A 282,079-nucleotide genomic window follows, 5' to 3' on the forward strand; every position below is an offset into this window, starting at 1 on the left:
AATTAGAAATGAACATATAATAGAAAAGTTAATTATATATTTCAAAGAATAACTTTAGTTGAACTTTTGTTAAATCAAATGATTCAGAAATATTTCACAAATATCACAATTACAATAAGAAAGAATGATTAAATTATATCCTAGAGATTAAATCTTGCAAGAGAGCAAAAATGGTTTACATAAGTTAACAATTGGGAATTGAATATCGTACCCACATATATTAATACAATTTATACAACATCCTCCTAATATTTATTTCTATAAATTCACAATAGTTCTTCATTTAATACCTTTGTAATGTTTTGCTTTATTCTAACACTGAACCACAATAAATAAAATTTCCACGCACGAGCAGCAAAAACACTAAATATCTACTCACTGATTCTATATGCGGACTAATTACACTTCTTATCATTAAATGTTTGTCTATATTTGTCAGTTTTATTTAAATTTAACATTCCTTGTCGTCATAAAATGTTGATGAAAGTTAATCATGAGAAGGTGAAATAACAAAATCTCTCCGAGTGTCAAGTCAACAAATGAAAATGAATCTCGTCTTACTTTCCGTGGATATCAATATAAACATTTATATACTATAATGTCTCTATATTTTGTTCTAATCATCAGATATTCTAAGCTTGTCGAGAGATGTCAAACGATATAATATTTCAAATTTATCAGTTTCGCAAATTTACTGTAGTTAATTTGGAAGCTGTAAAAACCAGTCAAAACGCGTATAATTAATTGAATAACAAAAAAGAGTGAAAAAAATTATGAAGGCAAATATTGAGTACAACGCACCACACCGTAATGCTAGAGTACTTCCACTCCCACCATTCTTAAATACTAAAACATGAGAAAATCCATTAAATATTTTTATTGATTAATAAATAAATATTTATTCTATCGTTTATATATATATATAAATATATATAGAGACACTGCACTTAATTTTCCTTCAGCCATACTTCAACATTTCATCACTCATCAGTCTTCGATTTCTTGAACTTACACACTCGCTGTGTGTGTATTTATATGTATTGTGGAAGAAATACTCATTAGTGATTCTTACGCCATTAAAGTTCTTCAGTAGTAAAGCGTGATCTTTCGCTTTTTCACGGATTTGTTCCCCAGAGATCCTCAGTAGCTTTAGCTGTACCTATAGTTCGCTCTGTAATCTACTGATCTTTATCGTGCTAATCTTCGAAAGTTCATCACGTACTTACCCACATTATCGTTGATAAATTCTATACTGCTTCGATTTGCTTTTTAGCTGTGATTTTGTTGGGTTTCTGTGGATTTGTCGGTGTAGCTGTGTATTGATCGTATGGAGTTGAGCAAGGTGACGTTGGAGATTTTTTCTAAGCTTGAGCAGAAGTGGTTGTACCACTGTGAAGGGAAGAAGACGAGGATTTTGAGCATTGACGGCGGCGGAACCACCGCCATCGTTTGCTGTGCTGCGTTGGTCCATCTGGAGGACCAGATCCGAGCGAGAACCGGAGATTGTACTGCCGCAATCGCTGATTTTTTCGATATGGTGGCTGGCACTGGGATCGGTGCTCTCGTTGCCGCAATGCTGGTCGCCAACGATGGCGCTGGCCGTCCTCTTTTCTCTGCCAGAGGCGCCGCTAAGTTTGTTGAGGAGAATGAGGCGGAGCTGTTCAGAGCCGCTGGCGGTGGCATTTTCCGCCGTCGAACGAGGTTTTCTGGGAAGAGCATGGACAAGGTATTGAAAGAGGCATTCAGAAGAGATGATGGCAAGATTGTGACTTTGAAAGACACATGCAAGCCGCTGATTGTTCCATGTTTCGACCTCAACAGCGCGGCGCCGTTCGTTTTCTCTCGAGCAGACGCCACGGAGTCGGCGAGTTTTGACTTCGAGCTGTGGAAAGTCATTCGCGCCACCTCCGCCACTCCCTCGTTTTTCAAGCCGTTCAAGCTCTACTCCGTCGACGGAAAAACCTCCTGCCTCGCCGTGGATGGCGGGCTCGTGATGAACAACCCCACCGCCGCCGCGGTGACTCACGTTTTACACAACAAGAGAGACTTCCCATCAGTGACAGGCGTCGACGATCTCTTGGTCCTCTCCATCGGCAACGGACCATTGACCAGCCCCGCCAAAATGAAGCTCACCCGCGGTGGAGATTGCTCCACCGGCGCAGTCATCGGCATTGCCCTCGACGGCGTCTCCGAAACCATCGATCAAATCCTCGGCCACGCCTTTTGCTGGAATCCCAATGATTACGTCAGAATCCAGGTACGTACTTCAATCGTTACTAAACATACACTCCCTCGACTACCCAACAACATAGTCGAAAAGTACTATTTAAAACGAGAAACGGGTTCTCTTATGACAGGCCAACGGCGTCGGGGAGGCGGTTCTGGCGGAGAGAGGGGTGGAGGCGCTCCCTTTCGGCGGAAAACGGCTGCTGCCGGAGACAAACGGTCAGAGAATCGGCGGGTTGGTGCAGCGGCTAGTGGTGTCAGGAAAGAGTAGCCTGCCGCCGAGCCCGTGCAAGGAGACGGCCGTTAGTCCACTGGTCAATGGCCGTTAGCGCCGTGATTTGCTGATTTGTCTTTGTTGTGTTGTTTTTGTTATCAGGTAAAATGTGAGTTAGAGGTTCTACTGTAGTTAACTATGTCCTTACCGTCCGTAGTTGACTATGTTATATATTTGTATTATTCGTACCTCTCATTAATTTATTTATCGACTTTTCTATATTTGCATTATTGTCCCAATTACCTATACGAGATACGCTTCAAAATCATCACATTCTATACATTGTCTACTCGCTAGATTGTACATTCGGACAACAAATAAATATATAATATCTATAGAAATTGTATCAATAATTAAACTTTGTGCTGAAATTACAAAAATGAAAAGATCTATCAGTTTGCCAACAAGTTTTTCAAAGAGCTCTAAAAACTCTAAATAGTTTTGTATCACTATAGTCAATATTGACATGTTGGGAGCCGTGAAATGTTGTTATGAGTGTGTATATATATATATATTCATGAAATCGAAGTAAAGTTGTTAATAAAGATATGACAAAAATTTATGTAAGACGATCTTACGGATCATATTTTTTTAGACGGATCTCTTATTTGACTTATCAATAAAAAAATATGTTAAGATTATTACTTTTTATTGTGAATATCGATAGAGTTGACACGTCTCACAGATAGAGATTCGTAAGACCGTCTCATTAGATATCTAAGTCATATTTTATTATTTTATATATAGATCTAAAAGATATTTTTGCTCAAACAAAATAAATGCACTGGACCAAAAATAAATGTGATAAATTAATGCCCAACGGAACAGTCCCAAAAAAAAGTGTATTTATTTGCATGAACTAAGAAATGGAATTATATCTAAAAATAAAAAATTCATGTACGTACCCACAACTCTCTTTAACAAAATTTGCTAGGAAACACCTTATAATAAAATTTTCTTATTTTTTTACTTCCCTTCTAAGCAAAATTTCACACAACTATGCTCTTGCTTTGGAAGACACATTTAATAACTTCTCTTAATACATATAAATATGATTTTTATATACAGAGAGAATATAATATACAATATTTAAGATCGACCAGATAAGCGTTCATATCACGTACAATTGATTAATCTTCGAATTTCATATAACATCTAGTTCAGATATCACTGACTTGATCTTATACTACATATGCATCTCGCAAAGAATCATAGCAGCGTCATGATATTGGACGCGTCATGCATTACTAGTCGATAACGTCTTTGTAAAAACGATCCAAATGTATGAAACATATATTAATTTTCAACCGATGACTTTTTTTTCTTATATATCTAAAATACTTTTTAATCCTTCCCTTCTAAATTTGTAGATCCTTGCTCTATCGATGAAATTTATTTTACTCTATTTGGTAAGTTGTTTTTAATCACGATGTAGATAGTGTAGGGGTAAGTACAGATTGTTGCATTATGTGTTGTACCTTTTTTAAAAAAAAATTGACAGGACCACTGATTGTTCCTAGTATTAAATATAGAGACCCATATAGGTTGTTAATTGGTAGTGTCCTTACAATACAATATTTTTAGGACATTGATTAACAAATAATTAGGTAGGATATTCAATTTAATTTAATTTACTATACGCTAATGTTACAAAAACAATTTATCTCACAGCTAAATTTACTTGTTATTCCCTTGATTGATTGACAAAATGGGCATATTGTGCATGCTGGATTTAGGGAAGGACTATGAGGATTAATGATTTCATCTATGAGTAGATTTTTTGTGAGACGGTCTCACGAATTTTTATCTGTTAGACGGATCAACTCTACTGATATTCACAATAAAATGTATTACTCTTAGCATAAAAAGTAATATTTTTCATGAATGACCCAAATAAGAGATCCGTCTCACAAAATACGATCCGTGAGACCGTCTCACACAAGTTTTTGTTTTCATCTACATAACAAATGCGCTATCGGTCGTTGTATATGGGTATTGAATCGACATGGTCTACTGCTTTAACATTAATTTTAAAAAATGACAAAGTACATAATATCGTATGTAGAAATCATGACCGTTTTAACAAATGAATGTTATTGTAAATAAACGTGGAAGAAATGTCATAAATATATCTAAATCTTTTCTGGATCTACGTTCAATTAGCAATGTTAACCAAAATACTCAAACTTGATCGATGTCTCAGATGAACTTTATGTAAAACTGATATTTTATTTGAGAACTTTTAATTTAAGGTTTGATGTATATGAATAGATATCGTCGAATTGTTTGATCAATCAATTTAGATAAATGTCATTTTGATCAACATAAATTTAAAATGAAAAAATCATTTTCGACAATAGATATTGTTTACCAACAGTAAAGTGTGTAGTTTTAATTTTATCGTTATGAGGTCAAATCAGTTGACATATAATTAAAAAAAAAAACAAAAAACCTTCTGCTCTCTGAATTTTAAAACTCGCCTGAACCCGACAAGATTGTGACTTCCCCTAATCCATCAATCCCTCACTGTGCCTTGGGGGCCATTCGAAATTAAATTAAATTAACAAATCATAATAATTAGAGCATGTGTCTTATAAAATGATCTCACGAATATTAATATGTGAGACGGATTAATCCTATCGATATTCACAATAAAAAGTAATATTCTTAACATAAAAAGTAATATTTTTTTATGAATGACCCAAATAAAATATTCATCTAACAAAAACTATCCGTGAGACGACCGTCTCACACAAATTTTTGCCTAATAATTATATTCATGTATCATGTTCGCTTGTACTTCTCTTATAACTATATTTGTTGCGCAAAAATGTTTATTACGTTCATTTCTATATCTAGCCTTGTTATTTTGAATTAAGTCTCGATATTATTATTTACATATAAGTTTTTATATTATATTAAATCGCACATTAAACAAGAATAAAATGAGAATTTTATGTGTAAAACTTGCTTTTTCACTATTTTTTTTTAATATATATACATATACAAACAAGTGTGAATGTATGAGACATGTGAAGTATGAAAAAAATTCATTCAATCCCACAATAATTAGTTATCATCAACATACAAGTTTTAATTACAAAATGTTAATAAATATGGTTCTTTGTCCTTTCTTTTTGTAGCATTTTGGATGTCTCTTACCGAAAGGCGAAAACCAATTTTCTCTAATCACTTATGAATCATCATTACTTAAGCCTTGTTAAAAGTGAAAGCTAAAAGTGCTTACAGTGATCATGTCAAAGTAAATTTTAAATAAAGCAAAGATTCAATCATAGCAAAACTTCAATTGCTTCCAAGTAAACCATTTCATTTCTCAATGTGCGAGCCGTACAGGTCTCTGAGACGGTCTCACGAATCTTTATCTGTGATACGGGTCAACCCTACCGATATTCACAATAAAAAATAATACTTTTAGTATAAAAAGTAATACTTTTTCATTGATGACCCAAATAAGAGACATGTCTCAAAAATACGACATGTGAGACCGTATGACACAAGTTTTTGTCATATTTAAAATATTTAAGTTATATCATTATTATTAACTATAATTTTGTTTGATCTTGTGAATTATATTAGAGTTTGATTCTCATTAATTATAAATTGGTAAAATTATTGGGAAGAGTTTTCGTGGAGCTAACAATTGATGCTGCTACTAGACCGACGAAAAATGGGGTTTGGACTATTTTAAATTTTTTATTTGTTCCATTATATTAAATTATAATTTTTGGTTAGCCACAAACCCTCTATCCTAATTATAATATTATTTTTTGTTTTTAAAAAATAATATAGGTAGAAGCCTTTTCTTTTGGTGGGTTTCTTCTGCTACAAAAAGCTTTCTTTGTTTATTCCTACGATAGAAAAATTGAATCGATCAAAATTGACACTCGGAATATTTCAAAATTTTGGTTAAATTGTCTAGAGATTTACTCATAATCTTTTGTAATCTTGACTAGCAAACCCACAGACGAGTAAAAAGACATCTTGAGATCACCACCAATTTTGCTTTATATATATATATATATATATATATATATATATATATATATATATATATATATATTACGCCATAACTTAAAATATCACGTGGATTATAGTGTAAGACAAAAATTTGTGTGAAACGATCTCACAGGTCGTATTTTGTGAGACGGATTTCTTATTTGGGTCATCCATAAAACGTATTACTTTTTATGCTAAGAGTATTACTTTTTATTATGAATATCGGTAGGGTTGACTCATCTCACGTATAAAGATTCGTGAGATCGTCTCACAAGAGACCTATTCATAATTTAATAATATGGAAATAAAAAGGTGTTAGCTTGATTAAGACCCAAGTTTTTTTTTCAATAATATGTTCCATTCCTACCATAAAAAACACTAAATTGAGATGCCTTTTCTACATTGATAATTTTGATTATGATAATTAATTACTTTGCGTAAACCTTTTGCCATTGCTATAATAATAAACAATTTAGGAATCTTGAATGTACTAATATAAATTGCCCTAACCACTAACATATGATTTTAAAAAGAAAACATTTAAAGTAGCTTAATAAATGCGTGTGTACGTAACATGTAAGCATAAAATTTTTTGTATTCTTGTTTGTTTTTAGTGAACTTAAATATTAATTAAAAAAATTAATACAAAGTATGTAATTACTCATTAATAACTCAAAATCATAGAAATTAAGTTATATATACATTTTTATGTTTGATCTATTGGAAAAAAATCGTGTTGAAATACAATTAATAAAGCTAATTTAAACTAAGAGTAAGCTTTGTAAGACATATATCTTATTTAGGTCATTCATGAAAAAGTATTAATTTTTATGCTAAGAGTAATACTTTTTATTGTGAATATCGGTAGGATTGATCTATCTCACAAATAAAGATTCATTGAGACCATCTCAAAAGAAATCTACTCTATTTCACAGGATCAAATTAACCCTGCCTATGCTCATTTTGAGGCGAAATATCGCCAGGCGTAAGGCTCGCATCACAAGTAGAAATAAATCATATAATTTTTTGTGGAAAAATATTTTATTGAAACGATAAATTATTTTAATTTAGAAAGATAAATTTCTTATTTTTCTTATCAAAATTGCATGCGATTTTTTTTATATATATAAACGAAATATAGTAATATAAAAAGTAACGTGCAGGTTTCAATTTAGTAACGAGATGCAATGCACGCGGTGGAGTGCATAACGTGCGTGGCTTGAAACATTTGTGTCCCCTACCACTTTTTGTATGTATATAAAAAAAATTAGAAAAATATTTTTAAAAATAAATAAATTTTAATCCTCCAATAATGTGACGAGACAAACATTTTGTGGATTTTTTTAATGATTTCCAGACTTTTGTGTATGCGCTTTTTAATCTATTTAAGATGAACAAAGATTTATGCGGCGACATTTGGTTATATCGAATAATTAATTTAGAGTATGTCTCTCGTGATACGGTCTCACGAATCTTTATCTGTGAGACGGGTCTACCCTACAGATATTCACAATAAAAAATAATACTCTTAGCATAAAAAAGTAATATTTTTCACGGAGTGACCCAAATAAGAGATCTGTCTCACAAAATACGACATGTGAGACCGTCTCACACAAATTTTTGCTGTTAATTTAACAGAAGACGTTATCCTGACGCATACTAAAAGCTTAAATAAATAATCGACACATTTTTGTCGTCGAACCATAAATTCGTGAACAACCGACCCAGTATGGTGATATTTTCCGTTTTTTATTTGGATCGAATTCATTACGAAACCATGCTATATTTATTTACCCTAAGAAAAGTAAACAAAATCACTTATATTGGACAGAGAATACATTAATATAACGACCAATCGATGCACAAGCATTTAATACGAAGGAGAGAGGGATAAAATAACTATAAGGAATCTGGATTTAATTAAATTACACCATAAATTAGCTAATTACAAATTCTATTAATCTATTTTTTTTAATTTAAATTTTAAAAAAAAGTAAATGAACGGCTACGTCTGGCAGTAGATGTCCAACAAGATGGACTTTTGCGTATGATACTCCAATAAGTGAATGGTCAGCGTCTCGGACATTGGGGATTCAGACCATTGAAATGTCGCCGACTGTCTTCCACAACTGAGACTCAAATTCTCGAGGAAATACGAAGCTCTGGTAAATTTCTAGAGACTATTGTATCTACTAAACATTTATTGTGAGTTCCATAAATAAGACATCTCAAAACTAGATCTAAAATGGAACAAACGTGAGTGTGAGGGATGGCCAATTGTTCTTTTGTTGCTCAAGAAATAAAGAGTTGACCAACCCCATCCAGGTACAAAACTGAGCCAGATTCACACTTTCTGGACTATTATTGGATGTTATATGGATACTAATTTTCTAAATTAAACTATTTTTTCACATGTAATATTTTAAATAAGATATCATTTTTAATCACTTTTATCCAAAATTTTAATGACTTATCCATCGTTCTACTTCTTCTATTAACCTATCCATCTAAGATTTGTCTGATTTGGGATCATGTTTGGTCTCCTTTTAATTTTATCAAATCATGTTAGAAATCTCTCCTGAATCTTATTCTCTGTACTTGGCTACATCTAAATAGCTTATAATTATTCATTCATAATTATGGCAATGCGAATTTTGCCACACATCCATCTTAATAAACGCATCTCTACGGTCATCTCATGCATATGTAGTCCTGTAGTTGTCCAGTACTTCGAGTCATAAATCATAGCTGGTCGAACATTAGTCATGTAACATTTTCTTTTCGATCTCACACGCATCTTCTATCACATAAGTCTCTCAATATCATTCACCATTTCATCAACTCCGTTATAATCATATGGTTTATATCATATATAATGTCATCAATATTTTATAAAATAGATCTTAAATAACGAAAAACTTCACACTATGAGACTTCTCATCCATAATCTCCAGCTTCTTATAGAAAGTGTTTATTATCCCAGTATCACTAGCTAAGGCAAGATCTAGAATAGAAACTCATGTGTTATTTTGAACCATAAAGCCTTGACCTCTATAGACCATCTCATACCCAACTATATCCTTATCTACATTGCCATTTAAATATTTGCCTAAGAATATCTTTTCTTCACGGGGATTCTGCTAACTATATCTCTTAGAGAGTCCCAAAAATCTTTCTTAGTCTCATAATTTAATCCCACTTGTGGTACATACGCACTAATGATATGAACGATATTCAGTTCTAAGGCTAAAATTATACTCTCAATCCTATCTCCAAATCTCATAACCGCAACTACATTCCTAAAAGCTCTATCCAGCACTATCCCCCCTCAATTTTTAGTTTTATCTGTTCTTGAATAGAAAAGTCTGAAACATTCTCCTAATTCTTTAGCCTTGTTTTCCTCCCAATTTGTCTCTTGAAAACAAGTTATGTTTATTTGTCTGTTAATGTTCATACATTCCAAGAGGACAATCTAATCTTCCTAATCCTGGTCTAAATTAGCTTCTTTGCTCGTACGTCTTCGTTCAGTAATGTGCGAGAACTCTTGTCTATTTACCATCGCAACCGAGCGACACTGCAACGCGCGAAGCTCATTTGACACTACACTTGAGCATAGGTGAAACTCATCCCTTAAAGCGGGGGACTACCTAATGTTCCACATTAATATGTTTGAAATCCATGTGAAGAGGTGTAACATAATAGTTGGTAAGCTGTCACAGACCTGACACTAACAAAGATAATTTTTTTTTACGGTGCTATGCTATCACCAACTTAACACCAAACACTCCTCTTTTATTCGGGCTTGTGAGGGCCTTCTCAACATGTTCTTGGATACGTATATAAATAAATCATAGTGGGAAAATAGAGTTAAAAAAAATACTAAACTATGTGTTAATTGGTCACACGCCGCAAACCAATGCCAAAGAAGATATTAAATTTTGTGGCATCAGACAACATATTTATGCACCCTTTCTCACCCGTTTCGCCTTGTTTCCAGATCGTGCACACGTGCAACTCTCTCCCACTAATCAACTGCCAAATAGTAATTAATTAAATAAACTTCAATTACATACTTATTTTAGAGGCAAGTACTGTGGTTGATGTTTTTAAGTGACTTCACATGTTTACATTTAGTTCTCCACATCTTTTTTCTTTTAAAAATGTTTTCATAATCATATATGACTCTAGTCTTCTTTTAAAAATGTTTTCATAATCATATATGACTCTAGTCGTGTATATACAGTGACGGAGCCACGTTATATGACAAAGTCCGGATGACTCAATTTTTTTAAAAAAAATTATATGTAAAATTTGGATTAATTTGATATTAACCCGGGTAGATCGATTTTAAATTATTAAAATATTATAGAATTAAAAATTTTAGTTCAAGTAGAGTCATATTCCTGGCTCCGCCACTGTGTATATATAATATTAAACTTTCTCCAATGGAATTAAGTTTTTTCTTACAACGTGTCACATTACACGGTACAAAAGAGAAAAGAGACGGACAAGAATAAACTAACTAGAATTTTGATATTCATGACTTCGTAAAATAATATACAATGAAAACTAAGTTTTAAATATCAAGGGTTATAAGTTATTTATAAAAAAAACTATTTTATTCTTATTAAATAACGTGAAAAAAACAATTAAATTACTCTCATATATAAAATTAATTTTCCAATAAAATGCAATATCTCTAAAAAATTTCAATGATATTGATCGTGTCATATCATTTACTACTCATTTAAATAATTTTGTGCTTTCGTGTTGTCGACTAGATGATATAGTACTTGTTTAGGACAATATATTATGATAAGATCCTGTCCCCCATGGACTACATGCCGCACCGTATCTGAATTTTCAAAAATACCTGCGAGTTCCCATGCGTCTTGTATACATATATATGTGATATTTTGTGTTAAATTTTTTATTTTTAGTTTAATGTTTTTTTAAAATAAATTTTTATATTAGGAATGATATAATTATTTTAAACAGAAAAAATTGGATAACAATTAAAGAAATATTTTATTAAAAGTGAATATGATAGTGATAATTATATTCAAATTTATTTTTTATTAATAATTTTTATTAAATAAAAATAGAATACTTTTATAAATTTAAATGAAATTAATCACTCTAAATATCTTAAATTCAAATATATTGCATTAATCAAATAGAAACAGTAATATACATTATTACATTTACTTAATGACCACTTATTTTCAAAGAATATTTCTTATTTTTAGAATATATATAATTATTTCACGAATAAACAAATCATGCACGACATCCCACGTCATATCAATATATTTATTTGTACGTATACATAGCTGTGATCTTGATATTGCCAGCTTTTTGGATACCAAATATCTCTATACTAAATCCCGTGTGCCCATGAAATAAATGAATCTAGACAACACGCATAGAGGTACATACATACACACACACATATATATATAAGTAAGAATTTTGTAAAACGATTTCATTGATATTTATTAATGAGATAGTCAATTTTGTTCATATTTATAATAAAAATAATATTTGTGATATAAAAGTAATAAAATTTTATGGGTGACCCAAATAGAATATCGTTTCACAATATTGAAAGAATGATACACGAAAGTTTTGTGTGTGTGTGTATATAGTAGGTTTCTTGTGAGACGGTCTCACGAATCTTTATCTGTGAGACGGATAAAGCTTACCGATATTCGCAATAAAAAGTAATACTCTTAACATAAAAAGACGGATCACTTATTAGGTCATACATGAAAAAAGTATTAGTTTTTATGTTAAGAATATTACTTTTTATTGTGAATATCGGTATCGTTGACCCGTCTCACAGATAAAATTCGTGAGACTGTTTCACAAGAGACCTACTATATATATATATATATATATATATATTCACATAACGAAAATAAAAAAGTATCATAAAATTAAATCAAGAGGGAATAAAATGAAAATCGCATGAATGAAGTAATCTTTTAACTAATATTTTTTTTATACAATTCGATTTTTTTTTTTAAAAAAAATGTTAGAATTGGAAGACGGTGATGGACACAATTAATAAATTTTGAAAAAAGGCTTCCAATAATTTTTTCAATTTTTTTTAATTCTAGAGAAATTTCCTTGTTTTTTGATTTGATGTATCATACAGACAAAACACAAACTCTTTTAGGGATATTTTGGAATCTAATCTCCAAATAATAATTTCCAAACTTTACGAACATTGTCGAGATAAAAAGGTAAAAATTGTTTTCGCCAATATATTTTGAACGGAAATAATTAATTTTAAGTCCCAATTAATTAGATTGATTACTACGTTGATTTTTATTTCTTCATTGTACGGATAAAATTTATTTCTTGTGCTCGATTCATTAAAATTTTGCGTCTCACATACGTACGTGTGGAATCTCTGTCAACGTGACCTACCATGCCCAATCTATCGTATCGTACCAGCATGGAAAGTATTAAATTGAAAAATAAAAACAAAAATACGGATTAATTAATTCGTTCATTTTTTTTAGAGCACAAATATCATAATATTTCATACTACAAAGATATAATGTAATTGTTCATATTGCTGACGAGACTTGAGTGTGGATTTGAAACTTGCTTATCTCGAACAAAAAAATACAAAAAAACAACTAAATCTACCTAAATTAATTAAGAAAACTACCCGCCATCAACGAGATTCAAACCTGAAACCAACAAGTCTCAGAACATCAACCTTAACAACCATAGGGCCAAGGTAGATAACTCATATATTAGTAAAAAATATATAATTCTTAAAAAAAAATATTAAATTTGATTAATAAGAATAAAGGTGATATCTGGTTGATGAGATTATACAAGGTACATTTCTCTAATTGCTGTGAATGCACATAGCACGGAATTGCCCAGCTATGTATAAAGTCCCACTCTTAATGGCCATTTAATAATTTATCTCAATGATTGCGAGTGCTCACTCTTATTAATGGCGGATGGTTTCCCAATTTTATTACAATTAGTTTACAAATTATAATTTTACCATAATAAATCTATATTGTTATGTTAAGTATGAAGGTTTTAGAATAACTATTTTTGAGGACACCAAAATACTTAATTTCATAATTACCTTTCTTATTTTACTAAAAACCTTTTCAAGTCACTCCATATTTTAAATATAAAAAAATCAAAACAAAACTTACCTTTTAAATCGAAAAACTTTTCTAAATCGAAAATAACTTCGTGTTAATTATTTAGTATGATTTAATCAAATTAAAAATAATAATAGCACATGTTGCATGTGCATCTTTTACTAGTATTTATTATAATTCTTGTATTCATATCAAATATGTGAAAGTCCCGTCCATCCATGTTAGCTGGAAAATTTAAACCAAAAAAGGGGAGAAGATATAAACCGTCAAGCTTCAATCGGGAGTGGTTGCAAGGATAGTACTAGTTTAGCAGGCTGTTGTAAACTCGTCACGGTTTAAAAACATTTAAAACTTAGAATTGGATTTCAATGCACATTTATAAAAAAATCAAGACTTGATTGTTTGATCAATTTTATTTATATGAGTTTATATGTGAATAATTATGCGTTGTGTGTTGTCTCTTAAGTTAAACACAAAATAAAATGATCAATTAAGGTTTTTGGTTGTTAAGCTTTAACCTAACTAATAGGTTGTGGGTCTTAATGTGCAGAAGCATAAGTGTAATTTCTATTTTTATGATAGGTTAAAACATAAATATCAAAATATATTGATAAACATTATCTATCTATATGGTTCATGGTTCCCAGATCACGTTCTATCACGTTCCCTATTTTCTTCTCATTAAGAAAATAGTTTAGAAGAAAAAATTAATGGATTCACTCAAGAAAAGAGCGTATAGATCTGAAAATCAAGACACGTTATAAAGAAGTCAGAATTAAAACTTCAGGTACATTTCTGCTTAAATTTTTTCAGTCGAATTCTTAATAATTTAGTATGTTGAATTCTATGATTTATGAGTTTTCTCCAATATCGATATTATTCCCTTTCGTATAAATGGTAGAGAATGTTGTTCTTGTGAAGGAGTGAGTTTGTAAGTTTAAAGTGCACATGAATTATGCTATGGAATTCCCTTCTTGCTTAAATCGCTGCTTTTCCCAATAGTTTTTCGAAGACAATAGCATGATTAAAAAAACAACCAAAAAAAAAAAAAACCAACTATTTTAGCGCTCGTACCTTAAAAATTCCTTCGATACCTAGGTAAAAAATCGAGAACAACAGATAATATAATATATGCTAAATATACCATGATTTATTTCAATAAATAAATTAGTGTACGTATAGGATGGATCGCATAAAATTCAATACATACATACATATAAATATATTTAATACAATATTGATTAATGTATTATATCAAGGGTGAAATGAGGGGGTTGGAAATTAATATTACACATTTGTGGTGACTCTTGACCCCCCGACAACTCTACGTTTGTGTAAAGGATCTCTTTTTTAAAAATCGCTGCGATATATTGATTGCATGTATCGATGTTAGAAACGTACACGGACTGTTTGTTACTATATATTTAGTACCTACCTTTAAGATAATTAATATATATATATATATATATATATACATACATTAACAAACGACGCACATATGATGTATTTGAAAAATAACGACTATTATGCATGTGAATCATGATCATCTTATCCAATAAATTCGATAACATGATTCAATGTAGAAAATAAATAAATATTTAATTTTTTGTTATTTGATTCTGCCCATATAATTGCAAATCCGAAAAAGGAAATGTAAAGGGTTGTAATTAATTAACACGAGTCAATTTTGTAACACGATCTTATTAGTCAATTTTGTTATACATATATCTTATTTGGGTCGTCCATGAAAAAATATTATTTTTATGTCAAAATTATCACTTATTATTATAAATATGGACATGATTAACACGTATCATAGATAAAGATCAGTGAGACTATCTCACAAGATACTTATTTTATATATATATATATATATATATATATAAAGATATAAAGTGAAGCATGATTAACAAAACTATAATTTTATTACGAGAAATATTACTTACACTTAAAAATGGCAAAAACTTGTGTGAGAGTGTCACATGTTTTATTTTCCGAGACAGATATCTTATTTAGATCATTTACGAAAAATTATTACTTTTTATGCTAAAAATATTACTTTTTACTGTGAATATCGATTGGGTTAACTCGTCTCACAGATAAAGATTCGTGAGACCGTCTCACAAGAGACCTACTCCTTGAAATTTTGTTAAACAAAATATAAAGTGAATTATGGTTAACAAAAACTGAAATATAGATTATGTTAGTCTTTTATATCTAAAAATTTATAGTTTTTAAATTATATTTAAGCTTCTTCTTTATGGGAAAATCTTGCTTCCCCCGCTGTATCCAAAGAGGGGCCCCTACCAAGGTTTGATCGACTAAACATAAAAAAAAAATTAAAGGGTAATTTAAAAATAATAATTTTCATCGTGATTGGATTTTTAATAATTTAAATAGTTAAATTAGTTTTTTAAATATTGATTTGGCTTCTCTTTTCATTTTTAATTAATTTCACTAAAATGTTAATATGAATAAAATATATCAGTAATATCCGATATCTACATTACAATGATAAAAAAAACTAAAAATAAAATCTGATTTTGACCAATGATTATCAAAATTCAATCTAGACCAATTTACCAAACCAATTTCCCATTCTTTTTTTCTGAAGCAATTTTCTAATTGGAAAAAAATATATTCTTCTGTCTATAATATTTTGTTACTATTTTAAAATTACACGATGCATGAAAAGAAATATTTGATTTATTCAGTGTTGTTTACCGACACCCGAGGGAGCCCCCATCATATATTATTGTACTTGCACCAATTGAAAAATGTGGTTGCTCCACCGTGCGAGGGGCGGTGGTAGGGGCTACAAATAATGCAGATAAACCGGTTGCTGACTCCAAAGGCCGTATTAGGGAATTATATTACAACGAAACTTCGTGCTTCACCGACACTTCTTTTGGCCCTAGAATTATATATAATACGTAGTACCGAACGTTTTCTTGTTTAATAAAAGTTATTGTTGGGTATAATAATCTATATGCTGGAAGAACGATTGAACCGTATTGTTTGAGTTGCTGTGCTGTTTAAAATATTTCAGTTGCATCGTTACCACCGACTATAGTTTTTGATAAAATGACAAACATTCAATCTTAAAATTGTATATGAGACAAAATCACAAGTTTGATTTTCATTGACTGCAAGGAGTGCGATTATTGATAGTGAGAATGTTGAGTGCAATAAAATCGATCGAACCGGGGTGCTTGAGCTGCTGTGCACTTTAAAAAATTTGAGTTGCACCGTTACCATCAGATATAGTTTTTAGTAAAGTTGCAAATCTTTTAAGCCGTATAACAGTTCAAACACCACGTTTCGATTGTATAACTCAACAGACGCAATTATTGCACTCAACATAATATATTGCATACATTGTATTTTTGTTTTGTTTTTTAAAATTCCAAATTTCAATTGTGGATACATTTTTTATAAAGTATTTTCTGATCGTAGTTTTCTGTCTTTTATTCCTAAAATTAATTTCTAGTGTATTCGTTTAGTAATTATATGTCTATGTAATATTATTTTTCTTTTTCATTTTTTTTTGGTGGGGGTGGGGGATTATTTTATGTATTACATTGATGAAATATATTCTATGAATCACTAGTCAAATCTAGGTAATAGTTAGAAGGTAAAAACTTGTGTATGATGGTCTCATGAGTCGTATTTTGTTATACATATATCTTATTAGGGTCATCTATTAAAAAAATTACTTTTTATACTAAGAGTATTACTTTTTATCGTGAATATTGGTAAAGTTGACCCATCTCACAGATAAAGATTCGTGAGACCATCTCAAAAAACCTGCGCCGGTCAGAATTCGACAATTTTGGAAAACTTTTTGATTAAAATATGATCATATCTTTTCTTTCGTTTTATAAACATATATTTAAAATTACCTTCGGGTGACGATTAAATAATCTGTATTCAGCCCATTGAGAGCCCACTACATACAACCTTTGTACGCTAAGCCCGTTAAATAGATTGGGCCTACAGTGGTGAAAAAAGAAGAAGCAATAATGTCTCTGTAGGCTTTTGAACTTATATGATACCTGTAGGGTTATCAGTCATCCCATTTTATTTCAAATTTGGTTTATCATGTTTGGGCAGTCATAAATCAGTCAGTCAAATAATATAGGCACCTTTTATCAGCATGATGGCCTATAAATATAATGAACACAATAGCAAACATATTTCAACCTATGGTATATCGAAACTTCACTTACGGATATATTACACAGTACGACGGGAACACCCGACGCCCGAGACGCTCCTCTTAATGCCCAGGGTGTTGCCAGGCATAGTAAGAACCAAGTCGAAAATAGTGCAATGTCCGGTACCTAACAAGTCGCCGGGCATATCAAGAATCGATCGAGTCAAAAATAATGTTTGGTTGGCAGTGATGAGGGTTGATGTATTTTAAACAAATAAATGCATATCAAGACTTTTGAGGGGTCTATAATGTTTGGATCATAAGATATATATGGAGTTCAGATTTTTGGAAGAACTTTACCCAAATTGTAACACCTCATCTAAAACAAAATAACATGACAGAACCTATCAAACAATCTATTACCCATACAACAACAAAGAATGGACACCGGACACCATACAGAAACTTACATATATGATCACAACACTTGACCTCTTAGGATATAAGAAGTAGTAGTTTCGCATTTGATTTGCTTTCTTGATATCATCAATTGTATAGAGATAATCCAACCTCGGGCAAATCTTCATCTAGCAATCGATCGAGAATGAGAGGAGTCGTCTTTATTTCCCCAGCTATCTTTCACCCCACATGCTTGGATCGGGCGTTCAATGACTCCCACTCCCCCCACTTCTATTTTCAAAACCGAACAGTACTTCCCGAACGTTTGTACGCTAACATATAGTCGGAAGTCCACAGCAAATAAGAACCTTCTTTCTAACTTGTTCATTTCAGTCGTGCTCACGCCTCCCACACGAGCATAGTATGCATTATTGAAGAATCTGAAAGTTGATTAGAATATGTCATGTTACAAATTTAAACAAGTGCTTACATAGTTTTAGTGCACCCCTCCAGTGCACTTGATCCAAACACAAACTCGTAGATTCAATCATGAATGCATAAAATAATAACTCATAACATAAAATCATAGGAACGACTGTTTGCCGATATCAATAATTGGCAGTGATGATGCATACAAATAGATTTTTTAACATGAAAAAACGAAGCCGCATGAAAATATTTGCTTTTTAATAACTTACGCGTCATCCATAAATTTTGCCGCCACCATTACACTGGTTATTAAAAGTCGGTGGATATTGAGGGAAGTTATGCGTGAATTCGTCCGTTGAATAAATCTATCCACATATATATGAGCAATAACAAAGCAGGAAGGACTGCAGCACGAGTACTTAAAAATCCGATCGATATATTGTTGAATGCTTAGAGAAGGGGCTCTTAGACCGTGAAAGATGGTTATAGCATCTTTAACCTGTGTGGTTTCAAGTATTCTTTCATTTTTCTGGATGGATCTCTCCAAGAACATTGAAAGAAGTGATAAAACTCGGGGATTTCCTCTATTATCCTTGTTCGAAGTCCTTAAGCCCTAATATTGCATCATCATTTGAGAAAACAGGCTCTGTTTCAAAAGCCAAAGTTCCCATCATTTCCTGGAACTAGTTCGTGTACGTGCTGAAGAAAAGAGAAACCAATCAGCGTATGACAGCATCAGATTTGCAAAATTAATGAACAGTCTCACAGATAGATTAGATAACCAAATCGAATCAAAAAATTAATAAGGGACATGGGTTGAATACAATTTTAGATCTGCAGGGAAATAACTTAAGTGGAAAGAATAGAATGGTTATTCGGCTCAGTGAATGACCATATTGAATAAATTCTTATTTAATAATTACGAAACAAGTCAAACTCCAGAAGATAGGAAGTGATTAAAAGATGAAAAATTTTAATTACGCCCTGCATCGACACTGCTATAGCCTATATGATGTAGTAATTCATGAACGAAGTTAAAAATCTAATTCCTGGGTCAAGAATGATTTGTGCCATATGCATATCATGAACAAAATCGAGATTTGATAACAGCCCTATGCAATAATTTTGAGGTTACTAAGCTCCAGAAATTGAATAATTGTAGACACGGTTTGGGCCAAACCACGAGTGGTAACACAATCAACACCGCATTTGAGGGATAAAAGCTCTGCCCGAAAGATATCAGCTGCTGCTAATTGTTCCATCAATAGCTTAGCTTACATTGGCCAGAGTTAATTCAGATAGAGGAACGACCATGGCCCTTGCCTGACTTGTACTTTTTCATGAAAATGTAAGTTATGTGTCACGAAACACACCAAGTCGCTTTCTACTCCTAAAAGTTCATAGGTCCGACATTATGTTACTCCTTAAATCAACTGATAGCCATAGGCGTAATCGAGCTCTAAATCTCACAGATTTTCACATTGAAAAGAAAAATTTGCATGAACAAGAAACTAACATAAGTACGAAAAGATGCATATTAGTAGATCCAACACACACTAAGAAGCTTTTCCCGTACAACTAACTTACAAGGCCACAAATAATCATTTCACATAAAATTAGTGAAAGAAACAATGAAGCACAAATAAAAGCACAATCTTTTCTCATCTCAATCCTCTTTACCAAACAAGAAAGGGCCTCCAAGAAAACAGAAGTCTATTAAAAGCTTCAGGCAAAATCGCCCATTTCTCTAGACCTACAAAGAGGCCTAGAGAATCAGTAAACACAAAACTAAAGGGAAAAGAAAACAGTAAAGAACAAACAAAAGAACAATCTTTTCTCATCTCCTTCCTCTTTTACACGACAAGAAAATGCCTCCGAAAAACCAGAAATTTAATTAAAAACTTTAGACAAAATTTCCCAATTCAAGTAGACCTACAAAAATCAGCAAAATCCACTTTTCCTCCATGAAAATAAGAAACCCAACTCAACCAAATAACCCAGTAAGAGAAAAAAACAAAATGATTTCCAAAAAGATTGAAGAAAATGCAGGACAGCTCACACGAACCTCTTACAAGATCTACAACTTCAATCTTCGATTTCGGTATTCAACATCAGAAAATTTTCCTGACGCAGATTCTCAATGTTCATGAATGATTTACACCTTAAAGCATCCACCTTTGTACCACTTTATCCACTGGTCTGGAAGGTAGATTCGTTCAATGAACAAGTAATAAATTGCGTCTAGCTGTGTGTATACATTTTTGTGGAAGAGATCCAGCTTTATTTAAGTATAAAACACTTCACATGGAAGCTCTAAGACACAGAATAATAAAAAAAAATATATAAAGAATAAACTACATGAGAGGAAAAGAATTATGGGTGATTTTGTCGGCGGTCTAATTAGTTCAATTGCGGTGCGGCGTGGCCGTGGGTCCCGGATGTATTTTCTTCACGTTAAAAAATATAGTTTTTCTCTTTTGTTTTCTTTTGTTTGTGACATAGAATTAAAAAAAAATGAGATTATCTATATTCGAGTTATTACTTGTCGATATATCTAATGAATTGATTAGATAATAAAGACATCGACTAAACTTTAATTTTGCTATGTTCATCACAATATTTATCATTATTATTACTGGTAACTAACTACTACACGTGATGTCTGTGTAGTATAATACATGAATATTGTTGTTTTTAGAAAATAAACGAATGAATAAGATTAAAGTTTTTAGTGTTAGCATATAAAAAAAATGAGAATTAAAGAAATAAAGATTATATAGAATGGAAGTCGAGAAATTTTGATATTAGTGGGAAGTTACAATCATTAGTGGAGTAAAATTTGAAAGAAGTTATTTTTTTGACATTTTTGTCCATGAATTGTTACTTAGCAATAAATATTTTCAAAATTCTATAAAGAATTCGATATTGGTGTAACAAAGTCAGACCAAAACAGTTTCTATAAAATACTAAAACATTGTAATATAATATAATAAAGATATAAAAATAGGCTGGTTTGTTAAAACTAGCAACTCAACTTTCTTCTAGGTTTTTGACATCAAACCGAAGACTATAGCTGGTCTGTCAATCAATATTGTCAAATTTATATATCTAATGCTTTCAAGAGGAAAAAAGGAATTTCTTGCATGCTAAAAGGCTCCTTCCAGGGATCGCATGTGGACCATACGGAATACACAATTTTTTAATGCTAATATAAGTGTAATTAATATTAGCATTTAATCAAGTGGGTATTGATTAGATCCCCATTAGTTGAGGTTTGCATATTCGGACAACCATTGAAGGTGTAATACGCGTGCACCAAACAAAGGAATAGGGTTCGGTCGACCCTACCCCTGCGGGCACTGCCTGCAGGGGTCGATCCAACGACTCGAATTTTTTCGAGCCAATTTTTTTTTTTTTTTACAGGGAAGTGGGCCCGGATCACTCATGTGGAGTGATCCGGGCCGTTCATTGTCCGTGCAGACGGTAGGTTGAAACAAACCAAGGAATGGATTGAAATTTAAGAACATAATTCACATTTTACATTTTAATGGAAATAAAATTTTGATCACTTGTTGAATATAAATCGCCACACCAATTGGATGTCTCGTCGGTGACATATATCTCATATACATCAAGGTTTTGACTTTTGAGTCAACGACATATTTTGAGTTCAAAACTTAATTATTACAAACATATCTCTCAACTTCAAAAAATTATCAATTTTATCGTTTATATCATAAAATATAAAAAAATTGAAAAAAAAGGGTTTATTATCTTTCAAAACTCAAAAGGGTTAAAAAAATACATATTTTATTATTTAGAGATCGGTTGTCCCACTCCGTAAATATAATAATTAAAATTTCATGTAAATTATATGGCGGGATCTTTCTTTATTTCGATAAACCTATAAATAAATTAAGAAAAATACATAAACTTCGTATTTGGTTAAAGGTCAACTTCTATGCATGCATGAATCTGAATTTTCAACCATTGCTTCCCACGAAGGGGTTAAATCTTCTTCGTCGTAATGTTCCTATGGAAGGGGGTCGTGCGTTATGTGGATCGTCTTTTGCTTCGATAACTTATTGTCTGTTATGTTGTTCACAAATCTCTAAACTTTGGAAGGAGACAATATTTTGGACCCATTTGGAAAAAAAGTGGCATGAATAATTTTTTGGGGTGTGGTTTTCAGTTGAGGGCTGTTCTATCGACCATTGATTTTGAATTATTTGCTATGTTGGTTTGGGGAATTTTGAAATAGAATTGTCGTTGGAAACATGATCAATCTAAAGATCAAATCCTATTAAAGTTGATTGAGTTATTCCTTTCTTTTCTTTTCTTTTTTTTTTGATACAACACATTTTTTTCTGAGTTTTCATATCCTATTTCGGAATCGCACTGGAATAGGATTTCGTCCGGTGCGATTCCAGAGTAGACGTTGATGTGGGATTTAATGAGTTGAAGAGTCGTTTTAGTATGGACGTAATGATTCGAGATCATTTTGGGTATCTGTCAGCTGCGTCATGTCAGGATATTAGGCATCCAAATTTTGTATTTGCTTCCGAGATCATTGCTTTATTCTATGGACTTCTTCTAACGATTCAATCAGGTTTTGAAAATACATTGGTTTTCTCACATTCCTTCCTTGTCAAAGCAGTGACATCTGCATTCTTGGATTGAAGGTGTTTTTCCTTCATGGATTATAGATGTATTTTGGATGTTATTCAAATCTAATGATTTATTGCGATTCAAAAAAATAAATAAACAAAAAGATATACGATGAATTATTTTAATCTGGAATTTATATAGCTTAAAAATAGGTCATCTTTGAACTAAAATTGTCACATGACAACTCAATTTTATTGGGTTTAAAATAAGACCTTTTGATTAATGATTAGGGAACTACTTATATTATTTACCTATTAGCGTTTTTGGCTTATATTTTAACATTTTAGTTATTTTTTTATTTATTATAATTTTAGTTTTTTTTTGACATAACAGCGATGTGGCGTTGATATGACACTGAAATGATACTATAACATGTATTTTGATGAAAAATAATTAAAATTATAAAAATTAAAATTGATATGATTACAACTGAAATCTAAAAAGATGAAATTGTAAATATATATATATATATATATATGACAAAAAATCAATTTCCACTAATTATTATTCACGTATAATTTTCTTATTGTAGTGAGTTAAAGCCCAGTTATATGGGCCCAAAACATCAATATGGGCTTTCTGAAGTCCACAACGCTTTATCCAAACAGCGGGAATTGCAGTGCCCACTTCTCCACCTCTATCCAATTCAAAATTACAGTTTCTCTTCCGATTCTTCGAAGGTCTCTCTGGATTGCTTGAGAAAGAAGCACCATTTGAGGAAATATCTCCCTTTCGCTATCTTTTTTCTGCGCGCAAAATTCCAGGTTTGCTTTCTCGCTTCTCTCAGGTTTGCTTCCGATCTCTGCTTCACGTTTGCCGCGTTTTCCCTTTACGGTTGACCTGAAGTTTCCATCATTTCTTTAGTTTTTTTCGGGGATTTCAATGATGTGAATGTGACTGGTACTTATGGATCTCTTGTTAAGTCACATTTAGGAGTGTCAAGTTTGCTGTTGTACAACTGGCTTATCGTGTTTATTCAATTGTTAAAAATGGGTCAGCTCTGACTTTGTAACTGCTATTTTGTAATGGGAATTGCATTTATTGTTCGATGAACCTTTGGGATTATACGTATGTTTGTTATATTTTTCATATGGGAATTATGCCTATGATCAGTTCTACGTGATGATCGTGGTTTTAATGTTAAGATGTTTAGTTTCAGGTTCTTTTAAGATGGAATTTGGGGTTCCGTCGGTCAAGTTATGGCCCCCGAGCGAAAATACTCGACTGATGCTCGTTGAGAGGATGACTAAGAACCTCGTGACTCCCTCCATCTGGTCTAGAAAATATGGTCTCTTGAGTCACAAAGAAGCGGAGGAGGATGCGAAGAAAATAGAGGCCAAGGCTTTTGCTGCAGCAAACCAACATTTTGAGAAGGAAACCGATGGAGATGGAAGTTCTGCAGTACAATTGTATGTCAAGGAATCTAGTAGACTCATGATTGAGGTTAACAAACGAGGCCCTACTATGAAACGTGATGGAGAACTTGATATATTGGATAAAGTAAAAGAATCTGATGGAACTGTGTTTGATATATCCAATGACCCACGAAAAGTTATTGATTCAATTGATGCCGATAGACTGTTAAAAGCGTTAACCGAGCCTGGAAATAGGTATAGGAAGATATGTTTCAGTAACACAAGTTTTGGTCGGGATGCAGCGCATATTGCTGAATCTACATTGTTATCCCTCAAGGATAAATTAACTGAGGTAGACCTATCAGATTTCATTGCTGGAAGAGACGAAGAGGAAGCCCTAGAAGTGATGAATACATTTTCTTTGGCTCTGAAAGGAGCTAAGCTGCGGTATCTTAACTTGTCGAACAATGCTTTGGGTGAGAAGGGTATCAGAGCATTTGAGGCACTTTTAAGGTCTCAGCATGATTTGGAGGAGCTGTATCTGATGAATGATGGCATCTCAGCGGAGGCTGCAGTAGCTGTCCACGAGTTCATTCCATCGACCGAGAAACTCAGGGTTCTTCACTTTTATAATAACATGACAGGAGATGAAGGTGCGATTGCTATATCTAGAATGGTGAAATGTTCTCCACTTTTAGAGGATTTTCGTTGTTCCTCTACAAGGGTAGGATCTGAAGGAGGAGTTGCGCTAGCCGAAGCACTCGGAACATGTACCCATTTAAAGAAGCTTGATTTGGTGGATAATATGTTTGGTGTTGAATCTGGATTGGCTCTGAGCAAGGTGTTATCCGCATTTTCTAATCTATCTGAAATCTACCTCAGCTACTTGAATTTTGAGGATGAGGGGTCTACTGCCGTTGCGAATGCCCTAAAGGAGTCTGCTCCATTGCTGGAAGTTCTTGAGATGGCTGGAAATGAAATCACTGCAAAAGCTGCCCCTGCTCTGGCTGCCTGTATAGCTTCGAAACAGCTTCTTGTCAAATTAAACTTGGCTGATAATGAACTAAAGGACGAGGGTGCTATCTTGATTTCCAAGGCACTGGAAGTCGGTCATGCTCGATTGCATGAAATAGACATGAGCACCAACTTGATAAGAAGGGCTGGTGCCAGGTGCTTAGCCCAAGCTGTTGTAAGTAAACCCAGACTTAAATTGCTAAACATCAACGGCAACTACATTTCTGATGAAGGGATTGATGAGGTAAAAGATTTATTCAAAAATTTTCCCATTGTTCTTGGTCCATTGGATGACAATGATCCCGAAGGAGAAGATTACAATGACGAGGATGACGAACAAGGTGGTGACAACGATGAACTGGAGTTCAAGCTCAAGGGTCTTGAAATCAAACAGGAGGAATAAGAATTGTTCAATACTTGTCGCTTGGTTTCGCTAATTCCACGGCCTTCTACACTTTCAGTTCTTTGTCTGAGTAGGGTTTAATCGAACCATTTTGAACAAATTTCACATTGAGGAAAAGTAGTTACAAGATCTTGTGCTTGGGTCTAATTGTAGTCATGTATGTTTCTAATTTCTTTTGGATCTTGGAAGTTGAGTGATTTAGAAATTGTTTTTAATTCATAGTTTTCAATGTTAAAACTGCAATTTATGCTGTCCTTGTATGTATGGATAATTCTCAATCTGATATGCTGCTCTTGAATCGTGAAAGAATTTCTGGAGACATCCATTCGAACCAGAATTTAGTGTCATAAGCAATGTTGTATGCACTGTTAGTCACGGATGCACCTCGGATATATATGAATATATTTCAGATCTTTCTATTTCACGTATTTCCATTTGTTTTTAGTCTGCATCTACACAATAAATTATGAAATCGTGAAATATGATTTCAATTGTTAGAAATAAAGCTGATAAGCCAGCATCCAATTCGATTTTTTCCTGTTCAATCGCATAGTGATGATTTTGTTATGATTTCTTACCAAAGGGATGTGGTTATATTAGAAGATCAGGTTTAGCCCTTCGGACGTTTGTTTGTGTAGGCTTTGCGGTTCATGTATGATTCACTATCAAAATTTGATAATAAGAAAGTATTGTAAACTGTTTTAAATTGTAGTAACGTGGTTGATGGGACAAAATTCTGGTTTTCAGCTGAGAAATTTTACAGGAAAAAAATATGAAGAAAATGAGACAAACAGATAGTGAAAAACAGCAAGACTTATCAACTGGAGATGTTTTAAAGAAAAAAGATTCGAGAAAATGAGATGTAAACAGTTGGCTATCCTACTTTTTTTTGTTTATGGCTTTACTTCCAAATGTAGCTGCTTCAAAATCAGGCATTAGGAACGTAGCTCAACTTTATTCTGAATATTCGACTTTTTTGCACCCTTAACATGATCATCAACAAAATTGCCACTTTTCTTAATCGAATTCTTTACTTGTTGGGCTGCGAACACTAATCATGCAGCCACAGGTACTTTTAATGCTGCTAGAATCTTGTCATCTGTCTCAAATTGAATTTGTTTCTTGTCTCTACCAATCTTTATATATTCATCGAACCGCTCCTTCAAGTCCACTATAAGGTTTGTTGTTCCGCTCCATCCAAGAATCTCCTTTGCAGCTCGTGGCTCGGAATAAAAATGCTGCAGAGGTATGTAATAATCAATAATAGTAGCTGGATTTGTCATATTGGTCGGAAGGATATTCTATATTATTTTCTGCAAGTCGCACATTCTGCAGCAACTTAAGCTATTTAAAAACGGATCTAGACATACCATGTTACGGAAAGGAAATGCCTTCTTTGCATCAATTCCCACTGCTTCTGGATCATAATGGATAATCTCAACAGGAAGTCCGGCGGCTTTAGCACATAGTTTAGCCATTCCATCAAGTGTCACAGCACGGTCACTAACACAATTGAAGATGTTACCACTTGCGGCATCTGGATTTTCGACAGCCAAAGTAAGCACTGAGGACAAGTCCCTGACATGGGCAATGTTGGTCAATTGCATCCCAGATCCAGGAATCAGGACTGGCCTTCCTCTAACTATACCTGTACAAAGATTGATAACCGCGCCTTATCAGTTTCTTTCTTTCTTTTTCTTGAATAAAACATCCTACATCAGCAACCTTATTCATCGAAGCCTCTGTGATGATGCAAACATTTGATATTGAAATGTTTTAGTATACTTTCAAGATTTTGCACTTACGGTCAAAGAACCATTCCTCACAGTCCTTGTTGTTACCAGATCCAATCATATACTGTGGGCGGAACGATGCCCATTTACCAAAGGTCTCTGAGATGTATTGCTCAACCCTAACATGACCAGCATCGGCTCTGACAGCATCCTGTAGTAGCTCATGATCAGTTTTTGGTTGAATCCCAGGGGTATATCTGGTTTTGTTTTCTGATGATATTTATTTTCAGAAAATGAGTTTTTCAAAAAAGCATTGGGAAATCAAGTATATGTTCGGTCAACTTTTTAGGAAAACACAAAGTTCATTGTAGCATTTGCATTTTCGAATTTTTTTTTTTTGACAATATACCAGTATTTGAAAATTTGAACTGTACTCTTGGTGAAATTTATACCTTAGGTAAAGATATTGTTGAGAGGTTAAAACGAGTTTTTAGTAAAAAGGTTTAAATGAGATATTAATGGCGCTTTTGTTTTTAAAAATGAGATTGTTTTTAAAAACTAAACGAAACATACCCCAATAATTTGTGTCCTAGTGCGAGTATGTACTCAAAAATTATACCCCTTCAACATGAGGAGGTTCATCCGTTGTCTTGTAAATCCCAGCACTGCTGATAAATAAAAATTGCTGTACGCCACAACTCTTTGCCCAATCTGCTACTGGCCTATGAACACATAATGATATTAGAAGGTAAGTGTACTTTGCATGGACTAATATTTTGCTCTATAGTTTGTTTAATTGCTTGGTATCCCAATTAGAATACCATTGCCGTTTTTCTTTAGAATGATTTTTTGCTTGAATGAAATTATAATCATTAGACACGAACCTCACTGATTCCAAATCCTTGCCATTGTTATCCAACACCACATCAAATGCAGCATCTTCCAATACCTTGCCAATATCTGCGGGCTCACCCCACACTGTTTTGCCACCAGCACTCGCAATTTCCTGCAAAATCAGGAGCCAAACACGAAAATGCCATCACAAAAATCATCCAAGATCAAATGTTTTATGTTTCAATTCATAACACATCATTCTGCTTATGTGCAGGACAACTCGATCTCAACTGAAAATCTGTTGAAAGGAGGCTTCTTCATCTTGTCCGACCCCTCGTCACCGACGGTGAAGATCGTAACATCGTGGCCAGAGCCCAGAAGTTCCTTTGCGAAGTAGAAGCCAATGACTGCATGGCCACCACTGTTTGTGTTCACAACGAGCACCTTTTTCTTCTCTGCCTTGACCGTAAATGACTGGGAAATTGTTGAAGAAGAAGCCCTTTTAGAGCTTTTTGCAGAGAGAGCTAGAAAAGATGGAGAAATGGAGATGCAAGAGGAAAGAGTGTAAAATGAAGGAACAGAGAGAGACAAGTGTGAGAAATGGCAAATAGAGGAAGTAGGAGATGAAGAAGGGGAGATGGAACTTGAGAATATAGAAGAAGCAGCAGCAGGAGCAGCAGTGGCCATTTATTCTCACACCTTTCTACTTGGTTTTTTGATACACGATTGATCTTGTTAGAATAAGCTTTTTGTTGGTTGGATTGGAGATATAGGATTGCCTTTTTTGCTTCAGTTTACAAATACGTAGTTACTGTGTGACGTTCTTGTCGGATGGAAAATATGTGGTCATTAATTGGAGTGGATATGTTCTCTGATTTTCTAATGAAAATAACAAGCAATATTTGGTTTTAAATTTTTATAAGTAATTTTAGTTATATATATATATGTAAAGCAAAAGTGCAAACGAAACAGTGTACAATTAGACATAGTTTGGTACACATGATAGGATAAACATGTGATATATAATATAAGGATAAGTTAATGATAAATAAGATGTAGGATAATATTATATTTAATGTTTGGTATGATTTAATAAGAGTGATTAAATTTATATATTAGATTGTAATTACAAAATTAACATTATCATAATAAATTTTATAATTTCAAAGTTGTTGCTTGAGTTTATATTTTTTGCTTACATGATTTATTTTTACCTAATTTTATATATTATATAATATGATAATTGAGCTCTTGATTTTGTGAAGTCAAATATCAATTTTTAAGGTTAATCGATTGATACTAATAATTTTAATGATATTTATAAAAAAAAAGTATTTATATAATTATATCGAATTCATTTATATAATTATCATATTATATAATATATAAAAATAAATAAAAATATTTATTTGATTTTAATTTCTACATATTAGCATAGATTTATAAAAATCATTTATAAATTGAGGACAATTAAGTTATTATCACGGGCTTTTTAAAAAAGTACCAAACATGGGATAATGAGGATTATTTATCAATTCCTCTTTTATATTATGTACTAAACTATGCTTTAACGTTTTTGTATTACAATATAATATACTAGAAGCCCAAAAAGTGGCTGTAGTTTAGTGGTGAGAATTCCATGTTGTGGCCGTGGAGACCTGGGCTCGAATTCCAGCAGCAGCCACATTGAAAAGTCTTAAAATTTTATTTTTACTTACTAGTCAAATGGAGGGAGCCCACCATTTATCGTTTTAGACGCAATTCGATTTGGATAAAACGGATAGCACAGCAACCTCCTCCATCACACACCACCCAGCTGACAGGCAGCCCCTCCTCCACCTTTCGTCGCCGCCTCAACCTATGGTAATTTCCTCAGTTTCCCCGTTTGTATTTCCCATGCACCTCGCACCGCACCTTTTCTTTCCCCATCCTAAGCTACTAATCTGCCACCGTCCAACTGTTGCGAGTACCTCTGCGTACTTCTACGCGCATTGCGTCGTTTCATGTGGCAGGAGGCCTGCCATTTCAAACTCCGCGGAGCAGAATCCTCCCAGAACACTTTTCCCTGGCGGCTACAAGCGTCCGGAGATCAAAGTGCCGAATCTCGTACTCCGGTTGAGTTCTGATGAGGTGTTTCGGGACAATAAGCTGGTGCTTGATGTTATCGACGATGCTGTTGCGGATAGAGTGGGTATTGTGGTGCTTACTGGTGGCAGAGGGAGTGGGAAGATGCTGTATGAAGCTGCGTGCTTGTTGAAATCGGTTATTAGGGAGCGCGCCTATCTGTTGATTGATGAGCGCGTGGATATTGCTGCTGCTGTGAATGCTAGTGGCGTTTTACTTTCTGATCAAGGTTAATGTTATTCTTCTTAATCCTTGGTATAACTATCCTTCTTATTTTTATCACTGCGAGTTCACCATCTTGTAATTGTCATATGTTTTTTTCATCTGATAGGTCTTCCTACGATAGTGGCAAGGAATACAATGATGGATGCAAAAAATGAGTCAGTAGTAATGCCTTTGGTTGGGAGAAACGTCCAGACGCATGATGCTGCATCGGATGCTTCTAATTTCGAGGGTGCTGACTTTCTGATCTTAACTGTTGATTCTGGCCGAAGTCCAGAGCAGCTAGTGAGCTCTGTGTATGGGCGCGTGAAAATTCCAATCTTTGTCACGGTTGATTCCTTTGGATATGGAACATCGTTTACGAAAGCCTCAGATTTACTAAGATCAGGAGCTAGTGGTGTAGTTGTTTCGGTGGATGAGTTGAGCTTGTTCAAAGTAGATGACCTGAACAAACACTTTTTCCGTGAATATGCATCAAGAAAGAATGTCAAGTTGGAGACTAGCAGTCAAAGCTTGGATGAGCTCAAAACTTTGGATGTGGAGAATGGCTTGCCTGGGAGGAAGACGGTTACTGGCTTTAAAGTATCGGAAGAGAGAGAGCAACAGTTAATAGAGAAGGAGAGATCATTTTTGCTTGAAGCTATAGATGCCATCCAAAGAGCCGCACCGCTGGTGATCATCTAATGCTAAGTAATTTGATGCTGAAGTTGGTCTTCAGATAAAGTTCTTTTCACTAATTATGTCATTGCGTGTATGTAACTTCTTGCATTGACTTTGAATGACAGATGGGGGAAATCTCACTTCTCAGGGATGCTGTTTCTCAACTAGATGAGCCATTTTTACTGGTTATAGTGGTAATTGTGTGCTGAATTTCAACCAATTCTGGTTCAGCGGATATGCATGGGTATTAGCTCTTGATTTCAAATAATATTTTGTTTTCCTGCTGATAGGATCTAAGTTTGAATTGACTATTTTATTTTTTAGAAAGAAATTATATTTTTTTTTATGTTTATAAAATTTCAATCTCTCTTAACTCGACTTCAAATCTTTAAGGACCAGTAGCATGAGCCTAACATTAAGATAAGTGAACTTAGTTTCATGTTTTACCCATTTTTTTTGGTGTCTCTTCGATGATTTTTTGTTCTATGCGTGGTTTACACTTTTAACCTTGGGGGAATGAATTATAGCTTGATAAGCAGAATATATGACCAATCTTTAAATCTGAGTGGAAATCCATATTTTTTGGCGAACTTGAACTTAGATATACCATTCATACAATCTATTGGCTACCAGTGGGCAGGAACATAGTTATGGAGCCCTTTATGATGGATATTCTAGACCCTATGTTTGTACACTCCATGATGGTTTTTTTTACCCTATTTGAACTTGTATTTACTTTTTGTTTCTTTCCTATCTTCTCCTGTATGTTGGTTATTCTGCACCCTATGTTTTGAACGCCCCAGGAACATATGAGGCTTCAACAGTCATTCTCCTTTCTTGTTCATTGGAGGGTGGTATTTTCTCTGATGTGATAATCGACGTGACATGGGAAAGAACTTGAGAGTATAAAATATAATTCCCTACTGGTGGAGAGGCTATCTAACTTCTGTGATGGTTTGGGAAATATGCTAATCAGTTTGAAATGTATCAAAATACACCCCGCCAAAACCCCCCAAAACCCTCGAAGTTTGTCTATCTCCCCCGTTACAAGGGGCTTAATGTGATATCTCTTGTCTCATGTTTTAAAAATAAAATAGGTTTATTATGGACTTCTATAGCAATTTGAGTTAATCATTTTCATAAAGTAAGGACGAATACGAAGTAGTTGTTATATGGGCCCGTTGTTCAGTCATGCAGCGCGGACCTGGGCTCGGGGCGTGAAAGAATACTATCAGAGCCGGTCACCGGCAAGGAACACCGGGAAATAAGTGTTATGCGGAACAAAGTGCTACGTGCATGAGAGCCACCTCGTGAACCTGCGGGACAAAGTGCTACATGACATGATCCACCTCTTGAACTTGCAGGAGCCACTTCTAGATTCTTGGCACTGGTGGATCGAGGGGTTAGGCCGCGACGAGGGCGTCGTGTTCTAAATGAGGGCGTCGTGTTCTAAATGAGGGGTGATTGTGATACCACTTGTCTCACATTTTTAGGACTTCTATAGCAACTTGAGTTAATCATTTTCGTAAAACGATGACGAATACGAAGTAGTTGCTATAGGGGGCCCATTGTGCAGTCACGGTCGCCGCATTTTCTTTACCTGATAACATTTGTTCTTTATTATTTATTAGTTTTGATATCTAACCATTAATCCGTTTATTCTGATTTGCATTCAAGAGAAGTTTAAATGATAATCTTTTTTTCCTAACATTCACAGGGTGAGTTCAACTCTGGAAAGTCGAGTGTCATAAATGCTTTTCTTGGGCAACGGTACTTAAAGGATGGGGTTGTTCCTACAACTAATGAACTCACCTTTCTTCGTTATTCTGAGTCGGATTCCGGAGAGGAACGTTGTGAAAGGCATCCCGACGGTCAATTATTGTGTTATTTACCGGCTCCAATTCTTAAAGACGTGAGTTCCGTGTCCTTTTCCTTCTTTATATTCCATCATCTTATCTTATATGTGTATTTTCTGTTGTAAAGAGGATATTTGTGCTTTTTGTTGGAGGATTTGTTGTCCTGTTTCCTTGTTCAATTCTTACTTTTCCAGTGCTGAATTAGTATTTTGTTTCTTTTAATCTTGTATTCTAATTTCTATGAACCATTTCCATTAAATTCTTTCAATGGGTAAAATAATAATTAACCTATGTATTAATGAGTGATTCATGCTGGATGGTTTCTCTTCATTTGAATTTAATTTCAAACATCTTTCTCAGAAATTGTTCGATCGTCTAGGTTTGACACTCACTTCTTCTTAAGGTTATATGGGTGCTGCCTATCATGCTTGTCTACCATTATCCAAATGTGCTTAAAAACTGATACAATTTTGCAAGGAGACCCTAGTTTGAAGCCGGTGCATATGAGTTTTCACTTTAAACGTTTCTGTATGGCTGTTGTCGTGATTTGACCTGGTGTTGTGACTTATTCTTGTATCACAGAGATAATCATCAGGATTTCCTAATACTTACTCTTTGTGTTCTTCCTTTTCCCTCCCCGCCCATTCAGATGATAATTGTTGACACTCCTGGAACTAATGTGATTTTGCAAAGACAACAACGGCTCACAGAAGAATTTGTGCCACGTTCAGATTTGATTCTATTTGTTATGTCTTCTGATCGCCCGCTGACTGAAAGTGAGGTATTATCGCTGCCACTATCACTTCAATAGCCCATTTTGTTTAATTCCACTTTTATCCTTTTGGAAAATTCAGTTCTCTGGACGATAATGAATCTTTCTGCTTGAGATGATGCATTTTCTTGAGAATTCTTCATAGCTAACTATTCTTGTTCTTCCAATTGCTTAACTTGAAGAAATCATGATTTTGAATAGCAGTATGTTTTCATAAAAATTTCAAGTGATTCTAACGAATTAATGGTTGGTCGGTTCCGTCTGGTTGCCACTTGCTTTTGCTTTGTTAAGTTACTTGTTTTGTTTTGATGAAGTATGCCCTTATTGGATTTATCTGAACATTATTTCACATTTTTTATTTTTGAAAAATTATTAATATTATTATTTATTTTGGGATTGCTATGTGTCATTTGACCAATTTGGTGATTTCTTTCATGTACTTGAGTTGTTTCGCATGTTTCTGAGAATGACTTCATGTCTGCACCATTCCGTTCCTTCATCCTTATAGTTTATTCGTTTTTCTCTGTGGAACTAATCCGTCATCCTCTTATGTTGTCTCAGGTTACATTTCTTCGTTACATTCAACAGTGGAAGAAAAAAGTTGTTTTCGTGCTGAATAAATCTGACTTGTATCAAAATGCGGATGAGGTTCGAAGTTCAAACTATTATCTTGAATCCAGTTATTTGTGTCCAGTCACAAGATTGTTTTTCTTGTAGTTGGAGAAACTAGAAGTCACTGTTGAACTTAATGCAGCAGCTTCCACTTATTAAAGTTTTGAACATTTGATGCAGCTTGAAGAAGCTGTTGCATTCATCAAGGAAAATACTAAAAAGATGTTGAATTCTGAACACATATCCTTATTCCCTGTATCTGCACGGAGCGCGCTTGAAGCAAAACTTGCTGTTTCTTCTGGTGGTCTAGATCAGCAAGAAAAATCTGTGATGACTACATTTCAGGGAGCCTGTAATTTCTCTGAACTTGAAAAGTACTTGAATCAACTTTTGGATTCCTCAACGGGGGCAGGAATTGAAAGGATGAAACTTAAGCTAGAAACCCCCGTTCAGATTGCTGAACAGTTGCTCACTGCTTGTCAGAAGCTGGTCAGGGAGGAGTGCCAGCAAGCTAAACTGGACTTGGTGTCAGTGAATGATCTTCTAAAAAGTGTAAAAGAGCATGCATCAAAATTGGAAAGCGAGAGCTTAACTTGGAAGAGACAAATTTTGTCTATGGTATGATATAGTGGTGCTGCTGTTTATATTTTTCCTTTTTATAAGAGAAAATTAATTATGACATTCTTGGGTGCACAAACAAATGCAGATTGATACAACACAGGCACGTGCCATTAAACTTGCAGAATCAACTTTGCGATTATCAAATCTCGATGTTGCCATTTCATATGTTTTCAAAGGAGATAAATCTTCTCAGATGCCGGCTACCTCAAGGCTTATAAATGACATAATTGACCCGGCTGTTTCAGAAGTGCAAGTAAGTGCATCAATTTGTTTTGGCGATTGAAGTTGTGGATTCTCTTCTATTGGTAGATAAGTTAATATAGTTCTGATGCTAAGATACCAATTCACGTCTTATACCACTGGCACATCCAGACTAGGTTTTGTAAATTTTAGTTTTTCATTGAGCTTTTGTAATATTCATGTGCCCCAACTAGTTTAAAGATATAGTTCAGCTCGCCTCTGGTGAGACTTTGTTTAAATTGGTGTTTATTCTGTTTGGTCCTGATTTAATGACCAGAATGAGACAAGCTTGTCCCTAAACAAATCTTTACTAATCCCATACTTTTTTTTTTTTTTTTTTTTGTGACTAGTTTTATCTCTCATGCACCATGCAATTTCATACTTTCCTCTTTTTTTTTGCTTCGCAGCATGTGGAAGATTGTACTTCGTCCAAACTATGTTGGCATTATTTTGTGTTACATAAGTACAAGTTTCTTAAACATTCAAGTTAGATTGATGAACTATGTTTTGCTTTTAGGCTGTGTACAAATCATTTTAATACATCTAACATACTAATTCTTCATCTCTATTTGTGAAAAAAAAAATGGGTGGCATCTAGAAATTACTCGAGGAGTATGTGACATGGTTGCAATCTAGCAAAGCTGGTAAAGGAAAATTGTATAAAGAATCTTTTGAGAAAAGATGGCCTTCGCTTAATGTTCCATCAATCCAGTCCCAACTCGAGGCCAGTGAATTGCTAAGCACAAAGCATGAATTGGGCAGGCGTGTGATGGAGGATTTTAGTGGTGCTGCTGCTTCTAAACTGTTGGAGCAAGAAATGCGTGAAGTGGTAAATTCTGGAATGTTGTTTAAAAAGTAATTTTTTACTGCATTTCACATTTAATGGAATCGTTGTTGTGTATTAAATTCATCAAGTTGATTGCCGTTGATGTCCAAGAGACTCACATGTTAATATATTTATTCTTTGCATATAACCTGTACACATGGATGTTGGTCTTCTTCCATATTTCATCGAGTCTCATCTCTAGAAGTAGATTAAAGCAGCATCTGATTTCTGACTAGATATGTACAGAATTGAGCAGTATATATCGCTCTAGCTTTTAGTGGTCATGATAATGTAATTACTCTAATTTGATAATCCACCCTGATTAAACTTTTAAAGATTTCTAGTTTTAAAATATATCAGGGCTTGACCTAACTACCAGTTTTGTTGTCTGTTTCTTTTCAGTTTGTGGGTACTGTTGGTGGTCTTGGGGTAGCTGGTCTATCCGCATCACTTCTGACATCTGTCTTGAGTACCACTTTGGAAGATCTCCTTGCTTTGGGCCTGTGCTCTGCGGGAGGGTATGTAATCCATCTCCTTGTTTAAGTTTCTCTTTGTCAATGCTTTATGTGCCTTTATATCTTAAGTTGGTTATTTTTGTCTTTCACGTTATTTTAAATACATGATATCTTACCCTGCTTGAGCATGACGTTTGTGTATAATAGGATTGATATTCCTGCTAGAGCTGTAGGATTTCTTAAAGCCAGACGTCTTGGAAAAATTAACCTAGGGTCATTAGAACCTCAAACATGACATTACATAATATATGGATTATAGCAAGTACATCAATCATGTTCGGACTCACTGACTTTGGGATCGGTCAAGATTTTAGCTTATATTAAAATGTTCGGTTTCTTAGACAACTTTTGCTTCCTTGCACATCCTTCTAGATAACTATTACTGTAATGTACTGGCATGTGAACGACTCACTAAATCCATGTTTTTGTTGTTTCTGTTCAAAAATTTATTGAATTTGTCGTAATGGGTTGCGGTATCAATGTCATGTATTGAATTTGTCATAATGGGTTGCGGTATCAATGTCTGCTCTTTTTTGAGGTTACTCCTTTGACATTTTTAGCATATTATAAACCTAGGTGAATTTTGTGTTCATGGGGAATATATGATTCACGTTGCATCTCCGTCTGTCTGGTCTTGTCCTGCCTTGTCAGTAATATGTTCAAATTTTGTAGACTTGTTTTCTTCTCCAGTATTCTATATCAATACTGACCTATTGTCTTTGCGATGTAGTCTGTTAGCGATTTCAAATTTTCCAGCCAGTAGGCAACGGGTTATAGACAAGGTGAAAAGAACTGCGAATGCCTTGGCACGTCAAATTGACGAAGCAATGCAAAATGATCTCTTAGAGACTACAAACAGTTTAAACAACTTTGTCACACTTATTGGAAAACCATATCAAGAGGTGGCTGAAGATCGAGTAAGCAAGCTTTCGGACACTCTAGATGAGCTAACGGCTATTGAGGAAAAACTCAAAACACTACAAATCGAAATCCAAAACCTTCACATATCTAGGTAGGCAGCTATAAAACCGTTCATTATGGATCCAGTGTCATCATTTCTCTCAGCAACTTCAGGAGACTGTCAAATGTTGTAGGCTGTTGTATTTTTTACATCCAATGAGGTAGTCTCTTTAGGATTCGATTATTCCAGGTGGAAGAGAGTTTTTGTGATTGTCGTAGAAGAACATTTTTAGTATCAGCAAAATTTTATGTTATGGGTGTAACTCATTGTCATGTATGATTTGTGTATTATCCAGGTACAGACATAAAGTTGTCAAGTCTCAAATCTCTTTTAACGATTGAATACACATTGAAAAAGCTGTGGTGTCACCGCTTTTATGCTCCAATTTTTCAAACAAAAATTATATTGAGTGAAGACAATTGTTGCTAATTGTTTGGTAACTTAATTTAAAACCGTCCATTTTGTCATAAAAAGTTGCCACTAATTTGGTCCAAAGGATTATCTTTCTATTTCAGGTGTTTAAAGTTGCAGATAAGATTGTATACAAAAAATTTGTTTAACACAAAAACACCAAGCTGAGTTATAATGGGGCATGGCTTGTCAAGTTTTTGTTAATGTTGATAGAGCAGATTCAGTGTTTTTTGTGAGACTTACGATTCAATGTACGAAGAAAGGAAGCGATTATTCTTTGCTACAAACATTTTTCATATAATTTGGATATCTATTTAATTGGATGACCAATTGATGTGACGTTGGTATTGCTCACTCTGTGAATGCTAACGAGGCTTTTGATTGGTAAAACAATTATAGAATAAAGAAACAAGTGCAATAATGGCTAGAGTGGGTAAAGATTAGGAGGTAGAAGGAACATGTTCTTGTAAGCATGTAGGAAGCTCACACTTGCTGAATTTGCTTAAGCGACCAATTATGCCGTAAATATAGAACATACGCCTTTCTGTCATTCATATAGTGGCTTTGCTTTGTTCGAATTAGAGTAAAAAAAAAAATTATAACAAAAATCAGTGTTTTAAAAGTTAATTAACAATTCTTTTGAAATATGTTTTTCAATTTATTTAACATAAATTAAAGGAAGGTTGAGATTTTTCATATATTCCTTCTTGCCTCCTTTTCTTTTTTTGAGTGCCCTTTTAATGATAGTCCACAAATCATTTATCTAGCTAGAGACACGCTTTTAGGATAAATCTCTACATAGGATGTGGTTGGTATTGCATTCATGAAGAATGGTGATTTTCAATCATGTCCGTTGTTTAGCTAATTAAGATTTGCTACTAATAGGCCTACCAAAAAATAGAGTTAAACATCATGCGACAACGTTTTTAGAAATTAGTCCCTATACAGATCATGTATTTTTATTTCTCAACTCGAGACATTAGGAGGAAAATATTCAAAAACTATTTTCCATGAAAAATCATATACGTCTCTGCTTAACTCAAAAATTTAAATTATAGATGCTGTCTCAAAATCTAATGAGACTGTAAGAAACTATGTTCCATGTGTTGGAACACTAATCTGTTCAATCCACAAACCAAAAGGTCTACCTTCAAGTGACTGATCTATGCAGAAATTTATACGAATGTGATATTTGAATCGTCTTGATAACATGGAATATAAATATCTCAAATGTGGTATGCTAAAATAAATCTTTGATAAGTAGAGTTGTGGGACATAAATTAACTATAATAATCTAGAAAAAATCAATGGTATTGGTTTTTAAGACGAGTGAAACGAGCCCGTTATTATGAAACTCGCGTTACAATTTTTCCATGCGTCGGTCGAGTGAAATTTTCATTCCAATCCATTCATGTTTGTGTTTGTTTATACATGTTCTTGTGTTTTCATATAAAAATTTAAAGGGAACAGCAAGGTTCATTCATGTGAGTTCACTCATACCGGTGGAAATTATGCCATTTGCAGTTATACAAATGCAACACATGGAGAACATTTTAAAGGAGAGAAACACACATTAAAATTCCCCTAGTTTTTGAGGTATTAATTCTGAGAAATTAGCTTCAGAACATTAGAGAGATTTTGTGAAATGCACTAACGTGAAATGGACCATTTTTTTTTCCTTTTCAGAAATAGGAATCGAACCATTTTTGCAAATTTCGATCCTTGAACAGGCGTTGGATATATTATAACACAATACAGTGTTGCTAAAGTTAATCACATTCGAAACTTTTGAGGCGAGTACTTGTTCTCTCTTAAAAAAATATAATATTTTGGTATAAAAAAATAATCGTAAAATAAGTTTTTATATTTAATTTTAAAGAGTAAATGTTTTCCCTTTTCAAAATTTAGCAGTATCAGTCAATTGTAGTGTCTGTATGCTAACCTTGATTAAATTGGCCTTATGTTTAATGTTTATTGACGTACATGCATGCAAGATTTCATTGAAGGGACCACATCTGTCTTTCCTGTAGACAATTGAAAAACATTGTGAGAAGTAACTTCCAAGTTTTCAAACAATTATTCATCAAATATTGTCCGATAATTCACTCACTTTTGCTCCATCGGATATCGATCTCTAATTTAATGGAGAAAAGACCCTTCTAAAAGGCCAATGGTTATTATTAGAATTTGTTTAGATGCTAAGCTAAGTAAAGGGGGTATGAATTAGTACAGCAGGGCTATTTTTTTTTCCTAAAACAAAAAAAACATTGTATATGATATGATTTGGAATGTCATGTTTGTGGAAAAAGGATAATGGGGGAGAATATAATTTAAAAGGCCACAATATAAAAATTTGAACTTTGTTACATGCTTTGGTTTCTTAGGCAAAAACATTGACCAACAAATAGATGCTAGAATCATTTAAAGATTGACCAATACTTTGTCTACCCTTTTCTATAATAACTGTTTACTATATAGTTTAAGAAAAGATAGAATCCAATCAATATCACCAAAATAAATGCCTATAGATTTCAAGCCAATGTGTTGATATTATTTGAGTAAAAATTGGAACGAAATATTTAGAATTCATTTAGATTGAAATATTTGAAACATGAAAAATTTAAAGTCGTTATTTAACTCTATCATATTTGTTTGAATGCGTACTTTGAAGTTTATTTCTCCCCCTTATCATCTTATCCCTACAAATATAAGTTTTTTGAATTGTGTATGTCAGATTCATTCATCAAATAAATTCATACATTCTAGCAAAAGTAGTAGTAGATCCAAAATTGTCTATTGTATATATATGTGTGATTTAAATAATTTTTACACAATATATCTATTGGTTGAAACTAAATTTCCTTCACAATTTTCTATTACATTTGGGCCCAATATTTGCATGTGTTGTCCTAATTTTAAAGGATTCTTCTCTCTCCACAGAACACTTACTGCCATCCTATAAATTGAGCTCCACCTCTCACTACCCTTTCACGTTCAACTCCCCCTTTCATTTTCTTGACTCAATTCCCAGACTTTATCCCCATTTACACAACCTTAAACATGGTTTAATCCATCACCCTTCTCTCAAATTCTCATTTCAGCCAAATAATCCTCCTAAATCCCAAGATTATATGCATCGGTTCAGGCAAAAACAAGCCTAAAAACAACAAAAGCCACTCTCCGCTGTTTTGCTCTGTTTTCTTGAATTTGAATTGAACAATGTCATCCACTTCAAGTGTGTTAGTTCAAAAATTGACTCCACCAAAACCAGAGTTTTCTTCTCCATGTCACAGTGAGAAAAGTGGACAAAACTCCTCAACTGTATGGGATTTCATAGAATCCCTCACAAAAGATTCATGCAATTTCACACAAATGACAGATAATTCAGAACAAGTTTATGTTCAACCTCTAGTTAAGAACTCGGCTTCTTCTCTGAGCTTGAAAAGCCTGGAAATGTGCACTGAGAGTTTAGGGAGTGAAACAGGAAGCAACATTGATTCAGATATAGATGATTTTTCAAGTGTTTCGTTTGAGAAACGAAATTATGATGACAAAAGTCCCCCGAGAACCGAAGAATCTTCCGAGAAAGTCAAGCACAGCACCAACTTTCCGCCTCCGCTGACTTCAATGAGTAGGAGTGATTTTGTTCAAGTGAAGACTCGTCGCGAAGAGGGACGACTTGTGATTAAGGCCCTTTGTGTTTCTTCTTGGTCCCCCTATTTTCGAGCTGAACGGTTAAACGGGAGGCTCAGGCTCTCTTTGTTACACAATGGAAGCTGGGAAAATGAAGATGAGAGGGATGAGAACGAAGAAGAAGTGGACGAAGAAGATGCGGATGAGCCGGAGAAAGATTTGGAAAAGAATGAGGATGAAAATGGATATAAAGGGTGCTTTAGAGGTGAAAATCTTGAAGAAAATGGTGGGAAAATTGAGTGTGGAATGGGGGGTGGTGAGTGGTCTTGCTGCAGATGCCATGGAGATGGGAATGGTAGCAAGAGGCTTCGGAGTTTGCCACTTTCTATGGCTATTTCTTGAAATTAAGATGTGCTTCTTTGGGGAGATTTAGAGCTCATCCCTAAATAATTTTAGGAAAAATTTCAAAAAATGATTGTTGGTGAGGACCATAATATTGAACTTCCTGATTTAATTTTGGATCTTGATTTTTTTTTTTTTTATAAATGTTGGGAGGGTTTTCAAGTTCTTGAAGTTTGTGGTAGTTATTATGGTTATTTGATTTGAGAGGAAGGATTAAAAAAAATGAAAGACTTGTTTCAAATTTGAATAGGTAAAATTTCAAATATTACCAATCACAAGTCCTATTCTACTCTATTTCTATAATAAAAAAATAATAATTTAATAATTAATTTAAATATTTTATTATATTCAAGTAGATATAATATTCATAAAAAAAATATACAATGCATATATTTCCTACATAATTTATTTTAGCTTTCATAGTTTGGTCCGCATTAGATGTTAGTATATGTAATAACAATGATAACAATAATGTTACAAATAAAAATTTATATGATAAAAAAATATTGAAGAATTAAAAATTAATAATATAATTATTTCATAAAATTTTATTTTAATTCGGACTATATTTTCTATTTGAAGTACTTTCTAAGTTTATTTACTATTTTTGTATCAATTTAATAGTTTGGTTATATTGTAATAATAACTTATTTCGTGTTTTACTTATTAGTCATTATATCTTTATTGAAAAATTCGTCTAACGCCTGAAACCGAAAATCTAATTTTACATTTTAAAATTATATCTTATATCTTTATTGTGTATGCTACTAATTGAAATCCTTTTCTATTGAGAATTGAAAAAACTGAAAATCTTTTTCGCTAAAAAAAATGAAAACTCTTTTAATTCGGATCTAATGATTTATGTCATTAAAATTAATCTATATCTATATAAATATAGGAATTGAATTGCGAATTTCCTCTATTCTCCTCGTTAAAATTGTACTCTAATGACACTTTGTCTTCCTTTTATTTAATTAGTTAATTATTATTAATCCATTGACTAATTATTATTTATTACTCTTTCACTCACTTTCATGGCATGCTTACAAATAATATCAAAGTATTTGTATTTATTACTCTTTCACTCACTTTCATGGCATGACTACAAATAATATCAAAGTATTTGTTCAACAACTAATGATTCGAATCAATATGTAATAATATTATTTATAAAATTAATTGGTTTTGTGAAAATACCTTACAAATAATAGTAATAGTGTTATACATTCTTTTATTAAAATAAATAATACAAAAAATTATGCTAACAGAGGTTTCGAACTTATTTTTACAATTTATGTATTAATTATATTTTTCATAATTTTAGTTTTTTACAAATAATACAAAAAAAATTTATATTTAAGAAAACAGAAAATAAGAAATTATAAATTTATATGTCGAGGTTTAATATATATCTATATATATACTAATCTATATACATGAATGTGAATTGTGAATTTACATAAATATCCTTACCTTTATTTAATAATAATAATTTACATAATTAATTGGTTTTGTAAAAATACCTTACAAATAATAGTAATAGTGTAGTAATAGTGTTATACATTTTTTTATTAAAATATATAATACAAAAAATTATGCTAACAAAGGTTTCGAACTTATTTTTACAATTTATGTATTAATTATATTTTTCATAATCTTAGTTTTTTACAAATAATACAAAAAAAATTTATATTTAACAAAACAGAAAATAAGAAATTATAAATTTATATGTCAAGGTTTAATCTATATCTATATCTATATATATACTAATCTATATATATGAATGTGAATTGTGAATTTACATAAATATCCTTACCTTTATTTAATAATAATAATTTACATAATTAATTGGTTTTGTGAAAATACCTTGCAAGTAATAGTAATAGTGTTATACATTCTTTTATTAAAATAAATAATACAAAAAATTATGCTAACAGAGGTTTCGAACTTATTTTTACAATTTATGTATTAATTATATTTTTCATAATCTTAGTTTTTTACAAATAATACAAAAAAAATTTATATTTAACAAAACAGAAAATAAAAAATTATAAACTTATATGTCGATGTTTAATCTATATATATATATATCTATATATATACTAATCTATATATATGAATGTGAATTGTGAATTTACATAAATATCCTTACTTTTATTTAATAATAATAATTTACATAAATTTCCTTACCTTCATTTAATAATAATCATTAATACATGTTTTCTTTTTCATATATTCTTTTAATAATAATCATTTCATTAATACATTTTTATTTTTAAATTTAAAATTAATTACTTTAATATTTACATTGACATCAAATTCACAGAAAATCACTATCATAAATACATGTTTATTTTTTTATTTGTTTTTCATCTATTCATTTAATAATAATCATTAATATATTTTTATTTTTCCTCATTTTATATTATATGTTTATATGTAATTTTTTTAACATAGGGATAGGGTTGAGTAATATTTCAATAATAAAATATTATTTTAATAAATAAAGTGAATAAAAAGAATAGGATAAACCATCCATGTCCTCAATCGTTCCATAGATTTTCAATTTTTCATTAGAGTCAACCACGAAAAGTCGGTTTTTTTATAAATGCTGCTAAATAAATATTACTAAATAATATGCTCCATTTGATCATTTTGTGTTCTTGCAATGAGAGGAGTTTGTTTACCATAGCGTTAACATGTTTGATTGTTATATGTCATTTGTATTGATCATGTAATTATGTTTGGATTGTTTATGTGATTTGTTTGTTTGCACAAAGAAAAGAGAAACAAAATCAAATATCCAACAAAAATGGTTATTTTTCAATTTTTTATTGTTGAGATATTTTGTTAATTTTTAAACACATAATGCATGTTCTATGTTTGCTTAGATTACTTAGTTTGAAGTGACTTACAAAATATTAAAAAATTGAAATGTTTCTTCGTTTTTACCTTATGTCTCAGAATATCAAGAGATAATATTTTTTATTTATTGAGGTAAATGTATTTCCAAACTTCTGTCTATAAATCAATATTTAATTTTTTACGACATTATTATATTCTCTAATCAATTTTTTTTTACTTAGATTGATAGAAGGCATTTTAATTTGAATTTTTATGTTCTTGCTTATATTATTTTTGTAATATTATTTATTATAAAAATAATAGGTGAACTACAAAATTTGGTAGGTCTAAGAATCCTCTGATGAACGACAAATATGGATAAATTATTAAAATATATAATATCAAGTAGATTTTTGGCATGCGATTTTGTTTTAATTCAATGATTATGCGTGATTCTAAATTTTAATTATATCACAAGTTAACGCGTGCTTTATTGTTGCTAGATATATTTTGTCAATAGTATAATATTTTTCTATGGTTTAAGAAAAATCGTGTGACTTTGTATTATATTTTTACGACTGCTTTTCTAAATGGTTTTATTATGATTTCAAGGCACCATTTTTCATTTGTGTTTTTTTAAAGAATTGGAATGAATATATATAAAATGATGACATTAATAAGGCGTCTTCTCTTTATTTGAAAAAAATATTGGAAAATTTATACAAATTGTGAATAATATGAGTTAATATTTAATTTGAGAGTGATTTATGTTTTTTATTGCTCGTATATACTTCAATTTCTTTGTTATTGTACTAAATAAATTATTTTTAAACTTTGAGTTATCATTTTTTTCTGATCGAGGTTCTTTGTGTTATGATTTTTTTTATTTGTTTTGTTTAATATTTTTGGCGGCAATTGATTTTTCTGATATTATATGATGTGCCTTGTTGTTTATATAAAAATAAATATGAGAGTACACCAATCAAAGCCACGTTTTTTGGGCCTTCTGTTCTACGAAGAGAATAATAAATGATTTCTGTGAATTATATAATTTCTTGGTTTTTCATACATATAGTCTACAAAATGCGTCGAATTTCGAACAAAAAAGTTAAGAAAAACATAGTGGATGAAAAAAAAAGAGACATGTTAAATAATAATGTTGTGTATTACTATGTTGGGTGCAATAATTGTAATTGCTTGGTAGAGCGGTCGAATCGTGGTGCTTGAGCTACTGTGCGGTTTAAAAGATTTGAGTTGCACCATTACTACTAGCTATAGCTTTTGGTAAAGAGGCAAGCGCTCGGTCCTACAATTGGTATCAGAGCCAAGGTCACGGGTTCGATTCCCATTGATTGCAAGGAGTTCAATTATTGGGAGGGAGATTGTTGGGTGCAATAATCGTCCCTGCTTGGTAGAGCGGACGAACCGTGGTGCTTGAGCAGATGTGCGATTTAAAAGATTTGATTTGCATCATTATCACTAGCTATAGCTTTTGGTAAAGCGGCAAGCGTTCGGTCCTACATACTATGTCCTAATTTCTATATGATATAATTCAAGCACATTTTTTATAGATATTTGAAATTAGGTCCAACTAAGTAATATGAAACATATACATATATATTAAATCATATTTAAAGCAAAATGTTAAGATCAAGAATGATTCAGATTTAAATTTCAACGAAGCACAATGAAGAAGAAATTGAAGAATTGTATGTGTACGTTAATTGTTATATAATGATTATGTTGCTACTTCATGGTTGTGCGACATATCGATGTCATATAAAATGTTAATATTTCTCAATAAAATAGTTTTTCAAAAAGAAAAAAATTCTTCATTCAGAAAAAGAAATACATGAAAAACAAATTGTGCATAATTCTCATTCTATTTATAATGGTATGAGAATAATTCTAAAACTTTGTTGACACAATATACTAGATCAATTATGTGCATTTTATTGAGACATTAAGCCAGTTTCACTTTATTTCCTCCAATATTATCTCGATATATTTCGATGTGACTACGAGATTGTTTTTGTCTCTTTTTTTAGTCAAAGTGTCTAACCAGCTAATTCATAACATATATGGTGGTAGCATAGAAAACTCCTCGTCAAATAAATTCATTTAGCCAAATATTGAAATTCAAATAAAATTCTACAATATTTCATCAAATTAATTTTGACTATCATAAAATGCTCATGAAATCTAAATTGTTATATTATTAGATGAGATATTGAATAAGACAAATATTTTGACATATATTTGAATGATATCTCATATGCATATCTTAATTACATTATTCGTATCTCTTCTCAAGATTTTTAAAATACAATAATTAATTTTGTATGTCGTTCCACAATATATAAAATATTATAAAACAAAATATAAACTCGATAGAAGAAAATTTGTTTTGTTTCAATGAATAATATAATATTATGTTCTAAACGCAACAAATGAGATTGAAACTATATCATCATCATGACATGATGCACACAATCATTATTTCAAAGCTTTCAAAAAATGACGATCAAGATGACTTTCTTGAATTGCGTCAAATTAAATGAGGACACAATTCTAAGATATAACCATTTGAAGAGATTTCAAGTATTTTTCTCACAGTGATTGAGAAATAATTGTTAAAAATTTATTAACCTTATAACTATATGTTGATAATATCGATACTAAATATATAAAATGATATCACAAATATCACAATATTTGAAGAAGGTACAACACCATTCATTGGTTATGTTGTTGAAGAATATATATGTAATACATACTTTTAGTCATAAGTGAAAATTTATCACGAGTAAAAGCATTTTTCTTAAGAGTTATAGTTGATGATTGTCAAAAGCTGAAAAATCATTTAACAACAAAAAAATATTCGGAAAAATAAGATTATCAGATAAAAACAATGTAGAAAACCGAAAAAATATCGTGATAAAGAAGCAAACTACGAGTATGTCAGATCCCGGATAAATATTATAAATAACATAATAGATGTTAAAGACGATCAGATACTTGCTGAGCATACCAAAATAGTTATATGCATATTATAACAAACTACGACAAAGAGTTGTTGAGTTGTCAAAATCAACTAAGAAGCATATTGGAAAGTGTGTCAAGTGGATAAGATAATTTCACTGATTCATATACCGTCTATGATCATGATTTTTTATTTTTTATGGCTTAGTTTGTTTCAGTTGATAAATGTTATTAGCCATGTTTTAATTCATTTAAATATTATCAAAATTTCGTACACATATTTTCAGCAGTTTAGGTTTTTACGTGCAACGCACGTGCATTTTTCTAGTTAAGTTAAATTTGTACATGTATGCATTAAAAGAATAATTGTATTTCTTATGGCTAATATATATTAACACATTAAATATAAAAAAAAATTTGTTCCAAAAACTGCTCGATATAACCGTCTACTCAATCTTTAATCGGTGGACAAAATATTTTTATTGAATAATTTTAACAGACGATATATATATATATATATATATATATATATATATATGGAGTATATATATATATGGAGTTATAATTCAAACCGAACACATGTCCATAGTGATAGAGGGGGAACACATACAGGTTGTTTATGACTGAAGTGATCAGAACAACATGTTGTGGAAGGGGTGTGAGTGAGTGTCAAATTCAATACAGCGATATATTTGCTCAAAATAACTTTTATGTTCTGATTCTTTCACTAACATGTTGAAAAGAGCACATTGTTTTTGGTCATTTTAATCATTTAAGATTCTGCTCCAACCTAACCTTTTAAACTCTTTAATATAATTGGTTTTAAGTACAAAATTTACTGCCCAAAAGCCGACCCTGTACTTAGATAAACGACACTGGCATTTTCTCAAATTTTCAGACACAGCACCAAATGTTATGTATTTTTTACACGAGATGATCACATTATCATCTCGTTTAATCTGACAACTTTTTAAAGTTATCTCATACAGTGTGATATCCACAAAATGATCACGTGATCATTTCGTGTAAAAAATACACAATACCAAATGCTGTGTTTTCAACACAGTAAAAGATCCAAATTCTAATTGACATATCACTCCTCGAATCCTCAAGATCAACCGAATGGGAAACGGGCTCTTAGTTTTTCACATTGATTGAAGAGAAATTCTCCAGCAGATATCATACTTTTAAAATCTCTGGATTTAATAATTAGTCCGTTGATTGGATACATCCATTCAATCTCGATAAAGTATCAAAATTTATGGACTCAATCAAGACATTATTTTTGGCGTTGAATGTGAATTTAAGATTAAATTGTGACAAAATTTTGAACGGTTTTATTTATTAATCACTACTTTATTTCCACTTAGATTTAGGCATTTCATGTGCATCAGCATAAAGGCATGGTTCATTTTACTGTACCTTTATCTGAAATTGCCAACCCAATTCAACATGTCTGCCCATTTCTATATTTCTAAATGCATTGGTGGTATAAGATATTTATGTATGTATACAATCAGAACATATATGGACCAAAAGTTAGCACCTAGAAATCGGGATGGAGAGAAATAACTTTTCTTCCAGCGGGATCATGCTAATTTCATCGTGTTTGAAATTATACTGATATAAATCGGATATTTTTTTAAAAAAAATTAATAGACTTTTATATATTTTATTTCCAAAAATTATTTTATATGCATGCATAATTCATGTTTTTATTGAAAGACATGATAATTTACATTTCTCAATTGAGGGTAAACGTGATATGATTTTAAAGTTGAAGGGGGTGGTGAATCGACTTTACATGGCAACAGCCATGTGGACCGTCACCCAAATATTTTAAAAAGTGCCAAGATTTATTCTGTCTCCTCTGGAATTATTTTGAATTTTTTTTTTGTCGATTAACGTTTCCATGCTTAATTCGTACAATAACATTTCAAGAATAGATTTGTTACAGTTCTACAGTGTTCCCCGGAACAGACAAAGAAATCTTTTTTTTTTCTTTCTAAAATTAATATTCGAGTTTTGACACGGTCAAACTAGTTCTTTAAAAGGTCTAACTAATTCTTTAAAAGAATATACAGGTATAACATTAATTTATTGAGTAGATCTCTTGTGAGACGAGTTAACCATACTCATATTCACAATAAAAATTAATATTCTTTAACATAAAAAATAATACTTTTTTCATGGATGACCACTCTCACTCGATCTCTCTCTAGCATTTTTAAGTATAAAAATATTTAGTGGCTATTTTATCCGTAAAGATGAAATAATATGTTGTTGAGCCCTTCGGGTATCCAATTCCACTACATTCCTAAAAGAAACCATTTAGCTCCAATGTAAATCCAGCCCAATCCTTCATATTTTCATCCGATATGCTGTTACCGTCCAGATCAAACAGATCGCTCCTATTTCAGCCTTTAAATAATTGATTGTGATTCTCAGTTTAGAGATGCAAATGCAATAGAGAAAAGTTCTCAAATCCATCTATACATTTCAATTTTGATTAATTTTTCAGAGATATGTCTGTCGGAAGAACGTAACTTTGGAAAATAAATGAAAATGGAAACAAAAAATTGAAAATCGAAGAAGAATGATTTCAAAAGTTGACGCACTTACTAGTCAATTGGAAAAATAAAATAAAAATTTCCAGTAGTTTAAAATAAGTAAGAAAGAAAGCTCCACTGGAAGGGAAAATGTAATTTATCACACATTGAAACACAAGCTTTCGTGTAAAGTCTTGATAACAGCTACATTATCTGGCAGCAACATAATTTTTTTTAACACTGGCCTTGTAAATAAACAGCGAAGGCTATCAAATGTGAGCATTACCAAGTGGCAAACCAAAATTTAGCCAACAGTCTCCTTATTTACCGAAGAAACCATACTTAAATGAAACATAAATAACCAAAATATAAGTATATAAAATCCATAAAGAAGAGAAGACACATTATTACCAGGAAACTGCTACATCTAACTAGATGCATTCTTTCTAGCAGCATAGACCCGGTATGCCGCCAAACCAATGAAAGTGACAGCAGCTCCAACTGTAAATATTACAAAGTCAAGTTAAAATTATAGAATTCATGTTGAAAAACATCGATGCATATAGTATCGGAGTTTGTAGATGATGAAATTCTCATAATTACCGGAAAGGCACACGAGAGATCTATTAACAAGCTTCCGGCATCGCTTCCGACTGCGGCCAATATCAGTTTCAGGAACACTCAGATGAGGGTGCTCGGCTGCATTTACAATTCTAGAGAACACATTGTTCAAATCTCTTTCTTTCACGCTTATTGGAATCGGCGCATCAATCCCCAAATCAAGGCAAACCTACAGAATTTTTTTTTAAAAAAAATGAATAACCTTGAAACAGTTCTCTCATCTCTTCGCAATTCTGTTCTACATTGTTCAAGCGAACCATCCAGGAAGTTGAGGCCAAAGCAAGTTACTGAGTACCTTAGCTGAATCTTTCATCACCAGGGAACTCGAGTCAAGATCATTCTTTGCTGCAATGAGGAGACACGGCATACAGAAGCCACTTTCTTCCCCTTCCCTAGCTACATTCAGTAGCAGTTCAGATGCTCTTTTAAAAGAATCTTCACTCGAGCTGAAAAAGAAAAATCAACAGCCAGGTGTCATATGAGGTTGATATCCTCGAGACTAATAAGATGCATTTAACTTGGATTGGAAGAAATAGAGGAGGGACTAAAGGAGAGGGGAATGCAACGTAGGTTCCAATTGGAAAAAATTGCATAATTACACTACTAATTGACGGACTCACTAATATAATTAGAAGAAAAGCGGGGTAGTATGCACACCTATCATAAACAAAAACTGCTACATCACAAGCAGCCAAAGATTCCTTGTTTGACAAAAGTTTTTGAACACCATCTTCAGGAATCTCCCTAAGTACTAGAGTTTTCTTACCCTGCAATTAAAACAAAAATCTCATGTAATTAAATGCAAAGTAAAAAAGAAAAGCAAATTCCACATATGCAACAATTGCTATGACAGACCATACTCCAAACAGTGATGTGACAAGATGACTTGTACTCACCGTATGTTGGTCAACCACATTCACAACATACTGCTCGCTTGTAGAGATGTGATTTTCAGAAAAGGGCCTGTTACAGGAAAAACCATCATTCTCGCTGAATATTCTCATCAGAGAAGTAGACAAAATGTGCTCATATATTTACACAAAGCATGCATGAAATAATAGAGTCCAAATACTTGTATTAAAAGAAGCAATTATTCTGGTACAAACTGATTAACTCATCCTCATGCATGTATAGATTTAGAGCCACACCTTCCCAACAACGACGCCAACAATGAAGATTTTCCAGCATTTTTAGGCCCAAATACAAAGCACTGAAAAACATTTCGTTCTGTTTGTTGCAGCTTTCTGTCAACTGCTCTTCTCTTAGTTATGTGGAGAGATGATGCAGCATTGCAGTTGAAGCCAATGTAAATTAAGTTGGCAACACTTCGTGCAGGATCCAGTAATGTCATAAGTGCCCACTACAACACATGTTCCACATAAGTCATAAGCAACAAACAAACAATATCACAAATATTACATCTTCATAAAAATAAATACAGAGAAGTAGGAGTTGATCTACAGTCTTCAACTTTTAGGACAAGTAGAACAATAATGAGAGTAAGATCTAGCAATGAAAACGAAATTTGGGATTTTACATTGTTTAACAAGTGATATTACCAATGAAATTCAGCTAAAAATTTGCACCATCTCGTATCCTAGCGCTTACATACAGGAAAAAGATACAGAGTTACACTTTATCAATGTCCAGAAGCTAACAATCTAAGCGAAGCCTTTGATCAGTCTACAAAACAAAGATTTGTCACATGTTATAATTGTTCAAGCAGCACACAGCTTTAAAAGCCATTTGATAAAAATAAATTTGTAGTTGTTTACAAAAAAATTTCAATAAAAATGCTGTGAATCTTTAGTTTTTTGCAAATAAACCAAATTAAACATAGAAATAAATTTCTAAAAAGCGCAAGTATAATTTTTCCAAACAAGTAACAAAATCCACCTCCGATAGAAATCCAGAAAGGGATAATCCGCGCAACGGTGTTCTTTCAACAGCATCCTTATAAGGAGTTTCATCCCAGGGGCTGAGTTTACACCATGAAACCAAGCAGATAATAAAAATATAAGTGAGAAAGAATAGCTAGCTTATTTATTAGAACACAAGCAGAAGACCATGTGACATATCAAAGAGAAGAAAAAATAGCAAATGACACCTTTCTGATAGATAGACTTGCAAAAATTATAGAGTAAATAAAACCAGCTACCTCTAGATACTTATATTTGTCTCATATGAGACAGAGTTATTCCACAATCAGATTTGTCCAAAACTAGTGTCCCAAGCCAGTTGAATAAATTATGGAATGGAGGAAAATGGTCATCTAGATACATAATTTACCAACCAATCATGCTCGGAATATAATTCAACATAAGTAACACAAAGATGAAAGCATTCTGAAGAATCAAATTCACCTTTCTGGTGCAGTAGAAAATAAATCTTCAAGCTCACTATTCCGAAGAACTCCATCCTAAACATCATGAAGGTTGAGTTTATTCAGAAGTGGATTGAAAATGTTGAAGCAATGCAAATAAAATGAGGGAAAAGTATATTTAAAGACAACAAGTACACAATGAACTGTTTGTTGGTCTAGTTTGAAAACAATATAACCCTTGTGTCACATTCGAAAGAAAGAGCGGAATGATGCACAAAACACCATAAAATTATTCACTTGCCACACTGAATGGCAATTTTCGACCTTTCAACGTGACAGAATCAGATCAAAGGCTAAACATGGTTAGATCAACGCTAAATCAGTAAAAAAAGGTAAAGGAAGTGACAACAGAATCTAATTACATTATGGAGATTATACTGACCTGATTACTACAGATCAAATTATCTAGTGTGCTGTATTTCCACCAACAAAATGTTTTCACTTGGTTCTTCCACCAAAAATATATTTTTTGTATTGTATCCAGCATACACGAGCTGAACATTATATGAAAATCAATTGAGTGTCAACATAAATGGCTCTGGATATATGCAATTGAAAGTCTCTAATTTGCAGCAACAAATTTCATAAAACGGAATCACTTCCTCTTCGTCTACAGCCAAACCAAATACAAATATTTCCCAAGATTTCATTTACATATAAGATGTTAATAATTTCGAGCTTTGTGGCATGAAAAAGCATTAACTATGCAACAGTTAAAAACAACAGTAACTAAATATAGCATACTTTATCATCATCAAATGTGCTGAAAAGGCCCTTCAAAAACTCTATGGCTTCACTTGTTAGTTCAACACTCTGCAAGGACCAAGAAACGCATGAAAAGTAGCACTATCTTTTGACATCCTAGATGATACACTAACACATGAAGACGAGGAATCATAAATCATGAAATTAAGAATATAAAGGCAAATGGTAACAGATTATTAGTCATAATAGTTAATCAACCAATTAATAACGTAAAATTCAAAAATTTAGTTGGAGATTTCCAAATTTAAACCCATTATTTTTCTAATATAAAACGATCTAGTCCGGTTTACATGTAATGCCAAGGGAATTACCTGATCTGGAGCCTTTTTGTTAGGAATTGACAAATAAGAGTCCCTGAGTTTTAATTCATCATCATAACCAAATTGTCTCAGTACGCTCCACGTGGTCTCAATTCGACCTTTCTCAATAAAAAGGGCATGAAGAAACAAAAATCCAGTTAGGGTAAGACCAAGGCCATTGACTCCTTGAGGCAATTTCTCTTGTACAACCCGCTTGACACCCACTATTTCAGCAGGTTGCAATGGAGCATTGAAACATCTAACCTGCTCACCAGCACTACGTGTGAGTCTTTTGAAAAAATATAGATCAGAAGCATTGCTTAAATAACATGAGTAACAAAAGAAAATGCAGTTGAAAACAACCTGAAATTCATTCAATTCGTCATCACTGAGAGCACCATCCATATCATGATCACAAAGGATAAATATCCTCTTCAATGCTCTCATGCATTGAGGTCTCAAAGTCTGAGTTTCCTGATCAAATAGAGGGGCCGTTGGATGGAGGACTGCCTTTTGAGCAAAGTAGAATACTTCTTGAATCTACAACAACTTAAAACCATTGCAATCATCTGAAGATCCTTGTTCTCATAAAAAAATTCTGAAGAACATAAATACAACACAGATTATAATTTATTTCAAACCTGAAGCATGTTAGCCGCAGAACATTCCATGCAAGTTTCGATCTCCCGAAACTGCTGCATGAGGGGAGACATCTCAACACTCAAATTGTACTCCTCATCCCGACGATCTAGTTTGCAACCAACCACGATTACTGGTGCCCTGATCTAGAATAATCATAATTAAAGCACATGAATCAAGTTTTTAACCAGACTAATACTGTCATCAACTATTAAACTTTTGCAAGATTTAAAGGCTATCAGTAGCATTGCTAGCAACAATAATAATATCGGTTTGTTCCAATGATACGCACGTTATTAGAACATGAATATGCTTGATGTTTTAACAAGATGTCAGTACTCAGTATCGCTTGTTTTATCAAGATGCGTGAATATGCTTTATGTTTTAACAATGTGCGTATCATTGGAATAAGCAAATACACATGTACATGTAATACTAAGCAAAAAATAATAATTTTGTTTAACAGATAATTAACTGAACAGGAGATCATCATCATAATATTACCAATACATACACATGGAGAAGTCAAATAATACACTATCGGGATTCAGAGTAAACCTCTAAGCGGCGAAGCTCGTGAAGCCAGAATGAACTGAGGCGATTAAGCGTAGATGGCTGATCGCACGCATAGGTCAGCACTACCGAATCCGCTCGCTTCAGCTCCTCAGCGAGCCTGCCTCTACTCTCCAAACTACATCCATCCAAGAATCAATCCTTAAAAAACTTAAACCGGGATAATTAAACAAGAGAAACTCGGGCACGCGCCAAGGGTGGAAATCGATTAACCTGGATGAGGTGTCGATGATTATGATTGGAACATTATCGGGATAATAATCGGCCGGGAGGCGCGTGGGAGGGAGAACCGGAGGAACATCCTTCCGAAAGGTCTCGGCAGCGACCGCCGCGATGAGGCTCGATTTTCCGGTGCCACGGTCGCCGACGACGACGATCCGGACGCTGCTACGATCCCCGGTTGGACTGACACCTGGCATTGAGTTGTAGATTTTTATTCTGTGTGAAGTATATTGCTGCTACTTAATTGGTCAGATTTGCAAGGAAGGTTTTAATCGAACATTTAATTTTTTTAAAAAATTATTTATTTAAAGCTAATTGAGCAAGCCGAAAAACTATTTTGACGATTTTATAGGTCGTATTTATAAGACGATTATCATATTTAGGTCATTCATGAAAATATATTACTTTTTATGTTAAGAGTATTACTTTTTATTGTGAATATCGGTAGGGTTGACCTGTCTTATCGAAAAAGATCCGTGAGACTATCTCACAAGAGACCTACTCTTTAAATATTTTCGAGAATTCACAAATTTCACTAGATTTTGTTTCTCACAACATCCTCTTATATCTCATACAATTGAGGTGCCTGTGAAGCTATTTTGTAAGTGAAATTCTCAAGTTTTGTCGGAATTTTTTGGGTTGAAATATACATTTTCCAAAATTGATACAATAGAACATCTTTAATGTGGATATATTCATATTATATATGAAATTGATATGTCTGGGCTGCTATTGGACGCCGTCAAGGTTTTTGTCAGAGGCCCAATTAGAAGCTTGCTGGCTCATATTGATCCTGGGCTGGGTTTGTTCCGCCGCCTCAAGCCTTCAATGGGTCTTCAAGCTGTTACTTTCTGACTGACCGCACCGGAAGAAATGCTGCGCCGTTTGGTTCGGAATGCAGTCGCCGCAGCGCGCCAGTTCTCGTCAAAGGCGGTTGACACAGCAGCTCCGGAGGCGGAGCCGCGATCATCGGTAACCAGCTCCACCAAATCCAGCGCTGGCGGAGGCAGGGACACGCTAGGACGGCGACTTTTCGCTCTTGTGTTCGCTAAGCGCAGTGCAGTTATAGCTATTCGGAAATGGAAGGAGGAGGGCCACGTAGTACGCAAGTACGAGCTGAATCGCATTGTTCGGGAGCTTAGAAGGCTTAAGCGCTACAAACACGCTCTCGAGGTTATACAATTGCTAATCGTGTGATACGTATTTTTTGCCTTACAACTTCGTGGTTTAGTGTTCTGAGTAGTTTTCATGCTCTGTTTTCAGTTTAATTTTATTTGTCGCTCCGGAGAGTCCACTTAATTCTGGATTAAATGGTGCCGTTGTTACTTTCTTGAAAAATCATACTTTGAAGTTGGGAAAAAAAATATTTGGGGGTGGCGTTTTCTTCTTTGGCCGTGTACGCTGGACTTTGATTGATTGAGAAATTTTCAGTGAAGATAAACACGAAGTATTAATTGAAATCAATGTCTGCGCAGTACTCCAATCACCGTGGATGACTTCATAGTATATTTATGCGACTTGTTTATGTGTTTTTCTTATTCATACATTTTCTTGATCTATTCATGGAACGGATTATGCATCCAAACGCCACTTCTTTTAAAAAATGTGTTGTTGGTAAGATAAATTTTCTCTATCGAGAGACACTCCAAGTATGACAAAAAATACATGTGCTTTACTGAATAAAATATGCATTTACAGTAAGGTATCAAAAATCCCCTAGCCCAATTGGTTTGTAGGGTACATACCTAATACCAAATGGGGTATTGCGCACTAGGGGTTTTGAACAGGTGATCTCTATCTCCAATAACTTGTTGAAATCTATTTTCCAATGTTTCAAGCTCATGATGATCACGATCATATTTTTTATGCTTAAACACTACCAAACTCCTTTTGTCGCAACATTTATTATATTCAAAAGGTGGGAGGGACTTTCAACAAATTCTCCAATGTCAGATTTGTGTGTGTTTGCATGTTTGTTTTTCTTTCCCGATGCTTCAGTTTCTTATGTTGTGAAATATTGTTATTAAAGTGTTCCATGTCGATTTTTTTGTTTTTTCTAAAGTTGAACAGGTCTAATTTCCCAAATGCGACGGTAATGTTTCCCTAAAGTTTGGTACAACATATTTTCTTATGTCGATTACTTTTTCAGTTATGATGCAATGAGAGATTGCACCTCCACTAAAAAATTCCAAGTCATTATGCTCAACTGTTGAGTTGTCCAGGTTTGTGAATGGATGAGGATGCAGGAAGATATGAAGCTGGTGCCTGGAGACTATGCTGTCCACTTGGATTTGATTACAAAAATTCGGGGTATTAACAGTGCAGAAAAGTTTTTTGAAGATCTCCCTGACAAAATGAGAGACCACACGACTTGTAGTGCCCTTCTCCACAGCTACGTTCAGCACAAGGAGTCTGATAAAGCCGAGGCTCTGATGAAAAAGATGTCGGAACGTGGTTTCTTAAAATACCCTCTTCCGTATAATCACATGATGTCTCTATATATCTCCTCGGGGAAGTTTGAAAAGGTTCAAGGATTGATTCAGGAGCTGAAAAAAACAACTACTCCTGATGTTGTTACGTATAATCTGTTGTTAACTGCTTGCGCATCGCAAGATTTATTGGAAGCCGCCGAAAAGGTTTTTATTGAACTGAACAAATCCAAAATTGAACCAGATTGGTTAACATATAGCACATTGTCCAGCATCTACATCAAGAATTCACTGCAAGAAAAGGCCGAGTCATCATTGAAGGAAATGGAGAAAAGGATCTCTAGAAAAGTTAGAGTTGCTTATGCGTCACTCATTAGTTTACATACCTGTCTGAAAAATAAAAAAGATGTTCTCCGAATATGGAAAATGCTGAAGTCGACCTACTGCAAGCTGAATGATGTAGAGTACACTTGCATTATTTCTTCCTTATTGAAGCTTGAAGAATTCAAAGAGGCTGAGAAGCTTTTCAATGAATGGGAGTCTGTTTCTCCAACCAAAGATTCAAGGGTTCCCAATTTACTTCTTGCTGCTTATGTCAATAACGATCTGATGGAAAAGGCAGAGGCTTTTCATAACCTAATGGTTCAAAAAGACTTTGTACCAGGATATACCACTTGGGAGCTTCTCACTTGGGGTTACTTGAAACAAAGGGAGGTAAAAAAGGTTCTTGATTGTTTCAAAAAAGCAGTTAGTAGTGTTAAAAAATGGGATCCGGATGAAAAACTAGTGCTAGAAGTTTGTAAAATTATTGAAGAATTCGGCAATGTTGAAGATGCAGAAAACTTGATGGATACCCTTAGGATTGTTGGCTATATAAATACTGAGATATACAAGTCTCTTCTTCGAACTTATAAAAGAGTTGGTAAAATGCCACTTATTGTGGCAGAAAGGATGAAGAAAGACAATGCAAGGATGGACGAGGAAACTAGGAGACTTGTACATGAAACAAACAAATTGTGTGTTGGTGAAATTGGGAGTGGTCTTTAAGAATGAAATCGAGGATCAATTTCCTGTCCCTTTCCAGGCCAAAGGCTGAATCGAGATTACGAGTTTGGTGTCAGCTGTTTCTATATCCAGGTATGGGTACATCTGGAGACGATTTTCAAAATATCTTTTTTTAAAGTTATATACCATGTTATTATTCTGAAAGTGCGAGTTTTGATCTAGCAACAAGGAACGAAGGCCGCGTGTGGAGGAGTATGGTTGGAATTATTTCACTTTTTTTTGTGAAATGGTGAACGGAACTGGGGTCTGGGAGTTAAGGAGGCTAAGGAGCAGAGAATGAAATATATTTGCGAGAAGGCTGAAACTTACCACAGATTGGAGGCATCTTTCTAAGTTACTGGGATCACATAGGCAACATTTTGTTTCAACTTTAATGGATAAAATCGTTTTGTATACCTCTAATTGAATTTGGCATGTTTTCTTTTAGTGGTAGTTGTGATCCATGCATGGATACTATCAAATGATCATTTATCAGTGTCATTCGTAATGGCTGAATATCAAATTGATACAACCGGGGATATATTCGAAAAAATATCGAATTTTCGGTATGCTAAAGATTTTGGCATGATACATTAACATATCGAATTTTTCGGTACGATAACGTTATAAAATTTCAAAATTTCGGAATATACTGAATATTGAAATAATATATAAAAATATAAAATATTGTAAACACTTAATTTATAAAATTTTAAAATATAGTTTTTTGGATATAAAATGATATATATTGATATCACATCGAAATCACAGTATGTCATATAATTTCGGTATAATCGATATGTTAGTTATGTGTATCGAAATTTTCAGTACTACGATATGATACAATACGGTATATCATCCTCGATCGGAGAAGTGTGAAAAATAATATTTTGATCAACAAATTAAAACTTTTATTTGTTACTTTAGCTAGCAATCATAAATACATTTAAAGATCATAATCATTAATAATTATTATTGTTTAATATGACGTGTATGTGTTGTGTGTGTAACGTATTATTTGTGTAATATGAACTTTAATAATAATAATTGTCGTCGTTCATCTTAATTTCGAAAAAATAATTCAGGAAGTCAATATAAATTCTAAGTTTGATAAACAATCTTTTGTAAATAAAAAAAGTCACCAAATTGATACAATTTATAGATACGATCAAATCTCTCCAAAAGAGAGAGTAATACCTGAATCGTGTGTAACTAAAAATGCTGCTTTGATCGTAATGTAGTCAAAAGGTAAACTCTTGTCATCAAAAGTTACATTAATGAACGTTGACTAAATATCAGGTAACTTACGTAATTTAGGCAATCTTTTGAGGACAACACGGACATTTCATAAATGGAAAATCGAGATTTCTTTTACCTATTTAATACCGGACGTGGACAATTCTCAGAGCCGAAGCTGTGAATCGATCGATAAGGAATTATTAGGGTGCTTTATGGAGCAGAATAACTATGGTGGGCCCGAGCATGGAGTCCTTCAATGGCTTCCTCCGAAGCATGCGGGAACTAGCTATGGCGCCTTTAACCATAAGGTTACATTCTTTTGTATTCTGCATGCATTATGAGGTTCGGTGATCATGTGTGTGGAAATGTACAGGTTTTTAATGCGCATTTCTTTGTGTTGAAACAGCAGTTGGGATCGGGAGTGGAGGAGGCACCTCCGCGTGGGATGAAACCACCGCCGGTTATTGAATCGGATCTGGTACTTATTCATAGTGTTTTTTAAAATAAATTATCTATAATTTTTACGACATAATTAGCAAAATAACATTCAAATACATTTATAACAATTTTTTTTTTTTTTTTGAAATTTTCCCAACTCCTAACTAGATATATATCAATGCACGAAGTAGAAGAATTGATCGAGTCTTTGACAAAAATGATTTACTATGATATAAATGGTTTGGAAGCTTTACAACGCAACGTTCTATTGATTTTGGCGATCGAAGTTGGTTTTCGACGATTTTTGTTATATGATATCCGATTATTTTGTTTTTGTACATTCGAAAACTATATAAGATTACTTGGCCTTTCGTCGTGCATTTGCACTCTTAAGTTGGAACTGATTGATGTTTGTGGCCTTGATGCATAGTTTACAGACAACTCAAAATCAAGGAGACGCGAAAAAAGAAGAAAAGGGCGAAAATGGGCCCTTGGCGGGCCTGGAATGCAAGCCATCTTCTTATGTTCAGGCCCAATAAGTAGCGGTACCGGGGTTTTCCTTCCCCGAGGTGATGGCCCATATCATAAATCCACCAAAAATAATCCCGGTATTATCTCAGGTCAACTCATTATAAATTTTATGAATTTAAGGGGAAAAGCCACCCCAGCTTTGGGGTGGGCTCCGGCCCGAATTGTTTTTTTGGAACATATATGTATTTTATATATTTAATTTATTTATATATACAATAAAAATTATTTAACTAAGCACATGCTAAAAAATATTATTAAATATAAGTTTTTGATTTTTTTAAGTTTATTCTGTAAATAAAATTATTAGACTAAATTTAACTCAATTTGACTTAACAAATCGACAAAAAAATCAAACATGATATCTGATAAGAAAAAATTATTAGGACATAATTAAATTTTATAAAAAAAAGTTTAATATACTTAAATTACACTCAACATTAACATTAAATATATATACATGCACACGATTAGACGCGGTTGAATAAATAAATGATGTTAATGAGTGAGTGGCAGAGAAATGGAAACGATGAAATACAATAATTCTTCAGGGGGACAAATTTAAAAAAAAACTGTATTCTTATTTTATTAAATCACCTCCCACCCAATTTTTTTGAATAAATTATCGCGAAGTAATAAACACTTTTTTTTCCATATTCAAATACGTCTAAAACATTCTCTCTTATAATATGGTGAAGTTCAAGTTTTTAGATCATTAAAACATGATGTCAACTTTTATTAAAATGCAATAGATTCGAATAATTTAAAGGTGTTGAGATACGAGAACAATTACACCCGATGAAATATAAACCAACTCTATATTTTGTATCTATATTTCAGCTGTGTCTCCTGTTTTGCTTCCTTCTCACATTGTTAAAGCTCTAAATCTTAATGTTCAAGAACTTGGCCAACAAATCATCAATCCTCGATTACCAGGTCATTTATTTTTCCAATAAAAGTATGGGTTTGATTTTATTTTGTGTGATAAAAAGCATTATATTGACAACGACAAAATTTTCATTTATGCAGATGAAACCGAAAATTGCATGAATAAAACTGAAGAAAAATTGGAGAAAACCCCAAACTCGGATAACGTGTGTTTGTCCCCAGAGATCAATCTCCCCGAAGAATGGACGTATTAGCGCTAGCGCACTGGCACTGCCGAGGACAATAATCGAACACGACATATCCCACCTTGATTCAACTTCGGTGTTCATATATGGCTCGTGTGAATTTGAAAATAATTAAATATAATATTTTATATATTATTCATAATAATATAATGGTGAAATATAGTATTTGACCTATGTAATACTGATAAGTTACTCCATATCAATAAATAAAAACAAAATGAATAACTAATTAATCATTTTCTAATTTTATGCTATACTCATATAAGTTTGATGAGGTTCACCTCAATGCAATGACTTTCCTACGCTCGGATATCTAAGTTAGCATGTATAATTTTAATTATTGTCACGCGCAAACATACTTCATTGAGTATTCGTCTAAAATATTGTAAATTTTATTGAAGTATATATAAAAAAAACAAAGCCTTAAAATTAAGATCCTTAAAGATTTTATAGATACATATTTATTATTTAAGATAATATTGTAATAAATAATTGAGACCTTTAATTTATTAAAATATATTTTTCCAAAATATAACTCTCTACCACTTTTATTTTCTTAAAGTATAATAAAATGAAAACTTAAATATAATATTAGATAGAAAAATATTAATTCCAGGTAATTTTATTCTTTATAAGCTTTTACTATATATAAAATTAAGTTTATATTAAGATTTAATTACAAATAATTTATGATTTTCTGAAAATGACTTTTTTCTATATGGGCCAGGAGTTTGGAGGGGTGGTTACCTTGTTGATGGGCCAAATTACAGATAAAAAGGAGAATGGCTGCCCGCCAATACAGATTTTGAAGAGAGCGATTTCCCAATTCGTTTAGCGGAAAAATTCACCATAAGATCGAATCTCCGAAGACGAGGTACGGCGGCTGAGGAATGGAAGAAGGAGTAGGAAGCTCGGAGATGAAGTTCACGAATGTTGGCAGGGAAATTCACCACCAGTTCAAGTTACCGAAGGAGAGAATCGGCGGCACAGCTGTGGACCGAGGAGGAAGCTCGGAGATGCAGTTCATTGATTTCGAGACCGCCGCCGACCTACTGGATGGCTCCGCCATTTTCCACATCGTCTACGACATCCTCGGTTTCATTCTCTTCATGCACCAGCAAATCCCCTCGTAAGTTTCTCACTTATATTGTTAAATGCTAGAATTAGCTAAGTTTTGTGCGTTAATCAACTTCGTTTGCGCTCTGGAAGAGTAATTCAGGATATCACCCGTGAATTTGATGAGTTGCGCGATGAGTATAAAGAATTGGTGAGTGAAATGAATTTATGTTTTTCTTTCTTTTTGCCTATTTTGCTCTTTTTAGACCTTCATTATCGACGTGAGAGAAGTGCAAACTGAAATCAACACTAAAATCAATTGAAGGTTGATTACCTCATATTTTGCTTTGTGGTAGAACAAGTATCAAGTTTAGAGCTTTTGAAATGTCATTTAACGTATTGAGAATTTTTTTAGCTTTTGTAGGTAATTAAAAAATATTTCTTTGGTTATTTTTGAATAAGGAACTTAGTCCAAAAAGAGCCTTTAACTTTCATATCAAGTGTTGAATTCTGGAAGCATGATTAAATAGGAGGCTGAGCTTTTGAAAGATGAGGGGAAACCGATCTCAACAAGGAGAAAGCAAGCAGCAAGAAAGAGGGAGGTGAAAATGGAAATTAAAAGGTTGGAAAAAATGGTGAATTGCATATCTAATCTCAAGACTGCTGTTAAGTCAATGTTTGCCGAAGTTCCAAATGTCGAAAAAATCTCCCTGGTTCTTGGACCTAGTCCTTTAAGGCCTTTACATGTTTATGAATTGTGTTTCGTGAACATAAAGGTTGATGCTGGTGATTTTACTCGAAGTAAAGTTGCTGAATTGCTCTCCAGAAAGGTTTGGATCGATCCATATAGTGGCACTTCAATTATTTTTTTATTGTGAACTTTATGATGGTTTTTTGTTTTTATTTTTTTATGTTTTTATTTTTTGGGGAAGGCAATACGAACTTTGATATCAAGAGGAGCTGGATCGGATTCATATAATGGTAAAGAATAGTAGCCTCCTTTGTTTCTTGAAGTTGTTGAATAAATTAGGTTTGTTGTTGTTCCATGAATGGATTTTTTGTTTGTGTTGTGCTTTAGGTCCCACGAAATTGTTTCTCTTAGTGAAAGCTCCCTCGACCCTGATTTTGCCCCTGCATTTTCTTCCCAAGCGGGAGTTTAAACTAAATAGGAAGGTAAGGGATTCCAATCATTCTTTGCTGTTTCCAGGGCTTTTATGTAATTTACTTTGCTGAGATTTCCGTTGTCATTGACATTCAGTTATCATTATGAAAGAGTCTGCTGATAAGTTTTTGTTCAGGATGACATTTTCCATCACTGACTATCCTGTTAACAATTGGCATGAATAAGATAACATTTTTACATTTGAGGAATGCTTAAACTATAGTTTGTGTAGTTTTCTCGATATGTAAGTGGCTACCTTTTTTCCTTCATCAATACAGGTAATTCCATTTCGTTTAAGATTCAGGGGAAGAGCTTTAGATTTGGACAGGGATGCTCAACCTGATGGCTGTGCTGATTCTGGTGGATTATTGAAGTCTGCTGCAAATGATTTGATCTGGTAATGAATGATTCAAACATTGTAGATTAAACTCCTGACATTTTGTTTTCTTTGATCATCATAAGCTTTTGTGAACTGTTAAGTGGTGCTATGTCACCATATACCGTATCTTTTCTGGTTTCCCTTCCTCATAATCCAAGTAAAGCAAAAAAAGATCTTCAGAAAACTTGAGAGTTCTTAGTTGAAAATAACATTAAGGTGTGGCCCGTCATGAGGCCATCCATCTTCAATAATTTTGAACGAAACGGTGATTAAACTTGAATTATCCACGTCTAAATTCGGACTTTCATCTGAACCGTCACCATTTATAGTTTCTATATGAGATTCATGGATTGTAAACAAACTTGTTTCAGATAACTAATTTCCACGTGTTTGGTGCGGAGCACACATAGTAGAAAACTGTCCAAACTATTGATAGCAGACCTCTCTAAATAAGAGAAGTTCATCAATGGCTTTAAGCTTCAATGAAGGATTTTTACGAGCAAAATTTAACTTTATTGCAGGTTTCAATGTAGACACACAATAAAGGGCTTGGCTTGCGGAGTGTTGTCTCCGGAAGAATGATTACATAAGGACGGCTAAGTACCTCTGCTTCCATTGGAAAGGTGAGTTTCGCGACGATTCAAATTCGGGAAAGAGTTGAGTGCAGTTGATTTTCTTATTGCTTCTGTAAATTTCATCATCGATTTATTTGGTGTAGCTTATTTCGGGTAATGTTTTATGCCGTGATCATACATTCAAAGCTAAACTTCTGCAGAAGTTGAACCAGCATGGCATGTATTTGACAATAAGTTTGTTGTTGACTTTTGGAATCAAATTTGAAATTTCAATAGACTTCATATTTTAACCAACACTCCCTTCAAGTTCACTTTATGGCATTAGAGAGAATAACAGATTGAATTGAATTATATTACTGTTCTTCTGCCACGCTTTTTAATGGTAAATTTACATCACCGAAATTTCCCCGCATTCAATTTCGAAATGCAAGTTCTATATGATATTTGCGATTATGTATATAAGGAGGAATATAAGTTTTTAATTTCTAAGTCTGAACTAAATATTGGAACTGTCTTTAAATAAGGAACCGAGACTAAAATTAAAATTATGTGGGAAATTTTTAAGTTGTAAGGTGTTGAAGTATGTATGTACAGATGACTTAATTAATGAATTATATTTTGCCAACTTTATTCTTTTTTAAAAAATTAAATAAATATCCATATTCTTTTTCTAATGTAGATGTAGCTAAATAATGAGAAAATGATTTTTTTGTCCATTAATTTATCAAAACCGAACTGCTTAGACAATATATACACACGATTACATATTACTTTGGTCATGGTTCATATTGTGAAACCGAAACCGAAACCGACATTTCCGAAAGATGGTTCTGATTTCGTTTTTAAGAGAGTTTCGGATTATTTAAGGAACACCATGGCCGGGTCTGGCAATATAGCATGTGTCTTTTTCAGCTTCCACTGTGGATCGTACTATATATTTAATCATTTTTCACCCTCGATCCCCTTCTCTATTTTATTTGTTACACAATAAGTTTGCCAGCACCTCTTAAAGCAATGTTACAAAATTCCATCCGTGGAATTTATTATCAAAACTTTACAGTACTGACAAATTCATTGTGCATTCGAACATTGTCTTCCATTTAACAATCTGAATATATATATATTGAAAGGAATTGTTGCTCATAAACGTACAGGAAATTAATTAAACTATTATAATGTGTGTATCAGAAGTTAGTGTTGTGCTCTGGTGTTGTTAACACGAGTACACAACATGCAGCGAAAATTAAGTATTTAACACACAAATATAACTTTAATAAATTAACACCAGATTTAAATTATGCACAAGTACGAATACTTGTGCGATATCTCATGGCAAAAAATTCACTAGAAAAATTATGTAAATCGTTTACACCAAAACAATACTAGTGCGAAAACAAAACCAAATTCCTTGACACTCCAAGGAATTAAAAATACATCAAAATAAACCACATAAAGACTAGATGCATAAAACAAAAAGCGTGTTACTTAAAACCAAACGAAGACACTCTTCGATCAACACTCTGCGTCAGTGTTGTTCTTGAGTGTTGGCAACACCAATCGGCAACACGGCAAAGTCTGTGACTCAATCACACAAAATCTTCAACATTAAAAATATTCTTCAGTAATCTCTGTAAAAGGACTATGCACTAAGTCCACGAAAAACCACGCAGAGATCACACACGAGAAAGCTCACGAAGACACAAAAGAACACTCTTCCTACAACCCCACGAAAATCTTTTCTCTCTCAAAACTTCTTTTCTCTCGAAAGCATATTCTCTCTCCAAGTCTCTGAAAAGTCTCTGGAATCACACAAATCTTTTCTCTCCCCTCTCCACCCTTGTACGTTTTGTGAAGCTCACTTATTTATATTCCTTGCTTGACCTAGAAAAAAGTCCTAGAAAATATAGAAATAATATTTTCATTAGTCATAAAACACTTTCAAACAAGAATAAAATATCTTGGAGATAAAAATCATATTAAAAACAAATCATATAATATCTATAAATAAATCAATCAGGATCTTATCATCTAGAAATAAATCAAGCAAAAGATTATAATCTAGAAATAAATCAAATAAAATCTTTTAGTCTAGAAAGACAAAATCTTAAATTGATAATATCAATTTAATAAAATAATAAAGGAATAAAATATTCATTTCAATTTCTCCCTTTTTGCCTTTCTGGACAAAACATCCAAAAATGATAATCTTGGTAAGCATCGCAATCAGTTAAGATGTAAAATTCAGGATGTTAGATTTTATCATGATAATATTTTTGTACCAAGATTTGCGAGATTTTCGGAATTTGTGATGTAGCATTTTTTTGGAACTCAAGAATTTAAATAATATCGTGTATATTTTTTCGGAATTTGAGATATGCAGAATTATACCGGATATAGATATAAGATTTGATATACCTGGATAAAGATTTAAGCAAGAAGATAACCCAATCTTGGAACTAAAAATCTTGAGGATTTTATCATGGGATTTTCGAAAATAATATTGAAAGAATATTAGGGAATTTTCGAAAATCATAGATAAAGGGAAAAGTCTATACGATAAATGCAGCTTGAGAAAGATTTAACTACCAGGATTTTAGGAAAATAATCAAAATCTTATTTGTGGAAATATACTACTAAATTTCGGGTTTAAGTCAGCAAATTTTTGGGATTTAAGAAATATAATTTTTATTATTTTAGGAAATAAAAAGTCTACCGAATATTGGGAATTAGACACAAAAGTCGAAATTTTGCAGGCTGGGCAAAGCATAAATTTCGAAATTTATCCTTGGGATACATACATGAATTTCGAAATTTAGGTCTAGGATAAAGAATAAAATTTAGATTTGATCACGATTTTAGATGAAGATTTGATTCAAGTTTAAACGCGCGGAGGACATCTATCGAGATAGCAGTCAACCCCTATAAATAGGAGGGCCTATAACTCGAAAATTCACACCATTTTTACTCCAAATTTTCGAGCTCCTCTCCTAGTTTTCTTAGGATTTTCGAGAGCTTGCTCTCTCAGTGTGCGAAGAAGCGAAGCGCTGCTGCAGTCCAACCCCGAAGCTAGGGTTCGAAATTTTCAGTGCAGGATTCCCCTCTATTCACGTTTTTCTACGATATCTAAGGTAAGTGGGCTTGTTTTAAATGTGTAATTTCGGTGTATGCATCTTCGTATTTTCGAAATTTCGGTCGAGTACAATTCTTCTTCTACCCCTTCTGGCTACGATTTGTGCATGAGTTTTATGTTGACACTGTGAGGATTCAACTTGATATGGGAGGGAATCCCAACTATGATATGACCCTCATACGGTGGGGATATAACCGATCCGGCCTCGCCCCCTTAGAGGAATAAAAATTAGGGACTGACGTCAGTAAACCATTGAAAGTAGAGGAATCTCAGTGTCAGGTCAAGGATACGAATGTGGTATGAGTCAATTTATGCATGGTGTGTGGTGTGTGTACGTATTTCGAATTTTATATGCATGTTGTTGTGTACTCGAACGGCCCCCACTTGGTGAGTGTTTTCCAAAATACTCACCCCTTACAACCTTCCCAGATAAATCCGAAGATAAGTCTGAGGAACAAGTTGAGGAAGAAGAGTCGGATCAATTTTGGGGCTGATGAATTTATTTAAATTTCGAGAATTTTGCTGCAAGGATTTAAGAATTTTAGTAGGTTTATTTTAATTGTAAACGCTTCCGCAATTTATTCAATTTATTCAGTTGTAAAGACAATGGTTGTTTTTGCGAATTTATGAAATAAACTGGTTTCGGTTTATACTGTGCTACGAGGCTGGTTGTTTTTCGATTGTGTGATTGATGAACAACGCCGGTGTCAAATCCCGAGTTTCGAGGCGTGACATTTAAGTGGTATCAGAGCCGCCAGGTTCAAAATCCGAGTGGAAGAATCGAGTTTCAAAAAAAAAAAAAAAATTCGGATTTCGGCCAAACAGCACCTTACGTGCGCCGCCGAGCTTTTCCGCCGATTCCGGCCGCTTCCGGTAACGTGTGTTCGATTAGAGACCAGTTCCGAAATCTTCTCGACGAAACGAACAATAGCCCTCAACCAATTTCAGATTTAGTGTTCGGGTGAAGCCGTAATTTCAGATCTAAGAACTAGGGCGTTTAAACCCTAAACGCCGAATTTTGTTTTATCCAATTACCCTACCAATACTACTCCGATTTTAAATTAATTTTACACAAACGATACACAATCCATGGGTAACGTTTCTCAACAATCAATTTTTGGATTGGATCAACCAATCGTAAACGCCCAAATTCGAGATAGTTAGCGAGTTGCGCGAATTTTTCCGGCCAAATTAGGTAACTTCCGACCAATTCTGGCCGTGACATCGCCGGTTCTGAGACCCTGACCTCTTCTCCAACGCGCGCTTTTACTCCGACCGTACTCCGGCGAGTCAACCCGGCGAGTCCACTCGGCCGAATCATCGAGTCAACCCGCCAGCTTTAACCTCCTATTTTCGGAAATTTTCGAAAAATACATATAAATTTCGATACCTTGCTCTATTAGTTCTTGATATTTATTTTATCCTATTTTTGATATTCTGAGCGTTTCATTTCTTTATTGTTTCAGGAAATGACTCGTTTTCGTGTCACTGCTCGTAAGAAAGTAACCCCGATTACCCATAGGGAGACTATTCAGTTGGATTACCACCAGCATCGCACACGCGCTCAGGCTGCTATACATTTAAAGGAATTGGCTATAGGACACCAGGATAGGACTATCAGGAGACTGAGAGCTAGTAATCTTGAGAGGAGACAACAAGTGGAAAATCTGACTACCAAACTGGAGACAGCAGAGAAAAGAATTGACGAAGTCTTCCAAATGTTCGAGCTCGTTAAAGAACATAACTGCGAACTGCGAGAGTCATTACAAATAACGATGAGTCAAGCCAAGCAAGCTAAGGAGGAAGTGGATAGATGCACCATAGAACTGTCTGAAGCCCGTCAAGCCCGGCTGAGGGATAAGAAAAAAATTGAAGAATCCTGGAATGTGATCATGCAATTATCTGAGAATAACCAAAGGCTATCCAAGGAGGTAGACGAGAGGAAAGCAAAGGAGAAGGAGCTCATCCAGAAGAATGAAACAAACTGCGCACACGCAAGAAATGAATTGAATGACGCGATAGGAAAGATTCTGACCCACAGGGAACATATTGCTGAGTTGGAATCGGAAAATCATAGCCTTCAGATGCAGCTGGCAGATTTCATAGACCCAGAGATGCCTGATGACCCCGAGGAGGAAGAAGCCCCACCTGATGTGGCAGTGGGAAATGGCGAGATAGCAGATTAGAACGTTTAGTGGACCATTTCTTTTTGTAGTATTTCCGTTGTTGCTACATTTTCTTTTCTTCAGTACATTTATTTATTTAGATTGGTCATGTTCATTTATTTTTCTGTTTGAGAAATCAATGAAATATTTTATTTGTTCCATTGATTTCAATTTAGTTCTGCGCAATCTATTGCATGAACCTACTCGTACAAATTTTTAGAACTTGCGAATATAGGAAAATGGCCGGCAGACCCCCAAGGCAAAACCGCAACCCGCGTTACGCTAATGCCGATCGCGAAGAGAGACAGGAGAATCGACAGGAGAATGGACCACCGCCTGCAGTTAATCTAAGCCAAGCTGATCTTATGGCCATAGCCACCATAGTGGCCACGACACTGCAAGGGTTGGGAAACCCAAATGCCAATCAACCACCTCCACCACCACCACCGAACGGAATCAAATTTCATTACGAGTCCCTTCGTAAGAACAGATATCCGATATTCAGAGGGGACGTTGATCCCGAAGTTGGCTAAAGAGTGTCGAAACTCAGTTAAGGCTTTTGGAAGTTCCAGAGGCACTCAAAGTGGAGGTGATTGTGCCTTTCCTGGAAGACAGAGCAGCTAAATGGTGGGAAGAAGTCTCGCCAGCCATGATCGCTGCTGGACCAATCACATGGCGAAACTTCCGAGAAACATTTCTGAAACAGTACTACCCGACAGAAGTCAGATTGCAGAAGTTAAGTGACTTTGAAAATCTCACTCAAGCTCCAGACATGTCAGTAGTGGAGTACACGTCTCAGTTTAATGCCCTTGGATCTTATGCTCCGGCCATCATGGCGGACGAAGTTTTGAAGCTGCACCGATTCAAGAGATGATTAAACAGTAGAATCCAGTCAGCCTTAGCAGTTTATTAGCCCGCCAATTTTGCAGATCTTATGGGCGCAACAATCCGAGCTGAAACTGACATCCGCCGCAGGGAGGGAGAGAATAAGAACAAGCGACCCCATGCCGGTCAGTCTTCTCAGAGCGGTCAGAAGTTCAGAAAGCCAAACCAATCAAGCGGACCTTCCTCAGGGCAAACCTCAGCGGCCAACCATCAAGGACCCAAGCCATGCCCGAAGTGCGGTTTCAGACACCCCGGGGAATGTCGAAGAGCCAGTGGTGCGTGCTTCGGATGTGGAAAAGCAGGGCACGGGATCGCAGATTGTCCTACGGCCGCCAACCAAGTAGCTGGGCCCAACAAGGGAACTGGGCCGAATGTGGGAGCTAACCCCAACAAACCAAAGGAGAATAAGCCTAATGCCAGGGTGTTCGCTATGAACCAAGAAGAGGCGGACGACGCCAATGAAGTCGTATCAGGTACCATCTTACTTCAAAAAGTACCTGCTTATGCATTGTTTGACTGTGGTGCTACACACTCTTTTGTGTCTAAAAGGTTTGCTAAGAAGTTAGGACTTAAGCACGAATCTCTAACTGAACCTTTTCGGATAGCCACACCTACGAGTAAGACCATAGAAACTCATGAAATTCACAAGGATTGTAAGATCGGTATCGCTAATCAGACTTTCAGTGCCGACTTGATACAATTAGTTATGGTCGATTTCGACATCATTCTAGGGATGGATTGGTTAGCCAGTAATAATGCCATAGTGGACTGTAAAGGGAAAAGAGTTAAGCTCCGAACCCCAAATCAGGCAGAGATCGTGTATCATGGTAAATCCAAGGAACGAAAATCACTCCTTTCCACTTCCCAGGCATGGAAGGCCATGAAATCCGGAGAAGACATCTACCTAGCAATGATCAACGAAGTGCAAGGAGAAGTCGAAATGAGGATAGAAGACATCCCAATAGTATGTGAGTTCCCGGATGTTTTCCCAGAAGAACTCCCAGGGACAGTTCTGGACCGCGAAGTTGAGTTCGAAATTAATCTGGTTCCTGGTGCAGCACCAATCTCTAAAGCACCTTACAGGATGGCGCCAGCTGAACTCAAGGAGCTAAAAGAGCAACTCCAAGAATTGCTGGACAAAAAGCAAATTCGACCTAGTGTGTCCCCATGGGGAGCGCCAGTACTCTTTGTGAAGAAGAAAGATGGGAGTATGAGATTGTGCATCGACTATAGGGAACTGAACAAGATCACTATCAAGAACAAGTACCCTCTTCCGAGAATAGACGATCTATTTGACCAGCTCAAGGGAGCCGCAGTCTTTTCTAAATTGGATATGAGGACTGGATACCACCAACTGAAGGTCAGGGCTGAAGATATCTCCAAAACAGCTTTTCGGACAAGATATGGGCATTATGAGTTCACAGTGATGCCTTTTGGGTTGACCAATGCGCCTGCAGCCTTTATGGACCTAATGAACAGAGTGTTCAAACCATTTCTGGACCGGTTCATAGTGGTATTTATTGATGACATCCTCATTTATTCTCCCAACGAGGAAGAACATGAAGAGCACCTCCGCCTTGCACTACAGACACTGAGGGAGAAAGAGCTATATGCTAAGTTTAAGAAATGTGAGTTCTGGCTTAAGAGTGTATCCTTTTTAGGACATGTGATCTCGGAAGCAGGAGTATCAGTGGATCCCAAGAAAGTTGAGGCTATTACAGAGTGGCCAAAACCTAAGAACGCCACAGACATCAGGAGCTTTCTTGGACTGGCAGGTTATTACAGGAAGTTCGTCGAAGGTTTTTCTTCCATAGCTATACCACTGACTAAGCTCACTCAGAAGAATTCCAAGCTCATCTGGGACGAAGGTTGAGAGAAAAGTTTTCAGACATTGAAAGAAAAACTTGCATCCACGCCAGTGCTAATCTTACCTACTGAAGATAAGAAATTCACCATCTACAGTGACGCATCTAAGGAAGGTCTGGGATGCGTACTCATGCAAGAGGGAAGAGTGATCGCCTATGCGTCAAGGTAGTTGAAACCGCACGAAAAGGACTACCCTACGCATGATCTTGAGTTAGCAGCAGTTGTTTTTGCCTTAAAAATTTGGAGGCACTACCTCTATGGCGCCAAGTGTGAAATTTTCACAGATCACCAAAGCCTCAAGTACTTGTTCACCCAAAAAGAACTAAACATGAGGCAAAGGCGGTGGATCGAACTATTGAAGGATTACGACTTGACTATAAGTTATCATCCAGGTAAAGCGAACAAAGTGGCCGATGCTCTGAGTCGGAAAAATGGAGGCAAGACCACTCTAGCTTCACTCTCCGCCCAGCCATGTCTGCAGGAGACCGTCAAGTTAAATCAGGACCGAGACCCCGAGCTAAAGAAACTTAAGGAACAAGTCAAAAATGGTAAGTCTCAAGATCTACAAATTGATGACAAGGGAGTCGTTTGGATGAATGGACGACTGTGCGTACCGAACAACGATAACCTTCGCCAAGAAATACTATCAGAAGCACACAAGTCCAAGTTTTCAGTACATCCAGGCAGTACAAAAATGTACAGAGACCTTAAGAGGAATTTTTGGTGGAACAGAATGAAAAGAGATGTGGCAGTATTCGTCTCTAAGTGTCAGGTTTGTCAACAGGTCAAAGCAGAGCACCAGCGATCCGGAGGATTATTGCAACCGTTGGAGATACCTGAGTGGAAGTGGGACCATATCTCCATGGACTTTGTGGTAGGATTACCAAAGTCAAGGCAAGGTCAGGACGGAATATGGGTAATTGTAGATAGACTTACAAAATCTGCACACTTCCTACCCGTCCGTATGAACTACAATCTGGACAAATTAGCTACACTGTACATGGACAATATTGTAAGACTTCATGGAGTACCAGTGAGCATCCTGTCTGACAGAGACCCAAGGTTCATCTCGCGCTTTTGGAAGAGCTTTCAAGAGGCCATGGGAATGAAAGTAACCCTAAGTACGGCCTATCATCCTCAAACCGATGGACAAACGGAGAGAACCATCCAAACTTTGGAAGATATGCTGCGAGCATGCGCCCTAGAATTCAGTAACAATTGGAGCAATCATCTACCATTGATCGAGTTTGCTTATAACAACAGCTATCACAGCAGTATTGGAATGGCCCCATACGAAGCTCTTTATGGAAGGAAATGTCGATCACCACTTTATTGGGATGAAGTGGGAGAAAAAGCAGTAGTATAACCCGAGCTCGTACAGATAACAGTAGACAAGGTTACAGTCGTCCGAAAAAAACTCAAGGCAGCTCAAGACCGACAAAAGAGTTGGGCAGATCTGAAAAGAAGGCCAGTGGAATTCAACGTGGGCGATAAGGCTTACGTAAAAGTCTCGTCTATGAAAGGAGTTGTTCGATTCAGCAAAGCTGGGAAGCTGAACCCCCGTTATGTAGGACCCTTCGAAATTCTGGAAAAGGTGGGTACACTGGCATACAGATTGGCACTGCCGCCAAACATGTCAAGAATTCATAATGTTTTCCACGTGTCCCAACTACGAAAATACATCTCGGATCCAAGCCACGTGTTGGAAGTAGAACCGCTCATAATCGAAAGTAACTTGGGAGAAGAGCTGAAGTACGAAGAGGTTCCCATTAGAGTCGTGGACACCAAGAACCAAGTACTGAGACGACGAATCATTCCCTACGTCAAGGTGCAATGGTCTAACCACACTGAAAGAGAAGCCACGTGGGAGTTAGAAGAAAGGATGAGGAACCAATACCCGTATCTCTTCATAGACCAAACCAACCCAAGTTTCGAGGACGAAACTTCCCATAAGGAGGGAGGGATGTAAAATCCAGGATGTTAGATTTTATCATGATAATATTTTTGTAACAAGATTTGCGAGATTTTCGGAATTTGTGATGTAGCATTTTTTTGGAACTCAAGAATTTAAATAATATCGTGTATATTTTTTCGGAATTTGAGATATGCAGAATTATACCGGATATAGATCTAAGATTTGATATACCTGGATAAAGATTTAAGCAAGAAGATAACCCAATCTTGGAACTAAAAATCTTGAGGATTTTATCATGAGATTTTCGAAAATAATATTGAAAGAATATTAGGGAATTTTCGAAAATCATAGATAAAGGGAAAAGTCTACACGATAAATGCAGCTTGAGAAAGATTTAACTACCAGGATTTTAGGAAAATAATCAAAATCTTATTTGTGGAAAAATACTACTAAATTTCGTGTTTAAGTCAGCAAATTTTTGGGATTTAAGAAATATAATTTTTATTATTTTAGGAAATAAAAAGTCTACCGAATATTGGGAATTAGACACAAAAGTCAAAATTTTGCAGGCTGGGCAAAGCATAAATTTCGAAATTTATCCTTGGGATACATACATGAATTTCGAAATTTAGGTCTAGGATAAAGAATAAAATTTAGATTTGATCACGATTTTAGATGGAGATTTGATTCAAGTTTAAACGCGCAGATGACATCTATCGAGATAGCAGCCAACCCCTATAAATAGGAGGGCCTATAACTCGAAAATTCACACCATTTCTACTCCAAATTTTCGAGCTCCTCTCCTAGTTTTCTTAGGATTTTCGAGAGCTTGCTCTCTCAGTGTGCGAAGAAGCGAAGCGCTGCTGCAGTCCAACCCCGAAGCTAGGGTTCGAAATTTCTAGTGCAGGATTCCCCTCTATTCACGTTTTTCTACGATATCTAAGGTAAGTGGGCTTGTTTTAAATGTGTAATTTTGGTGTATGCATTTTCGTATTTTCGAAATTTCGGTCGAGTACAATTCTTCTTCTACCCCTTCTGGCTACGATTTGTGCATGAGTTTTATGTTGACACTGTGAGGATTCAACTTGATATGGGAGGGAATCCCAACTATGATACGACCCTCATACGGTGGGGATATAACCGATCCGGCCTCGCCCCCTTAGAGGAATAAAAATTAGGGACTGACGTCAGTAAATCATTGAAAGTAGAGGAATCTCAGTGTCAGGTCAAGGATACGAATGTGATATGAGTCAATTTATGCATGGTGTGTGTGTGTGTACGCATTTCGAATTTTATATGCATGTTGTTGTGTACTCGAACGGCCCCCACTTGCTGAGTATTTTCCAAAATACTCACTCCTTACAACCTTCCCAAATAAATCCGAAGATAAATCATAGGAACAGGTTGAGGAAGAAGAGTCGGATCAATTTTGGGGCTGGTGAATTTATTTAAATTTCGAGAATTTTGCTGCAAGGATTTAAGAATTTTAGTAGGTTTATTTTAATTGTAAACGCTTCCGCAATTTATTCAATTTATTCAGTTGTAAAGACAATGGTTGTTTTTGCGAATTTATGAAATAAACTGGTTTCGATTTATACTGTGCTACGAGGCTGGTTGTTTTTCGATTGTGTGATTGATGAACAACGTCGGTGTCAAATCCCGAGTTTCGGGGCGTGACATAAGCTCCCTCTGCGTTAGAGTGTATCTCCCCCTGAGTTAAAGTTCATCTCCCCTGAATTAAACATGTTAAAGTACTGGTGTTGTTGACAGTGTTGTCAATACCATCATTAGAACACCTGAAAACATAAGAATAATTACGAAGGAGAAATTCATTAATCACGCAAATAGATATAAGAGCAACTCAAAAACAACATTAAAGACAGAGTATAAGTATTCATTCAATCTCAGCAACTCCAGATGCTTCAGCATCATTCTTTTGCATTTTTGGTCCTCCTACTCCCCCTTTTTGGCCAGAATGTAAGCCAATTTCCAAAAGCAGACTATACTTAGTCACGTAGTAAGCAATGAGTTCTTTGGCCTTTTTGAATCTGCTGTAGATCAAAGTCAATTTGGACCCTTGAAATGAGGCGAAGCGATCTTGAGGGTTTTATTCACATAAAAAAGAGTTTCTTCATCTTCTTTGAGAAACCCCTATAGCTCAAGTATCCCAAAGATCAGGGAGGAAAAAAGGAGTACATCATGATAGCATTGATTTCTTCCGTGATTTCATTTTCTTAATCCGCGGGGGTATTGTAGAATTCGTTGATGACAGGTCGGGGTGAACTTGACAAACATAGCAAATAGTCCTTGATCTTTGAAGAACATCATAATAAAAAATAGTCAATGTTTTAAACGGTGTTGACAACATCGGACTCAACATCAGAAGTATCTTCAGTCACCTGTAGAACGTGAGAGAAAGTTATAAAGGTATATCAGGAGTTATACACAAAGACGCACAAGAGAAATCACGAGAGTAAAAAAAAGATTGCAAGGGTAAATGAGAACAAGCAAGAGTAAATACCAAAATCAAACAGTAAAATTGATTCAAACTCGTGTTACGACGATTTCAAAAGAATATCCAGTAAAACCCACATCGATTATAACTCACTGACACAAGTATGCACATAAATTCAAAATCTAGGTAATCAAGGTTTTTATCAACTGTCATAGGTCAACACTGATATGTCACTGCACATGATGAATTCACGAAACAAAAATCAATATGCATGTCCTAAATATGCCTCCAATGTAATGAATTATCAAGATGTCAGGCAGTGTATAAACTGTGATGTGTCAGAACTTGGTGTTGGCAACACCTCCTGGCAACACCACTAAGTTTTATTCAAACCTCCATAAAATTTTATTTTGATTCAGAAATGGTAGCTCCCACACTAGAAGAACGGTCTTCAATGGACTCCCCTATGTAGCTTTTTCCATTACTATTTTTACTTAGAAGTGGTAGATCCCACACTAGAAGAACGGTCTTCAATGGACTCCTCTAGGTAGTTTTTTTCATTTTCTTCTAAACAATTTTTTTTATTAACCTCTTTTCTGTTTTTCTCCTTATACTCACATTTTCCAAGTCACTTTTTCACATTAGGCAAGATCATGATTTCCATGAATATCCTCAACTACTCGATGGCTTGGATTGAGCATAATTTATTCCTCAACATTTGATTGCAAGTATGAACACTCAGAGAGTACCTTTCAGAAATTGTCTTCATTGTTCAGACATTACACAAATAAATAGGATGGTTATGATTATGCAGTATGCCTAACATCCTAAAAATAGACATGCAAAAATGGTGTTGTCACCGGTGTTGGCAACACCAATGACAACATGTGTGTGTGATTATTGTACGCACATGCTGAGAGACTTCCGAAGATTGGAAAATCTCTCAAATTCCAAAGGTTTCATGAATATATCAGCCAGTTGATTCTCAGTCCTAACAAATTCCAGTCGAATTATGCCTTTTTCTTCGAGAGTGTTGAACATGATTCTTCGAAATGTCTATAACACTTAAGTTATCACAATATAACATCATGTAATTGCTTAACTTGCAATCCAAGAAAGAAAGTTAGTTCTCCTACCATGCTCATTTCGAATTGTGATGACATGCAATCCACAGAGTTATTCACAAGCATTTGAGATGAAGCACTGAAAATAATATCATCTACATACACTTGACAGATCAAAATATCATATTTCAGTTTTTGAATGAAAAGTGTTTTGTCAACCTCACCTCGTTTGAAGCCCAAGTTTATCAGATTGTCAGCTAACCTACCGTACCATGCCTGTGGAGCCTGTTTCAGTCCATACAGAGCTTTCTTCAATTTGTAGACATGGTCCACGTAGTGAGGATGTTCAAATCCCTTAGGTTGACTGACATAGACTTCCTCATTCAAAATGCCATTATTATTATTCTTGGGTTCAATTTGAGACACAAAACACGAGTGACTTACCTGGGAAAACGTGGAGCTCATGCAGATTAAGCCAATCATCTTTCGGTAGTCAACCTTCTCTTTTTTCCTAGTTTGCACACATTCATGTAGTTCACCAATGATTTGTGATGATGGGTGATTCTTCTGAATTTTGCTGGGAATTTCTTTTCCACCATTGATTACCACATCATCATCATCATCGTTATCATTATCCACAGTTTCTGTTCGGTTCATAGGCGGTGTTGTGCTGGTGTTGCTTCACTGGTCTCAACACCAGACTCAACACTGTTTCTGGTCAGTGCCTTACTTATATCCAGCAATTCTTCTACATCATCTTCCGGTGTTTTAACTGTCAGATCTGCAAGATCATCAAACACAACGTTAATTGATTCCATTGTAGTCCTAGTTCTCAGATTAAATACACGATAAGCACGACCATTAGTAGAATATCCAAGCAAAAAGACATTTATCACTTTTGGAATCAAATTTAGCTAGATGATCTCTATCATTCAACACATAACCTACACATCCAAAAATATGAAAATATTTAAGGTTTGGTTTTCTTCCCGTGATAATCTCATATGAGGTCATTGTAGAACCACTCCTTAAATAAACACGATTGGAAATGTGACATGCTGTATTTAAAGCTTCGGCCCAAAAACATTTTGACACATTCTTATAACTAAGCATGACCTGAGCCATTTCTAGAAAGGTTCGATTTTTCCTTTCAGCTATGCTGATTTTTTGAGGGGTCTTCGGAGATGAATATTCATGAGTGATACCTTTCTTATGGCACAAATAAATAAAATGAGAATTTTCGAACTCCTCACCATGATCGGTTCTTATTTTAACCATCCTCATATCATACAGATTTGTTACCCTAGCATGCAACTTCTTAAAAGCATCAAATGTATCAGATTTTTCTCTAAGAAAACTTACCCAAGTAAAATGCGAAAAATCATCAACACAAACAAACGAATATTTCTTACCAACCAAGCTTTCAATTTCCATCGGACCCATTAGATCCAAATGCAAGAGTTCAAGGCACCGTGTTGTCCAAAAGTGTTGCAACACCAGGTTCGCAACACGGGTTTGTTTACCTTTCTGACACGGTCCACAGACATATGAGTTACCTGAACTTAAATCTGGCATACCTCTCACAACATCAAACTTACACAGATTCTTCAAGGTCATGAAGCTCACATGTCCCAGTTTTTGATGTCATAGGTCTAAATCACTCACCTTGGCACTTAGGCAACCATCACCTTCTCCCAATTGATAGCGATTGTCAGCTAAACGAGTACCTGACATTACACAAACATTGACATCATTAAAAACTTCACAATTATTTTTATTGAACTTAACATGTAAATCATTGTCACAAAGTTGACTTATGCTTATTAAGTTTGAGTTAAGTCCTTCAACGTGTAGAACATTATGAAGTTCAGGAAGTTCCGTCAACATTCAGGGTTCCTTTGCCTACAATTCTTCCTTTGGCACCACCACCATAGGTTACACGCCCACTTTTTACATCAACATAATCCATGAGGTGTTCTTTAGATCCGGTCATGTGGTGTGAGCACCCACTGTCAAAGTACCATGCACTTGCAATGTTAGTTTTTAAAGAAGTATAAATGACATTGCAATGAATAACAGCTTTTGGTACCCAAACTTTCTTCATAAGAGGTTTCTTGACTGTTGTGTTGCGCCTGGTGTTGGGCTACACAGTGGGAAATACCAGATTTGCATGCCAGTTCATATAGTCATTTCTCAGTCTAAAACAGAAAGGTCTAATGTGACCTGGCTTATGACAGTAGTGGCAAATAAAATGTCGTTTCCTTTGTTTCAGCTTTTGCATCTTGGTTGGGAGAGTTTTCACCACAGGATCAATCTTTGAAGGGATCGGATCGACTTTCCTTTCCCTATTGAAAGCAGTTGATTGTGATCCGAATTTGAAAGTTTCACCATGTTCATATGTGTTTTTCACGTATCCAAGACCAGCTCTACTGTCATTTCCCATCATTAGCATCGAGTCAAGTTTTGTTGAACTGGAGTTCAATTTTCCAAGAGTTTTTGAGGCTTTCTCAAGATCATCCTTGACACTACGAAGCTCAAGATCCTTATTTCTAAGCACAGCTTCAAGTCGAGACACACATTCTTTCAGATCTGTATTTTCCTTAGAGAGCATAGAATTTGTTTCATTTTTTTGATCCAATCTTCGTATAGCTCTTCATACATAGCCTGCACACATTCAAATGTGAGTTCATCAGAATCAGTATCATGTATTTCATGATTACCTGAGTCATTGTGAGATTTAGCATTAAGACACAAGGATTTTGAAGTGGTGTTGCGGCCCGGTGTTGCAACACCAGAGGCAACACCGTGCGGGTTGACTTGCAGCCAGCATTTTTCCTTCAAAACAGCAGTGTTTGTAGACAGTACGTCCATTGGGATTCTGTAAAATTTCCTGCAAACAAAAACAACAATAAAACAGAATCAATCACTTAGTGTATCAAGCGTTGGCTCTGATACCACTTGAAAGGGATATTGTTCATAAACGTACAGGAAATTAATTAAACTATTATAATGTGTGTATCAGAAGTTAGTGTTGTGCTGGTGTTGTTAACACGAGTACACAACATGCAGCGAAAATTAAGTATTTAACACACAAATATAACTTTAATAAATTAACACCAGATTTAAATTATGCACAAGTACGAATACTTGTGCGATATCTCATGACAAAAAATTCACTAGAAAAATTATGTAAATCGTTTACACCAAAACAATACTAGTGAGAAAACAAAATCAAATTCCTTGACACTCCAAGGAATTAAAAATGCATCAAAATAAACCACATAAAGATTAGATGCATAAAACAAAAAGCGTGTTGCTTAAAACCAAACGAAGACACTTTTCGATCAACACTCTAGCGTCAGTGTTGTTCTTGAGTGTTGGCAACACCAATCGGCAACACGACAAAGTCTGTGACTCAATCACACAAAATCTTAAACATTAAAAATATTCTTCAGTAATCTCTGTAAAAAGACTATGCACTAAGTCCACGAAAAACCACGCAGAGATCACACACGAGAAAGCTCACGAAGACACAAAAGAACACTCTTCCTGCAACCCCACTAAAATCTTTTCTCTCTCAAAACTTCTTTTCTCTCAAAAGCACATTCTCTCTCCAACTCTCTGAAAAGTCTCTGGAATCACACAAATCTTCTCTCCCCTCTCCACCCTTGTACGTTTTGTGAAGCTCACTTATTTATATTACTAGGCTTGACCTAGAAAAAAAGTCCTAGAAAATATAGAAATAATATTTTCATTAGTCATAAAACACTTTCAAATAAGGATAAAATATCTTGGAGATAAAAATCATATTAAAAACGAATCATATGATATCTATAGATAAATCAATCAGGATCTTATCATCTAGAAATAAATCAAGCAAAAGATTATAATCTAGAAATAAATCAAATAAAATCTTTTAGTCTAAAAAGACAAAATATTAAATTGATATTATCAATTTAACAAAATAATATAGGAATAAAATATTCCTTTCATATATATATATAAACGAATCTTTTTTATATATCTTGTGTCTCAACAATGAATATGCAACAAGATCGAGTAAGATATATATATTACTGAATAATTTGCACTAGTCCTCATTCATATGTAACTGAATAAATCAGCTGCATATAGCCCTTTTCTATGCACAATATTCAATCAAAAATACTGTCAAGAGTACAACTTTCTTTGTAAATCATATTTACAAGTAAAAAGAAAAAAGGGAAAAACGAGGGGGGAAAAAACAAAAACAGAAGTGTATTCTAGGTATCAAATTCATGTGAATCAGAGTATCCATCCAAATACAAATATTTCAATTCACCTGGCATCAATGATTCACAATAAGAACATGCCTGCAAAATCAATGGCACGCCCTCCCTAGTTCGTATTTGTACATATGCAAGAGTCATTTGCAACCGTAGCATCAGTCAAAACATCCTCGAACACTACTTCATGTACCTAAGTCGAGGTAGAATGATTCTTTTTAGACTATGTTTCTTTACGACTATGTCACGTGTGGTACTACTATGTCACGTGTGGTCTACGAGATATCTCTCGCTTAAGAAAGGTAGCGTAGACGAGCTCGTTCCACGAATCAGGTATGCCAGGCAGGCACCAATGACTACAATCTTGGCGGCGGATAGGAGCCTGCTCAGTGACGAGGCCTAAATAATATACGGAAGAGTGACCGTCTTTCCTCTTGAGAAGTCATACCAGTCACATTTAATAAACTGATATTCCCCCTTTTTTGATGTTCTGATAAAACCTCGACGACATTCCTGAACTCGGTATACGACTCAGATGCCATGGGTGGTATAGTCAAGTCCGGTAACATCTCCAAGTGACACGTACCACCATTATTCCAGTCACCTCCTCTGATCAGCCAAAAGAGGAATTAGAAAGAGATTTTATGATGCTACTGTATCAGGCAGGAAAGGACCCGAGGCCCGAGGGAGAGCGAAAAAGGGTTCAACTTAAAGTATTCTTTAATTATTATGAGCAACTGTTCTCGAAACATAAGTGCTGCTCCATATGAAAAATACATGGTCCACTACAGGATGCATGACTAATGAAAGAAGTGGTCAGTAAAAGAATTTGTGGATGACGTATCGGGGATACCTGAAATGTACGGGAGCATAGGTTCGGAAGATGACTTGAGTCTTTGACAAATTTACATCCCGACTTATCCAGTCCACCACTGTCTTGATTGACCTTCGTAAGGCATTCTCAATGCTCATCTCCATCTTGATCTCAGCCCCTTCTTGAAAGTAACATCCCCTGTCATGCAAGTAAGATTTGGATTCACAAGTAAAACCAAATCCAAGCCAAATAATACACAAATTTAAATCATATCGCAGATGAAACAGCAACCCAAATAATATGTTTTGGTTGCTGTGCCACACAAATCAATGAGCAATGATGAATCCTCGCCTAAATAACAGTCTCAACTGAACAGACACAGCTCTATGAAACATTTCAGATCCAAAATTCTACCCCTATATAGTAGTGATCAAAATTACATCTTTCAAACCTACAGCAGCCAGCCAAATCATTATGCGCCGCTTGTTGTGCGGCTAAAACACATGAAAATTACTACTGAAATAAAACATAAATAACAACAATGTAAGAGTCAAAGGTTACCCTTTAATTGTCTTCTCATAATTCCACCAATGCCCTGTGTTGAAAACAAGTAAATCGGCATCCTTCCACCGCCCAGAGCTCCAATCCATTTGATCCAGCTTCAATGCCATTTTCACCTTTGCAGGAGCTCCAGCAGGCGCACGGCCCTGTACCACTAGAAACGGTGCTCTGTAGTACTCAACCGTGCAGTTAAAATCCTTGAACTTGAAAATTAAAAATCCAGTATGCTTAGTGATCGGGTTCCCATTCACTTCATAGATTGAAGACTTATTCTGAATAGCAGAAGAAAGCATACAAAGAAGGGACTCCCATTGGTTTCTTCCAATAGAATCTCCCACAAAAACAAGGCGTTTGTCTCGCAGTTTTTCCAACATAATTTCCGCATTAAATCTGTGCAACAAAAGAAAATAACATAAGAGAAATGCCATCACATCTTCGCGTATAGGAACTTACTAAAGAACAAACATGATACATCTGTATTGTGCAATAATCTTCGGCTACATAAAGCCATTATATTCATGACCTGGATACATAACACTTTTCCGAGACAACTTTCAAAACAATCTCAACAATTTTAGACAGCCAAAGGCTGAAAGAGTGATAATAATTCCATAAAACATGTAGGTCAGACTCAACAAGATTCAAATTGTTGTTCGCAAATCTTGAAACCAAACCAAATGGATATTCTCTAAGACGGAAAAACCTGATAGGAACTCCAGCTTTCAGCACCTTCATTCTGATGTATTTCTGTCACAATTGCGAACATTTATGGCCAAATCATAAAAAAAAGACCTGTATCTATCCACTACCAATATGGAAACCTCCACCATTGAAAATTCATGAAATTTCTCTTTCATTACCACAGTTTCATTGTTCGACTACGCATCAAAAAACAGTTATTAGCAAGAAAATCAACTTTGAGTGATATATGCTAATCATTTATCCCAATAGAAAGAAAATCATTTTGCAGGGGATAATTTCTAGATAAATACTATTGTTCCACGAGTAAATATAAACCAGATATCAAATACACATTCCGAAGTCGTATCAATCTTGAAATAGTAACACATGACCATTCAAGTGCTAAATTTACTCGCAACATAAAAAGGCTTCTAATTTCAACTTATCTAGTAAGTAATGAACCATGACATATACAAGGAAAAATACTTACAACCTACTCAAACAGTTTAATTTAACCTGGGTAAATTGCAATTCTTTGGCTGCCACCGCCACTTTGTATAGAAATCATCACGCCTACCATTCTCAGAACACCTAAAACCAGGATCCAAAAACATGCAATCTTGAGATTTATAAAGCGGATAGCTCTCATCCCACACCCAATTCCCTTCAAATAAATCACACTCTCCATCAGCAACTTCAAGAAACCCAACTTTTGCTGAAAAATCACCGGGCTTAAACCAAGACCCAAACAATCCCTTCCCATATAAACTACTTACAAATCTGATATCCAACAGAAAGATGCAAAAGATTAAGCAGAGACAGAACAAGAAACAGCCAAAAGCACCAGGTTTAGGCTCCCGAGCCTTGAAGAACTTAAATTTCTTGACAAAATCTAAGCCAGTCATTTTGTAATGGCCATCGTTAGATGCTTCTTTGTCCTCGCTCATCTTCTTGTTTACATAAAAAAGATTCTAACTTTCCAGTTGAAAGTTGAAACCCACTTCGGATTCATCAAAAATTACAAAGGGGCAGCGAGTTTTGGAAACAAGACGAGGATAAAATTCAAGAAAGGGGATGAATGGATGACACTGGACCACTTGAGTACGAAACCACTCAATTTCACATCAAGAACAGCACACTCGAGACAACAGTTTACGTGTTTTATATATATATATATATTTGAAGATCAGTTGTTTACTTGTTAAGAGATAGATTTGGGATTAAAAAGAATAAAAACTGGTGGAGAAATGGGAGAGAGGTAGAAGATGATGAGGTGGTGGTGGGGGCCCATAAGCCTTGAGGACAGACATTCAATGCAGAAACTGAGAAAACCGTTCGCATAATGGTAATTAACTACCCCTAAACACAGCATGATTTTTTAAAAATCTATTATTTTAATCAATAATTTGGCGACTCATTCAAGAATCGAGGCAATATACGTTATTCTTCCACAATTATATGATATAATATCAGTTTCTACGGTTTGCTTCTTGACTCTTGATTTGACGGGTACAAATTTTGAAATTCAAAATCTCGAGAATTGCATAAAGAGCATCCGAGAAACCATTTGTTGCTGGCTTATCAAGGATAAATTTTTTACCCCCTCTAATGTGACTGGTGCGATTCATTCAATGAGAGATAATATGGAAAAAACATTGATATGAGATTTCTGTATACATAAATTCAAGTCGTGTGAATTATGTACATCAATATCTTTCGTACATTTTATTTGAAGTAAGTTTTTATGAGACGATCTCACAAATTATATACAAGTCGTTTCAAGAACAAATAAGTTTTTCGACAATTATTATGTAAAAAAAATTTATATTTAAAGATTAATATGTTTTGACTTTCATTATTATATTTATTTCTAAAAATATCAAAAACGTACACCCTTAGGCTGTTTTTTTACAAATTATACTTAGAAAACACTTTTAAAAAAATATTTTTGATGAATATTTTTATAAAAAATCTTATTCGAACACATATTTAATTTTTTTTTCCTTTATAAAATACTAAAAATGTCTTTAAAATACTTGTGCAAACGGAATCAAATATTTTTAGGGATGTAATCGAGTCGAGCTGAACTCTTGAATGTTTGAGCTTGGTTCGTTTATAATCGAACCGAGCTCGAGCTTTATTTAACGAATATATGCATGGCTCACGAACTTATTCAAGCCTTTATCGAGCCTAAACAAGCTTAATAAATATGAATTATACATTTAAATTTTCATTAAATTAATTAAAAAGTAAATTATATATTTAAAGAAAAATATATTATTCTTATTAAAATTTGTAAATTTATTATAATAAATAAATTTAATAGATTTTTATATATATTTCATAAATAATATGCAAAATCAATAAATCAAATATCAAAACTATTATTTTTTCATCTAAAAGATTACTCATGAACTTACCAACGAACATGTTCACGAGCTAACGAGCCGAATACTATAAAGCTTGAGTTTGGTTTGTTTATCTTAACGAGCCTCATTAAACGAGCTCAAACGAGCTTTTATCGAATCGAGCTTCGAATAGCTCACAAACGATTTGGTTCGTTTATATCACTGTATATTTTCTAGATAGTCATGGAAGGAAAGTTACAGATTTAAATGACCCGATATGTATCCTTTTATCGACTCCTAACTGATATAGCTGGAAGATTCAATGAAATCCATTCATGATTTTGGCCAATATCTAGTAGGACATCTAAGCTTGCTACCTTATCTTTAGAGTATTTTATTTTATTCCATGCATCTAATAATGAAGATTGAAGGCAAGTGTCGCACCATAATGAATGTTAAACTTGACTTTGTTCTGAGTGAATTAATAACATTGCAAAATTTTGTGTAAGAAGATCTCACAGATCGTGTGTTGTGAGATATATCTCTTTTTTTAGGATCATTCATAAAAAAAGTATTATTTTTTTCTAAGAGTATTACTTTTTATTGTGAATATCGGTAAGGTTGACCTGTCTTACAGATAAAGATTTGTGAGACCGTCTCACAAGAGACATACTCTAATAATATATACACATACTATTTAATCAATTTTCGAAGTTAAACAATTTAATTGTCTAAAAACCATATTCATATCATTTATAAAAATTATGTATCTTGTAAGACAGTCTCATAAGTTTATATTATAAGATAGGTCAACTCAATCTATACCTATCATAATTGACTCGTGAGATAGTTTCACGTAAATTATTGTAATTTATAAAAAAAAAACCATTTAAAAACGAATCTTTATAATTTTCAAGTTAATTCTTTGCAGGCTTTTTCTTTTCAAATAATGATGTTTAGAATGACATATTATATTGTTATATACTTATAAATTTGTTCATTAATTTTATGTTAGTTTTTCACTTAAATTCCATGAGTGCTCCGGTTTTATATTTAAAGCTCAATTATGTGCACACGAGGCATTAAAAATTTAAGAAAAATTTCATTTTGTAAGTCCAAAGTTTAATATGTGATCTTTGTCTTTGTAGTCGATCCTTTTCAGTTCCGAAATAAAGAATATAAACATTTGGATATTCATGTTATTTTGCTTTCAATTGATAATTTCGTATGGTTAAAAATGTATAATAACGCTAGGAAAGATTGACACCCGCACGGCTGGTGAATATCGGCGGAGACCGTCCAAATCTTCAATTGATTTCAACGGGGCCCAAATTCACATTGAAAAACATAGGAAGCCACGAGAAAATAGCTTATTTGCCCATTCTATTGACACCTAATTCAGATCATAAAATTCAAGAACTTTATCCGTAGTGTTGGTCCCACGTACGGAATTTGAGATAATAAAATCCTGAAAATAAAGAATAAACTGGACACCGAGATTTACGTGGAAAACCCCTAAAAATTATTAGGGTAAAAATCACGGGCAAGATGAAAAGAATTCCACTGTAATATTTTGTGGTGTACAACTCACTCACTGTGTTTCCAAAGAGAACACACACTCTCCTAATACAGTAGAACAAAACACCTCACAAATATTATAGAACTAAGCACTCAAATGCTTATAAGATGAGAGAAACTCGAAGAAATGATGATTTCAAAATGAAGGGGGGAGCTCTATTTATAAAGCCCCTTATCCGTGTGAAGACGCGTATAATACGCGTCTTCCGTCTCCTCACGTAATTCCCGTGAAATTTCCTGCAGCCAACCACGTTTTTTTTTCCGCTGCAATTATTTGACTATTCCTTCATTCAATGCATTTGCACTTATTGCATGTCTGCCACATGCATTTGCCAACATTTCTCCCACTTGGATATTTAATTGAGAATCAAACACATCTCCACACATCCTTTCAATCTTGCCATTCCCTGCTGCTTACGTTTCTGCTAGGCCACTTGAAGATCTACACCACTCAAACTTATCAATGTTCACTGGCTTGGTCAGAAAATCAGCTATGTTATCTTTTGTATGGATCTTCTGCATATCCACACTTCCTTCTTCTACTACTTCCCGCACAAAGTGAAATTGGACTTCAATGTGTTTCGTCCTGGAATGAAAGGCTGGATTCCTTGCGATGTGCAAGGCACTCTGAGTGTCACAAAACAAATGAACACTCTCTTGTTTGTGCCCGATCTCCTCCAATAACCTTTTAGTCCATATTGCCTCCTTGCAACCTTGAGTAGCTGCCATGTATTCTGCCTCTGTTGTAGATAACGCCACAACTGTCTGCAGTTTTGAAACCCAGCTTACTGCTCCCCCTGCAAGTGTAAACACATAACCAGTAGTAGATTTCCTCTTATCAGGATCACCTGCATAATCTGAATCAACATAGCCCCTGAGTGTAAAATCCGATCCTCCATAACATAGTGCAGCATTCGAGGTACCCTTAATGTATTTAAGGATCCTCTTAACAGTGCTCCAATACTCTCGTCCAAGGTTCGCCATATACCGACTACTTGCTCCCACTGCTTGAGCAATGTCTGGTCTTGTACAGATCATGACAAACATCAAACTTCCCACTGCTGATGCATATGGTACTCGAGACATCTCCATCCTCTTTGCTTCACTGCTAGGACACATCTCGGAGGATAACTTGAAGTTAAAAGGAAGAGGGGTCGAAATTGTCTTACTATCTTGCATGTTGAAGCGTTGCAAGATTTTCTTCAAATAATTTTTCTGGGAAAGCCAAATCTTTCTGTTACTTCTATCTCGGTGAATTGCATCCCTAGAATCTTGTTTGCTGGTCCCAAGTCCTTCATATCAAATTCCCTAGCCAACTGTGCCTTCAATCCTTGGACCTGATCTTTGTTGAGGCCTGCTACCAACATGTCGTCCACATACAACAGCAAAATGATATAATCATCACCGGACCTCTTGAAATACGTACAAGGGTCTGCATTCAAGCTGTTGTATCCAAGGCTCATGATATAGGAATCAAATCTCTTGTACCAACATCTCGGCGCCTGTTTGAGACCGTACAGAGATTTGTTCAACCTGCAAACCAAGTTCTCTTTGCCTTTTTTCGCAAAACCTTCTGGCTGGAGCATATAGATTTCTTCTTCAAGATCTCCATGAAGAAATGCCGTTTTCACATCTAGCTGTTCTAGATGTAGGTCAAACACCGCACACAATGCCAGCACTACTCTTACTGTTGTAAGCCGAACCACAGGAGAAAATATCTCATTGAAGTCAATGTTTCTTTCTGAGCATACCCTTTTACCACCAATCTAGCACGATACCGCTCCACTTGGTTATTGCCATCACGCTTAATCTTATAGACCCATCTGTTAACAATGGCTTTCCTCCCTCGTGGTAGTGTAACAAGATCCCAAGTTTTATTCTTGTCTAATGCCTCCAATTCTTCTTGCATTGCTATCATCCACAAAGATAAATCCGAGCTTTGAGTAGCCTCGTGGAAACTCGATGGCTCACCATCCTCTGATAATAGACAATATGCAATGTTGCTTTCAGTGACATAATCTGAAAGCCAACCTGGATGTATACTGTCTCGAGTTGACTGCCTCGCATTAGAAATCTCATGCTCAACATGTTCTTGTTCTTCGTGCTCTGGTACTGCTTCACAAGAAACTTGACCTTCGTCCGTCTTATTTTCCACCTGAAAAATAGTAGTTTCTGAATTCGGTGTGCATTTGTCTCCCTTTACTTTATCTTCCTTGAAGATAACATCCATGCTGATGACAAGCTTGTGAACAGTAGGATCCCACAAGCGAAATATTTTTACTCCATCAGCATAACCCAAGAAGATACATTTTCTAGGATTTCGAATCCAACTTCGATCTTTCTTGCTCATTGTACAGAACGTACACCGGACTTCCAAATGTATGCAAATGATAATAATCTGTCGGCTTCCCGGTCCACATCTCCATCGGAGTCTTCAGATCAATCGCCACTGAAGGAGAACGATTGATAATATAACAAGCGGTTTTGACTGTTTACGCCCAAAATGACTTTTCTAGACCTGCAGTCCTCAACATAGCTCTTGTTCTGTCCAACAAGGTTCTGTTCATCCGCTCCGTCACTCCATTCTGTTGAGGTGTGTAAGCCGTCGTGAATTGTCTCTTGAGGCCCTCATGTTGACAATATGCATCAAATTCATCACTGTTATATTCTCCTCCATTATCAGTCCTTAGACACTTGATTTTCTTTTCAGAATCAAGTTCAACCCGCGCTTTGAAATCTTTGAAGACTTGGAAAACATCTGATTTCTTCTTGATTGGATACACCCAACATCTCCTAGAGAAATCATCAATGAACGAGACAAAGTATCTCGCTCCTCCTAGGGATACAATCGGTGCTTGCCAAACATCCGAATGAATCAGCTCCAATATGCTTTTGCTCCTGGCAGTAGAAGTGCCAAACTTTAATCTGTATTGTTTACTGGTAACACAGTGTTCACAATCGGGTAGTGACACTTTTGTAAGTCCCGGCAGCAGCTTCCGTTCTGAGAGAATTTTCAACCCTCGTTCTGACATATGTCCGAGCTTTCTATGCCATAACACTGTTAATTCTTCTCCCGAACCAATTGACGCAACAGCTAGTTCTGACTCTTTGTGTGTTTCCCCCAATAGTACATACAGATTTGCAGCAAATTTTTCCGCTTTCATAACCACAAGCGCGCCCTTCACAATTTTCATGATCCCGTTCTCGATCCGAGTTTTGCACCCGATATCATCTAATTGCCCCAAGGACAAAAGATTTTTCGTCAGTCCTTTAACATGTCGTACCTCCTGTATGGTGCGAATGGTGCCATCAGACATTTTAATTTTGACAGTACCGACTCCAGCGATTTTCAAGGCATGATCATTTCCCATGAATACAGATCCTCCTGAGACTGGTTCATAATGATCAAACCATTCTCTCCGAGACGTCATGTGCCACAGTCGCTCCTGAATCCATAATCCATGTGTCACAAAATTTGTGTCGGCCTGCAACAGTTGCTGCTTCACTGAATAATATTTCACCACTGCCTGAAGTACTGGCCACATTTCCTTGAGAGCTTTTATCGATACTCTTACACTCTTTCTTGAAGTGCCCTTTACCACCACATTTAAAGCAGTAAATATTTTTCTTCTTACTTCTTGACTTTGATCTACCTCGTCTTTGGCTCCCACTGGAGTCACGGTCCATAAATCTTCCTCTTATCACCGGTAAAGCCTCTGCCTGCTTCGAAGTTACCAACCTATCTTCCTTATTCTTGCGCCGGTTTTCTTCTCCGAGAACCGCGGTTAAGACATCGGTCGAATCTTAGAAAGCCCATAAGAATATTGTTCGTAATGTTGATGATAAGTTGATCATATGAATCTGGTAGACTTTGAAGTAGAAGCTCCGCACGTTCATTTTCCCCTATTTTATGCCCCATGAAGTGAGTTGGGCAAATAGAAGTATTTAGTGTGTTTATATGGTCGGTCATCGATGAGGATTCCGCCATCCGAAGAGTATAAAGCCTTCTCTTTAGGAAAATCATGTTGTGTAGCGACTTGACCTCGTACATCTTTGTCAGAGTATCCCAGATAACTTTGGTTGTTTTTATCTCAGAGATACTTGACAAAACTTCGTCAGCTATAGCCAAGTGTAAATTGGCAACATCATTATCATTCATCTCGTTCCACTTTCCATCATCCGCAATTTCCACCGGTCTATCTCCAATAGCCGCCAAGCAATTCACCTTTCTTAAAACTGCTTGTATCTTTATTTTCCACAACATAAAATTGCTTCCGTTGAACTTTGTTATCTCATACCTTCCCGCCATTATGTCTACAACAATTTTAGTAGACCGGACAAAATAATCCCGCCTTAAATAAAAAATCTCAAAAAATCTTTTCTGATGTGGAAGATCAGTCTAGGCTGCAACCACAGAGCATACTCAGAATTTTAAGAAATTTTAAACCAAGGCTCTGATACCACTTGTTGGTCCCACGTGCGGAATTTGAGATAATAAAACCCGAAAATAAAGAATAAACTGGACACCGAGATTTACGTAGAAAACCCCTAAAAATTATTAGGGTAAAAACCACGGGCAAGATGAAAAGAATTCCACTGTAATATTTTGTGGTGTACAACTCACTCATTGTGTTTCCAAAGAGAACACACATTCTCTTAATACAGGAGAACAAAATACCTCACAAATATTATAGAACTAAGCACTCAAATGCTTATAAGATGAGAGAAAACTCGAAGAAGGGATGATTTCAAAATGAAGGGGGAGCTCTATTTATAGAGCCCCTTGTCCGTGTAAAGACGCGTATAAAACGCGTCTTCCGTCTCCTCACGTAATTCTCGTGAAATTTCCTGCAGCCAACCACGTTTTTTTTTTCCGCTGCAATTATTTGACTATTCCTTCATTTAATGCATTTGCACTTATTGCATGTCTGGCACATGCATTTGCCAACACGTAGGGGAGACTTGTTTTTAAATCTTCAATAATATAATTAAATATGTTTTTAGTTTCTGTCCAACTAAAACTTTCTCGACAGTTTTCGAGTAATAAAAAAATTTATGCACTATATAGTCCACAATTATTTTTCGGATGAAATTACTTTGGAAATCTGGAAACATATATATGATATTGCGTAACAAATGGTTTTAGATTTAATATAAAAGATAAAATTTTGAGTATAAAATTGAAATTATTAATATCAATACTTAAACGGATTATAAATATGGAAACATATAATATTGCGTAACTGTGATATGACATACTGATAGAATATCTTATTGAAATTGGTTTCAAACGAGGTGAGGTAGAAAAAACTCTTTTTATTATAAACACATATTTAAATATTGAGATAGAAATTTGTTGAACATTTACTCTATGATTAACTTGTCATAAATTAACCAAGAATATCTGGGCCTAGTCATAAATTGAAGTCTCAGCATGTATGTGATATTGGATTTAAATCTCCTTTGTGCTGAGCATTATCTAGACAAGATAAGAAATTGCACACCCCATTGTACCCAAAAATATTCCTCGTAAATCATCAAACATATAATTCGATCTTTATGGATATGGATTGCATATGATAATCAGATAATGAACTTCAAATATCAATTAATTATTTTTTGAATTACTATATTAGATTTTAAATTCAAGTAATTTCAATTTGTTTTTAAATAATATTTCAAAACAAAGTTTTCCATTCGAATGTAACCTAAAATAGTGCAATCGCATTTTATGATACATAAATGACAATATTCTTATTAAATCCATGCGTGATAATATATTTTTTTTCTTTTTTATTTTGCCTTTTAAATTTTATAGACTCTGGACTTCTTTTATTTTTTTCTTAATTTTTTTCCTAGATTTTCAGATAATTATATAAAGTATTTATTTAATTAATAATTAAAAATATATTGTTTTTATACTTGTTAGATGAGTTAAATACAATTAATTAAAAATAAAAAGGATAATTATAAATTTGGAGCGATAATACAGATTAATTATTTTAAGATGCTATGTCTTTATAATAACATATATAATATAAATGATAAAAACTTGTGTGAGACGGTCTTACGGGTCGTATTTTGTGAGACAGAAAAAGTATTACTTTTTATGCTAAGAATAATAATTTTTATTGTGAATATCGGTAGAGTTGACTCATCTCATAGATAAAGATTCGTGAGACCGAGACCTACTCAATATCTATACTATCTATACTATTTTATTAAGTTTGAGACACCTGGAATAACCAACTTTGGTGTCATGGTCTGTTTTAATAATTATATATATTAATAAAATGTTAAAATTTTAGTGCAAGTTATATGTAGTTCAGCGGATAGAGTAATTGTTTCTTGATGTTTAGCTTATAGGTTCAATTCTCAGTCATTTTTTTTATTCTTTTATATTTTTCAATTTATTTTTTAATTTATATATCAAAATTACAGCATAGTCCCTCGCTATTTTTTATAATTATATTTTGATACTCATTTAAATATAAATCAAATGAATTATAAAAAAATATTATACAAGTACGCAATGCGTGCATCGGTGCACTAGTAAATATTATAGATATGGTTATTATATTACAAATAAATATTTTACTTTTTGTAAATGAGAAAAAAAGTGGGGCAATTTTGTAATTCAAACACTGCTCACCGCTGGTACAGATTGCGGCTGCTGCCTGCCATGCACGCACGGTCACGTACAAGAGCGTACACTGTGCACTGCCCATTCAGTTTCACTCTATTTTTTCCTTCTAGGGTTCAACTTCTTCGATCAACTCTGGCTGCAATGAACAATGCCAGTAGCTGTAAGAATCTATTTCTTTTTCATGCACACTTATATTTGTTGCAGTCGTTTTTTTGGTGTGGTAGCTTTACGTTTTATCTTTCGAATTTTTCATTATGTTTCCTCGAGATCAGCAAATGAATGCCGTGCTTTGGAGGAGAAGTTATTGATTTCTAAGAACTGTGTTTTAGGGGGGTGGTTGGTGATGTAAACTTGTGATATATGTACTGATGGAATATGAGTGGTGTTTGTTCATCTTCTAGCTTTGAGCGTCATGTAAAATACATTGGTAGCTGATATTATCATTATAATTGCTGCTGACATAATTTTTGTTGCTTAAAGGAATTTTTAATATCTGTACTGTTTGCTCAACATTTCATGGACTCCATCGCACCGCTTCTATGCTGTTATCAAGCGCTCTAGCATGTTGGTGTTTTTCTTATCCTCGTGTATTTGTTTGCTATTGTAGCGTTGTTTGCTTTATTGGCTTTTTGGAGTATGAACTTTGTTACTACCATTGCGCTTGACAAGTTACTTTTCTGCCAGTTTATGACACCTGTGGCATTGAAGAACTGAATCACGAAAGTGCTCTGAAGTTTGTACCTATTGATTGGATGGCAAACAATTCCCGTTTAATTGTCGAGGACGACGCGAACCAGCACTATGTCGTGACACAGGGGAGGAGTGATGGGATCTTTCAGGTGCCTGTTTCAATACCTCAATTGATGCGCTGTCAGCAAACACCTCAAAGCCATGTCAAGTTTCTTGCCGAGAGTGGGTACTCTGAAATTCAGAACATATTTCCGCCCAAGATGTCTGCACCAATATCTAGTCTTGGACTGGAAAATCATTCTCGGGTGGAAATATATATTGTAGTTCATACGTGTAATGTGCATATAATTAAAAAATAAACTAGGAACTTGTACGTTGTGAAATTAATATTCACGTTTGAAGTTGCAAATTTTGGAGGCCAACTCTTGCTCGTTTCCTTTGCAGAAACAAGATTCGAATGAAGACTATGGTAGTGCCTTTCAAGCTTATTTAGGGTCAGGTGCTACTGCTCTGAAGTATCCTTCCAACGCTAGCCGGAAAAGATCAAGAGAGAAAGCCTATGCTGCTGACCGCGTAAGGATTAGTCCTGCATAAACCATACCATTTTAACATTTCTAGTATACTCAAAGGCTCAGATCAAACATCTCAAGGACTGAAGTGCTTGAACTTAATAAATTCAGTGCCCTGTATGAGCTCACCTCATTGCACATAATGTCTAAAATTTAGATGATTGCCCACATCACTGTCTTCATGCATCAGTTTCTAATCGCTCTTTTCTTAATTCTAGAACCGTAGATTGAAGATATCACAGAGACTCGACACGTTGCAGGATATGTTTCCTCACTTTAAAAAGGTAATAAAAGCTGATATATGCGGATAAAAACTTATTGAATTTTCGGTTAAGTTATTCTTGGTGAAGGTGAAACGAGAAGCTGAATTACAATCTGTGTAATCAGGGAGAGAATCAAATGCTGTTATTGCATAAAAAGATTAAAGACTTGCTGAATGTTGTCCAAGATCCAATGTTGACGACCTTTTTAATATCTGAAATTTTGGTAATTTCTAAATTAGACCAAGAAATGCATTGTGGCTTTGTGTTAAGATTAGAACTTGGACGTAACTCAACCCCAAAAGCTAGTTCAAGGGGGGAGGATTGTCCAAACCCATATATACAACTCCCAGGTTATTTATCCAACCGATGTGGGACAATTAACACACCCTTCTCACGCCCAGGAATGAACATCTGGAGCGTGGAGTTTACAAATAACTCAATTATGGGCAGAACGGATGGCCTAATTATAGGCAGTCCAACACATAACGGTGGAACCCGGGCTCTCATACCATGTTAAGATTAAAACTTGGACCTAACTCAACCCCAAAAGCTAGCTCAAGGGGGGAGGATTGTCCAAGCCCATATATACAACTCCCAGGTTATTTATCCAACCGAAGTACTTCGGACAATTAACACTTTGCAGCGTGGTAAAGCAGAGCAGATTTGGTGGATTATGTTGTTGACCAAGTCAAATACTTACGGTATCAAGTGAAGGTAAAATGTGATCCTCGTGGTTTCAGCTCTTTGTACTCAATATTTTACTTGGCAATTCCGGAAAACAGATGAGAGGATTTTTCTTAACTCATCAAGTTTTGATTTCTCTGCATTAGCTTATATTCCAAGCACTTCGCTGTTTTGTATATGTTTACTTGAGGGGAAAAAATTTCATTTTTGTGCTTCCTACAGAGGCTGTATTTTTGTATATGTATTGGAAGCAGACCTTCTGGGCAATGAGCTCTATGATTAACCAACAAGCAGTCTATCACTTTGTGTTGCATCTCATATTTTTTATAAAAAATTTTATATATTTATTGAATCGCACATGCATCACTTTGGTTTTGGCTCAAAATTTCGCTGAAAAAAGCTGTAAGCTCGAGTACTTTACAGTGACAAGTATGAACTAAATACTTAACAAAATTTCATTATCTTTATTGTCAATTTAAGTTTAACCTCCCAATATAATAATCAAAAGTTCTGTGTTTTTTAAGTACATACAAAAGTTTTTGAAGGAACTATGTGTGATTTTATTCGTGGATGGAGTGCCTATCACGTGAATCAAAACTTTCCTTGTAGCTGTCATAATTCCATACTATAATTTTCTGTTTTATTTACTGAACAATCGACTTGCAGTTGTTCCTGACCAATTTCTTGCAGTAATTTTTCTTCTAAAATTATTTATGTTTGGTCATACTCTCTCATCTCTTGCAATTATCACCTTGCAGGATCTGTGTCAAAGCAAATTAGGAGGTGAACCATCTTCTAGTTCTTTCATATTCCTCGAGGTACTGAAATGTTCTCAAATTCAAACTAGATTGTTTCGGAGGGTGCGGTGATCATTTTATCAACTATCAACTCTAAAAGCTTTCGTTATATGTACGCTGGGATTGAGATGTATTACATCTTGATATCTTTTGAGGACACAGGCATTTTCTTGTTTGCGAGCAGATGCTCAGTGGGTCACTAGAAGAAATGATGGGGAGGTTGCTAGAGTTGTATCCTTCAGCAGCTCTAGAACTTTTGCAAAGCAGAGCTCTCGTCTTGATGCCTATGGCATTTGCAGGTGAATTGTACGAATCAATGGGAATGCCGGACATGCAATGTTAGTTTTTAATGCATAAACTGTCTGTATTTTCTATTTCTGCTATTTATTTCGTGAATAAGATATTTCCATATCCATGTATATAACCAACTTAGAGGAGCGCAATTTTGTTGACGTTTACTCTATGGAATCTGTATTCTTACTTCATTTGTTCATAATCTATTATATTTTACTAATTTTTAGCTGTACTAACAATTGAGCCAGATGTATTGAATTTCTTTTGATGGTCTGTTTGTTACCTTTCTAGTCTGGCCACCTTAATGTTTCATATAGCTTTTGTAATTTATTCATATCTTTTATTTGGATGGGGAACATAGTAAAATTCTGTATTTAGCACAGATGCGAGCTTAATTTACCCTATTTAGTGGAGAACTTGAGTTAATGAAGCTAGCATTCGAGAATAAGTATTTTGATTCTGCATTGCTGCTACAAGTTGCGGATATAGAGGCTACCGCCTCTTTTAAAAGCCCAACCATCCATTAACTTAGAATGTGACGTGCACATTGTATAAGATGAAATTTGAGGCTCAATAGAAACGTAATAATAAAAGACAAAAAAAGTAACTCTCCGCATTGAAATACAGTAGTAGAAGTTTCGTAGAAGTTGCTACTCAAAGGATAAATCAAAAGGACAAGAAGAGGTGTGTCTCGTGGAATGCATGTCGATCATACTTTACACTGTAGCTATAGTTGACATCACCAATACTATGGTCGACAAATCCTGAATTATAGGATTTCCATTTTGGCTTAGCAATCTCTTGAACATGGGTCAAATTTATTGGTTGTGCTAGGCAGCTAGCATAAATTATCACAGTCGACAGCTTGATGAAGTTGGGAAGAAATGCATAACCCCTGCTAGGATAAACGAGGTTCAACAAAGTGATTGAGCACAAATTTGTACCTCAACAACACCAATGTCCTTTTTTGAGGATGCGTAGTTTTTTTTAAGACTCAAGAGCCACTTATTAGTATAGGTATAGATTTCCATGTTCTCCTATATATAGGTTTGTAGTCTATCGTGCTGAAAAATTGTTGGTTTTAATTCTAGCGTCTTATTCAGGCTTGATTACCACTTCTGTCGTCCAATGTATTCAATTAGCAAAGGCGGCTTTTCTTTTACATGTGGTTGCTTATTTGACGATTTCTATTGGTGAAATCCTGAAAAATAGAGGAAATGAACAAAACTAGCCCCTAATGTCTGTGTAAATGACAAAGAACAAATTATTCTAAGAAAAAAGGCAGTGACAAAAAACTGGGACCTGAAAGACCTGTGCTGGACCAAAGAACATGAATCGTCCAAGATCAGGTGAGGTAATGATGGCTGGATTGGTATTTTAGATTCTGGCTAGACAAACAAGAATCACGTACAGCACCAAAGACTGTGTAATGATGGTCCCTAGTGATGGAATTGAAGTGAATTAACAATGCTAAATTATCTTGAAATTTAATAGAATGATGCCATTAATTCAAGGGACAATTTATAATTTCAGAAAATGTGCCCATAAAAGTTTGAAGTTTTTCTCCTTTCAAGAAAACGGAGCTGGCCTTGCTTTCCTTATGGAGCTCTCAACAGTCATTTGTGGTCTCGAGCATGCATAGTTAGATGGGCTGTGTTTATGGTTCTCTGGAACCCGTTGTCAACTTGTGCTACCTTCAACAGGACCACCACAAGAAAGAAATTCACACTAATGCTTTTACAAAAGCCATTTCTCCCTGTTTGATTTTTCCAATGGCTGTAACTAGCAGTGTGAGTACGTGACACTTTGTGTCATGCATTTTTTCTAATCATGATCATACATTCTTCTGGGCAGGTAGAGTACTGACCGCCACCAGTCTTTTCTGAGCCCATAAATAGTAATTATTATTGTTTCCAAATTATTTTGAATTGAGATGTATAAAATACTAAAGAATCTACAAAATTATTGGAGACAATTTCTGCTAGCAGCCTTTTAGTTGTAAGGAACTGATGCGATTGTTTCAAGATAATGGTAACTTTTTTTATTATTATCCATGTTAATATAATAACATATCAAAGGTTTAACTGAGAGTTTCAACTGTGTACGTGCAGAAAAGGCGCATTTCTATCCTCCAAGTAAATTTTGGCATACACACAGGTGATGTGATGGTAGTGGGATCATACATTGCCAACTGACGTGACACCACCACCTGTTTTTTTACCAGTGGGGATATATAGAGCGATGTGACGTCAAGTTGAATTTCTTATTGTTTCTCATCATAATCGGATTTTTTTTCTTTTCAAAACATTATAACCGGATATTAAGTATCTTGAAGTTGGAGTTTTAGATATATGTACTGTGAGTTTTGAAAAATGGATTCAAATGTCAAGAATCATCTTTATTATTGGATACTCAGTGCGTGTGGATTAGCCATAGTTTTTGCTCTGACTTTGATTATAGGAAGTTGGAGTGCATGATACCACCCGAAGCTCAATTTTATGTGAAACGACCATGCATGGATGCTGCCAGTGGATCAAGAACTATCATACATCTAGAGTTTTACTTCCGATGCCGATGCCGATGCCGATGCGGTGCGGGTCGTTGATATGCATGGTCCTCGCATAAATTTTATTGTGTGTGGTCTATGTATCTATAATGTAGTTAGTTTGATATAGTTAAAGATACGGCAAGTAAAACACTGTTCCTAGTTTGATTATATCAGCAATAGTGGATGATGTAAGATTGCAGAAGCTTGGAATAAGATTAATTGATATGACAGTGAACAATTGTATTAAAAAAAAAAAAGTTGAAGGGAGTCAATTTTTTTTTGTATTAGCGTGTGGAAAGTGCACGCGTAAAGATTGTTGTAACAATATGTAATCTTTTATGTCACTTCTTTGCTCGTCTTATTACATCAGTGGAACTCATTATTAATGACATAATTTTTAATTAATTTATGAGGTTCTTGGCAATTTAATGATTGCCAATTTACGAGAGAATTGATTCAAATAGCAATTTATTTATGAAATTCAATAATTGGAACGGAAAAGTGTGATAGTCCTTATTTAGTGGATATAAATTTTACCACAAAAACTCTTATAACATCATATCTCACACGTCAATTTCTTAAATAAATTTCTACACCCATGAAAATTTATTATTATTGATATAAAAAAATCTTATTAGACCGTCTCACGAGTAAATGTGTGAGACAAATCTCATATCTACTCGACCAATGAATAAGTATTATTTTTTTTTTAGATATGAATCGTGTAGATCCGTCTTACAGAGATAGATCCATTAGCTCGTATCACAATATATCTAATATTATTTTTTATAGTAAAAATATTAATTATCATTCTAAATTAAATATTAATCAAATCGACTCATCTTACAGATATATATATATGAGACCATCTCATATGATACATACTCAAATTATAATTAATATTTTTAAAAATTCGCCTTTCAGATTGTTTGGCGAAAAGAAAAGGAAGTATATATTAGATAAAAAGGATAAAAATGAGAGCTACTTTTTGGCAATGGGCATTTTCACTCCATGATTGTAAAGTAGTGCATTTTATTCCATTTGCCTTTTGGACTCATCTTCATTTTTAACTTTGACAAGGAATGCATTTGGAGGAGGTCAATCTAGGTATTCAACATGTACTTGTTTTCTTTTTGTACAAGACTAGATTGCACCTCTACAAACCCCCAATAATATTCTTTGTTTAAAGATTTCGAGATATTTTTTGGGTGTTATTAAAACAAAATAACAAGAGGTTAAAAAGTAACAAAACTTTAAATACCTTTATTTTAAATTTTTGGAAGGCAAAAACTTGTGTGAGACGATCTCACGGATCGTATTTTATGAGATAGATATCTTATTTGATCATCCATGAAAAAATATTACTTGTTATGTTAATAATATTACTTTTTATTGAGAATATCGGTAGAGTTGACTCTTCTCACATGTGGATTCAGTGTGCCATCTCAACCAACTGAGTCAGCATATAATGAGTGACTTGGCAAAGATAACTACTTCAGAGCTGAGGGAACGAGATTGCATCAGATGAAGGAAGATTTCTGTTGTAACAGTAAGGATAACTGAAAAAGAAGTTATGCCCATACATATAGAAACAAGGGAGTCTTGAAGCATCGATGATTTTGGAGAGATTCATTAGGTCATCTATGAAGAGAAGAAGTAAAAATCAGATAATTCAGTGCATGTGTTCTGATCATTGAGAGTGCATGTTGAGAGTGAATTCTGTAGGATTGCTTGTTGTTTTCTTTGTAATTCAAACTCTTATTGTTGATCAATGAAGATAAGCTCTTCCAGTGGATGTAGGTCGATTCATGACCAAACCACGTAAATCGTGTTTTTGAGAGTTATTTTCTTTTCTTGCTTATTTAGTGCATTGGGTTTCTTGTTTGTGGTTTTCTTCGCTCTGTGTTTGTGATCATAACCGAGTAAAATGGATATACAGAGAGCCTGATTTTGTAACATCACAGATAAAGATTCGTGAGACCGTCTCACAAGAGACATACTCTTTTGGTGGAATATCATGATCGGGGACCATGTAGAGGAAGATCATGTCTGTGGCAATAGATATAATATAATATTTATTTTTTTATTTTTTACAGTCTAAACTAAATCATAAAAAAAATTATTACTAATATCTTTCCCTTAATTAATAGAAATAGATATGATATTCATGCCAATATGAAAAGGCGAATTTTATTTAATTTGTAACTCAGAAGCCAAAAATTTTAATTATTAGTATGATTTGATCAGGAATATACACATTATTATCGTTCTATATATCAAAGGTAAAAATAGATTGGTGTCAGCATACTGTTTAATCATATGTAGTTGTCGAATATATTTTGTTTCCAATGAATAACCTTAGTCAACTTTAAGGTTGAAAAGAGAGAAATTCCAAATTCAATTAGCAGTAATTACTTTTAAAATTTCTGTCATTGCGCAAATCATTCTAAAATAAATAACCCATGGCAAGCTACGTGGGGATCAATTTTCAGGGTTAATGGTTTGAAATATAAATTTTGGCTAAATAATTTCCTTAATTTATCAATTTTTTTGAAGTTTGATTTTTAATTTTTTCCATTTTAAATGAAAATAAATATTAAACATTTGAAAAGATAATAGTATCAACATTCTGGTAAAATGGAGGCTAAATTTGCACTTAATTACTTTTGATATTCTATCAGTTGTTCAATTCCATTACATAAAAACTATGATATCATTATGGAATCGAACATAAGAAATGGGGTTTTAAGTCAAAATCTTCCATTTGACATTTTATAATATTTAACGACTAAAAACAAAGCCACCATCTATCATCTATCTTGTCAAAATAAGTTCAGAAAACAATTATTTATATTATCTTTTCCAAGCTCAAAAGTTGATTAGTGACATGTCCAAACCCCCAAAAATTAAAGAAAATAAAAAGACAGAACCTGACAAACAAATTGATATGTATTCCATTCCTCTTCCATTGTAGAACTATCATATCCAACCAAAACACAGGTGTATCAACATCTCTTTTATAATAAAATTTACCCAATAGAAGCTTCAAAAAGAAAAATAATAATAATTCAATATATGATTTTACATTATATCTTAGGTGTTTTTTTTTTAATTTAATAAATTATAATAACATGCATTGAAATGTCTTCTCCAATTAAGAGTTTAGCTTTAGTTCCGAGCCCCACGAGCGCGCGCACAACCAATGTACCCAATGCTAAGGGTGTATGTCAAATCACACTTAAATTAATTTTTTATTTTTATTTTATATATATATATATATATATATATATATATATATATATATAAAACCAAACTTGACCTAGTTCAACACTAGTTAGTCATTTCACAAAAAAAATGGGTTTTTTTTCTCAAGATTTTTAATGACTTAAAATATGAATAACTAAAAACAAATATTTTGTTGCTATTGTTTTACATATATACGTATAGTATTATAATAATCACAAATTATAGGGACAATTACAGGGACAATTAGGTTCAAACTAATCATGACTTCAACCATGTAAAGGTGATTGATGTGATCCTGATGAAATGAATGAGTCGAGTCGGGTGCCTCCATCGGATCGAATCAATAATGTTGTTTAGGAAAATGAGCAGAGTAGATGGCTTCGATCGTGACCTGCAAACAATAATATATGTCACGTACTTCCTTTTACTATTTTTTTTTTAAAATTCTCTAGACATCTCGATAAGCTGGTTATTACTTTTATTATTTTTATTACCTTCAGCTTAGTTTTTTGTTCATTAGGAATGCTAGAGTTTGTGACTCGAACACGTTGAGTCTAACACGACGAGTTCGCGATTTTGATCATTAGAAGTTTTTCAGCAAAATAATTGTAGCGGGTGTATGGAGGTATATACATACATTAAAATGGTGTTTTGCAAACAGTTGTTTTATTAAGCAGACACTCTCTCCTAATATTAAATTTTAGTATTCTATTATTCTTTGCTCGTAATTTTTTACAAATCTAATATTCTTTTGCTTTACAATCCCATAAGTTAAATAATTTTGAATTTTGGTAATCTAATTCATCAAAGTTTGGTCTAGGAATTTTTTATTTTTATTTTACTTTAATTTCTTTTTCTAGAATGTTTAGCATGACCTTAACACATCAACAATGTTCGAAGCTGTTAACGATGTTAACGATATATAATGACATGCAATATTGGTCACCACATAAGTAAAACACAATACACCATCTCAGTACTCAAGTAAAAAAAGTAAAACTCAACTTAAAAGCGAAAAACAGATTAATTTACAATTTTTTTACCTTTTCATAAAAACCCACTAAAAAGGGAAAAAGAAAAAGAAAAAAACTACCCTATTACAGTTGAACAATTACCAGCCAAATTCAACAGTACAATATATAAAAAAATTCACGTTTCTTGTAAACCAAAAATCTTATTCTAAATTTAGATGTTAAATGTTCTATTAATAATCAATTTTGAACAAGTTGGAGTTGACTGTCGTTTAAATATAAAGTCAAGCAAATTTACGTAATGTGTCTTCATTTGTAGGATGGCATTCCCCCCTCCATAAATATTCCATGCTACTTCCTTGTTGCCATCAACTCCTCTTCCTCGCAGCAAATACAAATCCCACTAGCTCTTCAGTTTCCATTCAAATTTCTCTATTATTTGTCTTTTCTTCCCCGGAAATTTGTACTACAAAATCTTCACGTACCCTATTCGCCGCATCCAAAGTTCATAAATAAATGTAAAAAAGTTCGACCCTTGTGTTTAATTAATCGCAAGATCGTAATCAAGAATGGACGCAGCATTCTCCTTACCGAAGCAAATTCGACCGTTGCTGAATGGTAACAGGCAGCTCTTCCGCCAAGGCACGCAGAAGGAGAAAGTTGTGGTGATCATCGGCGCCACCGGCACCGGAAAATCCCGTCTCTCCATTGATCTCGCCACCCATTTCGCTGCGGAGGTGATAAACTCCTGACAAAATGCAAGTATACCATGGTCTGGACATCACCACCAACAAAATCACCGAGGAAGAACGCTGCGGCATTCCGCATCATCTTCTCGGATTCATTCATCCCGATTCCGATTTCTCTGCAGGGAACTTCTGCGCCATGGCGTCTGTATCCTTGAAATCAATACTCAGCCGCGGGCAACTTCCAATCATCGTTGGAGGTTCGAACTCATTCATCGAAGCTTTCGCGGACTCCAACTTCCGATCGAAATACGAGTTTTGCTATCTCTGGGTGGATGTCGCAGTGCCGGTTTTGCATTCCTTCGTATCGGATCGGGTGGATAAGATGGTGGAGAGAGGAATGGTGGAGGAAGTGCGAGATTTCTTCAACCCAAATGCTGATTACTCGAGAGGTATTCGAAGAGCCATCGGGGTTTCCGAGCTCGATAAATACTTCCGAATGGAATCATTCTGCGATGAGGTAACTCGTTCCAAGGTTCTAGCGGAGGCGATCGACATGATAAAGACAAACACGAGCAATCTGGCGCGGCGGCAGATGGACAAGATCAACCGGCTGAGGAGACTGAAAGGGTGGAAAGTGCATCGGCTTGATGCGACAGAGGTTTTCAGGAAACGAGGCGGAGACGCAGACGAGGCGTGGGAGAATCTGGTGATGGGGCCCGGCGCAGCTTTGGTGAGTGAATTTCTGTATAGTATGGAGCCGCTTGTTTGCGGCGGCGTGAAGGAGATTGGAGGGAGAGGTTCATTGATGGTGACGGCGACGCATTAGGGTGATTGGATATTCGCTGTACAGTAATAATAATATAATAATAATAATATAATAATGCAACGTACCTTTGATTAGTTGTGCCACCCAATTTTGGAAAGATTCGCAAGTACGTTGCCATTTTCAACTCAATAATCATGTAAACTTGCTTATCAAATCATTAAAGTAGTTTTTGACATAATTTTTTGGAAATATTTTTTAGATTTGAATGCATGAAAAATGTTTTACAGTATCCGAGAATGTCAGTTTCAATTTTTATAATTTTTATTCAAATTTTAAGTTTAAAATTAGAAATTATATTTTTAAAATATTTTTCATATAACATTTATTTTTAAATAATATTTTGTATTTTCCTATAATTTACATTACCAAAATTTTTATAATACTTATTTTTTATTTTTATTAATCTTATATATTTTTTAAAGAATTCATATTATGAAAAAATAAATAAAATTTGATACAATATTCATAATATAATAATTATTATATTATGTATTTCCAAACAATCTCTACTTTAGTTTCTTATCGATTTCAAAATAATATTTAGAATAATAACTTAAAAAAATTCTTCAAAATACTTCCTAAACATATGTCATTGAACGTAAGACTAAATATGAGTAGCAATAATTGTTTGCGAAAACATATATGAGATATTATACATTTTAAAATATTTGAATTGCATCTTTATTAACGACTATATACTTTTGTGAAATTGTAAATTGTAACAAGACAATCAGTATTGTCACTCATATTTTTAAAAATCTCGGAGAACATAAGCTTTTTTTCCTTGGAGAAGTTTTATGTGAATATGATATATATATATATAATGAAAGTTATAAATTGGGATACAAAGTACATTTTAAATTACAAAATTGTCCTAAATATATTTCTGAAAGAAAAATTTAAAATAAAGTACATGAATAGTTTTATAATGTTAAATAAATTTTGTAATTCAATTTATAACTATAATTATATATATAATATTAAAAAAAAAGGTTAGGGCTCAAAATTCTAGAAACAGAAAGTTGAAAAGGCAAGAACATTTGAGACACGTGGATGTGAATCCTACACCCCATGTTAGCATATGTCATTACCATTTAATCATTTGTTAATCACATTTGGATATATACTTTGGCTGATATTGTGAAATATGAATAAATAAACAAACATATTTTTTTATTTTTTTAGTTATTAAATGCCGACGTTACTAATACTTTAATTTATTTACAAAAAATATATATAGGTGATAGATTTTTTTAGTAAATAACATATAAAATCGCATCTGAATTTATGCAATCCAATTTCTGATCATATCAACCTGAAATTCGAGATAACACCATCTGTATCCCATAATCATATAATAAATTCTAAAATACGATATGAGTTGCATAAAATTAAACATAATTAAATTTAAGTAACAAATAACGCAAAGCTCAAAAAGTTTTACTATCAAAATTTCTAAATTTAATCTATAATGTCCTTCCAATGTCCCAAGAAACGCCAATTGTTTACTCCATATACCGATCAGAAGGGTTGCTTCGCGGCGGCACGGGTGGTGCGGTTTCGACGCTGCTCCTATGATGCCAATGCAGTGGCACTGGCACATCTTCTAGCCAAATCTGGTGTGGATGAAGGGCTACACGATGATTTTGTAGACTCGATTCCGATCTTCTTGCGTTCTGCCATCCAACATGATCTGATGTATTTATTGCTGATGGAACCATCATTTTTATTCAAAAATTTTCTTCAAAAACAATATAAAAAGTCAAACTAACTGGGAAAAAAAAATCTCGAATGGTTGAAAGTCAACAAACACAAAGTTTTTGGACCGATCACTTGTAGATATTGCTTTATACACGCGAAATGCATCACCATTATATATCATCCAAATCCAAAAATCGTGCTGCATTATTGTGACAAAAAAAAGTCGCATTTAATTATGTCTACTGTTTATGAGTCTGTACACAATGGAAACAAATGCACATTTGGAATTATTCCATTTTCTGTAATATTATAATATTTATGCATATTCTTCCACTATATATTATAATTTATATTGTTTATATAATAATATTATTATTCTGTTCTCTGGCTGTAAAGACAAGAGATAAGTTTGGAATAAAGATTTAGCCCCGGCCAATCAATCAACATACATGCTAGCTCGCATGCCATCCCTTGTTGTCACAGCTCACTATATTTCATGAATAACATAATATATATATATATATATATATATAATACCATGGGGAGGAGAATTTACTTAACTGACTGACATTTCACGCAGCCGATGAGATTCAAGCTCGTGACCACAAAAGTTACATATATTTTAGTTTTTGACACATACAAAAAGTGATTCATCCTAGCTTGTCCTTTTTGTCTTTTGAAAAGATACAAAAAGGGATTCTACAATTTAGATAAATAGGAGAAAATTAAAGGGAAAAAGTCAAAAGTAGTTGACTTGATATCAAATTTCAAAAAATGGCATCTAGCGTTATCTCCCACAAACTTTTTCGATTTCGGACAAAACGTTCTCTGTATTAGCTATCCTCCATTTCAAAAAAATTTGTACATCGACGATACTTCGTGCAATAAATATAATGGTTGACGTTGGGGATAACCACAGTGGCTTGGCTACGAATATATATGATGAGTGAATCGATCTCCTCAAGAAGAGCCCCAACCCTAAGCCAAATGGCCTGATTTATATATCTCTTGAACGTTTTTGAACTGAAAGCAAGGCTTGCATGGGGCGTCTAGCTAACTCAGCGCGGTCTGATCGAGATCGCCATTATCGTCCTCTGATACATATCATGATAGCACTGATCAACTGATGAGGTTCTTACTGAACAAATAACGTATTTCTACAGACTTGTAATTGATAAAGATGCATGTGTTACTATACCAAATTTGTATCTCGTAACATGCATGTGATAAAAATAAGGGGAAAATCGAGGGTTAACTTAGACCATCGATGATTTCATGTTAAATTTAGGGTTCTCTTCACCTATAAATACTCAAGCATAATGGAGATTATTATCAGACCCTACAATACCACATATATGTATCTAAACACATTCTTTACAGAACTTATAATCTTTAGTTAAAAAAGAATATCTCATCCGAAAAATGATGGCAAACATGCTGAAAAATCGCCCAAAATATTTAAGAGGGAAACAAATATGACAAAACCAAATATAGCCAACTCTTATCCACATAAATAATGATGCATCGAAGTTTAGGATTTCTCAAGCGACGGGATCCTAGCTAGCTCTACCCATGTGTTCTATGCAGATGGAGCAAGCTCGATCGATTTGAACAATTAACTAGTCGACATCTTGTCGCTTTCTATTAATTGTTTGTTAGAGTTTTCGGATTTGAAAATGGCTTCGGCGATTATGTTGCGAAAAGAGAGCGTTGTGAACTGGGAATTTCGTGTAATCTAGCGGATGGAATATTGTTCAACTCTTGAGTTAATCACATGACGATGTGACTTTAAGCAACGCATCCATGCACATAGATGATGAGATCACTTTATTACTCGCCTATAGGGATAAAAAAAGAATGGGCCCAATTGGTAACTGATCCTATGTATAGGAGTAATTGGAGCGATAAAAGAAAATAGGCTCCGGCCCATTATTCCTTTTTTTTAAAAAAAAAAAATTGGCCCATTATGTCTTGAGCCAGTAAATCAGTCGATATACCTAAATAATTTATTTATATATATTTTTAAAATTTCTTCGTCAAATTTTCAGTTTTATCTAAAATATTTTAGATAACTAAAAAAAATTTTAATAAAAGATTAAAACATATGTGCACTTGTAATATATATTAAGTTTACAGCTGTATTTGTAAAAAGTTGATTTTTTTATAAATAAAAATCATTTCGGGTATTGATTTTTTTTTTTATATGTAAAATAAGTTAAACATTTATGCAGGGGAATTATGGGGAAACTAGTTTTAGGAAATTTCTTGGAAACAAGAAAGAGTCGAATGGTTTCTTTTTGGTATTATTCTGTAAGAACAAACCAAACATTTTTATGTCAATTTGGTAGTAAATAATTTGACGCATTTTTCATGTCCTACTATTAGAAGATAATTTTTTTTTACCAATCCATTTTTTTGCCTTTTCTTTGATAACAGATCATTTGTGTTGATGCATTTTGTTTTCATAAGAAATGTATTCGGACTTCACCCGACTAATATTGAGATATGACGATCTTTCTCTTGTTCGTCTACTGGTTATATTCGAAGATAATCACATAGTTTTCACCATATTCGTTCTTTCAAATCGTCAATAAGATTTGAACTGATAACATTAGGTTATCGTACAGTGTTATATCAAGCTCTTGGGACATAGTTGACATGAAATATTGTCTAATAACTCGTTTGACAAGCTTCTTAATTCAAATTATACAATAATTTTAGATATAAAAATCATGTCTCATTTTCAAGATTTGTACACCCCGAGAAGTTTGAAGTCTTAGGGGGGCTTCTTGATAAAAATAAATAAATTAAATAAACGATCACGATATTTCACAAAATTTTTTATATTGGCAATGCAGATTTTCTTCCTCAATATATATATCAACTACATTTTGTACGTAAAAATATTGTTAAAGAATGATTCTATGTGAATAATTCTATGATATTTTAAAATACTAACCGTATAGAAAATTTATCGATAATTACAATTGGAAAGAGGAGCTAGATATTCAAAGTTGAAATAAAATCATAAATTTATCTGTAAAAATTCAAATAATTGCTCTAAGAAATCTAAGAATTGCAGAACCTTTTTTTTGTAGAAAACACAATTCTAACTAAAGATATTTGAAAATACAGAAAGTGAAGGTCGGAAAAATTTTGGCATTAATTAAAAAACAATTATTGGCCTAGAATATCAATTAAAAAACCAATAAACTTATACATGTCACATTCGCGTAGGTTAATAAATTTTTTTTTACGGTTAACACTTGTAATTATTTTATAGCCAAGATATCCTTAGTTACAAGATGAATCAACCACAAGGGAAAAGCTCCATTCTCTCATACAAACTGAGAGTTGGAGGAAATAACAAAAGCAGCTATCGAATGAGCTATCATATTTGCCGATCGACGAACATGAAAAATTGAAATGCTATTTCTAGAATTCAATAGTAATTTGATATCTGAAGCAGTGGAACCTGAATAGCTAAGGTTCTCTTCCGGCCTTGTGACTGCTTGCACGACAAGGAGAGAATTGGAGGCAACTTGATGAATCTGTAAGTTATGCAGTTGAGCCAATTTTAAACCCCCGTGAATAGCAATAAGCTCGGCGCATAAAACCGACTGGGGCATGTCAATCTTCCGTCCAAAAACTACTACTGGTTTTCTCTCGTGATTCCTCACCACTCCTCCAATAGCACAGCTGTTAGAGTCCTCATTATAGGCCGCGTCAACATCCAATCGGAGCTTATATTCTAGTGGCGGCACCCACACGGCAGGGGACGCGCATTGTACATCAGCAGGCAATGTCGATAGAGCTAGTTGGAAATCATGCAGCAGGGATTCACTCCAGTATGTATTAGTAATTTCCCATCTCCCCTGACTCTTGTGAATCAACCGCAATCTTTCACTCCACATCGCCCAAGTGCGCATAGCAAACACTTCAAACTCTTTCTTGCTAAGCTTATCCTTCATCCACAAGAAGATATCAAACACTTCCAGATGGCAGACATGTTTCAAGAGCGTCCGGAAACAAGTTTCTTTCCAGCAAGACTTGATGGCCACACATAGGGATAAAGCATGGCTCGTAGAATCCCAACTCGCCTGACACAACGGACACACTGTCTGCTACTGGAACATGATGAGTCCGCACATAGGAATAAAGCATGGCTCGTTAATTATTATCTTAATAATTAAGATAAAAAGTTACACAAGTTCAGGTTACTGTATAAAAGCAAAGACTTGTATGCTCACAGGTCGTATTTTGTGAGAAAAATTTTTATTTGGGTCATCCATGAAAAAATATTACTTTTTATGCTAAGAGTATTACTTTTTATTGTGAATATCGGTAGGGTTGACCGGTCTCACAGATAAAGATTCGTGAGATCGTTTCACAAGAGAACTACTCCTATATAAAATAACAAATCGTCATTTTCCTTTTTTATTTGATGTCACTGTCATTCCCTAAATCATTAATCTCGTTTTATTTTTAAATTTTTTTAACAAAAAATCAATGTAGACAACTACCAAAAAATAAAATAAAGCAAAGTATATTTTATTTCAAGAGGTGTACAAAGATACCTGATCAAGTGGTAGTTACATCCATTTACATATTAAAAAAAAATACATACATTTATCACATAATGGTAGACTAAGATGGAGATATAAAATATGTATTTACTCACTTTGTTTTCTTTTCTTCTTCTTGTTTAAGTTTTGCCCTAGTTTTACAATCAAGTTATGTGAAACTGTTCTCGAAGTGTTCGAGTTGAAGAATTAAATGAGAGTTTAACCATTATTCATAAAAATAGTTTCTGATACCAACATCTTTTCAGACGAGTATGTTTCACATGGCTTGTTCAATACGATTTATCTGACAAACATGATTTGTAAGTTACTACATTAATCCGATGATTTATCTAGTGTGCATCGAAAAATAATGAATGTAGATTTTCAAGTCAGAAAAAAATACGTCGAAAAATATATATCTTATTTACAATATTAATTGATAATTTTATTACTTGTAACATCCAATATTTTTTTGTAATAGTAAACAAATGTTGTTCTATGTAAAAACTAATTTTTTTACATTTCTATAAAGATAATCGAGTCGAAATTATTGAACTAAATATAGAGCCAAAACCGTATCTTGACTAGGGATAAAAATAACTAAATTACCATGTTCCATGCATGATATCCTAATCACTAAATTTAATCGGTTTCAACAAAAATAAATGAATCCCAACTTTTCAACTAACTATAAATACCCTATTATAGGGTCCTCTAGTTCCGTCGGCTGGTCCCCGCTGCCAACAGAAAACCCCACCGCTAGCCCCGCCCCTCCACCGCCGGGGATGTGGGCCTTTGAAACCCAATAACGTGGCAGCCAAATGGGAAGTCTTCCCACCCCCTGTCTCTGTCTCTGTCTGCCCTACATAAGTCACTGCCCCTGCACACTTTTAATAAATTCGCCCCGAACGAATAACGACAGACGTATCTTCTTCTCATTACTTGTGCAAAAAGGCTGAAAAGGTGTTTCTTAAAAGGAAAAAAAGAAAGAGGGTATGATGAAATACATCATAGTATGTATACTTAAAGAGGATTACTGGTAGTGAAAGTGGTTTTAGGCTTTTCCTAGTTCTCTATTGACCAAAGAAAATAAAGGGTAGTTGAAATATTCAGCATTTTGGTGAACTCTGTTTTGATTATGGTTTTATCTGTGAATGCTGCGGCGATGGTCGGGATTCTTACGAGGGCTTTTTATGCGGATGCCCAAGATATAGAATTCGGGAATCCGTGGTGGTTTGTGTACGCCGGTGTTTCGTCTTTCCTCGTTCTTTTCGCCGGGATAATGTCTGGGCTGACGTTGGGTTTGATGTCACTCGGGCTTGTTGAGCTTGAAGTTCTTCAGCAAACTGGCACCTCGAAAGAAAAGAAACAAGCTGGTATTGTTGGATTACTATCTTGTAGATTATATGTTTATTGTAGGTGGATATATTTTTGTTTTGATTTTTCGAGTTGTGTTTGGTCAGCATGTGTGATTTTGAAATTAACACTGTTTTTCCGCCATTATTTTTCCGGTTGTTCAAAAGCAGCACCAGCTTCTCGTGACTCTCCTAGTATGCAACGCTGCTGCAATGGAGGTGAAAACTCCTCCCCGCCCCCAACTTTCAATTCTATGGATTTGTGTAGAATTTTTGGTGGGACCCATTTCCTTTTTCATCTTTGATCAATTTAGGAACGTAGTGATAGTGATGATTGTATCAATTCAAGTGAAGTTGTTGCATTTAATTGTGGCCAAAATTTGAAGCTACAATGTGGAAGTGAAGAAGTGAAAAATCATATACTACATTATTCTGATGTCGATTGGCAGCCTTGAGTCATAAAATCTATTCTCAAGTGTGGAGTCCTTGACAAGTTCCATGTTTTACTAGCTTTGTCACAAATTTTATCTCCAGGCTCTCCCCATATATTTGGATAAAATATTTCATCCTGCCGTTGCGGTCATTCTCTCGGTGACATTTGTTCTTGCTTTCGGTGAGTTACATTTAGTTCTATACTTTATGTGACCATAATTGTTGGGCTAGAACTGAGAATCCTTACTTTTGCCTTGATTGAATAGATTATTCCTCAAGCAGTGTGCTCTAGATATGGGCTGGCTGTGGGTGCAAATTTTGTATGGCTCGTGCGTGTCTTGATGATAATTTGCTTTCCAATCGCTTACCCTATAGGGAAGGTACAGTTTACTAAAACACTTTAGTTTTTGTTGATTGCTCACAACTAATAGTAAGACACACTTGTTTTATATAGCTGGAATATTCACTGATTTAGTTGGAATTAACCATCTGACAGGATTGGAGTTTACCTCTTTTCCCCTTCAATTATAATCTTCAGTATATTTGCAACAACACTGTGACTTGATGTTTGTTTATATTTTGTTTTGTTCAGATTCTAGGATGGCGTTTTGGGCCACCACGATGTTTTGTTCAGGTGACCTCAATTGAAAGCACTTGTATCTATCCATGGCCAGGAGGTATTTTATCTAATTAAGGCTACATTTGGACATATGTATTAGCATTTAAAATCAAGGTATTTGAAAATGCATTGATTTGAAACGACATGAAGTTTAAAGTAATTTCCAAGTTTGTATAAAGAATGTTAGACTAAAATGTGGAATATTTGAATGTTTGCCCTATCTATCATACAAAATGGATTTTAGATGTATATTTGGAATCCACTCAGTCCAAATTCATCTATCCAAACAAAGCCAAGAGTAATGGCAACTAAATATGTTGTAAGCCTTACTATTCAATATTCTTGACCAAAATACATGTTTAAAGGTCAAAAGTTTCTTTTCAAATTTGCTGTAAAGATACTCCTCTTGTGTCTTTGCTCACTGTCATTTCATGGTTTATTTTGGTTGATATTATGAAGGCAGGTAAAGGAGGTGAACTTACTCACAATGAAACAACTATAATAAGTGGAACTCTAGATTTGACTGAAAAGGTATGTTCAGGTGGGGAAGGATCATTTCATAATATCTTTCCCCCCTCTTTTTTCCTCTCCCTGAAATGCTTATTTACCCATTTTTTATTTTCTCATTTGAGCATGTACCGAAGATGGACAATTTCTATACTTATGGTGCTATAAACACATACCTTTTGCATAATAACTGTGAAGAAATATTGAGGTGGTTTCTAATATTTGTAGACAGCAGAGGAGGCCATGACACCGATTGAATCGACTTTCTCTCTTGATGTCAGTTCAAAATTGGATTGGTAAGTTTGATTCTAATCTGGTCTATTTATCATTAAAAAAAATACATATCTACTCCCACAAATACCATTTATGAATCGTGAGCATTGGCATTTAAAGATGGTCGGTCCCCTTTGTTTCCCAGCTCATAAGTTTTATTTTTTATTCAGAGCTCATAGTTATTACCTATAAGAAGCACAAGGTGCATATAGAACCTAGTCTCGAAGAATAAGACAAGGCACGTGTTTAATTGGAGTGAAGCTCCTAGAGGATGAGATGCTAAAATCCAAACACTTGTAGAGAATTTTAGTTAAGAAAATTGCATAAATATGTTCTCTCATTTCGTTTAGATTTACTATCGTTACATTTCAAACACACTTAAAAGATTCCAGGCACATGATTTTTAATAACAATGTGCCAGACATAGTTGTTAAAAGCGGGCGCTTGGGGGTAACCTTTCAATCTGTGTTTTAAGACAAGAAGTGCGTGCCTTTACCCAGGCGCAAGGCCTGTGTGAGGCGCAGAAAAGCGCGCCTTATCAACGTATAAGGTGTGTGACAAGTAATAAAGCCAAGCTCAACCGATTTTGAAGCCCAATTAGTAAAGCTCGTAACTATTTAATAACCGGAAAATCTTGCGTGCATTTGTCGGCATGTAGATTTTTGATCTTCCTCAGCCTCCCTAACTTCAGATTCTAATTACACCGTTAACAACACAAGAACAGAAATTAGTAATACGAAGTGCAAAAAAACAAGTTTGATTTCTCGCTTTCTAACAATTTCAATCAGGCGGCCGTCAACCCTTATTGAAATATATTTAATTTATGTAATATTATAATATAAATCACTATATATGTGGATTTTTAAATTTATGATAAATGCGCTTTACTTCGAAAAGTGTGCGCTTCGCCTTGTGTCTCAGGCCCCAAGACACCATAGTTACCCTAGCGTTCCCAAATAACTATGGTGCCAGGGTCATGCACTGGTTCATCAACAAGCGTCCGTCTACGCAAGGAATCAATATAATCAAGGGTTAACCAATTAGCTGGCATCAAGTTGCACAAACTTTTCAACCAGTCTTTTAAATTTTTTCTCCTTGATGGGAATTCTCTAGTCTGGAAGGACAATTTTGGGCAAGAACTAAATCTGTTCTCCAAGACTCCATTGAAGCAATGCAGCTTTTATAGCTGTAGCTACTTGTTCTCCAACAAATTGTTTTTCATGAAATTAAGTTATAGATTTTTTGCAAAATACATTATGTCAGCTATTTGATTATCAGCATCTTTCATGCAGGCTGCAAAAGAAATATGTATGAAAATAATCTTATATTTGAAAACTCCCTTTTACGCAGGGAAGCTTTTGGAAAAATCCTTGCAAGGGGTCACAGTCGTGTTCCTGTCTTTTCAGGAAACCCAAAAAACATTATTGGGCTTCTTCTGGTCAGTGAAAGTTCATAAAGGTTACTGGAATATCTTGTACTAATACCGACTAATTTGTTATTCCAAATTTTATCTCGTCTTTTGGTAAATAGGTGAAAAATCTTCTCACTGTGAGGGCAGAAACTGAGACTCCTGTAAGTGCTGTTTCCATTAGGAGAATGCCTCGGTATGTTAAGTTGTTTGAATGATTCTTTACCACGCTGGAGTGAATCATTTAACCACATGAATTTCATCCATTATATGATAGGGTACCAGCAGACATGCCTTTGTATGATATCCTTAATCAGTTTCAAAAAGGTAGCAGCCACATGGCAGCAGTAGTGAAGGTGCAGAAAAAGGAGAGAGAGCTCCATTCTTGTAATGGTAATGGGACGGTTGAAGAGGACAATTTTACCAACTGGGATTCACAATTGATATTTCCGTTACTTGACAGGAATGATAAACAACCAAAAAGTTTTGTAATAAACATCGAAAAGGCTTCAAAGAATAATGCAGTCGATAAGGTTGCTTCTTACCGATCAAATGGCGTTATGGAAGATGGTTGTAACCATCTAGAAGAGGACATTGAGGAGGGAGAAGTCATTGGCATAATCACCTTGGAAGATGTATTTGAAGAACTTCTGCAAGTAATTAACATTGTTAACCCTTCTTTAATTTTTTGGAGAGAATCTACAGAAAATTTATTTTTTCTGGTTTCTTGGTTCGGTTTTTACGCATATTTTTTGAAAGGAAAAAACCCAACCATACACCACTTTTTATATGCATAAAAAAGAACACCTTCTAAAAATATAAACCATTTTATGAAACAGTTTCTCCATTAAAATGCACGTGGGGAGCCTATTTCTTGTTCTCAAAACAAACTCCTCTGGTACAAATCAATTTTTATTGCGACTTCTTTCTTACTTTGTGTTGGTGATTGTGTTTTGCCTTCATTTCAGGATGAAATTGTTGATGAGACGGATGTGTATATTGATGTACATAAAAGGTGTTTTAAGTGTTCCTTTGCATTTCCCTTAGTATTTTTATTATTTGTTGCTTTATTCTCATGAGGGCTATAATAAAATTCTGTTTCTTTATTGATCGCAGGATACGCGTCGCTGCTGCTGCTTCATCTGTTGCACGAGCACCTTCAAACTCTAGGTTGGTTAGTCATAATCCACAGTGAGTAAGCACTACACTCTGCTGTAATCTTCTTCCTACCAAATTCTTGCTATATCTCTCTTGGTGATGTGGTTAGGCAAGTTACCAACATCTCTTAAATTGATATAAATAAAGATATTAATCCCGTACGGGGTGTCGCTCATGTTTCTTTCGACTAAAAGCTACTCGTGAACTGTGCTCTTATCAACCTCTAGTGCATTCTGAATTCTCCCAGGGTAGCCATGTTGAGCAAGGAACAACTGCAGAATGCGCGAGAGAGAAGACGGTACCGGAGCATTGGTGATATCAATTCTTCAAGCTCATGAATTGAAAATCGGATTTAGTTTTGAATAGAAAGTTGCAGATGAGTTATAAAATGCGCGGAACTAGGAACTTGTTCATATTTCATCATCCCAATGCGTAATAATTTTTTTTAATAATCCAATGTGTGATAGTTGCACTGAATTGTGTGTTGGAGATTTTGTGCCCAATATTGTCTTTCCACATTGTGATAATACGCTAGTAGTTATGTGTATATATATAGGCAAAAACTTGTGTGAGACGGTCTCATGGGTCGTATTTGTGAGATTGATCTCTTATTTGGGTCATCTATGAAAAAGTATTAATTTTTATGATAAAAGTATTACTTTTATTGTGAATATCGGTAGGGTTGATCCGTCTCACAGATAAATATTCGTGAGACTGTCTCACAAGAGACTTACTCATATATATAGATATATCTCACGGATCAATTTCGTGGGTCGAATTTCTTATTTGGATCATTCTTGAAAAAGTATTATTTTTATACTAAAAGTATTATTTTTTATTGTGAATATCGATAGAGTTAGACCCGTTTCACAGATAAAGATTTGTGAGATCGTCTCACAAGGGATGTACTCTTAAATTAATTTTGGGACAAACATTAAACAATTTGAAATTCTTTAATGGAAAGAATAATGGTCTAATTCATTTATTCCTCAAGTAGATGCTTGTTGGAATTTAATAGATACACATATATTAACTTTCATATAAAATTTGTGAATGTTAAGTTATTTTTCAAAATTGGAGTTAATTTGGATTTTTACTGCTATTTTTATGTTTCCTTTTTTAAAATAACTGTATTTTGGAAAATAGATTTTTGAGAAACAATATTATTCGCTTTGTTTAGGAAACCAATTGAGAGCACATCTCGTTTTATAATACATTAATATTATTTAAAACTTCATATATGATTTTTTATAAGGATTTTTTTAATTAATTGAAAAAATTATTTAAAAAGGACAACCTTTTGTTACTTTTAAATTTTTATGCTATCTTATTGTTTTTTTTTTAAACTTTTATATTAGAGAAATAAGGAATCGTTTGAAGAGGTAAAAATGATATTATTAGAACTCAAATTTTCAACGAATTTGTTTTTAAAGAAAAAGGGTATTTACTTGGTTAGAGAAAAAGAAAAAAAAACTATAATTAAAGTTATATAAAAAAATTAAATTTTTTTTATGCTCAGGCTCCGATTAAGCTTACTTAAATTTACTTACTAATTACTCCATAAGCTTAGCTAAAAAGGTTAGGTCTGTTTAATTTGGGTAAAACAATGATTTTATAAACTTAAAACTTTTTTAATAATTTTATAGCATCCGCAAAATAAAACTGATTAGACCAAATTACCCCGGATAATATCAAGAATGACTAAAATCACCAATATCTTAGTCCTCTAAATCGAGCTCACCGACTATACACGTAACTTCACCTCCTCAAGCTCTTAAATCTTGTACCTTAAGTTAAAAGCAAAAGACAAAATAGGTACAACTCATGGATTGCGATGGTAATTACGTATAAATACATATCCTTTTTCGTAACTCACGATCAACCGAAGATAGAGAGACATATATGACTCATTCGCTGTGAAAAAGTTGCTGCGCAATCTCAGGGGGTGAGAATTCGCCGTTGTTTATCCCTCTAGGGTGTTTTTCCCTGTATTCTCGCTCTCAGGTTTAGGTCAGTTGCATTTAATGTGAACTCAGTGGCACTGATTTTGTATCATCGTTTTTTTTTTTGTTTATTTGATTACTGTGTTAATGATAGGTCCATGAAATAGTTAGAGTTTAAGGCTTTTAAGTCTTTGAAATTCACGCCTCCTGTTGTTTGTTCGTTATATTCTTTATGGGGCAATTGATTTGATTGTGTATCTAATGGATGAATCAAAGCAAATTATAGGAACTGGGGATGATCATTTAAACTGTATGTTTATTTAGAATTCGGAGATGGGGATCAATAAAGTGTACAGTTCATTGCAGGAGCTTTTCCCGGAGGTAAATTCTGGCTTCAGTACTTTCTTGATGTGTATGAGTATTCAGTATAATATCTTTGTGGATGAAGACTTGATTTGTATGACTAACATATAATTATTCTATTTCCACGGATTGGTGAAAACTCCCTGGTGAAAATATGATGGTGGCCATATGATTTTTGTTTAATGTGACACATCAGTTATTCTATGTTAGAATCGTTCTATGTAGATTTAGGCAAAATCCACTATCTTTTTAACTTGCAGTGAGTATTATTTTGTTTTGTTGTTCCCTCTATGGCTCTACGCATCCTTCATGGTTACAGATTGATGCCCGAGTCATTAGAGCTGTTGCTATTGAGCACAGCAAGGATCCTGATGCAGCTGTTGAAGCAGTGCTTGAGGAGATAATTCCTTTCTTTTCTGAAATATCGACACCGACTAGACCTTTGACTGGGAGTAGTTCCTTGGATCAATTGTCTAAAGGTAACGATTAAGTATAAAGCCTTTATTTTTTAATGTTTTCTTGAGGGTATCACTTTATTTCTTTTCATTGTCAGGATCACTTCCACAACTACTTACCTCCATATGTTTTTTTCCCTTTTGATTTACGAGGTATTTGGTCCTATTATATCTGCTGTATAATTCTAATTATTCTTGTAGAAGCTATCGCTACAGCACAATCTGTGGACGGCTTGCCTGTGAATGCAATAGGATCAGCTGAAGAGATATATGCTAACAATGTGAATGGTGGACACGAGTCTGATGATGCTAATGATGATAATGTGTTCTATGATACATATAATGGACAACATGATGGAGAAGGTGAATTGTCAATATCGGGTAAATTTGGTGAAAATAGCATAACAATATGTGCTGATATGTTCTCCCATGGTCGACCTGCTATGTTGATGGAGGAAACGAGAATAAATATTCTTCAAGGTGAAGCGTCTCTATACCCTGAAAGAACTGATGCAGTTTCAGCTGGTAAATGTCCAGAAGATGGCATCAAAACCTCATTTGATGTGACTCATTGTCAAACACGAATGTCTCTCACAGATGGCAATGATTCTGTAGGAAATATTGTTTCAGAGGCTGTTTCAAATTTAACAATGGGCCATTCAGAAAGTGTTGACCGAGTGGTTGTGCTTCCTAACATGAATGGAAGTAATTCTGAAGTAAGTTTTCCATCTGACACTGCTTCCGAAATGGAAATTGCCAATGGCAATGTTATCATTGAAGATGAGTCTACCATAAATGATTCTGTGTCCCAATCTAGCCAAATCCATATCATGGGTGTTCTTGACGAAATTATCACTGAAGCAAGGAATAACAAGGTATCATCCATGTCAATTCTTGTCCTTACCAATGATCTCGGTTTAAATTCAAAAACTTTATACACAACAAGCTGTTTATTGAGTACTTTGTAATGTTTCAGTTATTGACATATGGTGATTTGATGCTTGAAAATTTTCTCGCAAAGAAATAACGTGTGTGCAAATATGTGATATCTGCATCCAACTAAATTTGGAGGGATCAGATTAACATTTTTGTATGGCAACGCCTTGTTAGCTTTCCACTGGTCCTAGAGGTAGACATGTGCATTGATAACGTACCTGATACTTGTTAAATGTTGCAGAAAAAATTATTCTCTGCTATGGAGTCTGTTATAAGCTTGATGAGGGAAGTGGAGCTGAAAGAGCAGGCTGCAGAACAAGCCAAAGAGGAAGCTGCCAAAGGAGGAATTGATGTACTTCATAAGGTGGAAGAGCTTAAACTAATTCTGAAGCATGCAAAGGACGCAAATGACATGGTTTTTTTTTCTCTGAATTATATAATCTCTCAAGTCTTAAGATAATCTGAAATGAACTCTGCTCTTTAACTAAATTGTCTTCCCCTTCCTTTCTTTTGTTTTTCTATGTTAGCATGCTGGGGAAGTATATGGTGAAAGGTCCATCCTCGCAACAGAGTTGAGGGAGCTTCAGTCCCGTGTACTCCATTTGTCAGATGAAAGGGACAAGTCGCTTGCAGTTCTTGATGAGGTGGTTTTAAATCCTTCCCTTTTCTGTTGTAATACCATTTAAAATTATGATATGTTTTATACGCCCAACGTTGATTTCTATTCTGCCGACTGAGACCACCTCCAAGTAAGAGCACAATCTGACCATACCATCTTTACTGCGGACAATTGATAGTGAACTGGGTACGGAGTTCCACATGTGAAAGTATTAGAACTTTGATTTGTGGCAAATGGCAATGCATATTTTGTTATGTAAACTGTTTCTCAATAGTTTGAACAAGTTGTTTGAGTTTTAGAGTTTAGTTACAAGCTAAGAAGTATAAACAGATCAAATAGAGAAAGCAAAATCGGAAATATGAGTTATTCGTATATATATTGGTTAGGTCATAATCTGGTTTGCTCGTTTTCTATTACTAAATTTTTCTTCAATCTTATTTGTTTGAAGAAATCTTTGTGAGATATTCTTGCACAACTTAACTGTGGTTCTCCTTTACTTTATAATGGCTAATGTACTTCTCAATTCTCAATTCTAAAGCCTTTTCGGTTCTCATTTTATTGGAGATGAAAATTGGATACAGGTATCTGGAAAAAAAGACTGTGTTGAGTTTCTTTGTGATTACCTCCTTAACTATATTCTGGGACATGGATTTTATTCCTTCTGTTTTGAGAGGGCCATTTTTATTTACCATGAAATATCGAGTTTTTCTGAGATAATGAAACCGACCCAGTTCAGCTTCATTTGGCATACAGCTAAACTTCGTTCGAATATACCAAGACGAATAGAAGTGCTTGCAAGGTTAATCTTTTCGTTGCACTTTCTTCATTTTATCATTTTCTGCAGATGTGTCAAACTTTAAAGATGCGATTAGCTGCAGCTGAGAATGAAATAAATCATGCGGAGCAAGAAAAACTTAGAAAGCAAGTGTCTACTCAAGAAGCACTTTCTGGACAGGAAAGTCTTATGGAAAGGGTTGTACAAGAGGCAAACATCCTGAAACAACACGCAGAGGAAAATGCCAAGGTAGCTGCTCATTTCTTTATGACTCTGTGACTCTAGTTCATCTCAATTTCAGTCAAACCATTGAGTGAAGAAAATTCGACGTTGAATTTGATTTCTTCATTGCCGTTGCATAACAATTTATTGTCAAGTTTCTTATTTACAGTTTCGCTGATTCTTTTTTCCTTTTGTATTTCAGCTGCAAGAATTTCTGGTGGATCGAAGTTGTGTTGTAGACACTTTACAGTAAGTTATTTAAGTGCCAGCTTTTATTTCACCTTTTATCAGAGTTAATCTTACTTTTTGGCAGTCCACCATCACTTTCTATCTTGAATGCACAATCTGTGGTTGTCTTGTGGATGCTTGATGTGGTTAATGGTTGACATTTTTCTTTCTCATTGAAACAACTATTGAATTTTCAAAAAGTTCCCTGTGTACTCTATCTTTAACACTAGTTTAAGAAGAGATTTAACTTAGCCTATGCTATATCGCAGCACAACAGTTGCATAATCGCAGAAGTCTTTGGTAATAGAAAGTTACTTATTCAACACGTAGGATGAGTAATCTAGAAAAGTTTTGCAATCTAAATTCATGAAGCGTTACTGATATCTTGAATCTAGATCCTTTTTCTAATACCTTATGGTATGTTAGTGTCAGAGTTTCGTTACCAACAAGAGTAAAAAGTATCAAATTGTAGCAAAGGAGGACAGAAACTGTTCCTAATTAGCTCCTGATAAGAATGGAAAGATTTAAGCTGACAAGCGTGTATGTCCCCCACTCTTCTTTCAGAGGAGAAATAGCTGTTATAAGCCAAGACGTGAAGCTTCTAAAAGAAAAAATTGATGACCGCGTTCCATTGAGCAAATCTGGTTCCTCCCTCCAAACCAGCTGCATTCTACCTTCCTCTAGTTCCCTGTTGAAAAGCTCGATTCCAGATCAAGTGAAGCCAGTGCCAGTCCAGGACGATTCAATCAAGACTCAACAACTCATGGATCCAGTCACACGGGTATCTGTAGATGAAATGGCTAGATATGATCGTGAGGCACTTGCCGCAGAGGGATGGGATTTTTTTGACAACCTTGAAAAGTGACAGAGGACATTTGAAGAACCGGTTAGCAAATCCACGCTCTTGGAAGTTCCATTCTCATTCCATCTCTACAAACTGATTTCGATTTTATCAAGTTTTGTTAAACTGAGTTGCTACCACACTCTGACCCACTTCGGTTCTACTATTGGTTGGTGACTGCAATTAATGGATTCCTCTGTTAAAATGCTGGGAAATTTTGTCAATAATAATGGCTTGTTTATATTTAATTTTTTGGGTTATTTTTGACAATATATTATGGTTCGTACAGTGGGGGAGCTAGTTGAGGTTTTGTATCTTCAAGTTACATATTTAATTTATTAAACACAAAAATTCATATAAGACTTGTTAAGATTGGAATTTGGACCTAACTAAACTCCAAAAGCTAGCTCAAGATGGGAGGATTGTTCAAACTCATATATATAACTCCCAGGTTATTTATCCAATCGATGTGGGACAATTAACACACCTTTCTCACGCCCAGGAATGAACATATGGAGCGTGGAGTTTACAAATAACCCAATTATGGGCAGAACGGGTGGCTTAATTATAGACAGTCCAATACATAACAGTGGAACCCGGGCTCTGATACCATGTTAAAATTGGAACTTGAACCTAACTCAATCCCAAAAGCTAGATCAAGAAGGGACGATTGTCCAAGCCTATATATACAACTTCCAGGTTATTTATCCAACCGATGTGGGACAATTAACAAGGCTGTCTCATTCTTATAGATCAATTTTGTAAGACAAGATGTCCAACTCTCGTTCTGACCCATGAAAAAGTATTATTTTTTGTGCCAAAAATATTATTTTTTCGCTCTAAGTATGAGTCGACCATATAGATACGTGAGATCGTCGCGTAGGAGACTTGCTCTTTATATTCCCAACCGCTATTTCAGTTCTCGATGTAGTAATGTATTTGCCCTCTGCTCTTCCATCAAAATTATGGGTCTACGCCGTAATTAACTTTGCACGGATCAATTTGGATCACAATTAAAATTGATATCTTGCACATTCAAGAAGTCCGAAGCTTGCAGAATCAAAATTTCTAGGAAATATTGCATATTAAAAAAATATATACAGTATTAGAAAATCTACCCTCTAAATATCTAACAGAGTAAAGAGATGCTTTGGTGCCTCTAAGGATAGTATCCAGTTGGACGAGCAAGAATGCTGCCTACTCAAGACCAAAAAAACCTTCTTTTGTACGTTTAAATGTGTGCCTCTAAGAAACACCTAAAGCGTAACTCTTCAAAGTTCCTGCATGTATAGATACAGCTCGATCCCACGTCTTATATAACTACTATTTCTCCATATGTCTATTGGTTGAAAATATCTGCATTTTTAGTCACTCCAGCGCAGAAGCATAACAGTGCATCTCCATATGATGTAAAGGCGAGTCCTTTGCTGCCTGATTTGATTTGAACATCGTTGAATCGAGCCAGATTTTGAACTTGTCGCCATGTTTTTCTACAAAAATGAAATGTATTTGTCTCTGAGAAACTTTCAGAATTTCTTCTGTCTGTGATAAGTGGGTATGATTGTTTAGACAGTTCTGTTATTATTTATAGCATACGGGGAAATGGAGAAAAGATGGAAATGGAAATTTGTTGTATAACCAACTTCATGGTGGGCCAAGGTACGTGGGTTCCTCATTTGAGAAAACAGAACTCGAAGGTTTGGCTCCTACCTCTTTATGTCCACATCAGTTGTCCCAGTTTAGTCCAAATCCTATACAAGAAAACAGATGCCAGATAGGTTTTAGCAAATATCATTTTGATATCTTTTACTTGCTACTTTGATCGATTATATTAAGTACACTAATATGACGAGTTTACCACTCTGGTTAGGCATGGATAAGTTTGAGTTTAGAGTGGGCAAGAAAGAGAATTAGGATATGAATTCTTGTGTGGAAGAAATTTATTCGAGTGTCGGCTCTCTTTTGTAGTTTCTAGACAAGGAGGATTCTATTTCGAGAAGATTTTGCGTACTTAATTGAAAATCCAAATCCTACCAAGTTTGAATGTTTCTTCATGTTATTATCTCACTCCCAAACACGGCAGATCCAGGTGGACGTGGGCGTCTTTGAAAGTGATTTGGTGATGTAATAGTATCTAGAATTTTTTGTTAGTAGACTAATTTTCATTTACAAATCTCGTGCACCAAGACGCCAATCTTGAATGAGACTACATTTTGACTACATTTTGCTATTACTTCATGGGCCTGAATGTTACGCACCTGACACGCAGAACCCAACATATTGGTCATCCTTATTGGGCTCAATTGTGGACCTGGTTGGCCCATTGCATAGCCATTATCTTGTGAATTAGACAACTCCGAATGAAATTTCTTATTTGACGTTACATGTTTAGAGTTGGTTTATCGTATTTTTTTTACTTTTACCGTCATTTCCGAGTCCGCCTTTTATGATGCTCCAATGCATGGGAAAAGAGGAAAAAAAAATTGGTAAAGTAAAAACTAAAGATATCAAATTTGAACCAAAATAGTTACAAGTCCCAACTACTATCCTAATGAGCGTTCGCAAAAAGGAACCAAGATCATGAATATTTTACATAAAACAACCAGATGCAAAATTAAGGAGTCATTATGGAACACTTCACTTTCCCATAAAAACCCAAACGGGAACTTCAAGTTAAAGAGCGAAACTTCACGTCTGCTTAAATGGAAAGCTGTAATATGGCTCTTTGTCGAATTTGGATACCTTGTTCGGTTAGCTTTCAAAACATATGTTCAACTATTATATTAACCTTCGAAAAATGCGGTGTCCGACTACTATAGTTTGGGACAGCACACATATATGTCAACAACGAAGCGGTATCCAAAAATTAAACCAAATCGCTCTCTCACAGGGTACAAATCTCCACATTAAAGAACCAAACCTAAAGGTCTGTCTCACAGGGTACAAATCTCCACATAAAAGAATCAAACCTAAAGGTCAAGACTGACACCTTTTATCATAGAGCTGAGTTCCAAAATATGGATAACGAACTTGTGATCACTCTCTTCAGTAACAAGGGTTCTTGGAAAGTAAACTACTCGCAATGTACATATCATCTTCAAGCCATCTGAAGAAACTACAAATCACTAACTAAATGTTGCCGAAAAATCTACACAACTATATCATGTCATTACACGACAAATTTAATAGACGAGACAAAAAATTGTAACCAACGCAAGGAAACAGCCTAAGGAATGCTGAGACTCCCCACAAAAGAGCTTAGGATCATCTATTCATTTCCCAACCGAAGACCGCATACCTATTTACACGACCAGTAAACAGGTTTATTCTCTACAATTTCGAAATCTGGCAGTTCCCAAGATTTCAGACATGGCAAGACCACCTTCGATGAGTCATGGCACCGAAATGAATAAGAATTCAACCTAATAATGAAATGGTAATAAGCAAAGAGGAATAATTAAAGAACTGAGAATTGAGAAGTAGGTATATGTGATAAAGATACCAGTCTGGCGCAAGTTTAAAAACGCATCATCTTGGTCTCCAATAATTTGGACCTGAACATAAAAGGAATAAGAGATGTGGCTAACACATTATTCAACCAACCAAAGGTTTGCACAACAGAACGGACAATCCATTTTCACTTGTCTCTACATTTTACAGTGTAAAGTGTATAAATATTCATGGTACAACTCAGAACATGGTGAGCATACTTGAAACTTCACCTATATCTTGGGCCACATATCATCTAAGATTAACAGTATATAAAGGTTCATAAAACTATCCAACATATTTATTTGCTGTTAACCATATAGTTTGCAGTATCTACTAAAGATAAGTGACCTAGAAACAAGCTACAGTATTTTGAAGAAATTATAGTGAACGTTTAATTTAAGCCAACAAAGAACAGAACTCATCGATGTGAAAGAAGCATCCTGTGTTCTTTTGCCCAATACAACAAAAATATCTGACGCCAGGTTTAATCAAATTCATTTTCAGCATAACATATGAAGATAGATGAAGCACCTCTATTTCCCACCGGAATAGGACCTTCAGGTTCTCTGTAAGGATTGAATTGCCTGTGATTTGGGGGCCGAGGAGGGAAATTCCACCTACTGTTAGTTGACGGTTCACGGGGTGGACCACTGTAGGGCATGTGACCATGAGACATCCTGGCACCATTGCGATAACATTGACCTGGAAGACGAAAAGGAAAAAAATTAGAATTTGCGACATATAAAATTAGAAATGTGAGCCAAGATGCCTTAATTTTCAATAATACAAGGAAAAGTTTAGTTACTACCAGAGATGGGAGGTAAGGGAGGCCTCCAGCACTCTCCAATATTATCACGAGGGACAAATTTATTTCTGTCACGGTCCCGGTAAAAATGACTATTTTCTTCATTACGCATATGGAATCTGTTGGGATGGGAAGGAGGTGGTAAATCCCTCCGCGATTGGATATGTCGCTGTTGGGGGTACGAAAATTGATTTGACGGAGCGGGCTGAGGTGGGCGAACGTGAAGACCCTTGTTGAAACCACCCTCTCCCGGCTGGATTCTATTAGAACCTTGGGCAGACAAATGGGATGTAGGCCTATCATTGAAAGAGCATATATTGATATTGTCGGGAATCTGCCTTGGAACCTGGGCTTCAAAATCTTTATTGTCACGAACACGATGATGCACCGAATCCAAGTTGGTTGACTTCATTCTTGGCAAACCAGGCTGCTTTGCCATAGATCCCGGTAGATCATTGTCAAAATTCTGCGCAAGCATAAAGATGTAAAAGCATAACTATTAAAACCTTCCAGCACAGTAAGCAGTAGTTTAGACACCAGACATGAAATTTAGGACAGAGAGAGACCTGAGAGCTTGGATAAATATTTGAATTAGGACCATTTGCAACAGAATCAAGCATTGCACGAGGAAAACTAGATGGTGGAAGTGGATATGGTGGCGGCGGCGGATGCGAGGGAGACCTTGGCAGAGGAGTACATGTCAAAGATGCAGTCTTAGGTTGTTGAGAGGTAAAAGGGGGCCCATAACGGTTATCAGAGAGGTGATGGGACAGTTGAGTCTGATCTTTAGTAAGATTACTGGTGGAACTAATTTCTTCATCACAATAGGGGGCCACATCCTCCATTTCAAGTTCACCGTCCACATCTTCCAAAATAAGACTACGCTTTTCAACAGCAGGAATCAGAGCCCTTTCTCCATCGAGATTTTCCACATTATGTTCTGGGGTAACAGCCTCAAAACTCTCTCCATCAGAGTCACTTCCTACATCATCATCTCTCAGCATACGAGGCATACAGAAGCCAGGAAGCTGAAAACTTGAATTGCTGAAGTAAAACGATGCATCTAGTAAGTTACGATTCAGAGAAGCCCAACAAACATGCCTGATAGTTCAAATAACAAATGGTAAAGTTAGAAATCCATATACCTTCCATATTCATCAACCAACATACCCTCCATTTCTCTAATAGGGTCATCAAAAGCCCTTTCATTTCTTAATGGTCGGCGAGATCCAGCTTTAGGGTATGAAACACAAAGGGCGTCAAGCTCCTGAATGTGGTGATAAATGATTTGTTCTGGAAGAATCTTCCTCTCCTGCCATACTCTCAAAACCTATCCAGTAGGTAAAAAGGTTTAGTACCACATTTCAATGTACAAAAGCAATATAAAAAGAAACAAAGGTCAATAAACAAATCTGAGAGGGCATGGCTCCACACACTTTCAAACACTGTCTATGATTCTCGAGAGAACTGCTACCAGGAGGAGCAGCTGCCAACAATAAACGTGGCAACACTGCCTGTATCACAGAGGGATATATGCCACCATCACCTGAACAAGATAGAGGACCTGTGAGGTTTCAAAACTCAGAATATTACCTATGCCGTCAAAACAAAGTAAACACTATACCTTTCATGCCCCTAGAACATTGAGCGATAGAATCAACAAGGAAAAACAGGTCCACTTTTTTGTGTGAATTTGACTCTCTTTCCAAATTTTGTGAGAGTATTTCCACCACCTAAAGCAAACCATACTTCTGTAAATATTAGCACATGAAAGGAAATTATGTGGTCTAACATGCTGTCTTGGTAGAATATATAGATGTTTTTAGCTTACAGAGTGTCTTAACAATATTAACTTCGCGGATACACAAGATCCAGAGCAAATTAAAGTCACGTAGCTCACTCCTAGGCTCAAGTCATGCATGAAACTTAGGGATTATTAATCCAAAGTAAAATCCAATGTGATGGTCATTCAATTTAGCTTTTAAACTAATAAATATTTGTTTTATTCAATAGTTTATCAAGTAAATATCATATTGATATGTGCCATAATTTTCCAAAACTATCTAGTTTCTAACATATAAGCTTTTGGTGAGCCTTGTTCTGACAAGGTATATGCCTCACCTCGCACCAGGGTTGTAGGATGTTTGTATGCCTTGAGCCATCAACAACTATCATCACAGTAGTAAACTCTTAATGCTGAATTCTAAGGAATTCCCAAACTCTATCCAAACAAGTTACAATTAAGATAATATAATGTCATCGTTATCATTCTTCTCATCTTGTCATTATTCTATGCTTTAACCACAATTTCTGTTACATATACTCGAGTAATTTATGAGTACACCAGGAAAATGGATCACAGAACAGCACTTTTTTATGCTAGAGTTCCAACACAAGTGTAACCTGAGCGGACCCATCATCTAGGAGATTCAGAGCACAGATGTATGCAATGTGAACATAAGCCATGCAAAAGAGGTTTTGCTAAACTACATTCAACGCATATCATTGAATATGAAACTATATCACAGATATGGCTGCTGAACATATATATCTAAGTAAAAGACTCGGAGTCGAAGTCAAAAACATGTGCATGCAATCATGAGCCAAGTGAAAGAGGTTTCACAGCACAAGTTTACTCCATAAAATCTATGCATATGGTTAAAAAATATGCAACCTTATGGATGTTATTAGTGACCAATGACCGTATATAAGTGAAAGACTCTGGGTCAAAATAATGAACAAAATTGATCTTGAACAACAGCATTATATTGTGCTAAACAAAAATGTTTAAATTCTAACGAGGGCACGGTGACATCAAAAATTTTGAGCCACAGAAAACTTGGTCATAACCAGAAGTCTACCTTCATTGCAAAACCGAATTTCGCACAGTCAATAGCGACCCGTGTGGCTCGGCCAATGCTCTCTTTTGTTCCCGTTAGTGATCTGATAGCGGCTTCAAAGGATGACAGAGTTTCTTCACCTTTGCTGTTTGACTTTCCAGCAAGTTTAGCCTTTTCAGAATTTAGCTGAACATCAGGACTACAAGAGCTATGATTTTCAAGGTGATTATTATCTGCTGCGGAAACATTGCCCATGGAAGAACTGCAAGGAGATGTCTTCGCGGACAAGTGCAGCCCATTAGTCAGAGATGAAGACTGGGTGACAGCAAAATCCTCCAGAGGCTCATCGGAAACAGAAATAGAGTTAGATAGACATTGATGATGACCACTGGTTAAAACCTTCACTGGACTACCAGAGGGCACACGATTTGAAAACTTAGATAACGGGCTACTTTCTTTCACAAAATCCGACCTGAAGATGCAGAGTCAGAATGATAAACGAGGTTCACCAAGAAATGATAAAATATATTACAAGTTTAAATTGAAGAAAAGAGTAGAACGACCTCATGTAAAATATAAAGACTTACTTTTGGCTAACTTGGTTGTTCTTGGCTGATGATAAGCCCTTCACACCGCGAGATTTATCAACTTCACCCACATCATTGTCTACCTGCACACTGGTATCACAATTCAGCTTACTACCAGCATTTTCTTTCAGCGCGAGGACTTCTAAACTCACCTGGGGAATAACAGGACCATATCCCTTAACTGTTGCATCCAACTCCGAACATTCAATCTTGTGGTGATTGGTAAGAGACATAATAAAACCAGGTGCACAGAAGTCCAAACAAACTTCTTCACCAATGTTTTGTGGGCCTGGTTTTACATGCTTAGAGTCTAACTCTAGAGGTGACACTTTGAGACATTTGGAATCAGCATCTTCGGCGTGTGCAGTTGAATCTTTGCATAATTCAGGATTCAAGCTACCACTGCTATAGCTTCTACCACAGTCCAGTACAGTTGTATATGTTTTTGAATCAATTAGTGGCATTTCTGTGTTCGACGCAGCGCAAAACTCGGAAGAATCAAAGTCATTGTTGCTATGATTTTCAGTGGGTGCTGATCCCAATTCAATCACATATTTGCTTCCAATTGACAACTCTGAGCCTTCTGCAATGGACGGACAGTCTCCATTGTTTTTGGCATTCATTGTCAATGGAAAACTGGAAGCACTTAGATTATCTTCTGCCACATTAGCAGACATGGCCTCCAATGCACGGTGTAGTCTTTTAGACGGAGGTAAAGCAGCTTCACCGTCCACAAAATTCCTGGTTTCCCATAAATTCTTACCCCCTTCCCATGATTGAGCCTTTTTAGGACTTGCAGGCGATAAAGGCACACCAACAGAATCTACTTCAATCGGAACAGATTCACCATCACCAGGATCATCCACCTTCAAATTCAATGGCCCAGAGGTCTGTGTTGCAAGTCTTTCAGAAACTTCCAGTATTTTCTCCTCTTTACGTGCCATTATTCCTTCTTTCTTCTCGGCAGGTGCAGATCTCTCCAAACGGACTCTTGCTCTTTTGAATAGTGGTAAGTGTTCATCACCATCTTCTCTAGCATATCTTTCAGCTAATTTCTCATTATTACTAGGTGAAACACTTCTGTTTCTGGCTTCGGCATCAGAAACAAATGCATTTGAATTAGCTGCCCCGACATCATCACTGTATCGTTTTCGATTAGGACCCCTTTTCTTCTTTATGATGGCAGTGCTAGTTTGAAAGCCAAGCCTGTTGTTTAATTCAGTTTCTTCTTCATTATTATTTTCACTAAAATGATCCATTACCATTGGTTTACAATGGGATTCTACAGTGCTGCCATATTGAAACTAGGTGAGTCAGAGTCTACAGTCATAACTTCAGATTCATTCTCTTCCATACTATCATTTGATGCTGAAGCAGGTGAGTCTGCGTCATATCCTTCAGAATCATCAGAGGACTTCGTAATCCTTGCACTTCTTCTCAAAGATCTATCTTTCGATGCATTAATACCAGAATGCCTAAACCTCCTGCTGTTATTCAGAGAAGGTAATGTTATGTTCTGAGGTCCTTTGGCATCTGTCTTTGAAGAACTTCTCAACCTTCGAGCAGATACCCTTCCCTGTATGACACTATTCCGTGATTGGGTTACTTCAGTTTTACTTCTTGTTGAATAAGTAGTAGAAACAGGCATTTCAGCAGATAATCGTGCATCCTCCAATTGCATTTCTGCATCACGCAAGGCATCTTCGGCAGCGGCAGCGGCAGCCGCTTCAGTCAGCGAGTTCAAATCATTAGTGGCCCCAGTACAAAGCGGCTGTGGTTCAGCTCTAATCACAGATTCCTCGTCATTCACACACTTAGTCAATGATTCCTCAGACTTATTTTCATTGTTTATAATGATTTCTGTGGTTTCATTAGCACTACTAACTTGTTCCTGTTTCTTCAGCTTCTCAAAAGAGAGAACTATCTCATTTACTGCACGAACAAAATCAGCACCCTTTCCATGACGTTTCCCTAAAAGAGACAATTTTCTTTCTTCTGTGAATTCTTCGACATCAGCAGGATTGCAGAAGCCACTGTCCAAGAGAACTAAATTTAACATAAATACATAGAGAAAATCATTCAACTGGGCTATTGTTTATATTCTTTCACCGTTATCAATGTCACTGTATAGTTTTAATTTGGAATCTTAGCCTAAATTGTTTTTGGCTGTGACATTATTATGTCAATATATTGGCATGCATACACTAAATAAGCATCTGGTTTATAGTCTGTAAGTTTCATCCTAAAAAATGAAAGAATGACATTATAAAACCAAATCAAACTCCTGAACATAAAGGTGGGTTAATAATCTTTCAGAGGTCACATAAAGCTTGTGTTTTTTGAGCCACTTCAATATAAAAATTAGAGAACTATTCCAGAATCTAGACATGTACAGACGCTGCCTAGCATACAGCATGGCTGAAAAAAACCCGACATGACTAATTACCAACCGTTAAGGAAGAGTTGTTCAGCAATAGAAAATGATATAGCTACAAAGAACATAAGCCAAACTTTTAAATAACAAATCGTGCCGTCTCCGCAACCAACTACAAATGCCTCTCAACCATAATGAACAACCTACAGAGAATTAATTTCTTCAGAAACATATATTACTTTAACAAAGTATAATCAGTGTGTAGAGCAAAAAAATACCATGTAGAAAAAGTAACAGAAAAAAAGAAAGGGAACTGATGTGCGAAACTCAGAGAGGCAAAACCACAAGAATGCAAACTTCAACAGCAAGTATTGAAACAATCAGACTGCAAAATAACAAATGCCTTATTTCAAATACTTATGCAGACATACTTCCAAGCAGGTTACCCAATGCAAACAGGAAAATAGAGACATGCAAGTTGGCTAAAGTTTATTTGAAGAACTCAAACAGCCAAAACTTTCCAATGCCAATTCCTGTTACAAAACATAATATTATTCATGCATCGTATTATTTCTTCAAAATAAGTGTTCATCTCCGCTTAACATGACTTAAAATCAGTCCTTCCATCAACAGCTGAAACCAAATTCTAAAGTTCACATGAAAAATAAAATACTTCAATTGGAATTTCTGAACCAGTTCTAGCCTACAGGTTACAAACAAAATGGCGACAAAAATATGTTGGGCCATGCACATAGTTGTCAATAGCCCCCGTAGCCCTCGCTATAGCGAATAGCGTGGCGAAACGACACCACATCGCTACGGATCGCTACGCGCCACAAACTTTCCAATAGCGCTCGCTATCCTCGCTATTGGAACTATAGCGACAATCGCGATAGCTGAAATAGCGTCGCTATTGCAAAAAGAAGCTACATGCCTATTTTTTTGTCCTTTTTTTCTAATTTTGGCTATTTTTGCATGTAATTACTTAGGTTTTTGCTGGAAATTGTATTTTTCTGCATTTCTTGTTTTATTTTTGTGTCTTCTATGATATTTCAATTAAAAAACTTAAAATATTTTCAAGTTTTAGTATTTTACAATAAAGTTGATGGAATATTATGCTGGAAATTAAGATTTTTGAATTGATGTTAGTATATGCTATATATTATAAATTTATATACTTATGACGCTTTACTTTCAAATAACTCTCGCTACGCTATTCACTATGCGCTACAGCCATGGGCAACCTTTGCGCTACGGAGCGATATGCGTGATTGACAACTATGGTCATGCATAATACAAGTCAGCAAAGTGAATCCACAACCACTTGGAAGATGAAAAGAACTTCGTACATATATACAACTGTAGCAGCTAGCTAAATCCGCCCCCAGGAAACAATAGAAAAAACTCTATGCATGAGAGAATAGAGCTCACTAGATGCCACGACCAAAACAAAAGGTTAAAACAACTAATGCGACCAAAACTTCATGGGTTCAGCTTTTGTAAAGGAAACTCGATGGGAAACAAAACAAGGGAATAAAGAAAAAAATATATAAAACCTTAAAAATGTTTGGCTTCAGATTTTGTTCAATTGAAAGTTCAAGATTGTTGTGAAGTAAGTTAGAATGCATGCGAGTACATATTTACCATGCACTTCAGCTATACAAGCAATTTAAAAATGCCTTAAAGCACATGAAAATTATTTAGTAAGAACCCAAAAAAACAACACCAAAAAGCTGAGATATAGACCAACACTCGGAGAGAGAAAAGAACGAAAACTAACATTTGTTGGGTCCCAAAAAAATGGACTAGTACTTTCTTACGATCAGCCGGGTAACCCCACTTCTCTGGCTCACTCACCTGCCATTATAAAATCATTGAACCAATCTTCAGTTGAGTAAAAACTAAACAGACCTAATAGTGGAAAAAATATACCACTGAAAGTTTACAAAGAGTCACGAAAGTTCAGGTCAATAAAACTGCAAACTAAAGCTAACTAACAAAACCAAATGCTAATTTATAAAAAAAACAATTAGCATTCAAAGATGAGACCAACACACTTCCCATCTCTTTCCGATCACTAATCCGCCAAGGCCTTCGTGCCCAGTCCTTTATTCAGCCAACCTAATGTTTTGACGGTGATATTCATGAGGCTAATGGAGATGCAAAATAACAGAAATCACTCATATTTATAATCGAAGTGGTAACAAAACCCTCAACGGAATTACTTCTTTATTTATGTAGTTAAAAAGTTCATCCAAGCCTTCCTGAGGGATATTATGCTGAAAAATTATCCTCAGATGGTCAAGACTCCAGTCAGAATACATGTTTACAGTTATTAACCATCCATCACATGCAAATACATATTCTAAACCTATCATTTTTCCATATGAAAATTACATCCCGATTAAGTAGCACAAGCAATACAGTTAGTTGAAATACACAACACTCAGAAAAAACAGAACACCACAACCTAAACGTACATATATTTTCCCATGTAGAGAAGCAGCGATGTTGCTTAATTTCTTCAATAGTGCTACATTCATATCGTGCACAATAAAACATTGAAGATAAACATCCGTGATCCGTCCAAGTACTACAAAGAACCCAACTGGGCAGTTTCACTTTTTTTTTCTCTTCAGAGTATGTTACATCATTCAATCTCATGATTGTCAACATCACAAAACATGCTTACACTCATGTTTCTATATATCCAAAACTATTCACCCCAGATCTGCAGTGAAAGAATATTGAAAAACCTAATTATAAAACAAAAAACTGCGTGATACCAAAGAAGCACATAACTTGAGCCCTGACTGCTCGATGAAAGAACAAAAACAAACATAAATTCCGAAAAGAAAAACCCAGACAGCATACCGTTGCAGGCCATGCAGGAAACCCCTTCACTTTGGCAAGAACAAGATCGCCGGCCTTCCACTCCCGCCGCGTGGTCGCGGCCTCCGTCGCCGCCGCTTTTCCGACCCCTTTTCTTCGGCTCGGTGCCATAAAGCTACACGAGCCGATATTTACCAGCCATCAAAGACCCAGTCAGAAACGATTAAAACCCCTACTTTCGCACAATTATTCAAAAAACGAGTAAAATTAAGTTAATCAGATGTGTTCGCCCCACTGTAGAGATGAATGGAGTCGGTATAAAGCCCTAACCCTAATAATCTAGACAGAGAAAGGAGAGTGCAGATGGGGAGTGGGGCGAGAAATTTGTGGAAGAAGGGATGTGCTTAATTGCGGAAAAACAGATAGGAAATGGAGTTTTGTTTGATTTTAGAAAGGCAAGGGGGCGGTGCTAAAGTGCGCCTGTAGCGTGTAGGATGAAGAGCGTGTCATTTTTACGCACTGGTACAGTTGGCTGAATTCTGTAGCGCAGGCCCGCACCACGTGACGTAAAGTTACAATGGAATTGGGCTTTGGGCCCAAAAAACCTGTGCTTCGTGGATTAGTCCATGACATATGTTATATCTCAAGCCCAATGGATACATGTGATCGAGGCTTTATCACAAAGAATAATTTTTTACCCCTATTTATCCATCTATCATTAATTATGAGAAAATGTCATTTCGTCTTTAATTAATTTGGTGAGAATAATAATATTTTAATTTTTAGTACCATTACGAATTTAATTTTCAAAATCGGATTTTATAATCTGAGATTTCCATAAATATATGTTGAACAGTAATAATCTTACAACAATTTTATAATTTCAGAAAATTATTTTATCCACAAATATATAGATGTATATTAAATGTGAGATGCTTAGAAGTTTCATCAGCGGTTTTTTAAAGAAATTACCTTTATGAAAATGCAAAAGCTAAAAATTAATCACTTTAAAATAAAAAATAATAATTAATCCCAACAATTATGTTATTTGTTTAAGTATGAGATTTTTAACTGTGTTGTATTTGAATGAGATGATTTGATATGACGAAGAAATTTGATTTGAAATAATATTCATCGCAAGTATATATATTTCAAATTACATTTAACTTAATATATATTTTGTGTGCGAGGCACAACATACATTTAAAATATAATACAATATTATTTTTCCTGTCAATAAAGCAAAGCCAAACCCAAAATGTACTTTAATTTTCAATTTCAATTTTAACTAAAAAAAAAATATGTTCAACAAAGAATTGAAGGATCGGGTGAGCAAGGAAAGAAACAAGTTAAAAAGAGACAGGTAATAACAAATCTAGAAGGCGGACATATTCCACACAAGTAAATAATTAATTATGGATAGGAAACCCCACCACCAATCAAATTCCCTATATTTTGATGTCCTTTTTCCCAACTGGGTTTGCTAATTAACTAATTATTTACAATAAAATTGACAGCTGAAACTTATACTTAAGGTTTACATATTATATTTAATGTATTCCACCAATAATATGTTTCTATAATTAAGACAGAAAAGGCTAACAAAATGGAGGTCGTTCCTGGGAAAAGTTTTTATTTCTTTAATTCGATCTTTTAATACATCATTGACACCTCTCCCCAATACCTAGAAATAAATGTTAACGTTTCAGATATGCAAGCCAAATTTACAGGTACACACACACACACACACAAAATCTGCAGGTTAATTTTTAAATATTACAAAACATTCATTTGGCCATGTGAATAACTTTATTGTCAGAAATCAATTTTTTTATTTAATTTTACGAATTAAAACAGTTCAACAGGCAAAACTTCATTCGAGGTTATATCGTAATGAATTTTTTGTTTTATATATATAATTTTTTATACTAAGTTCAAGTCCCATAACTTTAATTCTTAGATTCATCTTACTAGTGGTCATGAACTCGTTTTTCTTACCAACATTTTCTCACACAAGAATGTTTGCACAAGACTTATCTGTTAATTAACCAACTATTTAGATTACTATTAAGATAATTGTCAGTTCTCGATCGACTTCTTTGCCATTAAAGACTAGCGGTGCAAGGCGCTATGGCTTAAGGTTCCAGTTGTCCGTCGCGCGTCAAAGTGTATGGAAAAAAAAGATTACGAAAACATGACATATTTGTCATGTTGAGACCAAGGTGCGTGTGTAAGCAAATCAAGACAACTTTTGCCGACAACAATCCAAGAATTAATCCTCTCACTTAATTTGTTTCTTATTCTCAAATCATCAATTATCGGACTAAATTCCAACGACTGAAACTGATATTTAAGATCTCACTTGTAAAACGATCGATTTGGATAATAGATAAGATAAATGAAACTCGTAATATACCAATACCGCATGGCAGGACCATGTTAGGACACTTGTCCTTTATTTTAGAAAAATTGTTTCCATCACATTCTCGTTTTTTAGGTCTACATGGAACTAACAGACAAAAAAGTGAAGAAAAGTCCGAAAAAGTTTCCTTTTTAAAATATTTTTTTGATGCAATCTTTGGATCCCTTCGCAAAATAATCCATTCACTGACTACGTGGCAGTACATAAAAATATTCCAAAGTGACAACTCTATAAACTTCACATTTATTTGATCCAGTTTAAATTTATATATGTTATGTTCGACATCTGTCCACAAGAAAAAAATTTGCATGTCGATGGAAGAGTAATGAACTTTGAATATTCAAATATAAAATTTAAAAAAGAATTATATATCTTGAGCAATTAAACGTAAAAATGATATTTCGATATGTGTATGTGTCTGTATATAAACCTAAATTAATCAGGCAAATTAATTTAGTTATTTTTATTTATTTTCAAAAATTTATTATCCATCTTGTTTTATAAAACCATATGTCGAACAATTTCAGATTATACTAAATCTAAACAAACATATATACCTTGGCGGAGCCAGAAATATGGAAGCCAGACTAGAATTTTAAACTCTAGAATCTTTTAATATTTTAAATTGATCTACCCGGACTACTATCATATTATTCCAAAATTTACATATAAATTTTTTTTAAAAAAAAATGGACCAAGCCCGGGTACAAATCTATGTGTCTCCGCCTCTGCATATATATATATATATATATATATATATATATATATATATATATATATATTCGATAGATATATGGTATAATTATGGTGTAGTCTAGAATCTTTGATAAGCTGGGGAAATATTGTTTATACAATGAAAATCTTCAATTTTATATTTTTATATAAAATGTACATACATTTTTATACATTCAATCTTTCATTATGTATGAATATATATATGAATCATATAATCTTAAAAATCATATTAAAAAAAATATAGAACATACACCACAAAATCATAGGATAATAAATCAATATATATTAGTATCATAATAACTTATAACTATAATCATTTGTAGAACTTGAGTCAAAAATTGAATGAACAAATAGCAGTTGTTTTGCGCAGCGGTTTCAAATATCTATGTCTATTATACGAGTCGAACCGGTCGGTACATGTAGAGAATAAACATGATGTCTATATTAATTAACAAAACTTTAAATGCCCGAGATACCCAATGACCTCTACAAATTTACAAATGAAAAGCAGTCCGTGGGAGACGCTTGACTCCCCCACGTGTATCACATATTTGGTAGGTAAAAACCAAGGGCAAATATATCCATCTGCCACGTCTTACCCGCAGATAATCGGACACTTTACCACATGGCAGAATCTCTCGGATTCTCCCCGATCTAAACGTCGACGTTTCGTGTTCCCCTGTGGTGAGGAAACCCAACTATTTACCGAAAAGTGTCATCTTGCCCAATCCAAAGTAGACAACTGACCATTAGTTTCGCTTTCTTGAAACCGTTAATCATCAACTCCTGTCGTTTCAACGTGTCTCGCGTTCTGTATAAAATCTCAGTTGGGTTTTCGCCATTGCCGGCACTGAAAAATTTTAGCTGGGATTGTTATCAACCTAGCTAGAGATAATATAATATATTAATGAGCGCGAGTTCGTCTCAGAAACTGCAAAAAATCGCGGATTCCGGTGATGATTCCTCGGATTCTGGGATACTAAACGAGCGAATACTTGTCCTGATCTTCCAGTTCTTGAAATGGGACATCCATGTCCTCTGCCAGGCGGCCTCCGTGAACCGGAGGCTCCGAGCGCTGGCGAAGCGGCTGCTGTGGCGCGAGCTTTGTCTGTACAGGGCGCCTCGGATGGTATCCACGTTGACAGAAGGTGCTCGGAACAGCAGTATGATCGGCGGGTGGCAGTCGCTGGCGAAGCTGCTGTTCTTCTGCGGGGGGTGTGAATCAACGGCCAATTTCGAGGTATCCCATTCCCGTCTGGGACACTTCGTGAAATCTACCCGGTTCTCGAAAACCTCCGGCCAGAGCTTCTTGTTCAAGAAATGCCGAGGAGACGTTCTGTACGTCAGCGATCCGTGTGAGCACCCGACGTCGGGGAAGGAAGACGATATCGGCATCTACAGAGGCGTGTTCCGGGAGTTCATGAAGTCGAGGACTAGGGAGTTCCTAATCGGAAGGCAGGTGGTTTTCGACGCCCGGCTGAGGTGTCCTTACTGTGCGGCGCGCGTGTGGAGCATGACGGAGGCTCGGCTGATCCCGAGGAAGAGCGCCGCCCGCCGGCTGGGGTCCAATGACGACGCTTTGGAGTATTTCGTTTGCTTGCATGGACACTTGCATGGGACCTGCTGGCTGGCTCACCTGTCGTCCGACGACGAGGATGGAGAGGACGACGATAACAGAGACGAGGATTCGAGTGAGAGTCCCGCCGCTGCCGACGACGGTTAATGATTTCAATCATGGCGATCGATCGATCGATGAAGCCGATCGAGTTGTGTTGTATGTGTTTTTAGAGTTGCATGATTTTCAATTCTGCATGCAAACTCGTCTTTCTATCACTTTATTGGTTCAGTATGGGATGCGTTTAATTATGCTTCAAATTTTGGAATCTTAACATTATACCATCCATATATTTACGGGCTTAAACTTTTCGAAATTATAGTTTTCTTCATATTGAATTTTGTATTGTTGTTCCCCAAGAATTTGAGTCAAAATTTTGAGAGAAATCAATTTTACCTAAGAATTTCAAGAATCTTAACTTTAAGGTAAATCATACATAGGGGTGGGTACGGTACGGTATACCGTACCGAAAATATCGGTATTTTTTCCATACCGATACCGAAAATTCGGTATACCGAATTTTCGGTATTGAAAAATTTCATACCGGTACCGTACCGACACCGAATTTTGTCGGTATACAGAAAAAATGTCGGTATACCGAAAAACATTTTCGGTATACCGACATTTTTTCGGTATACCGTACCGAAATGTTCGGTATACCGATTTTTTCGGTAATTTCGGTATTTTTTTCGGTACGATATTTCGATATTTCGATATTTTTTCTCACCCCTAATCATACAATTAACTTATTAGATTGAATAAATTGTATATCTTTGGACAGATTAAATTATTGTCTTGGATTGCTCATTTCCCATAGGAGAGAACGATCAGATGAGAGCTGTTATATGCGCGACTGACAAAGATTTGACTTCATCGCAACTTTTTTTTCTTCAGATATATCATATAAAGTCATTTACAATTACAATCAATGTTAATTTGTATGTGTAGTTAAACAAAAAAACATATTTTATTTGGAAAATAAAAAAAATTCAAGGGTAGTTATTGTTGTTTGCTGTTATTTTAATTTGCATGTAAATCGTGACTACAAGAAATTTTACATTTGACGACGCTGACCAACGTAGCAAAATGTAAGTAAAACACGTCGCAGAATATTTGGCGACGCAAGAACTCGTCGCCGACCTACGTCGCAAATTGCTCGTAGGCAAATGTCAATCGGCCATTTGGCGACGCAGAAAGTAAAACGTCACTAACGGTGTACGCATTTCGCGACGCTGAACGCACATGTCGCCAAAAGGTATTATCATGTGGCGACGACTTCCTTGCGTCGCGAAATATATTTTTTGATTCAATTTTTCTATATTATTGTAATTATTTGGCGACGCGAAAACCTCGTCACTAAAGATATTAGATATTTAGCAACGCCCTTAGCATTACCTATTTTTCTATTTTTTATTCATCCTCATTTGCCGTCACTATAAAAGCATTGCCAAAATCTGTCATCGATGTTATTTTTGTCTATTAAATATGAATATCAAATAAAATAATTATATATAACAAAATTTAATAGATGTACAATTTACTATTCAATAATCAAATATTTTTTTAAAAAAATAAACAAACTAATCAAATAATTGCCAAAAACAAAATTCCTCAAACACTAATTAGATAATGTTGCAAAATAAATAAAAAAAACTACATAGTCGTTGTCGGAGGCGAGGAAAGCAATGGAGGAGATCAAGTCGAAGAGCCTGTCGGTGGAGGCTGGAAACAGAAATCGAGAATGACCTGTTACAAGTGTTGCAATAATGCATCATATTTTTGTTATTGTTCACATATAGTCTGTAGTCTATATTTGCTAATTATTTTATGCATAATTTTTCCTAAAATTCATTAAAATCACATATGAAGAACAATTATAAGCATAAACAATAATCATGATCATCACCATTGTTACTAAAAATATAATGGAAGAAAAGAAAATATGTTCTAATACTAAACAATAAAGCATTTTGACGTCCAAGATCCAATATTCGACAAAATCAGCAATTATTTGCAACCGGTTTCAATCCATTATTCTCTCTTATCCAAGCAAAGAAGCTTGACCAAGCCAAAAAAGCCAAAAGTATAAAATAAACAAGCTATTCGAAGGAATGACACTCAAAAACACCAATAACAAAACCCAGAAAATATATAAACCAATGAACATAAGAAAACCAAGATACATATACATCGAGAGGGAAAAATTGATATGTCACAAACAAAACAATTAGTATTCATGGCTCCCCTAAAGAAATAGTAAAATATACTTACATATTTTTATGTTGCTCAATCATTCTTCCATTTTCATTCTTTGTGAAACAATTGCTCAAAGATGTCGATCACGCTCGGAAGCTCTCCCGCCACAGGATTGGGACATATATTCTAGTTCAATATATAATACAAAGGTCACATAGAAATTAAGAAAAAAAATGCCGTAAATTGAAATTTTTTCACAATAAACAATTAGAAAAAACAAATTAAGATTTGAAAGATCAGTCCCAAATATATGACAATTAACAAGTACAAAGAAATGAAGAGTTAAAGAAATGCAAGGGAAGTAAGTGTGATGAACATGAGCATGGGTGGCAAATGGGGAGACATAAAACTGTGGAGAAATGGAAACAACCTATCTTGCAGTCAAGATTGAGCTTGATGATCTTATCCAGAGAACTCATACATGTAAATGTTGTAATATGCTTAGTTTCATACAAATTCTTTCTTTTTCTAAGTTTCCATGTTTGCTTGGCTTGAGGGATTTTGCAGCAAATCTAGTGCCCTTAGAAGAGAGCAACCAACTCGGCCAGAAGTCAATCATGAAATCTTGACATATGAAAGCACATGTGCTATCCTCTTAATCAAAAGTAATTAGCTTAATATTGACTCAAATCAATAAATTAATAGTTTTTTTCAAACAAAAATAAAATGATTATTTGTCATCTAGCATTTGTCAAGTATACACCATACCAGAGAGTTGTAATTTTCTCAAGAATCTAACTGAAGTTGCCTCATTTTTAACAAGAAGAACCAAAGTATGGTATATTAGGTAGCCAATAATATAATATTTAATTGTGCAATAATTAAACATTGTGAGGATGTGAAACCTGATTGACTATTTTTAATTTCATAATTACGAGAGAATCAAATATGGACGTTAAGAATTTCACTGATACACACAGAGCAATAACAAATACATAATCAAGAATCAAGAATACACACAGAACAATAAAAAATGCACTCTCTTAATATATTGTTATATTTTCTTACTAATCAAATCAAAACACTCGACAAAAACATAATAATTTATTCGATGGAAAACTTCAACAGAAATTCGTATCCAACCATGGATTTGTTTCAATTTATTCATACATTAAAGGTTGTTGTCTTCAAGAAGAAGCCAAAATTTAAAACTGCATAAGTAGACCCGAAGAATGCTATGGTACAATATTTGCATCTACTCAATCAAAATGTTTAAGAATTGACCATCAAAGATTGGGTTACTTGAATTAAGATGCTTTCTTCACCTCAACAGAGTCGATGTCGATGAATTCCCGCCCTGCCTCTTCCGATTAACAACAGCTTTCTGAAAATATTTCAATTGAAGCCACTTCCCGATAGGAAAAAAGGAACGATGATGTTGATTTGAGATTCTATGAGGCGGGGGAGATTTGGGGATTCTATGAGGCGCGGAAAATTGGGTGAGAATGGTGGGAGAATGAAAATACTTATAATAAATAATATAAACATAATAAAAAAAATTATAATTTTGTATATAACTATATAAAAGCTATTTGGCGACGCACAAAGGATAATGCGTCGCGATGCGAAAGGACGCTCAACGTTTTAGCGACGTGGAGTGTACGAGGCGTCGCGAAATGTTCCAATTAAATATCTTTTCCCACCACAAATTTTCGGCGACTTTTGTTACGCGTCGTGGAATGATTTATCAGTTTTGCGACGTTCTAGGGTTATCTTTCTGCGATGCTTTAACTGAGTCATGTTGCCAAAGGACCCAGAACGTAGAAGAGAAAATTTCCCGCCACGTGTCATCGACGTTGAATGTGCTCTATGTCGCCAAATGCTTACATTTCGTGACACATTAACTTTGTCAAGTCGCCAAATAACCCAAAATAAAGGTGGGAAAATGGATGCATACTATTCAATATTTCAGCGACGTTGAACACATTATGCGTCGCCAAATGATACTATATGACGACGTTGAATGTGCAATGCGTCGCGATAGGTCAGATTTCTTGTAGATGTATCTGTTGTATAAAATTTGATTTTGTAAATAAATTGCCAATTTTTTTCTAAAATATTAAAATTTATTTTTTTGGTAATGTAATCAAAATACCACATTAAAAATATACTAGAAAAATAATGAGTTTATAACATTGGTACGAATCATTTTAAGTATGCAATGACCTCCATTGAAATGAAATCCCCATAGACAGAGCCGTACCTATTGCGAGGCGAGAGAGGCCATCGCCTCAGGGCCTGACCATCAGAGGGGCCCAAAAAAAAATCTCATGTTGTTGAGGTCTGCACCTAAATAGTATGTGAATTGGACATTTAAAAAAAAATTGGACATTGACCCTATTGAAAACATGATTAAATATGATGATTATGTTCATTGATGATTTAATCAAATTATGTAGAGCTCAAACAATAAAACTACACGGCTCATTAATTAAATTTTTAAAAATTTTGTATGCATAAAATGGTAATGTTTGTCCAATATATTGATTATTTTATCTTGTGTCAACTCGTGTGTTAAACTTTTATATTTTACTTGTCGATTATTTGACCTCTTTTCTTAAATTTATGTAGTTGGACACATTTCAAAAAATAAAACACAAAAAATTATGATACTTACCTATTTTACATATCTTTATTTTTATTTTCTTGAATAAAATATTATATTTATTATTTAAAATAAATCATATATTTTTACAATATTGGTTCATTATATTTATCATTTTGTATTTGGATATTTTATATTGATAAATTTCAATTTTAGCAACATATCTTAAAATTTTTGCCAATTTCAATCTTTTTCCAATATAATTATTCATATGACACTGCATTACGTTAGAGTCATGTTGATGTTGTGGCGCACGAAGAAAAAAATCGCAAAAATATAAATATATAACTCGTAAATTATATTTTCCTTATATCTATTATTTGGTTATTTTTAATTTGCAAACTGAGCTTTACGGTTATTTATAACAACAAGATTTTTTTTAACATATCACCTCAGGCTCTGTGAACCACAGGTACGGCTCTGCCCATAGACTTAAACGAATGAGGTGTGGGTTCCCATTAAATGTGTAATGAGCTCTTGATACAAGTGGTGCTTCAAGCATTAATTCACGCAAGGTGTATGCTCTCAACAGAGTGGATAACAAAGTCCAAAAAAATACTAGAATGTTTGTGTGTATAATTACGGAGATACTATGAGTTCAATTGTTCAGCAATAATATTATGCAAAAGTATTACATTTTTGGTCTTATATGTTTGCGATTTTGATCATATATGAAAACAGAAGATGTTAAGCGCTCGGCTCGTTCTCAAGTAATCTCTACACTCATTTAATTTCAAGAGAACAAATCAAGCAACAATTATAATATTAATCCAGAAGTATAGTTTTTCTATCATTATTGTTCCCCAACAAGCAAAATGGTATACTCTTGGTGACGAAATATTTCACAACATTGGTTATGTATCCACTTTAGGCCACGTGGAGACATTCATAGACTTTCACATATTAACAACATAGCCATATTCAAATGTGTGATATATTGTCCAACAGCTACGGTGGATATATTCCATTTGTATAAGAGGATCATCCCACGACGAAATCAGGAATATAAATAGATTAAAAATGTTAATAGATATTGACATTTTTTAATCTATTTATATTTACATATAGCATAAAATTTGAATTTAGAGTCGATTATGTGTGTGCGCACGCGCGTATTTAACGAAAAATATTTTATTTTTTTTATTTATTCAATGAATGTTTTAAAAGGATGAAAAAAAAAAGTAATATATTTGGTGAACAACGGTGGATTAGAAGGAAATAAAAAGAAACAATTATACTATTATATTTAAATGGGCCGATTCTAACATACTCATCCAGTTTTGTGAATCCTATTTAATGACTGATTCTATGTCGGGAGTTTTGTGGATCCCGCGGGGTATTTTCGTCATTTAAAGGATTCGAAATTTGTTGTCCCAACGTAGGATCGTTTAACGTTAACTGTCCATAACAAGAAAACTCGCAAAACCAATGATCAGTTGGCCGTCCAGATCTTCTTGCCGCCTCCGCCAATTCATCCCCCGAATTTTCATCACAGGAAGAACCCTAAATTCATCCGATTGGGATTCTTTCATCGAATCCGGTTGATTGGCGAGGAGATACGGGGCATTTCCCACCCTTGTTTGGCGGCTCTGTTTTTCTGGTCTTTCGAGGAAATAAAAGGTAACAAAAACGATTCTTCCTTTTGAATTTTTTTGATTTCATCTCGGTTTTTTGTTCGATTCTTTCAATATTTTATCAGAAAGATCATTCTTCTTTCTTACTAAACTTTCTATGTCCGGAGTAGTTCTCGTTTCTTGATTTTTCAGATATATTTTCCTTGTCCAGACAAAGATTATGCGTGAGAAGCGGGAAAATTTCCCCGTGAACCAATAATGAAGTTCTTTTGTTTGGTTATTATTAATTACGCGTGGTCTTTTCGTTTTAACTCGCAGTTGAATAACAATATTCTTCGTAGAAGAATATGGCTAGTGTTCAAGACATTGCAGTATCAGCAGCTATCAACCTTCTCTCGGCATTGGCATTTCTTCTGGCCTTTGCGGTTTTACGCCTTCAGCCGTTCAACGATAGAGTATACTTCCCAAAATGGTACAAGAAGGGTATAAGATCAAGCCCCAAGTCCTCAGGCCCGTCGGTGAAAAAGTTTGTGAACTTGGACTTCAAAACATATCTTAAGTTTTTGAATTGGATGCCAGCTGCATTAAGAATGCCCGAGCCTGAGCTGATTGATCACGCGGGGCTCGATTCTGCTGTATATGTTAGGATTTATCTTCTCGGGTGAGTATATATGCAGGAACCATGCTTATTCCTATGTTTTTCATGTCGCTTGTCTATAACTGTGGTGAAAAATCTTGAATGCAGATTGAAGATTTTTGTCCCAATAGCTGTACTTTCTTTTGCTGTATTGGTGCCTGTGAATTGGACTGGGAAAACACTGGAGGATATCACTGATTTAACATTTAGTGATATTGACAAGCTTTCGATATCCAATGTTCCTCCGGGGTCTTTGAGGTAAGTGTTGGAGTCGTTTTTCCTCGTTTTCTGATATTTAAATGAGGTGCATTTTCAAATCTTAGATTAGCGAAGTTCTCTGATTTAGGCAGCAGCCCTTGCGAATAATGGTTATTATATCTCCAAGAATTATGTATCCAAATATTCACTGGTGAAAGTAAATAGAGTTTCTTGATGTTTTTCTAGTTTTTTTATTCAGGTTTTTGGCACACATAATTATGGCTTATATATTCACATTTTGGACATGCTACGCCCTTTACAAAGAATATAGTATCATATCCAGTAAGAGATTACAATTCCTAGCTTCTGAAAGTCGTCGTCCGGATCAATTCACTGTAAGTGTGCAAAGCAAAACATCTTCCTCTTTTTTCGTGATTCAATATTTCATATGTTGGTATTATGAATACATATTTAATTTGAGGTCCTCGTGAGAAATATTCCTCCGGATCCTGATGAATCAGTGAGCGAGCACGTCGAGCATTTCTTCTGCGTGAATCATCCGGATCATTATCTCACACATCAGGTTCGTGTTTATGTTGAAAAAAGACCAGAAGGGGAAATGAACTTAGCTGCAAAGTTTTTTTCTATTCTGTCTAAAATCGAATTTCAGGTGGTGTATAATGCAAAAAAACTGGCTAAATTAGTGGAGAAGAAGCAGAGTTTACTCAATTGGCTTACTTATTATAAAACACGACACGATAGAAATCCCAAGAAGAGGCCCCGAACCAAGGTTTTTGTTCCTTCGATATTGGTTTTGTTCAATGGAATATTTTCATTTTAAGATATGTACTTGCTAGTCTGACTTTTAATTTTTATAGACAGGCTTTTGGGGTCTTTGGGGAAAGTCAGTGGATTGCATAGATTACTATACAGAACAAGTTCAGAGTATAAATGAAGCAGTAAGCTTTTTAACACTGCAAATGCACGTCTGAATTTTCAATTCTAAGTTAAAACTTGTATCGGTGCTACATTTTCTTATCCATCTGCAAATTTCTAGTTTTCCCAATCTTGGTCATGCTCTCCGTTGCATTTTCAATTTGCAAAGCTGCTATGTTGTTTATTTCTCATTACGAAATGAAGTAACGGGTATGTTCACGAGTTAAGATAAAAGTATCATTGTAAAGAACTAACAAAAAGGCAGTTAATCTTTCTATCAGAAGGATTGATGGGGCCACCCCTTTTTGAGCTCAATCCATTGCACTTTTTTGCTATTTGCTCGTCCTGCTGTGAGCGTGGCTGCATAATGGACATAAAAACCTAAACGTGTCACTGAAATGTTGTATGATTTAAAAATTTCAGTTGTACTGGTACGTCCAGCAATTGGTCCTATAGTCTGCTTCTTTTCCATATTTCTAAAATCTTTTGTGTGGATTCAGGAAGCTGTTGAAAGGGAAAGGGTCATGAGTGACCCCAAGGCCATAGTTCCTGCAGCATTTGTTTCATTTAAATCCCGATGGGCTGCAGCTGTTTGTGCTCAAACTCAGCAAACGAGCAATCCAACAGTTTGGCTTACAGAATGGGCTCCTGAACCAAGAGATGTTTATTGGGATAATGTTGCAATACCATACGTTCAACTCGCCGTCAAAAAACTGCTAATGGCTGTTACGTTGTTTGGTCTCACGTTCTTTTTCATGATTCCTATTGCCGTTGTTCAATCCATGGCCAGCATTGATGGCATCGAAAAGGTCCTCCCATTCTTGAAACCGTTGATTGAAAGGTAGTGAACGTGACTGGTCTTTCTTGAAGTAGGTCTTTATTCGGTAAAAGCAACATTTGACATACTGACTTTTTTTGTAGGGATGGGATCAAGTCTATTGTTCAAGGCTTTCTTCCTGGAATTGCATTGAAAATATTTCTGATTCTTCTTCCAACAATTCTAATGACGATGTCTAAAATAGAAGGTCATACGTCCCTTTCATTGTTGGATAGAACATCAGCTGGGAAGTACCATATATTTGTACTTGTCAACGTGTTCTTTGGAAGTATCATCACTGGCGCAGCTTTCGAGCAGCTCCAAAAGTTCCTTAATCAGTCCCCATCAGAGTATGCTGTCTTGTTAAAATTCAACACGAGAAATTATCATTTCTTGAGTGCTGATTTAAGTTTTTTCTTTTCTTGCAGGATTCCAAAAACAGTGGGAGTTGCAATTCCAATGAAAGCCACTTTTTTTATAACCTATATTATGGTCGATGGTTGGGCCGGCATAGCTGCAGAGGTTCTTAGACTGGTTCCTTTAATAATGTTCCACGTGAAGAATTCATTCTTGGTGAAAACAGAAAAAGACAGGGAACTGGCAATGGAACCTGGTTCTATAAATGTCGCCACATCAGAACCTCGTATACAGCTATATTTCTTGTTGGGACTCGTATACTCAGTCATCACACCTCTTATTTTACCTTTCATCATCATATTCTTTGCCTTTTCTTACGTCATATTTCGCCACCAGGTTTGTGTAATCTGTCATCCTTCTTACATCTACAAAGTCATCTAGTTTTAAAAAACAACCAGATCTTTATTATGGTTCTTGTTTTTGCAGATCATCAATGTTTATGATCAGAAATATGAGAGTGGCGCTGCGTTTTGGCCAGATGTGCACCTTCGTGTGATTATAGGACTAATAATATCACAACTTTTGCTTATGGGACTTTTAAGTACAAAAAGTTTTGCTAAATCAACTCCAATTCTGCTAGTTCTGCCTATCATGACCATCTGGTTTCACCGCTTCTGCAAGGGACGATTCGAGTCAGCATTCGTCAAGTTCCCACTACAGGTTAGTAGCCATCCTATTAACAGTACTATAGAATATAATAAAGAAAAGAATTCAAAATCATACAATTAAAACGAGCAGGATGCAATGGTGAAGGACACGTTAGAAAAGGCAACAGAGCCGAACCTCAACTTGAAAGCATTCTTGCAAGATGCTTATGTGCATCCGGTTTTCAAAGGTATCGAAATCGATAGACCGGCGGCTATTGATGATGAAGAGAATAATCCACTTGTTTCTACAAAGAGAAACTCACGCAAGAGTAGTAAAGCTTGTTCTGGTGGCGTAACTCCTGAGGTTATATTAGAAGAAGTCACTTCTTATTTGTCATGAACTTCTTGCTTGCAAATATTCATTCTTTGCAAAAAAAAGAAATTTTTTTATATTAAAATTGGTGTGAAAATTCTTTTTTACATGCCCTTTTTGAAGTTTAGAGAGGGTCTAAAAATGGGATTTGCTGTTAAATCAATACTCATAGTAGCAAAATTAATTTGAAAGCAAAATTTCTACTGTAACAACTTATTTAAATAATGTTTTTGGTTAGACGTTCTTTATTGTATTTTTCACACCGAGACAGAAAACTATCGAGAAGAATTTGCACAGTGATAACGTAAGTAGAAAACAACCCTGCACAAAATAATGATACAAATTATGTAATTTTGGCCACCTTTTGAGGGCAAAATATACCTGCCCTCTATTTGTCACATAACAAGGCTGCATATGTTTTACAATATACTACTTCATGTGGTCTGTTTTATATTAGAGTTCTATCTCACGTCTTATGTGACTCAATTATATGAGTTTTCATACAAATTTAGAAATTAGCTATGATAAAATGGAAATGGATTTAAAGACAAAATGCAAGTAGCACACATTTTTGTCTCTAAAATAGTAGGTTAAATAGAAAAAATTAAAAGGTAGTACTTGCGGAAAAAATAAGTTAATATCAAGTAGATGTTAATTTTAAAGTAGTGATGATATGAGTAAATAGAAAAATAGCATCTCTCCATTTTATGAAAAGAATCAAATAGTGGATCTAATCAACGTGAATGTGCATGTATAACAAATTCTAGTCGTGAACAAATATACTCGATATATCCAATCCAATCCAATCCAAGTATATAAAAAATCCGAAGATAGCATGATTCTAACAGAACAAAATTCAAAATCCTGTTCCTACTATCATCTCAGCAGCAGCACCCATAGCACCAATCCCACTAATTCCTAGAAGGGACAGCGCCAAGTCTTCCTCATTTCAATGTTTTAATCCACTGCTAACTCTATTTACGACTTCGACATCGACTTCCAGCATCCAAACAGGGGTGCAGCTAACCATCAAACTTATGCATCTGGTGACATTTGCTCTATAAGTAGCCTTATAGCAGCCGAGTGATATTTTTCCATCAAAGGCACTTGCCAGGAATTCTAAGTGCTTTTCAAGAACCTTAGGTCGTCTCTCGGACGCGGGTGATGTCAAGTCCACTCCCCATGCAAATATACCTGTTACCTGTATATACGGTGAAATATGCAAGAGCATGACCAACCATCATAGCAATCATACCCCCTGATTTCTCACTGCTCGATTCTGACCCAAGAATCGAGGATATTAGCCATGAGGGTAGAGTTTCATCGATCAAAATTCGAACCAAATTTGGACCGCGGTAACCCAAACCAGAGAAGCTGCAGTCTTCACTTGGGTATTGAAGATGCAAGAGAAACCAAGCCATACTTCGAGCTGTACTTGGTTTTCTCGAGTTCTATTTTTCCTTTGGTAAACCATAATTCAGAATATCTTTGACTGTGAGAGTCAGAAGAGAGATAATTTCTTCTGTGATAAACACGACATTTCTCACTGACTGATGAACTCGTAAATATAGCACTCCAGGAGCGACTGCAGATAATCCACCGGCAAAGTGGGAACCAAAGCCATGACCGAGAAGAGCACCAACACAACTGTTGCTTGATACTGAAGAAGAATTTAACCCAAGTACTGCTGTAATGCTTGTAAAGTATACTTTCAGGAGTTGGACGACAGCATCACTATCGTGGTGGAAGACCGTCTGTGCTGCAGAGAAGACAAGAAAGTCACTCCAGCGCTTTACCTTTTGAGTCCATAAAGCAGCTATTATTGGCATACAAGGCCAGGGGCAACAGATGCCAAGGTTACTCAAGGCCGGGCCAACCAAATTTAGAAAACGCCGAGTAGATTTGTCGAGTTGTATAGGTTATTGTGAGGCTCACAAGGGCAGCCAGGGTTAGAGGCGTAGTCACAGGAGAGCAACTAAAGAATAAAGGCTGTCAAGTTTGGATCACCCGTCTTCCACCGATCCCATATTCATGGATTCTTTTCCAAAACTAAAGCTGTGGTACCGACAGAATCAGGAATGCATTGCCTCTATTCTTTCTGCTCTGGTGCATGGAAATCTTGTTCATCAGATTGTTGAGGCGCTGCTAAACATGATGTTCAAGAGAATAAACAGAGGCTGTCAACCGCTGACTCCTACCTCTGGAAGCAGCAGCTCATCTGCATCTGGAACTGATGATTCATTTCTGTGTCATAAATTACCTGCTTGTGATATTCTGGAAGCAGTTCCCTTTGTTCTTGATGCTGCCCTTGCTGCTTGTGCCCATGGGAAACTAACACCACTTGAACTGACCACTGGTTTGTCGTTATATTTGTGCTATTAAAATAGATCCGTAACATTTCATAAATTATTGTACTTCCTCGAAGATGCATACTGTAGTCTTGTCTAATTTTATCAGCACGTTTTGGTACTGTAGTCTTCATATCAAACTTGAGTCGCATGTTTTCCTACCTGGATAAATAATTGGCTGCTTTTAGAAAATGAATAACCTTTTGTATCCTGCATAATCGATCTGACCGACAAGCTCTTGTTAGTTTCACGACCTTAGAAAGTTTTTGATAATACCTAAATTAAATTGAATTATAATCAGTGGCAAAAATATTTGCAGAAGTTTGGGAGAAATTATTTTAGAAATCCATTTCAAAACCTGCATTTATGATTTTCGTGACTGCTGAATATCTTTACATTGAAATGTCTCTTATCGCTTTATATGAATTGTTTATTAGTTATTAATCTGACACTCATACAAGGCAACAAGAATGGATATTAAGAACAAGGAAAAAAGAGATGTGAAGACTAAGACAATAAGCAGTACACCATACCATCACAAATAGACACATCCCCCCTCCCTATCTAAGCCATTTCTCACCATGAAAATGGAAAGGAAAAAGTTAAGAATCCCGCACACAAAGTAAATTGAAACAAGTATAAATTATGGACAAAACAAAAGGAAACAAATAAATACAATAATTGCAAATTACAGCCCAAGACATGAAATGCGGAAAAACCAAGGAAAAATTAAGGAGTGAGAGAGAAAGAAGTTACAACCATTTTTCACTTTACAACAACAAGCCTTTAATCCCATTAAGTGGAGTAGGCTGTATGAATCATCATTCTTCATTGTACTCTATCTCCTGCTATACCATCATCTATATTTAAATGAACTTTGTCATGTTTTTATTTTAGTTAACCAAGTATTGTTTGGTCTCCATCTTCCAAGGTCAAAGTGTGTTTTTGTCTGCTTAATGTCCTCCATTTTAACTATTCTGCTTGTATTCTATGTAATACATCTATATCAACCCCTCAATTGTTCCAAAAAAATGATCTTAGATATTTAAAGCTCTCACTTACAAATAACTCCGGCATCATCTGCCTAAACCATTGTCTCCATCTAATAATGCTAAACCTAAATTTCACATATTCTGTCTTTACTCAAGTAAGTAAAAAACTGTCTACTTCCAGTGATTTGTGACCATTTTTCACCTTATTTTAAGTAAAATTGCATGCATAGGAATAAGGGAGGCAATATTCACCAAACCAGAAGCGCTGACAATATAAGTCAATTCCATCACACCGATTTGCATGCAATTTCAATACTCTCATTTGACTGATAATAGAAGAATAATAACATAAGGACCATAGATAATCTCGATCTTGGATTCTCTCTAAAGACACTTTGGAAGATGCACAAACAGGCTGGTTCATTGTGTGTTAAATAGGTTCGCCGAACTCATGGGAGATGACACAAGGATGAGTCACCACTGATTAAGCAATTATTGAAAATCCGTGATGAATTGTTGTGCGGCAGGGGTCGTTTGAAATGCAACAATAACACTTGAGAGTTGGTTCGATCAGCAAAAAAAAATGTGTTTTATGCAACATGGAGGATGAATCAGTATCACATTTATTCTTCCACTGCGAGGTAACAAAGCTGATTTGAAAAGATTCAAGAGTGACTTGGAATGAGGAAACTTATGGGTTCAGCCAACACAATTTTGAAGGCATTCCGTGTTAACTACATGGGTAACTCTACGTTAACAAAGATGAGATCCACCGCACTACCAGTTTGCATTTATCAAGTTTGGAATGCCAGGAACCGTGTGCTCTTTGAAAATGAAAAACAAATGAGTCACAAATTGCAAAAAAAAGTTCACTATTTCAAGGTTTAATTTTGTGCACGTAGAGAAATAAAGATAATTTGTATATGATAATCTTATTTAAATATGTTGGAATTATTTTTGCAATAAGAATAACTATTAATAGATTAATAAATAGTTATTTGGTAATAAATAAAATCATCACATTTTCTTGTCTTTGATTTAAAAACCCCTGAAATATTTTTGTACCCATCGATTTTTATCTTCTTAGCTCTTTTTTTGTAGGCGGCAATTGGTTCGTCATCTCGAATCTCTATTTCATCTTCATCTTCATGTATCTTTATTTTTTGTTGATGCTTAATTCATTTGACTTTTCTACCTTTGGCGGTACATTGCTTTGTTTAGTTTGCTTGATAATCTTCCGAGATCTCCATTTCTTGATATTGACATTTGTTGTTGGATAATTGTCATGTATCTCAATAGATTTTGTCACAATCTTTAACACCCCATCGGTCATCACGTATTTCTACTGAATTATCCAACTTGAATAAGAATGTGTGGAGCTTGGTTGACTTAATTAGCAAATCTTTATATGGGTTATTTGGTAAATTTTGCATCGAAAATTTTTATTGTTAGATTGAAAATCTAAATATTCTATTTATGTAGATATAAAATCATTTGTTTGTTTTTCTTATACCTGATCATGAATTTGAATGAAATCTTCAATAGAACATCCAACAAAATATGATGCAACTTTTCCAAATAATGTTATTCTTACCGTCTCATTCACATCTTCAATTGTGATTGTTATTCTATACATGCAACATAAAAAAGTAAAGAAGTGATCATCTCTTTTTTTTTTACCGTGATCTAAAACTTGGGTTGGGTATTGGTATTTTTTATTACCTTGGAATGATCTTAATTGGATAGTTGATGCAATTGGCACAACTTGCTTTGTTGTTTGTTTTTGTAGCATCTTGGAAACAATGATCACATGCTTCATACCATGGAGTAGCTTTGTTTTCGATTTCCTTTATCTTGCTCCGTATCAAATAGTAGTTGTTCTATGTAAAAATAAGAAGCATTTCGAATCTTGGTTTAGTTTGAATGTTAGTTGTTAAAACTTTTAATATTTAGCATGAGCAAATTATCTGGTTTTTGTTTTGTATCATTTTAGTAATTAAAACTATTAAGATTCATAAACAGTAAATGCAATATCTCCGTCAACATAGCTCGTTTTTTTGTTACATCATCTAATGTCACTTGTTTGGCGTCTGTGAGTGTCTTCGTAACCCAAAGTTCTTTTAATTTATCTTGTTTTTTATCTGCATCCAACCTACAAATTTATTATAAATAATAGTCTTTAAGCATTCATATATTATAAATAACAAAATGTCCACTGTTTTTATCTAGTTTCTAACATCATTTTATATATTTAAAAAGAAAGTTGTCATGCTAGAATAATTTTTGTGAATAAATAAGTAAGTTCATACAATTTATACAATGAAATGTATAACTCACAAATACGAAGAGTTAGAAATTCAGAAATACGTATCATGTTTGTATTTCTTTGGTGATATCACATAGTGAGTTAAGAATCATTGCAGTTGTAGGCGTAGTTTGTAAATGTTGTGCATCTGTTTCATTTTTTCAATTTACACCACATATTAGTCATTTTTGCTATAAAAAATACATTTAAAAAATGAAGAAAGAAGGTTTGTTTTATAACATACTGAGAAAGATTTGCATAGTCAGATTGGAAAATTCAATAATAGGATGTTCAGACTCAATGCGCTTCATCAATTGCCCTTCGTGTATTGCCAAGTCGTCCCACGTAGTGACAGAAATAGTTTCCATTATAAACAAAATATTTTATATGTTACAACTTTTAAGATATGCATGTTTATATGTGGAATTTTTTTATTTAAATTTACCTCATGTTGAGAAGCATAACTTGTCTCATTTGACCTTCTGTTTTATCTAGTCTGGCGAAATTGCTTAATGACATGACTTTATTTGGTATACCGATCACATCTATACACATTTCATTGGTGTTATAAATATCAATATGACTTCTATTTTCAGTTGGAAAAATTATTTATTTACGCAGAACTTCTTTTGCATTCATGATATTGACGAGTTCGTCAAATCCCTTTAATTTAAATGTTAGGTGTGACATCTTTAGCACCCGAGATAGCTCTGAAACTATGGTATTTTTTTTGTAAATTCAGCTCAAATTTGGGGTTGACATTTGAATATATGGAGTCTATGCATGTGACAAGAGGGTTGTATATTGTATACCACTTATTGGTTTCCAATAACTTGCGAAAATATATTTTCATTGAAATTTGAGAAAATCAATCCATTAATCATTGTACCCTGTTTTTTGCAAAAAAAAAAAAGTAAAAAAGATTAATTTGATGGTAAAATACGTGAGTATGAATATTAAATTTGAGGCATAAGTAAACTTATATATGTCTGCTTTAATTTTTTTCAAAGTTAAAGAAATGAGCATATGCTGAGAAATAATATTTTTTATTACTCTGATGATGGAATTATGTTTTTACATCGTTTTGCGGTATATATATATATATATATATATATATATATATATATATATATATATATATATATTTTAGTTATAGTAAAACTTAGAAATATAAAAACTAATAATTATCAAAAACGAAAAAGAAATATAAAGGCTAATTATTTTCATATGAAATATATAATATTACAAAAATAAAATGAAATTATTTATTATCTAATTAAATTTTATTATTTTGTTGGTTTAGTTTTGACAAATATATTCCTACTTGAACAATATAAACTTTATTTTTAATATTTATATGCGAATAAAAAAATGATTTGCATCTCATTTTGGTTCAATTTCTTTTCAATTTTTTCAGTTTGGATTTATGGTTTTTTCGAGTCACATTAAAAGTTAACACCCCTATATCAAAATCAGTGACTTGCTGATATATTTTGAACTATGTCGTATCTGGTTTTCATAATGAAAACAAAAAATAAATATGTTGCACCTAAAATATTTTTCACATAGAAATTTTTTTGCTAACTCAAAATTTAAAATTTTTTATCACTTTTTGTGTTTCATATATAAATTAATTTATATGTAAGATAATTAAATGAAAAATCAATTATTAATTTTTTAACAGTGGTTCAACGTTTATGAGACAAAAAATGGTAATATAAGATAATTTTAAATGATCGTACTCTATGTTAAATAAAAATAATATAAATTAGTTTGAACATCAAATTTGTTGAGGGAAAAATAATTTGGTCGATCTGATTTAGTTGATATTTTATTGTAGAAATGTTAATTATCAAATTATAATTGAATGTTTTTTATGAAAAACTGGTTGAAGTAGTATTTTAATCAAATTGATTAAATAAACTAATTATTGTTTTTTTCCATTTTTTATGTAATTATTGTGGAGTGTATAATTCGGAAATTTTTAAAGAAAGATTAAAAGAATAAAAAAAAATTGTGATAATTTGTGTTATGCAGTTTTACATAAAAAGATACAATAATAAATCATCGGCGTAAAATTTCAATTAATGAAGATGACATCGTTTCTAGAGTAGATTGTTCGAATGATAAAAATCATACGAACAGAAGATATCTACTTTTAAAACACACAACTTTAATATCATATGTGTATGTAAGTTTTCAACTTCAGAAATCAAACTACTATTCTAATTTTAAATTTTCATTTTCATCAACTAACAACCATAATCGATCAAACATGTAGAAAACATAAAATGAAACATGAATCTATCATATCAATATTCCACCAAAGAATTGAACGAGAATATTCAAACAAGCCCATCAAGCAATTCTCATAGAAAGATTAATTTGATGGTAAAATACGTGAGTATGATTGTGTTTGTAAATTTCAGAATACAAATAACTGTAGGTACTATAACATATGTCACTGGAAATGTTTTTTTTTTTTGTGAAAAAGAAGTTGAGATGTTTAACAATTATTTACTGTTGTGCAACAATTTGATGATAAAAATGAGGTGGTCAAATATGTATATATAAAAGTGAGTGAAAAAGAAAGTATACATGCATGAAAATGAGTGAAAGAGTCAATTAAATAACTACAAGAATAACCAATTAAAGATGAGGAAGCAATTAAAGATGAGGAAGAGAATGATACAAATTTAATGTTGACAACTAATGATGACAACTAATTAACGAGGACAATAGAGTAAAATCACAATTCAATTCGTATATTTATATAGATATAGATTACGCCAATTATACATTTTTCCTTCTTGAAAATATTTTTCAAAATTATATTTGCGGCCAATAAATATAGAGGTAATTTTGTTCAATAAAGATGATAGACTAGAATACAATTATCCCGAGTATTTATATTATTATCGAGATATTTGAAAAATTATTTGACATCAATTGATATGTTAAATCGTTTGATTTTACATTGTTTGAATGATCAAATTGTTCTTTTCGTTGCATCATACACATATTTATATTAAATTTTTAACCAAGTTGGTTAACTCGATTGAGTGTGTCATATATTCCTTGTATTTATTTTTACACAATATATATAGAAAAATGTTACTCAACGGGTGTTTGCTCTCACTCCGCAAAGATTCCTGATTCCTGAAACAAAGACAATGGAAAATAGCTTTAGGCTTCCTGGATTTGGACCCACCAACTCGTTCGAAACAAGGCCTTGATTAATTAATTAAATGTGTTGTAAATTTGAGGAGCGGTGTAGGATATGCCAAATCATGTTACGACCCTTGAAAGACTGGCAGAGAAGAAGGCGCTCTATTTCTATCCGAAACGGGGTTTCTCTCTGAGGGAGAGATGGCAGAGCTCTGTTTGATGGCCGCGCATGGCGGCCCCCCTGAGTTAGAACGAGGCTATTACAGGTTCTCAGAGGTATAGAAGAGTCCGAGTTTGTATAATTTTTTTAGCTTTGTTAAGGTTCATAAGCCCAAGAAACCACGAAAGCAAAAAAGTGGTGGCAGTAACCTTTTTGCCCCTTGTTTCAAGATTGGGATTTTGCTTGACGAATAATATTTTCTAGAATTGAACTTTGTGCTAACCCCTCAATCACGAAATTTCATACCAGGAACAAAAAGAAACTGTTCCCGTAATTTCTTGAATGAATATGTTTGAGAGTTATTGGTGCAGCGTATCATTTTGTGTTCCTCTAGTGCTGAGCTTCTCCTTTTTGTTGCAGGACTTTCACAGTTTTCTTTCCCATCGGGGCTCAAATCAAGTTCGATTTGACTCGCGCTCCTTTGATTTAAGCCTGCATCAGAAAGAGGATTGGAAATTTACCAGTGGATTGGTAGACCATAATAACTTGATCACATTGGACCCAACTTTTAAAAGGCCTACTGGCATTCAAGGTTCACCACTGACTAATTTTCTCCTTCTCCTTAAGTATCTGTTACCTTTTACAAAAAAATACCCTTCCCAGTAATGTGTGTGTGTGTGTGTGTGTTGCTACTTTTGTAGTTTGATATATGCAATGCCTCTAGAATTGTACGTACTAGTTATTCCCTCCTCAGGAATAATGATTGAGTTTTAACAACCTTGTAGTGCTACTGAGCGTCTAGATTTATAATTTTTTTTATAAAAGGTAGTAGTTGCATAATACAAATATTTTAAGTAGTGTAATATTTCAAACGCCACATTATGATCATTGTGAACATAGTTGTAACTTCCCAAATTCTGGACCCAATATCCGCAATAACTTGCAACTCATGGGATTTGAACTCATATCTATTGAATATTTTACGAATTGTAGGATGAATCTTTTGGTTCAGAGGCGTTGCTTGTTTTTACAGAATATATTTATTTGAGAATTCAGAGATGCGGAAGTAATCTTTAATCTATCTGTATTTTAAATTTGTCGCTCAACCAGGCTCCGAACCTTCTGGATTTGGGATTACCGTTAAATGTAACAGTCAGGAAAAGATCTTGAAATTACTTGCCTCTGGATCAGTGAGAATAGAAAATGGTTTGCTTGATTTGTCTATGCTCCACGATTTGATGGGGCATCTAGATTTTTCACCATTTACTCAGCAGTCACTCATATATCCAACCAGGGATTTCTACTTCAATGAACCCTCCGTGGGATATACGTGTAATCCTGATGGTCAACAACAGAATTATTCCGGGAGTGAGATGAATAATGTATTTACCAAAATAACTGGTATTTACTCATCAAAAAATATGAATAAATCCAGTAAGCAGACTATGCTAGTCCCTTTCTTTGAAAGGTATTAGCTTTATTCGTTTCATTGACCACATGAAATTGATTTTTCCAGGAACCTCACTATGTTTTTATCTCGTTTACCAGGAGGAAAAGATCGCAAGCCAGCGCTATAGGCATCCAATCTTCTAACTGAGAAAGCAGGACATCTGAAGAGGTACAAATCTGCTTCCAAACCTATGTTTTAAAGAAGCATTTCAGTTAGCATTGTGTTCCCTTGAGATATAATTTTATACTTTCCATAGGACTCCACTGTACAGAAAACTGTTTACATACCTTTATAACCTTAGACCTGTGAAGTCTTCTCAGTTCTTCATAAAATAAACCTCTCCCATCTACTTTGTATCTATTTGAATTTTTGATTTTCTTCACAAGATGATCTTCAATCTGAATTTCTAAAGGTTGAGAAGTGAAATTCTCCAATGCAAAACTGAGTTTTGGTATGCGCAAACGCGTACGCCTGCCACTGGTAAAAGATTAAATCCCCATCTTAGTCTACTCTTGTTCTAGAATTATACGACACAAGATGAAAATATTGCACCTTATGTTATAACGTTTTTAGCAGCCATGAAAAAGTGAGGAGAAAGGCATCACTCAAGAAGAGCCCAACAAGAACCATCAAAGAGAGGGAAAAGAGCTATCTTCACATGTGTGAAATTCTTTTATCCATTCTTGTCAACAAAGAGAAGCAGCAGACCAAAAACACCATCCACTCGTTGAAGAAATCCAGTCCCCAGCTTCCTGAGATGCTAACCCAATGCTCCGCCACCATTGCTGGTGCCGGTATTGCTGTTGTTTTGTCAGTACTCTGCCGTGTAGCTTGTAATAGGGTACCATTTTGTGCATCTAAGGTTCTAAGTACTGGATTGGGGTTGGGGGTTATTTCGCTCTCTTGGGCCGTACATAAACTGAGAGATACGGTTGTTTCTATCAGCAAAATTTCTGGCACGATGGGCGAAAAAGAAGAGGAAATAATGAATTGTTTGGAGAAAAATATGAAGGATATATGCTATCGTGGGGCGGCCTTGATGGCAGTTGCAGTTCTGAGGTTGGTGTGATTAATTTTGGTGAGTTAATGACACTTCACAGTTAACATAACGTTGTACACACATTGTTGGGGCATTCTTCGCGGTCTTAGGATTGGAATTGTAATTCCAGTTATTAACATTTTTTCTGGGAATTTTATTGGAGGAATCATTTCTTTGTGAATTTTTATATCTAGACTAGTGATAACAAGGGAAAAATGTGAAGGGTAATGAAAAAAGCCCATGTCTTTGTCAAAATGACCAGAAGCACATTAATACAAAATACATTGATGTCGAGGGAATCATTCCCTGACTAAAATTTTTTGTATCTGGTGAAAACAAAGGAAAATGTGGATGGTAATGAGAAAAGATCAATGTCTTTGTCAAAATGGTTATGGTTTAAATGAATGTTAATGCAAAATTATGGTTCTACTAATTTTTTGTAGAAATTATAGTATTAATAAATATAATGCGTAACGCGGAATTAGGTAATGAAATCTTTAACGTCCATACTTGACGTGAATAAGAACTTTATATTTATATTGGGTAAAGACAGTGGCCTTCAGTGATATTGGAAGACACAAAAAAACCCAAAAAACCTATTAATTTATGCTTACACCGAGAATCTTCCAATTGCAATATCAGTTAAATGATGTGAGACCTCAAATTTTTATAGACGATTAAATATTTGTTGATAAATCAAAGCTAACGGTTGAACACAATTCAGCTCATAGAGAGAAGTATCACATAAAATAATCCAAAATCTACAGCAGTGGGAACATAGGAATCTTTTCTTACTTTTTGAGGAATCATTATAGACTAGAAACACGGGATTATCTAGTACTGACAAATAGGGGCCGTTCCAGCACCATTACGTTGCAGGGAAAAGCAATTAATACGAGGATGCAGCCTCAAAACAAAATTAATTATTGATGATACATGAAGAAAACTATAGATAAATAGACAAGAATTTTGTGGACTAATGAGTCACTGCAAAATCACTTGTGTGCACTTCCTAAATATTCACAAATGCACCTTATAGATAAGGGCACCAAACCATTTTGCAGCAAAGCCAGATGATATTAGCAATCAAAGGCAGAACAAATGGCGAACTACAGGGGAAAGGGGGCAAGCCAGGCAAGACTATGTTGGTTTCAAGTTCAACTCATAACTTTTGAAACAACTCCAGCACCAACTGTTCGGCCACCCTCTCTCAGAGCAAATCTTTGGCCTGTCCATTTTGGAAAGAAATGGTTTAATTTCTGAAATAGCAATTTGACCGTAAATAATCAGAATTATAATGCCATCACCAGTCGAATATCCTAGAAAAGCAAGCATCACAGTTCTTTCCAAAATGGATAAACTAGAGATAAGCTGAATGTATACATCTTTTCTCAGATATTGGAAACCAGAATTAAGGTAGAGTTGACATCTTTGCTTAGATTCAAATTGTCCACAATCGGTTTATTCCAAAATTAATAGGAATTGAAGGCATCAAGGATATTAACATCTATAATTTCTCCCTTTCACTGGTTGAACTGAATGAAAGACTAACAAAATAAACACCACCTGCAACAAGGAATGACTCGAGACAAGTGCTAGAAATTGCTCAAACAAAAAAGGAAAAGCAATGCATAATAAAAAAGTGTCAAATACGGAACTAAGGCAATGTCGGAAAATAACCGCAGATGGTAACAATGGAGAATCAAAAGATTATACTGATCCAGGAGGTTAAAGGATTTTATAATTGAATTCAAGACTCATAAAATAACAATCAGAATATTTTCTCAACAGGTAAACAAACAAAGATCGGTAAAACCGAATGGAAAGCAAAAAAACACAGTATATTAAAGCTAAGTTGGATCAGAAATTGGGCAACCAGTAAAACCTATAATTGAAACATAGCCACCATGTACCTGCTTCAAGAGGAACAGGGTAGATAAGCTCGAAAACAGCAGTTACATTGTCCCCGGGCATAACCATCTTCACATTTTCTGGCAACTCAACTTTACCAGTGACATCAGCCGTCCTCATGTAGAATTGAGGTCTATAATTCGAAAAGAAAGCGGTATGACGACCCCCTTCCTCTTTTGTGAGGACATATATTTCGGCCTCAAATTTTGTGTAGGTTTTAAGAGTATTGGTTTTTGCAATCACCTGCATAAAACGAACCAAAGAAACAGAGAAATGATATCCCCAACACATCCTGCAGATGCCTTTAAAGCATTCATTTAAAAAATTTCTGTGTACACAAACTGCAAACCAGGCTGTTAACCATCCAGATAACAGATAGAGTTGTATAAGCACCGCGATAGGAAATTTGAAAATACAACTTCATTGATTCCTGAACAACGAGTTATCACGCACGAACAAAGGTGGTGCACCCAATAAGAGTGAATGAAATAAATAACAGAAGTAAACATCCAAGTGAGGGCACCAACCATCCCTCGTTGGACATCATCACGTTTCAAGCCACGCAATAGCAGACCCACATTGTCACCGGCCTAGGGAAAAAAAAATTATTGTAACAGGTGCAGCATAAAATAATTATTATAGGCAGAAATTAATCTCTTCACCTGACCAAAATCCAAAGTCTTCTTGAACATCTCTACACCAGTTACCGTAGTTTTTAGTTTGTTCTGTAGCACAAAGAGACATGGCATTAGTGTACCAGAACAAAAAATGAAGAAGTAAAATCTGTTCGAGCTAGCTCAGGCATAAGCGAAACCAACAAAAGGGTTGTTTCACAGGATGGTTTGAATGCCAAAAAACAATCTAATCCTTCATGAAAACAAATCCAACTTGTTTATACGTGCCAAATTTAATAAAACGACATTACGAGATTTGATCACAAAAAAATAACTATAAACTTCCAGGGGAAAACTACAAGTCTGTTTGTGCAGCCTCAACTAATTTAGTGTTCATAAATCTGGCAATTAACTAAATAGATTAATTAACAAGAATTATGAACAGATGATGCAGAAGTTTTACAAATTCCATCGTCTGAAACTCGATACAATAAATTAATGAATTCCACCAGCCTCTTCCTAAGATTAATGAGTAGGATTAGGACTGTCCAAGGCTTGAACATGAAATTTAAATCATTAACACATAAAAAATTCCCAAACACTGTTTAAAAACCACTCGACCAGATAAATTAACAAAGCTACAACTCACCAGCGAGAGCCCCAAAATCTCTACTTCTTCCCCTGGTTTGATTATTCCCTGTTCAACCCGGCCAGTCGCAACGGTTCCACGCCCCTGAAATCACCAAGATAAAAACATCAATACCAATGTAGCATGTTTTCGCAAGGTATAAAATCACTTCATCAAAAAAATAAAAAAGGGACATTGAACGTCAAAATTTTGTTGATGTCCAGTGATCTTCACCTCAGCAATATCAATTAGCATCACGAAAAATATTAACAAATACGTAAAAGGAAAGAAAAATTAACCAAATTTCAATATTTAATTTTATTTCTTTGATAGCTACTACATTTAGAAACTAAAATTTTTAAAGACGTAGCCATTACTATTAATATTTGTTCCCCCATCATGTGCACGTATAAATTTTTTTTTACCCTAGCTACATGCAACTATGTTTCATAAATGTTTGACTATGACATTTGAAATGGACTGATTCCTTAGCTATAATGAACCATCATCCCTTTAGAAGTTTATGGTGTCGAAGTTCGACAAAAATTATTATTCTCCAAAATTAATTGATGTCAAAGTATATGTTACCTGAATAGTAAAAACATCTTCCACAGGCATCAAGAAAGGCTTATCAAGTACACGTATTGGATCTGGAATATATGAATCTACAGCATCCATTAACTTTAATATAGCCTTTTTCCCTATTTCCTCGTTCGTCCCCTCTAAAGCAGACAAAGCTGATCCTCTGACAATTGGAATCTCATCCCCAGGAAACTTGTAGAAACTCAGCAATTCTATAAAAAAAATGAGGTAATTTGAAGAATTACAATCAAATAGAAAAGCCAAAGACATACCAGAATCAAACTTTAAGATTACCACGTAGTTCCATTTCGACAAGTTCCAACAATTCTGGGTCATCCACAGCATCAACTTTATTAAGGAAGCACACAAGTGATGGCACACCAACCTATAGTAGTCAGAGTAATGATGAAAGTGCAAAACAAAATGATCAGCAGAACCATGAATCGTAATTGTGCATATCAATTCATGTTCAGACATAAACCTGGCGTGCGAGCAGAATGTGTTCCTTAGTTTGTGGCATCGGACCATCAGGGGCAGACACAACAAGGATACCCCCATCCATTTGAGCAGCACCAGTAATCATGTTCTGCGTTATCATCAGAGAGAGTTGCATTACCTCCTAATACTGGCAAACGATGAAACTAACAGAGCCAAAAATGGAGTTTAATGGAGTAGGTCTTCAAGATTCAATCTTAATCCTTTCAATTATATTCTCCTATCGTATATTCTTTCTCAATTAAACTGAATCGCTTCCAAACATAAATAAACCCAACCTCCATCTTCATCAAATTGTATCCAAGATAAGAAAGCCATTCATGAATTACAGTACTGGAATTAGGGGTTGAGGAGTAACTCGAGTTTGGAAAGTTCAAACATGAGCAAGTCGCACCAAACCTTCACATAATCGGCATGTCCAGGACAGTCGACATGAGCATAATGTCTCTTTGCAGTTTCATACTCTACATGAGCCTGCAGCATCAACTCGCTCATAAAACCTATATTTGACGAAAGCTCCAGCACCATCACCAGCACCAGCACAAGCAAAAGTAGATAATGTCGAAGGGAAGAGTTATATGAGATAAAATACAGAAAATATCCTAACCGTGGCAATTGTAATCCCTCTCTTTTTCTCTTCAGGGGCTTTGTCAATTTCATCAAAGGCAACAGCTTTAGCATTACCTTCTTCTGACAAGACCTTACAGCGAAAATAAAATGTGTTGAGGGCCTTGAAATACAAAGAACATATACATCAATACTAAAGAAAGAAAAGTACATCACAATACTATCATTATTATTTTCAACCCTACCCTGGTGATCGCTGCGGTTAACGTAGTCTTTCCATGGTCAACATGCCCAATTGTTCCTACATTCACATGAGGTTTTCTGCAAACAAGTATAACATCAATTAAATTAACACCAAGTTATCAGACTCGCATCATAAAAAACCTTGAGATACCTATTTGCGCGTTTGCTTAAACCTAGAGAAAATGACCAAAATAATAATAATTTAAAAAATACGCCAAAGAGAAGCGATGATCTGTATTAGTCATTTCTGAATTCCATAAACAAAAAAACGCATCTTACGTGCGAGTGAAGGTAGCCATGGATCTCCACCAGGGATTGTACATGGAGGTGGAATAGATATTGGATTCCAGTGCAGAGAAAGGCGAAGAGACGGCGGATCCTCGGCAACACGACGAGCAGATTCGCGGCACAAGTGCGATCACCCGCTTCGAATTCTGGTTTCTGACAACCACCGACGCCATTTTCCGAGTGTATAATCAGGAGAGTAACAGGAATGAGAAAATGCAAAGGCGTGGGGCAGTGTACGAGGTTTTGGAAATTCAGGGTTTTAGGAAGAAAAAAATTGGATAGCGCTTTTCCGGATGTCAAATCTTCATACGATAGCTTGTTAATTGATTCGATTCTAAACTCAAGTTAAACAAATTAGAAATCCCACCTCAACTCGGTTTTCATGTTCTTATCAAAATAATATATCACTTTCTTTCAAATAGTTACTCAAATTCATATCATCTCATCCAAAATATAACCTGTAAAATTTCAAATTCAATTTATATCGAGATAAGCAATTTCAATAGGCATTGAATTCACCCAAGATGAATATAATTTGAAATCCATTCATCAAATACTTCATCCGAATCAAATTTATCAAAATTTGGACATTTCATTTGATCAAATTTATCAATCCAAATACAACATAAAATCTTTGTATGACAAACAATAAAGGACAAGCATGGAGTATTAAGTTTTAAACATATTTAGTCGAAATTTAATGTAAGAATATCTTAAAATTGAATATTAAATTTCGACTAAATATGTTTAAAACTTAATACATATCTTAAAATTGAATATAATCTCAATTATATCAGGTGACATGTGGTAAAAAAATAAATACAAATTTAAGGAAAATCATATAACTCTTTAGGTTATTAAAATTATAAAAAATTTAAAGTATAATTATTAATCGTTTTCTGCCATTGTGTTGCATATGAAAAAATATAAACATTATCCAACTTTTTGTCAAATTCACCTGGATTTGCCCCGCAAACAACCAGTCGTATAAAAACACAAGGGAGTTGTAGGTTTCATCGGCTGAGAATAATTTCTAATGCTCAAATCCAAACATCCTCCCTCCATCTCACTCAAAAACTAGAAGTAATTGAGTAGATGATTTTCCTGCAAATCCCTTGATAGACTACGTGGTGTGTTTTTTATCTACATAAGAACAGAAATATTTGGTTGTCTGATCTTCGGATGTTAGAACGAAATGGCCTTAAATTCAAAGCTCATAGTGGCTAACATTGCTTGAGCTACTTTTTTCGTTTACTTGGTAATCGCTTTCTTTGTGAATCAAGTACTTTACTAGCTAATATGACATGCCCGTCTCCCAAATTTTAGATCTGTACATGCAGGTGTGATGACTAAGGGGAAGGATTGCAAGTCATGGGTTAGAATTTGTTGGCAGTAGCAATCAGTGAACCAGAGATGATACTGTGGCACGAGCCACGAGGGCTCAGTACAACTAGCATTTTGATAAGCTTTTAGAGTCATGCTCAAAGATTGTGATACAAGGACGTCGCAAGCAAGATGGAAGAAATTAATGTAAATAGTGGTTAGTAGGAAATAAATGTATGTCTATCCCTTTTAGTGCATGAACAATTAAAATGCAGCTACAATAAATTAGTTACAGGGAATTAGTCGAATAAAAGGATGGAATGAGGGTCAAAGTGTATTATCGAACTTGCAGATTAAATCAAAATTTCTCTCTTCGATTTTTTCTTCCTTACTCTCGATCTATTTTCTTAGGAGACTGGCGATCTCGAATTTGTTGTCGGATTAGATTGCCATGGTAGAACTTTAAAGTCCGTTTCTTGATCTCCTGCAATGGTTTCATATGAACAAGAATTTAACTTCCTTCTTTTGGGGTGTGTGTTTTGACGCAGTGTTATCTTGAACTGCATAGCGGCCTCCATTTTTCCATCCTAAATCTACAGTACTCATAGTTGATTCCCAGACAAACAACTGATTGGATTTTAGACTTTCAGGCACACTAGAATCTGATTCCTTGCGTAAAAGAGACGACCAACTATGATTCCATCCGTCCCTAACACTTGAAGAATATTTAAGAATAATGTTCAGGTTGGAATTCCGCACTAAATTCTTCACAATTCGTCGACTTCTCACACGAAGTAAATCACATATAAGATAGCATCAAATTGGAACTTCAGTCCAAAAGGTTTGAATTTCAACCTCTTGTTGCTCTATTTCTGCTCAAACACACAAGAACGTGCCTGTTCTCTCCCCCAAGATTCAATCTTCAAGCAAAGAAGATCGTACGAACAAATCCATATCACATTTTGTTAAAAGATAGGTTGTTGTTAACGTACAACACATGGGACCAAAAGCTGCTAAACCTGCTTCAAAAAAAAAAAACTTTGTGTCTTGTTGGGTTAATAATTGTCCTTGCTTGGTAGAACGATCGAACTATGATGCTTGAGCTGCTGTGCGGTTTAAAAGATTTGAGTTGCACCATTACCACCAACTATAACTTTTGGTAAAACGGTAAGCACTCGGTCTTACAAGCACGTCAAAGAAATCGTTTCAAGAACAGCTCAATCACTTAGTGATGTTAAAATACGTGATGTTAAAATAGAAAGGGTTAACTCGCACAAGGCCGACGACAGTAGGTTTTCTGATTATATAATCAAAGTGAAGAACAAGATGATGAAGACTGTTTCTAATTTTGGTGGTGAAAGAACTCGCACTACAGTAAAAGAGAGCTTTAACAATAAGGTCACGAAATACATTAATTATGCAAAACATAAGTTCAGAACTAAATCATACACCGGCTACAGGAAGCCTATCTTTTTTAATGAATGATGCATATGGATGAGGCGGAGGATTATCCAAAATTATGTAGAACGATGGATTTGCTATATGTTGTGAATTTCGTGATGTTGCTTGGATAAGTTTTAAGCCTTCAATGATTGATACTAGCAAGATTACTATAATGTTTTATAGTATTTCTGATGTTCTATTACTGGATTGTGAGAAAATATGCTTGTTTAATGTAAAATGTGTAATGACACTGTGATGTTTCAACTGTGTGATTGCAACTTTGAAATATACCACGTCAACAATAGAATCACAAAGACATAGGCTCTGATTCATCCAACGGAAACACCGATCTACATAAAAAGTGCAACTTTGTCACAAATTGACAGAAATGGTACCAAATGAACAATTAAGTTGAATTATGAACTCAAATTAGACTTCTATACAATTGCATTCTTGTTGATCTGTGCCAGGTAAGTAAGCTGGCTTTGAGGCACAATTAACCCCTTCAATTTCAAATTCAACCATTGTGTTCACGATGTTTATGAGGCATCATGCTCCACAAAGCTCATACACAGTAGATTCGAAATATTGACACTTCTTGTCATTCACACGATGTCAAGGTTTTGCTGGCTCGTCATCATCTTCAATGTCCCAATTCAAATCCTCATCATCTTCAGTAGCATTCAACTTCTTCCTCATATCCCCAGTTTTTGGTCTCTCACCATGACTAGTAGCCAAAATTTTCTTCTCATCGCCACTTCCTACGTCCTCGATCTCATCCCACCCTAGATCTTCCTCCTCCTCCACCTTTGATTTATGACTCAATGCCAAAGAAACATCATTTCCTTTACCACATTCACCTGTTTCGCCCTTCTCTTCCACACCCATGTTCTCATTAATCTTTTTTTCGACAATTCGTTCATTCTTCGCATCTCCATCTCTCATCACTTCAACAACTTCATCAGACTTCAGTTCTTTTTCACTCAAAGATGGTTCTTTTACACTTATCTTACTTGACTCCGTCACATCGTCCTTACTGCCACCGCCCACATTGAAATCTTTCATTTCCTTGTCATCACGCAGACCCCCATTTGAACCCTCAAGTTTTTCCAAAGGCTTCAAACTTCCATTACTCGCTCCCATATCATCTCCACCTTTTGCCTTCACAACACTCTGACTGTCTTCATCATCCTCAACATCCCAGGACAATTCTTCATCATCATCACCAACCGCAATAGCCCTTTTCACAAGATTTGCTCTTACCCTCTCCCGCTGCTTGAGCTTATCAACTCTATAGAAATATCGACACCAAAAGGTCTCCTGATCAACCTCCCTCGGAACAATCTTTCTATAAACACTCTCTAAGATTCCATCATCCCCAATCAAACCCTCAATTTCATCCTTCTTCTCATTCAACTGAAATTCCAACTTCCACCTCTTATAATCGTCCACATCCTCCGGCTCCTCACAGAAAGTGCTCAAATCACTCTGAATCGCACTCAACTGAGCCTCAAACCGATTATACCTACCCGTATTCAAGCTCCAGTTAGTTTCAGGCGTCTCCGATTCCCCATCCGACATAAAATTCTTTGTTTCCTTAGAGATAATATCGGCCGTTGATTTCATCACTCCATCCAGCGCGCCTTGTGCGGCTGAAGCGCCAGCTTCCAAAGAAGCCGGGAGATCCTTCACCGCCTTGCTCGCAGCGTCTCGGATGATTCCAGTCTCCTTTTTCAGACCCAATCCGAATTCCTTGAGATCTCTGCGGTATGTTTCCATCACCGATTCAGATCGGGTTGATATTGTCTTGATCAAACCACCAAAACTCCATCCATCATAAGAATCATCCTGTATGACGCCGCTCTGATGCCGGTCGTCCTGAGGTTGTTCGACGGCAGTATCCGGGCTGGTCACATCGGATTTGGGAGGATCCGGATCGTCGGATAAGATGGATCTGAAGAAATTCATCGGGTTCGTAGCTTTGGAGGAAACATTGCTCATAGTCGGTGCGGAACTATATGGGTTTTTATTATTATTATTATTATTAGTAAATCATACAAATAATTAAAACAAATTACCATTACCAAAATATAAAAAACTGAACATTTAAAAAATGTGTAATAACAAAAAAATGTTATAATTCAATTTTTTTTATCTTGTAATTACTTTGTCTAACCTTAATTTTCTCTTTTTAATAGCTAATTCTATACAACAAAAAATATTTATATATATTTCTATATTTATATTATATTATTTTCATTTCATTTCAAAATAAATTAATTATATAGATTAAAAATTTATAATAACATGATATTATTTTATACATATAACTATTATACTCATACAACATATGCGCTGGCGATTAATTTAAAGAAAACGAGCAATTTGTGTCATCTTCGTTGCCCAATTTGAAAGTAACCGAAGATTGACACAACAAATCCAATATTTTATTGCATCTAATTGAAAATGAAAAATAAAAATAAAAAAAATAAGCCTTTATGAGAAAAGATGTTAATTGTCATAGTTACCCTAAGAAGAATTTAAAATATAAAATATCGGTTGGGTTCTTTTCAAAAAAAAAAAAAAAAGCTGGTAGGGATGTGCATAGCTAAATGTTAAAGAGCTTACTAACTTCTTTTACAAGGTAGATAAATTCTTTTGTATGCTTATGTTCTTTGCTTTCATTCGACACTTCGCCGTATACCAAAGTTGCAAATGTATTTAATGTTTAATGAAATACAAGGATGCTAGTCTACTACTATATCCTCCATCCCCGCTCTTAAAATAAATTATTTCCACAATCATACTGTAATTGCAATAATTCTACTATGATGAAGATGAATATTTTTTTAAAAAAATCGAATAAACTAGAGATATTAAATAAAAAGGGAACATTACCTATGAGTATTTAAAAAAAAAAACAATAGTAGCACTTGCACGTAGGAGGAAAATATTACTGATTCTTATTTTGTGTTTTTTGCAATATTTTATCATTTTATGAATATTTATGGTTTTTTAGTAATTATATTTTTTCAATACATAATTTTTGCATCTGAATTAATTGATTTGGATGTGATAAAATGATGTGAAGGAAATATTTTAAATGATCGATTGCGTTAGTTAATACAAACCAAAAATGTAAAGCAGATATTATAAATTCATGGATTTCAAAATGTTCAAACAGAAACGTTCTAATTTTTAACACACAGTATAGATTTTATCATTATCAAGATAACCACATCAGGCTGATACGCATATATGTCGTTGTGCACGCCATGTTACTTAAAAATGTAGTCTAGTTTTGCTCCTATAAGGGAACGAAGCATGATTGAAGGAAGGTAGTTATCAACTATCAAGTCCTCTCTCGTATATATATATATATACCGTGTGAGGTGTGCATAATTTGTTCTTCTTCCTTTTTTATTTTATATTGGCTAACTGGAAACCAACAATTCATGGGGGAAAAACACTTACTAATTAAGTAAATACTAGAACCCCATTATTCCATCAGATTCAGCTTTTTGTTAGCCCCAAATCAAAGAATGGAATCATTTTGGACAAACACAGCTTGTTGATAAACAGACTGGCAGGCTTTATAATGGATTTGACGCATATAGAATAAATACACTGCATTCTTTGACACACAAAAATATGCAGAAAACAGGCAGTAATACACAGCCTGTTGGTAACTATCGAAGGCTGATCAATTTTGTCATCAGCCTGCTGAGTCGTTCCATGACTCTAGGTTCCGAGGAAGTTCCTGAAGAGTTACGATCAACAAAGAATGGGAAAAGTTCTGATATGTCACCAAACAAGCCTAATGGTTACTCGGATTCTGAGATCGAGGTCGAGTTCAGACATACAACGAGCCCAAAAAGATGGAAACAGATTGATGAACTTGGGGAATTGAATCATTCCCCAGAGAAAGCTGGCTTAATTTTGAATCATCACCAAGCCATACATCACAGGGGCTTTGAGATAAAAGGAATGGAAATTAACCATTCGGCTGCAGAAACTGATCACTCCTCTCACAAGAGGGAAAAAACACGAGGAAAAGGGCTCCCAATATTGGAGCTTCTTCCTATGATGGCTGATGGAAGCAATGCTCAGGTAGAAAGTGAAATTGTTATTGAAGAAATTGTTGAAGAGGATGAGAGAAATAAGAACAAAGACGCTAATATTTCAGTTGATGAAGCAACAAAATCAAATAATCAGCATAATGCGCAGAGGCCACGATGGCACTTTAGGCCACTTTTTAGTGTTGCATCCAACATTAACGAGAAGTCTGATGAATATATTAAATGCAGGAAGAAAGCCATGCATAGAAATTACACCCTTGATCCTGAAAAACCTTGAGTTCCTATTACAGCATGAAAAGGCTGAGTGCTAACGATTTCCACATCGTATTAGGTAAAAACAACCAGGCCTCTACATTTCAAGACGTTGGTATATGATACTATATATATTTGTGTCATTTATTAAAATTCATAACTGTGATCCTTTGTGAAGTACAAGATTTTATTTTATCAATACTACTTTCTTTCATGTAATGAGGTTGCACGTGTTAACCTTATATGCTGCACGTGTTAACCCTATATGCTGCACGAATCTCAATATTGCAGTGCATGCTTGATATATTTCTAAATCAATGTAAGTGTTATTCTATACAGCGAGCCCAAGACATCTATAGTTTATTGCAGAAAAATAAGGTCCAAAGATATCAACAGCTATTGTTGTTGGACTTGTAACTGAAGTTCTTCAGATAGTAGACTTAAAACTTCCACCGACAAGGTCAAAGCTCATCTTTGTTTGAAGGTGTTTGATAACACTTTTCATCCCAATAATAAGGAAATTGCAATTTGGCAGCTGTATGCGGCATCGACCAATCGTCGTATATGAACCTGTAATCAAATTTCAGAAACTGTCGAACTGTAACATAATGCAGAGATTTTGCTCACTACAATATGCCATCCAGCAACTTTCTACAGAATCATTTCATTAATATTTTCTTTTGTTAAATTCGGTTCTACTTTAGATACTAATCATATGGACGTTCGCCACACGTCACATGCCCACGTGCCACGTTATAGTAGAACGTGTGTACCAACAAAATGAAGTCAACTGCCTTCGGGTGGAAAAGAAAGTTTATAAAAGATGGGTGACCGACTAAAACTCAATGTTTTATACTATGACCGTGGTTTCAGGCATTAAGTTCGTCCATCGGTGAAATTTCTCAATTCACGTGGTTCGATATCATGATAGCCATTTTGAAGCTACTATGTACTAAAAGTAAAACTGAAAGAGCCCTCCAGGCGTTTGATGATGTGTTTTAAAAGGGTTATCTCAGGATGAAACAGAACTCTGGATCTGTTAGTTATGACAAATTTTTCTATACAAAAAAAGGGTAAAGAAAACATACAAAATGAAGGAAAAACCTATCTCCACAAGGCACGAGTTATAGCAATGAACTGCAATTTAAAGTGGGAAGATAAATGACTAACACTTTCACTGGCGGTCGAGATATAATGACTAGAAATTGCAAATCCTCCGGTCCATTGGTGTTCCAGACCTATAATATAGCAATCAAATACAATTAGTAGAAACCAAATGCAATCAAATTTCTACATGCTCTACATGAAAGGATGAAACTTGGGATACTCTGACGAACTGAAGGTCTTCGGTTTTGCTGAGAGATTAAGAAACAACTAGAACGATCTTTACCAATAGCCAGGCGTCAAAGTTCAGGTTGGATAAATCTACTAAAACGACCATGTCCAATGTTCAGAGTAAGAGCAAACAAAATAAACTCCTCTCATTATTATTAATCTTTTAACCTTGTCCTGGTGGCCAGAATTGAACATGGAAATGTTCATTGGATATTCATAAATGCATGCTATTGCAGAGTTCCTGGAGTTGACACTTTGTCATTTTCTTGAGGCATGATTGTCAACCAAAAAGAATATTAGGACACGAAAAAATGAAAAATTTGATAAGAACAGAAAAAGGAAATATGTAATGAAAAACATAGCACACATCGATCCACGATACAGAAAATTGAAAGTTTTGAACAATAACCAAGTCAATTTTTGAGTAACTCTTAATAAAATAAGAAAAGCTCGGTCTCTTGTAATTAATCTAGAATAACAATGGGAAGTCACTATCATCATTCACTAAGCTGTTTTTTCTACTGATCATATCAGCTTTGTTTGATCTAGGATTGCTAGCCCATGTTTTCACACACAAACATTTTTTGTTGGGGAAAGGTAACCCATACACAGATTTCTTCTACACCAACAGGAAGATGAGAGTTCATTGAACCTGATGAGCATCATTGACAGGGATATGGAACGTGCTGTTCGGGAAAAGATGGAACTCCTGCGGTTTCCCCGGATATTTTGTATGTGAATTGGAGGCAAGATAAAGAGTACCACTCCCTTTTAGAACCACGAAGATTTCCTCACAGGAATGCCTATGAATTGGAGTATGGGTTCCCGGAGAAAATGTTTGGAGCCACACCTCAATCTATCATGAAAAACTACATAATAAACCGATCATTGGCAAAAAAAAAATCAAATGAAAGTCAATCCACAACTCAAAAATGGGAAAAAGAAGCCCGGTGAATAGGGGCCGGGCTAGCATGATAGCTTCACCACCAAAAAATACATTGACAAACCTTTACTAACTTCCCAATCCGTCGCTGCTGCTACTGAATGAAGAAAACCTCGGTGAAACAAAGGAAAAAAAATTTCTTATTACCTCCTTAAAACCGTGCATGATAGCACCAGCTATAGTAGTGTGAGATAAACCGGGTCTTCCATAATCATCCTGATCAATCTCACTAATATTCCTCAGAATTGGTAATCCTGAACAAATTCATGATCTGATAAGTCCAGAAAAACCGTTAATTCTCTAAGTTACTACATGCACGGAAACTGCTTGTTAAAACAACCGACGGAGATATCGAATGTGTTGCAGTAATAATGATTATAAAAATAAAACTTGCCGTTGGTTGCACAGTGGGAAGCTTCGGCAGCAGCATAAAATGATAGGAAAATCAAGAGAGTAAACAAACAATAGCCCATAATTTTCAAGAACTGCTGCGTGTTTTATAGAGAGTATATGATATGATACCTACACACGGCCCTCTTAACAATTTTTTATTCTTGACATGAACGGTGCGAAGGGTGAAACACCGCTTTATTGTTTACTTCAATTTTTTATTCGAAATAATTAATTTAACAATAATTGTGTAGCATTTATCTTTTAAAGACCTCCATTATCATATTACAAAAATATTCAATTTTATTTAATAAAAAATCATAAAAACTTATTTCATTAAATTTTATCATACCTATGACTTAACATATTCTAATAATCTATTTATCATTATCTATATTTCTAAATATTTAAATAATCATATCTTAACATGAAATTTATTATAAGAATTTATTTTTAAGGTTTTAAATTAGCCAAATTTCTGAAATTTTCACATAAAAATTATTAATATTTAAAAAATTGCACACATGCCAAAGAACACAAACATACAATGATGTTTTGATGTCCGCTATCTAGAATTAATATATTGATAGAATTCTCGAAATGAATCATGTCGGTCGAATTGGCTTGTCCCGTCAAATATAACTGCTAATTGGTAGGCTGGCTCTCCAAATGATGGGATGCAGAATAATCATTTGAGGTCATAATATAGTTTTGGACTTGTTTAAAATGCTCTTTTCTAAAAAAAGAATCTCAAAGTTAACCATGATTCATGTTTTGAAAAAAATAAAAAATAAAAACTCACCACAGCTGTGTGCAAAACAAAAAAATATATGAACAAATTATATTGACATGTTTTAAAAATATATAGATAAATACATTATGTATTTATATAATATTCGTGTATTATAATATACATGTACATAAAATTCAACGGCTAGTTATTAATAATTTATTACATACGATAGATTACGATCCCTTTTATTAATATATTTGGTATTTTGGTTCTTTATTTAAATAATATCAAAAAATTATATTTACAAAATATAAAAAATAAAATTTATAGGAAACTTGCCTGCGTTTGAATCCTCCTCTTGAAATAAGCTCGCAAGGGTCGTGCCCGGCACCTCAAGAAAGTGCTAAATTTTTTTTAATTTGTTATTTCGGTAAATTTAGTAATTTTTCGTATTATTATTTTAAATAAAAACCCAAATAATTAGTAAAAACTAGCAGTGAATTTTCCTTATCGGTCAATCATTGCCAAATTAATCAATTCTTCGAGCTCCCCACTCGGAAATCACTCTCGGAAAAATTTAACGGCGACGACCAGTTAGCCTCGATCGAATTACTGTTATCGGGGGATTACGCACCCTTTGATTACCTTGTATGAATGAGGAACCCTTAACATTATTGCGTTCTTTGTTTCAAATCATAGCCAGAAATTCGTGATGTTTATGAACGTCAACTACTTGATCGAGATTTGGGCACTAGGGCTACCTTTTTAGCCTTCTCACGTATTTTGATGGACGGAAGTTTGAGAAAATATTTATGAAATAGGTAAAAGGAAAGGAGATTAAATTGTAGAAGGCGACCAGGATGGGAACTATTTTGGGTGGATTTGTGTTGCCCTTGCTGCTTCTGATGGGTATGGCTTCAAGTTGCGTTCTTTTCATCTTTGTTTTTTTTGTTTCCTTGATTATCATTGAGATTTTAAATTTGATTTTTGTTTTGTTTCTTGCTCGGTTTATGTTGTTTCCATGCTTTTTTGTAATTCACAGGATAACCAAATTAATGCTTCTGGGTTAGAATTCTTGGAAATGCTTTTGGCCTGGGAAGTTCCGTGGTTATTATTTCTTGTTAAATGCTGGTTTCTCGAATCTAAAGCTTTTTATTTCATGCGATGTTTGCCCAAACGAACGAGAGTGCCGTGACATTGCCATCTTAACATGAAAATGTGAACTTTATATGAGAAATGTAGCCCAATTTTCTTGTGTGTAATAAATTTTTATTAGGTTTAGTTTCGTTATGTTTCTTTTTTCTTATTTGTTGAATTGTTCCTTGGAAACGTCATGGCTCTTACTTCTTTTTATCTGTATCATATGTTCTTATTTAGTTCACTGGTAGCTTGTTATTTGTGAAGTTAAATACGAAGAGTGATTCTTTGAAAAGCTGGAGTACGGACTAGGGTTTAAATAGAGTAAAATCACTCCTTTCGAAAGACTAGCATTTGGGGGATTTTTTTTAAAATTTTGAGAAACCACTTACTTTGGGCGCAAGAGAATTGCAAGTTGATCTGTTGAAGAACTATGATTTTCCTCATTAAAGTTATGTACATATATCTTTTCAGTAGTATTGGGTTAGCATTTGCCTATTATTTTGGTCCCTTTTCTTTCTAAGCTCTTGTTTGTGCAGCTGGGGTAATGAACTGGAGTTTGATTTCTCTCATCAATCTAATGATTTCACTGTTCTTCCGGTTTACTACCCCTAAAAGAGGTGAGTTTCCTTTTTGTTTTGGGCGTAATTTGTGCTACTTTACCTGTTCTTTTTGTTGAGATAATCATGCATATCAGATTCGTTTTATGTTTATTTGTCCATCTGTCATGTGATGGTATATCTTTCACTACTTCACACACACGTATCTGCAAAGTCCTTCTCTAAATTGCTTAAACTAAATTCTTCTCCTATTGTTTCTGTAAAATCCAGGATTTCAGTTCAGAGGAAGGATTTTATCTTTGTGGTTTCTTCTCATTTACTCGGCTCTTGTGGTCTGTCTGCAAGTTGTATTTCTGATTGTGCAGGCCATTATGGGCTCATCATGGAGCTTTGCCGATACCTGGTGGATAAAGCTGATGGGACTTATGACGTAGGAATACTTAATTTCATTTTACCTAAGAACAGCAGTTTTTCATCTGTTTTATTCGTTGTACAGAAAATTATCCTGAAAACTATTTAACTTGGTGTATTTCTTCAGGATTCAGTCTTGGAAATCTCCCACAGCAATCTATTTCATTGTTGTAGAATTATTAGTGGGGCTTGTTGCTATTGTCGAGATCAACAGGAACAATTTTGGCTTATCTAAATCTCAAGAATCACGCTGGGGTTCTCTCTCTTCAGTTGTTGAACATATAGGTTTGTCTAAGTTTGACTATGGCTATAATTTTTAGCTGTTGAGTAATAAATGCAAAAGTCTGCAGTAAATATGGTTGTGTTCAGATTTTCTTTCAACCTCAAAATTCAGAAGGTATATTCCATATGGTGTTTGGATGTGACATGAAGGGAGATATTGTAGTGTTCTGATTTTATGAAATATGTAATATAGTATAATAACTTGCAGAAAATAGTGGGGATAGAAACAGTAAGTGTGTAAATTTTACGTCTTGAATTGTTGATTGAAATGTAAAGTAGTGTGTAGACCGAAACCTTTTAAAAAAAGATAGAAGTTTGATTTTTTCCAAATCATAAATTGAGCTTTTGGATGGAGAATTCTCCTATCAAAATCCCTTCCAAAATATCCTATATGTTTTATTATAATTTCCATTATACTGTTATTACATGGTATTCGCAAAAAATTATTAACAAATAAATTTTATGCTCCTGGAGTTGTTTTGCATATATAACTAGGAAGAAGTTGTTTCACCAGTAAATTATTAGAGATGCACTGGCATAATGTTTCGCCAAGGATGAGTCTGACATAGGGTAAATTTATACATGTTCAAATTGTGGGGCACTAACGTTATTTTTTTACTTGTTTTTATATCAAATGGCAGGTTATCGCCTGAGGTTAGTTTCCTGCTTATTACTGCCAGCTGTGCAGTTAGCTGTGGGCATCAGCAATCCTTCTTGGCTTTCTTTACCTTTTTTCATTGGCAGCTGTGTTGGCCTCGTTGATTGGTCTTTAACAAGCAACTTTTTAGGCCTTTTCAGGTATTTAATTCGTTCGGGTGCTAGATGTTTTTCTTTCAAAATGAAATTTGTAATTAAAACTTAAAAGGTTCAGAAGTTAAGGTCTTGACATTTAGTTTTCCACCAGCGCTTATGCTCTTGTACATGGCTTGAAGGTGGTGGAAGCTGCTGTGGGTATATGCTGGCTTGAGCATTTGTCTGCTCTATATATATCAGTTTCATTTTGTGTTTCCACAAACAGTTCAAGGAATAATGAACTCGATTGGTCTGTACAAAGTATCAGTTGATTGTGACTGGCAAGAAATTTGTTCTGCTATTTCTCTGATGGTGTTCTACTATACGGTATGCTTTTGTCATCTAAGTTGTTCTTATGGACATACATTGGCATTTATTGAAACAAACTATATTATTATATAATTCAGGCTTTAGTTTGCCTTTGACAAGTGCAACTTGTTTGTGACCTAGTGTTTGTTTTGAAAAGATACGATCTCATAGGAAAACATTGTAAGGAGTAGTTACCAGCTCTCAAAGTTACATGAGAGGGTAAATTCACTTAAGTGGATCTACAACTAACCTCTTTTATTTATTTGTAGTACTTGAATAGATTTTCTCACCTTAATTTTAGATTTCCATGAAACAAATAATCCACCTGGTATCCAGCAGTCATGGTAAGAGCCCTTCAACTAGTGTTGTTTTAAATTAAACTTTTGTCACTGGGATGGTTAAATATAAATTGTGTTATGGAATCCGAACAAGCATAACTACATTGTTAATGATGCCACATGGTGTGTTATGGTCCCAAATTTAGATCATGTTATGGGATGATCAATGTATTTTGTATAGGGTTTCGAGGCTCGTTTTGAGAGAACCTCGCGGTCTCACATTCACATATTTGATTTTGGAAATCTGGATAATTTTATTCCTTGCAACAAAAGCCATTTAAATGCAAGGAAGATAATTAATTTTTCTTGCAAGAAATCTGCCGTAATTCCCCTATCCATGGCTAGAAGGATTTTATTTATTTTTCTTTTTTGATATCTAGTACTAGTATTTAGTTTCCTTTTTATTGCATGCATTCTAGCCACAGGGGAATTACGACAGATTTCTTGAGCAAGACTAATGGAAAAAGGATAAATGGAAGTATGTCTCCTTATCCTAGTTCAGATCATTCCTCAAGGAGGGCCAACATTATTGCATGCTTATTTATGATATCATGCTGCATAAATGATACATTAAATTTGAAATATTATGTGAGACTGGTTTCTTGAATCTAGAGAATGCTTGATCAGCAGATATTGGAAGAGAGAAATCTGTACTAGGGTCTAGGATGCTGAAAGGATCTGTTGCTCACCCTTTTCACTTCCTTCATCACTCACCCGTTGTCTGTACTCTTCTCTACATGTTTTAGACTTTTGTTCGTGCATACTACAATAATTATTTTCATACCTCACTCATTGTCCTCACAACAAGTCGATTTTTTTAGTGCTAGGAAGGAAACCTGTGAGAGTCATTGCGCGTGGTTCGTATGATACTGTTGATTTCAAACAAATATTAACTAATTATCAAATGGTTAATGCAGCTTTCTTGTGTGAAACATGATTTGGAGGACATGGAATTCATCATGTCCATGAGAGAAGGCAGCTTGACTGAGCAACTTCTTCCGTCGAGAAACTCCTTTTTTGTGCGGCAACTGAGGTTAGTGACACCCTTTCGGTTTTTATAGCTTTTATACAATGTCGCTCGAGCCAGGATGAAATCATTGATGTATCATGTGATGCTTGTGAGAGAATTGTGTAGTTGATCTGGTTTAATGAGGACAAGATTTTTTCTTTTGTTCTGATTACTATGGAGATGCTAGTATAACGATTAGTACGAGTATTTAACATTTTATCTGACATATTTATTTGTCAATATGATTTTATGAAATATATTCAACAAAAATGTTATTATATATCCCTGGTATGCAGGTCCGGAGTAAGGCATACCAACATTTTGTTGAGGGGAACAGTTTTCAGGATTTTTAGTATTAACTGGTTCACTTATGGCTTCCCGGTACGTATTTAAAAACCTGCTTTAACATCCTTTGGGCAGTAACTTCATTCAGAAAACTCTTGTTTCTATTTTTTGATAGATTAAAGAATGCTATTTTCCAGTTTTTGATATTAATAGTTGTAATTGTTCAGCTTTTCGTGCTTGTATTTCTAACTTTTAGGTATATGCATGGCAGGTATCCTTGTTTGCTCTCTCATATTGGAGCTTCCATTTTGCGAGTATTTGTGCATTTGGATTACTTGCATATGTTGGATATATTTTGTATGTTTTTCCATCCTTGTTCCGCTTGCACCGGTTGAATGGGTTGCTTCTTGTATTTATTCTCTTGTGGGCTGTGAGCACATATGTATTCAATGTGGCTTTTGCATATGTGAACTGGAAACTGGGGAAGGTATCTCAGAATCTTGTAAATCTTCAAATTGATATTCTAATTCTCATCTTTTGGTTTAGTTTACAGTGAATTTTTATTTTCCACGCAGGATATGGAGATCTGGGAAATGGTTGGATTGTGGCATTATCCCATCCCTGGTTTCTTTCTTCTAGCACAGTTTTGTCTTGGAATTCTTGTTGCTCTTGGCAATCTTGTAAGCAATTCAGTTTTTTTATGCCTATCAAATGAGGAGAGGCAATTCTCTAATGTGAGCGAGACCGAGGAAGGTACATATGCTTCTAATCACATTGGCAATCTGAAATTCAATTGTTAAGTTAAAAGATAAAAGGGTATACCCTTTTTAAACTTGCTTTCAAGTGTTACCTGTGACCAAAGCACTTAGCTGTAGTACTTACTTGGCACCACCCATTTCACTGGTTATTGCTTCTATTCACCTGCTAGTGAGGATACTGTTTATGAACCCTCATCAAATGGCAGCTTTATCTTTATGGTTTTAATCTCCATGTTGTTCTTCAAGATAAGTGTTCAATCTCCAGCTCTCACCATTCTCATGCTTGTCCTACAAATTCTTTTTTGCTCCAGTGAAGCTGAGGTTTATGTAGCACTTGACCTTGCTATTTATTTAAATATATGATTGCAGTAAAAGAGGATGCCAAAGTCCTGATAGTGGCCACAATAGCTTGGGGGCTGCGTAAATGTTCTCGGGCTATTGTGCTGTTGCTGATTTTCCTAATTGCGACAAAACCCGGTTTCATTCATGCTGTATATGGTATGCCAAAGTCTTAAGTGTGGTTTTCTTAATTACTTACCTTTTTCCCTAACATTTATGAGTGTTTGCTTTAATATTCTGATTGATCTTTACCTCGGCTTGCTTTTCAGTTATATTCTTCTTTGCTTATCTGCTGAGTCATAAAATAAATAAAAGGATGCGACAATCCCTTATTCTACTCTGCGAGGCTCATTTTGCGATATTATACATTCTTCAGCTTAATCTGGTTTCCAGAAAGTTGGAAAATGAAGGATATGTGAGCAAGGAAGTTTTAAAACAGTTAGGTATTGGTTTTATTGATTTCAATTTGATGTTTTAATAGTTATTTTAGCATTTTCCATTTTCATTACACATCTGATATAACTCTGTTTTGAATTGCCTGTAGGTCTCATTGGGAAAGATAGTTCTTGGGACTTCCTTGAAATAGCTTTGCTTGCATGTTTTTGTGCCGTACACAACCATGGCTTTGAAATGTTGTTCTCATTTTCTGCTATTGTTCAGCACACACCTAGTCCTCCAATTGGATTTAGCATTCTGAGAGCTGGTCTGAACAAATCAGTTCTTTTGTCGGTCTATGCCACTTCCAACATCAGAGACGATTACGAGAATCGATCCCATGGTATTGTAACCTTTTCTAGAGATAAGTTGTCAACTATTCTTGTTAAATCGTGTGCTGTTAAAAATAATATTCTGTCTGAGTTGCTCGAAGTAACTAATTGGCCTAAATAGTTTTTAATGCAAAAACATGAGTTTTGTCGAGTGATAATCTATTCTAGAAATTTATTATGAATTAATGCAGTATTTTTTTAAAAAAATACTGTATTGCCACTTTTTATTTTTGTGCAAGCTAATGTTTGCCTTTTCGTTTTTCTGTTTTTCAGAGAGAAAGGTTGCTTTGTATCTCAATGATATTGGAAAGAAGTTCTTATCCATGTATAGATCATTTGGAACCTATATAGCTTTTCTCACCATTCTTTTTGCGGTGTACCTTGTGAGACCCAATTATATATCATTCGGTTACATTTTCCTTCTCCTTTTCTGGATTATCGGAAGACAGCTTGTTGAGAAAACAAAACGCCGGCTATGGTTTCCACTCAAAGCATACTCCATAGGAGTTTTCATCTTCATGTATATTTTAAGTATTTTCCCTACAATTGAGACATGGATGTCCGCAGAAGTTGATCTTTTTGTGTTCTTTGGCTATGATACAGAAGCTTCTTTGTTAGGGAATCTTTGGGAGTCTCTAGCTATACTGATTGTCATGCAACTTTATAGCTATGAGAGAAGACAAAGCAAACGCATGAAGGCGGAAAATCATGATCCAATGCAGTTAGGGATATTGGGGTTCATGAAGCGGTTTCTTATCTGGCATAGCCAAAAGTTTTTGCTTATTGCTCTGTTCTATGCATCATTATCTCCAATAAGTGCATCTGGATTTTTGTATCTTCTCGGTCTTGTTTGCTGTTCAGTTTTGCCTACAGCCTCCCGAATCCCATCCAAATCATTTCTAATGTACACAGGATTTCTAGTGACTGCTGAATATTTATTTCAAATGTGGGGTAAACAAGCTAAAATGTTTCCTGGCCAAAAGTACCATGACTTTTCTCTTTTTCTTGGTTTACAAGTATATAAACCAACTTTTGAAGGCCTAGAATCTGGTTTGAGGGCCAAAGTACTGGTCATTGCTGCATGTACCCTTCAGTATAACGTGTTTCGTTGGTTGGAAAAAATGCCTACCCTTCTGAATGTAGGTAGATCAGAGGACCCTTGCCCATTATTTCTTTCAGCAGAAGATTTTTCTACCGCTGTTTCAACTTCTGATGGGTATAATCAGATATCATCTGGATCTAGGGACATGGCTACTCAAAGAATAGGACAAAGCAATTCGTGGCCGTCTTTCAGGCATGGTATCCATCAATCATCTCAGGATTTGTCCTCTAGACGAAGCGGTAGTACTCCTGCACCTAGACAATTTTCATTTGGATATATCTGGGGAACCATGAATGATGGCCACCAGTGGAATAATAAAAGGATTGTTGCCTTGAAACAAGAGAGATTTGAAATGCAGAAGACAACACTAAAAGTTTACCTGAAGTTTTGGATGGAAAACATGTTCAAACTCTTCGGTCTAGAGATAAATATGATAGCACTACTGCTAGCCAGTTTTGCTTTGTTAAATGCCATTTCTATTCTCTATGTTGCCTGTCTCGCCTCCTGCATCCTGTTGGCACGGACTGTCATACGTAAACTGTGGCCAATCTTCGTCTTTCTATTTGCTGCAATTCTTCTTGCTGAATACTTTGCGATGTGGAAGAACATGAAGCCTTTCAATAATGTTTCAACTGATACCAATGTACATTGTCATGATTGCTGGAAAAACTCAAATACATATTTCCACTACTGTCAAAATTGTTGGTTGGGTATGAATTTTCTTACTTTGTAAATTGCTGCGCAGGAAGTTCTGAACATATGCTTGTGAGAAGTCCTAGAGTAAAAGTTTCTATTTTAGTAAAATTCTAGTGAGAAGTGTAGGAATGGAATGCCTTTAACATAACCAAATTATGTTTACGTACAGGCTGTTGAAAAGCGTGTATGATTTTCAGTTACTAAAGTGGATAACTTTTTTATCTTATTGTTATTAAAGAAATTCCTTTATTGGTTTCAGGCTAATTTCTATAAAACTATGAAAAGCTTTTAAAGAGATTAATTCAATTTTAAGCTGATGATCTCTTTGTCTTGATAAACCAGTGAAGCTAAATTATTTTGTCAATCTGATCAAGTGCTTGAACAGTTAAGTGCATTGATTTTCTTTTGCAGGTCTTATTGTTGATGACCCTCGAATGCTGATAAGTTCTTTTATGGTCTTCATTCTTGCTTGTTTTAAACTCCGCGCAGATCGCATGTCCAGTTTCTCTGGATCATCTACATATCGTCAGGTGCTTTCTCAGCGTAAAAATGCTTTTGTTTGGCAAGATCTTTCATTTGAAACGAAAAGCATGTGGACTTTTCTCGATTATGTGAGGGTTTACTGTTACTGTCATCTATTAGATCTAGTACTTGCATTGATTCTTATCACGGGAACTCTGGAATATGACATCCTACACCTTGGATACCTTGGCTTTGCTCTTATTTTCTTCCGTTTGAGGCTTACCATACTGAAGAAGAAAAATAAGATATTCAAGTACTTGCGTGTGTACAATTTTGCTGTTATTGTTCTCTCTCTGGCCTATCAGTCTCCTTTCATAGGGGATTTTAATGCTGGGAAGTGTGAAACAATTGATTATATTTATGAGGTGATTGGATTTTATAAATATGATTATGGATTCCGGATCACATCAAGATCTGCTTTGGTCGAAATCATCATTTTTGTTCTGGTGTCACTCCAGTCGTATATGTTTTCTTCTTTGGAATTTGATTATGTCTTTAGATACCTCGAAGCAGAACAAATTGGTGCAATTGTACGTGAGCAAGAGAAAAAAGCTGCTTGGAAAACCGAACAGTTGCAGCACATTCGTGAATCCGAGGTGAAGAAACGTCAGCGGAACTTACAAGTTGAGAAAATGAAGTCTGAGATGCTCAACCTACAAATCCAGCTCCATGGTACAAATTCCATTTCTGTTTATGATGACGTTTCACCGGATAAAGAAGGCTTGAGAAGAAGGAAGAACGTGTCACTTAGTCGGCAAGATAGTGGAGCCTTTGAGAAACAGGATGGGGATATCCACCCTGATTCACAATTTTCTTTTAATGTGTGTGGATCTCCTAGAAGTATTAGAGCAGAAAGGCCTTTTGCAGTTGATTTTGAAAAACACTCAATGGATGCGTCCCTCTTCGAGATAACGGAACTTGAGGAGGATGCTGCTGATAATGTTATTGATGAGTTAACCAAAGTAGACAAAACTAAAAGCCAATCAAAGGACAATCCGTTAGCTTCTGCTGTACAGTTAATAGAAGATGGTGTTTTCCAAGTGCAATCAATTGGAAATCAGGCTGTTAGCAATCTTGTTAGCTTTTTAAATATCGTACCTGAAGATTCTAATTCAAATGAGCCCTCATCTTTTGAATATGGACTTTCTAATGCCAGAGGAAGCCCAGATGTTAAAAATAAACACTTGAATCGTACAGCTTCCTCGCAATCTGACAGGAGTAGAACATCCGATCCAGCAAGTCTACAGATCGGACGGATAGTTCATCACATATGGTCCCGGATGAGATCGAATAATGATATTGTGTGTTACTGTTGTTTCGTTCTTGTGTTTCTTTGGAATTTCAGTTTGCTTTCTGTGGTGTATTTGGTAGCTCTATTCCTATACGCTCTCTGTGTGAATACAGGGCCAAGTTACATTTTCTGGATTGTTATGCTAATCTATACAGAGATATATATCTTGGTTCAATATATCTACCAAATCATGATACAGCATTGTGGTTTCAGCGTGCATTCTGACCTTCTGCCCAAGTTGGGGTTTCCTACAAAAAGGATAAAATCATCATTTGTTATCAGTTTGCTACCTCTTTTTTTGGTGTACTTGTTTACTTTATTACAGAGCTCTATAACTGCAAAAGATGGTGAGTGGTTTTCAGCGGGATTTAGTAATTTCAGAGGGGGATCCCTAAATAGAAAGCAGGTTGTGGCAGGCTCCACCTTCAGGGAGAAAGCAAAAAAGGTCTTCCAATTAACGAAACAGGTTACTGAAATGGTGATCCTTGGCTGTTCTAGATACTGGAAATCTCTGACGCGAGAAGCTGAATCTCCTCCATACTTTGTTCAATTGTCCATGGATGTGAAATCATGGCCCGAGGATGGGATCCAACCAGAGAGGATTGAGTCTGCGGTAAATCAGATTCTCCGGCTTGTACATGAGGATAACTGCAAGAAGGAAAAGCCTAACCATTGCCCTTATTCCAGCAAGGTTCAAATTCAAAGTATTGAAAAAAGCACTGAAAATGTGAATGTGGCCTTGGCTGTTTTTGAGGTTGTTTATACCTCTCCTTTAGCAGAGTGTGTTCCTGCAGAACAATTCAGCACTCTTACTCCAGCAGCTGATGTTGCAAAAGAGATCCTTAAAGCACGGCATGCTCACCTTGTTGAAGCAGTTGGATTTCCATACTCTATACTCTCAGTAATTGGAGGAGGCAAAAGAGAAATTGACCTTTATGCATATATCTTTGGGGCTGATTTGACGGTTTTCTTTCTAGTTGCTATATTTTATCATTCTGTCATAAAAAATAAGAGTGAATTTCTGGAATATTATCAGCTTGAGGATCAATTTCCGAAAGAGTTTGTATCAATTCTAATGGTAAGTTTTTATGCCTTTCAACCATTGCTTTTGTTTTTCTTGTATAATTGGAGAGCTTAAAATGATACACCTTGTATTAGAAAGATGAAAGATAGAGTTATCAGTTACATGGTTTTTTTTTGTCATTATTTGTTGTGCACAAAGGTTAATATGTGGGTGAGCCAACTTATTCCTGATTTTCAGTTAAGCGCAAGCACATATTAGAAAACCTTGTATACCTTTGATTATGAATCATGAGTATCATTCTATTTTTTTCTTTATATGCTTGGATTTTCTTGTGGTGCAGATAATTTTCTTCTTGATTGTTGTTGATCGCGTCATATACTTATGTTCATTTGCGACGGGGAAGGTCATATTTTATCTTTTCAACCTCGTTCTTTTCACTTATGCCATCACCGAGTATGCTTGGAATATGGATACTTCACAGCAGAATGCCGCTGCATTGGCCCTTCGAGCAATTTATCTTACTAAAGCGGTTTCTCTTGCTTTACAAGCCATGCAAATTCGATATGGCATTCCACATAAAAGTACACTTTATCGTCAGTTTCTAACCAGTGACGTATCTCGTTTTAATTACTTAGGATATAGGCTCTATCGTGCTTTGCCTTTTCTGTATGAATTGCGATGTGTCCTTGATTGGTCATGCACAACTACATCACTGACAATGTATGACTGGCTGAAGGTTAGTTTTTCAAGTTTCTACCAATGGGTGCTCTATTTACATAGCTTTCCAGTGTATGCTAAGTGGGACTCTATCAATTAATTTTTTGAATTTGTATTGAAACAGAAATATGATCCAGTTAACTGTGTTATCTGAGCTTTGTCTTCCAGCTATGCGTGTTCAATGTTTCTTTCTTTTTTTAAATTGAACCCTTGTATCTCTTGTTTTTACGAAAAGCCCATCTATCTCTTCCATAAACTAAATAAATTTCAGTAAGACTATGTTAGGTGCCAGAGGAGGTAGCAGTTCCTTGGTAGAAGAATGTGAGAGAGACAACTTTCTTTAATTTGGATTCACAGAATCTTATGGTTTTATTGTTTGATATGAACTGTAGTGATTCTGTATGGACTTTGGAGAGGAGAAGCAGCATAACTTGGCCAATCCTCGTGGGTGCAATGTACAATATTTTGACAAATTAATTGTGTTCTTGATATAAACCTTCAAACCATACACCAGATTCAAATTAAACTAAGTTAATTATATACCTCCATCTTCAGGATTAAACCAGTTACAATTAGGATTTTTTGGGATTTACGAAATGTCATCTTTGGTGCTTGTATGTTATTGGTTAATCTTCCTATCGGCAATATTGGAGTCTATAATAGAATTTGATTTTTTTGTAAACCCTTTCAGTTGGAGGATATAAATGCAAGCTTGTACCTCGTCAAATGTGATAATGTTCTGAACAGAGCTAAACATAAACCAGGAGACAAGCAAACCAAGATGACTAAGTTGTGCAATGGCATATGCCTGTTCTTTATTTTGATTTGTGTTATTTGGGCTCCAATGCTGGTAAGTAACTCTAGTCATAATTCTGCCCTGCATTAATTACTTGTTCTTCTTGTATGAACAGAAGTGATGTTTTATTCTAGTTTTTTCAGAAGATGGTGTTGTTTTCCATTGACTGCAAGGTTTATCTGTTTTTTTTCTCCTTCATTATCATTTAACCTGAGAATGGGAGCGGGAGAGAGAGGGTAGGGAATGGAGAGGTTGACTGGGGCATGTAGATGTACGGGTACCAGACAGTAGGTTCCAAAACTAAGGCTCTGACTTCTAGATGAAGAAATTCAGTAAATAGCTTTGCATGCTTCTCCTTCAGAGTATGCATAGTGTACATATGTTTTATACTTGATCACAGGCAACGATAGAAGTAATTGAACAGTTATTTGAGCATTTGGTTTTTTTGAGGTCAATAAAATCATTGGTTTATATTTCACCTTGCTAGTTGCCTTTTCACCTCAATGAAGCAGCAGTTTCATTCTTGAAATAGGATCCCACAGGGATTTCCAAATGTTATTTTCTTTGTGTAGGATAATTACAGTTTACTGAACTTCAAGTTGCGTAGCATATTTATCTTTTATTAGATATCTTCTTCAACTTTATTTCAACTTGTAGGATATGAAGTTAAATTTGGATTGTTTGTGAATATAAAAATGCTGGCCAAAAGGTTGTGGAAATCGAGAGTATTTGCCATACATCTGCTTGATGTTATATTAAAATATAAGTTGCTTAGAAGTTGTATAATTGGCTGTTGTCTTATTTTAGCCTTAATTCACTGATCAGTGAGCCAGTTGAGATAGTTATACTTCTACTTCATAATGAGCTGCATGTCAGTTTAGTTACTTTTAATAAGTCAAGCTAATTGTATACATAGATGATTGCATACTTTGTTCTCTCTTCAAGCAATGTATAAAATATTCTCTTATTTTCTTTACATCCATTAACTCAAAGCAAAATTGATACTATTGGTTGCACATACTGTCTGTGAGAAGTCCATAATCAAAGATTCAAATGACACGTTGAAGCACTACATGAATAGGTCTGCCTACTGATCACGTGCAACACTGGTCTGGAATCTGGCACGATAAAGAATTTTTAGAACTTTTATTTTTATAGATGTAGATCTGACCTTTTATTTCTTACAGATGTACAGTAGTGGCAATCCATCAAACATTGCGAATCCAATTAATGACGCCAGTTTTCAGTTTGACATCAAGACAGATGGTGGAAGGTTGACCTTATTCCAGACAACTCTTTGTAAAAGAATTGCATGGGATCATGTAAATGCAACTGGAGATCTTGATCCTCAATATTATTTGAGCTCATATAATGTGGATGACATTCAACTCATTTGTTGCCAAGCTGATGCAAGTACTCTGTGGTTTGTACCTGATGCGGTTCAGAAGCAGTTTATCCAGTCTCTAAGCACTAGTTCTATGGATATGAAATATTCTTGGGTTCTTATGAGGGACCGACCAAAGGGCAAGGAGACTGTGAAATATGAAAAAAATGTCGATCCCTTGGATCTTCCCGAAGCATCAGAAGTTGAGGGAGTTCTAAATGGTTCCTTTAGCAGTTTTAGGGTTCATAATATCTATCCAAGATTTTTTCGTGTTACTGGTTCTGGTGAAGTGAGACCTTTTGAGCAGGAGGTAAGTTGGTGAACCTTCATTTGTTAAATTTAAATAGTAAAAGCAAAGTAAGGATCGAACCCAGCATAATACGATTATTTTGTGATTGGAAAAAAAAAAGACCTGTATTTAACTAGAAAATGTCCTGATGCCTCCTAAAATTCAACGAAATTTGATTCTAAAATATATTTCTTTCCTATATTCATTCAGATGAAAATCACATAATATATATATATCATAATCTTAATGATACCAAATTCAATTCTAAAATATATTTCTTGATTTTTCATAACCTTGTGCACTACTACAAATATTTTCTCTATTCTGAAGATTTCTTGATGTCTGGTTATCAAATGTGTTTTGAACAATTCATTTGACATGTCCTGATGAATTTGTGGCCTTTTTTAAGGAGAAAACTGATTTTCTCAGTATTTGAATGAATATGCAGCTAAAAGTTCTGTCTAGTGGAGTATTGGCATATGGCACATGCATACTATCTGAAGGAATGTTAGTTAACCTTTTCTGAGTTCTAAAATTTTTTCAAACAGGATATCAATGTTGTTCTCGCATATGATAACATGCATCTCCCTTTCCACTTCGAATTACTTTTAGTAACACCTGTTGATGTAGCTCCTCGTCCTTCGAAAATATATCCCAGGTGTCTAAAAGCTTGTTGATCTTTCAAACATATCATGACTTTATGTATTCATTTCCTGATACGTTGGAAAGTGAATAATAGAAGCTCCCACTTGTAATTTTTTTTTCTCGAAATTTTCCAGCCGATATGAAGGCATTTAAAGATGACAGAGCCACTATCTATCTATACAAATTTGCATGATGTGTATATATGAAAATAAAGGGATTGCTATGATCCAGAGAAACAAAACTGTGTGTACGATGGTGTTGGATAATTCTTACTTTTTTATATTGAAAAACAGAACTCAGCTGTCTGAGTTGCGATTGTATCTCTTCTTATTTCCTGAACTTCATTCCTCTAAAGTGAGGCAGATGCTTTGGGGACATGAGTGAATGTCACAAAGGCTTAAATTTCAATGGTCTTTTAGATGCAAAATTCTAGATGGAATTTGAGATATTAGGTTATTTTAACAGCAGACTTTACTATAATTTTATGTGTGTGATTATAATTCTCATGCTTCATAAATCACTTAATAATCTATAGGTAAATGATGTCACCGCTGATCTTGTCCTACATCATGGTAGTTCTGAATGGTGGTCCTTCCATGTTTTCAATTCTTTCAATACAAGTAGCTGCCGTGGCATGTTAGGGCCCATGGCTATCATTGTATCAGAGGAAACTCCACGTAAGTACTGATGGGATAATTTTCATATAATCAAAGATAATGATGTTTGAGTTAATTAATCCCCGAATCACTTCCAGAGGGATTTCTTGGTGAGACACTCAGCAAATTCAGCATTTGGGGTCTATACATAACATTTGTGCTAGCGGTAGGCCGGTTTATCAGATTGCAATGTTCTGACCTCCGAATGAGAATACCATTTGAGAATCTTCCTTCCTGCGACAGGTAATAAGGGACTTTGTCCAGAAGGACCAGAAGTCCAGGACCTTTATTTTTAATCGTCAATCCTTTGATTTAAATGATATGACAAATCCTAGAATTTGCTCTTGAAGGTTGATAGCCATCTGCGAGGATATATATGCTGCCAGAGCAGAAGGTGAACTTGCAGTTGAAGAGGTCCTTTACTGGACACTCGTCAAGATTTACCGATCACCTCATATGTTGCTCGAATACACCAATCCCAGCTAGTTGTTTACAGATCCAAATTTGTAACATAAAGGTCAAACTTCTGACAAGGATACACGGGACTTTTGTAAGAAGACAAATACGGATTTCAGGTTTCTAATTGGGTTGTTGCCGGGCTTTTGCAACTGGTTTTTGTACTGTTCTGGCTATTGAGGTGCAAATGTCAATATGATGAAAATTGCTTGGTTTTAAATGGAATTTTAAGGAACATTCTCTGTATATGATAGAATTGTAGAGTATAGAGGGGCTGTAGCAGCTTCCTGATGTAAAAGGAGACGACATAGTAGCAGTGTTATTCTTCATGTATCGAACCTGGAAAAAACTGCTTACATATATTGTCAAAGGGAAATCAAAGGGCATTTGTAATCAATTTATGTTGCCTTTCTTTTTTTGTGGTATTGGTTGTGTCTGATCATATTATCCCTGGTTACACTTTACACCAGTTAATATCCATTTTTGGGCATCTAGTTTTACATCATTGAATCCTTGAAAAAAAAAATTTACAGAATCGCAACACAAAAAGAATATTTACAGAGTCGAAATTCAGTGTATATGGAGCCAACTCAGTTTCAACATGGCAAAGGATAGTGATCCAGCATTGGTGGTAGGGAAGTGTAGTTCATGTAAGTATTCTTATTTATACTTTTAATTCTCTTGTTAGAATGTATCAAACTTCTTTGGAAATATTTATTTTAATAAGATAAGATTAGTCCTTTGACAAGAAAGAAAGTGTAATAAATACAAAAATTCACTGATCTAATTATGTTATATAATTACCGTAACCATTTAAAAAATATTTAAATATAAAAATTAGATTTCATATTTAAAAATCAAATAACAGGAAAACCTATTAAACTCATGAATCTTCACATTGCATTAAACCATTACGGATTATATTATTTATTAAAATTTTCAGTCACATGACAAATTTCAAATTATATTTTAATATTTGGTCAAATATTTAATAGTTTAAATTATATAATATATAAAAAAATTTAAAGTAATGAAATATATAATCTGTTATGTTTTTTGAAAACATGATATTCAAATCGAGAAAAATTAATTGGTCAAAATAAATAAATGCACCAAATAAAATAAATAAATAAAGGGAAAATTTGCAAAATAACTTCGATCAACTATTTATTTAAGAAAATGACCTCCTCAGTATTCCAAATTTAATCTTAAATTTTACGCTCAATGCTTATGTAATTAATGCAATCAATAAATAATTTTTGGACAAACGAATAAAATCATATTACAGTGAAAAAACTCTGTCCTTTTATTTTCGCTTATAGACTAGATATAGATTATTCATTCTACAGTTGTACAGTGAATTCAATGAATCATCCTTGAGTTTTGAAAACAAACAATCTGTTGGAAGAGATTCTCATGAAGAATTAATTGCTGCCTGAATTTGTTCCAAAGTTCTGCCTTTGGTTTCAGGGACAACCTTAACCACAAAGATAATGGCAAGCGCGTTGATTGCAGCATACAGCGTGAAAGTTCCTGCAAATAATGCAAGGGATATGGTCTAGCTAATTATTGAAAAAAGTGTAGGTACTGAAATTTAGTCCATTAATCGTAAATTTTGTGAGAAAAAGACACGTAATATGTAGGTATTTAAAACTTAATATCATAATCGAGTAGCTTGATTAGAGTGAGAGAATAACACTCCAGCTCAAGTTGAGATTTGACCGAGTCACTAAAAAGTCTACTTATGAGCGACTCAACCCACTTGCATCCCTCTAACGAGTTAAACTGATAATCATAGAACTATGTTACGGTTGCTGTCAGATTATGTGGATAATATATTATTAGAATGAATCTTTTATTATAGTAGATAAATCATGCAGATTATGTTAGTTATATTGTGAATTTTCTATCCTAGTTTTGTAGGGATCTTATTACTAGATTTAGAAGATTATGCTCTTATTTATATGTACCATTGTAATGAGTTGTAAAATAATAATAAATTCTATTCTTTCTACTCTTTGTTTTGGTATATAGCGAAGTTCATTCATCTCCAGCAAAATGTCCGATAGTACTGTAATCAGCCCTAGATCTGATGCTGCCACTGTCGAACATACTCAGCAACATGGGAATTACAAAATCTTCATTCTGGTCATAGATTGCATGGAAAAAATTACTTGAAATGGTCCCAACTTGTCAAGACCTTTCCGAAAGGTCGAGGACGGCTGGATCATTTAACAAGTGCTGGACCTTCGGAGAAAGATCCCAAATTTGCATCTTGGGATGAACAAGATTCCATGGTAATGTCATGGTTATGGAATTCGATGTTGCCAGAGATTAGCGATATGTGCATGTTCCTTGGATCAGCCAAAGAAATGGGCAGGAGATCAAGGACATGAACTTGCCAATCGCATTAAGAAAAGGAATTAGAACATGTACTAAACATCCCTTACATAATTTTATGACCTATCAGAACATGTCCCACATCCATAAAACCTTGTTGACCAATCTTCACAATATATCCATTCCAAGAAATCTATGAGAGGCATTAAGAGACAAGAAGTGGGAAGATGCCATGAAAATAGAAATGGAAGCGCTTGAAAGAAACAAAATGTGGGAACTGGTTAGATTGCCACACGATGTTAAACCGGTTGGTTGTCGATGGGTATTCACTATCAAATATAAATCAGATGGGACAGTTGAACGTTATAAGGCAAGGCTAATTGCAAAAAGATACACCCAAACATATGGACTTGACTATTGGGAAACCTTTGCACCTGTTGCAAAGATGAACACAGTACCGATCCTTCTGTCATTAGCGGCAAATTTTGGATGGAATTTGTTCCAATTTGATGTTAAGAATATATTTCTTCATGATGATCTTGCCGAAAAAGTGTATATGGATATCCCACCAGGTTTTGAATCTAAAAAAAGGATGGTGTGTAGGCTGAAAAAGGCACTTTATGGCCTCAAACAATCACCATGTGCTTGGTTTGGAAGACTCGGTAAAGCAATGACTAGCTTGGGATACGGACAAAGCCAAGGGGATCATTCTTTGTTTGTGAAGCACTCGGCTTGAGGGGGAGTGACTATTATGATGGTGTATGTCGATGATATGATAGTATCCGGGAATGATATAGCAGGAATACATGACCTGAAGCAGCGTCTACTCAAAGATTTTGATATCAAAGAACTTGGGAAGTTAAAATACTTTCTAGGAATTGAAGTGGCTCACTCACGGCATGGGATATTCATTCCCCAACAAAAATATGTGCTGGATTTGTTGAAAAACTCAGTAAAGATGGGATGCAAGCCGGCGGACAACCCTATTGAAGTCAATCACAGACTATGTGAAGCACCAAATGACCCAGTGGTAGATAGAGGTTCTTATCAGAGGCTGGTTGGGAGGTTACTGTATTTAACTCACACTAGACCAGACATTTCGTATGTTGCAAGTGTTGTTAGCAGATATATGCAAAATCCGAAGGAAAAACACCTCAAGGCAGTCCTTAGGATCTTACATTATCTTAAAGGTAGTCCAGGAAAAGGCATATTATTCACAAAAGGGGATGTTATGACTCTTGAAGCCTATACAGACGCCGACTATGCGGGCTCCTTGGATGATCGAAGGTCCACTTCTGGCTATTGTACATTCTTGGGGGCAAACCTAGTGACGTGGAGAAGTAAAAAGCAAAACGTGGTTGCAAGATCAAGCGCAGAATCAGAATTTCGAGCTATGGCTTTGGGAATACGTGAATTACTATGGTTGCAGATATTTCTTGATGACCTGAGAATTAAGTGGAAGACACCCATGAAGTAATATTGTGACAATAAATCAGCGATTAGTATAGCTCACAATCCGGTGCAACATGACCGTACGAAACACGTTGAAGTCAATAGACACTTCATCGAAGAGAAATTGGAAAGTGGATTAATACGCACTTCATTTGTCTCTTCCAAGGATCAGTTGGCAGATATATTCACAAAGGCGTTATCCAGTAGTTTGTTCACAAATATTGTTAGCAAGCTTGGAATGGGCGATATTCATTCACTAGCTTGAGGGGGAGTGTCAGATTCTGTAAATAATATATTATTAGAATTAATTTTTTATTTAGTAGATAAATCATGCAGATTATGTTAGTTATATTGTGAATATTATATCCCAGTTTTGTAGGGATCTTATTACTAGATTTAGAAGATTATGCTCTTATTCATATGTACCATTGTAATCAGTTGTAAAATAATAATAAATTTTATTCTTTCTGCTCTTTGTTTGTTGCAAACTTTATGGTTAACTTCATTAGAAAGTAAATGCTTACCGTAGGAGCTCCAGCTCATGAGAAAATTAAAAGTGAAAGAACAAACCCATGCACCAAACCAGTTCACTAGTGTTGCAAGGCTTCCAGCAACTCCTTTAATGTTTATTGGGAAAATCTGTAGTAATCATAATTCTTAGTCTGATCTGTAGATAAATGTCATCACACTACATATGTTCACACAGAGCAAGTAGGTAAAGTTGTTTTCATACCTCAGACATCACCACCCATGGAACTGCTCCCATCCCCACCGAAAATGCCCCTATGTATACCTAATCGGCAGAATATAGACTCTTAGATAATGAGCTGTTTACATTTATGTATTTGTCTTCTATGTAGGTAGATAATATATCATATGAAAATTTAAGAACTTACCAATATGCCGGTTACTGCCAGAGCTGGAGCTGCATCAAGTGCAAGTCCATGCTCCTGGTCCAGAGTACGAGTCATTTTAATCAGATTGTTTTTAATGGAAATGAAAAGAAAGCGATTAAAAGGTACAAAAGATGAATATTAATACCTTCAGAAAGAATGAACTCCCAGTCAGCAGACACCCTAGTACCAGTCCTGTCCCAGAAATCTGCAGGGAAAAAAGCGCATCCTGCTTACATTTTGAATATTGCTAAGTGTAATCATAGTGTTATGTCTCTGGTAGCAGCTATTGTTGTATAAATGGTTACCACAATAAGTGGTTTTCTTCCTGCTCTGTCGATTAAAATGGCACCAAGTGCAGTGATTATGACCTGACAGAAGATTTCGTATGCATTTGAACAAAATCCACATAATTAGTTTCTTAACGAAGTAGCTTTGCATCTCCAAGAACTAGCAGCGCGGATCTAGATACCTGAAGAATGGCATAGGTTATAGTTCCCACGTCGGCCGGAAACCCTGTGATATTACACATGATAGTGAGGTATAATCTTTAAGCTGGTCGCCAGGTTTGTAAAAATGCTTCCACAACGCAGGAACTTACCTGAGGACTCAAAGATACTGCTGGTATAGAAACAGATTCCATTGATTCCACCAAATTGTTGACAGACCATCAGTCCCACTCCTATCTGTGTGACAATATATAGCTTATACTCGTTTGTTAAGCGTTAAAAATACCAACCTATAAACTATTTTTTTTTGGAGAGAAACTTTAACGTGCTATAAATATAGAACTTAATGCAAAGTAAGGTCACACGAGTACTAAAATAAGAAGAAGAAGCATTTTACCGTGACTGAACGCAGATACCGTTTTTGAAACAAATCGAACAGTTTAGCTTTAGGAAGCTTTTCCAAAGTGTCTATATAGTCCTGGCAAGAAAATACACTTAGCTTACATAATTCTTTGAGATGTTAATATTCATGTTACAAGTTTTAAATGTGAATGTACTTGAATTTCAGCTGCCTCCTTAGTTATGTCAGCATTCTTGCCTCGAAGCCTTCGTAATGAAGCTTCAAACTCCTTTTGATTTCCTAGTTTTGCCTACTAACTTTAACCAGTAAGTTTCTAAAAATATTTCTACATTAAAATGGATGACAATTATTCGTGCATTGTGTTTCTTACCAGCCATCTCGGGGACTCCGGGATGATAAAGAGCCCAAAAAGCAGAACAGCACAAGGGATTATCCCTGCAGGATGAGATATTAATAGCTGATAATTTTGGTTTCTTGTTACCATATCGAGATTTTGTTTCATAACAAACCTGTTAAAGCTAGCGCCCTCCAAGTAAGTATCGTCCCAATGATGAAAGATACAGAGACTCCAGCACAAATCATGAGCTACAGAGTTATCTGGCTTTTCAATATTGACAATCATTTTTCTGTTGAAAATGGATTAAATTTCTGTATCTACCTGGTTTAATGTTGTCAACGCTCCTCGTAACTCTTTAGGTGCTATTTCAGCTATGAATACGGGTACCTTGGACCAAATTGAAAACCATTGAACAAATATCTCTACTAGAATCATATAAGTACAGTTTTGTATCAAAGGACATCGATATACCACATAAGAAAAGACTCCCATTCCATATCCAGTTGCAAATCTTCCAATGTCCAGTAGTATAACCCCCTGTGCAATTTGGTTTAATTTAAGGCTCATTAGTAGAAGACACTGTAAAAGAGTCGCTCCACAAATACGCTAAAACATCTCCTCTGAATCTTCTCTTGATGGTAATACAGTCAAGTATACCTGAGCAAAGTAAATGGAAAGCCACCCTGCTGTACAGAATCCGCTTGATAACATCATTGTCTGCCACAATGTCACAAGCAAAAACTCGGATCAATATGAATCAGTTGGGTGTTCTGATAATGTTTTATACATTTCACCAAACTTACCCTTTTGCGACCTATGTAATCTGCTATTTTACCGCTAGTGATTGCACCGATCATTGCCCCAAAAGTCAGTATGGATCCAAATAATGAGTACTGCAAAGAGACAAAACCGGCTTAAAAATCAAAATTTGAAGCATTTGCATTGATCATAGGTAGTAGAGAACTCCGGTATCCAATTATCCATCCCTACGAACAATTTAGAGAATATTGAACAGGAAATAAAATCAATGAGATTGGATTCGCTGTATTTCTAAACCAACCTCTACTAAGGATAAGTTTACATCTTCTCTGATGGCAAACTGTGTAGGCGATGAATACCCTGCCTGGAAAGCACAAAACCATTGGATCAAACAAATCGAAACGAGATTCTTAGATAATAAGGTTTCCAGAGAACTCTTTACATACGCACGATCCGAATGCAAATGAGCCGCAAATAGCAACAAAAGTGGTGAGATAAACCATGAATCTGTCTTCCCCAATGCTTCCTTTCGTGGGCTGCTCTTCATCACCATTGTTAAATCTCTTCTCTTGTGAAATAAGTGGAACCCTTATCTCTTCCTGCGCTAAGTTTTCGCCGTTCTGTATTTCTTGATCATCGGCCATCTCTACCTGCTGTTATTTCACTTCCCAAAGTTGATGAATCTAGCATAAGATGGAAAAGCTGGTCAAATTACGATATGCAAACATATGCATGAAAATTCTAGGAAAAGATGCCGAATCAAGAAATTGTTGTTTTAAGAAATGAATCAGCGTGACAATATATGCGTGTAGAAGCTAAAATTTTCACTTTCTGACTCAAATGTTCTCTCTTTCTGGATGCAGTTTACTGGATTTCATTGTATAATCTTACCTATTTTCAAAGAATTTGGTTTCTCCTCAAGATGGGAATGAGACGAACTTAAATTTGGTGGTCCTCTTTTCAAATAATTAATTTTGAAGAAGTTTGTTCCGTTTCAACAACTTCCAAGTGTATAAACCACTAAATAATGAATGTGCAAGAACAAGAAGCCAAAACTATCTTTGAAAGCTCATCATTACAGGAAAAAGGTCCTGTCTATGTTACGTGTGTTGTTACACCCATACCATTTAATATAAAATGTTCATATAATCAATTTCAATATGCTTCATATTTTTATTTTAAATTCAGTTAATCATGGAGCAAATGATCAATAAGTATTCTTCTTAATAGTTAAATACGTGTTCAATCTCTATCATATCATTTCTTTTTCTGCATTTTTTGACCAACTAAAAAAAATGTTTCTGCAATTTTTGGGTCCACGTGTTCTTTTTTGAATGAAATTCAGTACAAAACATTGAAAATTTAAAACAAATATATGATAATTTTAAACTACATATATTAGATCCGACACTAATATATGATTTTTGAGTACCGAAAAATATATACCAAAATTTGAAATTAATGATGTGTCTTTTTCGGATGAAAATTCAGGACAAAATGTTGAAATTATGACATTAATATATGATATTTGAATACTAATTGTTCCAAATCTGACAATAATATACGGTTTTTGAGTACCCAAAAATGTATAATAAATTTTGGAATTAATGACATTTTTTCGGATGAAAATTGATACAAAACATTAAGTATGTGGTACTATTATTTAATATTTTAGTATAAACTCTTTTATATCAGATACTAATATATGATATTTGATGACACAAACAAGTATAATAAGTATTTATATTAATATAGTGGTTTCAATTTTATACTCAAAATTTTATATTTATATCAGTTCTAAATCAATTTGTTCTACAATATCATTTATATGTTCCATATTTTCAATGTTTAGTACCGAATTTCTTCGAAAAATAATTGTAGACCCAAAGAATACAAAAATATTTTTGTGTGAATCAAGAACTACAAATAAGTGTCGATATGTTAGAAATTAAACACGCATTTAACTAAATTATCGAGAATTTAAAAGCAAATAAACGTTGATCATTCCAAATAAAATAGAGAGAAAGTACAATTACAATGTAAGTAAAGTACATTATAGGTGGGCCCATTTTTCAAACTTTTCACATGGGTGCATGATCGAAGAGTTAGTTTCCAAAAATCTAATATAATTGTTCTCTTAGTTTAGACCAAGATTCCTTTTTCTATTTTTTTTTTTGGAAATAGTACAGACCAAGATTCGCATGCAAGCAAGCTGGCAATCTCATGCACCAATCAGCAATAGCCACTATTTTTAAATGAAACTTGTTTGAAATTTTGATCATACATTTTCAAACAACTACAATTTCTTATGTCTGAATTACACACATACTCTCTCGTCTATGTTTAAAATCCATCTATTGGAATTCAAACACACAGAATGATAGAATGTGAACTCAATGCCTATGTAAAAAGAAAAAATTATATATGTAAATACTGCAATGATACAAGAATAAGACGTGTTCAAGTGGGATTGTGAATTTTTGAGAAGAAAAAATAAATATGTGAGATCATATTTATGTTATTCTGTAGTTTTTGGCTCATATAATTCTTTGAGATGTCACTACTCATGTTACAAGTTTTAGATATGTCTGTTGCACTTGAATTTCAGCAGCCTCCTCAGATATGTCGACGTTCTTGCCTCGAAGTCTTCCAATTTCCAGCAGCATAGCCTCCTGTACGTGCAACTTGGTTCAAGGCTCGCTAGTAGATAGGATACAAAGAGTCGCTCCGAAAATACATTAAATTGCCGCCTCTGAATCCTGAATATATCCTAAATATAGCCAAGAATACCTGAGCAAAGTAAATGGCCAAGCCACCCTACTGTACAGAATCCGCTTGACAACACCATTGTCTGACAAAATTTCACAAGGAAAAACTCTTATCAATATGAATACATAGTGTATCCTAAAAAATAGTGTTCTACCCCATTTCATTAAAATTACCCATTTGCGACCTATGTAATCTGTGATTTTTCCGCAAGTGATTGCACCGATCATTCCTCCATCCAGACATTGAGTACGATGGCCACCTGGGTCGGTGACGAATACCCTGTCTGAAAACCACAACGCCATTGCTTCAAACAAAATCCAGACAAGGTTTTTAGATGATAATATCACCCGAGAACTCGTTACATACGCACGATCATGAGAATGGAAAGGAACCGCAAGCTGCGACATAAATGGTGACATAAACCATGAATCTATCCTCCCTAATGCTTCCTTTAGTGGGCTGCTCTTCAACACCATTGTTAAGCTTTTGTTCTTGTGAAATCAGTTGAATCCTCAACTCTTCTTGCACTAGGACCGAGCGCTTGCCACTTTACCAAAAACTATAACTGGTGTTAATTGTGCAACTCAAATCTTTTAAACCGCACAGCAGCTCAAGCACCACGGTTCGATCGCTTTATCAAGCAGGGACAATTATTGCACCCAACAAACTTTCGCCATTTTGTACTTCATGATCATCATCAGCCATCTTATCTTCTGGTACTATTCACTTCCCAAAGTTGATGAATCTAGCATAAGATAGAAAAAAGGAAATATATCCTGATCAATCCCAAGATGCAAACATAAGCATGAGAACTTGAGGAAAAGATGCCAAATCAAGAAATAATCGTCCAAGTAAATAAATCAACGACACTAACATCACTTTCTTGTATCACTTCACCTGAAGTGGAATGCATGTGTATCATATGCTATTACTTATTCTTTTCAAATTAATGACTTTGAATTCTCACTCCAATTCCAAAAGTATATGAACGACGAATGCACAAGGACAAGAAACCAAAAATGTCTTTGAAATTAAATTCATATAGTAGAGTGCATGATTGGTGGGCCGTTTTACAAATATTTTAGAAGAGTGTACTTTGACTTTACTTGGTTCCCAAAAATCCACTTGTATCACACCTAAAATGATTGCCTAAATTGCCGATAACTCGTATCCCACCAGACACCGGCTTGAGACGAAATTTCAAGACTCAATTGTTCAACTCAAAATAATTTATTATTATTTTTTATAAATCGTAATATCCAATAAATTTGATCTAACTCGTTCGTTATTTGTATTACTAACCCACATGCAAATTATAATAAAGGCCAAGAAAGCAAGAAAGCGGACACTCTCACCAGATCAGCCATTTCTAGATGAAAGTTAATTGTAAATTTTAATATTTATATAACGTGAATCATTTCTTTATTTTAAATTTTAAGAATTCAAATTAACACTCATAAAATGTGAATTTAATTTATATGTAGATTCAGGCAAGACCTGAGTGTTGTACACTACTGATCGCCATCAACATATTACCTATAGTATTTATGGTGAGTTCACTTGTTGATTTTTCTGTTTTTCTCTTTTTTAGCGAATGGCCAAGAAGGCAAACATTTTGTTTATCAAAGGAAAATAAAGGGAGGGGGGACAAATTATATATTGCATGAAAAAAAGTAGCTCATTCTGTACGCGAACCACTGTAGGCAAGCCTAGTCGATCAAGACTAACAAGGGTACCTGTGATGAAACGCGAGAGGAGGATTCTCTCATGTACCTTTGCTTCGAATCTCGTCAAAGGTTGATCCTTGTTCGTTTTAGTTCTGAGTTGAATTTGAAAAATTTATTTGATCAATCGTTTTGTGTGCAAGTATCCATATGTATTTGTTGGTTTTATTTAGAACAGGAGGTTTCCAGGATGTCCTTTGTACAGACCAAGATTCTTACGTAAGAAACTGGTACCAGATCAGCAGGTCTCACCATTTTTTAAACGAAATTTATTTGAAATTTCGAGTCTACATTTTTTAAAAAACTATAAATTAGTTAGCTCTTCAAGTTACTGTAAATTAAAAATATATTACTTATTCATTCATCCAATTTTCTTGCAACTGTTATTTAAAAGAAAAGATGATTATTAAAAAATAATATAATATTTTCTATTAAATTTATGATATTAACATATTAAAGCTAAACATTTTGCATCTCCTCAGAAAGCCAAGTATTTGCCAAAAGCAAAGTCAGATTGAAGAATCAATTGCTGCCTGAATCTGTTCCAGTGTTCTGCCACTGGTTTCAGGGACAACCTTAATCACAAACACGATGGCAAGTGCATTGATTGCAGCATACAGAGTAAAAGTTCCTGCAGATCACAAGGTACATTCACAACAAGCATGAGGTGATACTTTTCTCTGGCTAGAGCAACGGATGTGGTCGACCTAACGAGTTTCGACCAGTCGAGCTACTCCAGCTTGGATTTAGCAAGTTTGACACTCACAAGCATCAGTCGAGCTCGACTTCAAATTTTGACAATACTTGGAAATACTGAATTTTACTACATTGTTCATCACATTTTGTTAAAAGAAACATGTCATGTGTAGATATTAAAAACTTAATATCACACTCAATCTCGAGTAGCTTGTCTAAAGTGTGAGAAAATAATACTCAAGCTCAAGTTGAGTTTCCAATGAGTCACTTGAAATCTACTCACGGAGCGACTCAATCCACTTGTATTCCTAATTAGTGAAACAGATGATAATGAACTACGCTGAGGCTGGGATGTCAAATTTTGCTTTCGACACCGCAAATTTTAGAAACTAGTTGCTTACCATAAGAGCTCCAGCTCATGAGGAAATTAAAGGTCAAAGTACAAACCCATGCACCAGACCAGTTCACTAGTGCTGCAAGGCTTCCGGCTACTCCTTTAATGTTTACAGGGAATATCTGTAGTAATCATAATTTTTAGTCTGAACTGTAGACGAATGCCATCGGAGAATACACAGTTCACGTAGAGAAAGCATGTAAAGTTTTTTTCTATCATACCTCAGACATCACCAACCATGGAATCACTCCCATCCCTATCGAAAACGCCCCTGCATATAACTAATGGGCAGAATATAGACTCTTAGACTCTCCGATTAGGTATTTGTCTTCAATATTTGTAGATAGTATATCATTCGAAATCATCAGAACTTACCAGCATGCCGATTACTGCCAGAGCAGGAGCTGCACCAAGTGCAAGTCCATGCTCCTGGTCCAGAGCATAAGGCTTCTTAATCAGATTGTTTTCATAGAAATGAAACAAAAACAGACTAAAAGAGGCCGAAAAGATGAATAATAACCTTCAAAAAGAATGAACTCCCAGTTAGTAGGCACCCTAGGACCTGTCCTGCTCCAGAAACCTGCACGGGGCAAACGCATCTTGTTTAAATCTTGAATAGTGTGGAGCGTAAACAGTGGTCCGTAGCTGATGAGTAGCCACTGGTATATAAATGGTACCACGAGAAGCGGTTTTCTTCCTGCCCTGTCGATTAAAATGCCACCGAGTGTAGTGGTTATGACCTGACAGAAGATTTTTTATGCAATCAAACAGGATCCACAGAATTAGTTCCCTTTTTAAAAATGAAAAAGCTTTTTCATCTCCAAGAATTCACAGTGTGGATCTAGATACCTGAAGAATGGCATAGCTTATAGTTCCCACGTTGGCTGGAAACCCTGTGATGTTACACGAGAGAGATCAAATCTTTAATCTGATCCTTGAGTTGTAATGACGCTTACGAAAAACATGAACTTACCCGAAGACTGAAAGATACTGCTGACATAGAAACAAATTCCGCTGGTTCCTCCAAGTTGTTGAAAGACCATTAGTCCCACTCCTATCTGTGTGAAAGTTTATAGCTTATGATCGTTTATTAAGCTTTGAAAACGAATCTATAGACCAATTTTGTTAGAGAAAGAAATGGAAATAAATATACAGAAGTTAATGCATACTAAGGTCACACGAATACTGACATAAGAATGAGCATTTTACCTTGACTGAACCCAGATATCGTTTTCGAAACAAATCGAACAGATTAGCTTTAGGAAGCTTTCCCAAGGTTTCTATGTATTCCTGGCAAGACAGTTCATTTTAACTTACTTTACTCTTTGAGATGTTACTACTACTCTTGTTACAAGTTTTAAAATTGAACTTACTTGAATTTCAGCTGCCTCCTCAGATATATCAGCATTCTTGCCTCGAAGTCTTCGCAACGAAGCTTCAAACTCCTTTTCATTTCCTTGTTTTGCCTAGCAACTTCAACTATAAAGCTTCTGACAATCTTTCCACGTTGAAATGGATAACATTTATTAGCGCATTGTGTTTCTTACCAACCATCTCGGGGACTCCGGGATGATAAAGAGTCCAAAAATCAGAAGAGCACAAGGGATTATTCCTGCAGCACGATCATACACGGTATCAATAGCTGATAATCTTGGTTACTTGTCCTACACATAGTTTTGTTTCATAAAATACCTGTTAAAGCTAGCGCTCTCCAAGTGAGCATCGTGCCTATGATGAAAGATACACATACTCCAGTACAAAGCACGACCTACAGGGTTATGAGGATTTTCAATATTGATAATCTTTCTCTGTTAAAATTGGATAAAATTCTGGTATCTACCCCGCAGAACATTGCCAACGTTCCTCGTAAATCCTTGGGCGCAATTTCAGCTATGAATACGGGTATCTGTTTACCAAAAATTAGATTGAAAACCACTGAACATCTCTATCACAACATATATAAATCAATCTATTAATTTACCACATAAGAGAAGACTCCCACTCCATATCCAGTTGCTAATCTTCCGATATCCAGTAGTATAGGCTCCTGTACGTACAACTTGGTTTAAGGCTCACTTACCAGTAAAAATTACGGTAAAAATAGTCCATCCAAAAATACATAAAATTGATGGTTAACATAACATGGACTGTTACAGGAATTGTTGTAGAGGAATATAGTCGAAAATACCTGAGCAGAGTAAATGGAAAGCCACCCTGCAATACAGATTCCGCTTGATAATATCATTGTCTGCCACAGTTTAACACCCGAGAACTCGGATCATCATACATGAATAAATAGGGTATCCTAAATACTAGTACTGTTTATCCACTTCACCAAGATTACCCGTTTGCGACCTATGTAATCTGCGATTTTACCGCAAGTAATTGCACCGATCATTCCTCCAAAAGTCAGTATGGATCCAAACATTGAATACTGCCAAGAAACAACACAGGCTTCAAAATCAAAATTTGTTGTTCAGAATTCCTGTACATGAACAACTTAGAGAATGATGAAAAAGGAATAAATTCAATGAGATTGGATTGTTTGTATTTCCAAACAACCTCTGCCAAGGATAAGTGCACATCTTCTCTGATAGCAAACTGTGTCGGTGACGAATACCCTAGCTGAAAAACACAAAGCCATTGCATCAGACAAAATCGAAACAAGGTCCTTAGATGATAAAGTCATCCGAGAACTCGTTACATACGCATGATCCGAACGCATAATAACCGCAAGCTACCACAAAAGTGGTGACATAAACCATGAATCTATCCTCCCTAGTGCCTCCTTCCGCGGACTCGTTATATCTCTCTTCTTGTGAAATAATTAGTCGAACCCTTATCTCTTCTTGCACTAAGCTTTCGCCTTTTCGTGTTTCTTGATGATCAGCCATCTTTACCTTCTGGTATTATTCCCCTCCCAAAGTTGATGAATCTAACATAAGACAGCAAAGGAAAATATTCTGATCAACTCCAACATGCAATATGCATGAAAACTTAAGGAAAAGAAGCAAAATCAAGAAATAGTTGTCTAATTAAATGAATCAACGAAGCTAGGATTGATATGGGAACGTACTTGCCGCAAAGTTTCAAGAATTAGCATAAAATGAAATCAAAGCCGATCTAGATTCTTTTATATGTAAAAAAATGTCTAAATATTTGACTTCCTAGTATCAAACAATTTGTTAGGATTTCACATCAACACTCGTGTACGCACTCTTACCTAATAGTATCAATGGATTTGGTGTCCACTTCTCAAATTAATGATTTTGAATTTTTTTCATTCCAATTCATTAACTTCAAGGTAAAATAAAAACCACACGTTTTGGTAGGAAAATCGATATTCAATATTATTGTATCATTTCATGGCTCAGATTTTATAATAATTCATAAAGTTAAAAATAATTATGTCATCGCAATCATTTATCGACCAAATATAACAAGGGTATGTCTCTTATGAGACGGTCTCACGAATCTTTATCTGTGAGACGGGTCAACACTACCGATATTCACAATAAAAAGTAATACTCTTAGCATAAAAAGTAATATTTTTTCATGGATGACCCAAATAAGAGATCCGTCTCACAAAATACGACTCGTGAGACTGTCTCACGCAAGTTTTTTCCATATAAGAATTCATAAACTTATAAATTATGCTTTTTAATAGGCCAACAAGCAACCTGAAAGTCTCACCAGATCAGGCATATCCAGATGAAAGTTATTTGTAAATTTTAATATTTAAATAACGTGAATCGTTTCTCTATTTTAGATTCTAAGAATCCAAACGCATATAAAATGTGAATTTGAATTTTAAGCCATTGAGTGTTTTACCAAGTTTAATTTTCTGTTTTTTAATTCTTCGCTTTTAATTAAAAAAAAAGTAAAGAAAAGAAAAAATCAAGAAGAATACAAAATAATTTTTTTTTTATTGTATGCTTTAATGCATGCCGCATATATACTTAATTAATTAATGCATATATTATGATTTTATATTATAATATTCTTTTATATATTAGCCATTTAGATCTTATTAGATTACATAAAAAACTAATATTTAATATATTATCTTTCTATGGGGGCCGGGCAAGCCTTCTTCTCTAGGAAGTTGATTATTATAGAAATTTTAAAATCGACCAATAAGTAGCAAATTTTATTAAAACTTGATCCAACTTTTTGGAATTTTGGGTTGATAGAAAAAATCCCTTAGAAAGAAGAAATTTTTAAAAAAATTCATATTTTTATGGCAAAGAATAATATATGAACTTTTTTTACTTGTTAATATATGAACCTTTTTTTTTTAATTTGACACACATATAATTTATTTAGCACACGACATGAAAACTTATACCTCAATTTACATCAAACAATGTAAAAAAATATCCACTAGAAGCAATTATGATGGCCAATTAACTCACAACAATTATTGATTATTTGCTTAAGCTTAACTTGCACGAAATCGTATGTTACTGATAACCAATATAACATTTTAGTGGGTATAAGGTCTATTAGCTGTCATCATATAACTTACATGATTTCAATGAAATCGTCTTATGGATATTTATCCGTGAAACGGATCAATCATATTCATATTTACGATAATAAATAATATTGTTAGCATAAAAAATAATAATTTTTCATGAGTGATCTAAATAGGAGATTCGTCGGTTGGTGCTCCATCTCACTAACTGTAATGAGACTTTTCATATATCTGACTATAATATTTCATCTCACTAGCTATTTGTGCTTCCTACCAACATACTTTTTTCCCATGTAATAATACCATTATTATAAATAGAAAAAACAAAAAAATAACAAAATTTGAAACTCGGCAATTAACTTTGAAAATTTCTGTTACGATAATATCTTTTAACTTTGTCATATCAATTTTTTTCTTTTAAAAATACCATTTCTCAGTTAATACCATTCTTATTTAAAGAAAACAAACTTAATTAAAAAAAATTAGAAGTCAAACATTAATTCAGAATTTAAAAAATTAATCTAATCAAATAAAAAAATTCTTTATATATAGTTATCTTTATATTAAAATTTAATTTATGTTCACGTAGTTCCCCAACTTCTCATAAAAACATCATTTTTACGAGAAACAAAATATAGCAAAATTGAAAATCAATCATTAATTTTGAATTAAAATTTAGTTTAATATTATTTATATATTTATATTTACTTATTATTGCATATAAATCTAAAAAAAATTATATTTTGAAAATTAATTAAAATGCACGAAAATTTAACGGGGGTGTAACATGGGAGTGCGTAAATTATATGAGTAGCCGAGCCAAACGTCCACACAAGCGTCGGCGTCCACCTCTGCATAACCCGCCGCCGCCGCCCATGCATGCATCTTCTCATTGTTATCTTATTATAACTAGATTTCCATTTATGTCTTTTTTTTTTCCAAAATCAAAATCAAATTTACGGGTGTTTGGTAGGGATGGAGTAAATCCAAGATCCTTGTCTTTGAAGATAACTTTACGTAATTATTGCCACTTTCATTCCTTCATGCACACATCGATGTGTGCAGCTGAAGGCAAAAATACTCCATTTGCTTAGCAAACGAGTTAAAATATCGTAAGCTTGGCTTGGGAAGACCACACAGAAGAAATCCTCTGTTTCAGTCTGCTTCAGGGTTTTTGTCAGAGGAAGAAGAAACTTAAAAGTTGTAGATTCTACTCTACGGTTCGTATACATTTCCACGAGTCCAAAATTGTTGCGCGAGAAGTATTTCTTGATGGGTTTTCGGATTTCTCCCTTACTGTGCAATAGTTCTTTGCGTGATTTGGGTCTTTGCAATATGTTTTTTGTTTAATCTGAGATTAATTTCTCGGTGGGATTTCTTGAAATTCATGTTTATTTCTGTAAAAGTTGGTCCCATTGTTTCTTTTTAGTATGATTGATTACATTGATAAAAAAGACAACTTTCTATTGCAAGAACAGCTTGTCCCTTTCCTTATAAACATGTAATTCTAATCTTTGAACTATATATGTTCATAATGATGAAATCTGTATTTATTTTCTTGGTGAAATTGGGAGTATGATCAGTAATGGAGACGAAGAAAGATAAACCAAAGGCCTGCTCCCCTGATACTGTGCTCGAAGACTTTCTAAGAAGGGCTGAATCTGAAACAGATTCCTCGAAAGCTACAAGCACTTCAGAATCAGAAGTTCAGATTGATCCGAAACTTGGTTCGAGATGGACCAAATTTTTTCAATCATTGAGAATTAAGTCCAAAGGGCAGTTAACCACATTTCATTCCCTCAAATCCCTGAATATATCTAGAAGATTCAGCAATAGTGCACAAGAGGAGGTTTTAGGGGCGACAAGTGTGGTATTAGGTCCTCACCTGAACTATTTCAAGCCTCAATGGAAGAGTTTTACCTTCTCAGAACTCCAGACAGCAACCTGCAATTTTTCACAAGGTTAGCTTTATGATACATCCCGGCTGGACCAAGGGTGCGTTTTTGCGAAATTGTGAGTTTTTCTACCAGCAAAATGCATCAAGTCGGTCATAGTTCGAATTCTTGCCCTTTGTCCTGCCCCTTGTGTCTATTCTGATCATATATCTTGATAAAAAAAATGGCCCACATTAGGAAATTTTGTAAATCACGAGTGTCTGTTTATGCATATGCATAGGATATTTGATCGGGAAAGGCGGTTATGCTGAAGTTTATCGAGGTTGTTTGCGAGGGGGGCAGCTTGTTGCGATCAAGCGTTTGATTAAAGGGCGGGCGGAGGAAAGAATCAATGATTTTCTAACAGAACTTGGCATAATGGCTCACATAAATCATCCGAACACCGCTAAATTGATGGGTTACTGCGTTGAAGGAGGGATGTACCTTGTTCTTGAGTTGTCTTCCCTTGGAAGCGTGGCTTCTATGCTTCACAGTTAGTTCACCTTATCCAGATTTTTATTTATTGTTCTGACACTTGTTTTAAGGCTTTGGATCTAGATTTTTATTTGTTTCTCCTCGTATTTTTGTGACAAAATAGATTGTAGAGAGAAGCTCGAGTCCGATATTCGGCACAAGATTGGGTTAGGTACAGCAAAAGGATTGCTGTATCTTCACGAAGGATGTCAAAGAAGGATCATTCATAGAGATATTAAGGCTGCAAATATATTGCTCACGGAGGACTTTGAACCTCAGGTATATCAATGAATGTTCCGTGTTGTTGGATAGTGAGAAAATTGGAAGTAAATTTATAAGGTGTTTAGTTGAATGTACCTCAACTATTGCTTCGGTTCAGATTTGTGATTTTGGGCTAGCGAAATGGCTCCCAGATCGATGGACTCACCTTGCTGTTTCAAATGTTGAAGGCACTTTCGGGTAAGTAGAATTAACATCCCTCGATCCTTTTCAACCCAATTTTTTAGAATGATCGGTACGTATTTGGTGCTAATCCATTGTTGCTGCAGGTATTTAGCACCTGAATTTCTAATGCATGGAATAGTAGATGAAAAAACTGATGTATTCGCCTTCGGGGTTCTGCTGTTGGAACTTATTTCTGGGCGTCGAGCCCTGGATTACTCTCAGCAAAGCCTTGTTATGTGGGTATGTCTATCTCATCTCCCCTTCACATGTAATCCTAAAAATTGCTCTGAGAAATTAGCTAAATGGTCGAGCAATTCGATTCTCAATATTCAAATATTGGCTTGAGTCAGGGGCGGAAGCAAGCCAAGGCCACAGGCAAGTAGTTTCCAAAGAGTTTCAGTTAAAACTTCGCTAGAGGGAACACCATCTTTACTAGAACTTGGGCTTTAATATATCAAGCTTTGATACTCACCGTGTCTCAAGCTCAAATAATATTTTAATTTTTCTAAATATCACCTGAACTGTTAGTTTTCACTTAATTTTATCTAGTTGATTTCAAATATGAGCTCGATTGATGATCGAGAAAATTGAGTTTGTCGTGCTCAAACTACCCTATCAAGCTTCAGTTTTGAGTGTTAAAAATTTTCCCGGAGTATAGTGCAACTAGAGCTCAGTCATGCTTGAGTGCATCATAGTTGGAGCAACATTGTTAGCACATATGCATCAAATCTTGTTTTGTTATTTCTTTTGTGTCAGGCTAAACCTCTATTAAAAAAGAACAGAATAAGAGAACTTGTAGATCCCTCACTTGGTGACAACTACAATCCCATACACTTAAATCTCATGATCCTGGCTGCTTCATTATGTGTCCAACAATCTCCGGTTAGACGCCCTCGAATGAGTCAGGCATGTATCATTTAATTAAACAAAAACCAACCCGTGTTAATGATGTTACACGAGGTAAGCGTTCTTGTATTGATTTTGGATTTGGTTAATCCAGATTCTGTTGCTTTTGAGAGGGAACTGTGGCAGCCTAGAGCTGATAAAAAATCATAAGAAGCTGTCGAGTTGGAAGAAGTACTACAAAGAGCTTTTTAGTGCAGAAGAATACAGCTTCAACAGAGGCTTCAAAGGTTTGAATCCGCACACACGCATGACCCTTGATACTTGAACGACATTGCATCATGTTGGTGCATAGGATTATTGTAGTTCGCCGCGTAATTTTTTAGAAATATATTTTCGGATTTGATTCATTGAAGTGACACTGAGGTCATAGTTAATCGATGTTGTTATATATTCAGTTTTGGACATATACCGAGTGAGATATACTTCTTCATGACTCCGGAATTTCCATTTTTAAATAATTAAATATTTATTATTTTATGTATGTAGCATTTCACCATGAAAACATAAATCAGAGGTCTAGTGATTTTTTTATTTTTTTTTTTTTTAATCATAGAGGTCTATTGATTTTGAAAATAAAATTTTGTGATTTTTAATTTTTTTAAGAACATATATTGGAATTAATTTTACGATACATGTCCCTTCCCCTAAACCGTTGCATAGCCAATGACTTTGCTGCAGCATAAAATTTAATAGCCTGAGACTGATCAACACGGTACAGTGAACTTAATTCACCCACTTAAATAATTATATATATTTATTACTTTTCCATTTGCTATATTTTTTTTTATTAATAATTAAACTCTCCCACGAAATTTGACCTAGAGACCTTCATATAGGTAGGAAATTATTTTTATGACAACGTTGGGAGGAGTGGGTAAATTTTTTTTTTTTTTTTTGTATGGGTTTAAACTTATTTTTTTTTTTTTACATTCGAACAATGATGTAAATAAATGTAAGAGATAGAACATAATTCTTGGCTCAATTTTCTCCGTTACTATGCTAAAATATTTTTCATGTCCTTTTTGAATTAGATCCAAGATTCCCAACTGTTTGCTTCTTTCAGCGATATTTAATGACATGTGGAGTTTCAATCGCTTAATTAATGTTTTCATATGTCATAATTCATATTCACTAAATAATAGTGCCCATGCTCTCATTGTATAGATCATAAAATTTGGGGATGTTCACATGTATTTAATTGTCCTAATTTTATTTTATTAATTAAGAAAAATATATCAAGTTGAATGAATAATAAGTATATTGTGAAATGATCTCATGAGTCTATATTTTTAACAAGACGACATCATTCATACCTAACATGAAAGGTAATATTTTTTAATCAAAAAATAATGTTTTTCATAAATTAAGTTGGATCATATATTTGTCTTATAAAAATAACTCGTCAGACTATCTCATTAAAATTTTGTATTTGAATGAAAACAACGATTTGATTTCTTTTGTATTAGAATAAACGGCTATACATTTCATGTGTTTTATTTTTTTATAATTCATATTATGATTTTAATCTCAATAAAATACGTGTAATAAACTAAATTTTTTTAAAAAAAAATGAGATAACTCATATATTTTTTTAAAAAAAAAATTAAATTGTCTTTATTTACTCAATTCAAGGATGTGGTTACAAAATTATTCTAAAATTTACTTTAAAAGTTGGGACAAGAAAATAAACCAAATAAGAAACAAATAGTAAAAATGATTTTAAATGAATATCAGAGCGCAAACAGTAAAAGAAGCGGAGGAGACGCGAGCGTGTATAAATACAGAAACAATAGAGAGAGCATGCGCCTCAAGTCAAAACTCCTAAATTTTTACAAAATTAAGGAAACCAAAATTGCGAACAACATCAAATATTTTTGCGAGTATTTCGCGGTGGTGTTCCCATTTCTCCAGCGATCGCAGATTTTTGATGATCGACGGCGGTAAGTATTGCGCGTCGGCCAGTCGGCGGAGCACGACGGCGGTGGAGTTGAATCGGGAGTTGCTCGTCAGTCGGTGGTGGTTGGGAAAATCTGAGAGGATAAAGTCTGAAGGATTTATCTTTAAAAAATGAGGAGAAACATGGGGAAAAACAGCAAATTGCTGCCTAATTCTTTCAGAATTATTTCGTCTTGTATCAAAACGGTATCGACGAATGCTAGCACCGCAGTGCGGTCGGCCGGTGCGTCCGTCGCCGCCTCCATTTCTTCCTCTGGAGACGATCGAAAAGAGCAGGTCGGCATTTCTGACATTATTTTTCAAGCTTCTTGTCTGTATTCTGCTTTTTTTTACTTCATGTAGTGGTCAGTTTTATTAAGTGTTTGATTGTATTGGTTTCTTTTCTTTTTTTTAGTTCAGTTCATTTCGTTGATGTCTTGATTGAGTTTGAGCCCTTAATTTCGGAAATAATTGAGTTTTTGTTTTAATTGTATAAACTAGATGAATCGCATCAGAAGTTAATTTTAGCGTGTGAAAATCTTTATTGTGATTAGAAAAAACTTAATTTGCGGAAATAGAACCTTGAATCGACTTCCTCCCAATCAGACCGCATAATCAAATTTACTTTCGTATACTTGTTGAGATAGAACATGCTCTAGGATTCAAGGAACTCTGTAGGCAAAGGGATTTTAATTTCATGGTGGTTTCATTTGTGAAAATTTCCAGTTCATGTACCAATGTGTGGCGGCCTAGGATGCTTGTATCTCTAGTTTATTCCAGTACAAGTCCCCCTTTTGTTGTTTTTCTGTCTACAAATAAAAGCCGTTTGAGTGATTTAATGATCTAAATTAAAGGGAACCAACTATTAATTGACTGACCACCTCTCTGTGTTTATTTTAACGTAAGTGCTGTTCCATGTCTTATTTTATTTGAAGGTTGCTTTTTTTCCTTGGATTTTTCTCTCTTCCCAGTGATTTCTCCAAAATCTTTTTCATGTTAATCCTGTCCTAGGTTGCTGGAAGTACTAATTTTTAAAAATTGTTAAAGTGATTTGTTTCAGTTTGTTTCCTTGCTTAAGACAGCACTTGTTATTGGATCACTTTGTGCGAATATGGTCACTTGCGTATCATAAACAGAGGAAGTTTGCGCCAATTGCCTCAAAATCATGCTACGGAATGAATAGGATGAAATTTTCTTATTTTTGTTATGCTGTCATTGAGCCTGTTTACTAGTGCTATAATAATCTTTCGCCTTTATCTGGTAGTAAGAGCTTTACATCCGATTTAGGAGTCTTATGTGTGTCGCTTATAGTTGGGTATTTTCAGAGTGACTCTCTACTTTTCTGGATCTGATCCTCTGTGTTCTTCAGGTATTATGGGCTGGCTTTGACAAATTAGAGAATAGTCCAACAGGCTTCAGGCATGTCTTGTTGATTGGTTATCTAAAAGGTTTCCAAGTTTTTGATGTTGAGGATGCCTGTAGCTTTAGTGAACTGGTTTCAAGGCGTTACGGACCAGTTACATTTTTACAAATTCTTCCAGCTCCTGCAAATTGTAATGGTGCTGAAGTGTACAAAAAATCACATCCTATGCTAGTGGTTGTTGGTGGGGACGATAATGAAAGGATCGCTCACCCTCAGGCTACTTGGTCTTTCACTAATGGTGCAACAGAATCATCTTTAGGGTGCTCGTTTGACCCCCCATCTGCTGTTCGATTTTACTCAATGAAATCAAATGAATATGTGAAGGTGGTTGACTTTAAATCTGCAGTGTTTATGGTTAGATGCAGCCTACAAGTGGTAGCTATTGGCCTTGAAGAACAAGTATGTAATGCATTTTTTACTGAACTTTTCCTTTAGTTGTTTTATTTTCTCTTTTTGTTTTTATTTCACATACTGGCTGTGGTGTGTTATGTTTGGATTATACTCTCATCGGCCTGGCTGTTACATGGATATATAGGAAATTTTTATAAATTTATCAGGTTTGTTTCTCAAATGAAGTATATGTCGTGTGCAAGAGTGGTTAAAATTGGTTGCAAGTGTATACTTCATTAACAAGATAGCTTTTAAGAGTGCCTGCCATTTTTATGTTCGAATCATATTTCTAATGGAACTTAAATACTGTTCTGATTCATGCTAAAAAAAACTACAAGTCTGATTGGTTGTTTATTGAGCAGGTATATTGCTTTGATGCACTTACGCTTGAGAAAAAATTTGTTGTTGTCACCTATCCTGTTCCCCGATTCAGAGAGCAAGGACCTGTTGGAATGGGGGCAGGGTATGGTCCAATGGCTGTTGGACCTAGGTGGTTGGCTTATCCTCCTAATCGCCCGTTTATGTTAAATACGGGCCGTGTGAGTCCAAAGAACATTTCTTCTAGTGTTAGTCCATCCACATCTCCGGGGAGTGGAACCCTGATGGCTCGTTATGCAATGGAATCCAGCAGACACTTAGCTGCAGGGATACTTACACTGGGTGACATGGGTTATAAAAAACTATCCAAATACTGTCCTGAGCTACTTCATGAGAGTCCTAGTTCTCCTGGCTGGAAAATTGGGAAGCTAGCAGCATCTGAACCAGAGAATGCTGGCGTGGTAGGTTCACTGCACTATTAACATTATCATGTTCATTTTGTAACTACTGACTGAATGAGACATTATCTCTTTGAAATTTATAATAGAAGGTGTTAGGTTTGCCATTTTACCACAATGTTCTTGAATTTGTCTACTGCAGGTAGCTGTGAAGGACCTTGTTTCCTCGGAAGTTATATCACAATTTAGGGCTCATACAAGTCCAATATCTGCTTTATGTTTTGATCCAAGTGGGACTCTTCTGGTTACTGCCTCTGTACATGGAAATAATATAAATGTTTTTAGGATCATGCCTCCTCATAAATGTAATGGATCAGGTGGTAACGACCGGGGCACTTCACATGTGCATCTTTATAAGTTGTATCGGGGTATAACAACTGCTGTAAGTATATGCAAGTACCCAGTCTTAACTATTATTCTTCTAATACCATCTTCTTTTTCCTGAAAAAGTCAAGGTTTATGAGTTTCCTGATTCCTTTTTATTTTTTGACAGGTAATCCAGGATATTTGTTTTAGTAAATACAGTCAGTGGATTGCTATTATTTCAACTAGAGGAACTTGCCATATCTTTGTTTTGTCCCCTTTCGGGGGGGATGATGGTATCCAAGCTTTACAGACTCATGAGCAAGGTACCTTACTGTTTTTAGCTTCATCTACACCGTGGTGGTCTACTTCATCTTTCACCACAAATGAGCAACATTCTTCTCCTCCACCTACTTGCACCCCTTCTATCGTCACCCGGATAAAATGCAGTGACTTGGGCTTACTTAATTCAGTAAGCAACGTCGCTGCTTCAATGGTTGGGAAGACAAGTGTACCATCTGGAGCTATTGCTGCTTTTTTTCACAATCCTAAGTCTACTGGTTCTTTGGATGTTCTTTCGAGCTCCAATGCGTTGGAGCACATCTTAGTCTATACCCCATCAGGCTTTGTTGTTCAACATGAAATTCAATCATCATTAGGGGTTGAACTGAGCGAGTGTAGAACCAATTCCTGGTCAACTGCACAAGTGAACCCACAACATGAGGAGTTCAGAGTGAAAGTTGACCCTACACAATGGTGGGATGTTTGCAGAAGACTAGATGATCTGGAAATTGAAGAATGTATATCTGGCATCTTTGATGGAGAGAACGCTTATCTTGACAACTCTAGAATTGGTTCCCAGGAGGAGTTTTCTGGGGAGAAGGAATTGGTAAAGAGCGACACGATGAAATCTGCAGAGAGAACACCATGGTATCTGTCTAGTGCTGAAGTGCAAATAAACTCTTGCAGGTTACCCATATGGCAAAAGTCGAAGGTATGTATTCATGAATTACTGATGCCTTCGTGTTTTATTGTGGGTTTTCTGTAACTAATTTGAATGGTTTGCTAGATACATTTCCATGCAATGGAACCTCCAAGAGCCGAATGTTATTTTGGTGGTGAGTTTGAAATTGAGATGTTGGCTTCACATGAATTGGAGATAAGACACAAAGATTTGTTGCCAGTATTTGACCATTACTCTAGTGCAAGGCCTGGATGGACTAGCCGGTGAATATCTTATCCTTGGTTCTGGTTCTTATGCATTCTTGATTATGTCTTCTTGTTTGGTTTGTCCATTGATATTGCTGCAAATTTCCAGTTTGAATGGAATATTCTCTCGTCTACTATATTTCACTAAATGCACCAAGAAATCAATCTATCATGGTCATTTTGTAATGCTTCCTTTTTCATAATGGTACTTTACGAGCTGGCTACAGGTTACCCTTTTCTCTTCTTTATCTCCCCCTCGAATAATATATATCATCCAATACTGAAAGTAGGGACACCAGTCCTGGTTTATGTACTTACATTTGAAAGTAGGGACAACAGTCCTGGTTTATGTACTTACATTTGAAAGTAGGGACAGCAGTCCTGGTTTATGTACTTACATTTGTATTTTACTTGGTTGTTTAATGTAGATCCATGTCCTCTGAAGGACGACATCATAGTGCTTCCACTGATAGTTGTCAAGCTAGAGAGACAACTGGTGGCCCGCGTTTTATTTCTCATTCAAATCCACCAGCAGATAGTTCTACTGAAAAATCAGGAGGTAAGATACTTTTTTCTTCATAAATGCCTTATGTGCAGCATACTTGTGAAATTATTTAGCTTATGTTTCTCTTACCTAAATGTAAGAAGCTTCGTTTTTTTCTGGTTGCATTTGGCGGTGACAAGTTCTTCTGCCAAGCTTGTGGATGTTTTATTTGCCTTTAATTCGCAGACAGTTCCCCTCCTGAAATTAGAAGACCAGACAAGTTGATGTATTAACTGATGTACTCCATCGCATCAAGTGCGAAGTTCATTTTCTTCCCATTTTCACCACAATCGTCGAGAGAATAGATATTTATCTCGATTTTGAATACCAGAACTTTGATAGAACTCTTGTACTACTTGGCCATTCTGCAAATCCCTTAAACATAGTAAAGAGAGAAGGTCAAAAATCTAGACCCATCTCCCACTTTTCCTCCACTGATTTTACAATTTCTAACACTGCCTTTAGTGGTATTTTCCTTCCAGAAATAAGATTTCGTGATTAAATGTGGTAAAATACAGACCCGATGTTTTTATGCCTACAGAGATGGAGAAAACAGTAGATTTTGGGCATTTCTTCAATGAAGGCTACTGCAGTAAGCCAGAGTTGGGCGATTATCACGACTCAACTGAAGCTGCAACCGAAGAAGTGGATGACACCGGTGCTAGCAACACTCACGATGAGGAGGAAAAATCTGAGGAAGGATGGATCGGTGGGATGTTTGATTTTTCCGAAGATGGTAATATACTCTACAGCAAAAACGCCACCATCCCATTTCTTTTTAATTCATGGCCTATTTGTCAATTCCAGCTCATGTGTCAAATCTTAGCTTGAATTCTTGCATTAATCGCAGGTGATCATACAGAGTAAATATTCACGAACCTACGATTGACAGTGCTACTCGAGCACAATACTACGTAAGCGATAACCCATGCTTGTCCCTATTTGTGTGTATATTCATGTTTGTCAATTAGCAATTCTTGAAATCTGGAAAGGGTGCATCATGTAAAATTATGGATTTGATTCAGGGGGAATTAGGATTTACATTTGTTTTGTTTGGGGACGCTCACTCAATCATGTACAGTTTATTTATTGTTCCTGCACAGGTCGGTTCCCATCTGTATTGACATTTTTTAATTTAAAAAGAAAAAAAAGATGAAAAAGAAATGGAAAGCAAACAGATCACATTTCGTTTAATGGATATCTCGTTATATTATTAGATTAGCTGGGTGATCACTATCTAATGTTTTTTGGGTTTGCATTATTTAAAAACTTTGTTACTCAATTAAACATGGTTGTTTTACTTTCATCTCACATGAACCTTTTACAATATTTGTTTCGCAAGTGTGTTTTTAAATACAGTGTACTGCTAATATTTAAGTAAAGTTAAAACATATGCTCATATATATTGCTTTTTATTTGTTTGAATTGTTTTTCTATTTATATTTTTTATTCAACTCTATTGATGGTACTTTTTTTATTTTTAATAAAGTTTATAATGTATATTTTATATTTTGTTTCATTTTTAAGACAATGATATTTTTATTTAAGGGCTAGTTTTCGTGTGATCCCACGATATGAATGCGATGGTTTTTAGAATTAATCACATTTTATTATTTCATTACAGTTAGTCAAAATGATTAATTCATTTGAATTTTCAAATAGGAGTGTAAACGAATCGAATCGAGTAAAATATGATGAAAATTTGAAGATTCAAATTTTGCTAGCATTAGTTCTATTCGTGTTCGAGATCGATTCAAAGTCAAATTTTTTAAAAATTTGATTTGAATTGAAGCTCGAGTTCAGTTCGAAAAATTCAAACATGTTAGCGAACTATTCGAATTATTGCTCGGAAATAGTCTCGAAAGGCTCAAATTTTATTTATTTAATATATAATTATGTTATATTAATAAAATATTAATGAACTATCGAATAAAATAATTTAAGCTCGAGCTCGGCTCGAAAAAATATAAAAAATGTTCGAGTTCGGTTCGAATTCGATAAGTTCAACTATAAATCAAATATTTTTCTAATTGACTCGAAAAACGTGAATTAGTTGGTTCATTTAGACCTCTAGTTCAAACCTTATAAGTGTACCTTAGTAAATTTTAAAAGTGAAATCATGAAGAATAATTTTTTAGGTGGAAGAATGCGGTATTGACCTAATGCCTGATGAAAAACGGAAACTGTTTTCGACATTTACTTATTATCATCTTATTAAAGTGGAAAGTTCATTTTCAATATCAGATTGAACATTCTAAAAAATTCCAAAAACGAAAATTTATTCAAGCCATCTCGTTGTATAAATCATATTCTTTTATTTTTCTTAGGTGGGAAATATGAACCTAACAACTAAGTTTCAGTGTCCGATGGCGACCCAAGCGGGGCCCGTCGTAGAAATTTAATATAGTTGCCAAAAAACAAATAAACAATCGCTTATGGGGAAAACAATTTCTGTGCATAAATTTTATAATAAATATTTAATTTTTTTAATAAGCTTGACTATTTTTGAAATAAATAAACATACAATGTTATGGAAACGAAGGTGCATGTGTCCGTACGTATAATTTTCACAAAATGTATTTCGTGATAATTATTCTAATATCCTCGTCAATACCTGGGAGAATTTTATTTTTATTTTGGGTAGCGTCTACGGTCGTATTTAGTGAGACGGATCTCTTATTTGGATCATCCATGAAAAAAGTATCACTTTTTATGCTAAAAATATTACTTTTTATTGTGAATATCGGTAGAGTTGACCCGCCTTACAGATAAAGATTCGTGAGACCGTTTCACAAGAGACCTACTCATAATAACTAGTGACGGGGTAATAAAATTAAATTTTTAAATTTTTTAAGAATTTAGAATGAAATTGTTTCAAAAAATAAAAAAAGAATTTAGAACGAAATTATTCTTAATTATAGTAAAATATTTATAAATTAATATTAAAAAATTAATTACATCTCTGAAATAATATCATCCAAGATCCAAGAATCTTAATTTTGGCAAGTTAATTTTTTAGGTTTTTTATACAGCCCTCTTTAAACTGCCCATAATTATGCTATAACATAAACGCCTGCATTTCTTATCGAGAGATCTGCTAGTTGAAAGAAAAGTGCGGTCCTTTCGGTGACAAAGTAGATACTTTTCATTGGGTCCGGTCGAGTCGAGTGGTACGGGAAAGAGCAAAAAATCTGGGGAGCCATGGAGAATGCGGGGCAGTTGCGGAGACAATATGTTGACTTTGTTGCTTCCCTCTATCATGAGGTGAATTTTCACTGGTTTGATTCATCTTGTTTACTGTTTTCCCCCGAGAAATTATTGGGTTCTTGGTATTTTTGCTGCTTTTTTAATGCGGCTCCTCTAATTCATTCAATCTGGCATTTTCTTGATTTTTTATTCTGGGAAAAAGGGATTCTTGGATGATCAGTTTGGACAGTTGCAGAAGCTGCAAGATGAGGGCAACCCATATTTTGTCGTGGAAGTGGTTTCGCTTTACTTTGAGGATTCTGAAAAGCTTATGAATAATTTAACCACTGCCCTGTGAGTTTCATTTTTATCATGATTTTTTTTTTACTACGAAATTTCGATTTTACTTACGTTTTAATTTTCGATTTTCTGTTAATTTCGACTTTGACTTTGTAGTCAACAGCATGTCGTGGATTTTAAGCAAATTGATGCCCATGTTCATCAGTTCAAGGGTAGCAGTTCCAGGTACATCCTTTTGCTATATTTGATGTTTTGTGGTATGGTTTAGTCAGTCAATTTGCATGGCAACTGGATCTGGTCGCAGTCCTGAATGGCCATTGAGTGAACAATTCAAGAAATTGTTTTCCTGGGTTTTGTTCTTTTCTGATCTTTTTATGTGATATTTGGTCGAAATAACAGTATAGGTGCGCAAAGAGTAAAGAATACGTGTGTTGTCTTCAGAGACTACTGCGAGGAGAAGAACCTGGATGGGTAAGCTCATCTTTGTGATCATTTTTCATTTTCTCGTAATCTACATGCATTAGTCAGAAAGTTATTCCAAGAAAGAGTTGTGAAATTGTTGATTTTCGAAGTGTTCTATTATAGTGTTGAATTGATGAAGTGGTCATTGACTTGTTACTTTGCCTACGTCCTCTTTCTGCATTTGGGATAATTTTTTAGATCCATTCTTATCCTTACTCATGGCCAAGCGGTTCACATTATCAGTACTCAAACGAAATCGGGAAAATCTGACAGTACCCTTTTGCACTCAATGTGGAAAATTAGACTATGGCCTTGTTTGTTCTCATTGGAATAAAATGTTTCTCTGAACAATGTGGAACTGCTAATATGGACCAACTCAACCGGAAAATTGATCGGAATCATATGCTCCACGGTAACTTTTGTATGAACCGTTAAATACTCCAGATCCCTATGTAAACAATCATGTGCATTTTATTTTTTTGCTTACAATAAATAACAATCCTGATATGTTGTGTTATCATATCTTATTTGAAGCAACGCTATAGACAAAAGATAATGCCTGTCATTCCATTGCCCTGTGGACTGCATAAAAGTACCAGCCTCCATTACCAGCTACACCACAAGTTTCAAGAACCATAAGCTTGATGCTCAGCCCTTGTGGCTGGACACAAGCCAACACTTGGCCTTTAAGTGTCTCTAAAGCTCTGCCCTCTTGGTGCACTTTAAAATCTCTGCACTTTTTACTCAAAAAAAAAAGCTCTTCACTTTTTAATCACAACCTAAATGTACATGTAATATTGTTGGGGTGTCTCATTGTAGGGAAGCTGATGCTTCACATGCACCTAGGCTTGATGAAATGCATGTGCCTAAGTAAGGCTTGCATTTCTAGTAACTATGTTCAGAAGTCTATTTTCCTTGTCTACCTATCATCGATGCGGGGTTTGACTCGGAAAATACAATCTTTTTTTCAGGATGCATTAATCTTTGTGTCACATAGTAAGACCGAGTAACTTTTTGTGCAGGTGCTTGAAGTGTTTGCAGCAAGTGAAACATGAGTACTATATTGTGAAGAACAAGCTGGAAACTATGATTCGGGTAAATATTTGGAATCCTTATGGTTCTGTATGATCACATCATACAATTTGAGATCCCCTTGCTAGCGTTCTTTTAGGTTGTGCATGGAATGAGTGATGGATTTCAGAACCATTGACTTTCAATTTCCTTGACTCGCTTTGATTTATAAAATTCTAAGTGAATTTCGAATCTACTCAATATCAAGTCATGCATTTTCCATAATAAAATCCACCCGAGATATGTGATTTGAAATTTATCTATTAAATCATTCCTCAAGTCAAATCCGTTCCTCCAAATCAAATTCATCAATCGAAGCACAACCTTGCGTACTTCCTAAATAATGTGGTTTATTTGTCAGATTTTATATATCTGCCTACTTCCAGGAATGACTAGTCGATGCTCTCCTCTGCCCCACTTTTTCCTTTCAATGCCCTATACATTGGCTTGCTTTCTATATATTTTTCTAAACATGTCACCTAATAACAATTTTTTTACTGTACTTATTTTCAAATCCCGTATCCTAAAACCAAAATATCGTAAAGTAATTGCCTTTAATGTATGTAGCTGGAGCGACAGATCTTGGAAGCTGGTGGGACAATTCCATGATACCCTGAACAAAGCTTTTGTTACTAAATCCTGGTATGAAAACAACTTGAGGTTGATGATGATGAAACAAGCTGTTTCTTGTTATTTAAAAGACGCTGAAGTTTCTCGTCGCTCAATTCTGTTAGATGTTGATCTTAGCATCTGTTTATGTGTGTCTGTGTGTATCATTTTCTGTTTCGATCTTATGTTACCTCAGAAGTCACAGCACACTTTCTAGCTCTACCTTGATGACATTTACAGGTCGATTTTACTGCTTTTTTAACCTTAAACTTCATCTTGTTGGGGAGTTTTGTGACTTCCGATTGTGTGTTCAAGAATGTTTGTCATGGGCTTTCAGGGAATTGAACCATGTCACTGCCCCTATTTTTTTTTAAGACGTGAAAGTCTAAAATATTTGAGTCGTTTGAAGAAATGGTTGTTTGTTGCAAAAGAAAGTGCGCAACTACCATTGTTTCTAATTTTTTAGGTATGTTATTATTTTTTGTCCTATTATATAATATGTGTTCGGTCCTAAAATTCTTCCAGATTCGTTAAAATGAAAATATTTGAAATCAAGAAATTTCAGATAAATGATTTTAAATTTTTATAAGAAAAATATATGTGTATTTGCTAGTTTTTAATCATTCCTTTAATAATGTAAACATGGTCTCTTGATTTAAACAATATGATGAATTTAGGACAATAAAGTGATTAAACTCTAAACTGTAGATTATATTTTCAGAATAAAAACTTTTTTGGTACATGTATTTGTTAGAGTTGGTCTTTTGTAAGACGGTCTCACGAATTTTTATCTGTGAGACGGGTCAATTTTACCGATATTCACCATAAAAAATAATACTCTTAGCATAAAAAGTAATACTTTTTCATTGATGGTCCAAATAAGATATATGTCTCATGAAATACGATCCGTGAGATCATCTCACATAAGTTTTTTTCTACTTTTTATTTGTGCGTGAACTTTTATGGTGATCCAATTGATACGTATGAAGTAAATAATGTTAATTTTGATGAGCTATTTAATATATATATATATATAATATATATATATATATATGTGTGTGTGTGTGTCTATAAAGAAACTTATTTTACCTCTTATGACGACAATGATATGTTTAGAATTTATCTAAAATTATGTTTGTTTATATATATACTACATATAATATATGAATAATTTATATACTTAAACTGATAAATATAGAAAATAAATTACAAATGTTTTATTTGGCTAGAATTTTATTTGTGCATACTTTACAAATTTTCTTAATGTGTATTTGGTACAAATATTCAAAAAAATAGTTGTTATAATTAATACTATTTAAAAAAAAAAGATTATAGTTGACTTGAAATATGATTTAAAACTAAAATTATTTATGTGTTATTGTAGTATAATATTACATATAATCTATATATATATAAAAGCAGAGTTTTTGCCAAAAATAGTAATTTTTCTTCAAAATGTCATTTCTAAAAAAGGAAAGATGTATCATGAATATTGAAATATGTGTACCGCAATAAATGATAATTTCATTTATTGTTTGCATTGATAATATCAATTCATTTAGTTCAAATTTGAATTTTATTCATTTTTATATTAATTGAAATATAATTTATGTATTATATGTCTTTTATTATTTTTTATTCAAAATGAAACTAAACTCTATTAAATACATAAACTACATTAAAATTTTTGCATGGATTATATCAATCAATTTAATTTGTGATATGATTTGAAAAAAATATTTCTCATTAGTTTATTAAATTTGATTTAAAAATATTTATTTATCACATGTTAAAAAATAATAATATATATAGTTTCTAAGAAATTAAAGAATTAAATATGTATTTAGGTTGGTGGTCGACATTAATATTTTAAACACGATAAGGACCATGTCATTGTCTTAGGGTAACACAATTAATCGACATACATTTATATTTAATAATTTTTTTCAAAATTAGAGAAAAAATAGTTTCTTATTTTATTTTTTTTATAATTATATTATTTTTTTACAATTTAAATATATTTTATTTTTTATAATAATTAATTTTTAATAATATAATCCCGTGCATCGGGTTAAAAACTAGTATCTGATATACGTAAGATTTAAATATATCATGGGGTAAAATAGGTATTTTAGTTAAGCTGGATACCGTAAAATGGTGAAGTCTCTATTGTTGCTATATTTTGAAGCTTAAGGGGCTAAATTGCTATAAATGGTTAAACTATGATTTGATGGACTGATGGTTTATCTTATATATTGGGTTAAAATATAATGGGCCGATCCGACACACCAAAAAGCATGGACGCGGATACATGGGCCCATTAAATAATTATAAAAGATGTTCAGCGACAGCGTAGCTGAAAGTAAAAAATGAATGCTACCGCCTTGTTTGGTAGGGCCCATTAGCAACGACCCGGTTTACAATTATGATTTATCATATTTGATGAAAAACAAATATATATTATATTTATATATTTGAATTTATAACAAACATAGGATATAATATTTTAAATCCAATCATAATTATCGATTTTTTTAAAAAATGTTATTAAGAAAAAACTACATATTTTTTTATTTTTTTAAAAAAAGTATACAATAGAAAAATTCATGCACGCGAGTAATTGTGTGTCAAAGTATATTTTGAAAAGTCTTTAATCAAGGTTTGGCTTGAATACGGAACTCTCGCATTTCGTTCCACGGCTTTCAAGATGTCTTACTTCTTCTTTCTTTTAATTCTTATATAATCTAAATTAAGTATAATTATAACTTATCCAAACTTTTTTAAATAATACAAAATTCGTAGTGTTATGTTTCTATTTTCTTTTCCCAACAAAGATAGATGATTGCATCTTATCTGACGATAGAAAAACTCTGGTGAAATCGTTTTGTCTGCCAATTTTATATATAACACAGATCTACGACCTGAATCGATTTATACAGATTTTTTGAACAAAAACATTTCGAATTCTCTTTACAAACAGTAGAAGCAATCTTATTTTATCAAAATAAATACAAATTTACACTTTTTCCATTAAAGAAATATCAATTAAATATTTTTCATTCAATTTTGTCAAAATTTCATATCGTCCGAATAAGTGTCGAATTTAACGATATAGTTTAAATAACTTGTTAGACTTAATTTTGTTGTGGAGATGCTAGTACAAAATCAGTAGATGCTGGCTTAAGAATAAAATCAGTAGATATAAATAAGCAGAAAACCAGAAGCACTTGTTCCGCGTTAAAATCAGTAGCAGCACTTATCAAGTACTGCTTAATCTACTTAACAAGTGACTTCTTAGCTAAAACCAGAACTAGAAGGAATACATAACTCGAAATTAACACTAGCAGAATTTTGTGTATCTCAAGTCTTTAAATATTACCGTTGATCTATTAACGTGATACTAGCATTTATTGCTTCATTAAATGCCATTAAATGCTGTGCGGGAACATTTAAGACGGCTTACCATTTTTGGTATGAACTGAGACTGATTGCTTTTAATGTATTCTGCAGGGTTCATTTTCAGCAATAAAACTGAACCACTGAAAAGTCAAAAGAGCCGTTCAGATTTTAGAACGTTGGATGAAGCCTATATATGGAGACGAAGGACTTTTCATGAAAAGAAGTGAATCATTCGAGCATCGCTAGAACTTTCAGCTATCTCAAAAGCTCAACACTGAAAGAGCAGCACACGCTTCATTGCATACATTTGATCACTTGAGATCATATTGTGCTAGCTATTTTCATTATCTCTTCTTAAGCTATTCACTTCATTATCTCATTAATAGAAGAATCTGTAACTGGAAAAGAGTCCTTTCCAGAACTTAAGATCATTCAAGTAGTTGAGTTGTAAAACTAAGAGTTTCAGTAGGCGAAGGGTAAGTCCTGTTGAAGTGGGTGTGTACAACTGCTGTACTGTATTCATCAAAGTCTTTTAGTGATACCTTCTGAAAACAAAAGAAGGGGAAACGTAGAAGATTCATCTTCGAACTTCCAGAAACAAACCATGTGCCATATACTGTTTTTCTGTTTCATTATTTTTCACCCACTAACCAACAGATCGTTTCCGCACATTATCTTGTGATCTGCTGGTCTTTAAACTTGAACAAAAATCTGTTAGTATCTTTAACATGATTCTAGCACATCATTCTGAAAAATCGATTAAGTTTGTCGTTGAGTTTATTCAACCCTCCTTCTAAACTCAACCCGATCCTCAACATAACTTTAAAAGATCAGGTTTATCAAACAAAACTTTGACATGACTTAGTTCACTTTTTTCCTTCTTTATGAAGGCTTCTTAAAGCTGAGATTAATCTTTGAAAAATTGGCACGAAAGCAAGTTACGCAACTTCTCGTGGTCATGCATATTCTTTCCACATTTTACAAATATTATTTTTAATAATTTATACGTATTACTTTTATGGAAAAAACTTGTGTGAGACGATTTCACGGGTCGTATTTTGTGAGACGGATCTCTTATTTAGGTCATTCATGAAAAAATATTACTTTTTATGCTAAGAGTTTTACTTTTTATTGTGAATATCAGTAGTGTTGACCCGTCTCACAGATAAAGATTCGTGAGACCGTGTCACAAAAGGCGTACTCTACTTTTATAGTTCGTTTATCATCTAATCGTTCTATCCGTATTATATTAATTTGCTCTAATAATACCAATAATCTAAAAACTCACTTCTGAAATTTTTATACTCAAAAAATTCTTAAAATAATTAGTTTCCCCCAAAACACCAACTCCACCAAATTTTCAGTCAAAAATAAAATATTGTTTTGTCTAAGTTAATTACGCTAAGTTGTATGTTTGACCAAATAATATCATTTTATTTTTAAAAAAATCAATTAGTATATTCAAAAAACAAAACAGATTTAACAACTTATCATACTAATGTAAACTTTTAAGGCAAAAATTTGTGTGAGACGGTCTCACGGGTCGTATTTTGTGACGGATCTCTTATTTGGATCATCCATAAAAAAATATTAATTTTTATGTTAAGAGTATTACTTTTTATTATGAATATCGGTATGGTTGACTCGTCTCACAGATAAAGATTTGTGACACCGGTCTCATAAGAGACTTACTCATCTTTTAAAGCATTATAAGAAAAATGAAAATGGTAAGGATTTTAAATATTTTAATTCATCAATAGTTTTTTTTAAAAATATTATATTTCAACCTGATAATTACTATATCAGAGTTCATGCAGGCAAAAAAAAAAAAAACATCTTTAACTAAAATATACTTAAAATTGTTGCATTTGATTTTAATCAAGTCTAAATATTATATTTGAACATATGTTATCATATATTATATAATACAAAATTTGTTACAAATCAATTCTTTGATAGCTAATTGTGTGCAAGTACACACATATTATAGATTGGCCTAATAATCTCGGCCATAACATTTTAATCAAGTAAGAAAATAACTGGTACTTGTATCACATTTAAATTGTGAACCTAACAATAGATCCAGCTTAGTTTACCTATATAATAATTTAATATAACTCGAAAATAAAGATATTTATCCAATCTAAAAAATGCCATGAAGGCTCAAGTTATTTAATGGCTACTCAATTTTTTTAATAAAATTTAGACTTCGTGAATTTTTATAGAAATTATGTTTTAATTTGGTAATTTCTTCTATAATTAATATTTTCAAGATCATTTCATTCTTTTATTTAAATAAATAAAAGTCATAAAAGAACTGGGACAGGAGGCAGAGTACAAGTGTACGTGTGTCTCTCCAAGGTGGGGGACGGGGGTTCCGACAGGTAAACAAATAGATGATATCGGTAGTTATTTGAATTTATTATTACAATAATTTTAATTCTAGAAATTTACAAATCATATCACATATATTATTTATTAATATATTTCAATTTTCACAAATCCTTAAATTATCATGTTCGGTACCATGCAACTTGCTGTGCTGATTAGTGCACTGTCGCATCTCCAAAATAGTATATATATATATATATATATATATATTTTATAAGTTATTCAAATAAAATATATTATTTATAATACGAGATTTTTTTATTAAACTAATGCAACCTATTTGGTAACTCTTCACGCTATGAAAAAAAGAATAATAATTAATTACAAAAAATAGTCTATCGATATGGTGCGAAAAACATATTTGACTGATAAGCTTATATATTTGTATATAATCAGGAAGAAACATCACTCTCGTCACAGCTTCTTCCATGGCAGAGCAGAGGGTTAAAGAAACGGTGGTGATAATAGTCGGCGGCGGCCCTTCCGGGCTAGCAACGGCGGCGTGTCTAAGCAACCTCTCAATCCCATACATACTTCTCGAGAGAGAAGACTGCGTCGCGTCAATCTGGAAGAAATACACCTACGACCGGGTCCACCTGCACCTGGCCAAACAATTCTGCGAGCTTCCCCTGCTGCCCATCCCTTCATCTTACCCCACTTATCTATCGAGAATGGAGTTCGTGCAGTACTTAAACGACTACGTTTCGCATTTCAGGATCCACCCCATTTTCCGGCAGGCGGTGGAAGCGGCGGCATACGATGAAGTTGCAGGGAAATGGAACGTCAAGGCTAGAGATTCTGGCACGGGGTCCGATGAAGTGAAGGAGTACAGGTCCAGGTTTCTGGTTGTCGCCACTGGTGAATCCTGCGACGCTTCCTGGCCTGAGATAGAGGGTTTGCAGAGCTTTACCGGTGATATTTTGCATTCGACGCAGTATAAAACTGGGGAGAAGTTTAAGGATAGAAGTGTTCTGGTTGTCGGCAGTGGGAACTCTGGCATGGAGATTTCCTTGGATCTTGCCAACTATGGTGCCGATACCTCCGTTGTTGTCCGAAGCCCCGGTACGTATCTTTATCAGCCAATAAAATATTAAAAAGACATCTCTTTTAATATCCAATTTTCGGGTTTTTTTAAACTTCAGTTTTTCATTCTTCCAAAATACATCATTAATCTAAAAACACGCTTTAATAATCTCAATTACAATCATATAATTTAATAATATCCATGTTTACTAGTGCAGATTCACGTGTTGTCAAGAACTATGACTTCTTTGGGTTTGGTATTGTTAAAGTACTTGAGTTTGTATTGGGTTGACTCTCTCTTGGTTATGATGAGCAAAATTGTGTATGGAGATCTGTGTAAATATGGAATCGAGAGACCAAAAGAAGGGCCTTTTGCTATGAAGGACAAGTATGGCAGATACCCGGTTGTCGATGTTGGAACATATCAAAAAATCAAGTCCCGACAGATTCAGGTTCGTCCTTATTTTACTCACCTTTTTGTTATCATTTGTTTATAAAATCTATGTATCCATATTTTTTGTTAGTGGGATGTATTAAATAGTTGATTTTGTATAATTAAAGAAAGTATTTGATGTGCATAAATAGGTATTACCCGGAATAAACAGAATTAGAGGCACAAATGTGCTATTTGAGGATGGGAAAGAATATGCTTTCGATGCAATAGTATTAGCCACAGGGTTCAAAAGATCCACGAAAGCGTGGCTCAAGGTAAGCAAAATAAAACCCGTTTATTACTTTTTATTTTATTTTTAAAAAAACAGATAAATATTTACTATTTTTGCGCAGGGAGATGAATACCTTTTAGGCGATAATGGACTTTCAAAGCGCAGTTACCCGAATCACTGGAAAGGTTTGAATGGGCTGTATTGCTCCGGGCTGGCCCGAAAAGGATTGTATGGAGCTGCCATGGATGCCCAAAACATAGCCCAGGATATCAACACTGTACTATAAGAACTCGAACATTGTACTCTCGTACTCGGATAATTTCATCTCTAAAACTAAGTACTAAAGTCCGTTTACTGTTAGAATTGCATCTGTCGATTATGTTATAATCGGAGTTCTTGATTTTAGTTGTATTGGGAGATTGTAATTGTAGGTACTATTGTAAGCCAATCGGTTGATTAATATTTCACCGACTAATTTTATGAAATTTCCATTCTAAACTATCTACTCAAAAATGTGGATTTCAATTTTTCCAAAAGATTTTTTTGATTTTTTTTTTTGTTTGACAAACATAGTCCAGGACATAGAGGTCGCATGCGTGCCACATTAGCGTCACATCGAAAAAATATTCAAATCACAAAAATAAAAAAGATAACGTACCAAAATAGACAAAAAATACCAAGAAACTAATATATGGGATTAACATTGCAGTTTCCCTATATACTATGAAGACCGATGATTCAGCAGGTGTTCCTTGCTCCAAACAGCGCCGATATCTTAGTATTCGGGAGATACCTTTGCATGATACATATAATTAATTATTTAATTAATATATGATCTAATATTTTGAACCAGCGCTAACTTAATGCATGTCACCAAATTCAAAACACACACTGGCACGCACCTCTCAGCTATTCCACACTGATAAATATATATTATGTAATATTCTACTCAATTTTTCTTTCTTTATTAATAATGGGTTTTAAAAGTGATTTATTAGTTTGTGCGTCATTAGAATGTGGGAGCGTAGAAGAAATCAGGGATTCTATGGAGTTGGCCATGAAAGAAGGAGCAGATTTGGTGGAACTTTGCATTGCTTCCTTGTCTAATTTCTCCCATATTTCAGACCTTCGAAACCTCTTCCAATCCAGAATCTTACCCTCTATTGTCTCCGTCACCAGGTACCATAATATACAATAGCTCCGTCTAGGTGCATGCGTTGCGTGCATGTGTAAATAGTTTTTTTTTAAGTACTATATTTACATCCGATTCTTTTATATAATTCTTGAAACATATATTTTTTTTTACAAGGACTTGGTGGGTTTTGGTAGTTTTATAAACATTTTTACGTAATTCTTGAAACATTCTAATGATAAAAGTTATTTTTCTAAACAAAATGTGCATCAAACAAATTATAAATTAACTAAAGAGAACGAGTTTACCGAACTTTAGATTTTTTAAATGCGGGTTCGCAATTTTTCCTGTGTTTATAAGTTTCTTGTATATTAATGCTAGAATTAATTTTCCAACTTTCATTCTTGTGAAAGTATTCTGAATTGAGAACTTTTCATAATAAAATTAGAATATTAACATTAATAATGATGATGATTTTCCAAAAATAGTGATGGGATTTAGTCAATAACTAGATACTTGAAAATAAAAACAAAAAAAAAAATTCAAAATCTCCAAAGTCACAAATTTTATTTTGCCTAAATATTTTTATTTTCTATGTTTTTCTTGGTTGAAGGATGTACATTTTTTGTTGAAGTGAAGTAGATATGTCACACCAAAATTGTGTAATATTTCATTTCATTTTTAAATATTTTATTTTGTTTTTTTGAATCATATACAATTTCATTTTTAGTATATAAATTTGTGATATTTATATGGGCTTGAGCTTTGTCTTAGGCTCAATTCCCCTTCAGGTCCATTCGGAAGAAAGTTCGATAAATCTGGGTTACAAATTATAACATGGGCCATGGAATTGGGAGTTGAATTCATCGAAATTGATCGTAAGGTCAGACGGGAGAAACCCATTTCTGAAAACCATTTGATTATCCTATGTTAATTCATTAAAATAATAAATACAAATAATTTTATGAAAATATGTCTTATTTTCATAAAATAGGAGAAGTATGTGAAACCTCGGTCCAATTCTATTGAATTAAATTAAATTCAAATATAAAAAAATATTTTTTCCTTAATTCGGTCGGACCCATTTTAAAATGAACATCAATTTAGAGGATGTTTGATCAGTATTAATTCAAAAAATAATAAAATATTAATTCATCGATGAATTACTATCTTTTTTTAATTCGAGAAATGGCTGAATATTTCAGGAGCACAATAAAATAATAAACTACCAATTTATCGATCGATTAATATCTATTTTTAACTCGAGAAATATCTAAATATTTCAGGAGTGCACTCCAGAATTCATGAATGAACTCAAGAGCAAGAAATCAAACACACAGATTATTGTTTCAAGTTATGTAACCTCTGATTTCTGCACCAGAGAAAAGCTTGGTGATACTATAATTGACATGCAATCTATTGGAGCTGATGTTGTTAAACTGATAATCGACCTCGACTCTATTGCAAATGTAGCACCAATCTTCCACTTGCTAACTCATTGTCAGGTACTCTATTTTCTTGAAATTATTTTATTCGGTATCACGAAAAAGTCGATGTATTCTTTTTATAATAAATATTTTCGGTGGCGTAGTCAGAATTTTATGAATTAGGTGGAAAAAATTTAAATAATATTTTCTAGCTAATCTTATTATTTTAAAAATTATTTTACTTGAAATTTTTTTAAAACAAAATGGGTAATGTAGTATCATTTTATGAATTTTCTATAGTTATCCCTCTGATATTTTTTTATCCTAATTAAACATACAAGATTTAATATACATAAAATTATAATTCTATTAAATTTAATGTGTATTCAATAGTAACTAGTCAAACTCAAATTATCTATAATCTATTATCACTATAGTAAGATTCAAGAGGTAATATAAATTAATATTAAAAAAATATTTTATAAATTGATTTATTCATATTCGTTTAAATTGATTTTACCAGATCTTTTGATTTACAAAATATATATTTAAAAATTATAAGTTTTTATGAACACATGATTCGATTTTATTACAAGTTATTAATATTTTATAGCTTAAAAAATACAATAGGTGCCGTTGATTGCAAGAACTGTGGGGGAAAGTGGTTTAATCAGCCAATTGTTGGGACCTAAATATGGTGCATTTATGGTCTTTGGATCTGTGGGAGACAAAAATGTGCCTGGATTGCCATCTCTAGCTAGCATTAAACAAGTTTACAAGCTAGAGTTTATGAATGTAGATACAAAGATTTTCGGTGTGGTTTCGAGTCCTGTAAGTCATAGCAAAGGGCCTCTTCTGCATAATCCAGGATTTCGACACACAGGATATAATGGGATTTATGTGCCACTCTTAGTCGATGATCTCCAAGAATTCTTTAGTGTGTATTCCAGCAGTGACTTTGCTGGTTTCAGGTGAATTTTTTGTGCTGCAATGCATCCTTGCGTATATACGCTGCAGAACTGAGCATATTTTTTTCAATCTGTAGCGTTGGAATACCCCACAAAGAAGCGGCTGTGAGGTGTTGCGACGAAGTTCATCCACTTGCTTTGGTATTGAAAGTTTTGAATCGCGTTGGTTTGTTCAGAAAGTACCATATTCTAATCATCCTGACGCATTCTGAATCAGTCCATAGGTGCAGTAAACACTATAGTCAGGAGTCCTGCAGATGGAAAACTTGTTGGCTATAATACAGATTGTGAAGCCTGCATAACTGCAATCGAAGATGCATATAGAGGTATGTTTAAGAGTAATGCTTTTTAGCTCTTTCTATTTGCTTTTGCAAAGAAACTTTAAGGCAGCCTTGTGCATTCTGTTGGAAAAATCAGAAAATAGTGTTAAAAGTGAACGAGGATCGTATGTTTCACCCCTCTCTGGAAAGTTGTTCGTCTTGGTTGGAGCAGGAGGTGCTGGTAGAGCTATAGCATTTGGTGCCAGAAGCCGGGGGGCTCGAGTTGTCATCTTCAACCGAAATTTCGGTAAAAAAAATTAAGAATAGTATCCCATTTAAACGGTGAATAGAAATTTTTAATCCCCCAACTTTTTTTAATATTTACTGAAGAGAGAGCCAAGGCCCTTGCAATGGCAGTGTCTGGTGAAGCCATGCCGTATGAACGCTTAAATGATTTTCGACCTGAAAAAGGGATGATTCTTGCAAATGCTTCTGCAGTGGGTATGGAGCCAGACAAAGATCAAACTCCTGTATCCAAGGTTTACATCCTTTCTCCCTTTTACACATAATGTAAAACCAAGTGCCTACTGCTAAATCGAAAGTTATGATGTAACTAAAAGAATCACATCTTTATATCTATAATAAATCAATGGCTAGTCATACATGACAATATGAATAACTATATATCCCACTCCAGCCCATAACAAAGAAAATTACCAGTTTAGAATGCATAGAATTGTGGTATACCAGCATGATTATAAGTTCCATTCTTTTGCTTTTAGGTGGCCTTGAAATCGTACGAGTTGGTATTTGATGCTGTTTATACACCTCGAAATACTCGGCTACTACAAGAAGCTGCCGAGGTTGGAGCCACGGTTGTGAGCGGTGTTGAGATGTTTATCAGACAAGCTCTTGGTCAGTTTAAGCTGTTCACCAATGGATTAGGTATTTAGCTCGCTCTTTGTGGCTTAAGTAGGTCTCAAATATGACAATAGATGTGTTTGGTTACTAATTCAGCAACTGATTTCCAGCTCCAGAGGAGTTCATGCGCAAGATTGTACTAGAACAATTCTGAAGATCAAACAAAAGGGTTCAAAGTATGATTTGAAACAAGGATTTGGATCCTGTAGATGTTCAAGAATGTTATCTTGATCATTTTGAAATTAGTCAAACATTCAAGAAAATGTACTAAAAGTTACAAAATAAGCTTCATGGTTTCATTTGAGTTGATCTGGTGTTGGGAAACTCAAACTCTTGATTGAAGTAAAACCACCATCCACCACCAGATTATGACCATTAACGTACTTTGCATCATCGGACGCAAGAAAAAATGCAGCATTAGCGATGTCACTAGTCTCACAAACAGCTCCCTCCAGCACGCCAAAATCGTGCACCATCTTCACGAGCCTCTCAGAATCGACCCCCAGAAATATTTCTTGAGTTCTTCGATCACAAAGGGGGTCGGAATAGCCATAGGCGATATGCAGTTGATCCGAATCCCATGCTTGCATAGCTCTGCTGCGGCGGATCTCACAATTCCAATTATCGTAGTCTTGGATATTGAGTACGTATGCTGGGCTACGCCACCTACAAGCCCAGTCACACTGGATGTGCACAAAATGGCTCCACTTTTCCTCGGGATCATGACTCGGGCCCCGTGCTTGATCCCAGCAATGACTCCCCTGACATTGACTGCCATAACTCGGTCGAAGGCCGACAGGTCGAGGTCAGCTATGCTTGGTGGAGTATGGCAGGCGATGCCTGCATTGTTGTACATTATATCAAGTTGGCCGTGCTGGGATACGGTGAAATCGACTGCCTGCGAGATATCAGATTCTTGGGTGACATCGCATTGGACGAAGCTGGCGTTTGACCCGAGTTCCCGTGCCGTCTGGTGGCCGAGATCTTGTTGGATGTCGGCCAGCACTACTTTGGCACCATTGGCAATAAACTTAGTAGCTGTTTCTTTGCCTATGCCGCTGGCTCCACCAGTGATTAGAGCCACTTTGCCTTCAAGTTTCCTATGCATCAGAAATATTTAATGCTTTCAACTTGTTTAAAAACATGAGTTTCAACACCTAAAATACTACATAAATTAATGTTCCCTCAACTAAATCCATGTTGCCCCATTATTCTGTCTGAACCATCTTTGGTTATCTTCGCCAAAAGATTAACCAACATTTTCTTAATAAATCAAACAAATACAAGCAAACACTGTTTCCACTAACAAGCAAGGGACAAAAAATCAAATGCGCATTCACCTAAATCGTAAACACCCTTTCAGAAATCAAGCAAACCACGAAAAACACAAAGCAAAAAGATTCCCGTACAATGATCCAATTTACGAAAAGACCATATCAGAAAAATTGAAGTCAACAAAAAAATATTCACCTTCCTGTAAGCTCCGAAAACTCTCTGCCAAAATTTGGAGCCCGTAAAATTCCTGAAGCAAAGCTCCTCCTGAAAACCCATTAATCAAAAAAGAATTTCTACTTCACAGAACCAAAAATAAAACACAGAAAAACAAAAACCAACCTTAACCCAGTTCTCAACATGTTGTTCAATTGTTGGAGAGATTCAGAGTAGAGAGTTTGCTGCCTCGGAGCTCTGATATTTTTAGAGTCAACTTAGTGGAAAGGAGGTGGAGGAATCGCATTTATATGATTAAATAAGACAGCGAGTCTACAGCGGAGGCGACAGCAAAAGATAATACTGACAAAAGTATGTCTCCCAATACATCAGAAAAAGTTTACGCTGTTATTATTATACTATTCTACAAAGATTTGTGGTGGATTTGGGATTATTACAGTAATCCATGCAGAAATATTCTAAGGAAAAGTGTCGAATTTTGAAATTTTTTGGGAGCAAAACATGGTGATACCCTGAAACTTGACATTATATTGAGGTAAGAAAGGAAACTGGATATTGTTATCTAATAATATCTGTAAGACCAACTGACCAAGTGTTGAATATGGAAAGAAAGTAAGATATTTATTTATATATAAAGTAGTTTACACGTAAATAATTTAATTAATTGCATTTTTTAAATTATTTATTTACTTACTTTGTATGAATTAAATATAATAGTAAATTAGATCTCTTGGATAAGTTATTCAACCGAAAGTTAACCGTAATGCTATCATTTTAAATAATTGTACGAAGTCATATTTATGAATGAATAAATTTGATTTACACAAACATGTGTTGTTAGTTAATAATAAATATGTACAAAAATATTTATTTTATCATTCATTAAATTATTAAAATAATTAACATTTGTTAACAAAAAATTGTGCTGGCACGAAATCACTGTTAACATAAAATCTGACTTCTAAAATCAAACGATGGAAATTCTGAATCGATCGTTAGTTATAATTCCTTCGGTAAGTCACAAAAAACTAAGAAATTAATTTAAGAAATTAAAGAAAAGTTCATGAAAAACAACCATAATGATTTTACTATTATGAACTTAAATAAATATTTATACAAGAATAAAATATGTATGAAACATGAATGAAATAATGAAAACTCTACTGAAAATATATCATGTAATTAAGTTAAAATTCATGAAATTTACATATAGCCTTTTGTTTTAATTTTGATTTCATTGATGAGTCCTCTTCTTCTGATCTCCATCCTCGCTTTTGTTCAAATTCTTTCAACCGGTTTGACTAATCTTCCATTATCGTGTGTCAACTTACTCAACCATCAGTTTGAGGATGATAAGCAGTACTCATAGCCAAATGCGTACTCATCGCTTCTTGAAAACTACCCTATAATTTAGAAGCAAATATGGGATCACAACCATATACAATCGAGACTGGCACACCGTGCAGTCTCACAATATTCTCAATGTATAAACGGATCATTCTCTTATAAGGATAAGTCCGCTCATACGGAATAAAATGTGCAGATTTCGAAAGCCGGTCAATAATAACCCAAATAGCATCACAGCCCTTGGGCGAACGAGGTAAATGAGTCACAAAATCCATAGCAATATGTTCCCAATTCCATTTCGGGATTTCGAGACTATGGAGTAAACCTCCAGGTTTCATTCTCTCGGCTTTCACTTGCTGGCAGACAAGACATTTCGAAATAAATTCAGCAATGTCCTTCTTCATATGTTTCGACCAGAATTGTGGTCTCAATGTCAAATACATCTTTCGACCTCCAGGGTGAATACTGTATTTGCTACAATGTGCTTCTCGAAGAAGGGCAGATTTCAAATCAGAATTATCAGGAACTACCAACCGACCATTAAGTCGTAAAGAACCATCATAAGAAATCTGAAATCCAGACTGATGTCCCGCATATACAAATTCTTTCGACTTTTGGATCTGAGCATCACTTCGTTTGGGCCTTTCGTATTTTCGATATCAAATTCGGCTCAATTTGCAATGCTGAGACAGTGACAGAATTCCAATTCGAGTGAAAAGTCCAACTAGAAGTACATATATCCTCATGTACCTTGGCGACACAAACAGAAGCTAAAACAGAATCATGTCACTCATTCATATCTCATGCATTTGTTGCATCGCATGATATTATGTGTACCCCGTTGTATCATACCTTGTCGATAGCCACGTCGGCGGGGAAGATTATTTTGTCTGAGCAAGTTGTGCACAATTGTGTATTGATATATGAGGATAATTTGATATTCCTAAATTTGATTGCCCTCCCAATGCACGACTTTGATTGTATTGTTGGCATGGATATCTTGACGACAAATCGAGCTACTGTTGATTGTTTTCATGGAGTAGTTCGATTTAGACCTATTGATGGACCCAAGTGGAATTTTTATGGCAAGGGTCCCCAAGCCAAAATTCCATTGGTATCTTCCTTAGAAATGTCTCGACTTTTGACTAGCGGGGATGAGGGTTATCTTATCTACGCTATTGATATTTCGAAGAAGGAGCTTTCTTTATCTGATATTCCTGTTGCGAAAGAATTCCCGGATGTATTTCTCGATGAGATTCCTGATTTTCCTCCTCATCGAGAAGTTGAGTTTAGTATTGATCTTGTACCGGGAACTGCGCCTATTTCTAAAGCTTCTTATCGCATGCCACCATTGGAATTGAAAGAACAATTACAGGATCTTCTCGATAAGGGATATATTCGACCGAGTGTGTCACCTTGGGGAGCTCCAGTTTTATTTGTTCGAAAGAAAGATGGTATTATGCGAATGTGTATCGATTATAGGCAATTGAATCGGGCTACTGTGAAAAACAAGTTCCCACTTCCTCGTATTGATGATTTATTTGATCAGCTTCAGGGTACTTCTGTTTATTCTAAGATTGATCTTCGTTCTGGATATCATCAAGTACGAGTTCGAGATGAAGATGTGCCTAAAACTGCTTTTCGTACGAGGTATGGCCATTATGAGTTCTTGGTTATGCCTTTCGGTCTCACGAATGCTCATGCTGTCTTTATGGATTTAATGAATCGTGTCTTTCGAGATTATCTTGACCGATTCGTTATCGTCTTTATTGATGATATTTTTGTATATCCGAAATCGAAAAAGGAGCATGCTGAACATTTGAGACTGGTACTTCAAACTCTTCGTAATAGTCATTTATATGCTAAATTGTCCAAATGTGAATTCTGGATGAACAAAGTGATATTTTTAGGCCACGTCATTTCGAGACATGGCATATCTGTTGATTCTACTAAGGTCGAAGCTGTATTGAATTGGCCGAGACCTACGAATGTTCCTGAGATCCGTAATTTCATGTTAGACATAGACTCGACTTCGCATACCAACCAAATCTTCAAAATAATGACCTTTAACATGAACTCTAGTTTTTTGGGCTTGCAGATCAATTTGAGTCCAATGAATGTATTTATGAAATTATCGAATTAAATATTTATACTTTTTTCAAAAATTAATAATATGATTAATAAAACATAAAAAGCTGTAGAGATTCTATTTGTTGCCTCTCGAAATTGCTTCGTGTGTTTTTCAAATACATACAAGTTATCCTAAAAAAAAGTGTACATGTTGATATATCGATAGATCGTTCAATTTTTACTCATAAAACCAATAATAAATTAGTAGGGAATTTATTTTTATTTTACTTTACATGGCTCTATTATGATAAATAATATGTCTAATTTTCAAAACGAAAAGCTTATAATATATCCTATCCGGAAATCAAATTATTAATATGCATCCAATGGCCCCAAGGGGGTGGACTCTCGCGTGGGAATGAATAGTTCTTCCAACTTGTAAATTGCTGCAGGATAATCATTAATATCAACTTTAAAATGTCAAAGGATACATTATATATACTCGTCATGGAAAACAAGAGATTAAAAGTTGAAAATAAGAGTTATAAATATTAATATATGATGATGTACGTAATAATGTATTTATTTTTTATTATTTATAAAGAGATTTTATAAATAGATCTCTCAATTTGTGAAGAAAAACACAATTGAGTAGACAAAATTTTATAAAATGTGTAGTTTAACATATTCTGTGGGTTTGAGATTTTTAATTTTTACCGTATATTTTTATTTTTAACAATTATTGGATGATCATTAATCGAATCCATCTTTTCACGTAAATTTAAAATAAAAAACTAAAGGGTTACATTATGTATATAACTTCCGTGTCATGATATATCTTTTTATTTAATATCAAATATAACTATATTTTATTTAATTAGATGTTGAAAATATATATATATATATATATATATATATATATATATATATATATAAATTAAGTGGCTTACAAGACTATTTAATCTTATCCAAAATTAAATCACTATATAATTCATCGTCCGAAAATTATTATAAACACCAGAGAAAAATCTTATATAATATATGAACTTCAATATAATTTCTAAAATTGAACTACTAATTTCTTAAATTTCGTTGGGTAATGACATTTGAGCATACAAATTGAACTACTAATTGAGATGTTTATAGGTTGAAAAGCAACTATGGGTTTTGGACTTTTATTTAAAGGAAAACTTTGCTATATAATCTCAGCCAATTATTATTTCAATTTATCATCTTTTTTAAAATTTTATGAAATAATATTTAAATATTTACCAAATTAAAGACTAAAAAAATACAAAAAATTGAAATTATTATATATCAACATCTCAATGAAGAAAATATTATATTTTAAAACTCTCTTATTATGGAAAATGCTAACGAAACCTCTCTTGATTAGTGCACAATTGTTGAGTGCGCGATCAAGTGATTGTCGTTATACCAAAAGATACAATTGTTGGTTTAACAAAATTTATAGTTGTAACGCAGCTCAAATGTCACGTTTCGATTGTTCTATAAGTAAATGTAATCATTGATCCCAATAGAAGTGTCAAAACAGGCTAGCGGTCGGGCCGGCTCACAACTTGTCTCAACCCACCATTAGGTGGGGCGGGGCCGAAAAACACCAACCTAACCCAACTCATCTATTTTAAGTGACGGGACGGTCCAACCCGATGAACTTATGTGTAATTTGGCTGGTTGAAGGCTGGCTCGTAACCCACCATTAGGCGGGTCGGCCCGCCATTTGATGAGTTGGAAAATTATCAATCCAATCCACATATTTTATGTGGCGAGGCGGACCAGCTCAACGAGCCTAGCCCATTTTGATATGTTTAGCTCCTAACAATCTTCTTTGAAATAACCGAACAATCGAACTCGTGACATTGTCTATGATATCAATGATAATCGAGTGTTTGTCATTTTAATTAAAATTATAACTGATGTTAATAATATAACTCAAATATTTTAAATCATATACAATAAAAACGTCATGTTGTAAATGCTTTACTTAACATGGATAATTATTCCACCAACACGTGACTAGATTTTTTTTGTCCAGGTGATTCATCTATTAAAATTTACATTTTAAAAATTTTCATGCATACTTAATTTTTATTTTTATTAAAATAATAAGAGTAAACTATAACAAATATTAAAATTTGGATAAATTGTATTTTATTGGTAAAAAGTTAATTCTTATAATGTAGAAAATAAAATTTTGCATTACTCGTCTTTCCCACCAAACCTTGCGAAGTACTAATCATCTTCCCTCTTCCGCCATTTATCTCTCACAAACTCTATATGGCGCTTCTTGTTTATGTGCAGCTCAATCGAACCCTATGCGGGAGCACCCATTGTTCTTGAACAATCCTAATTTTTTGAGGTAAATGAATTTGTTTGGATCGTTTTGTTATTATCGCTGGTAAAATATTCTGTTTACGAGTTAACTTGTCCTGGTAATCATCACTCTTTCGGGTATTTACCCTTGAACTGCAGAGAATCGTGATTTTGATACGTTCTGTCACTACGCTCTTTACGTTTAGACTTTATATGGATTATGATTATGAAAATTATCCGTATTTTGATTTAATTTAGCGCTTTCTGTTTGATTATTTTAATTTGAGATCAATCTGAAGTATTTCCGAAATGTCGCAATAATGTAAGAGATACAGTGATTTTGTCATTTGAGTGATGGCCCTTTGCTCATGGAAAAGGTAATTTTGCCACAATGTTTCTGATTTAAAAGCAGAATAAGAGGAAAATTGAACTGAAGGTGGAATGGAGGAAGAGTATGAATACACTGGCACTTTCCCCTTGGATGACCCTGTGGCACTCAAAAACCCCACTGCTGAATCCAGGTTGCTGAATCTTGATGGAAACACCGAGGTTCTGGACACATGTGAAACTGTTCAAGATTCTGAAGATTTGATGGAAGATTACGGTGAGAAAGATGTTGTGCTGGATAGTGACGATGAAAGAGGGGAGCAAAATGAGGACATAACTATGTTTAATGGAGACGGTGGCTGTGTAATTCGGAGATCTTCAAGCAGGGATGCCACAGGCTTGGCAAAAATGCAGAATGTTCCTGATGGTAAAGAATTTTCTTGAGTTGCCCGAATTATTTTGTAAAGGGTGATTAGATATTTTATTTGCCTGTGTTTTGTTGATCCCTGTATAAGATCTGGAAAGTGATTTGAACTTCTCAATGTGAAATTTCAACTTCTTTTCCTTTATTTGCAGATGCTAGATAGATGTAAACATATATTGTTAGTTCCATCTACTTCCTTGGTGTTGTACTTGCTCTTGAGCTAAAAAGTAGGTAGTTCAATATGGAAGAATGCTATTGTTGTTGGCTTGTTGCCGTTAAGATTGAATGAATATGTCACAGGTTGTCCAAAAATTTGAAATGCTTGATTGTATTTGTAAAAAGCTTTGAAGTATTTAAATTTTGTATGTAAAGTATCTACTGTGTTTGATCCTTACAATGATGCACCAAAAATTAGTCGCTCAATTACTTGTCATACGTAAGTGCATAGCAGCTATCATTCATTTCAGAAAGTAATGGAGGAAATATGTTTTTTAGGCATTCCTGCTACGATGACACATCATGGATTCAATATAGCTCAATAATGTTTGCTATCCTAGGTTATTTCAGGAGGATGGTTGACAAGGTTATTACAAATATCCATTGCCATTCAACCAGAAGTGTTGAGTGTGATAATGAAAGTTATTTTTTGATAACTCTGGCTAATGACACTGGAAATCAAGATCATCTTGTTATCGACTCTGTCATATCCAGAGCAAAAGATCTAAAAGCAAGTTCCTCTAATGTGGCAGGGACACATTTCGCTCAAGTGAACTCAAACATGGTGAGAGAACATTCAACTGAAAATTCAATCGATGAGAAAGGATTGTTGCTGGACAATCCTAAAGCAATTGAAAGGGTTGTAAATTATGGGTGGAAGCATGCAAAGCTTAGTTACATTGAATCTCCGGAATCTGCAGAATCACAAGGTAAAGCCCTAGAATTTGTAGATCACTACCTCGTGGTTAATGACTTAGGCTCCTCTGCAGACATCAAAACTAGAAAGACTGAAAGGATAAAATCACCTCCTTCATTAAGGTCAAAAGGGTCTCAAAGTTTGGCAAGAAGAGTCAACATTGGATGTAAGGCAAGTAAATCAACAACTTTTGACTTGCCTGAAAAGCCATTTATGCAGGGTGAGAGCACTTCCCTTAGAAGCACAAACAAATTGGTGTATGCGATTGAGGGAAACAACTCTAGAAATTTATCCATCATTCAAGAATCCGATGATGTTTACTCCCAAATGAAGAAGGTATCATCAAATGAAATTTTGGCAGGGGAATATCTTAAGCTCCAACCAATCAGATACAAATTCAGCCTACATTACTGAAAGTGACAATGTTGGATCAAATTCTGGAGTTGGCATTGCATATGATTTTATAAAGGAGTTAGACAAACAGTTTGATGCTGGATCATTCAGGCAAACTCCTGGAAAAGGTGAACATGTAAGTTTCCCGCCAGATACAATGGATGTTGGACTTGACACTCAAATGGCTGCTGAAGCTATGGAAGCGTTAATAAATGAAGCTTCTCCCATGTTCAATACTTCTTTTGCTCATCAAGATTTAGACTGTAGATTTACAGACCCTTCTAGCACTGTAAATAAGAAGACCAAACCAGTACATTATGTCAATTCCAAGGAGGCTTTCATAGGTTGGAGCAACAAAGAGAAGCGGTCGAAATGTGTGAAGATTTCATTGACTGTTGATACGAACAAAAACATATGTTGTTCCAAGGATCATTGTTCATCGGTGTCTAATGGACACCACGCACATGGCAGAATGCTAGAGACTGATGATGTGATAAAATCTGATTCCCCTTCGAAAAGAAAAAGGATCATTGGCTTTCATGATGATGTTTGCAAAATGGCAGTAACTGATGATAGACTCTCAAATTTAAAATCGTGGATCCATCCAAAAGGGAGAAGATTCCATCCACATGCGCTACACCGTTCAAATAAATTGATAAAAAAATCTTCATGTGATCCAGTGGTTGAGAAAAATGCAGAAAAATGTCCTGTGGTGGATGAGAAATCCTATGACAGGGTGGCAAAGCTCCTAGTCTACAGCAGGCGGACGTCAGTTTTTAGCAGAAAGAAAGCATTCAGGAAATTACATAAATCTGACAGGTGATTCGAGTTCCCCATCAGTTAATAATAATGAATGTTCCGGCGGACAAGTAGAGATTCCTATTGATACAGTCGAATCATCGAAAGAATTTAGTAAATTTGTTGTTGAAAGGCTTTCACCCTTCCTTGATACATCAGGTGTCACAAAGTTGGGTGCTTTATTAAACGGGAATTTTGAGACCTCGCAAAGATGTATGGCTAGTAGTGATAAAAGAAAGCAGCCATGTGACCTCCTTGCTAGTTCTCCCCTAACAAAAGAACTCGCAAGATTAGGTTACACTGACTCTCTACCTGATTTTCTACCCAAAGACTTAAGAAGACGAAGAGTCAAGGACAAGTTTTGCATCTTGTTCAGCCAGAACTTGGACACCAAAGTACTCAAGCAGCAGCAGAAGGTACTCTTCTCCCATGGAACCGAGTTTCTCTTAGCTCCACCACTGTATTATAGTCAATTAAAACAGCATAGTTATTTTGAACTTCATGGCAGATTGCTGTTCGAATAGGGATTTCCATTGCAACATGCTGTGCAGAAGCAACACACTTCGTGACCAATAATTTTGTGAGAACAAGGAATATGTTAGAAGCCATTGCTCGTGGCAAACCTGTGGTGACACACTCATGGCTTGAAAACTGTGAACAAGCTGGTTATGTTGTCGATGAAATGCGTTACATCCTCAGAGATGACAGAAAGGAAAAGGAAATTGGCTTCAGCATGCCTGTTTCACTCAACCGTGCCAGACAACAACCACTTTTGAAGGTAACAAGGGCCTTACATTGAAACAGAATCTGCATCAAATTGTAGATAAGTACTCAAAGTTACATTCTGATTGATCAACAGGGCTGTAGAGTCTTCGTTACCCCAAATGTAAAACCTAATGCAGATATGATATTTTGTTTGATCGAGGCAGTTCATGGAGAGGTATGTACATATGTTGTTCGCCTTCACTTCTAAAACCTCCAGTTTCCACCCAAAAAGCAAGTTTAAAGTATATATCACATCGGATTGTTGCTATTTGTTCTTCTATTTCCTTCCGAGGTTGTGACCCAGTGTCCCTAAGGTTTAACCATAACATTTTGTTGGATCACGAAAAACCCACGAAAAGTTTGATGATTCAACACTTTCCCAATGCCCCTCACTATATCTATATACATTTCAACAATATTAGACTAAAAAGTTTGCGACTTCTTGAAACTTCTTCGATACGTTCGTCAGGCAATCAAAGATACAGAAAATACCTTAACACGGGGCGAGTCAATTCCCTGATGATTTATTATTTATATCCAGCGAAGAAGATCATACAATGTGTGTCCCATTTCTCAAGAAAGGTACACTTCTATTCCTCTACTTATTTTCTTGTACGAGCCAATCTTGTTGGCATCACATTTCTATCTGCAGGAGCTTCCATCTATAATTCAGAGCTCTTGCTGAATGGGATTGTAACCCAGAAACTGGAATATGATAGGTCAGTAAAGATTTTAAATTCTACTGTACTTTTTTTGCATAACATAAGTGTGTTTGGATGGAGTCACTGATTGGTTTCAGATCCATTTAGTTGTTCGATGATCTCAAGCGTGGGGATTTCAAATTCACACACTATCAATTTACAGTTTTGTGAATTATGATAGGCATTAATGCTTTTTGAGTGAATATATTTATTTTTTGTCACTAAGGATTGCTCTTACTTGTTCTTCAGGCATCAACTTTTCAAAGAATTTGTGGGAAAGTGACTTTGTGTGTCTGCCCCAAAGGATAGTAAATGTGTAAATACTGCCGGTGACCGGATTGCATTGTGATTATTTTAGAGATTATTACTTGCGGTGCATTTACTTTATATATGCGTTAAAAAATATTTTAATTTGTTAAATTTCAGTTTAAATTCAATCATTCATACTTTAATTGGTTTAACTCCCAAAAATATTTCAAATAATAATTTATAAATAAAAACGACTATACAAGTCGTCGTTGCGGCTCTCAACGATCAAAGTTTATATTCCACCGGCTTTGGATTGATAATTGTAGGTCGTAAAAGTCTAGCTTAGGTTTTTGGAAATAGATCAGCGAATCAAATATCTTATACTTTAACTAGATTCGTAGTTTCTATGTCTGATCATATAGGTTGATTCTATCTTCCATCTACTTTAATTTCAGATATAGTAACTGGACTTTTATCAAAAAAATAAATGTCTAGCATTTATCAAAAATATATATATATACATAACATATAAACAGAATCGTTAATATTATATCATATTTCAGTAAATTATATTTAGTGGGGTGTATTCAATGTAGAGATTTAATGACTTTCAATGATTTTTTTTAAATGATAGATTTCATGTGGATTTGGTAGATTTTTATTGAGTCTTGTAGAATTCACGGATTTGTAAACAGAAGTTCTATTATTTTTGTCTTAGTGAATCCATTTTCACTAAAAAAGAAACCTTGCTTATTTTATATTTATAAATGATCGTTTTCGGACTTTCGCAAACTCGCTCCGGTCTCAGCCCAATTTAAAACAAATATATACCTTTTTGAATGTAATCCCCGAAATGTGAAGCGATAATCAATCCAGCCCTTTTACTCAGCTCCGCTCTCTTGAACGAGTTCTGAGCATCGGCGTCGTGAATCCAATCTCAAGGTCAGTTTAGTGGATAAATTGATTCGGACGATTTGGTGCGTCTCTTCATACGAAGTTTGCTAAAATTGAATTTTCTCATTGATGTAGTTACGTTCGAGGAAAATTAGGGTTGGTCTGTCGTGCTTGAATTAGACTATTTTAATGATATTTTGTGATTTTATTGCGGCAATTTGAGCATTTGGTGTTAAATTTGTGTACTTTAATCTGCTGTTCATTCATTGTCTGATCATTGAGGCGACTTGCCTTGAAAGTGGATAAAAGTTGGGACATCGGATTAAAATGATCGAATTATTCAAAATTAGGGATGAAACTAATAAACATGTGGTCTTAGGAATCTATGTGGTTGTTTTGAGTGTTTTGTTGGTGTTTTGTTATTATTATTAGTATTTTTGCTTTTATGCCGATAACGGTCAGGAATGTGCTGTACTGCTGTATATGGCTGTTGTTTAACTTTGAGTTGTAGAAAACACTTAATGCCATCTGTTGGGAGAGCGAGGAATTGATTGATACAGTCCTGCCATGAATTATTTTATTAGTGTCAAATTTTATTATTGATGTATATTAACTTTCTTGATGATAATCGGATTGGAAAGGAAAGCAAGAAATTACATAAAATCAGAAGTTTCCCAAAACACTTACTCTGTCATGGTCCGCAGCATTGCACACAAGGAGAAGTTCTGTTGGCTGGGAAGAGTATGGCACCAATTAAAAAGAAGAAAAAGAGTAGACTCGCCACCAGATCTACTTCAGAAGAGGTCACTCCTGTCAAGAAGGTCTTGAAAAATAGGGACAAAACTGATAATGCTTCTGAATCTACATCAAAACCGGTAGATTCTGATAAGAAACTATCAGAAAATGGTAACGAGGATGGAAACGCCAAGGAATCTTCTTCAGCTCCTGTAGCCAGGAAGCCTTGCACGTGGCTTAAAATTGATAGGCTTAATCCTCAGATTGGAACCAAAGCATCTGTTCAGATTTCTGATAATTGCAAAGAAGTAAAATCCACTCCTCAAGTTGAAGCCAATGATGACCAGAAAAGGGAGAGAAAAAAAGAAGAAGAACCAAAATCCATTCCTCAAGTTGAATCCCGTAAAGACCAGAAGAGGAAGAGAACGAAAGAAGAAGAAGAGGGAAATTTTATTTCTCAAGTTAAGACCAATAAAAACCGGAAGTGGGAGAGAACAAAAGAAGGGGAAAAAAACAGTTATGAGCCGAATGGTGATGGAAAGAATATCAGCCGAAATCTAGAGGAAAAGGGAAAGGGGCTTGACAATGAGATGCATGAAGCCGCGGAGGAAACGAATGAGAAACAAGAGAAAAATCTTGGTGGATTGATTTTTATGTGTAATGCCAAAACTAAACCAGATTGTTTCCGTTACCAAGTAATGGGTGTTCCAGCTAATAAGAAAGACGTCGTGTTGGATATCAAGCTCGGTCTTAAAGTTTTCCTGTATGATTATGATCTCAAGCTCTTGTATGGGATTTATGAGGCATCTTCTGCCGGTGGCATGAAACTTGAACCTGCAGCTTTTGGTGGGGGGTTTCCTGCTCAGGTTTATTTTCTTATTTTGATATTTTTTTTTGTTGCGTTCCTTCTATTTGTGATATTTATTCTAATACTGGTGGTTTTTACATTCCAAAGGTCCGATTCACTGTACTCAAGGACTGCATTCCATTACCTGAAAGTGTGTTCCGAAAAGCAATTGAAGACAGCTATGATAAAAGGACACACAAGTTTGATACACGGTTAACAGTGAAGCAAGTAAGAAGATCACCCCGGTTTCTACTGTCAGATTTGTTTCATTTTTCCAATCTTTGTCTGAACTTCAACTTTGATGTTTTTCATTATGGTGATTTTTATCTCTGCAGGTGAAACATCTAACCAAGCTGTTCCAGCCTACCCCGTGGCTGAAGTCTACCCTGTTGGACCATGGAAAGCAATTCTCTCAGTACCATGTTTCGTCCAACACAATTCCTTCTCAAGATCCGCGTTTTCTTACCGAGCAAGAATACAGGAGTCATGGTCTTCAACAAGGAAGGCATCTCTTGCCAACAACTGCAGGTAGTGATGCTATAAGTTATGGGCAAGAACAAGAGTATTATCGGAGGATTCCAGCGTCTATGAATAATGTTTCTACAGTTCAGCACCGAGAACCCAATCAACAACCAGATCCACTTTTCCTCAGTGAAAGAGAATACCATATTTATGGCCTTAAAGGGGCTCAGATAATACAAAATGCTGCACCTTCTGTGGCTACAACTAACCAAATTTCCAGAGACCATGGGAAGGAAGCATTCGACCCTTACGGTGAGAACACAACCTCATTGGTGAATCGGTACCTCTCACTTCCAAGAACAGCAGCAACGGCTCCAGATTTGTATCCTCTATCTGGGAGGGAAATGTTTTCTAATGATTAGATTACAAGTGAGCTCAGAGCTCATCTTGGAGTACCAATCGCTGGTGGTGAAAGATCTTTTGCACCATATACTTTCCGTGAACAATCCAACTTCAGTCAAAGACCTCTTCCTGTACTGCGCACACCTGGGGAACCATCCGAATTTCGCCTGGGATTAAATCTCCACCGTGAATCTGAATTGACAGCTGCACCAATCTCGCAACGATACTCTTTTGGAGGGCCATCTCTATCGCGTCACTGATAGTATATGCCATGGTCCATCTCTACTCTCTTGGACTGTAGATTTGAACGGTTTCTGCGCTGGGGGGCCATCTGCAGGTGATTCAAACTTGTCTGTACTTTCTCATGTATCGAGTTTTCTCTAGTTTCAGTTTCAAGATTTCCAGCTCCGAAGTTGTGGAAGCCTATTTGATTAATTGTTGGGATATCTGTTTTCTATCTTACTAATTTAGGGGTGGCAGACGCAGGACTGCACACCGGTATTCGGGCTTCTACTTGGTTATTGAATTATGTTACTTGGGTGGAAAGGCCTCCATCTTGCTTCCTATTTGCAAAAATAGTAGAATTTGTATTCGACTCCTTTGCCCAAACATATACTATCGTAAATTTCAATTTAATATTTAACGTTCATAAATTATTTACTAGGTTGGGCGACTGAAGGCAATACAGAGTGGGAAGTCATTGGTGTTGGCTTTTAAATATGTGAACAATGTTAGGTTTGTCTGTACTCCATAAGAAATTGTTGAATGACCATTAAGCTTTTTTTGTTATTACATTAATAATTGTTCAGCATATTTAAGCAATGAATTAATAGAGTACCCTTCACTGTTAATAATTTAATAATATCGTCCAATATGATAATTAATTGTCATCAACTGATACGAAAGTAGACATAAAATCACAGTTGAGAGTCCAAGTTCTTTTCCTCAAAGTCCTCAAAATATTTTGATTATTTTTAAACGGAGAAGATTATAGCATTTGATCATTAAGTGCATAAAATTACAAGTTAAACATAAAATATATATTGTTTTTCTAAATGAATTGCTTATCTGTGAAAGAGATTCCAGCATCATTCGCTTTTTATAATTGTTAAAATGGTAACAAATGTTAATGGAAAGCTGGGATATAAAAATATATTGCAACAAGAAATATCACAATATTTGTGACAGAAGATTTTAATTCATATGGCTACAATTATGTATTAAAATAACTAGATTATACACGAAAATTATATGTAACATTAATTATTTTACAACAAACAAAAAAGTTATAAATGAAGGCTCGCCATTTATGAAGGAGTAGGTCTCTTGTGAGACGTTCTTACGAATCTTTATCTGTGAGACGGGTCAACCCTACCGATATTCACAATAAAAATTAATACTCTTAGCATAAAAAGTAATACTTTTTCATAAGAGATTCATATCACAAAATACGATCCGTGAGACCATCTCACACAAGTTTTTGCCTTTATGAAGATAAATTTATATTGAATTATTGTTTTACTAGGACAAAAAATCAAAAAGTCACTGCAACAAAAAGAAAAAAGCAAAAACTTGTGTGAGACAGTCTCACAGGTCGTATTTTATGAGATGAATCTCTTACTTGGATATCCATGAAAAAGTATTATTTTGTATGTTAAGAGTATTACTTTTTATTGTGAATATCGGTAAGATTGATCCGTCTCACAGATAAATATTCGTGAGACTGTCTCACAAGAAACCTACTCAAACAAAAAACAAAAAGTAAAGTGCTCCCTTACGAAAATAGAGTTGTTACCTTTTAATGGTTAGAGTTTTAAATTTTTTCTTTTCATGCACAACTCTGTGTAAAAAATTAAACAACATTTTTCGACAAATGTGATTATTTTCTGGCCTGCCTGATCTATGCATGGAAACGACAAAATAATAAATATAAATAAATAAAATTACAAAAAATGACATATCTATATACATATCAACATCCAAATCTTAAATAAACCAAAAATTTATAATCAAAGGTAAGAATGCACACAAATATTTACAATAATAACTTAACCAGCACTTTCTCGAGATAGCTGATTTAATATGATTTATAGAGTTTACTCAGTGCAACCGAATGATATACAAAAACTGAAACTTCTCATGTCATCAAAAAATAATAATAATAGCTTAATATCAACCACCGTGGACACAAAATAGGTAAAAAGAAGAAACCTCGATCGAGGAACGTCCGAGATGCATTGACTTGCTTCATCTGGAAACTTGGACTCGACATTGGCGAGGAAGACCATATTCTTCACTTGGGAGAACAAGAAATTGGGTACCAGTGATTTATATAATACTTATTTAATGATAAAAAATATCACGTCTAAATTTATATAATTTTTTTAACACATGTGATACTTTCATTTTCATGTTGCAATTTAATTGATTAACGTCCACCCAATTACAGGGTAAACACCACATGTCCCACTGTATCACATAAATGTCCTTGATTGTTGCATTGTCTAATTTTTTTTCCCCTTCCTTTTCAATGTTTTTAAAAAGACTCGAGTTTTCAAATCGAGCGATTGGGACGGTCTCACAAATTTTTATCTGTGAGACGGGTCAACTCTACCGATATTTAGCATAAAAAATAATACTCTTAGCATAAAAAATAATAATTTTTCATAGATGACTCAAATAAGATATCTGTCTTACAAAATACGACCCGTGAGACCGTCTCACGTAAGTTTTTGTCTTTTCTCAAACCTTACTAAATTCTCATTATTTAGAAATAATAATCATGAATTTTTCTTTTACAATTCTGCAACTTTATCGAAATCAAGATAATCAAACCAACAAAATCCATGAGCAACAAAAATTTGAATGCAGATTTTCATAAATTATTGTAATTGGATGATGGTTTGGCGGGACAGTCTGGCAACCCCCTACTTCACAGGGATATCTACCGATATGCCATTCTTTAATTTAATTAACTTCAAGCCTCGTCTTTTCTTCATAAAACGAAATCCCGGATTTGCTATTTTCAATCGTCTTCATTGAGAAACCAAACGGCTGAATTCACGTCATAGGATTATTAACGATTTTCATCTTAAGTTTTGAAGACCGACAGTGTCTGTATATCGGGTTTTATGAAACATCGAAGACAATGTAAGAATAATTGATTAATTTTTTATACGACAATTAGATCATGTCGACAAATTCTCTAACTTAAAAATCATTAATATTTAATTATTAAAATCCTTCAATAGTCTCAAACGTGGCATCATTCCATTGAATAGACAAAGTTTGAACTAACTATAAAATCATGTCAATCTTTTTATCTTATTTAAATATGAAAATCCAGAAGCCATGAAATCTCAATTCTAGACCTTTGTTTCTACTTAATTTTTGGAAAAATTATACCAGCCACAGTAAAAAAAAAAAAAGAAAAAAAGTAGGCCTTTTGTGAGACGGTCTCACGAATCTTTATCTGTGAGACGGGTCAATCCTATCGATATTCACAATAAAAAATAACACTTTTAGCATAAAAAGTAATATTTTTCATGTATCACCCAAATAAGATATTTGTCTCATAAAATACGATCCGTGAGGCCGTTTACACAATTTTTTGACTAAAAAAAAAGTGAAAATTATTATAAATTAGTCAAGTACATTCAATGTTAGGGGTTTTGAATTTAAAATTCTAAATTGACTTAATATCTCTTTCAACCAAATGATTGTTGATGGTTTTCACATGTGGTAGGTACTACATTATTATGAAACTATGTGTTTTTAAAATTATTTTATACATTTTCAATGAGCAATATTTGAAACTATATATATGTATATTTTTTTAAAAAAAAGTAATAAATGATATTTATTTATTTATTTATTATCCTTAATAACTGATATTTGTAAATATAAAAAAAATTAATTAAAAAAATTCTAATCGTGGGTCCCATGGATGGTTATTCGAGCAATCCAACATATTATCCTTTAGTACACAAACACATCAGTCCGAATTTACTATTACTTTGAGCTCAGTCAACCGCTGACTTTATCTGTTTTGGGCTAAACCGTTGGAACAAAAACCCGAAATCAGTGGCATCTCGTAATTAATTACCAAAACGAGGTCAATTCCGCTCCTTCTAATCATAATAAATCCACTCAAGATCCCAACTTTGCCATAACAAAAATTCCCAATTTCCCTTCGTTACAGCGAAGAGTCAGCCAACAACGAAGAACAGATCCGAAAATTCGGCGAGATTTGGATCATCCGTCAAGTGTTTGAAGAGATTTTTTTGGAGAAAATCGAGGGTAATTGTTGGATACAGGGAGAGTTCTGCGCGAACGTCAATGGCGGAAGCTGAGCAGAGCGTGAAGCTCTTTGTTGGTCAAGTGCCGAAGCACATGACGGAGTCGCAACTCCTCGCAATGTTCAGGGAATTTGCGATTGTGGACGAGGTCAACTTAATCAAAGAGAAGGAAACGCGTGCTTCGCGAGGTTTGTTTTTTTCCTTCTTCTCTATCGTTGCATGCTGAGTTTGAAGTTTGTTTTGGTGGATCGGATTGTGTGGTTTTGAGTATTTTCGGGGGATTTACGTTTCTGAAAACCCTAATTTCTTTGTGTTTGGATTAGGGTGTTGTTTTGTGATTTGTCCTTCGAGAGAGGAAGCGGACAAGGCGGTAGATGCGTGCCATAACAAGAAGACGCTGCCTGGGGTTAGTTTAATTTTGTTTGTGTGCTGTATTGTCACACAGATTGGACAATGTGCTTGAGTGCACACGGTAAAACTTGTTGATTAACTTGATTTAATGTAGAGTTTAGTTGTCGACTAGCTGTGCATGAATGTTTCTTATTAGGGTTGTCGTACTTGATTATGGTTTGGTGGAATTGATGGTTTCTTGAAATAAATGGTTGTTCGGCTTGTTTACACTCTAGCAAGATTTTACGAAGATAAGTGTAACAGTGCAGTGAGAAAGTAGATTATTAATATTTTTTCTAATTTTCATAGGGAAGAAGCAGAGGTTAATATTATCAGTTGAAGTTATTATTTCATGCATGGGTGCTGAAGTTTATATCTGCTTGTAGAGTTCTTTTAATAGCACAATGATAAGGTTAGTTGGATTATAAGATTAAGAAATCACATCGGACTACAGAAAATGCTTGCTGATTTGGTTGAGATTTTATTCTCCATGATAATTTGCAAGATCCCAATTCATGGATTGGATTTTGACCTTGCATTTGGTTGAGGAGAATCAGGTGAACTTTCAGGATTTTGTTTTTGTTTTTTTGATAGGTGAACTTTCAGGATTTGTTGTTACAAGATGGAGTTATTTGTTTGGAATAAGTTGGAAGTGATATACGATTCGCATGTACGGATTTAAAATACTGATGCTAAGTGAGCAGGAGTAGTGCAATATTAGTGGTTAGGTAATGAGATTATTAGATACAGATACTTAATTCTGATATTTGGTTAAATTTATATGAAAACTGATATTAGGAACAAGTGTTTGTTTGAGAGACTGGGTGTAATTCTAAATGATGGTATAAATTAGTTCACTTGTCGTATAATCAGGTTGCATGCAAACCCCTTGACTTTGCTAATTACTGATTCCTTGTGCATAGATGCATATTTTCATATTTTGTACTTGTGGAGGTCAATAGACCCAACAATAACGAGAGATTTGTTTGACTGGCGAGAAGACGGCCGAGAACTGTCGATGTCAAAAAAATTTAAAACGAGTCAAAATCAATCAATTTAAAAAATCCTAGATATAATAAAAGCACATCTCACTTTTTTTATTTACTTTTGGTTTCAAGTGTCCTCCACCATCGGCCACCACCTGTCTCAAACCACCTCCCGCCGCCACTTTAATTATCTTGTTAGTTTGCATTTATATATTTATTTGCACTTTTTCTAGATCGTATTATATGGTATGAAGCTTTTTTATGCATAAATATTATTTAATTACATATATTACATAAAAAAACACCTAGGCGGTCGAGACAGTCGGCATTGAGTGACCGCCCCGCCACCGCCTCTCCTCATTTAAAATATTGCTTTATAGGTTCAGTGAATCATTGAGCATATAACTGAGCTGTTCGATTTGGATTTGCCCATACATATGCTGGATAAGGATTTGTGCTGAATTTTTTGAAAGAGAAACTCTGTGTTTCCAATTTGGAAATGCGTTGTGGAATTAGCATTAGTGAAGATAGACTGTTCTTCCATTTGGAAAACTCGCTGTGTGTTTTATGTATCATGATTTTGCCTAGCGTGCATTGTCCTCATTTTCGTATAATGATGATGTGTTCTCTTTCCAATTCAGGCATCTAGTCCGTTACAAGTTAAATACGCTGATGGAGAGTTGGAAAGACTAGGTGTAATGTGATTTTATTTTTCTTTTACTTTTTTTAAATAAAATATTCCTTTTAATTATGGCAGTGCTTGTTTTTCGCTGTTTAATATAAGTTTTTATTCGTTCTCCTTTCCTGCATTGTTATTCTATGCTGTTTCTTATTTCAAAAAAAAATTCAGAGCACAAGCTATTTATTGGTATGCTCCCAAAAAACGTCTCGGATGCTGATATCTTAACTCTATTTTCGGAATATGGAGGGATAAAAGACTTGCAAATTCTTAGAGGTTCCCAGCAAACTAGCAAAGGTGAATTGGATACAAAATCACTTTTTTTTTCTGTTAGCTTATGCATATCAGAATTATCCTGTTAAATCCTAATCCAGGAACTTGTTTATTGTAGGTTGCGCTTTCCTTAAGTTTGAGACAAAAGAACAAGCACTTTCAGCCATTGAAGCTTTCAATGGAAAACACAAAATGGAGGTTTGTTTCAGTACGAATTTGAGGTTTATCACGCATAAAAAATTTGTGATTTTGAATTCATTATCGTGCATTTTCATATGAAGAGCTAACAGGTATCCTTGATAAAGCATCTGGTAGATAAGTTCGAAGCTCCACCTTTGGTTCCTAAACCCTGGAAACTATTGTTTTTTTTTGTTTTGAGAATTTAGGGGAAATAAAATGTGTTTGGTCTTGTTTGGGAAAAATATAGTTCTTATTATACTTGCGAGTTGTTCCTGAAATTTTTAGAATTGTTTTAAAATTTTAAATTGTTGTATTTGGAGTTATAAATTATAATACTATATAATAACAGGTATTTCTGGGAAGTTGAAATAGTTATGTTGGAGATACCAAGTGGATGGAATATTTGTTTTTTTGAAAGAAACTAAAAGTGAATGATGGTGTTTCTCTTTGTTTTGGAGGACTCAAAATTGTTCACAAGAACGGACATGGCATTAATTTTTTGTTTATTTTGATGTCAAATTCTTCTACCTAGAATAAATATAAGAGGAAAGTACAGCTGGAGATCTTCGGATTTGATGGCTTACCACTTGTCAATATTCTTTGATTATTTATTTTTTACACATCGGGTAAGAGGGACTGAAATTTGGTACCTAACATTTATTTGTGGGTGGTGCTGTACAACCTAGAAGCTGCTGGCATAATATTTCTCATTCAAGTAAAAGTATATATCCCCCAAAATTAGTCGAGCATTACTGTTCGATTGAATTGTTTAAATTCTAAACTTGTTGGTCTTTTGATAGGGTTCAACTGTTCCTTTGGTAGTCAAGTGGGCTGATACAGAAAAAGAAAGACAGTCACGGAGGGCTCAAAAGGTGATGTCGCAGACATCAAATCCGATTAGTGCTGATTCCAGGCAGCATCCTTCTATATTCGGTGCCTTGCCAATGGGATATATGCCACCATATAATGGATATGGGTATCAGGTTTTTGTATTCTATACTTGAAAAAGGACCGAATTGTTTCACATATGCTACTATTTCTAAGTCTTAATAAAAAATTTATTTAATGGACTACTTTTCTCCTTTTGGCACTTCTTGTTGATGCTGAAGGTACATTTACATCAATTTATGCTCGCCTTTGTAGACCTCGGGGACTTACGGACTCATGCAGTATCGGCTACCACCATTGCAGAACCAACATGCGTTCCATAATCTAATTCCACCTTTAAACCAGGGAAATGTGACGCGTGGAGTCACACCTGACCCTTCATCTGGAATGACCCCAAGAAATTACATGCCACCAGCTAGCTATGTAGGATCTACTTATCCAGCAATTCCTGGAGTTCAATATTCTATGGCATATCCCGGAGGAATCATGGGCAGTCGGCCTCTAGGGGGCCCCACCGGACCGCTATCACCTACTACCACCAACCATCAATCTGCAGCATCTTCAAGTGTCAATACAAGTTCTGGTCAGATTGAAGGTTGTTGAAATTATATTCAAGAATCTTTACTGCTTTATTACTTTTTAAATACACTAACAAGATCAATGTTTCTTCTTACGGATTTAAAGCAGGTCCACCAGGAGCTAATTTATTCATTTACCACATTCCCCAAGAATTTGGGGATGACGATCTAGCAAATGTCTTTGAACGTTTTGGTAGAGTAGTGAGCGCCAAGGTTTTCATCGACAAAGCAACCGAAGTCAGCAAATGTTTTGGTATAAACTTTCTGCATTGCAAATAACTATATACAAGTAATGCTCATCCTTTTCTCATAATTGTCTCATATCTGCAGGATTCGTAAGCTACGATTCGCCAGCAGCAGCGGATAATGCAATTAACACGATGAATGGCTTCCAATTAGGTGGGAAAAAATTGAAGGTTCAACTTAAAAGAGACAATAAGCAAAACAAATCTTTTTAACTTCATGTTCAGCCACACAAGAGCGCTAACCACCATTCGAGATATCAGAATATGAAAAAAAAAAGGATGTCGAGGTGGATCTATGGTAATCCCACTTTTGTGCCATGGCCAATCTTTGTAGGACTCCGGTCCCAGAAACCTATAATTCCTGAGGAAGTTTGTGCCGCTGTACTTGTATTGTAACATTTAACACCAATTAGACATACTATTGATTTATTGATTTTATTAAATTTAGTCTTCTTTTGCATTATTTCGTTGCCAATTTCAGTGGATATTTCTCTGGTTTTTTCTTATGATAGTGTTGCGTCTGTTTTGGCTTTTTAAAAATTTACTTTTGTTTCTATTACGTCTTCTGCCTTTTCTCCTTGTTGTGGTCCTATTTTCCAGTTTGTCATGCCAAAGTTGCGGCGCAGCCAACATTGGAAAGTATTTGCATGGGCGAAATTTGCTCTTTGTTTGGTCATTTTTTGAGTCAGTTGGGTATTTTTTCTGAATTCAGAATGCCCATTTCGTGGAAATTTCTATTCTCTCTCGTTTGGGCTCAGCTAATCTCATTTCTTTTGTCATCATTATAAAAATATCAATATTAATAATGGGTATTAATCATCATGATAATGATAATAAAAAACTTCTTGAACAAATTTTTATTTTTACCGAAATACTTTAAAAGGAATTCGTTCGTTTTGTATTCTTCATCTTAATTTCATTTAAGATATTCTATTATAATTAATTTATTCCTTTTCTATGCCTTAAGGATGGTCAACTATGCTGCCATCCTTACTAGAAAAAAAAAAGGTTATTAAAAAAGCCAAACCACTGTCTGCTTTTTAAAATTGTGCGTTATAAAACATTTTTTTTTTAAAAAAAATATAAGAATTTGTCACCAAACTCGATCAACATTTCAATTATTTGGGATATATTCAACCAACCATTGTGTATATTTTCGAGGCCTAGTAGCATTGCAAAGGGTAAACATTTTAACAAGTCGAACTGATTTAAAAGTTCCCCTCTAAAAAAAACATTGCTTAAATTACATAATTCATTCCTAACATCGAAATTGTACCAATATTTCTAATTTATTCCTCAAGTCTCCTCGTCAAAATCTGAATACTATTTTTTCAACAAAAAAAAAAGGTTTTCAGGAAAGAAAAAGATCAACTTACACGCGCATTTCAGATGTTCTGAAGTCAAATAGTTAAATCATATTCGTATTTGCGTAACATAATATATGCAAAATGAAATGGCAATGGTTTTTTTTTTTGTTTTTTTACAAAAAATAAAAAAATTAGGCTTAACATATTCTATCAATAATGCGTATGCACCACAAATGTTTTTTTTATCTGTACTATATTATTATTAAGTTTGAGAAAGATAATGTTATTTCTATACTATGTATACTATATATTAACTTTAAGACGTCTATAGTATTTAATTTTGGTGTCGTGGTGAATTTTATAAAATACCAACAATATCTCTTTAAAATTATAAAAATACTCTATTTTCATGTAGTAAAAAAAACTATTTTAATGAATTTGTTTATTTTCTTATCATTATTCCATCCATTTTTCAAAAAATTAAAATTGTTAAAATATTTTATTGAAACTGTATCCAAATTTTTTAACTTTTAAATGATTATATCATTAAAAATTTATTATGAAAAACAGTAAATTAAAAATAATATTAAAAAACATCACATTTATGTACTAAGGTTGCTCGTACTATATTAAGTGAGAGGAGCGTACCGATAAATGTGATGTGTCATCAATTTTGGCAGGGGCGAGGGGGCCACATTTCATTTATTTAAAAAAAACAAATTAGTATTTTTAAATTTTTAATTTTTTCAACCGACATTAAAAATAGAATAAATTTTTATATTTTTGTTTTTTTTATTCTCGTGTTTAAAAATTAACAATAAAACAATCCTCACATATCATAATTAAGTTATTAATGTGTATTGATTGGCTTATCGTGGAATGTTATGAAATTATGCAACTTTAAGATAAAAATTAAACAGACTCCAAAATTATATTAAATATTTAATTGTGATTATTCGAGTTGCAATAATATTGTTTTATAATGTATATGAATTTTGACTTTTGAATTTTTACCCAAAAAATCTATTGTTGCATACTTTTTGAATAATAATCAATTGGTTGAAATGTTTGATGATTATTGATGTGCAATTAATATTTGGCTTGTTTTGTGATTTTTCTATTTATAATAACCGAAAATTGAATAAGTATAAATTTGAAAAATAATTATTTTTTGTAAAATTTTGGGAATATTAAAATTTTCTAGTTAAGTAACCTTAAAAATAAAAACTGTCAAAATATTTATAAACCAAAAAAGTATATATAAACAAATAACGAGCGAATATCAATTACAGTCTATGAGTGAATAAAATATCAGTTTCAACCAAAATAACAGACCAGAATGAATTAATTTGAAAATTCGGTTCAGTGTTGAGGTGCAATAGTTGTCCTTACTGGTATAGCAATCGAACCATGATGTTTGGAGTTTTTCATATAAAACCTCGAGTAACCTAACAAACTAAATTTTATAATAAAATTAATATTATTAGATTTTCTAATAAAGTTTATATGGATATAACTATTACAATTTCCAATAAAATTTAAATTTATTTAATCCAATTTTTATATTTCACTTTTATATTTAAAACATGATTATTTAAAAAAATTATAAAATTTCGGTTAATTGTGTTACTGACCGAAATAATCGATTTTTCGATTTGGTTTATTAAGTTTTCATATTAAAGTTCGGTCGATTCGATTTTTTTTAAAAAAATTAGGTTAATTCGATTTTAACTAGACTTGTTGCTGTCTAACATAGGATGGAGCCAGCTCTTTATACTTATGAATCTCGACTCCGCCTCTAATTTTGAAGTCTCGTGAAATCTTTCAACTTATTTTCCAGATTCAAATTACACAGTGAATTTTTATTATATTTAATATAAATAAAAATAATTAAAAAACGACGTTACAGGCGCGTAACATATGGACATGACATTTGTACTATATAATTTCCGAAAATAAGAGGTGGAAAAGAGGAGATGTCCCTCCCATCCACGTGAAGTTTGTCGTCTTGCAAGTAAAAATTTGACAAATGAACTGAAACGTTTAAATGGTGGAAAATATTTCGTGAAGTTAAATTGGACAGACCTGGAAAATGCGATTTCTTTTCCCTGCATTTCAAATTAAACCTTTGTCTAAAATAAAGTCCCATTTTAATTTGTATTTTATTTATATGAAAAGCACACATGAAAGCTAATCTCTGACATTAAAAATGCTAATGTACTAAAAAATACGAGCTTCGTTTTAGTATTTTCAACATGCTTGAAAACTTATTTTAATAAATATTAAGAATTTATCTAATTATGTTTTATGATTCCGAATTTATTTTTAGGGTTATGGAAATCATTCGATATTCTATAAAATAAATTATCTCTCACTTGTTTTAAAACTTTCACTCGGAGAAAGCTAACAAGGGAAACACAAATAAATTTAGCAATTTCTAGCAACATCAATACACAAGTGCGATAAATTTTAAAAAATATATTGTTAATTTTTTTTTTAAAAAAAGTTAACTAATAATTTATTGCATGATAAACATTAAACACCTGCGCTTACACCCAAAAATATTTAATAATATTTTCTCTCGCCTGGTTATGGTTGTAATTTTATTATGAATGAAAAGTAATTTGGTTCAAAGTTATTAAAAATCTTAATTTATCCCAAAAAAAAAATCACCAATCATTTTTTTTATCTTTATATACTAATAATTCAATAATCATCTTCCGAACCATAGAAAAGTCTCTTGTGAGACGGTCTCGCATATATTTATCTGTGAGACGGGTCAATCCTGCTGATGTTCACAATAAAAAATAATATTTTTTAATAGATGACCCAAATAAAACATTCGTCTCACAAAATACGACTCGTAAGATCCTTTCACACAAGTTTTTGCCCCGAACCAAATGTAACTTAAATCTATTATATCATGAGTTAACAAATATTTTTTATAATATCACTTCCCTGTACTAACATTATTTTTAAACAAAATGTGACAATATAAAAATGAACACACAAATTTTAAATCACACATTATTTTAAATTTATTATAATTTTCACACAAAAAAATACTTATAATTTTTAAAATTATATATCACATCAAACTTTAGTCTATATGGATGCCTCTCCAGTCAAGATTTATTAATTTTATATTAATATGTGGGTCAAAATATGCGAAATAAATGTACAAATTAATGTTGCCAGCAAAAAAGTCAGATTATATTTAATTGAGTTTGGCGTGTGTGAGACACCGAAGGTCCACATTTGCTTCTAGAAGAAACGTCTGCAGCAGTCATTCTAGAATATTTGGGCCCGTAAACACATGGGCACCTGCCTGCCCAACCAACCAATGTATAACACATGTATCATCTATTGTTTTTCGGTATTCGTGTGTTATGATACGTTTTTTTCATAATCGTATTCTGATTTTTTCGACTATGCTCGGTGTATTTGTATCTGTAAATTTCTTATCTTTTAATGGAATTAGTTTCATTAAAAAAAAAACCAATGTATAACACACACAGAGAGAGACATATATATATATATATATACTGAAATACTCGACGTAACATATGAGTTAGGTTCCATCCCATCATGTCTTAGTGAGGGGTTAGAGAGTTTGGCAAGAGGAGATCTGTCTTTCACATTTCTAAGTCAGACTCGTACGTTTTTACTAGTTCGAGTGAACAAATATATGAATAGTCAATTAAAAATTGATAAGTATGCTCTATACGAACTTTTAATTTCGAGTTTAAACTCGAAAATCTTCACAACTTGACTGAATTTATTTCATTGTCTGCCCACGTGAAGGATTATTAATTGAAAAGGAGTGAACAGAAAAGGTCGGTCGCCCAAAACATAACCTAAACAAACAGTAAACGCACAACATTAGCTCGCCAAAGTGTCAAAACAAGACAGCCCATCCCACGCTTTTTCCCCACATTTTCTTCACCTATCCACTATACCTACACACATATATGTGCAGGAAAGGATCGAAGAGCGTTTCCCTGTAATTTCTTCGATTGAGGAATTTCGATTACCATGAATTGGGGAAGAGTTTCGTTTGATGCATCTACTTACATGTTATTCGAGGCGAGCGGCGATTCCGAGGTCGAATGTGTCGATGTCGCCGTCGGAGATACATCTGAGGCGGAATCAGAGGACGACGCGATGTCCTGCAGCGATGGATCGTCGCCTGAATGCGCGGATGTGCATCTCGAGGTTGACGCGGCAGATGGAGGCTGCTTTGGTTTTAATTGCGAAGATTATGATAATGTCGGCGGATGTTTTGGATGGCAGGAGGACGATGGGGTAGAACATCGTGGCGATAATGATGGAGAAGACGGCGTGGTTGATCAATGCTTCGGTGGACGTACGGCGGTGGAGCCGCCGGAGGAGGCGAAGGATGAGATGGAGGATTCGAGAGGTGGGAGAGAAAGTGATCGGCTTTTCTGGGAAGCTTGTTTACAATCTTAAATTTATTTATTTTTTTTGGTTTTTTGAGATTCAAAAAATAACGAATCTCTGGTGAAGTAATTATGATGAAATGGATGAGCAGGTCGACTGTTTCATCGGATGGAATCAATAATTTTTAGTGTTTAGAAATTTGAGTGTAGATAATGTCTGCGATAGCACCTGCAAACAATGAAAAGAACTCGTGAATGGTCGTCGGAGGATTGTCCGGTATAGTCACTCCGATGCTAAAGTCAACAGGTTTTGAGATGAAAACAAGTAATATTTGAGAGAAATTATGTAAGTGTTTGAGAGTTCAAAAATTTCAGATTCTATAAATGATATTAATATCTAATATTTATAGTAGAAAAATGGGTATGTACCTCGTTTCCAACGTCACCTACTAAATATGATAAGTCGGCTGCTCATACTATAGCTATGATTTATATAACACTTCAACTCCAAGTTGTTCTGACATATTAGACAGTCTATATCAATTACACTTGAGTGCGAGGTTGCTCAGGTAATAAAGTGACCGGGTGCTTTCATGAGAGCCTGGGTTATTGTCTACCCGTAAAAAGAAGAAAAGGTCTTCTGGACTATCCACTTAATATCTCGGATCGATCTATTAGCAGTATCCTCACGAGGGTATTGTCAGGAAATTTGATGCATTCTTCGTACACATACAAATGCATGTATACGTATAAGAAATATAGAATATTTGGTATAAAAAGTGATCATTGTAATTTGTACAAAGCTTTGCAATTGTGAAGATACTGATTTTTGTTTTTACTTTTTAGCATTAATTAAAGATTCTCATTGTTATTAACACACATGTGATATATTACATAAATCTTTTATCTGTAATTTTTTTCATAAATTCTGACATTGCATTCAAATCTCATTGTAGTTTAATTAACTTAAATAAGAAATCAATCGTGGTAGTAAAAAAAATTATTATCCAAGCAAACATATTTTTATTAAAAAAAGATTATTTCAATTTAAATATTATATTATACAATATAAATAAATAAACATCTTTTTTATATTACTCATTCGTGGGTTTATTAAACTTTAAATTTCAACAAGTAGAATCTCTAAAAAAAATAATAAATTCCCCATCATCAATAAGCATATAGGTTCAAGATGCAGGAGGCAACCTAGCTCGATCGACGGGATATTTGAGAGAATAATTTTGGTCAAACTTAGTTTTGTTAAAACGATCATTTTCAATTGTATTCGAGTGTTTTCAATTATACATGAGAATGTCATTTTTTTTAAAAAAAATTTGTTTCACCAATGTTATTTTGCAAACAACCCCTTGATTTGCAATATACTAAATATGATATTGATTACAATTTCTAAAATTATTAATTTAGGCAAATTCAACATATCAGGAAATAATTTCTTATGAAACGACTCGCATTCATAAAAGAGCAGGTATCTTGTGAGACGATTTCATGAATATTTATCTGTGAGACAGGTCAACCCTACCGATATTCACAATAAAAAATAATACTCTTAGTATAAAAAGTAACATTTTTTCATGGATGACTCAAATAAAAGATCCGTCTCACAAAATACAACCGTGAGACCGTCTTGTATAAATTTTTGCGCCCATAAAATTACTTAGTCACATTATTTCAAAGAACTTATAATTAATTACTGGCGTGTTGAAATAGAATCATTAGTTACTGATTCTTATAAAACACACTCAGTTACCCCACTCGACATGTATTACATTTTTTGCTACACAATTACATATGGTATAACAAACCTTAAACTCTAATTATTTGACAAGTTAATATTTATATAATTGAAATTGATATACAATATATATTTGTGTAGCACAAAATAAAGAAGATTTCATTCAGAGCAAAAGGCTCTGGGGTTCAGCCCTGAACTGAAAAGTGACTTACAACAATCAGATTAAAATCATTGCAACATGATGAATTCTAAGACTTACCACATAAATTTACAGAAAATATGTCTAGCTAGTCAAACAGATGCATAAGGATCACAAGACTGCTCAGAGATCACAGATTCTGCATGGTTCACCCACGTTGCCGGACATGTTTCTTGAATCCATTTTATGGATAACAGAAACCGAACCTGTTTTTGAGTCTTCACCGTTACTCGTGCTAAGTCGAGAACTCTCTTCTCTGTTACCGGATGATGTAAGATAAGAATCTGCAATGAACGTAGAATTACTAGTGGGACTCATATGCCCACTACACAAAATACCTTCTAATCGTTTCCTGAAGCCGTTTTTGGCTGCAGTCTCATTCTCATCTAGTTGTCTTAAGAAATTCTCTTCTATCTCGCTCAACGACTCTACTTCACATTTGTCATCACTGCATGGGCTGTACAGAGCTCTCGAGTCATCCTCTGAGGCCTCTGGGGTCGGTTCATGGCTGGTTTCCATCTCATGTCGACTTTCGTATTTGCCATCACTTCGTGTATCCAAAAAATGAGGCGACAAGGGTGAGTACCCTTCGCCAGCAGCCTCCTCGCGTTGACGCAGTGTTCTAATTATCAACGTCTTCAGTAAGTTCATCACTTGAACAGCATGCATGAGAGCTGTCAATGGATCTGACATCTAGCAGAAGACAGCAAAATTAAATCAGCTCGGTCAGTTTAGGTAGAAATTAAAAGAGCAGAATTCGAAGATAAACGTAGATGGTTTTCATGGATGACCTGAGTCATGTTTGGTGCAAAAACCATAGCGATATTTCTTGCATTCATTTTGTTAAATTCTTCTACCTCGACAACATCAGCCATGAGGTCAATTGCCCAGCCAAGAAGTGATTTTTCGGTTGGTCTTAGCTGATTAACAAGCTCCACACATTCCTCCTCTTCAACACTGCATTGCAAAACCTGCTCAGGCGAAAGCCCATCAAGAACACCAGATGGGAGCTCCCGAAACCAGGCTTTGATCAAACCTGCCAAGCAGTGGACTTCAATGTCTTCAGGCACAATGCCCCTGTTGAGCTGGTCTCTGACATGTCTCTCTTGGCTATTCTCCGGGTTTATCCGAAAAATTCCCTCAGACTACAAAGATTTCAGATACAGAAGTTGAGAACTTAAAGGTCACAATCAGAGAAACGTTTGGCATGAATTGAAGTCAATGTTAGCTCACCTCGAGACCACCTTGTGCATATAGTCTTTCCTGCATTAAAAGCAGAATAGCTGGGACACTGTTACCTCGTGCATCATACGAACATTGCATTGAGTCTGCAGAGACGCCGAATACACTAACACTACAAAATTGAATTCAAGAAGCCTGTTTGTTACTTGCCGAATATAAATTTTAAAAAACCAAAAATTTTTGTCATGAAAACATAATCTCGTTCTCAGCAAGTTCTAGTATTGGGATATGGCAACAGTGCTGGATGAAATTATAGATATAGGCAGATGCATTCATCTATCATTGATCCATCCCCTTATCAGAAAACATACAACACCTTTTAACACACTCAATTCAGTAGTAATGAATCAAACCTTTCGTGGTCCTTGAAGCCATAAAATTTCAATTTTCCAATGCCCACGGAGCTAACCGATATGTTAGTAAAAGAGACTTCATGCGGAAACTATCTTCGGGAATATTACAGGTAATTTTTTTAAAAAAAATCGACATGTGGGAAAACTGCCTTGCTCAGCATCTGCTACTAGCTTTCAGGAGTTCATGAATCCTTAAGAGTACAATTTACTAGCTCCGTGATGTCCTCTTTTTACAACTATGATTAGCCAATCTTTATCCATGTTCCACGGGAGATGGAAAAGTTAAAATAGATACAGATTGCTAATTGTTTCATTAATTTGGGGCCAATATTTCATAGCAAGTTCACGATATTTGATAGAACAGGCTACAGGGCTGTGTGCATTATGCATAAACAAATCCAATTTAAGGATTTCATGATAAATTCAAAACTAATCACACAAGATCTAAAGCATGTTCTATTTTCCGCCAAGAACCATATTGCTATTTAAACACAAATCTTGTTTCCTCCTTTTATCCATAGATTAATTACACTTTACACATTTTCAGAGCATGGGCTAGCAACCATTGCAACATGAGATTCTAGTTCTCATATTAAACACAAACAATAACCCAATAACCCTCTACATAGTGCCGCAGATCTAAACTCAGAAAATATAAAAGAAAATTACATATCGAAATACTCCTAGAAATCACCAAAAACAGGGTCGGGAACATTTGAAAAAATTAGCTCAGTATAGAAAAAATTAGCTCAGTATACACTACAAAAATGAACGGGATTTCGATTTTTTTCATGGTATCCAAAAAGGCGGAATATGAACAAATGGAAGACAATAAAGCATAAATCTGGAACAACTTTTGACATACCTAGCACTCGGAGCTTTGCACGGAACGTCCACCTCAAATTCCACAGGCAGACCCAAAAAACCATGGAATCTGTCAAAAGTGACGTGGGTCAAGTGCTGAACATTGGTGGGCCACCCGATCTCCATGTGACGAACGGCGGATATCACCTCTCTCTCCGCCCTATCCACACGGCAGGCTGACACCATGGACTTCCTCAGAGCCGATAGAATGAAGTCCAGAAGAGACAGCTGCTGGTCTTCCTGCTTCTCCCGCACCTCAGCCACCGCAGATTTCGAGCTCGTCCCGCCGTCCCTCGTCACCATAACCACCCCGGTCATTACTCTCTCTCTCCCCCCCCTGTCTAGAACGCCGTCGTTTTGCTCGAGAGAAAAGGTTTCAAACAAGGAAGCTGAAGTTTGCTTTAAATACTATATATAATACTCATGTGTTGCATTGAATACAGGTTAGTTGGTTTCTTTTCTTTTTCGGGTTTGATGTGATATTTACTGTTTGTTCAAACGACAGGTTGTTTCAAAATCTCTCCACATTTTTTTCAAATTTTCTTCTAATATCTTTTTTAAAAAAAACATACAAAAATAGACATAAAAATTTAGATATTTAATTTGCATATTTTGATATACAAGCTTCTCGACTTTTAAAATATTGTCGTTTTTTTTTACTCCAACGATGTTAACGTGAAAATATTATAGCTATTTCTATATAACAAATAATCGAACATTGTCTTATTCTCAGTCTTATGTGTTTATATGATCAACTCGATTTTATAAGTCTATATCATATTAAGACCATGTATTTTTAGCAAATAAAAATCATACAGAAGCAAACCAGATCTACCGTAGTTACAAAAGAAGCACTGCCATTGATTTTGTCATGCAGGAAGAAGCAACCAAATCATGCGCCACATGATTCCTTGAAATATGACTCATGTTCGTCGTCCCAGTGTCGGAAATGTTAAACACAGGGAGGAAATCCAATACCTGTCCAAAAATCTTTACATTTCGGACCAAACAAGTTCAACTTTTTTAGCCCTCCCCCAAATGAGTTGATATTTCATCAACATAGCCCGCCATGTTGAACCAAGTGCATCGTTGTATTATCAATCTATTATAATAACAAAATAATTGTGTAGACACTCATGCATACATATCTCATGAGATCGTCTCAAGATTTAAATTTCTGAGATAGATCTTCGACTTGATTTATGAAATATATTAAATATTTGGTCGAAAATTATTTTTCATTGCAAAAATATCGTGTTTTAATTATATTATGAAATAAAATTGTGTGATGTATGCTCATTTGAGTGAAAGTTATTTGACCCATAAACATATTATTTTTATTTCAAACGCAATTCTTTTAATTATATGTATGGTTCATACATATATATTCACTTGCACGAAGATCTACTCATATATATTTTCTTTATAACTTGATTATATAAATACATGAAAGTATATATTATCGAAGAAAACCGACTCTAACTTATAAATTTCCAACTAATGTTTCTTCATTTACAAAATCGAATCCAAAAATATTAACTGCTTTCCTGTAGAATTATTTAATAATTTGAAACCTAATAGCTTTCGGTTGGTCACCTGTTATTTCGTCATTTTATTATATTATTTATTATTTATTTGATTAAATGGCCAACTTATCCTATTACCTAATAAAATTGGATTTAATGATTTTTTATTTCTTTACTCTATTTGACTTTGGCAATTCGAAATAATTGATGGATTTCAACAAGTCAAAAACTATACTTGTAAAAATAAAAATCAAATTTAAAATTTTATGATTTTTAATAAATTTCTTGTAAATTTTTTTCACATTAAATTAATTTATCAATGCAGAAAGAGAGTGTATATTGGATTTTTTTAAAAATTACCATAATACTAAGTTATCTCTATTAGACTCAAACTTAATACATGTTTAATATTATATCCAAACTTAATATATAATATAAAATATTACCTAACCCAACTATAAAAGCTCACGACTCCGAAAAGAAAACATATTAAAGCACAAAGCAAACTTTAAAAATAAATCAAAGAAAAAACAAAAACTCTTTAATAACACAAAAAATATTTAAAAAGTTTTTTTTATAATTTATAAATATCCATTAGTTAAAAAATATATTTTAATGTATGCAACATTATATACCCTAATATATTAATAAATTTCATTATATTTAATATGACAGGAGTTCAAGGAAAAACATGTAATTATGAAGGAAAGTCGGGGACCGTTGTGAGCCGAGCTGCATTGTCGCCGCAAAATATGTCACCTCCAACTTGGGTCTGCCTTTCTACTGTCAACGGATAAATGGATAATAAACAAAAGGGATTTGTATCTGTTTATTGCTCCCCCCCATATCTTCAAAATCATTCTTCTTTAATTAAATTATAATTTCAGAGTTTTGTGCAAGTTCTATCGTGTGTAATTCAATGGAAAATTCTTAATAACCAATCATATCTATGTTTGCATGTAGGTGTTTGTTATTTATTTTGCGGGTTTGCCAATATGTGTTGTTCGACGTCAATTTGTGGAAGAAAATATATATTATAAACTAAGTGAAAATAGATCTTGATTCGAACGTTGATGATATTCACATCGGTTTAATCCAATCAAAGCGAATAAAATTGTCGGAAAGACAATGAAAATTCTTCAAATGGTATGAAGACATGAATATGCCACAAAAAATTGAAATACTCGTCTATATGAAACGTGACCAGAAATATACGCTTTGATGAATTGGTCAATCCTTCTGTTAATTTCCCCGATTAGGCCAGCCTCCGTTTCTTTCCTTGGGCTTTTGTTTCTATTTTGTTTGGGCCAATGTTTTAATTTTTACGGCCGACAATTATTTATTATTTTAATTAATTATTTTAAGCAGAACTCTGGACGATATATATTAAAATATATTAAGTTATATTTGGATTGATAAATTTAAATATTTTTGTAGTTTTAGATAATCAATATCATAAAATTCAAATTCATTCCTGGTAAATTTATATAGTATTTCATGTTAATTGGAAAGAATTTAAAGTTTATCTAATAATGAAAATATTTTTGAATTCATTTTAGTTTTATAATTAATATAGAAATAAGTAAAATATGAATTTAATATTTAATATTTTTTTATTATTATTAACAATAAACTATAATCGAAAACTATAAATTTCAAATAAAGCGAAAATATAAAGAGCAGTCGCACTCACTGACTCCGAAGAGTGAAAATTTGGAATTCCCGCTCCGCTGTCATTTTGCTTCAGCCTCCGCAGCACAATTTTCCTTTGGCGGGAAGATCAATTCCCTTCTTCAGAGCAGAGAATTCGCGAACACGTAAACGAACTCCATTCACCATTGCCGTGGTTTCTGTCGCCGCCGCTAGGTATTTCATGGAAGAAGAACCAGTAGCGCCGGACACCGTGGCTCGTCGTTCGGTTAGTAAATTAACCATCACTAGTGACCGTATTACCGCTCAATTATGCTGTAGAACTTCCATTATCTATTATTATTTTTTACTTTTTTTGCCTTTTTATGATGTCTGTGTTTGAGTAGAAAAGGGCTAGGGCTCCGGTTAGGTCTGCCGATTTCACGCGCACGGACAAAGTTGACGTGGGATTGGAGGAGGAGAAGGAAGAATCTTCTGATGATTTCCAAGAACCTCGCCGAAAATATAAGCGTAATAAGGCTACTGAAGATGCATCGACCTCGGCTGCAGTGGCTCCCAAAACTGACATGAGCTTAATTGGTAACCTGAACTTCCCTTTAGGTTTTTAAATTTAGTTTTTTTAGTGATAGGGTTTTTGAATTACCACAGCTATGTTACTGGAGTGAACAGAAAGATTCCCAAACTCGAACTGAAGCATTTGAATCTCAACTATAAACCTCCAATCTCTGAAACCAAACTAACCGGTGGCTGGTGGTGGTTGCGACGGTGTGTGAAAGATTTTCTTACCCGCCTTGTGGAGCTGGACCAATATTTATGACCTAATTTGTGATTATCTTAGTTATATATAGTGACATTTCGTATTTTATTTAATAAATTGCAATTTTTTCATAACGCGAGTCTTATTTTTTTCTCACTTGAGAGCTGGCCATAGTGGGGAATGTTGAGCTATGTATTAGTTTATTAAATTTGGTGAATTGTTCAAAAAGCTCGCTGTTTTTAAAACCTTTAGGTGGTGTTGCTTTTCTTATTTATCTGCTAATCTCATGTTATCTGCTAATCTCATGTTAAGTGGTCTCTACGGGGTATGTTGAGTTTTGCCTTTTTCCTGTTAGTGTTTATTTTCCAACATGCATATTAGTAGGCATACCGCTTGCTTGCCTTGATAAAAAAGGAAATGAGTTTGCGGAAGCTATCAAAAGTGGTGCGAAAGGAATTCCTGATGTGGTCAAAAGATGGGTTGAACTGTATGAGAGAAACCAAAAGTCTGCAACAGCTGAGCTATTAACTTTACTTTTTGAGGTCATTATATTTTGTAAATGATTATATTATTTTTTTCATAATTCACTCTGTAACTAATTCTGCTATAATCACTTGTAGGCATGCGGAGCAAAGTATCATCTTCATGAAGAGGATCTAGATGAGACCGATGTTGACGACGTTGTTGTTGCTCTTGTTAATATGGCCAGAAAAGTATTCTCTTTTTTTTTAGAAAAAAAATATAAAGTTGTCCTTGTGTATATTTTCTTTCCTTGGTATTCATTTGTATATAATTGGATGTCAATGGGATTTTTTTCTAATTTATGAAGAATATTATATTTTCATCTTTGAATTATATGGTCGTTTAACTTCAATTTTCCTCTACGACTTCACAAATTAATGCAATCTGTGCAGTAAACGTAAATACA

At 34.6% G+C, this 282,079-nt stretch overlaps 32 protein-coding genes, 2 long non-coding RNA genes and 5 pseudogenes across 70 annotated transcripts; 25 read left to right on the forward strand and 14 right to left on the reverse strand.

Moving 5' to 3' along the window:
• The first annotated feature begins 945 nt into the window (after positions 1–945).
• Positions 946–2,721, forward strand: LOC142523057 (putative inactive patatin-like protein 9). The gene is made up of 2 exons (XM_075626698.1): positions 946–2,257; positions 2,358–2,721. Exons 1-2 carry the CDS (start codon positions 1,328–1,330, stop codon positions 2,553–2,555), a joined length of 1,128 nt encoding a protein of 375 aa, XP_075482813.1. The 5' UTR covers positions 946–1,327; the 3' UTR covers positions 2,556–2,721.
• Positions 2,722–17,996: 15,275 nt separating this feature from the next.
• Positions 17,997–19,342, reverse strand: LOC142523151 (cyclin-P3-1). Its single transcript, XM_075626802.1, is given in 3 exon segments — positions 17,997–18,654; positions 18,913–19,244; positions 19,246–19,342. Coding segments are annotated over 3 exon segments (660 nt in total). The 5' UTR covers positions 19,318–19,342; the 3' UTR covers positions 17,997–18,398.
• A 4,591-nt stretch (positions 19,343–23,933) lies between these two features.
• LOC142523117 (RAN GTPase-activating protein 1-like) lies at positions 23,934–26,361 on the forward strand. 4 transcript variants are annotated; one of them, XM_075626782.1, is made up of 2 exons: positions 23,934–24,098; positions 24,465–26,361. In XM_075626782.1, exon 2 carries the CDS (start codon positions 24,482–24,484, stop codon positions 26,081–26,083), a length of 1,602 nt encoding a protein of 533 aa, XP_075482897.1. In that variant the 5' UTR covers positions 23,934–24,098; positions 24,465–24,481; the 3' UTR covers positions 26,084–26,361. The 4 variants fall into 4 exon arrangements, with proteins under 4 accessions (XP_075482897.1, XP_075482892.1, XP_075482885.1 ...); XM_075626777.1 differs by having other exon boundaries at positions 24,471–26,361; XM_075626770.1 differs by having other exon boundaries at positions 23,934–24,075.
• Positions 26,362–26,880: 519 nt separating this feature from the next.
• Positions 26,881–29,438, reverse strand: LOC142523141 (chloroplast stem-loop binding protein of 41 kDa a, chloroplastic). The gene is made up of 6 exons (XM_075626792.1): positions 28,942–29,438; positions 28,701–28,822; positions 28,436–28,538; positions 27,889–28,027; positions 27,454–27,731; positions 26,881–27,321 (listed from the first exon to the last, which is right to left on the reverse strand). The coding sequence occupies exons 1-6, from the start codon at positions 29,335–29,337 to the stop codon at positions 27,139–27,141; spliced, it is 1,221 nt and encodes a 406-aa protein (XP_075482907.1). The 5' UTR covers positions 29,338–29,438; the 3' UTR covers positions 26,881–27,138.
• A 1,001-nt stretch (positions 29,439–30,439) lies between these two features.
• Positions 30,440–38,385, forward strand: LOC142523066 (putative transmembrane GTPase FZO-like, chloroplastic). The gene is made up of 11 exons (XM_075626708.1): positions 30,440–31,003; positions 31,106–31,668; positions 31,782–31,850; positions 33,374–33,568; positions 34,162–34,293; positions 34,846–34,932; positions 35,077–35,514; positions 35,603–35,770; positions 36,356–36,586; positions 36,986–37,101; positions 37,829–38,385. Exons 1-11 carry the CDS (start codon positions 30,511–30,513, stop codon positions 38,112–38,114), a joined length of 2,778 nt encoding a protein of 925 aa, XP_075482823.1. The 5' UTR covers positions 30,440–30,510; the 3' UTR covers positions 38,115–38,385.
• Positions 38,386–51,019: 12,634 nt separating this feature from the next.
• On the reverse strand, positions 51,020–56,626 carry LOC142523073 (mitochondrial Rho GTPase 1-like). The gene is made up of 14 exons (XM_075626715.1): positions 56,374–56,626; positions 56,146–56,278; positions 55,590–55,733; positions 55,312–55,488; positions 54,961–55,212; positions 54,629–54,697; positions 53,865–53,920; positions 53,398–53,479; positions 52,650–52,861; positions 52,398–52,464; positions 52,159–52,268; positions 51,797–51,947; positions 51,484–51,670; positions 51,020–51,381 (listed from the first exon to the last, which is right to left on the reverse strand). The coding sequence occupies exons 1-14, from the start codon at positions 56,577–56,579 to the stop codon at positions 51,308–51,310; spliced, it is 1,920 nt and encodes a 639-aa protein (XP_075482830.1). The 5' UTR covers positions 56,580–56,626; the 3' UTR covers positions 51,020–51,307.
• A 564-nt stretch (positions 56,627–57,190) lies between these two features.
• LOC142523080 (pentatricopeptide repeat-containing protein At4g02820, mitochondrial-like) lies at positions 57,191–60,424 on the forward strand. Of its 4 annotated transcripts, none has more exons than XM_075626743.1 (3): positions 57,191–57,555; positions 58,605–59,954; positions 60,039–60,424. In XM_075626743.1, the coding sequence occupies exons 1-2, from the start codon at positions 57,256–57,258 to the stop codon at positions 59,856–59,858; spliced, it is 1,554 nt and encodes a 517-aa protein (XP_075482858.1). In that variant the 5' UTR covers positions 57,191–57,255; the 3' UTR covers positions 59,859–59,954; positions 60,039–60,424. The 4 variants fall into 4 exon arrangements, with proteins under 4 accessions (XP_075482858.1, XP_075482849.1, XP_075482851.1 ...); XM_075626734.1 differs by having other exon boundaries at positions 60,046–60,424; XM_075626736.1 differs by having other exon boundaries at positions 58,605–59,948; positions 60,046–60,424.
• An 853-nt stretch (positions 60,425–61,277) lies between these two features.
• On the forward strand, positions 61,278–63,215 carry LOC142537227 (uncharacterized). 2 transcript variants are annotated; one of them, XM_075642779.1, is made up of 5 exons: positions 61,278–61,402; positions 61,504–61,572; positions 61,963–62,140; positions 62,901–62,996; positions 63,090–63,215. In XM_075642779.1, the coding sequence occupies exons 1-5, from the start codon at positions 61,307–61,309 to the stop codon at positions 63,200–63,202; spliced, it is 552 nt and encodes a 183-aa protein (XP_075498894.1). In that variant the 5' UTR covers positions 61,278–61,306; the 3' UTR covers positions 63,203–63,215. The 2 variants fall into 2 exon arrangements, with proteins under 2 accessions (XP_075498894.1, XP_075498893.1); XM_075642778.1 differs by having other exon boundaries at positions 61,294–61,402; positions 61,501–61,572.
• A 742-nt stretch (positions 63,216–63,957) lies between these two features.
• On the forward strand, positions 63,958–66,641 carry LOC142523101 (uncharacterized). The gene is made up of 7 exons (XM_075626750.1): positions 63,958–64,322; positions 64,403–64,460; positions 64,780–65,079; positions 65,182–65,230; positions 65,328–65,422; positions 65,690–65,808; positions 66,312–66,641. Exons 1-7 carry the CDS (start codon positions 64,084–64,086, stop codon positions 66,370–66,372), a joined length of 921 nt encoding a protein of 306 aa, XP_075482865.1. The 5' UTR covers positions 63,958–64,083; the 3' UTR covers positions 66,373–66,641.
• A 17,310-nt stretch (positions 66,642–83,951) lies between these two features.
• LOC142523109 (protein trichome birefringence-like 11) lies at positions 83,952–87,360 on the reverse strand (annotated as a pseudogene).
• Positions 87,361–96,990: 9,630 nt separating this feature from the next.
• On the forward strand, positions 96,991–98,517 carry LOC142523160 (uncharacterized). Its single transcript, XM_075626814.1, has 4 exons — positions 96,991–97,302; positions 97,423–97,733; positions 97,873–98,001; positions 98,216–98,517. Exons 1-4 carry the CDS (start codon positions 97,278–97,280, stop codon positions 98,306–98,308), a joined length of 558 nt encoding a protein of 185 aa, XP_075482929.1. The 5' UTR covers positions 96,991–97,277; the 3' UTR covers positions 98,309–98,517.
• Positions 98,518–98,894: 377 nt separating this feature from the next.
• On the forward strand, positions 98,895–102,579 carry LOC142523166 (uncharacterized). Of its 2 annotated transcripts, none has more exons than XR_012814591.1 (4): positions 98,895–98,974; positions 99,703–99,804; positions 99,926–100,079; positions 102,147–102,579. It is a non-coding gene; the product is annotated as an uncharacterized LOC142523166 (long non-coding RNA). The 2 variants fall into 2 exon arrangements; XR_012814592.1 differs by having other exon boundaries at positions 99,703–99,762.
• Positions 102,580–107,080: 4,501 nt separating this feature from the next.
• On the forward strand, positions 107,081–108,348 carry LOC142537228 (adenylate isopentenyltransferase 3, chloroplastic-like; annotated as a pseudogene).
• Positions 108,349–115,311: 6,963 nt separating this feature from the next.
• Positions 115,312–117,362, forward strand: LOC142523176 (putative DUF21 domain-containing protein At1g03270). Of its 5 annotated transcripts, none has more exons than XR_012814599.1 (5): positions 115,312–115,956; positions 116,078–116,155; positions 116,471–116,549; positions 116,635–116,748; positions 116,823–117,362. XR_012814599.1 is itself a non-coding variant. In XM_075626841.1 (5 exons), the coding sequence occupies exons 1-5, from the start codon at positions 115,720–115,722 to the stop codon at positions 116,841–116,843; spliced, it is 534 nt and encodes a 177-aa protein (XP_075482956.1). In that variant the 5' UTR covers positions 115,312–115,719; the 3' UTR covers positions 116,844–117,362. The 5 variants fall into 5 exon arrangements, 3 of the variants coding, with proteins under 3 accessions (XP_075482956.1, XP_075482949.1, XP_075482963.1); XM_075626841.1 differs by having other exon boundaries at positions 116,471–116,552; positions 116,633–116,748; XR_012814600.1 differs by having other exon boundaries at positions 115,312–115,957; positions 116,108–116,155; positions 116,635–117,362.
• LOC142523199 (DUF21 domain-containing protein At4g14240-like) lies at positions 116,952–120,873 on the forward strand (the record flags this gene model as incomplete). The annotated part of the gene is made up of 9 exons (XM_075626868.1): positions 116,952–117,045; positions 117,451–117,518; positions 117,723–117,790; positions 119,118–119,205; positions 119,298–119,371; positions 119,453–119,831; positions 120,144–120,190; positions 120,292–120,366; positions 120,581–120,873. Coding segments are annotated over 9 exons (984 nt in total), but the record flags the coding sequence as incomplete, so codon positions are not given.
• Positions 120,874–122,147: 1,274 nt separating this feature from the next.
• On the forward strand, positions 122,148–127,003 carry LOC142523206 (uncharacterized). 6 transcript variants are annotated; one of them, XM_075626920.1, is made up of 10 exons: positions 122,151–122,343; positions 122,601–122,657; positions 122,959–123,118; positions 123,296–123,619; positions 123,710–123,969; positions 124,272–124,445; positions 124,558–124,674; positions 125,494–125,673; positions 125,849–125,895; positions 126,439–127,003. In XM_075626920.1, the coding sequence occupies exons 2-10, from the start codon at positions 122,610–122,612 to the stop codon at positions 126,737–126,739; spliced, it is 1,611 nt and encodes a 536-aa protein (XP_075483035.1). In that variant the 5' UTR covers positions 122,151–122,343; positions 122,601–122,609; the 3' UTR covers positions 126,740–127,003. The 6 variants fall into 6 exon arrangements, with proteins under 6 accessions (XP_075483026.1, XP_075483018.1, XP_075483035.1 ...); XM_075626911.1 differs by having other exon boundaries at positions 122,148–122,343; positions 123,311–123,969; XM_075626903.1 differs by having other exon boundaries at positions 122,150–122,276; positions 122,600–122,657; positions 123,296–123,969.
• Positions 127,004–129,466: 2,463 nt separating this feature from the next.
• LOC142523236 (protein HUA2-LIKE 3-like) lies at positions 129,467–140,118 on the reverse strand. Its single transcript, XM_075626932.1, is given in 14 exon segments — positions 129,467–130,137; positions 130,218–130,269; positions 130,739–130,909; positions 131,016–131,478; positions 131,579–132,056; positions 132,158–132,342; positions 132,449–132,576; positions 132,637–132,745; positions 133,874–134,324; positions 134,440–134,522; positions 134,592–135,736; positions 135,739–136,472; positions 138,594–138,670; positions 139,688–140,118. Coding segments are annotated over 13 exon segments (4,179 nt in total). The 5' UTR covers positions 139,817–140,118; the 3' UTR covers positions 129,467–130,137; positions 130,218–130,243.
• A 3,542-nt stretch (positions 140,119–143,660) lies between these two features.
• Positions 143,661–144,692, forward strand: LOC142537230 (EID1-like F-box protein 3). Its single transcript, XM_075642780.1, has one exon. It carries the CDS (start codon positions 143,710–143,712, stop codon positions 144,523–144,525), a length of 816 nt encoding a protein of 271 aa, XP_075498895.1. The 5' UTR covers positions 143,661–143,709; the 3' UTR covers positions 144,526–144,692.
• Positions 144,693–145,953: 1,261 nt separating this feature from the next.
• LOC142537231 (uncharacterized) lies at positions 145,954–148,125 on the reverse strand. The gene is made up of 4 exons (XR_012818502.1): positions 147,939–148,125; positions 147,044–147,265; positions 146,689–146,799; positions 145,954–146,163 (listed from the first exon to the last, which is right to left on the reverse strand). It is a non-coding gene; the product is annotated as an uncharacterized LOC142537231 (long non-coding RNA).
• Positions 148,126–150,687: 2,562 nt separating this feature from the next.
• On the forward strand, positions 150,688–154,854 carry LOC142523239 (hyperosmolality-gated Ca2+ permeable channel 1.7-like). The gene is made up of 12 exons (XM_075626948.1): positions 150,688–150,898; positions 151,171–151,513; positions 151,598–151,747; positions 151,947–152,082; positions 152,169–152,270; positions 152,358–152,477; positions 152,566–152,646; positions 153,124–153,464; positions 153,545–153,790; positions 153,869–154,193; positions 154,284–154,517; positions 154,596–154,854. The coding sequence occupies exons 2-12, from the start codon at positions 151,200–151,202 to the stop codon at positions 154,842–154,844; spliced, it is 2,298 nt and encodes a 765-aa protein (XP_075483063.1). The 5' UTR covers positions 150,688–150,898; positions 151,171–151,199; the 3' UTR covers positions 154,845–154,854.
• Positions 154,855–155,596: 742 nt separating this feature from the next.
• Positions 155,597–156,727, reverse strand: LOC142537139 (mediator of RNA polymerase II transcription subunit 33B-like; annotated as a pseudogene).
• Positions 156,728–163,628: 6,901 nt separating this feature from the next.
• On the forward strand, positions 163,629–166,051 carry LOC142523240 (uncharacterized). 4 transcript variants are annotated; one of them, XR_012814609.1, is made up of 6 exons: positions 163,629–163,906; positions 164,211–164,382; positions 164,901–165,258; positions 165,339–165,408; positions 165,653–165,720; positions 165,817–165,956. XR_012814609.1 is itself a non-coding variant. In XM_075626975.1 (5 exons), the coding sequence occupies exons 1-4, from the start codon at positions 163,832–163,834 to the stop codon at positions 165,385–165,387; spliced, it is 654 nt and encodes a 217-aa protein (XP_075483090.1). In that variant the 5' UTR covers positions 163,629–163,831; the 3' UTR covers positions 165,388–165,408; positions 165,814–166,029. The 4 variants fall into 4 exon arrangements, 2 of the variants coding, with proteins under 2 accessions (XP_075483090.1, XP_075483079.1); XR_012814610.1 differs by having other exon boundaries at positions 165,814–165,953; XM_075626975.1 differs by lacking the exon at positions 165,653–165,720 and having other exon boundaries at positions 165,814–166,029.
• Positions 166,052–167,152: 1,101 nt separating this feature from the next.
• On the reverse strand, positions 167,153–171,960 carry LOC142523257 (elongation factor Tu, mitochondrial-like). Its single transcript, XM_075626989.1, has 12 exons — positions 171,599–171,960; positions 171,322–171,397; positions 171,117–171,209; positions 170,909–170,983; positions 170,496–170,600; positions 170,309–170,399; positions 170,021–170,226; positions 169,454–169,537; positions 168,853–168,915; positions 168,718–168,780; positions 168,193–168,433; positions 167,153–167,507 (listed from the first exon to the last, which is right to left on the reverse strand). Exons 1-12 carry the CDS (start codon positions 171,778–171,780, stop codon positions 167,437–167,439), a joined length of 1,350 nt encoding a protein of 449 aa, XP_075483104.1. The 5' UTR covers positions 171,781–171,960; the 3' UTR covers positions 167,153–167,436.
• A 2,669-nt stretch (positions 171,961–174,629) lies between these two features.
• On the reverse strand, positions 174,630–176,382 carry LOC142523264 (uncharacterized). Its single transcript, XM_075627000.1, has 2 exons — positions 174,817–176,382; positions 174,630–174,723 (listed from the first exon to the last, which is right to left on the reverse strand). Exon 1 carries the CDS (start codon positions 176,372–176,374, stop codon positions 174,989–174,991), a length of 1,386 nt encoding a protein of 461 aa, XP_075483115.1. The 5' UTR covers positions 176,375–176,382; the 3' UTR covers positions 174,630–174,723; positions 174,817–174,988.
• A 2,597-nt stretch (positions 176,383–178,979) lies between these two features.
• On the reverse strand, positions 178,980–181,587 carry LOC142523272 (auxin-binding protein T92). Its single transcript, XM_075627013.1, has 5 exons — positions 181,377–181,587; positions 181,130–181,236; positions 180,692–180,895; positions 179,875–179,942; positions 178,980–179,274 (listed from the first exon to the last, which is right to left on the reverse strand). Exons 1-5 carry the CDS (start codon positions 181,453–181,455, stop codon positions 179,166–179,168), a joined length of 567 nt encoding a protein of 188 aa, XP_075483128.1. The 5' UTR covers positions 181,456–181,587; the 3' UTR covers positions 178,980–179,165.
• Positions 181,588–182,613: 1,026 nt separating this feature from the next.
• On the forward strand, positions 182,614–199,086 carry LOC142523282 (piezo-type mechanosensitive ion channel homolog). Of its 4 annotated transcripts, XM_075627031.1 has the most exons (22): positions 182,614–183,014; positions 183,148–183,212; positions 183,782–183,862; positions 184,073–184,232; positions 184,341–184,498; positions 185,137–185,293; positions 185,428–185,614; positions 186,852–186,967; positions 187,240–187,324; positions 187,500–187,715; positions 187,804–187,981; positions 188,356–188,484; positions 188,595–188,768; positions 188,870–189,103; positions 189,366–190,904; positions 191,302–193,781; positions 194,068–194,463; positions 195,136–195,294; positions 196,428–196,934; positions 198,094–198,235; positions 198,313–198,457; positions 198,565–199,086. In XM_075627031.1, the coding sequence occupies exons 3-22, from the start codon at positions 183,790–183,792 to the stop codon at positions 198,698–198,700; spliced, it is 7,371 nt and encodes a 2,456-aa protein (XP_075483146.1). In that variant the 5' UTR covers positions 182,614–183,014; positions 183,148–183,212; positions 183,782–183,789; the 3' UTR covers positions 198,701–199,086. The 4 variants fall into 4 exon arrangements, with proteins under 4 accessions (XP_075483146.1, XP_075483151.1, XP_075483137.1 ...); XM_075627036.1 differs by having other exon boundaries at positions 183,148–183,862; positions 184,168–184,232; XM_075627022.1 differs by lacking the exon at positions 183,148–183,212.
• An 872-nt stretch (positions 199,087–199,958) lies between these two features.
• On the reverse strand, positions 199,959–206,295 carry LOC142523340 (sugar transporter ERD6-like 7). 3 transcript variants are annotated; one of them, XM_075627105.1, is made up of 19 exons: positions 206,153–206,295; positions 205,708–205,944; positions 205,563–205,625; positions 205,306–205,395; positions 205,160–205,219; positions 204,974–205,039; positions 204,824–204,889; positions 204,675–204,750; positions 204,536–204,600; positions 204,362–204,454; positions 204,202–204,282; positions 203,957–204,041; positions 203,828–203,871; positions 203,664–203,726; positions 203,504–203,563; positions 203,359–203,412; positions 203,196–203,255; positions 202,987–203,101; positions 199,959–200,203 (listed from the first exon to the last, which is right to left on the reverse strand). In XM_075627105.1, exons 2-19 carry the CDS (start codon positions 205,903–205,905, stop codon positions 200,085–200,087), a joined length of 1,458 nt encoding a protein of 485 aa, XP_075483220.1. In that variant the 5' UTR covers positions 205,906–205,944; positions 206,153–206,295; the 3' UTR covers positions 199,959–200,084. The 3 variants fall into 3 exon arrangements, with proteins under 3 accessions (XP_075483220.1, XP_075483230.1, XP_075483237.1); XM_075627115.1 differs by having other exon boundaries at positions 206,059–206,158; XM_075627122.1 differs by lacking the exon at positions 206,153–206,295 and adding an exon at positions 206,090–206,107.
• A 2,416-nt stretch (positions 206,296–208,711) lies between these two features.
• On the reverse strand, positions 208,712–214,218 carry LOC142523358 (sugar transporter ERD6-like 7). 4 transcript variants are annotated; one of them, XM_075627155.1, is made up of 19 exons: positions 213,921–214,014; positions 213,553–213,779; positions 213,407–213,469; positions 213,189–213,278; positions 213,033–213,092; positions 212,826–212,891; positions 212,685–212,750; positions 212,537–212,612; positions 212,392–212,456; positions 212,218–212,310; positions 212,054–212,134; positions 211,818–211,902; positions 211,694–211,737; positions 211,522–211,584; positions 211,365–211,424; positions 211,220–211,273; positions 211,066–211,125; positions 210,852–210,966; positions 208,712–208,775 (listed from the first exon to the last, which is right to left on the reverse strand). In XM_075627155.1, exons 2-19 carry the CDS (start codon positions 213,736–213,738, stop codon positions 208,750–208,752), a joined length of 1,353 nt encoding a protein of 450 aa, XP_075483270.1. In that variant the 5' UTR covers positions 213,739–213,779; positions 213,921–214,014; the 3' UTR covers positions 208,712–208,749. The 4 variants fall into 4 exon arrangements, with proteins under 4 accessions (XP_075483270.1, XP_075483263.1, XP_075483256.1 ...); XM_075627148.1 differs by lacking the exon at positions 208,712–208,775 and adding an exon at positions 210,132–210,385 and having other exon boundaries at positions 213,407–213,465; positions 213,549–213,779; XM_075627141.1 differs by lacking the exons at positions 208,712–208,775; positions 213,921–214,014 and adding exons at positions 210,133–210,385; positions 214,068–214,218.
• Positions 214,219–216,221: 2,003 nt separating this feature from the next.
• LOC142523305 (receptor-like cytosolic serine/threonine-protein kinase RBK2) lies at positions 216,222–219,528 on the forward strand. 2 transcript variants are annotated; one of them, XM_075627056.1, is made up of 8 exons: positions 216,258–216,541; positions 216,905–217,282; positions 217,497–217,748; positions 217,854–218,008; positions 218,109–218,188; positions 218,278–218,413; positions 218,930–219,079; positions 219,174–219,528. In XM_075627056.1, exons 2-8 carry the CDS (start codon positions 216,907–216,909, stop codon positions 219,342–219,344), a joined length of 1,320 nt encoding a protein of 439 aa, XP_075483171.1. In that variant the 5' UTR covers positions 216,258–216,541; positions 216,905–216,906; the 3' UTR covers positions 219,345–219,528. The 2 variants fall into 2 exon arrangements, with proteins under 2 accessions (XP_075483176.1, XP_075483171.1); XM_075627061.1 differs by lacking the exon at positions 218,930–219,079 and having other exon boundaries at positions 216,222–217,282.
• A 1,301-nt stretch (positions 219,529–220,829) lies between these two features.
• Positions 220,830–226,853, forward strand: LOC142523317 (autophagy-related protein 18g-like). The gene is made up of 9 exons (XM_075627072.1): positions 220,830–221,311; positions 222,384–222,836; positions 223,190–223,606; positions 223,746–223,985; positions 224,097–224,900; positions 224,976–225,133; positions 225,544–225,674; positions 226,201–226,395; positions 226,510–226,853. Exons 1-9 carry the CDS (start codon positions 221,147–221,149, stop codon positions 226,524–226,526), a joined length of 2,580 nt encoding a protein of 859 aa, XP_075483187.1. The 5' UTR covers positions 220,830–221,146; the 3' UTR covers positions 226,527–226,853.
• A 1,848-nt stretch (positions 226,854–228,701) lies between these two features.
• Positions 228,702–231,549, forward strand: LOC142523327 (histidine-containing phosphotransfer protein 1-like). Of its 2 annotated transcripts, none has more exons than XM_075627093.1 (6): positions 228,702–228,923; positions 229,096–229,199; positions 229,302–229,370; positions 229,545–229,616; positions 230,630–230,702; positions 231,246–231,549. In XM_075627093.1, the coding sequence occupies exons 1-6, from the start codon at positions 228,861–228,863 to the stop codon at positions 231,285–231,287; spliced, it is 423 nt and encodes a 140-aa protein (XP_075483208.1). In that variant the 5' UTR covers positions 228,702–228,860; the 3' UTR covers positions 231,288–231,549. The 2 variants fall into 2 exon arrangements, with proteins under 2 accessions (XP_075483208.1, XP_075483200.1); XM_075627085.1 differs by having other exon boundaries at positions 228,705–228,923; positions 229,069–229,199.
• A 5,902-nt stretch (positions 231,550–237,451) lies between these two features.
• LOC142523382 (putative indole-3-pyruvate monooxygenase YUCCA10) lies at positions 237,452–239,250 on the forward strand. The gene is made up of 4 exons (XM_075627163.1): positions 237,452–238,137; positions 238,318–238,552; positions 238,686–238,808; positions 238,887–239,250. Exons 1-4 carry the CDS (start codon positions 237,506–237,508, stop codon positions 239,049–239,051), a joined length of 1,155 nt encoding a protein of 384 aa, XP_075483278.1. The 5' UTR covers positions 237,452–237,505; the 3' UTR covers positions 239,052–239,250.
• A 1,929-nt stretch (positions 239,251–241,179) lies between these two features.
• Positions 241,180–243,760, forward strand: LOC142523389 (bifunctional 3-dehydroquinate dehydratase/shikimate dehydrogenase, chloroplastic-like). Its single transcript, XM_075627174.1, has 8 exons — positions 241,180–241,402; positions 241,955–242,295; positions 242,370–242,433; positions 242,510–242,618; positions 242,710–242,859; positions 242,943–243,091; positions 243,335–243,497; positions 243,584–243,760. The coding sequence occupies exons 1-8, from the start codon at positions 241,202–241,204 to the stop codon at positions 243,625–243,627; spliced, it is 1,221 nt and encodes a 406-aa protein (XP_075483289.1). The 5' UTR covers positions 241,180–241,201; the 3' UTR covers positions 243,628–243,760.
• Positions 243,574–245,283, reverse strand: LOC142523400 (short-chain dehydrogenase reductase 5-like; annotated as a pseudogene).
• A 5,272-nt stretch (positions 245,284–250,555) lies between these two features.
• Positions 250,556–255,605, forward strand: LOC142523409 (uncharacterized). Of its 3 annotated transcripts, XM_075627212.1 has the most exons (9): positions 250,557–250,719; positions 251,086–251,427; positions 252,174–252,350; positions 252,411–253,944; positions 254,037–254,306; positions 254,388–254,468; positions 254,763–254,875; positions 254,946–255,012; positions 255,244–255,605. In XM_075627212.1, exons 2-4 carry the CDS (start codon positions 251,115–251,117, stop codon positions 252,749–252,751), a joined length of 831 nt encoding a protein of 276 aa, XP_075483327.1. In that variant the 5' UTR covers positions 250,557–250,719; positions 251,086–251,114; the 3' UTR covers positions 252,752–253,944; positions 254,037–254,306; positions 254,388–254,468; positions 254,763–254,875; positions 254,946–255,012; positions 255,244–255,605. The 3 variants fall into 3 exon arrangements, with proteins under 3 accessions (XP_075483319.1, XP_075483327.1, XP_075483311.1); XM_075627204.1 differs by having other exon boundaries at positions 250,556–250,719; positions 251,083–251,427; positions 252,174–253,944; XM_075627196.1 differs by having other exon boundaries at positions 252,174–253,944.
• Positions 255,606–256,026: 421 nt separating this feature from the next.
• LOC142523428 (uncharacterized) lies at positions 256,027–259,221 on the forward strand. Of its 4 annotated transcripts, none has more exons than XM_075627229.1 (4): positions 256,027–256,185; positions 256,779–257,738; positions 257,828–257,947; positions 258,055–259,221. In XM_075627229.1, the coding sequence occupies exons 2-4, from the start codon at positions 256,881–256,883 to the stop codon at positions 258,601–258,603; spliced, it is 1,527 nt and encodes a 508-aa protein (XP_075483344.1). In that variant the 5' UTR covers positions 256,027–256,185; positions 256,779–256,880; the 3' UTR covers positions 258,604–259,221. The 4 variants fall into 4 exon arrangements, with proteins under 4 accessions (XP_075483344.1, XP_075483361.1, XP_075483353.1 ...); XM_075627246.1 differs by having other exon boundaries at positions 256,784–257,738; XM_075627238.1 differs by having other exon boundaries at positions 256,842–257,738.
• Positions 259,222–262,744: 3,523 nt separating this feature from the next.
• Positions 262,745–267,557, forward strand: LOC142523445 (RNA-binding protein BRN1-like). Of its 2 annotated transcripts, none has more exons than XM_075627254.1 (9): positions 262,745–263,069; positions 263,205–263,287; positions 264,899–264,950; positions 265,108–265,233; positions 265,328–265,407; positions 266,190–266,372; positions 266,533–266,872; positions 266,962–267,108; positions 267,186–267,557. In XM_075627254.1, the coding sequence occupies exons 1-9, from the start codon at positions 262,922–262,924 to the stop codon at positions 267,311–267,313; spliced, it is 1,287 nt and encodes a 428-aa protein (XP_075483369.1). In that variant the 5' UTR covers positions 262,745–262,921; the 3' UTR covers positions 267,314–267,557. The 2 variants fall into 2 exon arrangements, with proteins under 2 accessions (XP_075483369.1, XP_075483379.1); XM_075627264.1 differs by having other exon boundaries at positions 266,965–267,108.
• Positions 267,558–274,691: 7,134 nt separating this feature from the next.
• On the reverse strand, positions 274,692–277,648 carry LOC142523457 (rho GTPase-activating protein 2-like). Its single transcript, XM_075627272.1, has 4 exons — positions 277,220–277,648; positions 275,993–276,113; positions 275,551–275,904; positions 274,692–275,452 (listed from the first exon to the last, which is right to left on the reverse strand). The coding sequence occupies exons 1-4, from the start codon at positions 277,534–277,536 to the stop codon at positions 274,883–274,885; spliced, it is 1,362 nt and encodes a 453-aa protein (XP_075483387.1). The 5' UTR covers positions 277,537–277,648; the 3' UTR covers positions 274,692–274,882.
• A 2,771-nt stretch (positions 277,649–280,419) lies between these two features.
• LOC142523468 (sister-chromatid cohesion protein 3-like) overlaps positions 280,420–282,079 on the forward strand; it is a 10,357-nt pseudogene continuing 8,697 nt past the window's right edge.

Source organism: Primulina tabacum, chromosome 2 (assembly GCF_025594145.1).
Source record: "Primulina tabacum isolate GXHZ01 chromosome 2, ASM2559414v2, whole genome shotgun sequence".
NCBI classification, from domain to species: domain Eukaryota; kingdom Viridiplantae; phylum Streptophyta; class Magnoliopsida; order Lamiales; family Gesneriaceae; genus Primulina; species Primulina tabacum.

Excerpts from the sequence above, each read along its gene's own strand:
- LOC142523057 (XM_075626698.1), top strand. The coding sequence starts at position 1,328 with ATGGAGTTGAGCAAGGTGACGTTGGAGATTTTTTCTAAGCTTGAGCAG. Across the intron at positions 2,258-2,357 it reads ATGATTACGTCAGAATCCAG|GCCAACGGCGTCGGGGAGGC; the intron begins GTACGTACTTCA and ends CTCTTATGACAG.
- LOC142523117 (XM_075626782.1), top strand. The coding sequence starts at position 24,482 with ATGGAATTTGGGGTTCCGTCGGTCAAGTTATGGCCCCCGAGCGAAAAT.
- LOC142523141 (XM_075626792.1), bottom strand. The coding sequence starts at position 29,337 with ATGGCCACTGCTGCTCCTGCTGCTGCTTCTTCTATATTCTCAAGTTCC. Across the intron at positions 28,823-28,941 it reads CTCCTTTCAACAGATTTTCA|GAAATTGCGAGTGCTGGTGG; the intron begins GTTGAGATCGAG and ends CTGATTTTGCAG. Across the intron at positions 27,732-27,888 it reads TGAGGAATGGTTCTTTGACC|GTATAGTTAGAGGAAGGCCA; the intron begins GTAAGTGCAAAA and ends ATCTTTGTACAG.
- LOC142523066 (XM_075626708.1), top strand. The coding sequence starts at position 30,511 with ATGGTAATTTCCTCAGTTTCCCCGTTTGTATTTCCCATGCACCTCGCA. Across the intron at positions 31,004-31,105 it reads CGTTTTACTTTCTGATCAAG|GTCTTCCTACGATAGTGGCA; the intron begins GTTAATGTTATT and ends TTCATCTGATAG. Across the intron at positions 33,569-34,161 it reads CGGCTCCAATTCTTAAAGAC|ATGATAATTGTTGACACTCC; the intron begins GTGAGTTCCGTG and ends CCGCCCATTCAG.
- LOC142523073 (XM_075626715.1), bottom strand. The coding sequence starts at position 56,579 with ATGCCAGGTGTCAGTCCAACCGGGGATCGTAGCAGCGTCCGGATCGTC. Across the intron at positions 56,279-56,373 it reads ATCATCGACACCTCATCCAG|TTTGGAGAGTAGAGGCAGGC; the intron begins GTTAATCGATTT and ends GGATGGATGTAG. Across the intron at positions 52,269-52,397 it reads ATGTGGTTGACCAACATACG|GGTAAGAAAACTCTAGTACT; the intron begins GTGAGTACAAGT and ends TTTTAATTGCAG.
- LOC142523080 (XM_075626743.1), top strand. The coding sequence starts at position 57,256 with ATGCTGCGCCGTTTGGTTCGGAATGCAGTCGCCGCAGCGCGCCAGTTC. Across the intron at positions 57,556-58,604 it reads GCTACAAACACGCTCTCGAG|GTTTGTGAATGGATGAGGAT; the intron begins GTTATACAATTG and ends TGAGTTGTCCAG.
- LOC142537227 (XM_075642778.1), top strand. The coding sequence starts at position 61,307 with ATGGAGCAGAATAACTATGGTGGGCCCGAGCATGGAGTCCTTCAATGG. Across the intron at positions 61,573-61,962 it reads CGGTTATTGAATCGGATCTG|TTTACAGACAACTCAAAATC; the intron begins GTACTTATTCAT and ends CTTGATGCATAG. Across the intron at positions 62,141-62,900 it reads ATCCACCAAAAATAATCCCG|CTGTGTCTCCTGTTTTGCTT; the intron begins GTATTATCTCAG and ends TCTATATTTCAG.
- LOC142523101 (XM_075626750.1), top strand. The coding sequence starts at position 64,084 with ATGGAAGAAGGAGTAGGAAGCTCGGAGATGAAGTTCACGAATGTTGGC. Across the intron at positions 64,461-64,779 it reads GCGATGAGTATAAAGAATTG|GAGGCTGAGCTTTTGAAAGA; the intron begins GTGAGTGAAATG and ends ATGATTAAATAG. Across the intron at positions 65,231-65,327 it reads TGGATCGGATTCATATAATG|GTCCCACGAAATTGTTTCTC; the intron begins GTAAAGAATAGT and ends GTTGTGCTTTAG.
- LOC142523160 (XM_075626814.1), top strand. The coding sequence starts at position 97,278 with ATGCTGTTATCAAGCGCTCTAGCAT. Across the intron at positions 97,734-97,872 it reads GACTGGAAAATCATTCTCGG|AAACAAGATTCGAATGAAGA; the intron begins GTGGAAATATAT and ends TTTCCTTTGCAG. Across the intron at positions 98,002-98,215 it reads AAGCCTATGCTGCTGACCGC|AACCGTAGATTGAAGATATC; the intron begins GTAAGGATTAGT and ends TCTTAATTCTAG.
- LOC142523176 (XM_075626834.1), top strand. The coding sequence starts at position 115,720 with ATGGTTTTATCTGTGAATGCTGCGGCGATGGTCGGGATTCTTACGAGG. Across the intron at positions 115,957-116,077 it reads CGAAAGAAAAGAAACAAGCT|GCCATTATTTTTCCGGTTGT; the intron begins GGTATTGTTGGA and ends CACTGTTTTTCC. Across the intron at positions 116,156-116,470 it reads GCAACGCTGCTGCAATGGAG|GCTCTCCCCATATATTTGGA; the intron begins GTGAAAACTCCT and ends TTTTATCTCCAG.
- LOC142523206 (XM_075626903.1), top strand. The coding sequence starts at position 122,610 with ATGGGGATCAATAAAGTGTACAGTTCATTGCAGGAGCTTTTCCCGGAG. Across the intron at positions 123,119-123,295 it reads CTTGGATCAATTGTCTAAAG|AAGCTATCGCTACAGCACAA; the intron begins GTAACGATTAAG and ends TTATTCTTGTAG. Across the intron at positions 124,675-125,493 it reads CGCTTGCAGTTCTTGATGAG|ATGTGTCAAACTTTAAAGAT; the intron begins GTGGTTTTAAAT and ends CATTTTCTGCAG.
- LOC142537230 (XM_075642780.1), top strand. The coding sequence starts at position 143,710 with ATGAGCGCGAGTTCGTCTCAGAAACTGCAAAAAATCGCGGATTCCGGT.
- LOC142523239 (XM_075626948.1), top strand. The coding sequence starts at position 151,200 with ATGGCTAGTGTTCAAGACATTGCAGTATCAGCAGCTATCAACCTTCTC. Across the intron at positions 152,083-152,168 it reads GTCGTCCGGATCAATTCACT|GTCCTCGTGAGAAATATTCC; the intron begins GTAAGTGTGCAA and ends ATTTAATTTGAG. Across the intron at positions 152,647-153,123 it reads TTCAGAGTATAAATGAAGCA|GAAGCTGTTGAAAGGGAAAG; the intron begins GTAAGCTTTTTA and ends GTGTGGATTCAG.
- LOC142523240 (XM_075626975.1), top strand. The coding sequence starts at position 163,832 with ATGGCAGAGCTCTGTTTGATGGCCGCGCATGGCGGCCCCCCTGAGTTA. Across the intron at positions 163,907-164,210 it reads GCTATTACAGGTTCTCAGAG|GACTTTCACAGTTTTCTTTC; the intron begins GTATAGAAGAGT and ends TTTTTGTTGCAG. Across the intron at positions 164,383-164,900 it reads AAGGCCTACTGGCATTCAAG|GCTCCGAACCTTCTGGATTT; the intron begins GTTCACCACTGA and ends TCGCTCAACCAG.
- LOC142523257 (XM_075626989.1), bottom strand. The coding sequence starts at position 171,780 with ATGGCGTCGGTGGTTGTCAGAAACCAGAATTCGAAGCGGGTGATCGCA. Across the intron at positions 170,601-170,908 it reads GACATGCCGATTATGTGAAG|AACATGATTACTGGTGCTGC; the intron begins GTTTGGTGCGAC and ends ATGATAACGCAG. Across the intron at positions 169,538-170,020 it reads AAGATGTTTTTACTATTCAG|GGGCGTGGAACCGTTGCGAC; the intron begins GTAACATATACT and ends TGGTGATTTCAG.
- LOC142523264 (XM_075627000.1), bottom strand. The coding sequence starts at position 176,374 with ATGAGCAATGTTTCCTCCAAAGCTACGAACCCGATGAATTTCTTCAGA.
- LOC142523272 (XM_075627013.1), bottom strand. The coding sequence starts at position 181,455 with ATGGGCTATTGTTTGTTTACTCTCTTGATTTTCCTATCATTTTATGCT. Across the intron at positions 181,237-181,376 it reads TTCCCACTGTGCAACCAACG|GATTACCAATTCTGAGGAAT; the intron begins GCAAGTTTTATT and ends GAATTTGTTCAG. Across the intron at positions 179,275-179,874 it reads TCTCGACCGCCAGTGAAAGT|GTTCATATACGACGATTGGT; the intron begins GTTAGTCATTTA and ends ATTTGATTACAG.
- LOC142523282 (XM_075627022.1), top strand. The coding sequence starts at position 182,966 with ATGGGAACTATTTTGGGTGGATTTGTGTTGCCCTTGCTGCTTCTGATG. Across the intron at positions 187,716-187,803 it reads TGAACTGGAAACTGGGGAAG|GATATGGAGATCTGGGAAAT; the intron begins GTATCTCAGAAT and ends TTTTCCACGCAG. Across the intron at positions 187,982-188,355 it reads TGTGAGCGAGACCGAGGAAG|TAAAAGAGGATGCCAAAGTC; the intron begins GTACATATGCTT and ends ATATGATTGCAG.
- LOC142523340 (XM_075627105.1), bottom strand. The coding sequence starts at position 205,905 with ATGGCCGATGATCAAGAAATACAGAACGGCGAAAACTTAGCGCAGGAA. Across the intron at positions 204,455-204,535 it reads CGGAGTCCCCGAGATGGCTG|GCAAAACTAGGAAATCAAAA; the intron begins GTAAGAAACACA and ends TAAAGTTAGTAG. Across the intron at positions 203,102-203,195 it reads CATGGGTGGTGATGTCTGAG|ATTTTCCCAATAAACATTAA; the intron begins GTATGAAAACAA and ends TGATTACTACAG.
- LOC142523358 (XM_075627148.1), bottom strand. The coding sequence starts at position 213,738 with ATGGCTGATCATCAAGAAACACGAAAAGGCGAAAGCTTAGTGCAAGAA. Across the intron at positions 212,892-213,032 it reads TTTCCATTTACTCTGCTCAG|GAGCCTATACTACTGGATAT; the intron begins GTATTTTCGACT and ends TTGTACGTACAG. Across the intron at positions 212,135-212,217 it reads AGGAGGCAGCTGAAATTCAA|GAATACATAGAAACCTTGGG; the intron begins GTAAGTTCAATT and ends CTGTCTTGCCAG.
- LOC142523305 (XM_075627056.1), top strand. The coding sequence starts at position 216,907 with ATGGAGACGAAGAAAGATAAACCAAAGGCCTGCTCCCCTGATACTGTG. Across the intron at positions 218,189-218,277 it reads AATGTTGAAGGCACTTTCGG|GTATTTAGCACCTGAATTTC; the intron begins GTAAGTAGAATT and ends TTGTTGCTGCAG. Across the intron at positions 219,080-219,173 it reads GACGCCCTCGAATGAGTCAG|ATTCTGTTGCTTTTGAGAGG; the intron begins GCATGTATCATT and ends TGGTTAATCCAG.
- LOC142523317 (XM_075627072.1), top strand. The coding sequence starts at position 221,147 with ATGAGGAGAAACATGGGGAAAAACAGCAAATTGCTGCCTAATTCTTTC. Across the intron at positions 225,134-225,543 it reads AGGCCTGGATGGACTAGCCG|ATCCATGTCCTCTGAAGGAC; the intron begins GTGAATATCTTA and ends TGTTTAATGTAG. Across the intron at positions 225,675-226,200 it reads TTCTACTGAAAAATCAGGAG|AGATGGAGAAAACAGTAGAT; the intron begins GTAAGATACTTT and ends TTATGCCTACAG.
- LOC142523327 (XM_075627085.1), top strand. The coding sequence starts at position 228,861 with ATGGAGAATGCGGGGCAGTTGCGGAGACAATATGTTGACTTTGTTGCT. Across the intron at positions 228,924-229,068 it reads TTGCTTCCCTCTATCATGAG|GGATTCTTGGATGATCAGTT; the intron begins GTGAATTTTCAC and ends TCTGGGAAAAAG. Across the intron at positions 229,617-230,629 it reads GAGGAGAAGAACCTGGATGG|GTGCTTGAAGTGTTTGCAGC; the intron begins GTAAGCTCATCT and ends CTTTTTGTGCAG.
- LOC142523382 (XM_075627163.1), top strand. The coding sequence starts at position 237,506 with ATGGCAGAGCAGAGGGTTAAAGAAACGGTGGTGATAATAGTCGGCGGC. Across the intron at positions 238,138-238,317 it reads TCCGTTGTTGTCCGAAGCCC|GATTCACGTGTTGTCAAGAA; the intron begins CGGTACGTATCT and ends TTTACTAGTGCA. Across the intron at positions 238,809-238,886 it reads CCACGAAAGCGTGGCTCAAG|GGAGATGAATACCTTTTAGG; the intron begins GTAAGCAAAATA and ends ATTTTTGCGCAG.
- LOC142523389 (XM_075627174.1), top strand. The coding sequence starts at position 241,202 with ATGAATGAACTCAAGAGCAAGAAATCAAACACACAGATTATTGTTTCA. Across the intron at positions 241,403-241,954 it reads ACTTGCTAACTCATTGTCAG|GTGCCGTTGATTGCAAGAAC; the intron begins GTACTCTATTTT and ends AAAATACAATAG. Across the intron at positions 243,092-243,334 it reads ATCAAACTCCTGTATCCAAG|GTGGCCTTGAAATCGTACGA; the intron begins GTTTACATCCTT and ends TTTTGCTTTTAG.
- LOC142523409 (XM_075627204.1), top strand. The coding sequence starts at position 251,115 with ATGGAGGAAGAGTATGAATACACTGGCACTTTCCCCTTGGATGACCCT. Across the intron at positions 251,428-252,173 it reads AATGCAGAATGTTCCTGATG|GGACACATTTCGCTCAAGTG; the intron begins GTAAAGAATTTT and ends CTAATGTGGCAG.
- LOC142523428 (XM_075627220.1), top strand. The coding sequence starts at position 256,740 with ATGTATATTAACTTTCTTGATGATAATCGGATTGGAAAGGAAAGCAAG. Across the intron at positions 257,739-257,827 it reads GTGGGGGGTTTCCTGCTCAG|GTCCGATTCACTGTACTCAA; the intron begins GTTTATTTTCTT and ends TACATTCCAAAG. Across the intron at positions 257,948-258,054 it reads CACGGTTAACAGTGAAGCAA|GTGAAACATCTAACCAAGCT; the intron begins GTAAGAAGATCA and ends TTATCTCTGCAG.
- LOC142523445 (XM_075627254.1), top strand. The coding sequence starts at position 262,922 with ATGGCGGAAGCTGAGCAGAGCGTGAAGCTCTTTGTTGGTCAAGTGCCG. Across the intron at positions 263,070-263,204 it reads GGAAACGCGTGCTTCGCGAG|GGTGTTGTTTTGTGATTTGT; the intron begins GTTTGTTTTTTT and ends TGTTTGGATTAG. Across the intron at positions 265,234-265,327 it reads TTCCCAGCAAACTAGCAAAG|GTTGCGCTTTCCTTAAGTTT; the intron begins GTGAATTGGATA and ends TGTTTATTGTAG.
- LOC142523457 (XM_075627272.1), bottom strand. The coding sequence starts at position 277,536 with ATGACCGGGGTGGTTATGGTGACGAGGGACGGCGGGACGAGCTCGAAA. Across the intron at positions 276,114-277,219 it reads TGCAAAGCTCCGAGTGCTAG|TGTTAGTGTATTCGGCGTCT; the intron begins GTATGTCAAAAG and ends TCAATTTTGTAG. Across the intron at positions 275,905-275,992 it reads ATGCACAAGGTGGTCTCGAG|TCTGAGGGAATTTTTCGGAT; the intron begins GTGAGCTAACAT and ends AAATCTTTGTAG.